Genomic DNA, 288,358 nt, shown 5'->3' with positions numbered 1-288,358 from the left:
CAGATGGGTTCCCAGGGGAGTTCTACCAGACGTTTAAAGCAGAGATAATACCTATCCTTCTCAAGCTATTCCAAGAAATAGAAAGGGAAGGAAAACTTCCAGACTCATTCTATGAAGCCAGTATGACTTTGATTCCTAAACCAGACAGAGACCCAGTAAAAAAAGAGAACTACCAGCCAATATCCCTGATGAATAGGGACGCAAAAATTCTCAATAAGATACTAGCAAATCTAATTCAACGGCATATAAAAAGAATTATTCACCATGATCAAGTGGGATTCATTCCTGGGATGCAGGGCTGGTTCAACATTCGCAAATCAATCAACGTGATACATCACATTAACAAAAAAAAAAGAGAAGAACCATATGATCCTGTCAATCGACGCAGAAAAGGCCTTTGACAAAATCCAGCACCCTTTCTTAATAAAAACCCTTGAGAAAGTCGGGATAGAAGGAACATACTTAAACATCATAAAAGCCATTTATGAAAAGCCCACAGCTAACATCATCCTCAACGGGGAAAAACTGAGAGCTTCTTCCCTGAGATCAGGAACACGACAGGGATGCCCACTCTCACCGCTGTTGTTTAACATAGTGCTGGAAGTTCTAGCATCAGCAATCAGACAACAAAAGGAAATCAAAGGCATCAAAATTGGCAAAGACGAAGTCAAGCTTTCGCTTTTTGCCGATGACATGATATTATACATGGAAAATCCGATAGACTCCACCAAAAGTCTGCTAGAACTGATACATGAATTCAGCAAAGTTGCAGGATACAAAATCAATGTACAGAAATCAGTTGCATTCTCATACACTAACAATGAAGCAACAGAAAGACAAATAAAGAAATTGATCCCATTCACAATTGCACCAAGAAGCACAAAATACCTAGGAATAAATCTAACCAAAGATGTAAAGGATCTGTATGCTGAAAACTATAGAAAGCTTATGAAGGCAATTGAAGAAGATTTAAAGAAATGGAAAGACATTCCCTGCTCATGGATTGGAAAAATAAATATTGTCAAAATGTCAATACTACCCAAAGCTATCGACACATTCAATGCAATCCCAATCAAAATTGCACTAGCATTCTTCTCGAAACTAGAACAAGCACTCCTAAAATTCATATGGAACCACAAAAGGCACCGAATAGCCAAAGTAATTTTGAAGAAGACCAAAGCAGGAGGCATCACAATCCCAGACTTTAGCCTCTACTACAAAGCTGTAATCACCAAGACAGCATGGTATCGGCACAAAAACAGACATATAGACCAATGGAATAGAATAGAAACCCCAGAACTAGACCCACAAACGTATGGCCAACTCATCTTTGACAAAGCAGGAAAGAACATCCAATGGAAAAAAGACAGTCTCTTTAACAAATGGTGCTGGGAGAACTGGACAGCAACATGCAGAAGGTTGAAACTAGGCCACTTTCTGACACCATTCACAAAAATAAACTCAAAATGGATAAAGGACCTGAATGTGAGACAGGAAACCATCAAAACCTTAGAGGAGAAAGCAGGAAAAGACCTCTCTGACCTCAGCCGTAGCAATCTCTTACTCGACACATCCCCAAAGGCAAGGGAATTAAAAGCAAAAGTGAATTACTGGGACCTTATGAAGATAAAGAGCTTCTGCACAGCAAAGGAAACAACCAACAAAACTAAAAGGCAACCAACGGAATGGGAAAAGAGATTTGCAAATGTCATATCAGACAAAGGGCTAGTATCCAAAATCTATAAAGAGCTCACCAAACTCCACACCCGAAAAACAAATAACCCAGTGAAGAAATGGGCAGAAAACATGAATAGACACTTCTCTAAAGAAGACATCCGGATGGCCAACAGGCACATGAAAAGATGTTCAACGTCGCTCCTTATCAGGGATATACAAATCAAAACCACACTCAGATATCACCTCACGCCAGTCAGAGTGGCCAAAATGAACAAATCAGGAGACTATAGATGCTGGAGAAGATGTGGAGAAACGGGAACCCTCTTGCACTGTTGGTGGGAATGCAAACTGGGGCAGCCGCTCTGGAAAGCAGTGTGGAGGTTCCTCAGAAAATTAAAAATAGACCTACCCTATGACCCAGCAATAGCACTTCTAGGAATTTACCCAAGGGATACAGGAGTACTGATGCATAGGGGCACTTGTACCCCAATGTTTATAGCAGCACTCTCAACAATAGCCAAATTATGGAAAGAGCCTAAATGTCCATCAACTGATGAATGGATAAAGAAATTGTGGTTTATATACACAATGGAATACTACGTGGCAATGAGAAAAAATGAAATACGGCCTTTTGTAGCAACGTGGATGGAACTGGAGAGTGTGATGCTAAGTGAAATAAGCCATGCAGAGAAAGACAGATACCATATATTTTCACTCTTATGTGGATCCTGAGAAACTTAACAGAAACCCATGGGGGAGGGGAAGAAAAAAAAAAAAAAAAAAGGACGTTAGAGTGGGAGAGAGCCAAAGCATAAGAGACTGTTAAAAACTAAGAACAAACTGAGGGTTGGTGGGGGGTGGGAGGGAGGGGAGGGTGGGTGATGGGTATTGAGGAGGGCACCTTTTGGGATGAGCACTGGGTGTTGTATGGAAACCAATTTGACAATAAATTTCATATATTAAAAAAATAAAAGTGTATTTTGTCTGATACAAGTGACGTGACCCTAACTTTTTATTCACTTCGATTTCCATGGAATATAATTTCCATCCCCTTGTATTCAATCTGTATGTGGCTTTAGGTTTGAAAATCCATTCAGGTACCCCATATGTCTTGATTGGAGGAGTTAGACCATTTACATTTAAATGGAATTATTTAAAGTAATTATTGATAAGTATGTACTTATTGCCACTTTTAATTCTTTTCTGATTGTTCTTGTAGTTCTTCTCCATTCCTTTCTTCTTCTCTTGCTCTCTTCCCTTGTGATTGTTGTTATCTAGTGTTTTATTTGGATTCCTTTCTCCTTATTTTTTGTGTATCTATTATAGGTTTTTGGTGTGTGCTTACCAAGAAATTGATACATAATGTCCTAAGTATATAGCAGTCTATAATAAGTTGATAGTACCTGAAGTTGAAATGTTATAGAAGTTCTACTTTTTACTCCAGTCTTCATGTTTTATATATATGATGTCATATTTCACATTTTATTTTGTATATCCCTGGATTACTTGTTGTAGATATCATTGATTTTTTTTTACTACTGTTGTCTTTTACCTTCATACTAGCTTTGTAAGTAATTGATCTACCTTTATTGTATGTTTGTTTGACTCATGAAATTTTTTCCCTTTCATATTTTTCTTTCTTCTAATTAGGACCTATTAACATTTCTTATAAGGTTGGTTTAGCGGTGATGAACTGTTTGATGTTTTAACATTTTTATTTATTTATTTATTTATTTATTTATTTATTTATTTAGGTTTGGAAACTCCTCATTTCTCCTTCAGTTCTGAATGATATCCTTGCTTGGTGAAGTATCTTGGTTGTTGTTGTTGTTGTTTTTCCTTCCAACCCTTTGAATATATCATGTCACTCCTTTGGAGCCAGAAAAGTTTCTGCTGAAACTAAGTTTATAGCTGTATGGGGTTTTCTTTGAATGTAACCAGTTGCTTTTATCTTGCTTTTAATTTCTTTCTCTTAATATTTAATCCTTGACATTTTAATTATAATGTATCTTGATGTGTATCTCCTCTTGTTTGGGGTTCTCTGTGATTCCTGGATCTGAATGTGTGTTTCCCTCCCCAGGTCAGGGATGATTTTAACTATTATTTCTTCAAATAACTTTTCTGCCGCTTTGTCTCTCTCTTCTCATTCTGGAACCCCTACAATGTGAATGGGAATATGCTTGTTTTGTCCCAGAGATCCCTTAGCTATCCTCATTTTTTTTCTTTTATCTTTTTGTTGTTCAGCTTGGGTGCTTTCCATTAACCTGTCTTCCAGATGGCTAATTTGTTCTTCTGCATCCTCTGCTATTGATTCTCTTTAGTGTTATTTTTATTTTAGTTATACTATTATTCAACTCTGATTGTTTTTTATATTTTCTGTCTCTTTGTTGAAGTTATTACTCAATTTTCCATTCTTCTCTCAGTGAAAGATGTTCCACTGAGCATCTTCATGATAGTTTTTGAAGACTTTATCAAGTAGATTGCTTATTTTTATTCATTTACTTCTTTTTGTTTGTTTGTTTTATCTTATCCTTTCATTTAGAGCATATTTCTCTGTCTCATTTTTTTTTGACTCTCTGTGTTTCTGAGACTCAGAAGAGCTACTTTTCCTAGTCTTGAAGGACAGATCTCATATAAGAACATCCCCCACTGTTGACTGCTGTGTCTAGCAGCTCTGGCTGGAGTTGTAGCAGCCATGGGCTGAAAATCTCAGAGGACTCTCCACTGGGGTCACCCTGGTAGGATAGCTGGAGCTGATAAGGGTGTGATCCAGGGGTCTTGGGACATTCCACACAGTGGGCACCCTCACAGGACAGTTGAAGCTGAATCAGGCACTGGTGGGTGGCACTGTTCTGGTGGGCAGCTGGAACTAAAGCAGGCACAGACCAGGGGTTTCTGTGGGGTGCTTTATACAGGGAACACCTTGGCAAGATGACTGGATCTGAGATGGACATAGACTGGTGGCATTTCTGGGTGTTCCATAAATCTTTTTTTGCCATTTCAAAAATCTTCACAATGTCTTCACTAGGTGCTCTGGCAAGTTGTCTGGAGCTGATGTAGGTTCGGGCCTGGCATGTCCCATTGATGCTTTGCACATTTGTCACCTTGATGAGATAAATGAAACTATAATAGGCACTGTCTGGAAGTATTCTGGGGTGCACTACACTCAGGCCACCGCAGTAGGATGGCTGGAGCTCAGGCAGGTGGGAGGGTATCACTTTGGGGCAAGGGCATGGGCTGGTGTGAGCTAGTGGCCCAGGGCTCACTAAGGGAGCCAGCTGGCCAGGTGCCATATCCTGCTCCTGTGTTTGCTATGATGATGGAGGAAGAGCATGAACAATGGTGCTTGCATGCTTCTCTGATCTGAGAATTCTTGCAGCTCCCTCTAGGGCTGAGTCCTTTACACTGTTGTTGTCCATTTAAACCATTGTGTTGTTTCTGTGTCTCAGGGTGACTGGGGCTGGTGGGTTTATGGCCAGGTAGACTGCTTGGATCCTGCTCCTGTTTGAATTATAAGGTGTTCACAATAGTGTTCACCAGCTCCTTGGCACTGAAGAACATTCTGCAGGTTTCATGCCATTTGGCAGTCATTTAAGAATTAGTTTCTTTAAATTTTAGCTATTCTTTTAAACTGCACAGTTTTTTTATCTGTGCTCCAGAGTGGATGAAACTGTTCCTGTTCCCTCAGTACTATCCTTCCCTACTGTAGTTTGCAGTGTCACAGTGGGGTTCCCTTATTTACTGTGTCTGTCTCTTGTGCCATTTGCTATATGGTCCCTCTGTTGTTTGTTGTGCAGAAGCTGTTCAGTGAGTCCTCATTTCTTTTTCAGGAGGAATTGCTCTAAAAGTAGGTGTAGGTGTAGAATCATTGTGTCCATATAGGGCATAAGTACCAACCTCACCATCTTGGATGCCCCACACCATTTCATTATGGTTTTGAGTTGTATTTCCCTGATGATTAGTGATGTTGAGCATCTGTTCATGTGCCTATTGGCTGTCCATATGTCTTCTTTGGAAAAATGTCTATTCAGATCCTTTTCCATTTTTTCATCATATTGCTATTTTTGCTTGCTTTTGAATTGTATGAGTTCTTTATATATTTTGGATACTAACCACTTACCAGATACAGACATATCTCAGAGATACTGATTCAGTTACAGACCACAACAATGAAATGAATATCATAATAATGTGAGTCACATGAATTTTTTGGTTTCCCAGTGCATATAACATTTATATTCATGCTATATTATAGTCTATGGAGTATGCAATAGCATGTGTCTAAAAAAACAATGTATATACCTTAATTAAAATATAGTTTATTTCTAAAAAATGATAACTATCCTCTGAGGTTTCAGTGATTTGCCACTTTTTTGCTAGTGTAGGGTCTTGCCTTGATGTTTATGGGCAATAAATGTTTATGGGTCAGAATGATAGTTGCTGAAAGTGTGTGTGGCTGTGGCAATTTCTTTCTTTCCCTTCCTTCCTTCCTTCCTTCCTGACTATTTGAAGTCTACCATCATTTATTTTATTTTTATTTATTTATTTATTTATTTATTTATTTATTTATTTATTTATTTATTTTTATTTTTGAGAGAGAGAGAAAGAGACAAATTAAGAGAAAGAGACAGAGGGGCAGAGAGAGAGGGAGACACAGAATCCGAAGCAGGCTCCAGGCTCCAAGCCGTCAGCACAGAGCCAGATGTAGGACTCAAACCCATGCATGGTGAGATCATGACTTGAGCTAAAGTTAGATGCTTAAATGACTGAGCCACTCAGATGTCCCATCATTTATTTTTTTAATTTAAAATTTAGTTAGTTAACATACAATGCAATATTGGTTTCTAGAGTAGAATTCAGGGATTCCTCACTTTTACATAACTCCCAATGCTCATCACAGGTGCCCTCCTTAGTACCCATCACCCATATAGCCCATCTCCCACTCGCCCCCCTCCATCAATCTATTGTTTGTTCTCTATCACTAAGAATGTCTTATGGTTTGTTCCCTCTCTTTTCTCCCACCCCCTTCTCATATGTTCATCTGTCTTGTTCCTTAAATTCCACATATGAATGAAATCATATGGTAGTTGTCTTTTTCTGATTGATTTAATTGACTTAGTATAATAGGCAATTTCTTAAAATAAGACAATGAAGTTTGCTGTTGATTAACTCTTCGACTCACAAAAAATTTCTCTGAAACATGTGATGCTGCTGATTAATAGTATTTTACCCACAGTAGAAGTTCTTTCAAATTTGGAGTCAGTCCTCTCAAACCCTGCTTCTCCTTTATTAGTTAGTTATGCAATATTTGAAATGTTGTGTTATCATTTCAAAAATCTTCACAGAGGAAAGAGTTAAGATGGCAGAGAAGTAGGGGGAGCCTGGGCTTTCCTCGTCCCTCAAACACAGCTATATTGATGTCAGATCACTTGGAACACCCAGGAAATCGATCTGTGGATTGGCAGAAGGATCTCTACAGTTGGAGAAATAGCTTGGCAGGTGTGAGGTGTGTGGAAGTGAATTGGGGAAAAGAAAAACAGCCACACCACAGAGGGGAGAGAACCCTTTCCTTGGAGAGACAAAGGGAGAGAAAGAAAGAGGGGTTGAGATAGTGTGGCATCAAGTTAGCAGAAGAGGAAAACCTCTCTGGACCACGGATGGAGAATAAGAAGTACTGAGTGCCCCAGTTCTTTTTTGCAAACAGTATCTGGAGCTTAAACTCTGAAGTTGTGGAAATGTGTGACTTTGGAATGGAGCTGTGGAGCACCCTCCCGGGAAGGAGAGAGCTGCCCCGGAGTGCGTAGCATGGTGTAGGGATCTCTGGGGCGCACTGGGAAAGAGCATTCCCCTTCCTGGACTATTTTTGGAAGACAGTTTATTGCCTTACAAGGACAAAGGACACTGCAGTGCCAGCCAAAGGCCTCTTATCGGCAGGGGACAGAGGCGCACCCAGAGAGAATATAACATTTGCTGCTTTTAGCAGTGCTGCACCATAAATTGTACACACTGTATGGGCCTGGGACTGTTTCTCTGGGACAGGGGACTTCACACAGTGTGGAGGGGCTCTACCCAAGAGGAGGGGAGTGTATCTGCATGGTGCCTGTCCTTTAAGACTTTGGGTTTTGAATCCCAGCCATGTACCAAAGAAAAACCACAGGACATTTGTGGCACAGGGCCAGGTGACTGCCCTTGCTATTTGGTGAGGGCTGCCTGAACAGCAGGTAGGGAGGGGGTATGAGATATCAGGTCTGAGGACAAGAGTTTAGGGTGGCACCGTTTTGCCCCCAACCTCAACACAGTGGGACTTCAGAGAGTAACACAGCAGTCCCCTCATGGAGGCAAGTCCCACTTACACCAAACCCCGACACCACTCTGTCCCATGCCTGGTGACTGCTTATATTTACTGGAGCAAGACTGGCTCAGCCAAAGCAGTGGACCTCTCCTCCAGACCAGCACAGCCAGCATCCCCCAAGCCCAAAGTGCACTGCAAAACCAGGGCTTCAAAATAATGCTTACAGTTATTTTTCCTTTGTTTCTTTCTTCTGTTTTTTTCTTGTGGAATCAGGCTCATGGTTTCTTGTTTCTTTTTTTCTTCATTTCCTTTTCACCTTTTTGGGATCAGGCTTTTTTTTTTTTCTTTTTTCCTTTTTTTCCCCTCTCTTTTTCTTTGGAATCAAACTACAGGGTTTTTTTTTTTTCTGTTTGTTTGTTTGTTTTTGTCCTGTTTTCTAAGATCAGGCATCCTGCCCCCTACCCCCCCACCACCACCTCCACCGACCTTTTTTTCTTCAACAAAGACAGTCTCTTCAGCAAATGGTGTTGGGAAAATGACAGCAATGTGCAGAAGAATTAAACTGGACCACTTTCTTACACCATATACAAAAATAAATTCAAAATGGATGAACGACCCATCCAATCTGAGACAGAAAACCATCAAAAACCTACAAAATTCCTACAAAATAAGCAACAACCACTTTGACCTCGGCCGCAGCAACTTGTTATTAGACATGTCTCTGGAGGCAAAGGAAATAAAAGCAGAAATGAACTACTGGGACCTTATTAAGGTAAATAGCTTCTGCACAGTGAAGGAAACAATCAACAAAACTAAAAGGCAACCAACAGGATGGCAGAAGATACTTGCAAATGACATAGCTGATAAAGGGTTAGTATCCAAACTATATAAAGAACTTACCAAACTCAACACCCATAAAGCAAAAAATCCAGTGAAGAAATTGACAAAAGACATGAATAGACACTTTTCCAAAGAAGACATCCAGATGGCTAACAAACATTGAAAAGATGCTCAACATCACTCATCATAAGAGAAATACAAATCAAACCCATAATGGGATACCACCTCACACCTGTCAGAATGGCTAAAATTAACAACCCAGGAAACAACAGATGTTGGTGAGGATGCAGAGAAAAGGGATCTCTTTTGCACTGTTCTTGGGAATGCCAACAGGTGCAGCCGCTCTGGAAAAGTATGGAGGTTCCTCAAAAAATTAAAAAGAGAACTACCCTGTAACCTAGCAATTGCACTACTAGGTATTTATCCAAAGGAGACAAAAATGCTGATTCGAAGGGGCACATGCACCCCAATGTTTAGAGCATCACTGTCAACAATAGCCAAATTATGGAAAGAGCCCAAATGTCCATCAACTGATGAATGGATAAAGAAGTTTGGGTATATATATATATATATATATATATATATATATATATATATAATGGGATACTACTTGGTGCTCAAAAAGAATGAAGTGTTGCCATTTGCAACAACATGGTTGGAACTAGATTGTATTATGCTAAGTGAAATAAATCAGTCTGAGAAAGACAAATATATGATTTCATTCATCTGTGGAATTTAAGAAACACAACATAGGGGAAGGGAAGGAAAAATAAGGTAAAAACAGAGTAGGAGGCAAACCATAAGATGCTCTTAAATACAGAGAACAAACTGAGGATTGCTGGAGGAGAAGTTTGTTGGGAGGAGTGGATAAATAGGTAATGGGCATTAAGGAGAGCACTGGTTGGGATGAGCACTGGGTTTCATGGAAATGATGAATCACTGGGTTCTACTCCTAAAACCAATACTACACTGTATATCAACTATCTTGAATTTAAATAAACATTAAAAAATCTTCACAACAATTTCACTAGGAGTAGATTCTATCTGTAAAAGACACATTCATTACTCATCCATAAAGCAACTCCTAATTTGTTCAAGTTTGATTTTGAGATGGTGACAAGTCAAATATAATAATAATGAAAAGCTTGAAATTTTGCAAGAATTAACAAAATTTGACACAAACACAAAGTGTGCAAAGGCTATTGAAAAAATGGCACTGCAGACCTGCTTGATGCAGAGTTTATTCAAACCATGAATTTTTGTTAAAAAAAAGGGGGGGGGAGGCAATTATTTAAGCCCAGTAAAAGAGCCCAAAGTATAACATAAACAGGTAGGTCTGTATTTCATTTACAAATACCTTCTCCCATTCAGTAAGTTGTGTTTCATTTTGTTGATGGTTTCCTTTGCTGTGCAGAAGCTTTTTTTAGTTTGATGTATTCTCATTACTTTATTTTTGTGCCTGTACCTTTGAAGTCAGGTCTAAGGGAAAAAAACATTAAGACGGATGTCAATGTTTTGTTCTAGGACTTTTATGGTTTCATGTCACACATTCAAGTCTTTAATCCATTTTGAGTTAGTTTCTGTGTATGGTGTAAGAGAGCAATCCATACCAATTCTTTTACATGTAGTTTTCAAGTTCTGTCAGCACCATTTATCAATGAGATGGTCCTTTCCCCATTGTATATTCTTCTCTCCTTAGACATAAATTAACTGATAGTGTATGTGTGGGTTTGTGTCTGAGATCTCTGTTCCCTTCCAGTGATCTATATACGTCTGTATTTATGGCAATACCATACTGTTTAGATTACTATATCTTTGTGGTACAGTTTGAAATCATGGTGCATGATATCTCCAGCTTTGTTCTTCTTTGTCAAAATTGTTTTGGCTATTCGGGGTCTTCTATAGTTCCATACAAATTTTAGAATTATTTCTTCCAATTCTGTGAAAATTTTCAGTAGAATTTTGATAGGAATTGCATTGAATCTGTAAATTATTTTTGATAGTATGGATATTTTCACAATAGTAATTCTTCTAATCCATTAGCATGGGCATCTTTCTATTTACTTGTGTCATATTCACTTTTTTTGTCAATGTGTTAGAGTTTTCAGTGTACAGGTCTTTCACTTCCTTGGTTAAATTTATGCCTGGGTATTTCATTTTTTTTCTGATATGATGATAAATGGGATTGTTTTATTGATTTCCCTTTCGGATCATTTGTCATTGTATAGAAATGCAACAGATTTTGTATATTTTGTATCTTGCAACTTTACTAAATTCATTCATTCCAACAGTTTTTCTGGTAGAGGTTGAAGATTTTTTGGTATATAATATGTCTTCTGCAAATAGTGACAATTTACTTTTTTTTCAATTTGTGTATCTTCCTTCCTTCCTTCCTTCCATCCATCCATCCTTCTTCCTTTCCCTTTCTTTCTTCCTTTCTTTCAGCCTAATTTCTGTGGTTATACTATGTTGAATAAAAGTAGTGAGCATGGGCATCTTTGTCTTATTCCTGATCATAGAAGAAATGCTTTCAGCTTTCCACCATTGAATATGGTATTAGCTATGTGTTTGTCATATATGGCCTTGTGTTGAAGTATATTCTCTCTATACCCACTTTGTTTAAATTTTTCTCACAGGGGCACCTGGGGCCTCAGTTGGTTGTGCATTTGTTCAACTCTTGATTTCAGGTCATGACCCCAGGGTCATGGGATCAAGCCCTGCATCAAGCTTATTTGGGATTCTCTCTCTCTCTCTCCCTTCGATTCTCCCCTCTCTCCCATTCATGCTCTCTCTAGATATAAAAAAAAAAAATTTAATTACCGTAAATGAATGTTGGATTTTATGAGATTTTTTTCTGCATCTATTAAGATGATGATATAATTTTATCTTCCATTTTGTTGACATGATATTACACACTGATTTACATATGTTGAACAGTTCTTGCATCCCTGAAATAAATTCCATTTGGTCACGGTGTATGATACTTTTAATGTATTGTTGATTTCAGTTTGGTAATATTTTTGAGGATTTTTGCCTCTGTAATCATCAGGGCTATTGGCTTGTATTCTCCCTTTTTTATGGTCTCCTTGTCTCGTTTTGGTATCAGGATAATGTTAGCTTTGTAAAATGAGTTTCAGAGCTTTCCCTTCTCTCTAATTTTTTGGATGAGTTTGAGAATGATAGGTGTTATTCTTTTTTGTTTGGTAGAATTCACCAATGAAGCTGTCTGGTCCTGAAGTTTTGTTTGTTGGGAGGTTTGGGGTTGCTGATTCATTCTTCTTACTAGTAATTGGTTTATTCAGAATTTCTCTTTCTTCATGATTGAGTCTTAAAAGATTGTAAATTCCTAGGAATGTATCCATTTCTTCTAGGTTATCCAATTTGTTTGCCTATAAATGTTCATAGTAGTCTCATGATCTTTTTTTATCTCTGTGGTATTAGTTGTAAGTTCTTTTTTATTTCTAATATTATTTATTTGAACACTTTCTTTCTGGGTGAGTCTATCTAAAGATTTGTCAATTTTATTTATCTTTTCAAGGAACCAGCTCTTAGTGTCATTGATCTTTTCTATTGTCTTTTTAATCTCTATTCCATTTATTTTCACTCTGATCTTTGTTACCTTCTTTTTTCTAAAATGCTGGGGTTTATTTGTTCTTCTTTTCCTAGTTCGTTTAGGTGTAAAGTTAAATTGTTTATTTGGGATTTCTCTCTATTTGAAGATAGGCCTGTATTGCTAGGAGCTTCTCTTGGAGAACTGCTTTTGCTGCTTCCCATAGATTTTTGTTAATGTATCTCAGTTTTCATTTGTCTCTGGGTACTTTTTTCTCCCCTGATTCTTTCTATGAGCCAGTGGTTTTTCGGTAATATGTATTTGTAGCTTTTTCAGTTTTCTTTGCCCATTGTGGTCAGAAGTGATTCTTCATATGATTTCCGTATTCTTGATTTCAGTGTTCAATGTTTTATTGCCTCAACATGTAATGTTTCCTGGAGAATGTTCCCTATGCTCCTGAGAAGAATGTGTATTCTGTTGTTTTGGGATGGAATGTTTTGTATATATCTGTTAAATCCCTCCCATTTAATGTGTCATTTATGACTGATGTTTTCTGATTAATAATCTGTCTTGGATGATCTATCCATTGATGTAAATGGGTTGTTAAAATACCCTATTGTTATTATATTGATGTCAATTTCTCCCTTTTGGTCTGTTAATATTTGCTTTATATACTTTGGTGCTTATAAGTTGAGTGCACTTTTATTTATAAATGCTATATCTTCTGACAAGATTCACCTTTTTATCATTATGTAATTATGTCCGCCTTTGTCTTTTATTATACTTTGTTTTGAAGTCTATTTGGTGATATCCATATAGCTATGACAGCTGTCTTTTTGCTTCCATTTGCATGGAATACCTTTTTTGAATTCCTTCACTTTCAGTCTTTGGGTGTCCTTAATTCTAAAGTGAGTCTCTTATGGGCAGTTTATGGATTTGTCTTATTTCTTAATCCATTCAGCCACTTTATGCCTTTTGATTGGACAATTCAGTCCATTTACATTTAAAGTAATTATTGATAGGTATGCACTTACTGTAATTTTGTTATTTTCTAGCTGTTTTTGTAATTTATCTTTTCTTCTTCCTTTTCTCTGTTCCTTTGTGGTTTGATGATTTTCTTTAATGTTCTGTTTGGGTTTCTTTCTCATTTTCTTTTGTGTATTTACTATAATTTTACTTTGAGATTACTGTTTGGTTCATACATATCATCCTGTATTTATAGCAGTCTCTTTTAAGTTCATGGCAACTTAAATCTGAACACATTCCCAAACTCTTCGTGTTTACTTCCACCTTTCGTATTTTGTATTTTTTATTTTACTTTAGACATGTTTTTATTTTATGCATCTATTAACTCGTTACAGTTTTAATTTTACTACCTTTATTCCTTTAACCTTCATATTAGCTTTAAAAGTAATTAATTTACTACCTTTATTATATATTTACTTTTCTAGTAAGATTTTTACTTACATATGTTTTCCTCTTAGTAATTAGTACCATTTCTTTAATGGCCCTTTAATATTTCTTGTAAGGCAATTTAGTAGTAATCAACTCCTTTAGCTTTTGTCTAGAAAATTCTATCCTTCAAATCTGAATGATAACTTTGCCAGGTAGAGTATCCATGGTTAGACATTCTTCCCTTTCAGCACTTTGACTAGTGTTGCTTGTATATTTTCTGCTGAGAAATCTGCTCATAGCCTTATGGGGTTTCCTTTGCAAGTAACAATTTGTTTTCCTCTTGCCACTTAAGATTATCTTTTTTTCAACTTTAACTTTTAACATTTTAATTATAATGTGTCTTGGTGTGGATTTCTTTGTGTCCATCTTATTTAGAACTCCATGGGTTTCTTGGAACTGGATGTCTATTTACTTCTTTAAACTAGTTAGGAAAGTTTTCAGCCATTATTTCTTCAAATAAGTTTTCTGCCCCTTTTTGCCTCTCTCTTCTCCTTCTTGGGCCTCTTTAATGCAAAAGTTACTACCCTTGATGTTCTCTCAAAAGTCTCTGAAATTATCTTTTTTTAAAAAAAATACTATTTTTATTTTTGCAGCTATGTCTGGGTGAATTCCATTATTTATCTTACAGCTGGATGGTCTGTTCTGCTTCATCCAGTCTGCTGTTAAACCCTTCTGGTGTACTTTTCAGTCCAGCTATTGTGTTCTTCAGCTCTGTGGCTTCTGTTTGGTACTTTGATATGTTTTCTCCCTCTTTGTTGGAGTTCTCGCTGTGTTCCTCCATTTTTCTCCCAAGTTCATTAGCATCTTTATGACCATTACTTGAAATTCTTTATCTGGTAAATTACTTTTTAATCCATAGCATTAAGGTATTTTCTGAGATGTTGTCTTCTTCTTCATTTGGAATGTATTTCTTTGTCTCCTCATTTTACTTGACTCCATTTCTATGTAATAGGTGAAAGAGCTATGCCTTTCAGTCTTGGAGAGGTGTCCTTCTATAGGTGATGAACATACTTGCCTTAGCTGGTGGTTGTCTCTCTAACCTTTGTGATTGTCTAAACTGTCTGACTTATTATTGATAGACTCCAGTTGTTGAAGATATGCCAAGATCTGTCCGTGGAAGAATCTCATTTAGCATCTAGTTGCAGGCTGATTGGAAGCCAGCCATTTAAAGTATGCACATATATACAGTCCTGAGAGTCCACAATTGTAATCCCTGTTTGCCTCCAGACCAGGATATCTGGTGTTGTCCTTTAGGGAGCAGTTGCAAAAATCAGGGGTCCATATAAGTGTATAAGCTCTTTTCAAGGAAATCTTGTTAAGCTGTAATGAGTCCAGGGGATATGCAAGGATGATGCGTATTTTGCATATTTGCTTATTTTGCATAAGCATATTTGCTTATTTTCCCTGGGAGTGCCTCCTTAGCCTCTAGATGTATGGCAACCTAAAGTCTGTCTGTCGGTCTAAAGCTCCAGTCTAGGAAATAGGCCTTTTTCAAAGGAATACTGGATTGTGTTTCAGTCGTCTGTGTAGTGATATGGGAGCATGGGGCAAGCTGAGGGCAAGGTGCAGGCTAACAGCACCACCGCCCCCACCCCCCGAATCCCAGTGGGATGTGTATGATATTCCTTGGACACTCCAGACTATCCCAAAACAGGAAAGGACAAAAAACCAAATGGTTAAACTGATAAGCGTTTCCACCATTTTACCAGAAAAAGGCAATCCCATCACAGCCTGAAGTCCAAGAACTCCCTATTGTCTTAATGTTACTGCTTTGCTAGAAGGAAAAACAACCTTAGCTTGACAATAGCGAGGCCACCCGTAAGTCTTTAGCATGTGAGTCTCTTTGGAAACTCCCTCTTGACTTTATTCCCCCCACTACATAAAAGGTTGCCCCCTACAACAAATGTGCAGCTCTTCGTGCCCATGGGTCCTGTCCCCATGCTTAAATAAAATTACCTTTTTGCACCAAAGACATCTTGAAGAATTATTTCTTAGTCATCCGCTCCAGACCCCACAAACCCACTATCACCCCAGAACTTCATCATAGTGCCTGCCAAGAACCCTTTCTGATTGTTGCAGTCTGATGGTGTTAGAGAATGCAGCCCTCTTGGCCACTAAGGCTAGGTAATCAAGAGATGTCCTCTGATGGGTTGTCTGTGCCCACTGGCTTGAGCAAGTCCTCTGGAGAGGGGTGGGTGTGGGGCAAGCTCATCAGCTTCAGAAAGGCTGTAAGGGAAATGTCTTGACTGCCTGAGTCCACATTCTTCAGCAGTACGGTAGGATGGTACCTTGTCTGTGCACTCACGCCAGCTTTAGGCTAGAAGTGGGAGGCTATTGAGACAGTTCTCACTCACCAGCCCTAGACAGAAAGTGAGGGAGTGTCAAAACCACCAGTGCTCACAGACTTTAGCTAGGGAGCTGGAGAACTCTGAAACCATTGGTGCTCATCTGCTTTAGCCAGGGAATAGGAGAATGCTGCTACTGCCAGCCTCATCAAGTGCCTTGACCCCTCACCCCTGCCTATTCCAGGAATATGACAAGAAGGTTCCTCATGAGAGCTTGCTCACCTGTGCTAGTAGACTATATGGAGAGTATAATGATGTTGTCAGCCAACATCTCCATCATCTCCTGGGAATGTGTGAACTGTCCCCTGCCTCTCCAGCTGATGGTCTCAAATCAGCAAATAAATTTCCCTCCCATATACTCTAGGCACTTTCAAATTGCTTTTTTTTCCCTTGTGATCTTGAGGTGAATGAGACCACCTACATGCCTTCCAAAAGGTAATTTCTGTTTCTCATAGCACTTTAGAGCCCCCAGACATCTATCTCATTGGCTTTCTAAGCCAGACGTTCTGGGGACGCACCTCTCCAGAGCAGTTCCCAGGGGCTGAGGTGCCCAATGTGGGGCATCAACCCCTTGCTCCTCCAGAAGTGTCTGTCTGATGAGATCCCTCACTATTGTGTGTCTCAGTACTAGGGGTGGGGATTTTTATGAGATCATGTCTCTGCCTTTCCTAACCATCTTCATATGGTCCTTTAATCCTTTGTTGTGGGGAGCAGTTCATCTAGCTTTCAGATCTTTTTTCAGATGGAAATGATCTATGTGTACAGATTTGGTGTCTCCATGGTAGGAGGTGAGTTCAGGATCTTTCTACACTGCTATCTTTGACCTTCTCCTCTCTTCAAGGCTTAAATTCATTTGTCCCTTTCTGTGCACCCAACCTTCTGAATATCATTAGTGAACTCTCTACAATTCCAAGTCCATGATCCTTCCATTCTATTATTATTTAGTAAAGGATTTATTTTTCCCAGGTACTATAATATTCTCTGGAGATAAGTTAACAAAATAGACAAAAATTCCTGCTCTTAAGGAGTTTACACCTTATTGGGCAAAGGAGGAAATGGGAAAGAAATTAAATAATAAAGTAAAATATACAGATGGTAATACATGCTATGGAGAAAAGCAAAGTAAGAGTGAGTAGAGAGTGTGTTTGTGAAGGTATAGGGCAGGGAAGGTGTGGTTTTATTTTATTTTTTTATTTTAAATTTTATTTATTTTGAATAAGAGCATGACCTGGGGCAGGACAGAGAGAGGGAGAGAGAGAATCCCACGCTGAAAGTGGAGCCAGGTGCTGGGCTTGATTTCAAGACCGAGATCATGACCTGAGCTGAAATCAAGAGTCCTGTGCTTAACCTACTGAGTCACCCAGATGCCCTGAGTGTGGTTTTAAATAGAGTGTTCGGGATAACCGTCACTGGAAAAGTGTCAATTGAACACCGTGCAAAATAAAAGAATCAGTCATTGGCATAAGTATTCAAAGCAGAAGGGAAAAGGGAACTGCAAACTCCCAAAGGCAGATAATGATTTTGGACTCAATTTTGAAAAAGACGGGGAGTGTTGAGGATATTGACAGAGTTGTGCCATGATCTGACTTGCATTCGTGCTTTGTGCTAAGAGTAAATGAATCTAAAGCTCTGTGCAGGTAAATGTAGGGTGGAAGATGTAAAAATGAGAGTCTTGAGTACAGATGGAGAAGTTAAAAGCAAGAAGGTTCATGGAAACTTCCAAAGAAAGTGTGTGAGAAGAAAAATCAAATAGGGGCAATAATGGAAGTTTGCTGGATATTAATAGGTAAGGGAAGAAAGAGATATATGAACTTAAAGAATCCAAGAAAGAACTGGTCAAAAACAAATGGGGAAAAATGAACAGGCTTGAAAGGTAAAGACTGTTGAGGTTCATTAAGGACCCAGATAAGCTTAGAACCATTAATTTGGACTCAGTGAAATTTGGACTGACATAGGGTTGTTTGGTAGGTTTAGCAGTACTACTCTGCCAGGATAGCATAGAAGCCTTGTTGAAGAATTGATTCAGAGTTGTGGTTCTGTTGAGCAGGTGCAATAAACAATAGAAACATCAAATAATTGAGATTCAGATGAGAGAAAGTGGGTAAGATATTCAACCACATGGTTCCAGGCAGGGGAAGAGTCAATAAATCCAAAAGAAGGATAAATAATGAGGAAACATAAGCATAAAGAAGCATGATGCATCTAAGGTCCTGAAGAGCAAATTTAATGGGAATGAGGTTGAGATTGTGGATGCAAAAGAGTTGTTCGAGAGTGGGATATGGGTGATTTCAATTTTTAATGTGGAACATAATACAACAAAATATAATTATATTGAACTTACTTAAAAGTTGATATGTTTGTTTAAAATATCTTAGACTATAGACATTTTCATTTCATGATATAAATTTTGCTATTCTCATTTAACCTTTTTGGCTGTTGTCATAAAATCCCATATTAAAAGATTGTCTTCTAGGTGTTTTTAGTTAGAGATATCTGTTCTAGTATATGCCAACTGACTGCTATGAGCAACACTGAGGGTCCCAATGCAGCAAAGCTGCCTCCAGTGTACAGAATCCTCTTGTCGTAAGGCTTATTTCACAACGGATGCAAGCATTTTACTCAAACTTGCATAGTTCTAGGGAGTCCAAACATCTTGAAAGGAGTTTTTGCTGTGATCAAATGGCAAAATGCCATCTGAGTGGGTTTTCTTTTCTGTTAAATAGTCTGAATTAAAAGCATTCACAATTAGTAAAGCCAAAGAAAACAAGACATATAGAAGCAAAGATGTATTATTTAAATAGAAATGTCATGCTTACTACCAATTATAATCATAAGGATTACATAGATAACAGATGACTGTTACAGATATAGACATAGATAACAGATAATAGCTAGCTAGATGACTTTTGTTCTCCTTTTAAACTGTAGTTGAATAACTCTCTTTGAGCAAGGTAACATAGTTCACTCGTTCTGCTCATGCTTCTCCAACTTTTCTGTGTCTTTTTTTCTAAATCGGCAGAGCAAGTTCTGTCGGGTGTGATTTTCTTTTTCGGAGTCAAAGCTGAAGCAAATTGCTTCACCTTCTCTCAGGTGAAGGGCACTACTTTGAGTTTGCTGCTGGTCCCTTTAAGTTCCCATTACTAAGTGTGAACCTAAATTTGCAGTTTTGCCCCCCTTTTCCTAGTATTAAAATCTGCCTGGCTGTGGAATGGATGCTCACCACATTAAAGCTGTATGTAAAATCATGACAAATTGACCTCAAAGGCTCCTTTGGTCATTAATCTCCAAATGTCCCTCTCTTATGTATAACCCACAAAGGAAGAACTTGGTAACTCCCGGCAACAGAACGAAATCAAAATTTTATGGTCCTCAAAAGTAGTGCTCCCGAAAGTAAATTCAGCGGCACAAGGTCCTCCTATTTCACTTCCACCAAATAACCACTTTTCCTGTACCATTAATAGAGAATTTATCCAAAAAAAAAAAAAAAAAAAAGAATTCCATAAAAGCTTAGCTAGATGTTAAGAAAAAGAAGTAAACTAAATGAAAGAGTTAATAAAAGGGACGATAACATCAGGCATAATTTGATGGATCATGTCCACCAATGTGTTAAAATAGGAAATAAAAGAAAAACTGTGGCGAAAAAAGAGAAAAAGGAACAAAGTCCCAGAGACGTATAAAGGGAAAATGAAGAAATGAATGAAAGAAGGCGATGAGAAGTTAAATTTTAAAATAGAGGATGGAGAATTTCTTTTAAAGCATAACATTATTATTTTAATAGTAATATTAAAATATTAAATCCCAGGTGATTAGTAAACAAAGATAAAATAATTTTTTTAAAATTCTGTTTACATGCCACTGTTATGTTTTTTTTTAATTTTTATTTAGTGTACTGCCGTTTAATTAAAAATGTCAATACCCCTTTCTTATATCATTGAGTGGATTATTTCATATAAATACTTTCACATGAAAAGAATAATCACACAGTGTCTCAAATGCAGAGGACCCATTATGTGTGTACATTAGTCAGAATATTCAATTCTACTTGAATAAACACAATTATAGTGCTCACATTTTTAAATTTCCTGGATGCCTAACTATTCCATCAGTGCTTTAGGATTACCCACTTATTTCAAGTGTAATTGGGATATTCCCCCCAAAAATCTATATTTCTTCTTTATTATATACATGTGCTCAGATTTATTCAAACAGGGAACAATTTCTGCAGCATCCTTTAAAAATAAATAAAGTATCTGATGGTGATTGTTGTGTTGCAGGTTCAGACGTTTTAATGTATTCCTCCTTGGGAAAAAATAACAACTAGGAACAATAATCACAGGCAAAACTTTGCAACACCAATTGCCTTGAAAAGGAAACAAATATTTCCCACACACACAAGAAAAAATACTGTCCATTCCTGTCAGCCTTTTCAACCTCTTTTGTGTTCCAAGAAATTGCGAGTAATGAAAACAGGGCAGAGCCAATCAAATGGGTGTGTATACTAGTGCACTGTGAGAGTTGAAAGCTCTGCATTTAAAATAAGGTTTATGCATAATTCATAGCCTATGCATGTTTATGTAAATTACCAAAGGCGGAAGTGTATAAGAAACCAGAATCTGAGGTAAAATGACGATGTTATAATATACTGCTGGACTTGCACCTCGCCAATTCAACATATCCCCGTTATACTATTCTTGAAAATTACATCATGTGCCAGTTCACACTAAGAAATCGAATAAAACTTTGGCTTACACACATTGTATACTTTTCAACATTTCCTTCAGGTTCAATATAATATTAAACACCGACATTTAGCCATATATAATTCGAACAGCCCGGGAATAAAGATGTACATATATATTCCTGTTAATGGGTGTTAGGAAAGTTGGGAGAAATAGAAACAGTGCCTGGAAATTTAATTTAAAGATAGGAAGGTTTTTAATGTATAGGAATTTTCAGTTAAAAAAAAAAAGAAAAAGAAAAAGGAAATGAACCCTTCCATCATTGAAAACGGTAAATTTTGGAGTATAAAATAGTATTTGGAGAGCAACTTCCCATCTAACATGGAACACTGGAGTGGTTTCTGGTGGTGACATTCAGCTCAGACTCATCTTCTGGGTTAAAGTGTTCTTTTGAATCAGTCATTGTGGGCTGCCAGCAGAGGAGAAGAGCTCATTTGCATGAGCTCTCCACCTCCTGGTCAGCTCTGAAAATCTTGGCAGCTTAGCCCTGCAATTGGCAAAGGAGTGTTTCAAAAAAAAAAATTAATAAATAAGGGCTTCCAAACAAAACATTGTTGCTGAATTAAGTCCAATGCACCTGAAATTCATTGCTCTGTTATCTCTTAAATTGTTGTAAATATAGCAGGCATTTTAAAGTCATTTCTGTTTATTCCCTTCCTAATGTACTGTGTGAGCCATTTTTCACATGTGTTAACGTACTATATGCAAATGGCGTTTAATGTGTTTTATTCACAGAATGCATTTGCAAATCATTTTGTGTATGGAGGAAAGCAGTTGCTTCACTTTTGCATGTGACACAGAAAAGGAGGAATACATATCACTATATTTCTAAAACGAGAGAACATTTAAATGAAATCAGGAAAGCCCACAGATGCTACAATAGAAATTTTCCATGTTTCTAATTTACCTATTAGTACCTTTTTCACAGACTTTCAAAATAGGGAGCTGAATTTCTCTTGCTAGGAATTTTAAGCTCTTGTCATTAAAAACAATTATCCCTTCCATTATTCGTGCTCAAGTTCACGGGTACTGTTCCTCTTAGAAATCAAAAGAAATGCTCAGAAAACAGCAAACACTTCTAGGTGAAGCAAAAATTAATTTAAACATTTGTGCTCCGTGTTCTACCACAGTAACTGAGAGTGATTTCTCACACATCTAATCATCATGTATTTTATTCATGGCATTTAAAGACTTTCAAATAATTTGCAGCAGAATTTATTTTACTTTAAATTGTTCTCATACACTAAACTATATAAAAATCAGTAGGTATTTACAAATTGCAGAGTGGATTAAATATTGACGATGTATTAAAATTCCATTTTTGTGTATTAAATATGTAACAAAAATGAACATCTCTAATTGTGATAAAAATAATGTGAGGAATGTGTACAACATAATGCTTTTATTCTACTAATTTATAGAAATAGGTCCCTAAATGGTTATTATTTTCATTCCATGTATATAGAATGACCAGGAAAATGCTGGCAATTACTCTGTGAATGGTGTTCTACCCTGGCATGAAGCTATAACTAATTTGCATATAGCATTGTTGGAAATGAAGCCTGTGACATACAGATCATCATCAACATTGGGAATTCACACTGCCAACTGTACCTCCTCATACAAATACATACTGCCACTTATGGATCAAAGAGAGTGTTGCCGACTGTCGTCCTTAGCTATTAAAACACATCACGCTACCAGAATTTTAAAACATGTTCTAGAAGTGGGATATTTATCATTAGAAGGATGGTTTTTTTCTTTGTTATGTAAACAAAAGGAATTCTCTTAAAACTTACTCCATCGAAATATTTGTCTTTTACTTATGTCGTATTTTCCCCAAAAGAAAAATCATAGAGTACAAATTTTTTTAAATAATTTGATATATTAGCAAACACACTTTATGTTTTTCTATTGACAGGAAGAACATTTAACAGTAAGAGAAAGATTAAAATGTAGATAAAAATCCACTAATTTTTGAACAATGGCTTAGTAGTTTCTATGGTGACATGAGTCCACAAATAGAAACTCAAGAGTGGCAATTTTTACCTAATTTATCAAATAAATAAACAAAAGAGAATTTTAGGTTACCTGAATAATTACCTCAGTGATTGCTTTTGTGTTGCATATAGAGACTGGCTTATGTTCTACTATTCATCTTTATTTAAAAAAAATGTTTTTTTGTGCATTTTAGAAGACTACTTTGAATTTCACAAAATAAGGGATTTTTATTATTACTTGACATACATAAAAGCTTTCTTGACAACAAAATAGTGAATTGGTTATGAAACTTGAAGAGAATTGAGCTCCCAGCACTAAGATCTTTTCTACCAAATTTTTGAAAGAGGGCGTGTGAATGTATTACAGAATTCACATCTGCCCTATGGGACTGTCTATAGCATATTGTTTCTATACATTTTATGTCAAGACTTGCCTACTGAGGCATATACAATAGGTATGCACTTGAGTATAATTTATAAAGTACGCTTACAAGATATTTCTCTAATGTCTTCACCTACTGCCTATTACCTTTCTTGCCCTCTAATTTTCATGAGGCTCCGCTGTGCATCTTATTTTCTATTTAGCAAAGAAGTTGAGTGATCGGTTATGGATGATAACAGAAAAAATCAGTCAAATGTGGACAAGGCTGGCCTGATAAGATTGCAATGAAGTATGCTTTTGGTTGTGTAATAATTTTCCAGCTGTGTTCTAGTTTAAGAAAATGTCCAACATGACATCCCTAGCTTAACTCAGTCACACATTTCATACAGGTAGTATTTTTCAGATGACACCAAGTTCGAAGGGGTTGCTAACACTTCAGAAGAGAAGATCAGAATTCAAAGTGACCTCGATAAATTGAAGAAACAGCGTGAACCAGATGAAATACTAGCTGCCCTCAGGTCCTACAGGGGGAAAAATACATCTGAGCTAGAATTCATCACTCATTTATTCATTCATCAAATATTTATTGAATGCCTACTATGTGCCAGCCACAAGCTGAGTGTCATTTAATGCAAATGTAGTTTTAGTTAGAAATCTGTCCTCTACTTTAATGCATAACTGGCCTCCTTTAGGAAATCAATCCCTTTCAAAATTGCATGTTCTTACAAAGTGCAAAGCGAATAGTTGTAGAAAGGAAAACACAAGCACCTCAAGAAATACCAGCATCCTACTGGAATATGTGTGTGTGTGTATACTTCTTTTAAAAGTAAATATATTTGTGTATATAGTCTTTTTTCTTTAGTATACTATACATTGATTTTATTTTGTCCATATCTATGTTTATTTGAGCACTGCTCGACTGGTTCAGTGACATCAATTTTTTTTTTTTTAATCTCTAAAGTATTTGTCTCTGGGCTGTGGTCAAGACTCAAAAAAACACAAAAACCATTTTGATTATGTTTCTTGTTCATTTATATACTACAAAAGCAAAGCGTGCCTTTGTTTACAAGAATGTAGACTGATTGAAGTTCAGTTGACACACAGTGTTATATTAGTTTCAGATATACAACATAGTGGTTCGACAACTCTGTATATTATGCTATGCTCACCACAAATATAGCTGCCATGTGTCACCGTACAGAGGCTGTTACAATGCCATTGTCTATATTCCCTATACTGTACTTTTCATTCTTCTGACTTACTCATTCCATAACTAAAAGCCTGTACCTCCCACTCCCTTAACCCATTTTGCCCATGGCCCCCTCTACCCATCCTCTGTATTTATAAATCTTTTTCTGTTTTTTGTTGTTGTTGTTGCTTATTTGTTTGTTTTAGATTCCACATATAACTAGAATCATAAGGTATTTGACTATTTCATTTGGCATAATACTCTCTAGGCCTATCCATATTGTTGCAAATGGCAAGATCTCATTTTTCTTTATAGCTCATTAATATTCCCTTGTATATAAAAATACTAGATCGTCCTTATCCATTCATCTTATCCATGGACACTTAAGTTGTTTACATATCATGGCTATTTAAACAATTCTACAATGAATGTAGAAGTGGATTAAATTTTCTAATCAGTGTTTTCATTTTCTTTGGGTCAATACCCAGTAGTGGCATTACTAATTTCCTGTGGTATTCCTATTTTTCATTTTTTGAGGAACTTCCATAATGTTTTCCAATGGTTGCACCAATTTACATTCCCACCAATAGTGGGAAATTGAAAAGGGAGCGTTCCCTTTTCTCCACATCCTCGCCAACACTTGTTTCTGTTCTTTTTAATACCAGGCATTCTGACTGGTGTGAAGTAATATCTCCTTGTGGTTTTGATTCATGTTTCCCCTGATGGTTAGTGATATCGAGCATCTTGTCAAGTGTCTGTTAGTTATCTGTATGTCTTCTTTGGAAAAAATGTCTATTCAGGTCCTCAGCCCATTTTTAAATTGGATTATTTTGTTTTTTAGGGGTAAGTTGTGTAAGTTCTGTAAGTTCTTTATATATTTTGCATACCAACCCCTCATTGGATATATTGTTTGCAAATATCTTTGCCTGTTCAGTAGGTTGCCTTTTAGTTATATCTTATTTTCTAAAATTTTCAAATTCCAGTTTAATTAATGTACAATGTTAGTTTCAGGTGTACAATATAGTGATTCAACAATTGCATGTATTACTCAATGCTCATCACAATAAGTGTACTCTTAAGCCTTTTCATTTTGTTGATGGTTTTCTTTGCTGTGCAGAAGCTTTTTGGGGTGTGTAGTCCCAGTAATTTTAGCTGTTATTTCCCTTGACTGAGGAGACAGATCTATAAATATGTTGCTAAGGCTGATGTCCAAGAGATTACTGCCTATGTTTTCTTCTATGAGTTTTATGGGTTTCAGGCCTTGGTCCAGTTTTATTCTTTTTTTTTTTTTTTTTTTAAATTTTTTTTTCAACGTTTTTATTTATTTTTGGGACAGAGAGAGACAGAGCATGAACGGGGGAGGGGCAGAGAGAGTGGGAGACACAGAATCGAAACAGGCTCCAGGCTCCGAGCCATCCGCCCAGAGCCTGACGCGGGGCTCGAACTCAAGGACCGCGAGATCGTGACCTGGCTGAAGTCGGCCGCTTAACCGACTGCGCCACCCAGGCGCCCCCAGTTTTATTCTTTTACATATAGCTGTCCAGTTTTCCCAGTTTCTTTTCCCCATTGTATATTCTTAAATCTTTAGTTCTAGATTAATTAACCATATACGTGTGGGCTTATTTCTGAACTATCTTATTTCATTAATTGATATGTCTATTTTTATTCAGTACCATACTGTTTTGATTGCTATATTTCTGTAGTATCTTGAAATTTTGTATTGTGATACCTGCAGCTTTGTTCTTCTTTCTCAAGATTGCTTTTCTTATTCAAGATCTTTTATGGTTCGATACAAATCTTAAGATGATTTGTTCTGGTTCTATGAAAAATATTATTGGTATTTTGATAGGGATTACATCGAATCTGTAGATTGCTTTGGACAATCTTTTCTAAGTAAGTCATTTTTGGAGGCAAAATAAATCATATTTAATGTTTAATTTTGGATTATCATAAGATTTATAATAAAAGTAACTACAAATGTATTTTACTGGTTCAGTCTTTGTCTGCACAATACAGGAATACTCATTTGACTTTTAAAAATTTGATCCAAGGGGCATTTGGATGGCTCAGTCAGTTATGCATCTGACTTCGGCTCAGGTCATGATCTCGTGGTCTGTGAGTTCAAGGTCTGCATCAGGTTCTGGGCTGACAGCTCAGAGCCTGGAGCCCACTTCAGATTCTGTGTTTCTGTTTCTCCCATCCCCTCCTCTATTCACACTCTGTCTCTCTCTCAAAAATGAGTAAACATTAAAAAAGTTTTTTTTTTGATCCCAGTAGTGTCCTACCTTTGTTCCCACCCTGGTTGCCTTGAAGAAAAGTAATCATGCATCCTGGTTTGATTGGGACAATTTACACCTGCTGTGCCAACATAATTATTAATGTCTATAAGTGATCAGTTTAAGCAATAAATTATGTGATTCCCCCTGGTTTGAAGTGTCTCTTCACTTGTACCCAAGCACTGAATCTTTTAATGGGGTGAAATAAAATGCAGTTCTTAAGAAGTTGGCTGGACACCAAGGGAGACATAAATATCAACAGATCCTTCCAGGGGGAAAGCAAGGACCTGAAGGATGAACAGACTTCACACAATGGTATAGATAAAAGGGAGCTAGTACTCAAGAACCCATTAAAGCTGTCAAATTTGAGAACATTGGACAGCAAATCCTAATTAACAACTTACTTGACACAGTTCATCTTTGAGCAAAAACCACTTGAGAGAGGTGTGTTCAACTTGAAAAACATGTTCCAGAGACAAAACAGGCAGAAATGATAATAATATATGATAGTAATACTTACAAATAAATATTAAATACCTATGTATAATAAAAAAATATTTTTATTACTTTTCCAGCCTTTCACCATTACTTGAAAACAGACAATGTATATGTTTTTCTGGTAACTAATACTTTGTTCTACACAGATTACAATTTTTTGTAATGTTTTCCTCTTCTCAATTTTGTAACTTTAGGTGTGAGGAAATAAAGAGTTAAATTTTTAAACAGCCACTGATATGCTCTCTAAAGCAATTATTCCTTCTGTCACCAAGAGATAAATGTACTACCACAAGACATTACAAATGTGCTCCTCTAGACTCTAATACAAATTACTGTCAGACCACACCATTTAAAGTCTTCCTCCTCTTATTTAGTGAAGCCAATTTCTTTTGATTCTTTTTACATATAAAGAAGAAAATATCTTGCTCCGATGATTGTTGAACACATTTTAACAATTTTTAACCCTTTTAAAATAACATTAACCACTTAGTAACTCTTAACACCATTCAATACTGAGATTCACAGACATTCTGGAACAAGTTGATGGGGAAAAGAGCATCTGGTATTGTATGAGTTTTCTACCATCTGTTAGGGTTGCAGAAAGCACCCCAGTCAATGGAAGGGACTCTAGAGTTAGTCCTAACTTCAAGGCTCATGAAGAATTTAAAGTGCAAAAATTGGAGTATAGGTTTACCTCCATTATAGTCTCATCCCAAGAAGAAATGGTCTCAGTCATTCAGAGCATATAATTCTGCTTAGAGATTATGAGCACATGCATATATATAATTTGTGGCTTTGCACCATAACATTTTCAGCTTATTGAACCTGCAAAAAAATAAATCTAACTAGCAACTCATTCTTGAGAAGGTGAAATTAAAACTGAACTACTTGGCAGTATACAGGCCATGAAAAACATGCCATGAATTAGGCTAAGGCCCAAGCAAGGTTGTGAAAGAATACTGACTTTTTAAAAATTATCTATTTATTTATTTTGAGAAAGAGAGACTGCACAAGTGGGGAAGGGGCAGAGAGAGAGGGAGAGAGAGAATCTCAAGCAGGCTCTGTGCTGGCAGCAAGGAGCCCAATGTGGGGCTCCATCCCACGAAGCATGAGATCATGACTTGAGCCAAAATCAATAACCGATACTTTACTGACTGAGCCAAGAGTAATGCCCCAAGAGTAGTGACTTTTTAAAGTAAAGGTCTCCAGTTTGTAGAGTGGAAAATAATGTAGAGGTTCAGAGCAAAGAAATGGTTTAACAAAAGCCTAAAAGACTGTCCAGTCCTAGATTCATTTCCAGACTATCCTTGCTGGCCAGACTGGACCAGCTGGAGTTCCAGCCCCAGATGTTCATACTACCACACCCCGTAATTACTGTATCTCACAACTCTCTTGTTTTACCTCTCCAACTAAAAAAAACATCTAGGGAAAAAAGTGAAGTTTTAAATGTATAAGTTTAAATGTGTGAAACAGGGAAATTTTCATGAGTACAGAGTAGAAGTGGTACGTTGAAATTAATGAGAAACAGGTTAAATATTATGCCAAAATACTTGGAAAATCAAGCTTTGAGACCATTTGTCATAAAAACAAAAAACCTTCTCTATACTTGATTGGAAAAACTTTGACCAGGTTTAGAATAGGGAACCACAAGGCCTTGGCCTTTCTTATCTCAAGATAATTTATGCATTGATAAGATAAAACATTAGAAGGAAACAGACAGATGGAATATTCTGCAAGTCATGCTTTCTTTTTGGGGAAATTATGTCTACATTCTGCTTTATGTTTTTATATTAGATCTTAAAGAAAATCACTTCTCTGTGCCCTAACTAGGAACAGTTACATTTCAATATTATCATTTTGAATTATCATTCATAAAAGAGGAAGTATCTCACCTTCTTTGAAACTAGCCACCACATCATTTCCCCTGAGTTTGGGCTATTAACAAAGGTGCTTTTTGGTAGACCCTCATACCTCTGATGATAAATCTTAATTTTTTGAACTTTGAGAGAAGCAAAAATCAGCAAAGAGCCAAAACCCAACATATATACTTCTAATTATTACTTAAAATTAACTCAGGTTAGTACTTAATGCCACCAAATAATACACTTAAAAATGGTTAAAATGGTAAATTTTGTTATATGCTACAATCTAAAAAAATAATTCAAGTTAAAAATAAAAAAGACTTTGAGGCACCTGGGTGGCTCACTTGGTTGAGCAACCAACTCTTGACGTCCACTCAGGTCATGATCTCTTGGTTTGTGAGTTCGAGCCCCATGTCACATTCTGCGCTCACAGTGCAGAAACTGCTTGGGATTCTCTCCTTCTCTCTCTCTCTGCTTCTCCCCTGCTTGCATGCACTCTCTCTCTCTCTCTCTCTATCTATCTCTCTCTCTCTCTCAAAATAAATGAATATTGAAAAAAAATTATAATTTTTTTAACATTTTTATTTATTTTTGAGAGACAGAGAGAGAGCACAAGTGGGGTGGGAGGGGGGCAGGGGGACAGAGAGAGGTAGACACAGAATCTGAAGCAGGTTCCAGGCTCTGATCTGTCAGCACAGAGCCCAACGAGGGGCTCGAACCCATAAACCATGAGATCATGACTTGAGCTGAAGTCAGACACTTAACCAATAGCTACCCAGGTGCCCCGGAAAAAAATTTTTTTAATAAGAAAAGCTTTAAAAAAGAAAAATCCTTTGACTTGTTTCTGCCTCTTAAAATTCTTAGTTTCAGAGCCAACTGATTGTGAAATAATTAATACAGTTAAGTAGGATGTGAATAGAGGAAGAAGACATCCATGATCCAGGTTTTCTAAAATGAATGAGATAAGGCTAAAGTAGTGCAGGCCTTAAGAACTGGTTAGTCTTATGTTAGGGATTTAAAATAAAACAAGATTAATCCTCAATCCATCTTTACTTTTGAGGCCTTAATTAACATGATGAAGAGAGATAAAAGAAAGGACCAGGTAAAATGGAGACATAATAATTAAGAGTGGAAAAAATTGATTTTTAAACATTCAAAAGCCCTTGACTATAGTGATTGCTTAGCTATAACTGCAGTGATAGGACTATTAGTTTTTTTTTTTTTAAGTTGTTGGCACATCAAAGAATTAAGCAAAATAATCCCTACTTACATTTTAAAATTATGGCTACGATGCTTTCAAGTAAACTAAGCTCTCCTAACCCCTATAGGGAACGGCATTTTTTGAGAGACAAAATAGTTATCAGAACCATATTTAATAAAATACTTTTTGCCCCTTTTAATAGACCATAAAATGCTGAGGTAATTCAGATATTCTTTATACAATGCAAGCCAGTATGTTCAATTTCTCTACCAAAAAGTGTATACAGTAGGGAATTAACTCAGCTAAATTCACAATTATGGACTATTTTATGGGCCTGTGACACCTCTCTCTGCTACGCTCCAGGGTCATTCTCATGCTCTTTCTTTTTCTATTCTTTGTTCTCTGCCAGAAACAACTCTTTTGCTTGGTCTCCATCAAATATCAAGCAAGACATCATCAGTTAAAAAATGGATGAGAATCCACCAACTGCCAGATGGTTGTGTAGCAGTCATTCTGCCTCCCCAGGAAAAAATGGCAGACAGGGGCTCTATTTCTAATAGAATGATGTCTTTCTAAAAGGTTATAACAAAATATTTTCTTCCCCAATTTTATAGAAAATACAAAGCAAGGATTTGGAAAAAATAATGAGGTTTTGCTTTTATTTTGCATGTTTTATTGACATGCTAACCTAAGTCCAAAGAGGAAGATAAAATGCTTTGATTAAGGTGCTAAGCAATAAGGACTTTGACTGGTTTCTCTCCTACTTACGTAATAACAAATGACAGTGTCATGACTATGCATTGGCTCTGGGCAAAGTTACTCATTAGAAGAAATTTCCCACTGGGGCTTTCCATGTCCTTTCATTACCTCTCCCTTCTTGGTGGGATGTATGTTGGTAAAGACTTTTGGGAATATCTTTAAACTTTAAAATACACATACTCCTAGGTGTTCTTGGGTGGCTCAGTTGGTTAAGCGTCTCTTATTTCAGCTCAGGTTATGACCTCACAGTTTATGGGATCAAGCCTTGCATCTGGCTCTTCACTGACACTGCAGACCTGCTTGGGATTCTCTCTCTCTCTCTCTCTCTCTCTCTCTCTCTCTCTCTCTCGCTTACTCTCACTCTAGAAAATAAATAAAATTTAAAAAATAAGAACAATACACATTCTCCTTGATCCTGACACTTGTATAAATACTTCTGTTGGAGTGATTTTGACAAAGAAAAAGGCAGCCTCTGACATCTAGGAACTGTCCTAAGCCTTGATGGTGGTAGTTACTTGCCTGGCGCCCAAGGTGAGACAGAGGTGTTCTTCTCTTGGACATAATCTCGTAGAACACCAACATCACACAAGGTCAGTTTGTGACTGTGATGAGGTGAGAACAAACAGAAAAAACAATGCAGCTTTCTGGAATCTTGCCCCAAATTGCCTAACTAAAACCCATATTTCATAAGTGCTTTCTCACACATGGTTCTTCATGACGTGCAGTCTCCCTTTACAACAAGCAATAAACTCCTCTTACTGTCTGGTGGTCTATTGTGAGAGGACAGAGACAGTATTTACAGGAAGAATGTTGTTTAAACAGTATATATAATAGCAAAACTTGGAGATAGCCTATTTTTGCAGAAATATAAAAATGATTCAGTAAGTTATAACACATTGATATTATGAAACAGACCTTGAAGAATAAGGTAAATACATGGTTATTCAGGGGAAAATTTCTAAGACATGCTGTTATGTTGGAAGAAAGGACAAACAAATAAAATTACAAAAATAGGATACTATTATCTGTCGAAAGAAAACCCAACTGTTCTGTGTGTGTGTGTGTGTGTGTGTGTGTGTGTGCATGTGTGTGTACAAAGTTCCGAAAGAATGTATATCGAACTTTTAACAGTGACATGGGGAAGAAGTAAAAAGGAAATGTTGATACTTTAACTCATACACATCTATATTGTTTTAATTTTGACAGTTTTGCAATGTTTAATTTTTAGAAAAGACTTTATTTTTTAAAAAATAGACTTCTCAATAAATGCCCATATGATCATATATACATAAATACTATACATATATTTGCATTACATATGTTGAGATGGTAATATACACAGAATTCTCTGCATTTACTTTTTTATATATATTCTGGAAACTCTCTAAGGCTAGTGCAGGCCTCAGTATTTATAACAGCTATATAATATTTCATAATAAAGATATTCAAGTTATTCATTATCCTGATAGACTTTTGTTTTATGTACTTTTTTGTCCACTATATATTAGATATTTTATATATATTTTGGCCACTATATATATTTCTGTGTATTTGTATACTTTCATTTTAGTGTTTTTTTTTTTCCCCATGCCATAGATTGACAGGAATGGGATTTGGGAGACAAAGAGCATGGACTAATCTCAATTTTTAAATATTGAGATAATTTTCCTCAGAATAATTATTTCTACCAGCATTGTTTCAGAATATTCTTTCATTCAAATCCCAGCCACTAGGAGGTACCCTCTCTCTCTCTATGAATTTTGCCAAGTATAAAGTAATAACCTATTTTTACATTTTTCTGTTTTTGTTTTTGTTATTAGTGAGTTCTAGGCCCAATATGGGACTTGGACTCATCACCCCAGGATCAAGAGTCACATGCTCTACTGACCACGCCAGCCAGGTGTCCCTTGAATTTCCTTTTATAATGGTGGTTAAATATGTGCACACTAGTTTATTAGCAGTTTTGAATTTACTTTTCTGTGAACGGTCTTCACAGTGTGGCCTGTGTTCATTTTTCCATTTTTAATCATTTTATTAATAATTTATGAATTTTTTATATATTACAGATAAAACTCTAATTTGAAATATTTTTTCATTTTCTCTCCTATTTGGTATCTTGCTATTTTTAAATATATGGTTAAGTGTGCATTTCTTTCCTTTAATGATTTGAGAGTTCTTGATTGAACATTACCTCTAGTACCTCAGGTTTTACTCTCCTAAATTTCCTTTTTCAATTTGTATTTTCACATTCAAGTTTCTACTCCATCTGCAATTATATTCTGTATTTTACAAAAAGTGAGGGATAGTTCTCTTTTCTTCCAAGTGGATAGCCTTTTCTGCCACTTACTAAAAGTGTACCTTTCTCACAAAGAATTGATAAACCATCTTTCATACATTAAAGTACCATATGGACTGATCCATAGGTACTAGTCCCATGTGTAATGGAATCTTTATTCTGACTCAGTTTTCTGATTTACTACATTGACCAGGACCTCCAACAGAAGTTGAATTATAATGATGTTGTACATTTTTACTAACTTTAATTTTTAGCTTTTCACCATTCAAAATGAGGTTTGCTAATAATTTTGCACAAATAATATTTTTTCCAACTGAGTCAGTTGTATTTATTTAATTAAAAAAAATTGTTGGGCACCTGATGGCTCAGTTGGTTAAGCGCTGGACTCTTGGTTTCAGTTCAAGTCATAATCTCATGGTTTGTGAGTTCGAGCCCCACGTTGGGGATTCTCTTCTCTTCTCTCTCTCTCTCTCTCTCTTTTTTTCATTCCCTCTCTCAAGAATAAATAAATTTTAAAAACTTGTTTGAGTATATTTGACACACAATGTTACCTTACTTTCAAGTGTACAGCATAGTGATTCAGTGTCTCTGTACATTATGCTGTGCTCACCACAAGTGTAGCTACCACTTGTCACTGTACAATGTTATTGGAGTATCACTGACTACATTTTCTTTACTATGCCTTTTATTCCTATAACTTATTCATTCCATAACTGGAAGCCTGTATCTGTCATTCCTTCTCACCCATTTTGCCACAAATCCCCCCCTTTCCCCTCACCTCTGACAACCATCAGTTTCCTCTCTGTAATTATAGGTCTGATTCAGCTTTTTTTGTTCATTCGTTTCATTAATTCCATATATGAGCAAAATCATATAGTGTTTGTGTTTATCGGTCTGGCTTCACTTAGCAAAATACTTTCTAGGTTCATCCATGTTATTGCAAAGGACATGATCTTGTCCTTTTTATGGCTGCATAAATATTCCATTGTATACATATACCGCATGTTTTTATCTATTCATTTATTGGACATAGGTTGATTTGGGGCTATTGTAAATAATGCTACAGTCAACATAGGGTATGTATATGTTTTTGAATATCTTTCCTTGTGTCAGTACACAGTAGTAGAATTATTGGTATTTGTATTTTTAATTCTTTGAGAAATCTCAATACTGTCCCACAGTGGTTGCACTGATTTTCATTCCCACCAGCAGTGCACATGGATTCCTTTTTCTCCACATCCTCACCTAGACTTGTGTTTTTGATTTTAGCCATTCTGACAGGTATGAGGTAATAACTCATTGTGGTTTTGATTTGTATTTCCTTAATTACTAATGATGTTGAGTGTGTTTTCATGTGTATTTTGAATCTCTGTATGTTTTCTTTGGAAAAACATCTATTCAGATCCTCTGCCCATTTCTTAATACAGATTGTTTGTTTTTTGGGGTTGAGTTGTATACACATTCTTCATATATTTTAGATACTAACCCCTGATTAGATACATCATTTGCAAATATCTTCTCCCATTATGTAGGTTGCCTTTTAGTTTTGTTGACCATTTCCTTCCCTGTGCAGAAGCTTTTTGCTTTGATTTGCTCCCAGTAGTTTACTTTTGCTTTTGTTTCCCTTGACTTAGAAAGTACATCTAAAAAATATCGTTACAGCCAGCATCAGAGGGATTACTGCCTGTGTTCTCTTCTAGGACTTTGATGGTTTCATTTCTCACATTTAGATCTTTAAATCTATTTGAGTTTATTTTTGTATGTGGTATTAGCAGGTAGCCCAGTTTCATTCTTTTATATGTGGCTGTCCAGTTTTCTCAGCACTATGTAGTGAGGAGCCTGTCTTTTCTCCATTGTGTATTCTTGCCTTCCTTGTCATAAATTAATTGACCATATAATCCTGGGTTTATACCTGGATTCTTTATTCTGTTTCATTGATCTATATGTCTGTTTTTATGACAGGGCCATACTTTTTTGATCACTCTCGTTTTGTAGTTTATCTTGAAATCTTGGATTGTGATACCTCCAGTGTTGTTCTTCCTCAGGATTGCTTTGGATATTTGGGGTCTTTGTGGTGCCATGCACACTTGGTACTAATTTTATGTCCTGTAATTCTTCATAATTTATTTATTACCACTAGTAGTTTTTTGGTGGAGTCTTTTTTTTTTTTATTTATTTTTTTTATTTTATTTTTGCGACAGAGAGAGACAGAGCATGAACGGGGGAGGGGCAGAGAGAGAGGGAGACACAGAATCGGAAACAGGCTCCAGGCTCTGAGCCATCAGCCCAGAGCCCAAACTCACAGACCGCGAGATCGTGACCTGGCTGAAGTCGGACGCTTAACCGACTGCGCCACCCAGGCGCCCCTGGTGGAGTCTTTAGAATTTTCTATGTGAAGTGTTATGTCTTCTGCAAATAATGGCAGTTTAACTTTTTCTTTACCAATTTGGATGCTTCTTATTTCTCTTGTCTGATTTCTGTGGCTAGAACTTTCAGGAGTATTTTGAATAAAAGTGGCAAGGATGGGAATTCTTGTTGTGTTCCTAATCTTAGAGGAAAAGCTCTCACTCTTTCACCATTCAGTATGATACTAGCTTTGGGTTTGGTATATATGGCCTTTATTATGTTGATATATGTTCCCTCTAAGCTCACTTGGTTGAGAGTTTTTATCATGAATTGGTGTCGAATTATGCCAAATGCTTTTTCTGTGTCTATTTAGGTGATCATATAATTTTAAATTTTGTGTTATTGATGTGTATCACATTGACTGATTTGTGAGTATTGAACCATCCTTGTATCCCCAAAATAAATCCCACTTGACTGTGGTGAATTTAATGTATTGTTGAATTCAGTTTGTTAATACTTTATTGAGGATTTTTGCATCTATAGTCACAGAGAAATGGCCTGTAGGTTTTTTGTTTTGTTTTTGTTTGTTTGTTTGTTTGTTGTAGTGTAGTATCTTTGTCTGATTTGGGTGTCAGGGTAATGAATGTATTTGGAAGCTTTTCTTCCTCTTCTATTCTTTGGAATAGTTTGAGGAGAATAAGTATTAACTCTTCTTTAAATGTTTTGTAGAATTCACATGTGAACCTATCCTGTCCTGGATTTTTATTTTTATTTTTTGTAGTTTTTTAAATTACAAATTCAATTTCACTACTAGTAATTGATCTGTTCAGATTTTCTCTTTCTTCCTGATTCAATTTGGGAAGATGGTATTTTTCTAGAAATTTATCCATTTCTTCTAGGCTGTTCAATTTGTTGGCATATAGCTTTTCATAATAGTCTCTTATAATCCTTTGTATGTCTGTAATGTCAGTTATTATTTCTCTTTTGTTTCTAATTTTATTTGAATTCTTTCTCCTTTTTTTTTGATGAGAATGGCTAAGGGTTTATCACTTTTGCTTGTTTTCAAAGTTCCATCTCTTGGTATCATTGATTTTTTTTCTTTTCTTTTCTTTCTTTCTTTCTTTCTTTCTTTCTTTCTTTCACCGATATGTCACTAATTTCTCATCTGATCTTTTTTTATTTCCTTCATTTTACCCATCTTGAGCTTTGTTTGTTTTTCTTACTCTATGTCTTTTAGGTGTTAAGTTTAGATTATTTGTGTTTCCATTTTAATTTCTCTCCATGTATTTTTTTGATTCTTCTTTCATTGCTCCATTGACCCATTGGTGGAATATCATGTTTAGCCTTTGCATGCTTTTTCCATGCATGTTTTTTCCAGTTTTTTTCTTGTGGTTAATTTCTAGTTTCATACCATTGTGTTTGGAAAGTAGGCATGGTATGATTTCAATCTTAAATTTATTGAGGTTTGCTTTGTGGTCTGACATATGATCTATACTGGAAAATGTTCCATGTGCACTTGAAAAGAATGTGTATTGTGTTTTATGGGGTGGAACATTCTGTATTTATCTGTTACGTCCATCTGGTCTAATGTGTCATTCAAAGATATTATTCCTTTATTGATTTTTTGCCCAGATGATCTATCCACTGATGTAAGTGGGGTGGGTGTTAATGTCCCCTACTATTATTGTGTTATCATCAATTTCTCTCTTTATGTCTGTTAACATTTGCTTTGTATATTAAGGTGCTCCATTGTTGAGTGTGCAGATATTTATAATTGTATATCCCCTTGTTGGATTGATTCCTTTAACATTATGCAATGCCCCTCTTTGTCTCTTGTTACAGTCTCTGTTTTAAAGTTTATTTTGTCTAATATAATTATTGTTCACCTGGCTTTTTTTTTTTTTTGCCTCCATTTGCATGATAAATATTTTTCCATCTCTTCCCTTTCAGTGTGCATGTGTCTTTAGATCTGAGGTGAGTCTTTTGTAGGCAGAATATAGATGGGTCTGTTTTTTTTTTTATCCATTCCACCCCCCTCTTTTTATGGGAGCAGTTAGGTCATTTACATTTAATTGTTGATAGGTATGTACTTACTGCCATTTCACTATTCTCTGGTTGTTCTTATTTTTCTCTATTGTTCTCTTCATCTCTTTCTTTGAGATTAATGAGTTTCTGTAGTATTATGTCTGGAATTCTTTCTCTTTATTTTTTGTGTATGTATTACATATTTTGAGTTTGTGGATACCACGTGGTTCATATATATAACATCCTAAATATATAGCAGTCTGTATTAAGTTAATGGTCATTGAAGTTCAAACACATTCTTTAAAAAAAACTTTTTTTTGTTCCTTCCTCCACATATTTTGTATATGGTGCCATAATTTACATCTTGTTATTCATAATTTTCTTAGGTCCAATTATGGCCATTTCTTTTTCACTTAAAGAAATCTTTTTAACATTTATTGTAAGGCTTACTGATGATAAACTCCTTTAACTTTTGTTTATCTGAGAAACTATCTCTCCTTCAAATTTAAATGATAATCTTGCCAGCTCAGTCGGTTAAGCCTCCAACTTTGGCTCAGGTCATGATCTCACAGTCTGTGAATTTGAGCCCCATGTCAGGCTCTGTGCTCATAGCTCAGAGCCTGGAGCCTGCTTTGGATTCTGTGTCTCCCTCTCTCTCTGACCCTCCCCCATTCATGCTCTGTCTCTCTTCCTCTCTCAAAAATAAAATAAATATAAAAATTTTTTTAAAACAGGGAAAATGTGCCATGAAAGTTACAAAAATATAAAACATTTTCCTTTAGCCCCACAAGCTCTCTGTTGACCTAACATGGAGGTTTTGTGTTTTTGTTTGTTTGTTTTAACTTAAATATAAGTTAGTTAACATATAGCACAATATAATTTCAGGAATACAATTTAGTGACCCATGACTTACATGTAACACCCAGTACTCATCCCAACAAGTGTCCTACTTAATGCCTCTCACTCATGTAGCCCATCCCCCCACCTAACACCTTGCCAGCAACCCTGTTTGTTCTCTGTATTTACGAGTCTCTTATGGTTTGTCTTCCTCTCTGTTTTTATATTATTTTTGCTTCCTTTCCCCTGTGTTCATATATTTTGTATCTTAAATTCCACATATGAGTTAAATCATATGGTATTTGTCTTTCTCTGACTGACTTATTCCACTTAGTATAATGTCCTCTAGTTCCATCCACATAGTTGTAAATGGCAAGATTTCATTCAGTTGTAGGAGTTTATGTCTGGACTCTCAATTCTATTCTATAGATATATGTTGATTATGTCAATACAACACAAAACAGTGCTTTTACTGTAGATTTACTGCTGATTTTAAAATCAGGAAGTGTGAGTCTTCCAACTTTGTTCTCCTTTTCGAGATTGCTTTGACTTTTAGGGACCCCTTGCAACTCCATATGAATATGAGGATTGCTTTTTCCAGGTCTTCAAAAAGGGTCATTGGAATTTTTATAGGAAGTGCATTGAATTGCTTTAGATAACAATGAGATTGTAACAGTATTAAGTCTTCCAATTCATGAACACGGATGTCTTTGCATGTATTTAGTTCTACTTAAATTTCTTTCAGCAGTGTTTTGTAGTTTTAAGTGCATAAATCTTTTACCACCTTTTTCCAAATTATTTTATTTCTTTGGATATAAAGCATCTTTTGGATGCTATTGTAAATGGATTGCTTACTTAAAAGAAACATTGCTGAGTTTATTAGCTCTGGTAGCCTGTTTTGCTTGTGGATTTTTTGTGTTTTCTAAATATAGGATCATATCAACTGGAAATAAGTTTTGCTTATTTCCTTCCAATGTAGATGCCTTTATTTCTTGTTCTTGCCTAATTACTCTGGCTAAAACTTCTAGGACAATGTTTAATAGCAGTGGTAAAAGTAGGCATTCTTGTTCTGTTCCTGTTCATAGAGAAAAGCTTTCATTCTTTCATTATAGAGTATCATGTGAGCTGTAAGTTTTCTATAAATGCCACTTATTGTGTTGATGAAGGGCCCCTTTAGCTTTTGGTTTAGTTTACTCTTTCTACTTCCTTACAGTGTAGTTAGGCTATTGATCTTTGCTTATATTTTAAATTTAAGCTTTCATAGGTGTCTTTCTTCTAGTTTTTTCTATGGTTTTTGGATCATCTACATAAGTTGACATTTTTCTTTGATTCCTCACTGGGGAGCAGACAGCCACTGGAGTACCTTGGGAAGTGGCAGTACCAAAAGTGGTGTTGTGGGCTAGGTGCAGAGGTGCCAGCAAGTCCCTAAAGCTCTGTCTGACAATGGAAGAAGGTCTCTCTAGACCCCTCAGCTGCCATCCTGTTTACCTAGTAAAGAGAACTCAGCCAACCTGCCTGATCAAATTTCCCTATAGCTTCCCAAATACTAGGTCAATCTATACACCTTCTAAAGATTGTCACATGGATCTCCGTGTCTGGAAATTAGTGTAAATATTTTATCTGATTATTGCTTTGACTTTTCCGAATGGTCTACAAAGCACTATCTGTCCCTTCAAAGCAGGAAAAATTCAGTGCAGCCCTCCTGATCCAGACCTGAAAGAGCTTGAGGCTTCTAGGGCCCCCTCTTTCCACCTATCAACCTAGTGGCTGCTGATGCAGAGAAATTAGTTACCTGGTCTGCAGTTAAGAATATAGGGTGCCAGTCGTGTATTTTAGCTACCATTTTCCCAGACATTTAAAAAATGTATATTTTGATAATATTTTTCTTTTGTCTGAAGGACAGTTTTGTCATATCATGCAGCTATCCTGTTTATATTTAAGTGCATTTTGGAGTTTTAGATGGGAAATATAATCAATAAATATAAATTTCATATATAAATAACTTTTCAAGTATTCATCTCTTCTTACATAAATAGTATAATCATCACACTTCATAAATGGATATTAATATCATTTGCTCCAGAAAAACAATGAATTGAGGTTTTGTTTTTGTTTTTTTTTGTTGTTTTTTTTTTTGCTATAGTTAAATTATTTCTTTCAATCGATGAGTAAACAAGCATACTTTGGAAGACCAATTCCAAAAGTAGTATTAAGAAGTATAAAATACCCCCAGCATATTTTTTGCTTGCAAAATGCAAAGATTTACCTCTTTATTTTCTGAAAACAAAGCCACAGAAGACAAAGTGAAACTTCAGAATAAACATTAGTCAAAAATTTACCCAGAGTCATCAGAACCAGTTACTATAACTTAAATATATATTGTCTTATGATTTTAATAACCTTTGTAAGTCAAATGGTTCTCAAATGGCATTTATTTTCCAGTAACAATAATTGGTTTTCTGTAAGTCCCCTTTCCCTGAGCTATTTCTAAATCTGTTAGAAAAGACACTGCATGTACTTCAAAAAAATCTATTGCAAATGATATTTTTTTTGCTAAAATATTTCTTTCCAGTTTTCTAGCTTTTAATTATAAACAATAAGTTAATGTCCCCAGTCTCTCTGCTGTAACCTACAGAGCCCCACTCTCACATTCCCCTGTTCACTCTGTGTCTCTCATAATAAATAAATAAACTGAAAAAAATTTTTAATGAAAAAAAACGCTAACAGTTTTACTCTTTTCATTACAAGAACTCAGAAGCCACACACTTGTCCCCTTCATCTAATAAAATGTTTCACCAGCTAAAGGTAAATAGGTAAGTAGCAATTTAGAAGTTACCCCAGGTAGTAGCACATTTTTATTTGCACTTTGTTGAACTTAGAGTTTTCAAATACTTGTTTTTTATTTTTTTAAGAGTTCATCTTTTGACAAAGAAGAGAAATAAAACTATTTGTTAATTACACTGGTAACCCACAGTAAGAAATAAGTGGGAAAGTTTGCTTGCATAGTTTAACAATGTTCAAAATTTTCCGATTCTAAATTTTAAAATAAAAAGACAATCTTAGTTATAACAAACTCTGTCATCACCTACATATACTTAACAGTCTTTTAAAAAATCAGTTTTAATTCCTCGTGAATTGCTTGCCAGTGTTTAAAATTGTAATGATATTACTCTGTAAATCTACTTGCTGTTTTTCTTCATTTATGACACTATTAGGTAATATATTCCAAATTGCACTTGGAAATGGAATTGTCCTGAAAATTCCAGTGTACTATAAGTGCCATATTTCACAATGAACATAGGATAGACAACTGCACAGAGTTCAGACTTCAACCACAATTTCCCTAAATCGTGTATCAGGTAATCAGTCCATAGGTACTCACAATACATGAACTACTTTATTTTTAATAATAAATACAATATTTATTCACTGTGGGGATTTCAGAAAACAAAAAATTATGAAGAATTTATAATACTCATCTGTCAGCCTACCACTAACTTTACATTTCAGTGTATAACTCTTCATAAATATATACATATAACCCACCACAGTTGAAATCATATTACATGTTTTATTTTGAAGGCTGCCTTCCATACCACATATATCATATAGAATTTTTAAACATACTAGTTCTTTGTAAATCTTCTATTCATTTTTAAAGTTATATATTTATTTTTGAGAGATAGATAAAGAGTGAGCTGGGTAGGGGCAGAGAGAGGGGGGAGAGAGAGAATCCCAAGCAAGTTCTGCGGTGTCATGACCTGGGCTGAAATCAAGAGTCAGACGCTAACTGACCAGGCGCCCCACTTTGTATATCTTTAAATTGAGCTTCCACATAGGTATAACAGTAAGTATACTAGTTTTCCATGCCCAGGATAATAAATTAATTTTTTACAGATATCCACATTGTTCCTTGAATTTTGCTTAGGTATTTTAAACGATGTATTTCCTCTTTTAAGTAGTTGCTAATTAATTAGTATATTAGTGACTTAAACTCATAACAGATGTAACCTTTAAAGTGAAAGGCCTTTTAGTTGTTTTTTAATTAATAGACTCCACTTTTAAGAAACTTAAGAGCCCATGAACCAGCTGGGTTGAACTATTATATACGGAAGGGTTGCTTTATATTTCAAATGTACACTTAGGTATTTGTAAATGATTAAAAGTATTAAAAGTAAAGACCTCAGCAGCACATAAAAGTTTAAAAAGTACCGTTCATAAGTAGATAGTAATTTTTTTTTGTTTTTGCATCTAGTTTATTCACTTCTTTTTATAAAAGGTATTTAGAAATTAACCATAAATCCGTTAAGGCTGACCCAAAAGCTTCTCTTCATCCTCATTGCCTAACACAAAAAATTGTTGCTGCCACTACTGTTTCTGCTTTTATTGATAAAATTGATAAGAAAGTCCTCTTTCTGCTTTTCTCTATCACTCTTCAATAGCTTGGGAAAGTTAATGTATATTTTAGTGATCTCCAAAACAGAGTTCAGCAAATACTGAAAAACAAAGCAAAAAAAATCTAAGCCTTAGTTCTTGGTGGTCATTGAAAAGACTTTAGAAATTAGTCTATACAAAGTGAAGTGAGGTGAGCAATCTTGGATGCCTAGGCCACAGGCAAAGATGTTACAGTGGATAACCCACATCTCTCTTTTTCACACTGGCCTGAATTTCTCTCTATTCATACATTTAAAATAATGCCTTCAGCCCTTTGTCCTTTAATCTCCAGATAATGTCTTATATGACAACTACTACTGATCCTTAAGTGCCCTGCATTCTCATTAGCAACCTAAATGCTTTATGATGCAATGTATCTACTACCAGTATATCCTTAGTGTTCAGTCTCTTTATTGGTGCTGAATATCAGGGAAAACATTTATGGCCCAAATGGTATCTTTAAGTATGTGTTGGCTGGAACTATCACAGGTCACAATCTGCAAGTCTTCAGAGGATGGGGCTACAAAAGACAACCACCTCCGTATTGGAAGTGAGGTTCTCATTTGCAGACTTCCTCCTCCATCCTTGCTGATGAGAAAAAAGCTAAAGTGAGTGGCAAGATGAAAACTGTTTCAGTGGGGAAAGAATTAGCATATGTAAGGTTTTACAAAACTGAGAGCTCAGCTTGATATGTTGGATCACCTTTACCATGATTCCATTGTATTTCGTGAGGTTAGTAGTTTTTTTCCCATTCTGTAAATCAGACTAGTTAGTCTTTACTAGATTATCCCTGTGACTTCATAGAGACCAAAGCTACATGGGTGTGTTATGCCCAGAATTCGTGATCCCCAAGACCACCAGGGAGCCGAGTCCGATGCCAAAGCAAAGAGCCTTTATTTGAGCTAGCTGGAGCTCAATCCCCTACCTGCACTGAAGCAGTGGGGGAGATACTGGAGAGAGAGCCCGAGTTTCAAAAGCACAAAGGTTTTATAGGGATCATGGTCTTAACCGATTGGCTGGGGAAGGGTCGTGGCCTCAGCTGATTGGCTGCCCAAGTGTGGTCCTAGATCAGCAATTATCAGCATCACCTGGAACTTGTTAAAAATGCAAATGTTGGGCCTGGTGGTCACAGACCCACTGAATCAGAAACTCTGGGGGTGGGGCTCAGTAATCTGTGTTTCAACAAGTCTTCCAGGAGATTTTGATGCACCTGAAGTTTAAGAACCACTGTGTCTGAAGTTGTTTAACATGTTTGGCCTCAGTGTATACAGAACCTTTCTCACTGATCACCTATTAACCATTGGCTGTCAGCCTTGCTGTGCTATATAAATACCTAGCACCATCCCCAGAGACTCTGATTTAATTGGTTTGGGGATGGGTCAGTTATTAAAATGCTCCCAGGTCATTCTAAGCCTGGACAGGGTTGAGGGCTCCTGCCTCTGGCCCCTACCTGAGAGAAGCCCTCCCTCTTCTACTCACACTTTCCATGCCTCTCACACTCCCCTTGCTCCCACCTCAGACTTCGGAAGAATGCATCAATCAGTAGCCTGCCTTCTTAGAAAACATAAGTTACTCAAGGGGAGGATGCGTGGTCTGAGGTTTGAGCGGGAACTTCTTTCTGCGGCCATGTCGGGGACATAGTCACTAGTCAGCCAGCCTAGGTCTGCTCTTTCAGGTGGAGGGGTCCCAACACTATTAACACAAATTTATTCTTCTCGTTTCTTAAATTGCTATAGTTTTGTATTGAGAATAAATGAGACTATACTATTTCCTGGAGGCTAGTGTGAGGTCTATCACTTCTCACTAAAGATTCAGGCAGTGGTATCTGGAGCAAAGTAGAGATGATAATAGGAGGAAAATAACATGGAGGAAAAAAACTAAAAGAGTGATCAGAAGAAATCCTTGAATATAAAATACCTCTGTACATTCACTTCCTTGCACCATTTAAGATCCAAATCAATGATTTACTATAAAATGCTTACATTGACTAGGTGACTTCATTGAGATTTTAACAATGAATTGTAAGTCCTGAAAATAGTTTGTCTCCATTTTCTTCATTCTAGGAAACTCTCTTAATGTTTTGTTTTCTTACCCTACTCAAGCCTCTGTCATCATCTCCTTGTATATGTAGTTTCTTTGTGCATATACTCACATAACATTCCTTATCTCTTTAACTTTGCATGATCCACTTTAAGCTATTTAAAGATCACAGATATGCGCTAATTAGAGTGTCCCCCCAAAGGTATCAGTAAATCAGGCTGCTGCTAATCTAACCCTCCTAGTGTAGTTGAAATGCCCTAGGATGCACAAGGGTATTGAAAATATCAACCCCGGAGAACAAGATTTATCACCCCTGTCAAATAACACTCACACTGATGAATTCTGACTTTCACCTCAATATAAGTTAGAATCCACTTATTATTTAATTAGCCAATCTATGTAACTTTTGCCATTAAGTTTGACAACATATGCAGCCCTTCTCTCTACTTATATTATGGTGTAACCTAACATGAATAAAAGAGGAATTTAAAATTGAGAGTTCAGCCTTCAAAGTCACATATTCTTTGACCTGTAGTTTGGCAATATGAATTTCTATGAAAACTTAAACCCTGTTGTAGCATTATAAGGTCTGGTGGCACTTTTAAAATGTAAATTCTTGATATCATATTGAGAAATATTTCTAGAAAGGAGTAGCTTATGTATATACATTGGTTTATAAGGTTTGTCTGAAATAGGCTGTTTAAATACTTTGTCTTAAATATTTACTTGAGTATTTATCGATGACCTGAGCCATATCTTCTACCTCTATGAGAATGGTAGAGTTTAGCTATATAATTGAAAATACTTCTGAAAGAAAGAAAGAAAGAAAGAAAGAAAGAAAGAAAGAAAGAAAGTTCTAGTACTTCCACATATTGTTTAGCTATGAAGCCAATTCTCTAAGTTTAAAGGGAAAGTGCATTCCATTCAAGGTACTACCCCCATGCCAATAAACCTTCCTTTAAAAAAAAAAAATTCCAACAAAACCTCAGTGTCTAAAAATGCTTCCATGTTGTAGTAGCTGCTGTTTTTGTTAAACTGGCATCCTGCCCCACATTACATTATCCTAAGCAATATCCCATTCTGTTGTGGAATTTTTCCTTCCCCAATCCATCTGTGTGTTCCTAGTGGGGACTTCCCTTAGTATAGCACTTCCCTAGCTACAAGTGGGATGGGTCCCTGATACATACTGAGCTGAACATACTGCTCTATCTCTGAGGCTACAAGGATTGTAGTAACACCAAATGGGTGACTCAAACTGAACTAGAGGACTTCTTAGTAGTATCTAATGGGAGATTGTCATGATCTCGTTATTGCTTTTCAAGTTACATAGATGGAAATTTTGTAGTCTGGAGTGATCTAGAGCCATATTTCCAATCATGAAGAAGATTCATCTGAAATTGGAAAAAGAATGTCTGATATGCAGAAAGAATCATAGAGACAGGATAGTGAGAAAAATAAACCTGATTGGGTTAAGTCCCCAAATCCTATCATCTTTAAGTCCAATTCCACACTTGCATTTGCTGTGGATTGGTTATGTGAGACAACAAATTATTCATATTTGCTTTAGTTGAGTTTTGCCACTTGAAATTATAATTAGATTATAGATTATAATTAAATTATTTAGAACTAAATAAATAAGAATTCTGAGCCCTGGAATACATGAAAGTCTTAATAATTTTCAGGAAGCCTAGCAGGCTCTGATAAACCTTAAAAATTTTAAGAGGAAAGACAAACTTGCATCTAAGCACATATAATATGCAAGATATACAGGATACATAGTGTTATACTAACTGTCCATAATCTGTCTCAAAGAAGTGGCATTTATGAAGATGTTCAGATCATGGGTATTGCTCACATAATTTATTTACTTACTTTTTTAATATGAAATTTATTGTCAACTTGGTTTCCATACAACACCCAGTGCTCATCCCAACAGGTGCCCTCCTCAGTGACCATCACCCCCCATCAACCCTCAGTTCAGACAATTTGAATAACTCTTGAGCCTCACTTTTCTCATATGTAAAATAGAGATAATAATATGTATCTCATAAGATTCATTCAGTGTCCAGTTCATACAAAGTACTCAAAAAAGGTATCTTGAAATCAATGACTATTCATCTCAGCTACCATAGTTTAGGCCCTTAAAACAGATAGAACCAAGATGTCCTAACCAAATATTTTATGCAGCATAATGAAAATAATGAAACTTACTAACTGAAAACATTTACTGGCCATTTAGAGCCTTCCTTCATAGAGATTACAGTTTTATAGGATAGTGTAAATACACACCCTCATGTGGAATTCTACAGAGTAGAAAAGTTAACTGGTGGACAGGGAAGAAACACACAATAAAGCATTATTGTGTCTGGAAATTCACCTTGCCAGAGCATGTAAGTTCTCTCTGGACTAAGTTTAGAGTATAAGCTGCTCACCATAAACTACAAAAGCTAGAATACAAATGAATTATGTCTTCAAAGTACTGAGAAACACACAAAAAATCAAATGTAGAATTATGTCTTCAGTGAAAATAACAAACAGATAAAAGCTGAGAAATTTGTCGTTAGAAGACTTAGTATGGCTTGAAATGTTCAAGTTCTCCAGGCAGAAGGAAATTGACATCACATGGAAAACTTGGGCCTAAACATAAAAATATCACCACAAACAGTAAATGTATGGGTAAATATAAGAGACTTTTTTTTTTCGTTAAAGGGTAATTGACTGTTCGAAGTATATTGTCTGTTTTTTCATGTGTTTAGAAGTAAAACATGTTACAAAAATAGCTCCAAGGACAGAAGAAAAAAAAAGAAGTATACTGTTTTAAGGTTTATATGTTACAAATAAGTGATATAATTTGAAGAAAGATGGTGATAAGTATAAATTGGATATAATAAACTCTAGTGCAAATGTTGAAAAAAGTCATATAGGTAATAAGCCAGTAATGGAGACAAAATAAAATGTTAACAAATGCTTAATTCAAAAAGACAGAAGAAAAGGGAAAATAAACCAAGAAGAACAAACGGAACAAATAGACAAGTTGGAAGATTTAAATAAGCATACTGATAATAACATTAAATGTAAATGATCTAAACAAAGTGTAAATGATCTGAACACAAAAGACCAGAGTGTCATACATATAGAAAGTCAAGATACAACTGACTGCTATCTATAAGAAACCTATTTTATTTATTTATTTATTTTTTAATGTTTTATTTAACATTAAATAACAGAGAGACAGAGAGAGAGACAGAGCATGAACAGGGGAGGGTCAGAGAGAGAGGGAGTCACAGAATCCAAAGCAGGCTCCAGGCTCTGAGCTGTCAGCGCAGAGCCCAACGTGGGGCTCGAACTCACAGACCCCGAGATCATGACCTGAGCCGAAGCCAGACGCTCAACCGACTGAGCCACCCAGGTGCCCCAAGAAACCTATTTTAAATAGAAAGATTCAAATAGTTAAAAAGATGTGGAAATATTATATTATACTATACTATAATATGGAATTACACTATACTGTAGGGTAGAAATACTATAATATATAAATACCATAAAAATACTAAGTATAAGAAAGCTCGAGTAACTATATTAATGTAAGACAAAGGAGACTTTAGAACAAAGAATTTTATTCCCAGTGATAACATAGGATAATGATAAAGTAGTTCACTAGCCAAGATGACATAACATTTCTAAATGTCTATATATCTAATAAGAGCTTTAAAACACATAAAGCACAAACTGATCAATCTGAAAGGAGAAATGGACAAGTCCACAATTGTACTTGGCTATTTTACCACTCATTTCTCAGTAATTGACAAAACAGAGAGAATATTAGCCATAATATAGAAGATTCAAACAGCACTAACCTGACTTAATTGATGTAAATAAAACATTATGCCCAACAATTGTACAGTACACATTCTTTTCAAGTGCACATGTAACATTCATTGAGGAAAGGCATATTGTGAATCAGTTTAAACCATACTGTTAAACAGTTAAATTAGGGACGAATAACAGAAAGATATCTGGAAAATCCCCAAATATTTGGCAATTAACGGACTTCTGTATAATTTACAGACCAAAGAAGAAATTACTAGAAATAAAATAAGAAATAAAATATTTTTCAATCATTCATTCATATATCATAACTCCTATGGTATATTAGATGTTAACTTCTGGGAATGCATGATGTGAGAAGTGGCCTCTAATTGCAGACTAATGATCTTGTGGAGACAATTATGTGAAGCAAATCTTTATGGTGTTTTTGTTTACAAAAGTCAATTTTTAACTTTTATCTTCCAGTCTCTGAGACTTTACCATCCCTCTTCATTCTACAGTGAAACATTATAAACTATTTTCTCAAGCTTTTATTGGTAGATGTTTAAAGTTTTATACCAGGAACTGTGTGATATTGTTTTTAGTTATTGCTATTTTAAATGGGATTACATCAGATTACTTAACCAATTATTTAAGAATATATAAGAACATTGTTGATTTTATGTTAATTTTGTCACAAACTCTGTTTTGGGTATAGTGATTATTTTTGTTTGTTTTATTTTTTACTTTGACAGTTTATTTCAGTATTACAGGTTAATTATCACAAAAAATATAATCTTTAGCAAGTAAAATCATGCCAGGTGTTTTTGTTTGTTAGTTTTTTGTTTGTTTGTTTGTTTTCAATTCTCAAGTTAGCAAACATACAGTGTAGTCTTGGCATCAGGAATAGATTCCTGTGATTCATCACTTATATACAACACCAGTGCTTATCCCAGTAAGTGCCCTCCTTATGCCCATCAACATTTTAGCCCACCCCACCCACCCACCTCTCCTCCAGCAACCCTCAGTTTGTTCTCTGTATTTGAGTCTTTTATGGTTTGCCTCCCTCTGCTTTTATCTTACTTTTCCTTCCCTTCCCTTATGTTCATCTGTTGAGTTTCTCAAATTCCACATATGAGTGAAATTATATGATATATGTCTGACTTATTTCGCTTAGCATAATACACTCTAGTTCTATCCACATTGTTGCAAATGGCAAGATTTTGTTCTTTATCATTGCCAAATACTATTCCATTGTATACATATACTACATCTTAATCCATTCATCAGTTGGTGGACATTGGGGTTCCTTCCATAATTTAGCTATTGTTGATAGCAATGCCATAAACACAGGGTGCACGTGCCCCTTCAAATCAGCACTCCTATATCCTTTGGATAAATTCCTAGTAGTGCAATTGCTGGGTCATACGGTAATTCTATCTTTAATTTTTTGAGGAATCTCTATGCTGTTTTTCAGAGTGGTTGCCCCAGTTTGCACTCCAATCTTCAGCTCCTAAAGCTGTTTGCAAAATAGAAACTGGCACTCTCCATATTTCTCATTCCCCAGTCATGGTTTGGGGAGGATTTTCTCTTGTATCAGCACAATACTGCACTTCCACAGCCTGTCTTTCCCTTTTGTCTCTCCACAGTATTTCTGTATATTAATTTTATATCCTGCAACTCTACTGAATCCATTCATCAGTTCTAATAGTTTTTTGGTAGAATCTTTAGGGTTTTCTTAGTATAGTATCAGGTCATCTGACAGTTTTACTTGTTCCTTGCCAATTTGGATGCCTTTTTTTTTTTTTCTTGTGTAATTGCCACAGCTAGGACTTCGAGTATGTTATTGAATAAAAGTGGTGAGAAAGGATATCCTTTTCTTGCTCCGGATCTTAAAGGAAGAGCTTTCAGTTTTTCACTGTTGTGTATGTTGTTAGCTTTAGGTTTATTATACTGAGGTATGTTCCCTCTACACCTACTTTGTTAAGAGTTTTTATCATAAATGAATGTTGTATTTTGTTGAATGCTTTTTCTGCACCTATTGAGTTGACCACATCGTTTTTATCCTTTCTCTTATTGGTAGGATATGTCACATTGATTGATTTGAAAATACTGAACCACCCTTGCATCCCTGGAATAAATACCACTTGATTGTGATGAATGATATTTGTAGTGTATTATTGAATTTGATTTGCAAATATTTTGTTGAGGATTTTTGCTTCTATCTTCATCAGAAATTTTGGCCTGTACTTTTATTTTCTTGTCCTATGTTTGTCTCGTTTTTGTATCAGGGTAATGCTAGGCTTGTAGAATTAATTTGAAAGTTTTCCTTCTTCTCCTATTTTTTGGAATAGTTTGAGAAAATACATATTAACTTTTCTATAGTGTTTGTTAGAATTTACCTATGAAGCCATTGGTTCTGAACTTCTGTGTATGGGGAGTTTTTTGATCACCAATTCAATTTCATTACTAGCAATCAGTCCATTCAAATTTTCTGTTTCTTCCTGTTTGGTTTTGTAAGACTGTATGTTTCTGGGAATTTGTCTATTTCTTCTGAGTGACTGAATTGTTGGCATATAATTTTTCATAGTATTGTTTTCGAATTCTTTGTATTTCTGTAGTGTTGCCTATTTCTCCTCCATTTTTTATTTTGAGTTCTCTCTTTTTTTCTTGATAAGTCTGGCTAAAGGTTTATCAATTTTGTTTATCTTTTCAAAGGACCAGCTCCTGGTTTCATTGATCTTATCCATTGTTTTTTAGTTTCTATCTTATTTCCACTCTAATCCTTATTATTTCCTTCTTTCTATTCATCTTGGGCTTTGTTCTTTTTTTTTCCCCTGTCTCCTTTAGGTGTAAGTTTAAGTTTTTATTTGAAGTTTTTCTTGTTTATTGAGGTAAAATTCATCCCTCTAAAATTCCCTTTTAGAACTGCTTTTTCTCCATCCCAAAGATTTTGGACCATTGTGTATTCATTTTCATTTGTATCCATGCACTATTGACTTTCTTTACTGACCCATTGCGTGTTTAGTAGCATGTTGTTTAGCCTACATGTGTTTGTATTTTTTTCCAGTTTTTTTCTTATAATTGATCTCTAGTTTCATACCATTGTGGGGGAAAAAAGATGTCTGATATGATTTCAGTGTTATTAAATTTATTGAGATTGGCTTTGTGACTATGATCTATTGTAGAGAATGTTCCATGTGCACTTGAAAAGAATTTGTATTCTACTGTTTTTTGGATGGAATGTTCAGTGTATATCTGGTAGGTCCATCTAGTCTGTGTGTCGTTCAAAGCCACTGTTTTCGGACTGATGTTCTGTCTGGATGACTTATCCATTGTTGTAAGTGGGGTGTCAAATTCCTCTACTAGTATTATATAACTGTCGATTTCTCCCTTTATGTCTCTTAATATTTGCTTTATATATTTAGGTGGTCCTATGTTGTGTGCAGAGATATTTATAATTGATATATTTTCTTGTAGGATTGGTCCCTTTATCTTTTGTATTTTAAGTCTAATTTGTTATAAATATTGCTACCTGGGGGTTTTTTTTTCACTCCCATTTGCATGGTAAATATTTAATCCTTTCACTTGCAATCTGTATATATCTTTAGATCAGAAGTGAGTCTCTATTAGATAGCTTATAGATGTTTTTTTTTTTTTAATCCATTCAGTCACACTTTCTCTTTTAATTGCAGCATTTAGTGCATTTACATTTAAAGTAATTATTGGGACACCTGGGTGGCTCAGTCGGCTGAGCATCTGACTTTGACTCAGGTCATGATCTCCCACTCATGGGTTCGAGCCCGGCATTGGGCTCTGTACTGACAGCTCAGAGCCTGGAGTCTTGCTTCAGATTCTGTCTCCCTCTCTCTCTGCCCCTCCCCCCCTCACACTCTGTCTTTCTCTCTCAAAATAAATAAACATAATAATAAAAAAAAAATTTTAGTAAAAAAAGTCATTATTGATACTTATGTACTTATTGCCATTTTCTTAATTTTTTTTCTGGTTCTTTTTGTAGTTCTTTTCTAGTCCTTTCTTCTCTTGCTCTCTTCCCTTGGAGTTTGATGGCTTTCTTTAGTGTTATGATTGGATTCCTTTATCTTCATTTTTGTGTATCTATTATAGGATTTTTGATTTGTGGTTACCTTTGGGTTCATATATAACATCCTATATGTATAGCAGTCTATTTTAAGTGATGGTCACAAGTACATACTCAAAAAGCACTGAATTTTTACTTTACTCTCCACATTTTATACGATGTCCTATATTTTTTAAAATTTTCTTGTATTCCTTGCCTAATTTTTGTAGATATAATTGATTTTACCACTTTTGTGTTTTAACCTCCATATTGACTTTATAAGTGATTAATATTTACTATTTGCTTTTATCTGTGAAATTTTTTCTTCCCTAATTTTCTTATTGCTAGCTATGGCCTTTTCTTTACACTTAAAGAATTCCCTTTAACATTCTCACAAGTCTGGTTTAGTGGAGATAAACTCCTGTTAACTTTAGTTTGAGAAACTTTTTATCTGTCCATCTATTTTGAAAGACAGCCCTGCTGGTTATTCTTGGTTGAAGATTTTTACTTTTATCACTTTGAATATATCATGGCACTCCCTTCTGGACTGCAAAAAAATTTCTGGTGAAAATTCAGCTGATAGGCTTATATGTAACTGTTTTCTTTTCTTGCTTCTTTAAAAAACATTAATCCAAAACGGGCTCCAGGGTCTGAGCTGTCAGCATAGAGCCCAATGCAGGGCTCAAACTCTGAACAGCTAGATCATGACCTGAGCTGAGGTCGGATGTTTAACCACTGAGCCACCCTGGCTCCCCTTTTCTTGCTTCTTTTAAATTTCATTGCTTTTTGTGATTTTAATTATTATGTGTCTTGGTGAGGACCTCCTTGGGTTCATCCTTCTTAGAGGTTGTTTCCTTCCTGAACCTGGATGTCTGTTTCCTTTTCCAAATTTGGGAAGTTTTCAGCTCTTATTTCTTGAAGTAAGTTTTCTGACCCCTTCTTCTTTTGCTTCTGGGATCCCTATAATGTAAATGTTACTATGTTTGATGATATTGCAAAGCTCCCTTAACTAGTTCTCATTTTTTATTCTTTTTTCTTTTTGCTGTTCAGTTTGGTTGCTTTCAATTACCTTGTCTTACAGATTGCTGACCCATTCTTCTTCATCCACTAATGCTGAGAAGGGACAGCAAACTCTGTACCAACAAATGAGATCACTCCACACTTGGCTACGAAAGAGAGGAGAAGACATGGGGGTCAACAATCGCAGACGAAGATCCAAGACCTGGTTCACCTCACTAGTAAGTACTCTGATTTATTGCAGGCCAATCACAGATCTCAGTTGGCTTGTTGTATACAGAGGGCGTTTAACATTTCAGGCTTGTGAAACCAGGGGGTGCATGACTTAACAATGCACAATCACAAGAGACAAATCAGAGATTTGCAGCAAGAGTCTATGTGTTCTAGTGTTTTTCTAAACTTTGTATACAATGTATACATTGTATACAATGTATACATTGTTCCCCAAGGACAGCAGAAACACCTGGGAGGGCTGGTACCCCAGGGCATTCCTCAGTCAGGGTGGTTACCCATGCCCCTCCTGAGCTTAACTGCAGCCCACCAGAAATTTCTCTGTTACGTTTTAGCTAGCCAAGCAATGTGTATAATCTCATCATCCTCAGTAATAACCCCAACACACTAATCTATTGATTTCCCCTAGTTTATTTTCTATTTCAGTTGTTGAATTCTTCAACTCTGTTTTTTTTTTTTATATTTTCTGTCCACTCTTTTCTCAAGTCCAGCAAGTATTTTATGACCATTACTTTGAATTATTTAACGGATGTACTTCTCATGTTTCAGTTAGCTCTTTCACTATAATTTTGTCATTCTTTCATTTCTGACAAATTCCTCTGGCTCATAATTTTGTCTAATTCTGTGTTAAGTAGTTCTGCCATATCTCCTGGTCTTAAAAGTAGTGGCCTTATGCAAAGAGGTTCTGTGGTGCCCTATAGAGCAACTCTTCCTGGTCACCAGAACCAGGCACAGCAATGGTGTCTCCTCTGTGGGCTGCATGTGTCATTCTGTTGTGGCCAAGCCATGGCTGCCTTTAGCCCAGCCAGGTGCAGTGACCTGCTTTGCCTGCTGTGGGTGCACTGGCCAGGGGTTGCTTTCCACACTTTTGAGAGACTTACCTACAGCAGCTGTGTGCTTGTGGATGGGAGAGCTGTCTGCAGTTAGCCTCTCTGTCACAACTGAAGACGCATCAAAGGGCAGGGCTTGCTGCCTGCATGGCCATCTGTGATGTTCAGCTACAGGAACTGCAGGCATGCTGATATGGGCTTATCTTCCCCTCTCCCCAGAGCAGGAGGCACTTTGAAGGGATGTCTGCCTAGACTGTTGGGTTGGATGGGGCAGGTCCACAGGAAAATGCCAGGGTGGGGCATATGGTATTAGGGCAGGCTATTCTAAGTGTCCATCAGTCTAGGCTAGGGAAGGGGAAGAGAAATGGTGCCCAGTAGTATTTTGTTCCCAGAGAAATCTACTGCTGATCCCTGTTGCTCCAAGACAGGTTCTGAGATTAAGATAAGTGAATATATTTCCTTCGCATACACCCCAGGCTCGTTTCTGCTTCTGTAACATTTCTCAGGCTGAGTTATTTAGTGTGCTGACTCTTGAAGGGTGGGAGCTTAGTTTCCTGTATCTGTCCTGCTCTCCCAGAATTAAGTTTGCTGATTTTTAAAGCTTCCGGAGTTAGGCCATGCTGGTTTTCAAAGCCAGACATAATGGGGACTGGTCTTGCCAATTGTATCCCCGGTGTCAGGAGTTCCTTGTCTGGAATCTGATACTCTTGCTTCTCTGTGCTGGTAGTATCCCTCCTGTTTGTGGCTAGTCATGCCAGGGCTTTGGTTTCCATGCGTGTGTCCACTGCTCCTACCCTTTCCAGTGCAGCCTTTCTCAATGATTGACTTTGGAAAGTCTGCTCTGCTAGTCTTCAGGTCACTTTCACTGGCAGTCACATAGATGTAACTGTTGTCTCAGGGTGTCCGTGGGCCAGGCTGGGCTCAGGATCCTGCTACTCCACCTTCCCCAAACTCACAGAAATTAAGTATTTTGAACTTAATGAAAATAACAACTTAATACATTAAAATGTAATCATGAATATTAACAACTAAATGCTGTTAATCTGGTCAGTTTTCCTCCAAATTGATCTATAAATAAATTGTCCAGAATGGTAGCCGTTAGCCACATAATCACATACTGCTATTGAATACTGGATATCTGGCTAGTCTACATTAAGATATGCTGTAAGTACAAACACGCCCCAGATTTTGATGACCTAGTGCCAAAAATGAACGTAAATTTTGACATCAATACTTTCATATTGATGACATTTTGCAAGGAAAATACTTTTGTATATTGAGTTAAATAAACATAATTTCTTGGGTTTAATTTTTTACCTTTTTAGTGTAGCTACCAGAAAAATTTAAATTATGTATGTTCCTCATATATTTTGGCTTGAATTGTACCATGGTCTGAATATTTGTGTTCTCCTCCTTTCCCTGCTGACCGACCCCCAATTCCTATGCCCAAGGTGATGGCATTAAGACTTGAGGCCTCTGGGAGATGATTAAAGCTGAGCCCTCATGAATGGGATTAGCGCCCTTATAAAACCCACCTGTGAAAGCTCTCTCACACCTTCTGCCATGTGAAATTAGGTGGATACTACTGCTCATAAACTGGATGGAGGACCCCACCAAACACAGAAACTGACCATGCAGACACCCTGATCTTGAACTTCCAGCCTCCAGAGCAGTGAGAAACATATTTCTGTTCTTTTTAAGCCATTCAGTCTGTGGGATTTTGTTATTGCAGCCTGAACAGGCTAAGACACATTATATCCCATTGGTCTGCATTGATCTATAGCCTAGTTTATAATGATTTATAAAATTATATTGAAATGCAAAAAATTGGCCCCCACCATATATCCTGTTAGTTTTCAACAACACGTGAAAGTAACCAATGAGGAAAGGATAGTATTTTCAACAAATGGTGTTGGAACAACTGGATAGAAAAATGAACCGTGATCCTTGTCCCTAAATGTGGTACATAACAATTAATTTTAAATGGAACATAGAACTAAACATAAACTCTAAAATTATAAAGCTTCTGGAAGAAAACAGAAGAAAATATTTGCAACCTTAAGGTTGGTGAAAATTTTTTAGGATGAAAAAGTACAAAGCATAAAAAAACCCCAAAAATGGATATTATGAAAATTTTAAATTTCTACTCAACAATAGACACAATTAAAAAATAAAATACCACACTGAGAGAAAATATTTGTAAGAAGTATATTTAAAGACCAGATCCAGATATACAAAAAAATCTTAAAATTCAGTAATAAGAACAGAAGCAATCTGGTTAAAATTAGGCAAAGATTTTAACAGAATTTTCACAAAAGAAATAGACGGCAAAAGAAGAATTAAAAAGCTACCCTTAGTCATTAGTGAAAAGCAAATTAAAACAACAATGAGATATAAACGCAAACTCCATAGCATAGGTAAAATATTTTAAAACTGTTAATACACAGTATAATACAAAGCAAGAATATGGAGTAAGGATTTTCATACACTATTAGTTCAGGTGTAGAGTGGTACAGTCACTGTGGGAAATTGTTGGGTAGTTTCTTATAAAGTTAAACATCTATGTATCAACTGACCCAGCACTTTTACTCTTGGATATTCACCCAACAATGAAAAGAGTTGTTTATGAAATTCTATAGATTTATCCATAATAACCCTAAGTCAGAACAGAGCACTGTCCATAAATGGGTACATAGATTATGCTAGCTATATAATAGAATACTACTTAGCAATAAAAAGGGATAAACTTCTGATAACATGCAACAACCTGGATTAATATCAAAAACGTTGTTCTGAGGGAAAGACTTTAAAAATAAAAGACTATGCACCTTTTGATTCATTTATATGAAACTCTAAAAAAGGCAAATTTTATCTCTAGTGACAGAAAGAACACTGGTAGCCTGGGGTCAGAGGGCAAAGGAGGAACTAATAAAGGAGGAATACAGGGAATCTTTTGGAATTTCTGAAATCTTCTATATCTTGATTGTGGTGGTTACATGGGCATATGTATTTGTGAAAACTCATACATTTATTGTGTGTCAATTTCACTTCAATAAGTTTGGGGACTTTTTTATTGATGAGAATGAAAGAGATTATTGAAGTGGGATTACAAGACCAACATTTTTATGTAATGCTCTTATTATAATTTTTATTTAAAGATAAACTCTTACCAATGTGATTCCCTTTTGCTCCATCATGTTCTTCTCCATAAAAATATCTGTCCTCACTCTGTGGTTTCTTCTCTTATCCAATATAGCATCATTGTTAAGAGAGAGTCAAGTTTTGAGGATGCAAAAAATTCAGAAACCATTTGAACACAACTTCATAAACTCGAGAAATTGATGGCTAAATAGCCATTTGTAGTATAATTTTGTTTCAAAAAATGAAGAATATTTCTCCAGACTTCCAAGCTCCTGATGCAAAGTTGTTTTTGCAGATATTCTGAGAAATAATTTCCTGGCAGCCAAGTGCTGTAACCCACATATTAGACAGAACACAGCTGTAAAAGAATGAAAATTCTGTCTGTAAGACAAATTATTGTACCTATTGTCTTTTTTTCTTCTACAAGGGAAAATAAAGTTACAGAACCCCAAGTCATAAATTCATGGATCATAGCTTGTGAGTTTTGTAACATTTTATCAACTATGAAAGAAGTCTAGTGAAGGTAAACACTACTCGGATTTTTTTTTTTTTTTGGTTACTCTTTTATGCTATCCTCAAACTATTACTCGTTAGTAGCCAAACAAACCTATTCATGCTAACTGGAGGTGAGAAAGTTCAACTTGCTTATCAAGAGAGGAATATTTCATTGCTAATGTTTTCTACAGTGACGCAAACTGATAAGCTTGAAATGAGGAAATCCACTCATGCTAGGAATATGATAGAAGAAATTATCTCTAGGCTTAACCTTTCTTGGGGTAGGCATAACGAACAAAATTTTCAAAATACGTTTTTTTTTTGGTATCAGACTAGTGGTTTACATTTCCACACATTTAGAAAATAAAGAATAGTCCAAAAAAGTATTCAAACTGTGTTGATGTATTTAAAAAGAAATTGTGTCCCTGTCTTTTTTTTATTTTTTATTTTTTATTTTGGTTCTAAGTTTACTACTCTGACACATCTAACCTGAACCATATGCACAGCTTTGTCCCCAAGTCACCATGTGTCTTTTGGGAAGTGACTGAATTTCTCTTTGTCTTATATATATGTCTGACAAGATGAAAGAATTAAATGAGACAGTAGATAAAGGTTTTCTTAAAAGCATGTAGATTTTTAAAATCAAGGTCAGATGGTTTCTGATTACATATTCATGCTTGTGAAGGTCCTGTGTATTATAAATGATTCCAATACAAGGTTCATCTCACTATCTTCACCCTGAATGAATACACTTAACCTTTTTTTCTTCTACAGTCTCCCTTTCAACACAGCATTGAAGGATGCTTGTCTTTACAGTACAAATCATTCTTCCTTCTCCTTTATAGGATCCACTACCTGTTCACCTAGCAAAATGGCTGATTGGCTACTAAGTATATACTTATATTCTTATGACAACTTATCTACTTCCTCCTCTTTCTGAAGTTTTAGTTTCAATTGAAATGTTTAGCAATAGGTACAAAAGCAAAATGGTGACTTTATTCTAACATTGATAGGACAATTTATTATTTATGCAGAAGGACAATGGAATTTGGTCCCTACCTCATACCATACCCAAAAGTCAATTACCTAAGCAATAAAGATATAAATGTGAGGAATAGACCATAAACATTTTAAAGGAAATACAGTTACAACATCAGGAGAGGAAAACAAGACATAAAAAGCAACATATATGAGACAAAGGTTTAGGAGAAAAACATAAACTCAGGATAGGGAAGAGTTTTTTGGACACAAAAAAACAATAGTTAGAAAACAAGGGAGTGCTAAATTCAACTACATCAAAATTAAGAATTTCTGTTCAAAATACATACAAATAAAAAGATATGACAACTGCCACAAATATAGACATAAATGGAACAGAATTCCATTCCATTCCAGAATTCCATTTTTCAGGTACAGAAAAAAGTCATAAATAAAAAAGACAAAAAAAGCTGAGTAGGAAAGTGGGTGAAAAAATAAAAAGAAGCATTTCATAGAAGCATTTTAATAGAAGAGAAAACATGAATAGCTCATAAACATAAGAGACTCATAATAATTATTAGTTGTCAGGAAAATGTAAATTAGAAACACAATTTCCTATCATTTGACATCTACATTGGCATAAATTTACAAACGTGACAATATCCTGTACTGGCCGCAATACACATGATCAAGGAATCTGAGACACTTGTTGGGACCATAAATTGGCACCATCACTTTAAGAAAACAATTTAGTGTTATCCTGTAAAGGTAAGTAATCACATTACCTACAATTCAGCAATTGCACTCCTGGGTATAGAGCATCTCTCTTACACATGTGAAAGAGATATGTACAACAACAGCAGTATAATTAATAACCAAAAGCCTGAAAAGCTAAATTCTATCAACAGGAGAGTGAACAGTTATGTATTAGTGGAATCACTTAATGTGATCTTATAAAACAGTGAAATGAATGAGCCATACCTACTTCTGTGTGGAAGAATCTTAGATACTGAGACGTAAAAGCAAGTCCCGTAAGACATACACAAAGCAGTACTATTTTTTTATTTTTTTTTAAGTTTTTATTTATTTATTTTGAGAGAGAGACATTGTGAGTGGGGAGGGGCAGAAAGAGAGAGAGAGAATCGCAAGCAGGCTCTGCACATCTAGCACAGACCCTGACGTGGGGCTTGAACACAGAAACCCTGAGATCACTACCTGAGCCAAAATCAAGAGTCAGATGATTGACTGACTGAGCCTCCCAGGTGTCCCAAATCATTACTCTTTTTGTAAAGTTCAAAAACACAATGCATTGCTTAAGTATGCATTCATATGTGATTATAAAAGAAGCAAGTAATTGATAAAATTCAGGTTAGTGTCTACTTCTTGGAGGGAAGGATGGGGTTAGGAGAGGGAGGGAGACCACAAATGGTTTCAAAGGTATTTACAATGTTCTAATTCTTTAGTTGATGTGATTTCATTGGTGTTTATTTGATTACTTAACATTTATCAAAGAGTTGAAAACTAAAAGTTTAAAGATAAAGGTGTATTATGGGCTGCATTGTGTCCTTCTCCCCAAATTTGTATGTTGGAGCCCTAACCCCAAGTACTTCAGAATGTGATTGTTTTGGGGGCACCTGGGTAGTTCAGTGGGTTAAGCGCCTGACTTCAGCTCAGGTCATGACCTTGCAGTTCCTGAGTTTGAGCCCCACATTGGGCTCTGTGCTGACAGCTCAGAGCCTGGAGCCTGCTTCAGATTCTGTGTTTCCCTCTCTCCCCACCCTTCCCCTGTTCATGTGCTCTCTCTCTCTCAAAAATAAGTAAACATTAAAAAAAATTTTAGGAATGTGATTGTATTCAGAGGCAAGGTCTTTACAGAGGTAATTAAGTCAAAATAAAGTCATTAGGGAGGAACCTAACTCAATATGACTTGTGTTCTCATCAGAAGAGGAGATTAGGACTCAGGTGTGCACAGAAGGAAGAAAATGTGAAGACACAGGGAGAAGACAGTCATTTAAAAGCTAAGGAGGGAGGCTTCAGAAGATATCAACCGTGCCAACACCTTGATCTCAGACTTCTGGCCCCCAAAACTGTGGGAAAATACATTTCTCTTGTTTAAGCCCCCCCAGTCTGGAATTTATTATGGCAGCCCCTGCACACTAATGATATGTACTTAATAAAATAGGATGAGTTACATTTATTACTTAATTTTTTTTCTGTTATTTGTGAGCTTAATTCATTTCTGTTAACCGGGAATTTAGCCATCATTGTGATGTGTTTTTGTTAGGAAGTATATTCCAGCTTTAAAACCAATGATACATAAGTTAATATTTTGATTATAATCCATTTTTATACACAGGGTTCTGATTTTCTCAGCGTTCTGTTGATGGGCCCTGATGGAAGTTCTTTAGTCACCTTGTTAATGAACCTTAATTTTTTTTAAGTGCCTAATTACTTTTAAGAATGGTGATATGTGGTTCTTCCATAAATTAGAGCCTGACGAGTACAAGTGGTTTATTTGGGAGTGAGAGTGGAGAGCCAGAAAAAAACCAGAAAGTCAGCAAAGGGTGTGTTAGGGAACTAGTTAGTCTTGTATCCAGGGGCGCTCCAGCTGGTGACCCACTGAGAAATCATAGCCTTACAACTATCTCTTGATATATAGGAGGCTAGGGCATATCCATCAACTCTAGTCCTCCACTAGTTGAAATGAACTCTCCAGCAATCCCATATTGCCCTTCCCCTGCTCGCGCTCTCTCTCTCTCAAAACTAAACAAACATTAAAACAGTCAGTTGAGTGTCTGACTTCGGCTCATGTCACGATCTCATGGTTTGTGAATTTGAGCCCCACAGTCCGGCTCTGTGCTGATAGCTCAGAGCCTAGAGCCTGCTATGGCTTCTGTGTCTCCCTCTCTCTCTGCCCCTCCCCTGCTTCTCTCTCTCTCAAAAATAAACAGATGTTTAAAAAAATTTATAACAAATCACTAAGGAAAGTGCCTGTAGACCTGCTATAGACATCATGTAAGTAAAATATCAGAAAAAATACATAAGGCCAAAATTTACTGGATAAGAAATTGCCTATACTTTTTACTGATAACATCAAATTATAATTCATATTATTTTAACTAATCTCTCTTTTCCATTTTACATAAATAATTTTTCTTTATGCTGGCAAATCTTAATGCCAGTAACACCTATATGGGCAAAACCAGTGAGTTAATTAATGAATCTGATTCCCTGAAATAGCACAAAACTTGAGACAGAGGCACATGCTTATGATTTGCACATAGAATTTATTTTACTGCAAGCTATGATCGAAAGTGACTTCTTAGTTAAAAAATCTGAACCGATGCTGAAAAACTGCATAGAATCACCATTATTAATATGTGAAAATTTCTTTCCGTGCAGAACATAATCCTTGAGCAATGCAGGAACATATATTATCACTTCTGAATCAAAGTTTTCTTGTGTTCCCTCAGGAGTCTTCCCTTTGCTCGTAGTTTCTCTCCCTCAGTGCCCTCTGCTTCTTTCGTGAGACTAAACCCTTCCATCAGGGACCAGTCCAAGTCTGCTTCCTCTAAGTCGCTGCTCTGACTCCTTTCCTGACAATAATAGCCTCTACCCTTAAACCTTATCTTTCTTCTTTAGATCTCAAGATTCTTAAGCCTCCATTATAGCTCTTTATGGTGTTTTCTCATCCACTAACTTATAAATCCTTAAATGCAGAATTCACATGTGATTTGTCTTTGAGTTTCTATTGCATCTAAGTCAAGCAATTTGCATATGGTAGTTCTAAAAATATTTATTGGCTCAATGAGTTAAATGATTGTTTCCTGGTAATGTGTCATAAGTTATTTGTTGCTCCTTGCTTCTGTATCCCAAAAAGCTACTCTGATCCTTACATGTAGAAGTCTAGTTCTCCCATTAATCTCACCCATTGTGTAATGTATGGTTTTTCACTTTAATTCACAAATAGGTTACTGTTAACTATTTACAATCTAGGCTTAAGTTGTCTAGTGACAGTATACATTCAGGAATCCAGTTGGGCTAATGACAGTATTAATAAATGATAGGGGGTAGAATCTCCAAATGAAACACTTGTCTTGAATTTCTTTAAAAATAGAAAGCTTATAAATTAGTTTGTGAGCTCACATAATAGTTCCTTACTTATTCCAAAAATCTTTAGGATATCTTCATCCATGGAAATTATTCAAAAATTAGTTGTGTCCTTGCTACCTAGGTTTTCTGAAAATGGTTTGTAAATATTACAGGAAATTGGGAGAAAAAGAAATTTGCTTAATTCAGCCAGTTGGCAAAGCTAAACCATTCCTTTCCTCCCTTTCTCTTTTTGTTCGCTGGAATAGCATTCTGAGAAGGAAGTATCTCTCTGTAATCAAGGAGACTGGAATGAAACCTCCTTTAGAAGAATTTACAATTTCCTCATTTCAGTCACCGCGGATCCACACTGTGTACGTTTACATTCTAAAAATAGTGGTTATAAACTAATTCAGTAAAGAGCTGGTTTCTGCAAGATATTCTCAATTCTATTATGCTAATATCACAATCCGATCTACTCAATCTGTGAGGAACTTTTTCCAAGAATATTTCATGGGCAAAACAGAATTCACTAAGTTTGCCACTGGTTTCTAATCTATTACCATCAACTTAATTACAGTCTCTGGGAAGAACATTGGGAAAGTTCTTAGGAGCGTTTAAACACTTTTTTGGGGAGCACCTAATATTAAATTCAGAAAACATTGCCAATTTGTTAACTTTTCCAAACACCTCAAGAGATGGATTCTGTTATGTTACTAAGAAAAATAGTATTTCTACAGGGTCATCATCCTTTTAAGAAGGTGAACCTCAAATTCCTTTGGTGATATTTTATGCTCTAGACCTGTGCTATCCAATACAGTAATTATGAACCACCTGTGGCTGTTCAGCACTGGCAATAAGGCTGGTTCACACTAAGATAAACTTAAATGTAAAATAGAAGTCAGATGTTGAAGATTAAGTATTAAAAATGTAAAAATCTCAATAATTTTATATTGGTTATATGTATTAATAATATATTAGATATTTAAAATGTTATTTCACTTCTTTTTCCTTTTTATAAAAACAGTTTTTAGAAAATGTTAAACTATATACACGGCTTTTTAATTTTATTCACCTTATATCCCTATTGGACAGCATTGTTTTATACTCTTAACCAGCTTTGCTCAAATAAGAAACATTTTTGGGGGGGTATCTGGGTGGCTCAGGCGGTTAAGCATCCGTTTCTTGATTTCAGCTCAGGTCATGATCTCATGGTTCGTGAGTCCTGCACTGACAGTGTGGAGTCTGCTTGAGATTCTCCCTCTCCTTCCTTCTCTGATCCTCCCCCAAGCTCGCTGTCTCTCAAAATAAATAAATAAACTGGGGCGCCTGGGTGGCTCAGCTGGTTAAGCGTCCGACTTTGGCTCAGGTCATGATCTTGCAGTTTGTGAGTTTGAGCTCCACGTCGGGCTCTGTGCTGACAGCTCAGAGCCTGGAGCCTGCTTTGGATTCTGTGTCTCCCTCTCTCTGTGCCCCTCCTCCACTCAATGTTACCAATGATTATTAAGTCAAAAATTTTAAGAAAATAATGGATAATAACTGATCTTTCAAAGATGGACCGGTATTTTAGAGGTAATAGTTTGGCAAGTGATCTTTCCTTCATCAATAGTTGTGTTCAGATATAATGACAGTTTTGTGACTAAGTCTGGTACGATACTCAGGTGCCAAACTTATGCCTGGTTGTGTGGTATGAGATATTTATTAATGTTAAGTGCTGATCAGTAAATATGGAGAACCAAGTGCAGTGTGTCAGCTCCCATTTAATGACTAATAATCACTCAAATGTTAATACTCTAGTGTCAGGATATCAATAAAATAAGCGTAGAATTAAGAAAAGAATAATTTAAAGATCTTAAAATGAAGTACTACTAAGAACCAGAATCAAGTTACTAAATTAGAGTGACTTTCTTACCCTATCATTTAATCCACAGATTGATTTTTGACCACTGGGATAGACAGCAAACATTACAGGTGTAAGGGGAGTTTTCTTATAACTTTTTTTTTAATCTGGATTTTTGCAAATTCTTTACCTGCTTTGTTTTTGAGAGAGAAAACTATTTTGCGGCTTCAAGTCATGAAAAGTGCAAAAGCAATGACACGCTAATAGGAAGGAGATACTTTTGGAGGTGTCTATTAACATATAAAAGTATGTTGCACACTTGTCAAATTTTCAAGTTTTTGTAGACAGTGCCAGTTTGCTATCATTTCCACTAGAAATGATTCAGAATCAGATATGTACTTAGCATTCAGAACCTCAGTGTTATTTAAACCAGACGAAGAGAGACATGAGTAGTGGCTGAGTAGTGTGGCTTTCCTCGCAAGGTTTTTGTTGCTAAGGAAACCACTTCCTTCTAATCCTTGTGTTCAGCCTGTCCATCCTCCTATCTGGCATCATTGCCTCTCAAGAAGGGCAACATCACAGTGTGGAATAAGAACAGGAAACAAAAAGGACAAAAACCAGAACATTAACCTGCTACACACAAACATTTCTCAGAAAATCTGCATGGTAGTGACTTCTGGGAAATGAAAAGCAGAACCAGTCCCCTAAAACTGACACACGTACATGTGCTAGCAGCTGCAAGGTACTGCATTCACACATACAAGTATGCAAAAACACCAATTTTCAAGTCACACTTGTGATTACAGAAGGGAATGTAATGTGTGAGGCCTGGACAGGACAGGACTTGGCAGATCAGAATCTCAGGGCTTGCTGGGTCAGCGTGGAGCCCTGTGATCCTTCTGAGAGGCAGAAGTCACTGGCAGGAAATGTGATCAGTGAGGTAACTTTGTGGGAATAGATTCTAAGGACCAGTACAAAGACTGAGACCTCTTAGGTCCTGGAGTGAGGCTGAGGTATGAAACAGCAAGCCAAATAAAATAATGAATAAATGAAAATAAAGCTGACATGTGCTGTTAAAAGAACCATAGGCAAAAGTAACTGTTCTCACAAACCCACTATTGGCTTTCTCCTGGACATCTTAGCAAACCACTCAAAGACCCAAACTGACTCGCAAACAAACACAAAGAAAAAAACCCAAACTCTAAAGAGTGATAATACACAGCAACTGATTTGAATAAATACAGTCCAAAACACAGTTCTGTCATCTGTGCTTCCAGAAGATATAAGATAATCAGTTCCTCTGCTGTTTGTTTGTTTTACTGTTTCTAGTAATTATTGCATCTGTTCTATGAACATTTGTTAAATTGAGTGTACCTGTATGGCAGAGGGTAAGCAATGTCCACCAAATTCTGAAGTCAGTTGGTGACATAAAAAGCTGCAGCCATAGTAACTAATTACATAACTAAATCAGATTTTAAAAAGCTGCCAAAAAAAAAAAAACTTTTAAAATAACCGTTTACCAAAAGTTATTCATCATGAACCAGATGTACTAGTGGGTACAGCTTGGTATAAGACCATGTTCAACACAAAAGGCCCCGAATAGCCAAAGTAATTTTGTAGAAGAAGACCAAAGCAGGAGGCATCACAGTCCCAGACTTTAGCCTCTACTACAAAACTGTAATCATCAAGACAGCATGGTATTGGCACAAAAACAGACACATAGACCAATGGAATAGAATAGAAACCCCAGAACTAGACCCACAAATGTATGGCCAACTCATCTTTGACAAAGCAGGAAAGAATATCCAATGGAAAAAAGACAGTCTCTTTAACAAATGGTGCTGGGAGAACTGGACAGCAACATGCAGAAGGATGAAACTAGACCACTTTCTCACACCATTCACAAAAATAAACTCAAAATGGATAAAGGACCTGAATGTGAGACCGGAAACCATCAAAACCCTAGAGGAGAAAGCAGGAAAGACCTCTCTGACCTCAGCCGCAGCAATTTCTTACTCGACACATCCCCAAAGGCAAGGGAATTAAAAGCAAAAAATGAACTATTGGGACCTCATGAAGATAAAATCTTCTGCACAGCAAAGGAAACAATCAACAAAACTAAAAGGCAACCAACGGAATGGGAAAAGAGATTTGCAAATGACATATCGGACAAAGGGCTAGTATCCAAAATCTATAAAGAGCTCACCAAACTCCACACCCGAAAAACAAATAACCCAGTGAAGAAATGGGCAGAAAACATGAATAGACACTTCTCTAAAGAAGACATCCGGATGGCCAACAGGCACATGAAAAGATGCTCAACGTCGCTCCTCATCAGGGATATACAAATCAAAACCACACTCAGATATCACCTCATGCCAGTCAGAGTGGCCAAAATGAACAAATCAGGAGACTATAGATGCTGGAGAGGATGTGGAGAAACAGGAACCCTCTTGCACTGTTGGTGGGAATGCAAACTGGGGCAGCCACTCTGGAAAACAGTGTGGAGGTTTCTCAAAAAATTAAAAATAGACCTACCCTATGACCCAGCAGTAGCACTGCTAGGAATTTACCCAAGGGATACAGGAGTACTGATGCATAGGGGCACTTGTACCCCAATGTTTATAGCAGCACTCTCAACAATAGCCAAATTGTGGAAAAAGCCTAAATGTCCATCAACTGATGAATGGATAAAGAAATTGTGGTTTATATACACAATGGAATACTACGTGGCAATGAGAAAGAATGAAATATGGCCCTTTGTAGCAACGTGGATGGAACTGGAGAGTGTTATGCTAAGTGAAATAAGTCATACAGAGAAAGACAGATACCATATGTTTTCACTCTTATGTGGATCCTGAGAAACTTAACAGAAACCCATGGGGGAGGGGAAGGAAAAAAAAAGAGGTTAGAGTGGGAGAGAGCCAAAGCATAAGAGACTGTTAAAAACTGATAACAAACTGAGGGCTGATGGGGGGTGGGATGGCAGGGAGGGTGGGTGATGGGCATTGAAGAGGGCATCTTTTGGGATGAGCACTGGGTGTTGTATGGAAACCAATTTGACAATAAATTTCATATATTAAAAAAAAAAGGACCATGTTCAAAGACTATATTCATTTTGTTTCCTTTTTCTTTCATAAACCTGGCACTTCACCTTATACTGCATTCACTGCCTTATAATATATATATTCTTGTATCTTCTCAAATGATAGCTGTTTCCCTAACACTTCTCTACAGAGCACCTTTGAGGACCTCCTCAGATAACCATACCAATTTAAGGCTTGTTCTTCTAGGCTCCCAAGAGTGACATTCTGTGCAACCCCACAATATAATTACCAAAACACACTGAACATGTAATAGCAATTTTTTTAAATTTTTTTTTTTTTGAGAGAGAGACTGAGACAGTGAGACTGAGAGAGGGAGACACAGAGTCTGAAGCAGGCTCCAGCATCTGAGATGCCCGTATAGAGCCTGACATGGGACTTGAACTCATGAACAGCTAGATCATGACCTGAACTGAAGCCGGACCCTTAACTGACTGAGTCACCTGGGCACCCCAACATGTAATAGCAATTTATTGAATATTTGAAAATAGAAGCAAGTGGTCTTAAAATCTCTTTCCAATCAGTTTATCCATCAGTTTCTTGACTGCTTCTACAGGCAGTCTCACAGACATATGCCTTCAAATTTTTCTTCTGTAGACATATCCAAATTGTCTTCTGGAACTCCCTTTTTACATGTTTATATCATCAGCTTTGAAAAATCTTAGCTATATCTGAGATCTGTATGAGAGAACTTCAAATTCATTTTCAACGAAGTATAGAGAGGAAAATAGTAATTTGCTATTGAGCACACTAATTTTGATTCCTTTTTTTTTTCCTAGATAAAGACTATATTCCCATAGGGACCCAGTATTAATAGAGGATTCCTTTCCTGACAATTTGAGAAATTAGTTGCAGATGTTATAAATACTTAATCTCCATGCAATGTAGGAGTTACTTGCTTATTCATGCCCAGTAGAGAGAGAGAGAGAGAGAGGAGGTAGGTAACATTCAAAACTGTCTAATTGTGAGCTGTTTCTGTTCTCCAAAATGTAGTTTTAGCATCACAGCACCAAAGACAAAGCCATACATGGGAAAAATTACATTCTCACAAATTGTCTGCTTTTATTTTACTCCATAATCTGATGTAAGGCTACAGCCCTTTGTGATGTTGTCTCCCTTCTACCCATGTTTCTGATATGAGTATAATGTTATCATTTTATGCTTAGGCATGAAGCACAAATATAGTTTATTAACAGTTCTTCTACCATCATGAGGCATCCACTCTGTGTTTGACCAGTGAGCCATTTCTGAGCTGCAAATGTCTGATTTGGATGATGGTCGGTTCGATTAGCTCAAATGTTAGTCACTGATGCATAGAAAAAACAGAGCTATTTGAAGAGGCTGAATAGATGGTGAAATAATTTTTAACATTTTAATAATCTCCAATGGAACAAAAATTTGTAGGAAATTTTTACCCTTTGTTTCACATCTCCTGCTCAGCCCCAACCCATCAGTGAAAGTACATTTGGGTATGTCCCATGTAGTTTCTGCTCCCTGCTCTCTGAGACACAGAGGTCAAAATCCACTCAGGCAAGTCTTGAGGAAAACAGTAATAGCCAAAGACAAACTACCTTTCACAGGAAGCTGCATGTGTTGGGGGTGAAGTGTCTGCTGGGCTCCAAGTGGGAAAGCCTAGCAGGATGGAACATGGATTCAGGGAGCATAAGAGGCTAGAAGAGAGACAGGGTGTGTGAGAAGATTGGAACTCTTGTTTGGAGGATTGTTGAAATGCTACACCAGCGTAAGACTAGTCCCTTTGGGTCTCAGTTTTGTAATCATAACCCATACTAGTCAACTCTAATATTCAGGTCATACATTTCTTTTGATGAAATTCCCAAACCTAATGCTTCCTCTGGAGGTGGGGGAAAAGGCTACAGAAAATCACAAAACAAGACCCATACTAACAAATCCATAACTTGGAAGAATATGGTAGCATCATGTTCATGTGTGACAACCAAGTGTGGCTTATCTCTTGGTAGTTGTCCTCCTGCTTATTGTATATAAAATTTTCCTTGCACACCCAAGAGCCTGGGCTGCAGCCAAGTCTCCCTAACAGGGCAGCTTCCTCCAGCCTCTCCGTGCCTTTTACACTTTTCTTTCTCACCAAGTAGCCCAGAGCCACATTTTAATAAGTGACCTTCAACAAGCTGAATAATTTCTTCAGTACATGGGTACATTCAAAAGCCTTGGAGGATTTAGCTGTAATAAGTAGTCCTAGCAAATATACGGTCTTATGAAGCCTTTGAAGTCTCTAAAAACTTCCCTTAAATAGCCTCAATTGAAGGTTCAGGCTAGATGATTTACAGAGCCCCTTGCAAAGTAAAAATCCTATGATTTGGGATCAGCAGAACCAGCTGGATATTACAGCTTAGTGCAGTTAATATGGCTTTCCTAGCTCTAAGAATATTTTTGGATCCAAACCATGGCGCCTGAATTGTTCAGCTATTAACTATTAATTAATGCCCTGTCTTCTCTGGGCTAACAATGAAACCAAACAACGTAGAGATTTGTATTCTCATTCCCCTACCTTAAATAATGATCTGATAAAAAATTTTCCATTAAATGCAATTAGAAAACACTGTACATTGGGGCGCCTGGGTGGCGCAGTCGGTTAAGCGTCCGACTTCAGGTCACGATCTCGCGGTCCGTGAGTTCGAGCCCTGCGTCGGGCTCTGGGCTGATGGCTCAGAGCCTGGAGCCTGTTTCCGATTCTGTGTCTCCCTCTCTCTCTGCCCCTCCCCCGTTCATGCTCTGTCTCTCTCTGTCCCAAAAATAAATAAACGTTGAAAAAAAAAAAAAAACATTGTACATAAATAAACATTTTTTAAAAGGTTAAAAAATGGGGGGCACCTGGGTAGTTCAGTCGGTTAAGCATCCACCTTCAGCTCAGGTCATGATCTCACCGTCCGTGAGTTCAAGCCCCATGTCAAGCTCTGTGCTGACAGCTCCCTTTCTCTCTGCCCCTCCCCTACTCTCTCTCTCTCTCTCAAAAATAAGTAAACATTAAAAAAAATTATATATATAAAAAAAACATTGTGCAATACTGCAAGGCCAAAGTTATTTTTCATGACTCTGGATTAATTGTTACTTAGCTGACTCAGGGTTTGTATTTATCCTTCAAGGAACTATTACATTATAACTCATACCTTCATCACCTATTTCTATAATGTATAAAAATGTTTGAAAATAATGTAGCAACATGTTCTTAATATTTCATTTTTCAGTTGGAGGTGTAAAATACCATTTTTTTTTTGGTTAAGTAAGGAGTCAAATTTCTAATCATGTGCACTGAATATCTTTTTTTGAAATCCTTAACTTTTTATACTAATTACTGCTTATCAGAATAGTAATTGCTTTCTTAATCATGTATGGCATCTAAAGCATGATTTTTTGAGAAATAAAATTTTATTTTATTTTTATTATTTTTAAAAATTTTTTAACATTTATTTATTTTTGAGACAGAGCATGAATGGGGGAGGGTCAGAGAGAGAGGGAGACACAGAATCGGAAACAGGCTCCAGGCTCTGAGCTGTCAGCACAGAGCCCAATATGGGGCTCGAACTCACCGACTGTGAGATCATGACCTGAGCCAAAGTTGGATATTTAACTGACCCAGCCACCCAGGTGCCCCTATTTTTGGAGAAATAAAATTTTAAAGAACAACTACAACAAACACACACATAAAGAATGATTATTAATAGATAACATAGAAATTAACTGAAAATTAACCTGTTAAAATCATTTTGATTAATAACCAGTTACTGAATGGCAAAACTGACTGTTCAATTGATAAAATTTACCAAAAATTTGTTTCAAGAAATATTCTTAGGGGCGCCTGGGTGGCGCAGTCGGTTAAGCGTCCGACTTCAGCCAGGTCACGATCTCACGGTCCGTGAGTTCGAGCCCCGCGTTGGGCTCTGGGCTGATGGCTCAGAGCCTGGAGCCTGTTTCCGATTCTGTGTCTCCCTCTCTCTCTGCCCCTCCCCCATTCATGCTCTGTCTCTCTCTGTCCCAAAAATAAATAAACGTTGAAAAAAAAAAAAAAAGAAATATTCTTAGAGTATAGCCAATGAATTTTTTGAGTGTATCTACTGAACCTAATCTTTTATTTTCCCCTAACATTATTGGTGGGCTTAAAATACATCAGGCTTATTTTAAGTACTTTACATAAATTAATTTACTGTTCACAACAATCCTATTATTATCCCCATTTATAGAGAAGAAAACAGAGGCACTGTTATGCTGGGAAACTTGCTCAAGGTCACACAGCCAATAAGATGTAAAGTCAGGCTTAGTATTGCCATACTTCCTCATAAAATGACATTCACGGAAATTAAGAAGTTTAAGAATGTGTTCAGTATATCAAAAAATAAGGAGACTAGGGGTGAAGAGTTAAAATGGTGGAGTAGTAGGAGGACCCTATGCTTGCCTCATCCCTCAAACACAGCTACATAAATATCAAATCATTCTGAACACCCAAGAAATTTATCTGAGGACTGACAGAACAAACTGCACAACTAGAGAGAGAGAAGAGACCAGATCCTGGAAAGTAGGAGGTGTGGAGAGGTGATTTGGGGGAGAAAAGGATTGCAGGTGCTGAGGAGGGGAGGGAGCCGTGATCATGGAAAGGAGAGAGAGAGGGAGAAAGCAGCACATAGGGGACTGCACAAGGAAAACACCTCCTTAAACCCGTTGACTGGGAAAATGAGAGAGGCTGACTATCATGAGATTTTAGAACCAGTGGAACTCAAAGACTGGAATTTTAGAAGTCTGTGGCTGGGAGAGATGGCTCCCCTTCTGAGTGCATCTGGGAGAGGTGGCATTGCCTCTCAGGGAACAAAAGAGCTTGCAGGGGCCATTGCACTCCCCCACCCCTTAAGCATAGGGGCAGAGACACCTGCTGAGGGCAGCTAACCTGGATGCTGGCTTTTGCTGCACTTTAAACTCCACATTCCTTCATGTTGGTGTGGCTGCCCTTCTGGGACAAACTGGCACCAGCCATAGCATTGTGAGACTCTTCCCCAGAGAATCAGTGCAGGTCTATGCCATACTGGGCCCTTAGAGTTTGGAGTTTTGAAACTCAGTGGCATGGCTGAGATAAAACACAGTGGACTGCAGCTGCCAGGTGGACAGATGGTCCAGACACAGTCAAGGTAAAGGCAGTGATCTAAGGATGCCTTGGACACACCAGGGGAGATTTTTCATTCTTCCGTGAGAGCTTCCCAGAGAATGGTGGGGATGAACTCCCCTCTCCAGACAGTAGGAAGAGGGCCAGAGCCATTTTTCTCCCCTGCCCATCAGCATGAACTGACTTCAGTGAGCAACACAATGCCAACAGTGGAGGCCTGAGCTAACCTGAGCTAACCCTGCCCCCTTGTGCTCTGCAGGTGCTTCTTTATTAGGGCAATGTGCCTGCGAACCAGAGCAGTGGGTCTTTCCTCAGAAGACCAGCACCCCACCCCCACCCCCACGCACACAACAAGTCTACTGGCTATAGAATGCTTCAAAGCTGCAGCTCTATTGGAAATAGGGTCAGGCCTTTTTTAACAAAGAGACTAGGGCACAACTAGTTAAACTCACCACACTCTGGAAAAGGTCCAAATATTTCTGACTGCAGAAAAGGAGAAACTCTGCAGAGGACTGACATTAGGAAAGAGCAGCCAAAACACAGGAGCAGAGTGCACACAGCATACACCAGAAACTTCCTGAAGCACCAGGTCCTGAACAGTATATGACCTTTTCTTAATAAAGTCATTACTCTAAGGAGCAAGAAACATAACAAGCTTTCTTAACACACAGAAGACAGAGACCTACACAAAATGCCAAGATGCAGGAATTCATCCAAAAAGAAAGAAGAAAGGGTCATAGACAGGGATCTAATTGAACACATATAATTAATATGACTGATCCAGAATTTAAAACAACAATCCTAAGGATACTACGGCTTGAGAAAAGCATAGAAAACACCAACGAGTCCCTTACCACAGAGATAAAAGACCTAAAAAGTAGTCAGGTTGAAATAAAAATGCTATAACCAAGATGTGAAACCAAGTGGATGTAATGCTGACAAGAATTGAAGAAGCAGAGGAAAGAGTTAAGTGATATAGAAGAAAAAATAAGCTGAAAAGAAGAGGAAGAGAAAAATGTTGGATCATGAATGTACACTTAGAGAACTGAGTGACTCCATAAAGCATAATAACATTCATATTATAGGAGTCCCAGAAGAAGAAGGGAAGGAAAAGGGGGCAGAAGGTTTATTTGAGCAAATTATAGCTGAAAACTTCCCTAACCTGGAGAAGGAAACACATCCAAATTCAGGAGGCACAGAGAACTCCCATCAAAATCAACAAAAGCAGGCCAATACAAGGGATAGAGTAAAATTTTCAAAATATAGAGATAAGGAAAAAATTCTAAAAGCAGCAGGGGAAAAATCCCTAATTCATAAAGAAAGACAAATAAGGTTAGCAGCAGATCTCTCTACAGAAACTAGGCAGGCCAGAAGCGAGTGGCACCATATATTCAACGTGCTGAATGGGAAAAATGTGCGGCCAAGAATATTCTATCCAGCAAGGTTATCATTCAGAATAGAAGGAGAGATAAAGAGTTTCCTAGACAAACAAAAACCAAAGGAGTTTGTGACCACTAAACTAGCCCTGAGGAGGAATATTAAACGGGAATCTTTCAGAGGGAAAGAAAGGCCAAAAGCGACAAAGACTAGAAAGGAACAGAGAAAATCTCTGGAAACAAGAACTTAAGTAATACAATGGCACTAAATAACTATTTATCAATAATCACTCTGGATGTAAATGGACTAATGCTCCAATCAAAGGAATCAGGTATCAGAATGGATAAAAAAAAACAACAAAACAAGACCTGTCTACATGCTACCTACAAGAGACTCATTTTAGACCTAAAAACATCTGCAGATTGAAAGTGAGGGGACAGAAAACCACTTATGCTGATGGATGTCAACAGAAAGCTGGAGTAGCCATACTAATATCAGACAAACTAGATTTTAAACCAAAGACCATAATAAGAGATGAAAAAGGGCACTATATCATCATAAAAGGGTCTAACAACAAGAAGATCTAACAATTATAAATATTTATGCCACCAACTTGGAAGCACCCAAACAGAGAAAACAAAACACACATATAGGAACTCATTTATAACAATACAATAACAGTATGGGGACTTTAATACCCCACTTACAACCATGGACAGATGATCCAAGTAGAAAATCAACAGGGAAACACTAGGTTTGAATGACAGAGTGGACCAGATGTACTTAACAGATACTTTCAGAACATTTCATCCCAAAGCATCAGAATACACAATCTTTTCCAGCACACATGGGACATTTTCCAGAATAGATCACATACTGGGTCACAAATCAGGCCTCAAAAAGTACAAAGAGATTGAGATCATACCATGCATATTGTTAGACTACAATGCTACTAAACTTAATGTCAACCACAAGTAAAAACTTGGAAAGACAACAAATACATAGAAGTTAAAGAAGACTCTACAAAAGAATGAATGGATCAACCAGGATATTAAAGGAAAAATTAAAAAATACATGGAAACAAATGAAAATATAAACATTATGGTTCAAAACCTTTGGGATGCAGGAAAAGTGACCGTAAGAGGGAAATTAATAGAAATACAGGCATATCTCAAGAAGTCAGAAAAATCTCAAATACACAACCTAACCTTACATTTAAAGGAGCTAGAAAAAGAACAACAAATGAAACTTAAAGCCAGCAGAAAGAAGGAAATAATAAAGATGAGAGCAGAAACAAACAAATGAAAAAAAAAATAGTAGAACAGATCAATGAAACTAGAAGCTGGTTCTTTGAAAGAAATGATAAAATTGATAAACCCCTAGCCAGAGTTATCAAAAAGAGAAAGGACCCCCAATAAATAAAATCACTAATGAGAGAGGAGAGATCTCAGTCAACACCACAGAAATACAAACAATTATAAGAAAATATGATAAAAAATTATATGCCAACAAAGTGGGAAATCTGGAAGAAATGGATGAATTGCTATAAATATATAAACTACTAAAATTGAAACAAAAAGAAATAGAAAATTTAAAAAGACTGGCAACCAGCAAAGAAATTTAATCATTAATCAAAAATCTCCCAACAAACAAAAGTCCAGAGCCAGATGGCTTCCCAGGGAATTCTACCCAACATTTAAAGAAGGGCTAATACCTATTCCTCAGAAATTGTTCCAAAGAAAAAGAAAACTTGCAAACTAATTGTATAAGGCCAGCATTACCTTGATTCCAAAACCAAAGACACCACTAAAAAGAAGAATTAGAGGCCAATATCTCTGATAAACATGGATGCAAATATTCTCAACAAGATACTAGCAAGTTGAATCCAACAGATTAAAAGAATCACTGAGGGAGCCTGTGTGGCTCAGTTGGTTAAGCATCCAACTCTTGACTTCAGCTCAGGTCATGATCTCACAGCCATGGGATCTAGTAGCCCCATGTTAGGCTCAGCACTGATAGCCTGGAGCCTGTTTACAATTCTCTCTTTCCTCTCTCTCTCTGCACCCCCCCTGCCACTAGCATTCTCTCTTTTTTTCTCTCTCTCTGAAAATATATATATATATATAAATATTCATATATATATATGAATGATTCATCATGATCAAGTGGGGTTTATTCCAGGGATGCATGGGTGGCTCATTATTTGCAAATCAGTCAATGTGATACACCACATTGACAAAAGAAAGGATGAGAACTATATAACCCTCCCAATAGATACAGAAAAAACATTTGACAAAGTACATCATCTGTTCTTGATAAAAACCCTCAAGAAAGTAGGGACAGAAGGAACACACATCAACATCATAAAGACCATATATATATAAAAGACCCACAACTAATAACATCCTCAAAGGGGGAAAAACTGAGAGCTTTTCCTCTATGGTCAGGAACACAACAGGGATATCCACTCTCACCACTGTCTTTGTTTGTTTGACCACTGTTATTTAACATAGTACTGGAAGTCCTAGCCTCAAAAGAAATAAAAGACATCCAAAATGGCAAGGAAGAAGGCAAACTTTCACTATTTGTAGACATAATGATAATCTATGTAGAGAACCTGAAAGACTCCACCAAAAAATTTCCAGAACTGATACACAAATTCAGTAAAGTCACATGATACAAAATCAACATACAATAATCTGTTGCATTTCTTTACACCAAAAATCAAGCAACAAAAAGAGAAATCAAGGAATTGATCCCATTTACAATGCAACAAAAACCACAAGATACCTAGAAATAAATAAAACTTTCCAAACTCACCACAGTATTTGAGCCAAGGTAATGCTTTTCCTGGGAAGCACCTAGTCAGTGACTGAGCACAGTGGATGTCCTAGGGCCTGCCCACTTCTGCATCATGAGGATTCTTTGAAGAGGCAATCTTTAATCTGGGGCTTACCATTGATTTGGTCAGGACTTTCTCATACTTGTATCACAGTTTAAGTCTCTCACTGCCCAATCTTGCCTCTTTCCTGTCAGGTGTCAGGTCAAACATGCCCATGACCAATCATTTTTTCACTTCTTTATCTTTGATAGGCACTACCAACCCTCTGTGTTTCTGATCAATAAACTTTTTGCACTTCTGACTCCAAATCAGCATCAGACTCTCAGAGAACCCAAAGTGACATATTAGATAACTCACATATTTATATCTCCTTGAAGTTTCACACCTGTAATTATATACATCTATTTAAAGTAACCTCCCGGATGTCTCAAAGAGAACTTAAATGGAACTTGGACAGATTGAACTCATAATCTCCTCCTATTTTTTTCCATTCTGTTTAGTGAACAGGCCTAGCATCCATTTGGTTGGGCAAGTCAGAAAACTGGGAGCCATCCTCAACACTTATTCTTGGCAATCCTGCATATCCAGGTCATCAGCAAGTCATGCTGGTCTTACTTCCTATATATGCTGCTTTTTCTGTTTTCTCTTTAGCTCCAGTACCAATGGCCTTGGTTTAAAATACCATCATCTCTTGTTTTATTTTATGCTAGACCTCCAAAAACTGCATCCACTATCATCACCAACTGATCTCCCATTCTCCATACTACAGCCATGATTGTTTTTCTAAACACACATCTGATCACGTCACCATCTGGTTTAAAATCCTCTTGTTTCCAGGGTGTCTGGGTGGCTTAGTTGGTTAAACATCTGACTGTTGATCTCAGCTCAGGTCATGATCTCATGGTTCATGAGATCAAGCCCCACGTCATTCTCTGGGCTGACAGCATGGAGCCTGCTTGGGATTCTCTCCCTCCCCCTCTCTCTTTCTCTGTCTCTCTGCCCCTCCCCTGCTTGTGCTCTCTGTCTCAAAATAAATAAATAAACATTAAAAAAAATCCTCCTGTTGTTCCCAGTTGTTCCTACAATAAAAACAAAAGTCTTTAATACAGAAAGTTCCTGTGTTCAAGCTCCAACCTCATTTCCCTTTCCTATGCCATATTGCAACTGCATGATGGCAGGGACAGTGCCCATTGTATTTATCATTTTATCTCAGAGTCTACTTGAACAACTGGCACCCATCAGGTGCTCAATATATAGTTGTGTAATACATAATTAAATGATTGAGTAAATGAGTGCATCATTTGATTGAATCTATTCACAATCCACTGGACACATTTTGTGTTTTTTTATTTTTGTACTTAATCTCAGGGACGCCTATCTAAATCTTATCCATCCTTTAATTTTCAGCTCAAATATAAATTCCATCAAGAAGTTTTCCTGGACTTACTAGTTGAAAATAGTTATATACTCTATTATAAAATCCTATATTCTTAAAAAACTACACTTAATATGTAATCATTTGATTAAATATCTTTAATATAACTAATATATCCAATTAAACTCCACATCCCTCAAGACAAGTGTTGAATTTATGCCTTTAAGTATTCTGCACATCAACCTACATACACATGTGTGTGTAAGTGTATATTCTTGACTTGATTGAATGATTTGATTGACTGATCTGGCAACATCTGGATGATTTGTCTTGCTACTAGAGCAACGGTGGTGATATTAGAAAGAGTGGATGAGGCTAATAAAAATGTGATGGCCCAGTAAAAATGTTGGTTAGGCAATATATCTCTTGACTCTAACTTGAAGTATCAAGAATAGGAGACTTGTTTGGCCTATAAATTTTTGTTGGTTTTCTAAACTCAAATGTCATAAAATCTACTTCATAGCTACAAAATGTGCATTGGCTGTGTGTTTGTAAGAATTGCCTAAGCTTGACAATGGAGAAATTTTCCAAAGGAATAAAATGTTTACTGTTGAAGACCAAAAAGTTGATTTTAGGTGCTAGAGAGGCAGGCTGTTTAAAAATCTTGAACTGATTTGAATACATATTGATGTACATTAGAAAAAATAAACTCTCACATCAAAACTATGACTGTTATGGGGAGCCTCAGTTAAGCATCCAACTTCGGCTCAGGTCATGATCTCACTGCCCGTGAGTTTGAGCCCGATGTCGGGCTCTGTGCTAACACCTCAGAGCCTGGATGGAGCCTGTTTCAGATTCTGTCTCTGTCTCTCTGCCCCTCCCCTGCTTGCTTTCCATCTCTGTCTCCCTCTCTCTCTCTCAAATATAAAATAAAACATAAAAAAAAAGACTGTCATAGCTAATATTGCTTTGGGTAGGATTGAAAAACAAGCATTTCAGTTTTGAAAGGTAATTGTAAATAAAAATATTAAAATCATTTGTGATATCAGATATGGCCAAAACCATGACTGAAGCTTCACAAACATTATTTTAGAGAACTGAAATGTTAGTCTAACTCATTATTGAAACCTAGATTCTTAGCACTATTGAATCAGTAATTCAGTTAAATAGCTTTCATTCATCAGATATTTATGGAACACTGTGTATAAGTAAAGCACTGAGCTCAAAACTAGAGAAATAAAATTATTAATAACATGTCTTTGCTCAACAAGCTCACAACCTCAAGGGGAGGACACCATGGGGAAAAAATAAATAAATAAACCTAGTGTGAATGCCCTAACAGAAGGACATTTACTGAAGGGTTAGTTGTGGAGGGGGAAGAAAGGTAAGAATAATGAGCTCTGCCTGGTGAAGGGGGTATCACATAAAAAAGAGGGGGTTAATACAGGAGCTTCATTTGGGAGGCCAGGTAGAAGTTCACCAGGCAAACAAGTGAAATCACATAATTTCAGGTAAAGGCAACAATCTTTGTCAAACCAGAGAGGTATCTACAAGAGGTATTCCCAAAGGGCTGGAGCCTGCATTGCAGTATGGTAGGGGACTGGAAACTATGGTAAGAGTCAAGTACAGGCCTACTACCCATGCCAAAGAGTTTTTGCTATACCTTAAAGATGTTAGAGGACCACTATTTCAGATACGCACATGATCAGATTTCTATTTTTAAAAAATAATATAAATGCTAGAGGATTTTTTGTATTCTCATGAATTTTAATGCAAAAAGTTTGAAAAGTACTTTTTCTAGCATAGATTCCCTTATATTTTTTTTTCCAAAACACCCAAAAGTGAGATTTGAAGAAGAGACAAAAACTGAGGTGAGATGAGGAGAAACTTAAACTATTAGGGGAAAAAAGTCATCCACATTCATGAGTTCCAATCTCCTGTCCTGAGGGTCCTGCCTGTTTCTTAAGGAAAGTAGTTCCACTCCTACCTAGTCATTCAATATTCTTCTTTCATCTAAGAATTTCCAGAAGTATCATTGTATTAGCAATCACAAAAAGGGTACATTTTTATTATAAAAAGCTTCAAGTGATCACAGCTAAAATCACAAACAATGGGACAAGTAACATTGTTTTTATATTTAAAAAATTTTAATGTTTGTTTATTTTTGAGAGAGAGAGAGACAGAATGTGGGAGTGGGGAGAAAGGAGCAGAGAGAGAGGGAAACACAGAGTCCAAAGCAGGCTCCAGGCTCTGAGCTGTCAGCACAGAGCTGGACGTGGGGCTTGAACACCACGAAACGTGAGATCATGATCTGAGCTGAAGTCAGACGCTTAACCAACTGAGCCACCCAGGGACCCTAGGACAAGTGACATTGTTTGCCCTCAGATAGTCTTCCTGCCAAAAATGCTTAACCTAATCTAATCATGAAGACTCATCATACAAGTTCAAGTTGAAGGACAAACCAAATTTCAGGAAGGTCAGTGACAGACTGGAGAACTGTTCTAGATTAACAGAGAAAAAAGAAGCAAGGCAAATTAATATAATGTGAAAACTTTGACTGGATCTTGATTTAAAAAGAAAAAAATTGGGATCTAATTGGGATAAGTGGAGAATTTTGAATATGGACTATATGTTAAATAATGAATTATCATTGTTAAATATCCTGAATGTGATCATTACATTGGGTGCCTGGGTGGCTCAGTTGGTTAAGCATCTGACCCTTGATTTCAGCTCAGGTCATGATCTCAACAGTTTGTGAGATGGAGCCCTGCATCAGGCTCTGCACTGACATCGCACAGGGGGTTCTCTCTCTCCCTCTCTCTCTCCCCCTCCTCCAACTCGAGCTCGCCTTCTCCCTCACTCTCAAAATAAATAAATACACTTAAAAAAAAGGACAAAGAAAAAAATGTTCTTGTTCTTCAAGTTATATGCAGAAATATTTGGAAGCAAAATTTCATAATTTCAAAATAAGTTACTCATGTTTCAAGAATAAAAAATATTAATACTTACATAAAGAGAGAGCTATAACAAATTTGTAAGGGTATATGGATCTTGATTTACTATTCTAGTGGATATTCTGTAAGCCTGACAGTTTTTCAAAATAACATGTTAGAAAAGAATTGATGTCTGCGTCGCACCCTCAAGATTTCTGATTTCATTGGTTGGAGGTGGAGCCTAAACATGGAGGCTTTTTGAAGCTCCCAGATAATGCTTAACTTGAAAACCACTGCAACTGTTCAAAATTGTTATCATTTTACAATTATGGGGTGGGGGTGGGCAGATATCACAAGTCCTTGAGGCTAGCAGTTCTTGAGCTTGGACTATATGCCATACACTTTTTAAGTGATTACTATGTATTAATTGACTACTTTGATGAATTTCACAGGGAGCAGGCTTGGATAGATATTTGATTTTAGTTTGTTATTATTTTTACAAGATGTGTCTGTGAGAGATTTACTTTCTAACAGAAACCCAAATCATTCCATCCCATAAATAAGATCAAACCATTTAAAAGAGCATCTGCTTGGAATATGTAAACTACCAGGCCAGAGAGTTAAAATTTGAGAGTTTATGTGAAAAACGTTCAGATTAATAGGTGGTCATGATATATATCAGTGAAAGGGCAAGAGTTTTTCCACATAAAAACATATTAATGCAACAAAATCAATGATAAAATATGTACACAGTTAACTGAAACACTGAAAGAAGAGAAATATAAATTTCTAAAATACATAGCTTAGTAAAAAATCAAACTTTATATCTGACTTTCATCCAGAATAAAAGAGTTAAGGTGAAGATTCCAAGTTATTATTTTATGTTACATTTTATTAAAAGGTTAAATTGGAGACCTAATATCAAAGGAACTTTGTGTCTCCCTGGCCAAATATAAATTTAGCTTTCATTTGGTGCTGATTTCAGGGATTTGTATCCCTTACAAGGGGAAAAATAGACATAATCTGGAGTTTTAATTATACCTTTTTATTTTTTGCCCTGGCTAGGCAATGTGCATTTGCCTAGTCAATGTTCTTGGTCTTTCCATGTTTTTGCATGGCAAAAATTAAATAAACGGTAATATTTCTACAAAAGGAAAGTTCACACAAAAAAACAGAAAATACTCTTCAATATAGTAGATTCAGTCTCTGATTCATTGCTGTCTCAAACAATGTATTACTTTTTTGTTATTACAGTAATTACATTGTAATATATCATTAAACAGAATTTTATCCTTCAAAAAAATACAAGTAATTGGTTCCACCCCTTTCCTCCATTTGTGGTAAGAGTTCTAGTTACACAGCTTAAATTCAGCATGTTTAGAGCTTATCTTATACAGTTGTCCCTTGAACAACATGGGTTTGAACTATGCATGTCCAATTATACTTGAAATATTTTCTACAAGTACAGTACTATAAATATATTTTCTCTTCCTTGTGATTTTCCTAATAACATTTATATTTATTTCTATCTTACTTAATGGTAAGAATACATATACAAATATGTGATAATTGACTATGTATGTTATTGGTAAGGTTTCCAGTCAACAGTAGACTGTCGGTAGTTAAGTTTTTGCCGTCAAAAGTTCTACATGGATTTTCCACCACACGGAGGGTCAGCACTCCTAACCCCCATATTGTTCAAGGGTCAACTGTACTGATAAGCACACAATGAATCATTATCTTTCAATGTTCCTAAAAAACAAATTTTATTTAACTATTACTTCAGATATTATTCCCATACATACATTAGCCAAAACAGCTCACTTCTTCAGTTTTTAATTAGAAGAAATGAAATCTCCTGCTCCTTGTCTCTTCACTGCCATCTGCCCCCCTACAACCACAAAATGATGCATTATTTAAGAGCAATAATGTCCATGTTTTGAATTGGTCATATACAGCTAAGGAAGCAGCCATATGAATTGGACATATGAATTTGTTATTTACTTACACTTAGTAGTTTTAGGAGACAACACTGGAAATGAGTAAATGAAAAAAATTAATACTAGGAAGAGTTTTGGATAATGGTGGCCTTGAAAATCATAGGGAGGGAAATTTCTCCCTTATGGGTTTAGTCCTTCTTGTCCCTGAACACTATTTGCTCTGGAGTGTGTGTGTCTGTGTGTGTGTGCGTGTGTGTGTGTGTGTGTGTGTGTGTGTGCGTGCATGTGTGTGTATCTGTTTCTGTGTATGATTCAACAACTACTCACTGAGCATTAAGAATAAAGATGCCCACCTACAACTCATACCATTTGGAAGACTTTTAGAGGATAAGCTTGGAAAGGTTACACTCACTCTAGACCTGAGAGCTGGAATGTGCATGATGGATCTGAACTGTCCTTGAGCCTGCATGGGATTATTCTAATTCACAATTAGAATAGACTTCTGTGAGGTCTAGTAAATAGATTCTGGAGTGAAACGAACCTGTGGATGAGGTATAGAGTTTCTAACACTAGTTGGTGAGATTGCAAAGGAAAAACTCTTAGAAATATGAGGATAAAATGAGGTTGGGAACTGAAATGTGGAAATCCTTGTGTGCTTCCCTGTTGGACAATGAGCAAGCCATATCTAACACACTCACTTATAATTCTTTCTCCATTATTTTTAGTTTTCTTCAACACTTTAATAAATTCAGATATAACTTAACTGTTTGTAGTGGTCATGAGGTAGAAGTAAGAAACAGAGCCAATGAGACATATTGAGGCTGCACCACTTTTATCAAGAATATCTTCTGAGGGGATTTTGGCAAGGACCACCATTTTCTGAAGGGACCTTAAGTGTATGAACAGGATTAAAAAAAAAAAGTCTTTCATCTGTTTTTTCTAATGTATGCCATTGCCTGCCATCCTGCCATGTCTCTTCTTTCTGTATACATTAGATGTTGTTGAAAATAAAGTTTTTAAAACTGATTTTTTTTCATCAAAAATGAGAGGGAAAAAAAAGAACTGGAAAGGAATAGTGCAGAACGTTGACTTCAGTTCCCAGAAGTCATTAAACTTGTCCCCTGACCTCTGCAGATGAACGTGGGATATCATAAAGTCCTTGTTAGGACCTTGGACATTTTACTAGTAAAAGTAAAATCCCAGAGAAGCCAAGGTCTCAAGTCATTTCAAGAAGCATATGAAATGGTTTTCACTTGGGAAATTCATTTAGGAAAAAAATATATACGTTGATGTGAGTACAAACATATGTTAAACACATAGATTGACCCAAACCCATGATTCGTAAATAAGAGCCTGCTCATTTTTTGTCAGTTCCAGAACTCTCACTGTACCCCACTTGGCTGTACCACGCATAGCTGTATAAAGTTGGCTTGCACACCTAAGAGATCATAATGAACCTGTAAGTTCCCTAGGATCTTATGGAATGTCACAAAGCCCTGCTGGGACCCTGAGGGCAGGCTCTGACAGCATCACTTCTTTGAAAATGTGCAGCAGAGTTCTGCTTATCGGTAACTAACCATAGAAGGGTACTAATACTTTCTGCTTTGTTCCAAATGAAAAAAGGACATGGGGGCATCACATCTGACATGCAGCAGGATCTTCCTGCTGGCAGACCTGAGAAGCTGGGATATTTAGGTAGTTAAAAGGTGACTGGCAGGAGGATCCATTGTGTTCACTGCATTGACATGCTTAACAGAATGTTGGGTAACAGTAAAATTCTGAATGCAAGATATAGATTTCTTGTCATATATCATGTTTAATAGATGTATTTAATATTCACTATTGAATATTAAAACTATATTCCCGTGAAGCAATAGAGGTATCAAGAAAGAAAAATGACATGTTATCTTTTTTGACATACAGAATGTGGGAAAAGATTCAGAATAAATACTAACTTAATCATGACAGGTGTGCCTGGGGAAAGCACATGATAGTTACTATAAGCACTAGAGCATCAGATGAGGAGTCCAGAAAGCCTAGTTCTGTTCATGGCTGAGAGATCAAATATATTAACTTGGACAACCTTAAGTCACTCTCCTTAGTTTCCTCACCTGTCAAAGGCAGCAGCTAATTATATGTGTATATTAATTTGAGGAGCAAATAAGCTAATGGGCATGATCACAGCAAACTTTAATAAAAATCCAAGTTATTATAATGGTTTAATGAGGTAAGGCCTCTATTATAGGCAAACACTGTCCATTAAGCATAAAATTATTTTAATTAGCAACTACAGATCAGCTAAGCTATCCATATAAAAGTAGATAATACAACTATTAATATGGATATTTAAACAGGAGTGAGAGAAACATTGAAACAGTATTAAGATGGGGCACATGAATGGCTCAGTGAGTTAAGTGTCCGATTTCGGCTCAGGTCATGATCTCACGGTTCATGGGTTTGAGTCCTGCATCAGGCTCTGTGCTGACAGCTCAGAGCCTGGAGCCTGCTTCAGATTCTGTGTCTTCTTCTCTCCCTGCCCCTCCCCCACTCATGCTCTGTCTCTCTCTGTCTCTAAAAATAAATATATGTTAAAAAAATTAAAAAAAAAAGAAACAGTATTAAGAGTAGTTTCAGGCCCTAAATCACTTCTCATCCCATTGACACAGATAAGTTATATCAAGCTCTTAGAAAATTATTGATATTTAAAAGAAATGTATCAATGAACATCAAATTCTTAGTCGTGCAATGTTTTTAAAGAAGAACTAGTATGAAGAATAAAATCTTAGAAACTTAAAAAATTAGAATTGATGCATTAGGTACATTAAAATAGTGCACTGTAGGATATGCCTAAATTTACATATTCCCAGTTCAGGAGGGCCCCACACTTTGGTGTGCCTTTCCTAAAGCCTCCTCTGGTCCCTGGTACTGGCCAGAGTTGGTGGTGCCATTTGTTGTTCTCTAAATCCAAATCATGAACTACAATGGTTCCGGTCACCTCTTCTCCACTTTGGGGAATGCTCCAATCCTCTTCCCAGGGTGTAAAATCAACCAAATATTCATAGAAGCTCTGGGATTCATGTTGATGGGGTTTTTCTGCACCCCAGAGTTAGTCCCTGTTCCAGGAGGGCAGCCTGTTGAGTGGATAACTCCTGCTAGTCAGCACAGCATTTCTTTTTGCAGGATCTGATGACATTGGGTTGCCATAAAGGCACCTACACAGCAGATGTCACTTAACTCTCTCATCAGATGTAAGTTCAGGGCTGGGCTACTGAGAATTCATTGCCAAGCCTGGGCTAGAGCTATGTGTATGGGCTTGGGAATGAGATCTCACTCAATTCTCTTCTGACCACAATGCCACCTCTAGTGTAATATCCAAGGGTGTGTTTTACCCTATGAACCCCTGGCTACTGACTCCTAGCACAGTTGCCCATCTCCTCTGCAGGCTCCATGCCATGTGTACTAGCCCTCTGACTGTGGCCATACTTATTTATCCAAGGACTTTGGATTGATATTGGCTCTTTCCTTTGATCAATGTGGTATGCCATGTTCTTCTGAAATGATTTCCTTGTGCATATTTGATAATTTTTTTGCTTTCTCCTCCCCCAAAACCTCTCACCTATCCTTTCTACTGATGGCAGTGGAAGAAAGACAGGTAGTTACCAGTAAACTCATATTCTAGGAATGCAGTGATGATGGCATAAAGAGTTCAAGAGAAGACATGTTTGGAAGACGTGTTCTATGTTTATGCTATAAAATTCTAAATGGTAAATTTAATATGAGTGGAAAATGAATTGTTTGCATTTTCCTACATAGTCTGAGTAAGGCTTATATTTGTGGTCATTATCAGGGAAGCTCGGTGAAAATATCTGAGAACAATCCTTAGAAGTTATCAATCACAGGAGGAACTATGATGCATTTATGAGTGAATAATTATGTGAACAGAATTTAAAACATGATATTAGGGAAGTGCAGAGGTAAGATCTATATTTTTTAACATAAGCAGGTTCCAAAGAACTTTGACCTTGTAACAACATTAATGACTTTTGTGTCGATGAGATATATGCAATTAGCCAGGAATGATGCATTTGACAATGCAGGACATGAAGAAATGGTTCCTGAACTAGAGGAGATAATCCACAGATACTACTGGGAGAGGCCACCGACCTTGAGATCTGCCACTGACCTTGAGCAGTCCTGCATGTTCTTGCTCATTGTGCCAGATTATAAAATTAGTCTAACTCCTGCTACTGACCAGTTTCTATAACTGGTCACAAAAACATTTAGTAGGTCAAGGTGACTACAACAAGTGGTGGAGGGGTAGACCTGACTGGTTTACTGCTTGCTACAATATTTTGCAACTTGTTCAAAAAGTTTTGCACCTCCTCCCCTTTGGATCCTCTCCTGTAATACAGCCCCCTTCATGTGCAAGTATCACCTGGGCCCCTTGCGTCACCCTGTGGGACTTGGCAGGGAGAACCAACACAAATATGCTGGCAATTATGCTGTTTTCTGTGCTGTGAACAACTGAGTCCTTTGTCTCTGGCTCTAGAATCCTTGAAATAGAAACAAAGTTGTTATACTGCAAGTAGTAACCTCTCACAGACTTCACCTTTCTTGGCAGATAACCACACAGAATTTTCATGTGTATTGATTGGACAGTAAACAAATGCATAAAGATCCCTAATCAGTATTCTAAATTTTCATCAATATTGTACTATAACTCACATGGGCCTATGAATTTTGTAACACATTTTAAAATCAGATTAGTCACATAGACTGGAACCAGACAGAAAATATTCACCCTGGACTCTGTACAGTATTACACTCTAGGTAGGGATGACCCTAGGTAGGTTTTCATTATTTGAATGGCTACTTATGCTGTTGAGTAGGAAATGTACCCACGTTGGCTTTTTGTCTTGTGAAACTGAGAGTGCTGAAATAATATGTAGGTATCCTCTGCTTTTTTGAAAGTTCACATTATGCCACTTTTTTACAAAATACCTGTATTGGTACCTGTTTTTGCTAACTGAAAGAAATCTGCAGAGAAGTTTCACTTTTACAGAAAAAAGGCCAAAAGTGAAAATAGCATTCAGTGTTTGTTTCACAGTGAGCCATCATACAGGCACTATGGCCAAGCTCCTACCCTGGAGTGATAGCTTTCAACTCTGTCAGTGAGCAACTGTGTTTTATCTGGGTTTATTTTGTGCAACTGTTAGCAAGATGTGTCCTGAGGTATCTGAAAAAGCCTAGACAGGTTATTTTTGGGGACTGGGGATGCTCAAGAAACTTGCCATACAAATTAATGGTAATTGTTCCTTTGCTTTCTGCCATTTCAGCTTACAAAGTTTTCATTAGAATCCTTCACTTTTGGATAATGGGGGAAACCTGTAATCACATGTGTTAAGTATTACAGTTCTCAAAATATGTATTGTATAAGTAACCAAGAAAGTTAATAATTAAAAAGAACATTTTTATTGAACTATCATATGTCAGTCCCTGATCAAATATTTGATATCAATGATCTCATTTAATCCTAAAATCCTATTATCCTCAATATTCTTCAACCATTTAACATGTCTGAAATTCCATCCCTAATTAATATTTTAAAATACTCTACTTAAAGACATGGATAGAGTGAAGCTTAGGATAAGGAGAGTGTTAAGGACAGGTTGGGTTTTTTACAAGATATGTTCAGAAGATACCAGATTACCTTGTAAATTGGATAAGAACAACAGAGATGAGGAACCATGAAAACTAAGGTTTTCAAGGACCTTAGGAATTGGAACTAAGGATTTGAATGCCTTCCTCAGGACTCTGTTTCTTTCCTTTTTTTTTCAGTTCCTTTTTTCTGTTTAGAATTCATGGTACAAGCCTAAATCACCACCACTGGAAACTCCTGGACTCAGATTCTTAAATCTTCACCACTTGAGACAAAAGGGCTCATCCCTCTAACTTAAGTTCCTATGAAGGAGTCTGATGGGCCCAATACATATCAAGTTTATATCCCAGAAGAAGGGAAAGATGCCAGACAAACTAAGCAAATAAATATCTACAATAAGACATTAGACAATTATGGGTCCATTTTTACTTTCAAATTATGAACTAACTTTATCAATATCACTGGTTTATTTTTGCAGGGAAAGTATACAACTTGATTGCCACCTAGGAAGCCAGAACCCACAAAGCAATGAGCTTCCTACTATTTATGAGCATGGCACTGAGGTTAAAAAAAATGAGGCTCTGTATAGCCAAGAAATGTATTCTAAACACATTGTAGTTATCAGGGATCATCAACCCTAAAGTATTCCTTATCACCAAAAAGGGATTGCCTAGTAAGGCCAATAAAGGCAGTGGAGTTTATTAATTATCTTTAACAAATAACTATATTAAGACTATCCAATGTCACAGAAACACTAGTTAATTGATTCAGCAGCATGTTTGAACTTACATTCGAAAAGGAAAACCACTTGTTTAGCATTGCACAAAAATACCGTCCATATTCTAATCATGGATTTTGACGTCAAAGGTGCTCAGCTAAATGGGAGCTGTTTGCAATGATTAACACTTTCAAAAACATTTATTTTCATAAACTTGCAAACTCCAGAGACAACCTCTTTCACTAGGGGACATTTTACAGAACTGCTCCTGAAAACTGAGTGTACACAAAAGGACTGTATTATTTTGATGACTGTTCGCACTCATTTCTAGTATTGGCACCTTTTTATTAGAGCGACATCAAGATGTGTCTGTTAAAAAAAAAAGTGGCTTTTACATGCCAAATGACTTACTAGGTGCATGCCATAGTGAAAAGGCAGGTTAAGGGAATGATTAGAGGGACATTTTTCTGTTATTTGACATGAGTGCCTGCAACTATCTCCTCTCCTGATTGGGGAAAAAAAAAATGTACTGGAATAGATACTGATGGCGTGAAAATAAAGATTAAGATACCCTAGTAGGCAATCAGCATTTATATCCTGTGGCAGGCTTGGAGGGGTAGATTTTTTTTTTAGGGGTGTTGGCTCCTTCCTTACCTTTTCTGAAATCAGGGCCATATGACATTCTTGGTCCTAAGACACTTTTGTCTTCCTGGGCCCCTTCCTCCATAAAAATCATTACAAACTGTATTTATCACTGGGTTGGCAGAGACAAATATATTGCTCCTTTATATTAAAACATTTTCTTTGACCTAAAAGTCTATTTTTATTTTTATTTTTTTTAAGAAATACAGATTCTTTTTTTTTTTAATGTGTATTTATTTTGGAGACAGAGAGACAGAGCATGAGTTGGGGAGGAGCAGAGAGAGAGGGAGACACAGAATCCGAAGCAGGCTCCAGGCTCTGAGCTGCCAGCACAGAGCCGGACGCGGGGCTTGAACTCACGAACTACAAGATCACGATCTGAGCCGAAGTCGGACACCCAACCGACTGAGCCACCCAGGCGCCCCCTAGAAGTCTATTTTTAATTCTGATGTGAAGTCTATTAAACCATGCTCATGCACCTCTGAAAGCGCTGTGGTCACCGGACACTGTGCCTACCGTGCACAACAGATAAGGTGGCCCTGACTAAAATCCACCTCTTTACTCTACAAGAATATCCAGCCTTGGAAACCTAGTTCACTTAGGTTCATGGCACTTCTAGGTGAGAACTATTATAAGATCAAAGATTCTAAATGGCTAGCCGGTGAGTCCAAAGATCCACTCATTTAAAAAGAATAACTAAAGAGCATCATCACCCACAGGCAAACAGTTCATTCTCTGTTGACTCAAACACAAATGTTGGAGTTGAAAAATTTAGATCAAAAAGAAATACAGTGCAGAAGCACATGCTCCCAAGGAAGCTTTCAAATGTTCCCTTTGAGTGAAATAAGTTGGCAGAACAGTGTCAGCTTAGAATGTGTTTAATATCTGTTGGTTAATGTCATGCCACATTCTACACTCCAAGCCACAGAAACTTAAGCAAACACTTAAAGGGGTTTGACAGAAACAAATATCTTTGTCCTAAATGAGATGAAATCCACTTCACATTACTCAGTTAATCATTCAATAAATATTAATTAGTTTCTACTGTATTAGATGCTAGGGATATGAGCCTAAGCCTGGTGTGTTGGGGGGTAGGAGATAGTGGTGGTGACACTAAAAAGGCAATGTGAAAGGGATTGTTTGCCATGTTAAGGAACTTATTTTATCCTAAAGTTGATGAGGAGACAATGAATGATTTTAACTGAGGAATAGTATGATTAAAATTATAATTTAGAAAGATATTTATAGTAGCAGTATGGACCATTGGTTTTACAACCTTACTTTCAGGACAGAATCACCTGTTGAGCCTTGAAACTTGTCAATGCTCAGACCCCTCACTCCAAAGATAACTGTTCATTTAGCCTCAAGTAGGGCCCCAACCCTAAGGAGTTTTAAAAATTTCCAAGATGATTCTGATGTGCAACCAAGGTTGGAGAACCCCTGCTATGGAAGACTGGGATAGAACAAGACTGTGCAGTGAGAGATAATAAGGAACTAGACTAATAGTACTAGAGGAACACAGAGGAACTCACAGCATACAGGAACAAGAAATTTGTTTGGTTGGATTTACCATGAGTGATTTCAAAATGAGGACAATAAACCGGTGTCTCCAGGATCTAGCCACATGGCTCCACCATGTGGATAAACTGTGATGTATCAAGTCAGCTGATGGGTTTTTTTCTTTCTGATCCTGGTTGCTGTTAACATGAGAATATTAGTAAAAATAAATTAAAAAGCCAAAAATAGTACATTGACTAGAAGAAAAATATGTATTGATACTTTAAAAGATTTAGAACTCAAATACTTTATTCAAATGTGATATAATGCTGTACATATGCTTTATAATTTTTCCTTGGGTGCAACCTTTATGAGAAAGGTATTTATTTACTTGTATTAAGTCTAAAGTCTATTAAATAGTGAAATTATCACATCTGGTTTTGGGAAAAATATATTAGGTGAGTTGCTTTGAGGACTCGAAATGCCAAACATTTATAATTGCTTTTTATCTCTATAGGATTCCTTGAAAGTAGCTTCATAATCATATGCACTCTTATTCTTGGGCTATACTGAAATAATTCAGGTAGAAATTTTAAATTGATTAGAAGAGCAAAATAAGTTGATTAATTTTTATGACTATAGAAGTTTCTCATCTTATTTAACTACTCACATAATTCTCTTTAAAAGCTTGGAATGTGTGATTCTTAATGGGAAAATAAAACATCTTCATAGTCTGTAAACTTTCATACATGATTGGCTATTGTAATTTATCAATATCTCTTCAAGCAAATTCTAAAAATGAGATTATTAAACTAGTGAAATTAACATAGCAGTTCTAATTCTCCAGTCTTCAGACAGTGTGCTCAATAAGCACTTTTTCAGTTCATAATTAAGTTGTACTTTTCATCTCAATGTTTAAGCCAAGTTTAAATTTCAATTCCATATTCTAATTTAATGTATAAATCCAAAGGTTTATATTTCACTTCAAAACTATCTTTGTTCTGGAAGAAACGTAATCCTTACCAATTGAAAGTTATCAAAATCTATTAAAGCAAAAAAATAGTTCTAAAAATGTAAATGGCTAAGAATATTGTCTCACTGTAATGACACCCTGTTGACAGAAAGTTCTTTTTCTACACACAGGACAGTTATTAACGTATTAATAAATATTTTTAGATTATCTGCCAGATGTAAGGCACTATGTGTGCATCATAGGTGATGTCTAAAAACAGGATCCCTTCTTCAAAGAAATTTAAGTCTTTGTGGCAGTTCATATAATCACATATTAAAAGTCCAACAACAAGGCAACATGGATTATATTTAAAGTCTAAAACAGCGAAACAAAGCAAGTGCAATGAGTAAGAAGACATCGCAGTAAGCTACAATACTCAGGCAGTAACAGAAGAAACAGGATTTAGCTAGATAGACTTAAAAGAAATTTGTACAGACAGAAGGAGTTTAGGGCATTGCAGTCAGGGACTGTGACAACAGCAATAACTGAGAAACAGAACACACTTTGCAGGCCAGCAGCATTGGCCATACTCAGGAGTACATTAGAAATAGAGAATCTTGGGGCGCCTGGGTGGCGCAGTCGGTTAAGCGTCCGACTTCAGCCAGGTCACGATCTCGCGGTCCGTGAGTTCGAGCCCCGCGTCGGGCTCTGGGCTGATGGCTCGGAGCCTGGAGCCTGCTTCCGATTCTGTGTCTCCCTCTCTCTCTGCCCCTCCCCCGTTCATGCTCTGTCTCTCTCTGTCCCAAAAATAAATAAACGTTGAAAAAAAAATTAAAAAAAAAAAAGAAATAGAGAATCTTGTGCTTGGCCTATGGATCAGATTCTGCATTTTAACAAAAACTCTAGATGATTTTCACTTACATAAAAACTTTAAAGCACTCTTAAAGCAAAAGCAAACTTTTTTTTTTTTTGTAAAGGGTCAGATAATAAATATTTTTGGCCTAATGGGCCAACTACTCACCTTTGCTGCTTAGCATGAAAGCAGCCATAGATGATAACATGTAAATGAACAGGTTGGTTTCCAGTAAAACTGTATTATTGTGATGGTTAGTTTTATAAGTCAATTTGGCTTGGACAGGGGGTGCCTAGGTATTTGGTTGAACATTGTTCTGGGTGTGTCTGAGAATGTTTCTGGATGAGGTAACATTTGAACTGGTAGACAGAGTGAAGCAAACTGCCCTCCTCAGTGTGGGTGGGCCTTATCCAATCTTTTGGAGGCCTGAATGGAACAAAAAGACAGATAAAGGGGAATTCACTCTTTCTGCCTGACTGTTTTCCAACTGTCATGTTGATGCTTTCCTGTACTTGGACTAGAACTTAAAATAGGTTCTCCTGAGTCTCAGGTTTGCAGACAGCTGATCCTGGACCTTCTCAGCTTCAATAATTGCATAAGCCAATCCCTCATAATAAATTATAAGATATATAAATATATAAATAAATACAAATATATGTATGTATGAGTGTTCTGTTTCTCTAGAGAACCCTAATATTTTTATCATCTCAATTCTAAATTTTATAACAATGGAAGAATAATAAAGAGGTTAGTAATTTTTATTACTCTATAACCAAAGGATATTTTAATCCAATTGTGGGAGAATGAAATTTTCCTCACCTTTTTTAGCCAGTGGGAATGTGGTTATGAATAATTTTTTTTCAAATGGACATTAAGTTTCACTGTGGTCATGTTGCTTGTGTATAAACATGAGGCCAACAAATGAATAAGCATCTCCTATTATTTCTTATCACAAAGGTAACCTGGAATAAAAGTATGGTTGCCTTCATTCAACCTAACAGAAAAGGTGGAGACTCTCCATGATAAGGTATGCTATCATGCTTGTCATCCTCTGGGCTTTAAAAATCAACTGCATTGGGGTGCCTGGGCGGTTTAGTTGGTTAAGAATCAGACTTCGGCTCAGGTCATTATCTTATGGTTTGTGAGTTTGAGCCCTGCATTGGGCTCTTTGCTGACAGCTCGGAGCCTGGAGCCTGCTTCAGGTTCTGTGTCTCCCTCTCTCTGCTCCTCCCCTGCTCATGTGCTCGCTCACTCGCTCTCTTTCTCTCTCTCAAAAATGAATATTTTTTTTAATTTTTTTTTAAATTTTTTTTTCAACGTTTATTTATTTTTGGGACAGAGAGAGACAGAGCATGAATAGGGGAGGGGCAGAGAGAGAGGGAGACACAGAATCGGAAACAGGCTCCAGGCTCTGAGCCATCAGCCCAGAGCCTGACGCGGGGCTCGAACTCACGGACCGCGAGATCGTGACCTGGCTGAAGTCGGACGCTTAACCGACTGTGCCACCCAGGCGCCCCAAAAATGAATATTTTTTTTAAAATAAAAATAATAAAAAAAAATTTTAAAAATCACCTGCACTGATGTAACTGGAATAGTAGTTCTCAAAGTATAATCCAAGTTCCCAGCATCACCTGGGAACTAGTTAGAAATGTTAATTCTTGGTCCTACTCAAGACTGGGTGGTAGGGCCCAACAATTTGTGTTTTAACAAGCTCTCTAACTGGGTATGTTGAACATTAAAGTTTGAAAACCACCGAACTCAAGGGAACTCAATGTAACAATGCAGATTCTTAGGGCTCCACTCTAGATGTATTGAATGGGAATTTCTGATTTACATTTAACAAGCTGCCAAGTGACTGTTAGATTCATTCATATTTGAAAGTCCCTATTTTAGAGTTGCTGCTTGTCTTTCAACCTACCACCCATCCAACCTGTAGGGCTTTGCCAAGTTCTATATTTTTTACATTTGCAAAAACTTCCAAATGTAATGCTAATTATCAGAAGAACCTAAGATTTTTAAAACTACAGACTCCCAGGTCTCACTCCAGAATTACACACAAAAACATATTATACAAATGTATCCCATTTCATATAGCATATACCATATGTTATATGATATGTATGACACACATGATATCTATCTGGGAACATAGTGAGGACTTTAATTTTATATTTCTGAATTTTATATAGCTATTCAAAGAGTGGACATTTGGGCCTCACCATTAGAATTGACCCCCTTGTCCTATTTTAATGTGGATTTTATAAAGTCTTCATTATTAAAACAATCACAAATAATTTCCAGATTCAAGTAATGCCATTCTGATTATTTTTCTCTCCCACTCAAAAATTTTAACATTATTACATACAAATTACTTGGCTTCACATTCAACACCCTCTGCTAATCTTCTTACTAATTCATGTCTCAATTAATTCACCTTATTCTCCATCCGAGCTATGTTCTTTTCTGTCTCCAGATACACCTTGTAATTTGTTCCCCTCTACTTTGCCCAAGCAGATCCCATGCACCTGGAGTGATGCCTCCTTCAATATCAATAACAAAACCAAATTCACATAAGTGTTATAGCCTCCAATTAGCTTGTTCTAGGTATCCATTAGGTAATAACTAACATTTATTGAATTATTTGTAGGTTGAACTATTGAACTATTTCCTTCACTGTCCAAAAGATGAAACTCAGGATAAAATAGATTAAAGTGACTTTCCCAAGAATACTCAGTGGCAAGTAGTAAAACTGGAAATACTAGAATTTGGTGAGTCACAAGTGAAATTTTCCACCTGTTAAACTGCTATACAATCATGGAAATGATTATGTGGTACTCTATGTAATAGATGTACTCACTATTGATTAATGGATATGGACAAAGAATAAAGTTGTAACAAATCACTTCCAAATATGGTCTCAAGAGAACTAAGCCCAACTGTTTTGGGGAAGGGGGTGGTTAACAGTAATCAAAACGACAGCAACACAGGAATCACCTTCATATTGACCACCTAACTCTGACTATCCGAAGAGACACTAAGCCTGTGGAATGAACCATGGCTAGCAAGGGTTGAATGAAGTATGCTCTGGGTTTTCAATTGGTTTCAAACCACATAAAGGTCTTGTCTACATTAGTACCAGGTATCAGCACTTAGGGTTAAGAAATCTTACTACCCCACTCCCTGTTGAGCCCTACCCAAGGTTCATGTCATTGTGAGGAGACTGTATTTGTGTATGTCATAGTCATTCAACTATAGTCTAAGAATCCTGAGATAGGGACCGTGAAATACTCCATTTTTTTATCTCTATCACCATCATCACCACCACCTAACAATTAGTACTAGGCTCTGAGTATAGTGATGATTTAGGAAGATGCTGAATTGGGTACGGATTTATAGAATTTGCTCCCCATTGTGTTGTCAAGCCTCTTTAATTTTAAATAACCCTAAAATCAAAGAAAAAGTGCTTCAATTTTGGGGGTTACATTTAGACCAAGGATATTTTTTAGATGTTGTTTATTCTTTTTCTTTTACTTTAGTATTAGTCAGACTTTGGAGAAACTCGGTATTAACTGCAAGCAGCTCCTTTTCTCTTTTAGTCATAACTTGAAAACTGAAAGAAATAAACTACTACGAAAGGATTTTAGAGCTAATGCTAATTGCATATATCAAATATATTTGCAAAAAGCCTGTTTTTGAATATCATTGCCAAGTTATATTTAGAATGTCAGACACCCATGTCAATAGCTGAAGGGGGGGTACAGTTGCATGTCAGATTTTAAAGGAAGAAGGATATTGTGTGTTTCTGTGAGCATAGATATGCCTTATTCTTCCTCCCAGCTTTAATTTTTTTTTCTTTATGGCCCTAAAATCAGAAACTATGTGGATACGGCTATACTAGTGTGTTTGGGAAATAACTGTAAGCTAATTAGCCCACTTAATGTTTTGCTGGACCACAAAATTATTCCAAGTTCCACATATATTCATCGGGCACTCCCTCACCCTTCCAATTTCCCTTTTCTTCCTTTACTCATAAGATCAAGCAGTTTGATATTCCTTATTTTTCCCAAAACATTAAGAACACTAGGGCAGAGCTGAAGAAGAGGGAAAATTACCTTGTAAGAAAATAAGAGAAATTCCTAATACTGTCATGAGAAACTTCGGCATTGCATGTGGCTCAAGTATAGAGCCTTTCCATCATGACCAATGGATGATACCTGTTTTGCATCGCCTGATCTCAGATTCAGTCCTTCGTTTTGAGGTAATGCATGCAGTCAAAATACTTAGAGTTTGTCAACAAATACATACTGTAACACAATTTAACAACTGTAGGACAATAAAAGAGATTGTGTTTACTTAAAAAATCGCTGTAATCTTTCCTGTTAACATTCACTTCTGGATAGTGCCTATTGAAATGATCTTTGTTTTCAAGTTTTGAATCTCCATCCAGTGTTGGGGAAATTGTGATGTTAAAGTAATGGGGCTGGGGTGGGAAGTGGAGGAGAAGTGACCATGTATTGATAATTTTGAAATTCATTTCTCTCTATTCTTTAAACTTTCCCATAAGTAAAATAAAAGGCATGGAGAGAAACACTTGCTACTTTTTAGTAGGAATTTAAATGGAACTAGGTAAAGGCACCAAGTTCTAAGTCCACAGTCTGCCTTCCACCGTAGAAATAGCAATAAACTTACATTCAATAAGCTGAACAGGGGAATGTCACTCAGACATAGTGATTAATGTTGCATCCAGCCTGGTCACCTTAATAAGAAGAAATCATATATGAGCCTTAATGTTAGGGCATCATCAGTAACAATTTTATTCTGTAGCTGGTTAATCTAGATACCTTTCTACATCCCAAAACTATGGTGTTAATTTTGCTAGATAAGATTTGTTACAGGTTAAAAAAATAGTTATATTTTCAACACCAGGTTTTTCATATTTGTCTTCTTGATGAACTATGACAGTGAGCAATTTTACTTTCATTCTGTGGGAATCCTATTCTTCCATCTCTCTAAAATGTCGATCTCTATTTCCTTTTACATAAAACTAAAGGAGTTGTCAAATGCCTTTCAGTAAAACAAAATAAAAAGAATTGACATAGTATACATAACTGTCATTGTTCTAAGATTTTATACATATATATACTCATTTCCTCACTTCCTGCCTATCTTTTGCAACTTGCTGTTTTTCCTTTAAAATTATTCTTCCCCATTACACAGTATTTTAGGGTGCTTACAGTCTACTGGACTCGTAACTTGCCATGCCCTTCCTTGACATCAGCACATTCTCTTTCTCTTTTCTTAGCCAATTTGCTAGTCCAAATCACCAACATATGTTCAAGGAGTGTTTGGATTTCCAAAGTGATAAACTACAAATATTCAAGTGTGAGGAATTCAAATAACTCTAGCAAACTCTACCCTCAATTGCATCTACCAAAATGAAACAAAAAAGCTCTCCCTTAAGCCTCTAAAAACATTTTCATAGAAAGCAGATTTCTGGATATCTTGCCACCTCCTTTTGCCTATGTAAAATTTCAAGACCTAAACTCTCTTTATCTGCCTTTTGTTTTTAGAAAAATTATTTGCTGCAAGTAGGTCCATCTTCCTAACCTGATGTGTGATGCACAGAATAAAGTATGCCTAAATGGGACAAATATCTAAACCAGTAAAGGCTTTTAGAATCCATATAGATTTTGTATCACAAATGCAATTTTGAAAATACTAGTAATAAAAATTGCAAATCTCTTAAGCATTAACAATAGTTTATTGTAAGGCTCCCTTGGGGCAGTAATGAAGATGAATTCAAGAAAATCCTAAAACTACCATTCATAGTGCTTCTGATACGGAAACGGGATGAGACTGGCTAGTAATCAACAGATGGGGAAGGAAACGATCACAGGAAAAGGACAGGGTCACATTAGTGGCAGAACAGTAAGGAACAATATATATGCACCGCTTGTAGCTTTTCAACCATGTTCCATGCTCTCTGAGGCCGTTTTTTTTGTAATGTTCCTGGCACAGCCTTTTTAAGACTCAGGAATGCTGCTGTCTTAGGACTTTGTTCTATCTGCCTCAAGATCATCCCCCGCGTGACGGATAGGCATACTCCCTCAAGTCTTTCAAGTCTTTGCTCAGATGTCACCTCCTCATGTACCCTATTTAAAAGTTGACACTTTCCCGGGTCCCTTTGTCCACTTATTCCCCCTGTGAATTGTTCATGTTGGCCTCTACATGGAACTTCCGTCTGGTTTTCCACACCCGCCTGTCGCTTCTCCTTTAAATTTTGTCGGGAAGGGGCGGAGCTTAGAGGCTAAGCTCACAGATAGGAGGAGCGTATCCGTAGGCTCCGCCCACTTGTCTGTCAGGCGCCTGCCGGAGGGACCCGCGGGGTGTTCTCCTCTTAGTCCGCTCCGGAAACGCGACTGCGGACGGAGGTACCACGTGATCGTAACGTCAACGCGCCGGCGCCCGCCGAACTGACGCGCTCGGCTTCGGCGGGTTAGTGGTCAGGGTTTAGGTGATCTCCCACCGCCGTGTTGTGGCGTTTGGGGTCTTTTTCTCCAGACTTCCTGGCCCTGCTCTGGGATTTCACTATGTACCACAACAGTAGCCAGAAGCGCCACTGGACTTTCGCCAGTGAGGAGCAGCTAGCACGACTGCGGGCGGACGCCAACCGTAAATTCAAATGCAAAGCGGTCGCCAACGGGAAGGTGAGGATCCCGGCGGCCGGTCCCCTGCCCTCGCTTCTAAACTCTTGAGCAGCTGCTGCCCGCCCTCCCTTGTCCACCCTGCCTTCCCTGGGGCCCCTGCACACCTCCGTCCCCTCCCCCCGCCCGTGCGTCTCTGGCGCGCGGGGCGTTTATTTAACGAACGGACGGGTACCTTGCCAGGTGTTTAGGCTGAGGAGACGAACTACGCCCTTAACGTAGTCGAATGGCAGGTGAGTAATCAGTAACATGGCGAAGGAAGGTCTTTGTAGGAAGCTAACGTAGTGCGGGAGCAGAGCCTTTCGTTTGTTAAGAGGCCATGTCAGGGAAGGCTTTCCCCACTAGTTAATGCAGAGAAGATGGGAAAGGAAGTTCCGCGCGGACAGAGCCACAGGTGCAAAGTGGGAGGTCGAAAGTTGCCGGACGGGGCCTTGGAATGCTCAGGGTCCTGTGTCGCGGAAGGTCTGAACAGGTGCAGAAACTTGCCAGCTGAAGTGAGGAGTTTGAGTTTATGATGATGAGATGGGGAACCTTTGAAAATTTAAACGGGGAATTAACCTTTCAGATTCTGTTTTAGAAAGAGACCTCAGGAAACCTGGTGGTGAATGTATTGGGCGGGTTCGGGGACAGGGTGGACGCGGGGAAACAGGAGACGGGTTAGCACAAACCAATTGAGGATGGTTTAGACTTTGGGCCTGCCAGCCAAATCCTTTCTCTTATAACTCACGCCGGTTTAATCTTTTTTCATAAATTGCACCACCTATTCTAGTACAAGCTTCCCTCCAAATATTCCATGTTTCAGACCTTTTGGTACTCAGGTACTTTTCCGTTTAGTTCACTTCTGATTCATACTGCTTAATTTTTGTACTACGCAAAGTAGTACATACCACGCTGTGTATGTACCAGGCACTATTCTCAGCATTTAGTGAGTTCCTGTAATCCTCATAACTATCCTGTGAAGTGGATACTGCTATTATCCTTGCTTTCCAGCTGAGGAAACTGAAGTATAGAGTGGTTGAGTGACTTTTCAGGGCTACATTGTGGCAGAGCCAAGATTTGAACCCAAGGAGTCTAGTTCCGGAATTTCTGCTCTAAACCACAATGCCATACTACCTCTGTAAAATTAGAATCTGTGATAGTTTCCTAGGGCTACCCTAAAAAATTAGCACAAACTGGGTGGCTTAAAACAACAGAAGTTTATTGTTTCACAGTTCTGGAGGCTAGAAGTCTGGGATAAAGTTGTCAGACCATGCTGTCTGTAGGTCTCTGGGGCAGGATCTTTGCTCTTGCAGCTTCTGATAATCCTAGGTATTCCTTTGCTTGTGACAATGTAACTTCGCTTTCTGTCTCTCTCTACATAGTGTATCTTGGCATGTTCTTTTTATGAGGATACCAGTCGTATCGGATTAGGAGCCCACTGTACTTCAGTATGACCTCGTCTTAACTAATTACATCTGCAGAGAACGTTTCCAGATAAGGTCACATTCTGAGGTACTGGGGGGTTAGGACTTCAACATACCCTTTTTTGGTAGTCATAATTAAACCAGTAACACTACCTAGTGGATATTTGTTGTAAAAGTGTTATATTATTAACCATCTAGTGTATTCTGTAGAAGAGTGTATAAAGACAGTTAGGAGGTAATGTTTTAAGGGTGAGAATCGTCCTTGAGACACTTACTGATTTTTACCTCAACTGTGTGACTTAATGACTGAGAAAGGGACGTTGAGAGCTCTCCAACCAATGACAGTGTGTATCTTCTTTTTGATTTGTAATTGATGTCAAACTTGTGAGCATATGCACACACACACTCATCATTCTTTTTTCTCTGAAGAAACCACTATCCAGCTGACATTCTGAAAAATTGTGAAATGATGGTATAGTTCAGTTTATCAAATATTTTACTAAAGCTATTTTGTGGAATAATTGGTAGCTCTATAAAGAAAAACAGTGATGTGGTATATTTCCCTTTGGTTGAAGATGAAAACTAAATTTAATCTGGATAGAGAATAGTATTTTAAGATTATTGAATTCATTGAACTTTTGCTGTAACTTTTGATCTAAAGGTTCTTCCAAACGATCCAGTCTTTCTTGAGCCTCACGAAGAAATGATGCTCTGCAAATACTATGAGAAGAGATTATTAGAATTCTGTTCAGTGTTTAAGCCAGCAATGCCACGGTCTGTTGTGGTAAGTTATGATACTGATGAAGTATAATGTCCTTTAGCTGACTTCTGAAATCAGGACTCTTCTAAATGTGTAACTCAGTTCTCCATCCGCTGTAGTCAAAAATGCACTTTAGTTATATAAATATGTAATTTATGTATTCACATTTCTGTCACTCTGTGTTATTTTTTGATAAACTCCTTAATTTAGGAATTTCTGTATTGTTTCTTACAAAGTATTTCAGGTCGCATTTCATTGTTGGAAGAATTTTGAGATCTTCTAGACAGGTCACGACATCCTCATCTTAGAGAGAAAGAAAAGATTAAATAATTTTCCAGGTTCTCAACTAACGAGCAATAGAGCTGGGAGTAGAACACAGACTAGTGCCTTTTTAAGTCTGTCACACGTTTGAAATAATGCATTCGTTCATCATTTGTAATCAGATGCACCGGCTAAAACTCATGCCATAAGAAGTTGTTAAGCCTTGATTAGGAGAAGCTGGAGATTGATCTTTTGGTAAAAAATTGTCTTGTGGTTGTTTCCGATGTCTGGTTCTAAGAACTCCGTGTGTGTGTGTGTGTGTGTGTGTGTGTGTGTGTGTGTGTGTGTGTTTACTGTGGTATGGTAATGGTGAGAAACAAGTAGTTCAGACTTTTTGGCTATATGGATTTACATGCACTGTCCTTGTAATTGTTCCTTTAGAATGTATTCTTGTTTATTGAACATCAGCTGAGGTTGAAAAGCTGAAAGAAAAAAAGGAGTATAAAATATTTTTTCATAATTCTCTTGCCAGTTTGTTGTGAAGATCAAATATGAAAGTCTGTCTTGAGTGAAAGTCTATCTTAAGTTTCAAAGTTATATAGAGTGAATAACTTATGACTCAATAGAGAATAACCCCCCAGGAAACAATCTCCTTTTTTTTTTTTTTTTAATATTTATTTATTTTGAGAGAAAGCTTGCGAGCGAATGAGGGGCAAAAAGAGGGGGAGAGACAGAATCCCAAGCAGGCTCTGTGCTGACAGCACATTGGACACGGGGCTCCATCTCATGAACCATGAAATCAAAAGTTGGATGCTTAACCAACTGAGCTACTCAAAGTGCCCCGGAAATAATCTCCATTTTCAAAGTTGAATATAAATTGAAGTATATTGGAAATACCAAGTTCAAAAGTACTCGTGATTTTTTTTTTTTTTTTTAAGTTCACCTGATCTTCATCTGAGAGATAAAAGATTTATGAAGAATATCAGATGGCCTTGATTGGATTCTGTCTCCAGATTTGGTTCTGTTATTTTCTGATAAAAGTGCTATAACATAAGGCAGTAGGTTTATGTGATCTTTTCAGATGAAGAAACTGAATTCTTGAATAAACTTATTTGTGGAATGTCTTTTTTTTATTTTTTTATTTTTTTTTCAACATTTATTTATTTTTGGGACAGAGAGAGACAGAGCATGAACGGGGGAGGGGCAGAGAGAGAGGGAGACACAGAATCGGAAACAGGCTCCAGGCTCTGAGCCATCAGCCCAGAGCCTGACGCGGGGCTCGAACTCACGGACCACGAGATCGTGACCTGGCTGAAGTCGGACGCTTAACCGACTGCACCACCCAGGCGCCCCGTGGAATGTCTTTTTATAACATGCTTATTTATAACTGATAAGTTTTATTGTTGTTTCACATAAAACGACAAAGTTAAACTTTTAAAATATTTAAAAGAAAAGGTTTTTTTTGTTTTTTGTTTTTTTTCCTATCTAAAAATAGATACGTGTTTATCTTGTTGGTTCTAGCCGAATTGCATAGTGGTTAAAAGTACAGGCAGGTCTTAGGTGAATCCACCCCTATTGCTCATCGGATGTGTGACCTGGTACAAGACCATTAACCTCACTGGTAGTCATTTTCCTTTTCTATAAAGTGGAGATGGCAATACTTCACCAAGCTGTTGTAAGGAATAAAAAAGATAATAGATTGGTGCTTGGCACAGAGTCTGGGAAATGGGATATGGTCAGTAATTGGTAGGTGCCTCTTCTGTTTAGTTTGGCAACATGATCATGAATCTATCACACAGACCCAGAGCGGATTTAGAGAGAAGGTTTATTGCCCCAACTGTGTTAATTCTGTCAATGTTTTGACAAGACTGATTTAAGCTGTGAATATTTGTGTGTTTTTCTTGGTTTCTTCTAATCTAGGTGGCTTTGTTATTCTCAAGTCTAAAATAAATACACACAGGGTGCCTGGGTGACTCAGTCAGGTGTCCGAGTCTTGATTTCAGCTCAGGTCATAATCTCACGGTTCGTGAGTTCGAGCCACACATCGGACTCCACGCTGACAATGCAGAACCTGCTTGGGATTCTGTTTCTGTCCCTCTCCTGCTTGTGCGTGCACTGTCTCATCTCAGTCTCATTCTCTCTCTCTCTCTCAAAATAAATAAACTTAAAAAAATGATAAATACAGACTTTTTGAAATTAAGTTAGTGCCCATAGGAAAGATAACCCAGGGTGTGTGAGGAGGAACAACAAAGGGTCTTTTGGCTGTGGCATTTCTATAGTAATTCGTCACAATTTATAGGATTAAAGAAGAATTAAGAAGTTTTGGTATTTTGTATGGGTAACTTTTTTTTTTTTTTTTTAACATTTATTTATTTTTGAGAGAGCATGAGTTGGGGCAGGGCAGACAGAGGGAGACACAGAATCCAAAGCAGGCTCCAGCCTCCGAGCTGTCAGCACAGAGTCCGATGTGGGGCTCGAACTCACAAATTGTGAGATCATGACCTGAGCTGCAGTCAGGCTTAACTGGCTGAGCCACCCAGGCGCCTCTGCATGGGTAACTTTTTTAAAGAAACCTTTGCATAAGTAAATTTTTTAAAACTTTTAATGAAACAACATGTATGTGTGAGTGGATTCTGATAATGTATGTATTTTTAATCTTAGGGTACAGCTTGTATGTATTTCAAGCGTTTTTATCTTAATAATTCAGTAATGGAATATCACCCCCGGATTATAATGTGAGTATAATTCTACTTTATTGATTTTCATTTAAGAAGTCTTTTATACTATTTGTGGAAAAAATGACTTCGTAATGATAATTTAGACTTGTATTCTGTTTTGAATTTCCACTATCCTTATACTTGTCATATATCCACAGTACTTTCTCCCTGTAATACTGATGTCATCTGAACTTCAGCTTGTCCAAATTTAAATTCTGTTTTTCTCAAACTAACTTCGCTAATATCTCTTTCTGTTAGTGGCACCTTTCTTCTCCCTGTTGCTCCAATGAGAATCCTTTGTGGTACCTCCTGTCTTTGTACATCAGTTAGTTTACAAGTCTTGTAGCTCCATATTCACTTCAATTTAATAAAGGTCCCTTAAACATAAGGATGAAGTTAGCGTGAGACTCATCAAAGGGTTTGCTGTCAGTGACATTGTCCCTGTTTATTTTCTGTCTTTTTCATTTCCATTTCTACTAGTCTAGGTCAGGCCCTTGTTACTTCGAATTTTGATTTTTGTGGTAATTTGTTTACTAGTTTCTTACCTGAAATTTATGGTACTAGCCATGAGAGTTTCATAGGTTAGTTCCTGAGGTAATAATCCCTATTGAAATGCTTTCAGAGACATCACTGATGGCCTTCCAGTGTTCTTTTAACCTACCTTCCCAGGTACACCTCTGTGTACTGTTGTGTTCTTTCATCTACATTTCACGATTCAGAGTACTTTTATTCTTCAGTTATTTTTCTAGATATTTATGTTGAACTGTACAAAACTGCCAGTAATAGTAGTCAATAATGGTTAAATGCTGTGGCAAGATTATACAGTTCAACCTAATTTTATAGTCTCCTAATGGATAAAAAGTTTGAACAGGAAACTTTCTTTTTCTCTTTTTTTTAAATAAATTTCTTGCAATATTTAGCGTAGTCACTTATTAATATTATGCATTTTTAGAACCTATTTTTAGAAATAAAATATTCAGGTATTTCTCAAAGTTTGTACAGATACCATTCCCTTCCCTTTGTTTTTTCCTCTAGGCTCACTTGTGCATTTTTGGCCTGCAAAGTAGATGAATTCAATGTATCTAGTCCACAGTTTGTTGGAAATCTGCGGGAGAGTCCTCTTGGACAGGAGAAGGCACTCGAACAGATTTTGGAATACGAACTACTTCTTATACAACAACTGAATTTCCACCTTATTGTCCACAATCCTTATAGACCATTTGAGGGCTTTCTCATTGATTTAAAGGTAATCTTACTGATATAAAAGGTAAACTAGTAGAGTGTACACCTTTGATATAGTTCTTGAACCAGAAGAATCTGAAATCTTGTTATAATTTATATTCATCCTGATTGTTAAAACATGAGCTCATCCGAAACATGAGTTTAGCGTGGACTTCCACATCATTAGTTCTCAAAGTTGAGTGTCACCTGAAAGGCTTGTTAACTCAGATTGTTGGGCTGCACTTATAGAGCTTTTTATTTCGTAGATCTGCAAATATTGGTCAAAGAACTATAATGAGGACTATTGTCAATTTAGAATAATGCTTTTGAACTTAAGTCTCCTAACTCTGGAGTATACTGTCATGGATCTGATTTAAAGAACCACAAAAAAATCTTAATTTTAAACTAGAAGATTGCTAAGTGATTTCTAGTTTTAGTGCATTGTGAACTTGAATCAATATATACACATCAAAAATAGAAGTAGATAAACATGCGCAAAAGCATCTTAAGCTATTTTGTTTTTGCCCTCACAGAGGACTTGAAAAGTGGGAGTGAAGTCAAAATGGAAGTAAAAAACTGGTTCATTCATCTCAATTGAGTGGCAAAATTTGGGCACTTTCCATATGCCAAAACACTGTTCTTGAGGATGAAGACAGGAACGCCCTCAACTATTAGAGGCCTTAGAGTCTAATGGGAAAGACAGTCATATATTCAGTATGCTCATTGTTACAGATGGAAAAATACAGGATACCTTAGAATGAGATAGCAGGTTGAGAGAAAGGAAGACAGTTCTAAGAAAGTGTCATTTAGAGTGAAATTTCAGAGCAAGAGTAGGAATTAGGTAAAAGAACATCCTAGTCAGAAAGACTTCTTTGGTCAAAGGCCCAGATCTAAGAAACCATGGTGCACTAAAGAACCTAAACAGAACTTAGAGATAGAGGGGGAAGACTGCCACAGAGTGCTGCCTGAGTGGGAGGTAGAGTCTCTACTGTGGAGGTGGTACTAAGGATTTTGAGTAGAGTGGTGGGAAACCGTTGTAAGGCTTAAGTCTGGGGATTTGCATGATGAAGTTTGCAGTTAATAAAAAAGTCCTGTTGGCAAGCCCTTGCATCAGTCTGCATCATACATTTATTGCACATATGCACGCGTCAGGCAGAGTGTGGAGAATGGATTAGAACGGATGAAGGGGTATCAATCAGATACTGTTAAAGTAGGCCAGCAAAAGATGGTGGTTGGTTTGACTCTGATAGTGGCAGTGGATACAGAGAGAGCTTCCTGGACAGAATCCTGGCGGAATCACTAGAGCTTGGGGATTGATTTCATAATAGAGATTGAGAACAGAGGAGGAACCCCAGGTTTATGGCCTAAGGATATAGGTAGATGGTGGTTTGCTTCCTGATATAGGAAACACTGGCATAGGAGAGATTTGTGGATGGTGGAGGGGTGGGGGTTGATTGATAAATCTGGTTGAGGACATAACTTTTAATAGCTGCAAGACATCACGTGTGTCTGGAGATGAGAGCACATGGCTAGGCTAAATCAGAATGGATATAGGTGGTGTTGCTCTTGGAAAATTTAAAGTGGTTTGGCCGTAAGGACCATTTAAAGAGTAGTTGGAGAAATATAAGATGCTAGTAAGGAGACTGAAGAATATTCAGAGAGATAGCACTTTTTGGAGAACTGAAGGGAAGAAGAGTACTTTTAGAAGATGAGCACAGGCTCCTTTCCAGGCGTGTTCAGAATTCAGGCAAAGTAAAAGAACAAGGATAGTGTTGGCTGGATTTAGTGCCAGAAGGGCCATTTGTGATTTTTGTGAAAGTAGTCTCCGTTGAGTGTGGAGAAAGAAAGCAGGCTGGAACCAGTGGGGAATACATAGAAGGTGAGCAAGCAAGTAGGTGTAACATGGATTAAACAGCTTGTCTTTGAAGTGGAAAAAGATGAATGAGAAGATGGGGGAACTCCTAAAAAGAGATGAGAGAGACGATTTTTTTTGTGTGTGTTTTGCTTTGTGGAAGAAACTGATGAGGACAGTGAGCAGTGAGAAAAAGCTTAAAGGAAGGAGTGAAAAGTAAGTAGCTCAGGTTTCCTTTGGAGTACGGTAGAAGTAGTTGGCATGGGATTCAAAGCAAAGTAGAGTTGACCTTGAGAGAATACTAGGTCTTTTATATTAACAGACGGAAAGAGGGAAATATGGGTTGAGGACAGTGTTACGCCTGGGGGACTAGTGCTGACAGGAAATAAGAGTGTCTCTCTTAAAAGCCGAGATCATTTACAGAGAGTGTTGGAGTTTCAGAAAATTACCAAAGACATTGAGACAGGTGGAAAACGTTGAACACAGTTGCTGAAAAATGAGAGAACAAATTTTCTGTGGAACATAATTGTTAAAAGCCCTGCTGAGTCAGTGAACTTGAATTTATAGTAATATTACAAGACGCTTGGTGGTATTGTTTTCTGTAGCAACACTCAGAAATCGGGGTATAGTATACATATGTTGACAGCATATTGGGGCAGGAAATTCTGGAGGGAAATGAGGACCAGTGGTGAGTAGGAGCAAACAGCGGGATAAGGGACCAGAGGTTCTGGGGAGGAAGTCAGAGAATGGCTGTGAAGTAATTGAGCAAATATATTGGGAAAAGGAGCACTGTGGCCAGAGTGGAATGTCTTCTTTTGTCATACCAGCGGTCAGGCATTTCAGAATGGTAAGATGTGGGTGTGATGGTACAAATGACTCTGGATATTTTGTTGAGGGTATAGAAGAAATTTCTTACTGCTTTGGTACTTGATGTAGATATTTGAAATAGACCTGATTTGATTTAGGATTTAGAGTTCATCTTAAGTATAAGAAGAGTTTTTAGCAAATATTAGATCGTCCATATTTCTTGGGCATATTCTAAAAAGCATTCTGTAATCAAAGCAAGATCCATTTCCATTGACTTCTTCCCAAAACTAAACTTTAAGTAGCAGGAATTTCAAATCAAGATGAGGTAGTGCTTTGATTCCTAAAAGGCCTTGTAGCTGAATCATCTGGTTTGCCTTGAGAAGCGTTTACCTTGGACTGTGTATTTCCTAGGTCAACTTCAAACCTCTCTTCCCCTTCCTCTTCAGGTGGAAAAGGACAAAGAGAGGGATTAACATAAATCGGCATAGTGCCAAGTACTATACTAGGAAGTTTAGATAAATTATCTTAAAGCATGTATTTCTTGTTATGGGTTGTGATTAAAAAAAAAAGTGTGGAAGCCCCTGAGGAAAAGCACATTCTTAAAACATGCAGAATTTAATGACTACACTTTTGGTACATTCTGGCGCTGCATACAAAACAATCTTACATGGAACAATTAAGCTCGGGTGTTAATTTCATAAATAAAAGAATCCTCTATTAAGCATTATGTTGTTAATATAAATATTTTTGAACTGTTATTAGTGCATTAAATCTCAGAAGTGATAATATTTACAAACTTCCTTTCTAGACTCGCTACCCCATGATGGAGAATCCAGAGATGTTGAGGAAAACAGCCGATGACTTTCTTAATAGAATTGCATTAACAGATGCTTACCTTTTATACACACCTTCCCAAATTGCCCTGACTGCCATTTTATCTAGTGCATCTCGAGCAGGAATTACTATGGAAAGGTACTGATCTGTGTTTTAACTTTGCTGAGTCAGTTTATTCCTTCCTTGGAGACTGAGTTTTTAAGTGAAATTAATTCACTTTGTGACTATAGTCCTTTATATCTACTATGGTTGGGAGGGTTGGTGAAGGCAACTGAGAATGGAAATGAAATCACCTTTTCAGGAAATCTTTAAAGATTGAGTATCTTAGAGCTGAGAGGATCCATTTTATGACTAAAGTAGAAGTAAATCCGGTGATCCTCGAAAGCTTAGCTCTCAGTATAGGACAAGTTTTGTAAACTGGTAAGCAGCATGTACACAGCAAATAATCTGCCTTGGTTTATCATTTATCTCCTGCTGTGGAGCGTGTGTGGCATGTGGAATTCAGGAAAGAACTGGGGAATGAATAACACTTGAGGGAATGTCCGAGTGAATTGCACTTGAGCTATAGATAGCTGATACATAAATGCCCATTGTGAACTTGGCTTTGCGATAAGCACTTTCCCTGAATTAAGTTTACTTGATTCTTTACAACAAAGTCTTATGCACAGATTAATTAAGCATTATTGTCATATTGATTTGTAACTTAAGCACAGGCTAGTAGCAAATTAGACTTTGTAAATTTTTATAATAATTTCTCTGTGGCCTTTGAAGTTCTGCCTGATTTTATTCCTGGAAAAAGCTGAGGAGGAAAGATGATCAGACTTTCTGAACGTAAACTGTTCTACACGTTTATAAGCCCCTCATCCATAATTTCAAAATCTCTTGATAATGGTGGCAGCAGACATGAACAGATGTGATTTCATCTTTATTCAAATTAATGGGAGTATGTATATGTTTCCTTACACAAATATGAGTGTCACGGATAACAGGTATCCTTCCACAGACATCACTGGACTGTTTCACATTTCATGGAGTATTCACCAGGTTCCCTTTCCAAAACATGAACAGTTTATGTATTTCAAAACAAATCCAAGATAAGGGATTGTGGGCTTAGGTTTTTGTTATGCCTCCACAAACACAGCTCACCAAATGTGCATAAATCTAAACATTTAATCCCAAAGTAATCTATACCTCCACTTATTTAAGCAAAACTTTTTCTGAGCGCCTCCTATATACTATGCACTGTGCTGTTAACATGAACAAAGCTCTAAATCCTTGTTCTTGTTAGGAAAGACAGCCACAGATAATTGATGTCTTTGGAGATTAGGTGTGGAGCTTCCAAGCCTCGAAGAGGAGAAAGCCTCTTTTCCACAATTCCGCTAACCAAATGTTTGATTAATTTGTTTAAGCATCGTATCTTATGCAGTATATATGCAGATTCTCCAATGGTGAGATTTTTCTGTTTTTCCTCAAGTAGATGAAGAGGCATGAAGCATCCTAAAGTCCAAATGAGAGTTTATGTCACCTTGAAAGTGTAGTTATAATTTCAGATAGCCAAAACTGAAATTGTGGTAATTTGGGCTCTTTGTAAATTAAATACACTTTTGAATTTCCCAGGGAATATAAACATGTGGGCATTTTTTTTTTTTTTTTTTTACTTTGAGAAAATATTTTCAAATCACTTTTAAGTTCTCATTTACTTTGCAAACTTTGGGGATATGTTGGAGTTGCCTTTACATTTATTGCTGTTTTCAAAAAGGGAAAGCCCTTGTGCTGTTACATTCTGGATGATGCTTTAGATTATTACTCCTAGGATGTTCTCTTGTTAGTTCTGAGTTTTCTTCTTTTACTGATTTTTTTTTTCATCAAAATACTAAAATTCTAATTCAGGATTGAGATCGAGTTGCTAATTTAAAGCTTCATAGAAGCAAATGGTCTGGTCAGCTATCTCTTAGAACCAAATGTATCACCCTTATGATTCAGGGGTGGAAAGGAAAGGAAGAATGAAATGAAACAAATGAAGATGCCAAAAGTATGAGGGGTTTTATCACACATATAGACTTAATAGGAGAGTGAAAATATAAGATTCAGAGAGGGTTAAGACTCAAAACAGACCTTTTCAAGTGTGCACAGATATGTGGTAGGCACAGAAAAAGATCTAAATGGAACCAAATCAAAGATAATACTTAAATTTGGTGTTCTGTTTTGTAATCAGCTCTAACTAGTTTATACATGTCTAAAAGGAAAAGGAAAAGGAAAAAACTGGTAGTATTACTGATAACCAGAAATGCATTTTTATATCTAAAATTAATTCCCATCATAGATGATGAAGTTGTAATATCAACCTTAGTTGTCAGACTTACATAATAACCTGTAAATAATCTGTATAGTTTAAAAGATAGCAACAAAATTTCTTAATTGTCTTTCTTTTGTTGTAATTGTATTTCACCGTTTATTCATTTCACTATTTTTCAGAGGAATTAATAATTATTTTGCACTTGTGTTTGAAAGATTACTTACACCTCGAGAATCTGTTCACTTGGGCTTTTATCAATTATAGATCAAGCTCAGAATAACTAAATATTTGAATGTAGACATTGTATTTTCATGCTGCTGTCATTGGTTCTGAGAAAGGTAATTGGGCTTTACATCCACTTATAGAAAAGTATTAACACTTTTGATTTGGACTCTTTGCAGATATGATACAAAAGATTTGTAAAGCATAAGTTGATATTCTTAACTGGTTTGAATACCTGTTAGTACCAAGAAGAGTTCACTTGATACTAAGGGGAGAGAGAAGCCTTCCTAGTGCCAGGCTCCAGCTCTCCTTCTTCCTATCTTTATAACTTTGGGCAAGTTACAAAGTCATGACCTGTCTGTGCCTCTGACTCAGATTGGTCACCTGTCAAACGAAGTTAGATTCATAGGGTTTGTATATTAAGCACTTAACCATAATGATAATCGATACTTTTAATGTTATTTGCATATCATTTTTTCTCTGAAAGCATATATATTACAAAATTTAGACAAATTAGTCTTAACATTAAACACCCTTTAAACTGAGTGGTATTAAATTTTTAAGACTAATAGTTATAGATTATAGTTCTGTGTTCAAAGTTTTGTTATTTAATACTTTTAAAGTAAATTTTAAAATTGACCTTGATGAAATGAATGTGGAGGAAACTAATTTATGATGCCATATTACTCAAGATGCTGTATGTGTTCAATAGATTAAAACTTTTTTTCTGTTCTTTACCAGTTATTTATCAGAAAGTCTGATGTTGAAAGAGAATAGAACTTGCTTGTCACAGTTACTAGATATAATGAAAAGTAAGTGAAACAACTTTTATAAAATGTTCTTCTGTTACAAAGTTGCTTTCTAAATAAATATTATCTTGATATTTAACTTGAGACATAGATTATTGTTTAGATTTACTTTCATTGAATTAATATATCATGGAGGCATGATACATTGGTGGAGAACAAATAGAAGGTACCCTAAAGGAAGTACTTTTCACACATATAGACTTAATAGGAGAGTGAAAATATAAGATTCAGAGAGGGTTAAGACTCAAAACAGACCTTTTCAAGTGTGCACAGATATGTGGTAGGCACAGAAAAAGATCTAAATGGAACCAAATCAAAGATAATACTTAAATTTGGTGTTCTGTTTTGTAATCAGCTCTAACTAGTTTATACATGTCATTTGCTAGTCACGTTGGTGTTACAGAAGCCATGGGTGTGATTTTTGCATTATTTGGGACACTTTTGGTGTCAGAACTCTTGGCGTGGTGGTGGCTGCTACCAGCATGTATTTGGTAGAAGTAAGAATGCTGCTAGACGTCTTATAATTCAGCATAGTCTCACTAGGCTGAAAAGTGGCTCCCCAAAGACACCCATGTCTGAATCCCTGGAACCTGTGAATGTTGTTATAAAGTCTCTGCAGATGTATTAAAGTTAAGGATCTTGAGATGGGGACATTATCTTGGATATCCAGGTAGGGCATAAATGCATCACAGGAGTCTTTATTAGTTAGAGAAAGGCAGAGGAATGGACGTTTGACAGAGAAGCCATTGTGAAGATAGAGCACAGAGATGGCAGCCTTGAAAATCGGGAGTGATATGGCCACAAGCCAAGGGGTGCTGGCAGCCACCAGAAGCTGGATTTTCCCCTGGAGCCTCCAGAGGGAGCCTGGCTCAGCTGACATTTTGATTTTGGCCCATTGAAACTGATTTCAGACTTCTGGGCTTCAGAACTGTGAGAGAATAGCAGGCTTGGGAAACAAATCTTGCCCCTCATAACAGAATTTTCTAGCCCAAACTGACACTGCTGAGTGCCATTGTTGAGAAACCCTGTCTTAAGGTTGAGTAGAGATCAGCCAGCCCTGTCCTTCCTTCTTGCCCATGTCGCACTGAATGCTCATGGTCACTAAGCTCTAGGATTCAGTCTGTTGTATTTGTCCCTCAAATTTTTTGTGGTATTTGTCCTTGCTAATTAAATATGCAGTTGAAATAATAAACCAATAAAATAGCATAAAGATCGCTATCACAGAAATGGGTAAATGGGTGTACTTTTTACATTGTTTATGTTTTAAAAGTTAAGATGCTTCAGAGCATGTAAATATCATTCCTTGATTCTCTCCTTGAAATTGAGGGCTTCCTTTCCTCTTTAATTGAGAATGATGGATTTGTGATTTATGAATCATAAAACTGTATGTCTTCAGTTACACCACTAGAGGGTTCACTTCCAAAGCTAATTGTGATGTGGCTAGAGATCTTCATTAGGATCATGGAATTTAGTGGGTAAAATGGGCCTTAAAGATAACCCACAGTGCTCCTTGTACACTGACAATTGATTACTGATTTCTTCTCAAGGATCTTTAATTTACTCCACTATTTTAACATGAAGGAAGGATAGCTCTTGACAAAACATTCAGAGCTTTAACGATAATTAAGGTATCTTATAAGTTTTTGGAACAAAGATACTGTCCTCAGGGTACGGAGTCATCAGTATTCAGTTGAAAACACTCCATTCTTTGCAGTATGAAATAAGCCAGTAGCTCTCCCTATTTGAGCATGTGGCCAGCTAGTAATAAGCCCTGGATCTCTCATCAGTCCCCTGAAAAATCTTGAGGTTTATATTCTTAGGTTTATTGTAGTTGAATAATATTAACAGACCAGGGTAGAGGATCGTTCTGCAATTATTAAGTCACTGACAAAGTAGTTTGCTTTTAGCCTGAAGAGAACATTTTTGTTTTCTTGGCGATGCTTTATTGTATAGGATCTGCATGTTGTTGAAGTGAAGGACCATTGACACATTTTACTAAGCATCCTCCCTTAATTAGATGTCATCTAATAGTGATTTCCTTTGTAAATAAGAAGTATAACCTATGGACCACCATCTGTAGGACAGAATGTTATAAATACAGTTGGTGGCAGGAAACAAAGCATGTTCACTAAATCATGGGATTTATAAAGCTTTAAACCTGAGCAGAAAGTGACCATGGTGGGATTTGGAAAAAAACTGACTAGAATGTAGAACATGGTTATTTTTGTGCTGTATGTGATATGGGCTAACCAGCAGACAGCTCTAATTACTTGAAGTGTGCTGTTCGTTGGATTTTAATGCAGAGCAATGCAAATCCTGATGATAATAATAATAATCACATTTCAAGAGTTTTGTTATTCCCATTATAAGGTGGGACAGTACTCCGCTCCCTTATGGGAAAAGACTTTTTATTATCTGTTATAAATCTTTTTATCCACTTAGGTATGAGAAACTTGGTAAAAAAATATGAACCACCCAGATCTGAAGAAGTTGCTGTTCTGAAACAGAAGTTAGAGAGATGTCACTCTGCTGAGCTTGCCCTTAACATAATTACGTAAGTAGATGTGTTATTCGACAATTGTCAAGTCTAGCTCATCCTTAAAATAAGTCATTTAATTGGTAACTGCTTTCGCGGGGAAAAATGACTTACTTCTTAAGTTGGATTTTTTTAATTGAGTGGACATTTCTAACAGGATAAACACGAGGTAATGGTCTGGTTTTCGTAATACAGTTCTCCTGCTATGACTAATGTGTTCTTTGGCTTGCAGGCCCTGTCCCGTTCTTTTACTCCTTGTGGGGTCTCTAGAGTCTTTCTCAGGAGTCTTTGAACCTCTTCTTGCTCTTTTAATCTTTGGGTTCTTGGCAGGTCTGATTGATACCTTGTCTGAGGGAACAAGTATACTGTTCCAGGTTTCTATTAGGTAGAGTAGGGAAAGTTGGCTTATTTTCTTTCAGTGGTAAACTTTATACTTAAGGAAGACCTGTAAGGTATCTTACCGATTTGTAGGCTAAGTGTGGCAGCTAGAGAATTCAGGTTCTTGATGCTTTGCAAATTGAAGGATCCACTCAAACCTAATCTTTCAGGAGTTTGAACAGTTGGGCGTCCAGACACATAATAAGAATGGAAAAACTATTTTCTATTTTCTGCGGAATGCATTCTGATTCAAAGGTTCTACCTTACTTGTTAGTATTTAGTGGGAATGAGCCCTGGCATCTTACAGCTAAGGATGCATCTAAGATGTTATCTCTATAGTTGGTAAATATACTCGAATGGATAATGAGAAACCAGAACAGTGTTCCATGGCCTTCAGATCCAGGTACACATGAGTCAAACTGTGTAAGTACACAGTGGTAGTAGGAGATTTATGAAGCATGCTAAATATGGGTCTACTTTATTATATTCATAACTATAATTGCAAAGCATGGCTTAGCATAGGACTTAAAATTGGTAGATTTCACTCCTGGGTTTCAGTGGTAACTCATAGGAATGAAAGAGAGGTTACAGAGAAGTAAAGAAATGTTGACTTTGGTAAGTAAAATTATTACAGCACTGATCATCTTCTTTCCACATAGATTTTGAAGGGGCTGGCAAACTCTGGTCCACAGGCCAAATGTGAACTACTACCTGTTTTTAGAAAGACTGGTCTTGGACCAGAGACATACCCGTTAATTTGCATGTTGTCTGTGGCTGTTTTCACACTACTGCCGGAGTTGGTTAGTTGTGACAGAAATGGACTGTATGACCTACAGGGTGTAAAATATTTACTTTTTGGCCATTTAAAGAAAAATTTACCACCCTCTGGATTAGACCACTGAACTATTAATCTACCCTTCTAGCTAGGTAACTGAATGGCCCGGCCCATAAGCCAAAATTCTGAATTGCCAGAGTACTACCTCTTACTCCCAAGTTACTATCTGCTTTACACTATGTCAAGCAAATTCTGCATATCCATGAGTACTTGAGAGGTGCTTTTAAAAATGCAAGCAAATATATTGCTTACATTATAAAATGCAAGCAATAAATTACTAGAAAAATGAAATAGACAAAATATAAGCTTAAATTTTATTAGATTCAACTGACATAAAATCAACAAAATTACTGTAAAAGTTTCTAAACACACACTCAGTTTCTGTACTTAATCTTCTTGCATAGTGGAAATGGTTCCTGGATTGACCAGCACTGGTCCGTGGACCACACTTAACAGGCATTACGTTAGGATAAAATATTTGTTTTCTTTATAAATAAACTCCTTTATCTTTTTTCCATTACACAAGTAATAACTACATTGTCATTATTAAAGTCCGCCGATTCAGGTAAACCAAAGTTAGGTTAGATCAAAACCCAAATCCACTTGTGACCTCAGGGGTAATTTCTAGGTGGTTTACCTTTGCCATCATTTTCTCTGCATGTGTGTTCATGAGGAAGTTTGTTTTTTTCTCTTCATTACTGTTTTCATACATATTGTACATTTAATAGTATGAATCTTTAACTTTTATCAGTCTGGGTGAAAAAAGTGATTACATTGGAATTTTAATTTGCATTTCTCGTATTACTGTGAGGCATTGATGTTTCTGTGCTCAACATTTATATTTCTACTTCTGTATTGCTTGCTTATAACCTTTGAGTGGTTTTCTGGTGTTATCTTCTTGATTTGTAGCTCTTTTTATATTTTATATACTTTTCAAATATATCTTACACCCGTTTTCTTCTGTTTCACCTTGTGATAGATTTCTTCTGTTTTACTTTGTGTTGTTTTACACCTTTATATCTCAAAACCTTTTCCTACCCTAAGTTAATCTACATTTTGCTTTTTGTTTAGCTGTCAAAACTATTTAGAATTATTCGTGAACATTCTGAGGTAGAAATCTTAATACTCATTTTTTAAAATCAGTAATGTTATGCTAGTCACTTTTTAAAAAATTCATAATTTTTCTCAGTTAAATATCATTGTATATTAAGTTCCTATGTATAGTTGTTTTTTTGCTTGTCTGCTCTGATTGTTGATCTATTTAAATCTTGCTAATCCCATACTTTAAGTTACCATATCTCTTATATATAGTGTTCTGATGATAACTGGGACAAGGGCCCCACACTGTTCTTTCAGATTCTTTGGCTATTTTTGCAGTCTTTCACACATCAGAGTTATACTTGAAAGGTTCCAGGAAAAGCTTTATTAGGACTTTAGTTAGAATTGCATTGAATGTAAAGATTAATTTGAAAGATACTGTCTTCCTATCTGTCGTAGTTCATCTCTTTCCATTTATGCAGGCTTTGTTCTTCAGCAGATACATACATACCATTTACCAGCCTTGCTAGTTTATTTTGTAGTTTTTGTTACCAGTATTCGATTGCTTACTGATGGTTGCTCAATCATAGGAAGAAGAGGAAAGGCTATGAAGATGATGATTATGTCTCAAAGAAACCCAAACATGAGGAGGTATGTTGTCCAAAGGTAAATTTTAAGTTACTCTTGTTGTATAATTTGGTCTGACCATACTGTTAAGATTTTATCATTCCAGAACATGAGTATTAGAGAGGTGTGGGCTTTGAAAGCCTTCATTTTCATTTTCTTGCACCCTTCTTTATGTACATTCTCTTATTATCTTAGCCTATTGTGAAGCAGTATGATTGTTACTTGACGAATTCTTCCTGTGATTATGGAAGGCAGCAGAAATAGAACATGCTAAATTTTTGCTGTTTGACTCTCCCAGGATTCTTCTCTTATCCTTTTTTTTTTAAAAAATGTACCTTATAAGTTAGATATAGATTAATAGGAGGCAAAAGGTCACAGTTGTAACCTTTACTCGTCATTGGTGTAGTCTGGTAAGACCAAGCCATATTATTCTAAGATTGAACTACCACAAAGTTTCCTGGGTTATTTACCTTCCTATAATCAGCAGAGTAAAAGTAGAACATTTTCTTAAAAGGAGGCAAGGGAGTAAACATTAATGTTATGCTTCAGTGTAATGTTATTCTTACTACATTTTCTTTCCTTCTTAGGAAGAATGGACTGACGATGACCTGGTTGATTCTCTCTAACCATTTGAAATTGACTTTTCAATGCTAACTAATCAACAGAAGGATGAAACCTATATGGCATTTAAGTTTATTTAAAAATGAAATGACGTGAAAGCATTAAAGATAGTAAATTTTCTATTTTTGTTAGTTAAATTTTCTTCCCTTTCAGGATAGCTTTATGTGAAATAAAACCTTTTCAAAGGGGCCAGAATAGCACCTGGTTTAGATAGTCTTGCCCCATCATGACTAATATCAAATTAATCTTTCTATAGTAGTGAAAGCTGTAATTTATTTGCCTGTATTGTTTAAAACAAATTACAATATGCAAACCTATTTTTTAAGGAAAAGCACAAAAGTTAAAAAAACCGAGTAGTCTGCTTTAAATGTGCTAGGGAATGTTTTTCACTCTCTACAAGCCTTTATATAAATGGTTTCTCAAATGTCACTGTGATCTACTTAGCTTTTTGTAGGTTACTACTGAACTACAAAATGCGCTTCAGCTGTCAAGTGGTAGTCAGTATTTGTTTTCCTCAGCTACCTGAAAACATTACCAAATAGGTTTCTAAAAGAGAAATCAAGTAAATATGCAGTCTTTTATTTTTTTTTAATATTTTTTTAATGTTTATTTTTGAACGAGAGACAGAGCAGGGGAGGGGCAGAAAGAGAGGGAGACACAGAATCCAAGCTTTGAGCTGTCAGCACAGAGCCTGACGCAGGGCTTGAACTTCATGAACTGCAAGATCGTGATGCAAGCCGAAGTTGGGACGTGTAACCAATTGGAAGCCACCCAGGCATCCTGGTAAATATGCAGTCTTGAATAGTTGTCTCGATAAAAATATTAAGTTGCTGTTAACCAGTAGATAGGTGTTACAGTTACTAAGAATTTTTCAAATTAAAGATGTTTAAGAAGTTTAATTTGAATTGAAGGGAGCTGATATTAAATGTAACTCCACAGACTTCTGTGCCAATTTCCTAAGGTGCAAATGGGGAAAATAATCACCTATGTTTCCTAGGATTAATTGGAATAGTGGTTGCCTATATTAAGTGTTAATAAATGTTGGATAGAAATAGTATTCAGGTATTTAACTGTGATTTTACTATTCTGTTTTATTCATAATTTGGAACCAAATTATGGATGTCTGTTGAATTTTTTCTGGAATACTGGTTGAAGGAATTCGGCAAAACTCAGCCCGTGAATCTGAATGTTATGGATACACAGCTTTTCTCAATGTCTGTGCATCCCAGGCTGCACCTTCCATTTAGAGTATATTTTAATTACATCTCAGTATTTGAGGACAGTATTTACTATATGCATATTCTTCTAATAATTTTTTATATTTTAGGTTTTTTATTTTTAGTTCCTTCTCACTTTAGAATGAGGAATGAAGTTCATTAAGTGTGATTTTATACAAGTCGAATAGAAGAAGCTTAAGTTGACCATTTTCCAGTGCATTCCAAGTTATGTAGCAGTGCTGCTAGCCTCTAGACAGCACTGCGGAGTGTTGGTAATTTACCTTGTTTGTCTTTTAGGTCAGTAAGCTTTGGCATCTGAGCAAGGTCCACATTTATATCTGCAAAGTCTCCTACCCAGCCCCATTTTAAAAGTTTTAGAGGCTTTATTTCATCATTGACCCAACTAGTTACTGCAAGTTCCACCCAACAAAGGTAAATGACGTTTCCTATTCCAGCTTAAAAGATAAACGTGGCATTAAAATGTGATCAGTGGTGGAGAACTCGATTGCCTAGTGCTAGAATTTGGACCTCTTTGCTCCATGTCCCTTCTGGTCTATCCTTCATCCTGTAACCCAAGTGGGATACTCCCGTAAAGCAGGAGTGATGGAAAAGTAAAGTAATGAAATTGACACCAAGAGAAAGGAGCACAGGGCTGTTGAACACCACTGCTCACCTGCCTCCACAGAAGGCTTTTCTGCCATGTGCTACTTTTTGTGTGCCTTCCCCCTCCTACACCATCGTAGGAGGGAAGGAATTGTTACTTGTCTTTTTCTTACTAGGCCTTGCTCTGGTACTAAATTTGAACTGCCCCTGAAGGAGAAAGAAAATAATGAAATGCTTAGCTGGATTTAGACAATTATTCAAGATATCCCTTGGTTTTATTTTAACTTAACCCTTGTGAATACTTCACAAAAATACATATACAGAAGCAAATAAAACTATACAAACTAAATATGCAGCAGATAGAACAAGTAGTCAGAAGTTCAAAGATGGAGAACTGTTTAAAAACATCAGTTTGGAAATGAATACTTTCAACAAAAGCATTCCAGGTGTTTTTAAACACAAAATAAATTGGTAATGTATACAATGGATGAATGGGGAACATGCCTTGATCAGTACAACGACCAATAATATTTATTGAGTTCAAACTATTTACTGTTGTAAACATGTAACGAAAGCATCATGAGATCTAAATACAGTCTTTGACAATTCGAACAAAATCTGTGGTATGTTTAAAAAATAAAGCTGATGAGCAATAGATCCATTCTATATATTTTCTTTCAACAGTTCCAGCAAGAGAAATAGCACAGTATTTTAAAAAAGTATACAGCAAAGATTGTTCCTATTATAATGGCAAACTCTGGAAACTGTAAATACAAATAGTCAATGAACAGTCAAACGGTCGTATTCCTAATGAGGAAGGAGTTACAGTAAGAACAGTCAGTGATCCAGTTATCCTCAATTGTCAACAGAATCCTTTTTGTCAGTTGGTTTCATAGTTCTTTTTTTGGCAATTGGATGTAGGGAAAATACATTTTCCAAGTTCAAGATACAGTCATAGCATTTTGTTGTGTGAAAGGTGATCTGTACACCAAGGCTCAGAAGTTGGTAAAGATTGATTCCGTATGTGGAAAAAGTGCAAATATCCTGCACAGATAGCTTACAAAAAGCTGCTGGCACACTCACCAGCAGAATCTTGGATTTTGTTTGCATAGCTCACACATCACTGGAATGTGGAAAAGTGTGCTATTTTTTGGCAAGAGCAAAGGAGACATTATACTGACGTGAATTACCGTGTTGGGAGTGCTGCACTTGGGCGAAGGCTGCTACCTGACATCATTAGTTTTTGTATACTGGTTTTGTTTTTGTTGAAGCAGTTCTGTTATGGCCAGGAGCTTTTTCAGTACATGCTAAATAAACAAAGAGAACAGTACAAAAATAATTAGTAAATAGGTAACAGTTTGGTCAAATTGGAGGGAACCTGGACTTGTAAAAAGCCATTATCAATTCAAAAGAATTCAAAAAATATTAACCATTCTACTCAAAAGATGAAACCGTAAAGGTTTCTATTCAGTCCTTGACTCAGTATTTTTGTACACTTTTAAAGTAAGTAAATTCATTTGTGTGGCATTCTCCTATCTACCTAGGATAGAACATCTTTCCAGAAAACATTTATTATAAATGACACATACATCTTAAACCCTGTAAGATGATGGAAGGACATTCAATTTGCAGCCTACTGAATACTTTAAGATTATGGAAGAAAACGGACTAGGCCTAAAATTTTTTAGTCAAATTGTCCAGTAAGAATTTTATTTTTAACTTAAGGCAGTCCATAATAAACTGCACCAGGTAGGGAGAAGACAGTATACATACCATGGACATGTAAGGAGGCCAGTGGCACACATCCTGCCTAAGCTTTTAATAAGCCAGAGTGTTACCTAAACTTGAGGATTTGGGGTTGAAGAAAAGTCAGAGTCCCCAAACACAATGTTTTAATCTCTTCTACAGGGTCCCTGCCAAATGAATGGCCAGGCTAGTGACAGTACTCAGGAAGAGCTTAATAGAAATGGCATCTTCCCACGCCATGCTCCAGAATCTCTGAATCTGGAGCTTGCAAGTCACTTGGCCATGCACTGCATATGTGAGAGAAACAAAGAAAACGCCACCTCACTATTGACTCCATTGTTCATTTGCCATCTTCAGAAATCACTGAAGTGTGTGAAACACATCATCGTTTGAGGTCACAGTGTGCAGTATCAAACATACATAATTTTAGCCTGGGTCCACTATTCCTTTGCCAAGATCTTGGTGGAGTTATGATTCAGATTCTTACAAATGTAACTGAGAACAGTTTTGACCATAACTCAGCAAATTCCCTCTCAGTTTTATGCTGACATTCTGCTTAAGTGTTAATCAAACATCACTGTTAGTGAAGGCTGGCAAAAACCTACCTGCTGTGCACCCCGTTCATTGCTGAGTGTTCGCAGTTCATCTGAATGGGCCACACAAATCTCATGCAGTGCTGCTAAATCACGAGACAGGTCAGTTCTAGAATGCTCTGTAGTGTCCGGAAGTTCAGGTACATTCTTTAAGAGAATCATAAAACTGCATTTACATATACAAATCTTTATAGTCACTTCTGAAAAGATCCTAATTGCTTATAGTAGACAGAATTTTTAACGTAATATTCTCTTAAACTTCTCTTAATGTTCTAAGGACTTACTGAAAAGTAACATTCAGTGCTAATTCTGATAAAACACAGAATCTGTGACCTCAGCATTTACATCAAACCTAGGTTCTGGTTTTCTACCACATAATGGCAGAATATTGTACAGTACTGTTATTCTAAATAAATGGGTTTCCTAAACCCCTTTATTAAGAGTTCTGGGTTTTATTGATCTGGTATATAGGCAAAAAAACCCCAAAAAGACAAAACAACACAGTGTAACAGCTAATCTGGATTAAATGCAACCTAAACTTAAAATGCCTCTGTTCTTGCAAACTAAACTTCATTATTCAGCCGGTATATTTTGTTTGACTTTATCAGTATATATAAGAGTTACACTGTGAAAGTGTGATGAGAACATGTCAGGCCTGTAATTACCTGTGGACTATGCCCAAAACATTTGGTTATGTGTGGAAATGATCACTGTTAATTATGATATCTTCAGGTAACGTTCATTAAATATTTAGTGCTAATAAAGTACTAAGTTAATCAATGTTAGTTTCAGCCTGAGAATAAACTTTAACATGGGCTCAGCCTGCTGGTAGTTTTGAATAAATCCACTCCTCTCCCTAATGGTGATAATACTTGTTAATTAACTCAGTTATTCATTTATTCATGCAGTGAATGAAGGATTACAGAAATGAAAGACTGTAAGTGCCTAGGTCACTCAGTTAAGTGTCTGACTCTTGATCTCAGCTCACGTCATGATCTCATGGTCTGTGGGTTCAAGCCCCATATTGGGCTCTGCCCTGGCAGTGCACAGCCTGCTTGGGATTCTCTCTATGCCTCTCCCCTGCCTGCCCTCTTGTTCCCTCTCTCTCTTAAAAAAAACCAAAAAGCAAAACAAAAAAAAACTACAGTATTTGCCTTCAGGGAGCTTGCAGTCTCTGTAGAAGATACGTAAACGAATCACAGCAACACAGAGATATCAAAGATGTGCAGAGGACTCCTGGGAAGCAGAACAAAAGGTATTTGATTCAGGTTTAGTGCTCATCAAAGCCCTTCTGAAGGAGATACTTCAGGTGAGTGCTGAAAGATGAATTTGATTTTTGCAGGTGGTAAAGGAATACAAGAGCGTGAGGAGACAGAGTATTGGGAATTTGAAGCACTTTGAAAGGACACAATTTGAGACCTAACCAGGAAAATGATGAGGAAGCGGGAATGTTGACACTTGTGGAGTATTAATGGAGTCCTAGCCATTAATCTCAAGAATCTAAAAACTAGAAATATATCTTAAAGCTGGCTGGTATTAAATACTGGACAGTTTGATTTTTGTTTTTTTGAGAGTGTGTGTGAGCAGGGGAGGGGCAGAGAGAGAATCCAAAGCAGGCTGTCAGCAGAGCCTTGACGTGGGGCTCAAACCCCCAAACCACAGGATCATGATCTGAGCCAAAGTTGGATGCTTAACTGACAAGTCACCGACGCGCCCCTTGACAGTTTTCAATTTTTTCAATCCTTGACCAGCTGTGTTTTTTTGATAATCAGAAATACTGGTATCTGCAAAACTTCCCTGAGTTCATATATAAGAAAGATGGACATTTGGCATTGGCCCCTGTATTTCTCAATTTTATCCTAAGTATAAAGTTACGCTGTAAATAACTTTTTACACTTGTTTTTATCCCTGAGGTTGCAAACTCAGTGCTGGTTGCTTTCATTGCATACTGGTGTGGCTGTGTTTTTAACTGAATTTGAATACCTTAAGGCAGGACATGGGTACCTCAGTCTCCTACCATAGCATTCCCTAATGTCATACACCTGGCTAAAGTGATCACCTTTTTCATAAACCTGTTTTTTTATATACGAACTGGATCACTAATGTATTTTAGTTTTTAATTGATTCAATGTCTGAAAATCTACAATCAAGAATATTCAACTTTACTAAGAAATACAGGATCTTATAAATTGTGTGTATATATGTATACATACTATTTGTATATAATTTATATGTATACAATTACATATATACACATAAAATACATATATATAATATATAAATTCCCTGTTTTATCATTACAGTTTATTTATAAAGGCCCAATTAAGACATAGGTAGTACCACTAAGTGAAGTGTGACACTAAATCCATGTATTTTATTCTAGAAAAGCCTCAAGAACACTCATTCCAGTCTATTTAACCTGGTCAGATCTGAATCATCGATCTTATTTCAAATGCCATACACTAGCAGTTAAGTAAATACAACAACAGATTATCACAGTAAGGAGATTGAACAGCTAAAAGATAATGAACGTCAAGACAGAAATAAACATAAGTACTACAAAAGCCATAGTGAATACTTGGCATAAAACATTTAGTGTAGGAACAAATGGTTAAAATGAAATAATTTGGGAAAGCAGACAAAAATAGGCAGCTTTTTGTTTTGTTTTTTCCCAGATGGAAAATCTAAGCTATTGCTTAAATACATTAACTCTCAGCTATATTAACTATAGGTCTTAAAGTACTTCAAAAGTTACACACATACCCCAAGTTCATCTAAAAACATGATCATACGATGTTTGTTACTTTTGATAAATGGATTGACACCTTCCATATAGGGCTCCTAAAAACATAAAAACAAAAACCTTACAATTTATAGATCAAAAACAAACACTGATCGATAACCACCATATATGTAGCAAGAATTCTTACAATCTAATTATGCCCATCAATAGCAATACATGTTCACAAGAATTAATTTAACCATACAAATTTGTCTTCTAATAAAAGCAAATAACTGAGGAACTGGAATCTTTTTAATGAAAGAAATTCTAGATGAAAAGAAAACACTGAGCAATGACCAATAACTTTTGACTTCCCGAAAACTTGACTGATAGCCTAGTTTTGACCAGAAGCCTTACTGATAACATAGTTGGTTAACACATATTTTATGTTACATATATTCTCTTCTGTATTATTACAATAAAGCTAAAGAAAATACTAAAATCTTAAAATATATTTACCGTACTGTAATAGCCATAAGTGGACCTGTACAGTTTGAACCTGTTGTCAAGGGTCAACTAATTCAGATAGAATTACTGAGAAACTATTATTTGCCAACTGCCAAGATAAACATGAGCCAAACCCAGAGGTTAGAATGTAGCAGACTACAGATAATTAAAATGCAGTGCACTCAAGACTGCAACAGGAATATATACTACTCACAACCTGCTTCAGGATTCAGATAAATTCAAATGCTAAACCATACTACAAATTGCTCTCCATACTAAAATCTTAAGCCTGTTTAAAAACGTGCTATGTTGTAAAACAAAAAAGGCTTAACACAAACTCTTTTAAAATCAATAATAAATGGTAAGGAACTCTAGTCAATTCCAAAGAAACAGACATGAAAAGTAAAAGTACCATTATGGTTAGCAAAAATTAAAAACAATTAATAGTCACTGACTTTTGGCAAGGATCTGAAGAACAAAAAGTCCTACCTAAGAATTTTACTCCAGAGTTAAAGGAAGTAACTGGACAATTTTGAAAGTATGTATGGATACTTGTTATAGCAGTATTTATAACAGTGACAAGTTGGAAGCCATCTAAATAATGAGTACAGGAGTATTTAACACCTACATGACAACATAATCATTAAAAATAATAAAATAGTTGTACAGCAAGAAGTTTGTTAAATACTGACAAAATCAGGCATCATGGTATGATCACCACTAAATATTAACAATGCTTAGGAAGTGGGATCATAGATGGATGTTTTAAAAACTCGTCTTGAGTTATTTACAGTAAATGTTTATTATGAATTAATGAGATGGATTAAGGTATGTTTAAAAATATACTTAGATTTTCTTTATAAAATAGCCACTATTGAAAATCTACCTAAACTGTCCATATTTCATGGTTTTATTATGTCAAAATTTCATTTGTAAGTGGCATTTTAAAGTATCAAAAGGTTTTACCTTAGCTCCAAATTCCACAAGATTTGCTAAGTTCTGCACAGATTTAGCCACTAATATCAGTGTTCTTGCAGCAATAGGAGACGGGGAATCTATGAGAGAGAATTGGGCACAGGTAATGACACTGACTCCAAAGGCATTTTCAGGTAAAGCATTATAAATTTAGCACTTTAGTATTTCTTTACTGGGGGCCCCTGGGTGGCTTGGTTGGTTAAGCGGCTGACCCTTGATTTCAGCTCAGGTCATGAATGATCTCATGGTTCATGGGTTCGAGCCTCATGTCAGGCTCTGCGCTGACAGTGCAGAGCCTGTTTGGGATTTTCTCTCTCCTTCTCTCTCTACCCCTCCCCTGCTGGTGTACTCTGTTTCTTTCTCAAATAAACATTAAAAATAAAATTTATTTATTGTTAAAAATACTAACACTCTTCCATTTAGAGCTCAATCTTTTTTGGGAATTACATGACCTGTATAAATCAAAAAACAAGTTAAAGGGGGTAAAGTTAAATAAACTGATCAATATTTATAGTTTGTGAAAAGGTTGGTGCTACAAGACTCAGCAGTTCTCAACTGGTTGGTATTTCAGAAGACCTCAAAGCCTGCTTTATCTTTATCGCTAAAGAAGGGTCATTCCACAAACCCTTCATGACAATTTGCAAAACTAATTTCAACCCACTCACGTTAGCAATTTGCAGTCTGTGCACTTCCCTACTCCCAATCTTCCAGTGACTACAAAATCACTTTAAAGCTCAATAACAAAGATAACATCTGGGACTTCTGCTTTATTTTAAGAAGAGAAAAAAAAAAAAAAAAAACTTAGAATAGTATGGAATAAACTATGAAGATTAGTCAGGAGACCTTTCCCTATAGGATGTACATAGTAGGCTACAAATGAAAACTGTAGCTATTACATATAATCCCTGAAACATAACAATTACTTAACAGTAAAAATGAATAGCTAAGTCTATTTGTCTAATTTTAGATTGTACTTTTAATCTTAAGCTGAACTATAAATAAGTAGTGCCTGGTGGCTAGGAGGCCAACATTCATATAAACCAGTCTCTCCAAAATCTAAACTCTAATTCTTAATAGAACCAGAGATTTAACCATTTGAGTAGCAACAGAAGATAATGACAGACATCTGGTGACTATAATAAGGTAAAAATTAAGATTTAGTCCAAAATATGTTTAAATACAACTTTGAGCTTCTAATTATCAAAATAAAAACGGTTCAGGTTCGTTCTGTTCCTAATGGCTCATTATTACATTTGGAGTCACAGGGATCACTGTTCCCCTTTCTTCCAAAGAAGCCTACGGCATCTGGAAGTCCTTCCATAATAGATACATGGGAAATAAGCAAACCCAAATCTGCTTTGTTGGGAGTTTAAACTGGCCAATTAAAACCTCTCCTCTCTACAGGGCCACAAGTATTCACAGAGCACTACTGAACCTGTAGCTATCATTTTAATGTGACCTGAAAATACAACTTGCAGTAGTAGTGAGAGAGTCTAGTGTGGACTAAAAGCACAAGGAAAGCTCTTCCCAACCTGAAAAAGCCAAGTTGCAGATTGGAAAAAGTCATCATAATGTGAGTTTCAGACACAGGTAGGGATGGGGAAAGAGTGACACGTGTCTAGTCACGCCACCTCAGGCTTCAGATATTAGATAGAAAAGGTAAGTAAAAGTAGAGAGGGTAAATAGCAAAAGGAAGGAAGAAGAAAAGGGCACTTTGGAATGTTTATGTCAAGTTTTAGAACTTGATAATAAAAAATCAGATGTCAAAGATAAAATGAGATACAAGGTAAAAAAATAAAATCAGATGTCAAAGATATAATTTTATTCTAATTTTTTTAATTTTAAAATTTTATCAAAAGCTGATTACCTGAGATGATATTAAACATCCGTGGATTCAGGATGGCAGGACAGATAAGTCGAAGAAAAACAAAACCACTGAATGGGAGGGAAATTTTCTTTTTTAGAAAACTATATATGTTACATAAAAATAATAAACAAAAGTTTTAATACTTGTAGAACCATGAACTATGAATTAATATAAGGAAGCCCAAACATAGCTTCAAGAAAATAATAAGCTAAAGTATCTTACTTTCAGAACATGTATCTCTGCCTCTTAAACTAGTTGCTTTTCCCAAACTTGGAGTTTTCAGTTTATTCTGGGAAGATTTAGGTTGTATCTGTAACATTTACAGTCTTGACAACTCTTTATTTATCCCGCGCTAGTAGTGCATCTTACACTTGTTTTGAGGAAGGAGTAGTATTAGGAACACTAAGAATTTCTGAAATACTATAGGAGTACAAATAAACTTTTTTATAGATACATAGTCCTGTACGGTCCTAAAACTTATATTCTCTCATTTCTTTCATTACTTATTTAAATAGAATAGCCCTATAAAGTCGGCATAAATCAAGTTGATTATTCTGATTTTGTTAATGAATTACCAAAATAAGAGCCCACTGTAGTAGGGAAAAGTGACTTCCTGGTAAGTGAAAATGTATTCAATTTAATGTTGAAAAGCTTTTATGATAATAAAGAAAAAGACCTCACCTTCTCCATTACAGGGAGGGTAAACCAACTCCTCAGCATTTACTTTCCAACATCACAACAGTTCACTTCTTTTTGGACTCTTAGAAATGGTTGTTACTTCTCAGATAGCACTTATTGCAATTGTAATACACAATTATCAGCTCTTTAACTACCTCTTTTAAACTAATTTGTGAAGAATCTTGCATAAATTTTGCTTGAAAACATTTTAATACTTTAAGTCTTTGAATCTGAAATCTCACCTACCAACATTTAATCATGAAAGAATTTCAGTATGCAAGTCTACTTTCTGTGTATTTTTAGAGGGAATTTAACTTTAAAAAGGATACTAGGACCTACACTAGGGTCAGAAATCATCACCTTGGGCATAAGTGCCCCTTAAAAACCCTATAGTGTCAAACAATTCACATAGCAGAATTTCCTGCTGCATTTGCTTAACAATTATACTCATTTGAAACTGAGTTTACAAAAACTTTAATTTACATCATATACATAACTGTGCTGAAACATGCTTATAATTATTTTCTAATTCTCAGTCACTACTAAAGCCAAGACATACAGAATCTACAGTTCTTTAACACAGATGTCCTATCATTACTAACCAAGAGAAATTTTAACTGTAGAAAGAGTAGAAAACCTCTTTTACAAAACTCAGGCTGGAGGCAGGATTAACACACATTTTCAAAATCACCTGTATAGTATTTGTGTCTTGAGTGGTTGTCTAACTTTTTTTTAATGGGATATAAAATGACTGACAGTATATATTCTCCATAATATCTTATTATTAGACTGCTATATTCTCTGATGCTTTTGCACTGAATCTCCAGTTGTCTTCAGTGGGCTGGATGTACTTAACAAAAGCCTATAATAGCTTAGAGATTTTGACTGGATCTTAGAAGCCTGGCCTTTAGTTCTGCCTCAGCACTACATGACCTTAAGCAAACAATTTTAACCTCTTTTAGAGCTGCTTCCTTATTGGAAAAGTAAGTTAAAATAATGATAATGAAGTCCCTTTGTGTAAGATACAACATTCTGTGACTTGCCAAAGCAATTCCTCCTAATTACTGCACAGCAGGCACACAGAAACACAGCTTCACAACTAGACTGGAGATTAGGCCAGAGTCACAGACTATTATAAACCAAACAGTCAGTATCTCAAGGGTCAAATATTGCTCCTCCTTCTTAGCACCACATCAATTTGTTCCACTCCTCCCACTGTCCCCTTCCCTTCTCTTCTCTGTGCATATACGTGTATATGCCTATATGCATGTAGATATGTGTTGTGTATATGAAGAGTACTATATAAAGTTAGCTATAGGTCTTGTTGGTTACATAACTTTTAAACTCATTCTCTCTATAAGATAAAAAAAATCCCAAATAGTTAACTATGAGTGTTCAGGTTTTTAGAAAACGTATACAGTAGCTAAATATCTCTTAGTAACTTCCAAAAAAAACCCACAGTAAAGTTATAGTTTCAAAGCCTCTGAACTCAGAAAATATTCAACAGGACTCTGACATCAAATCAGAGAAAAAAGTCTTCAATACTGTTAGTTGTTAGTCTTCAAATTTTCACGGTTACCCACTTGACTATCCATGCACGCTATACATAATGATATAATGAATGAATTGATGAGCCTTACCTAACAACTCTTGTTCTCATGGTCGTATTTGTAGGCCACTTGTGCTGGACAGATTTCTGTAAACACCCATAAATATATCTCAGTGTCCTGCCAAAACAACACAATTGTCTCAATACATAGAGTGAGGCAAAATGCTGATCTCACTGCAGCCAAAAGCTTAATTTACCAAATACATGTTTTAATGCAACTTGCCTTCCCCCCACCCCAAAAGTACTCTGCTACAAGTAACAACGCATTTAGCAAGGGATAACGAAAACAAGTTGTCATCAATTCGTTCAGCTAGTTCTTTACATTTACTTTGGGAGAAATTTTACCATTTTTAGAATATTTCTGTGTTAATGAAAAAGATGAAACAAAGTACAGGAATGAGGATACAGAGGAAATACTAAGTTTAGATGCCAGGAAGACAGATTTTTGACTTAAGTTCACTCCTACCTGAGTGAGTTCACTTACACTAACAGCTGTTAAGCAGATACTAATTATCTGGTGCATATCTAACCAAGATATGTATGATCCCCTCAAATCTGAGACTATTAAGTCTCTATTCACTACCAAGTTACCGTAGAAACCAGACATAGTAGCCTATATAAAAAGGTTTTTATGTTAATGTAAATATGTCACCACAGTGGTTTCTTCAAGTCACTCTTTTGCCTTAAACACAATTTACCTTATAAAGATGAAAAACCCTAACTTTTTCAGAGTATATAAACAGGACAGTGGAAAAGCTTACACATGTTTTAGAAATACAAATTTTTCAAAATGCAGATACACAATTTCTTGTCAAATTAATGAATTTCACCACTTACGGTGGAAGTATTTCTGAAGCCATGAATATTTTCTCCACAAGTTCTGAAAGTATGTTCAATAGGTGTGCTAAATTAGTGTTCACATCTTCATTTTTTTCTAACTTTGATGGACTTAACTAAGAGAAGGAATAAATCAATATAAATGCATCTTGCCAATGATAAATGCAAATGAATCAAGGCAATCAAATAGTTGTTTTCAAGGTTCTCTGTTTTTCCGTTTTTCAATCTGTTTTAGTCTTGGGGGTAAGTATAAATGGGAATTTTAAGGCAGTCTGCTCTTTGGAGCTCATTTACTATTAATTTCCAATTACTCAACTGAAGAATAAGCAGTGATTATTCAACACTTTTCAGCTGTTCTGGGATTAATACCAGTGTTAAAGTTCTCTTTTATTCATTCACCATGCTTTACCGTAGATTTTTATAGGCACACAAATTGAATTAGACATTATTTAAAAACTATATATATTCTCAACTAGAAGACAAAACCCCATCTTTAGTGGCCACGTATTCACAAATATACCAGGAATATGAGAAGAATGATTACCATAGATTATACAATCTATTTTGATTATATTTATTTGGAAAAAAAATGATTAAAATAGAAAGGGTTTTCTGAATGCCGTAGGCAAAATAATGAACGTTTCTCAACATTTTTCCATTACCCCTTGAAATCTAAGAGCTCTGATCTAGAAACAATGGACTAGATTTATCTACATCTAAACTCCCTAGCCTGAATCCAGTGTCCACAGACTCTCTTCAGACTTTCTCCATTTCCGTATCCATTTCAGTTAGGCCAACTATGTCATTACCCCAGGTTTTCAACACTAAATCAATTTCTTCCCTCTATGTTAATTAGTAAAAACTGGCAACTTGGTGCAAAATTAACATCTGACAGGTCCCAGTGTATGTTATCAAAAGCAATTCCTTCTTTTATTAACTTGGTATCAGATCTAAAAAATGTATTTAATATCTTCCTTCTCTAGATGTTCTTTCTACCTTGAAAATCAGATGAGAGAAGAGCCATGTGAGATTCCATTCTTTATCTTAATGGTTTATTATGAATATACACTGAAGGCTTAATAATGAATCCTAAAAGGATGCTTTTATCTGCTTTTGAATGGATTATATCGTACTTCTTTCCCCCAAAAAGCCTTCAAGGACACCCCTAGTTGTTATTATGAAGTGTTTCACAGACCTTAACTATGTTATAAAACGTTAAGTCTCCAGCAAAAACTTCAATTTATGTTATATACACTTTCTGAAAGCAGCATATCCTTTATCATTAGTACAGCAGGAGAAATGAGAAAGTACTTTCATTAATTCCTGGTGCAATTTCTGATTTTTAATCTCAAAGGACATCTTTTTTAAAAAGTCTGTTTTGTCTAATGTTTTTCTAAATGTCTCACAAAATGTGTAAGTGCTCTGATGAATAATTTTAGAAGCTAATATATTTGCCTTAAAACATAATTAGCTATAAAGCATTACCTATTAAAATACACCTTTTACTTAAATACTTAAACATGAAATTCGTACCTCGCAAGACTGCTTGCTTTCCATGATCTTTAAAATTGAGTCTTTCAAAGCATGATGAACAAACTGTGTAGCAGTGGCTTTCATATACTGCTCCATCAAGGTGCTCGCAAGTGTTGTGGCTCGAAATAGAGTAGTGGCTTCATCTACACAAGTATTTATTTTAAAAGATTATTTGTAAAGGACTGTACTAATGTGAACGAGACTGGAAATTAACTTCATTTTTAAATACCTCATTTGTATGCAGCATTGAAGTACTGATTATAATAACAACCTATATTTCTAAAACTTAACTCTTCAAAGGACTTTACTACTTCATGAGATCATCAACAGAAGGTGTTGACACTGCCATATTCATAAGAAGAGAAAAAAAAGGCTTAAAACGATTCTATGACCTGTAAGACCAAAGAGCCAGTGAGTGACAAAACTCCTATCGGAATTCAGCTTTGCTGTCCACTGAGCCCATGCTTTGAAACTCTGAGTTGATTTCCAAATCAGAATATAATTATGTGGTATAAACAACTAGACCTATCATTTGGATCATTCTGTAGTGTGTAAAAACACCAAGTCTCTATCATATATACCTGAAACTAAGAAGATATTCTATGTCAATTATACTTTCATTTTTTTTAATGCAGAAAATGAAACCCCCCCCCAACAAAATCCCAGTATAAGTCATTAGCCTAAAGTATGGCTATTGATGACCTAAAAAACACAAACACTGCCAAAAATGACAATCTCAGTGTAACATATGGACCATCACTTTATCCTTCCTGACAAATCTGTATGTTTTTACATATTCTATGATTAGGAGGAAATAGTTCTAGTTTCTACAATTTAGTGGGGAACCTAGAAGCAAGCACCGTTACTGAGCCAAAGTGCTAGTTGGAAAGGGGTTAATTGTGACAAATATGTAAGCTGTTACAAAGCACTGTGGATCCAGCTGCATTGCTACAAATAAAATGCAACCATCACTCAACTTTTGTGCAATGGATTAGTAAGTCAAATATAAACAAGAGAACATGGTAAGTCTACCAAACTGTTCTTAAAATCAAGTACCATGTGCCATGAATAGGGACCAAAAGTCACTTTCTTATGGCTTCTAATAGTTCACCATGACAGAAACTTGTTTGAAATACTAACTGCTCCCCACAGCCAAATGTTAGCCAGCCCAAGAATTTTAAAGATGATGTCATTTTAAAGTATCACACCAAAACGTCCATACTTTACCTTCCATGCTTATTTCTCTGTCATTTAGTGTACATAACAACAATGATTCAAGCTTTTCATGAAGAAAAATCCTCAGTAGGATGCTAGCCAGTAGTGTTCGGTCCTGTCCACATACATGTGATAAAGCATAGACTACATGAAGCTCCTTTTGCAGTATAAGCTAAAAAGGACATCAAGAAAGATTGTTGAAAGTATGCGGCATTAAACTCTCAATGAGACTAACAGGAATTGTGTTATGTTCTTCTATTCAGAAATCTGTTCTATTGAAAACATCTGTTATGCGTTTATCGCCTACATATCTATAGTCTCTTAAGACCAACATCTTCCTAGCACAAGGCTTTTCAACCTTCTGTGCCTATCACTGTGCATTAAGCTATACCATTACTATATTTAATGGATCTTTTATTTAAATGGTAAATATTTCTGTTAATTCCATCAAAAATAATTAGACTGGTAAGTAACTTAATACCTCTTTAAATTCACTGTACTCTTCTTCTGGCATGATTTTTTCCATAGAGTATCGTGCTCGGACACGCAGGGATCCTGGTTCAATACCTTTTAATGGTATATGGGAGCTCAGCAAAAACCATTCATCTGTGGCATGCCCTTTCTGTAACCGGCTCAACTGGCAGCGCATAAATACTTTGATAGAAAAACATCAAATGATTACCATCTAAAAAGATGACACTATAATTAGTCATACAAGTAAATTTTCCTGACATTTTGTTTTCTCTATAGTGTTAGATGCTTTAAAGGACTTTTCAGTGGTAACACAAAATCAAGAGTTGACACTGCATATACTTCATTCACTTACTGAATGCCTACTGTGTGCCAGACTATGGTGCGCAGGGACATGGGACACAGACATGATTAAGACATGGTCTCTGACTTGCATTGGAGGTCACCGTCTAGCCAAGAAGGCAAGAAATCAATTATGGTTCCATGTGGGAAGTGCTGTAACAGTGCTTAATGCTACCGAAGTACAGAGAAATAATACATAATTCAGCCAGTGGAGGTTAAAAATCCATTCCAAACAGGTAACCCCTAAAGCTAATGTGTAACAGGATGTGGAAGTGTAGCTAAAGAGAAAGGCAGAGAAAAAGAAAAAGAGAGCACAGTTCAAACAGAAGGTACAGCGGGGACATTTAAAATCCATGGATTACTTAAGAACTATTAAGAAGGCTGGCATACCTAGAGAGGACATACCACAGATACACTATGAAAGCAGTGGGAGGAGTGAGTGAGGAAAGGGCTTTTCTTCTCTGTTTACCAGGGGTTTGGATTTTATGTTTGAAGTAATGGGAAACCACTAAAAAAATGTTAACCATTTAAATAGCACAGAAATTACAGAATAACTATTTTACAGAGGAAAATTCAGGCTTTGATCTGTTAATGCCTATCATTTCTTTCCCTACGCCTGACTTTTAAGAAGGTATTAGCCTAATTCACTCTGGTGTGAATTGTTAAATCCCACTGCCACCTGCTTCAGCAAGAGGCTGGGCAAAGGTGTGCTACCAAGAACAAGCACTGAGAAGGTTCATCAGAAATGAATAAATAGTAGACTAATTTAAAGAAAAAAATTAATAGAGTGCTTTTATTCACTTACATCAAACTATATGGAAAGAGGAAAAACCTAAACAGTAGAAAGAAGGGATAGTGGAAGCACCACAGAAAGAGGGCCGCTCTCACTGTCCTCTCGTTCTTCCCATCTACTGGGGAGAGGAAGATGAGAGAGATGATACAGAGTTTAGTAACAAGGACTTAAGTTTACAGTAGGTACAGTTTAGCGATATTGGCCTTTTTTTTCTTAAACGTTTTCTCAACAATCAAAGCTTCTCAGAAGTACAAAAAGAAACTATGTTATTAAATTATGCCATTTGCTCTTTTGTAAATCTCCGTTTTAGACTACATTTCATATAAATTTAAGAAGTATGTAAAATGTGTTTTACTTCAGTAAGAAATTTCTGTATCAACTTACAGATATCAGGATCTTTGCTTTTCTTTGTTTTGTTACTAAGAGTTATTTCAAATCTGTTAATGTCAGGAGGAAGATCACTAAAGGAGCAAAAAGAAAAAGAATTAACAAAATATCCTGGCATCAAACTATCTAATTCTTTTATTTCTAGTATCAAATAAGTTCTTTATATCTGCTACTAAACAGTTTGAACATGCTGGATTTAAAAATGGATACAAAACATGTTATTACCTGTAAGACAGGAATGCAGACAAGCAAATCATTCCTACTATCTTTAACCTCAAGTAAATCCTGGAAACCCTTGTAAACATTTTCTGTGTGTGTGTTAGTAAATGATTTTGTACTTGTCAGTAACACTAATTCACATTAGTAACTAGGTGAAAAACCAAGGACACAGCACTTCACTAATCAAAAGTGACCAAATACAGCAGGAAAAAAAAAAAAAGTATGTACTATTAAAACGCCTGGACTGGTACCTTGTTCTGACCATTGAGATACAGAGATGATGGGGGGGAGGAAGGGAAGGGACCACGAAAGAAAATGCAACAGGATAAAAGAAAATGATTTAATGTAATAATAAAATAAGACTTACTCAAAGACAAACTCTTCTGACCATACCGGGTTTTGCCCTTCCCTTGCATGAGTTTTTGCTACCTGGACACTGTTCAGGTAGATGTTACAATATGGATTTGTAAAATGTTTTACGGGGAGTTTATGGGCTTCTTCAATGTGTAAAACAAGACTGCTGACCTAAAGGAAACACAAAAGTTATTACCCCAGATTTCAAGACTTATGCATTAGGCTTCAAAAGCAATTAGTATAAAATAACAACCAACCAACCAAAAGTGACTTCTTTTTCTCCTTTCTTTAGAAAATATGACCTGTAATTACATTTTCCTCCTGTGTGATATATAAAATACAACATTCAAGCATTTGAAATAATTCTTCTCACAAAAAGTGCACTTTTATTTTACAAGTTAATCCTCCAATTATATTCTTGCAGTAATTTAATGAAATGCATCTTTTTTACTAAAAAACAGTGGTTCAGAGAAAATGAAACAAAGAGGATTTTTTATTAACGCAAGTAAACAATTGTCACCACCCAAATCAAAATCCTCTAAGTTAAAATAAAGCTCATTTGGAAGATTTATTTCTATAAACCTCTACAGCTAGAAACTATTTTTATTTTTTAATTTTTTTTTTAAGAGAGAGTGTGACAGGGGGAGGGGCAAAGAGAGAGGGAGACAGGATTCGATGTGGGGCTCGAACCCACCAACCATGAGATCATGACCCGAGCCAAAACCAACTGCTAGACATTTAACCGACCGAGCCACCAAGGCGCCCCCAGAAAATATTTTTAATACACTGATTATGCCTTCTCGTTTTACAGAAAAATACACAAATCCAAAGAAACTAAGTTATTTGTCAGTTTTGGCCAAAACCTAGACCATTCGCTTTCTAATACCAGGCCCTCTTTCCCTCTAGCCATACACTACTTGTGTGGCATTGGACAAGTTGGCCTCACCTCCTCTATAATAACATTAGGATAAAGTCTACACTGCAAGTTGTTGTAAGGATTAGCAATAATATGTGTAAAAGTTCCAGCAGAGTACCTGCAAAAGGGCTCAAGAGATAAAAATGGTAACTTTATAGCTAAAGTTTCACACAAGACACAATATGCAAAAACTTAGTCTGATTTTTTAGAGCTTACAAAATGTTAAATTATGATTTGAGAACACATAACAATTATGTGTATAATTAAATGTCCTTGGAGAAAGGGTTATTAGACTTTTGATTACAGGAACTATAACTTACAGTCATCTAAATATTAACCATTTATTCACTTGAAATAGAGCAATATATTAAATTCACAAAGATTACTAGAAATTTCCATAAATAAAACAAATACTCTACTAAATGTTCCTCATAACTCCAAGAATGTTAAAATTACTTAACTTTTTCCAACTATCTAGGGATAGCTATTAAAAAAAAAGAGATATGGAGGGTATAGAGTTGATTTTACATAACCTAGGAAGAAAGAGAAAGCCCAGCTTAACTCTATAAAATGATCACGTATGACACGTTAAGGTTCAAATAAGACAGGATACTAGTTATGTAATAGGTTTCAAAAGCAATTACTATAAAGTGAAAAACTGAAAAGTTTACTGGGATTAATGCTTAAAGTCAGATGATTTTTTTCAAAAAATACCTTTAGTTCTACCTTTTTAAAGCAGGCCAAAATAATTTTTTGAGGAAAAAAATAACGAAAGTGCCCAACAGAATGGTTTTTGTTGTTGTTGGTTTGGTACTGTTATTTTAAGTAGAAGAAATAAAATCCTTGGTATGTATTCAAAAGATGGCATTATGGACTAAGTACCCACTTAGGTATATAAAGAATATTCTCATAAATAACTATTTCTCCTACTACTGAAGCAAGCAGAAGCATGGTTTTAAAATTCCTGGAAAGACAAACTTCTCTTCAGAATTCAAAAGTGTTTGTAATGTTGCCCAAAACAGTTCAGCTAGAAATAAAAATGAAGAGCAAAGTAACAAAGCAAAATGTGACAACCTCAAATCAAAGAAAATTAAGTTTCACCTGACGCAGGCGTTTATTAGATGTCCCTGGACTACTTTTCCGTAAACTGCAGAATGCCTGCAGACCTTTCATCCAATCCTACAAAAAAATGACAGCATTTCAAAGAAATATACTACACTTTATTCAGTTTCTGACCATTTTTTTTTTCCAAATTCAAGAGTTATTTCCTATTCCAGACTGCCATTTCTACACTCAACAGTATGTTGCACTTTAATACATTTGTGGCCCCATAAAGTTAAAACAATGACCAAAACTATTATAATAATTCTTAAAACTGTATTTCTGTAGAATCCCTAAATTAATGTTAAGTACACCATGAGTGACCATTAATTAGTCCCAAGCTAAAATTATATATGGTCATTAAGCAGTCATGTTTTGTGAAAGGAGGGCTGAGTACCAAACCAATTGACCGTGTTTTGACTGGTTTGATGACGAGTACTCTAATCTTACCTTAGACCAGGATATAGGTAGAAACGTGTAAGGGGATCTGGGTTATTGATAAGCTTTTCAAATGGAACATTAAAAAAATTTTTCAGGCTAATATTCCAATTAAATTGAAGCCATTTATTTTTAAATGTTTATCTAGTGGTCTGGAGAAAGGAGAGAATCATCTTAGGTTTATCAAAAGTCAGAATGTTTCACGTTGGCTTACATATTTCCACAAAGTCCTGTACTACTGCTTTATTCAGTTTTCTCTCTAGCTTGTTGGCTATTTCAATCAGTCTGAACTCTGTAAATGTTTAGAGAACATCTTTATAGAACAAATTAAGACCAAATCAATTACCATAGCTTCAGAAATAGAAGAGTAACCACAGATCCCACAGGCCACCAAAGTAACAGAAACTGGAAATACCAGTAGTATTTTTGGACTTTAAGTGGTATACAGAAATAAAGAAGATGAAGTGTATATATAAGTACAAAATGAAGATGTTCTATTTATACTGAAATGTCATGGAGTATAATAACACATTTTTATTTAGAAAGAGGGATCATAGTGAAATAATTGGAAGGCTGGATAATGAAGTTTAAATTTCTTGGCTAAGTCAATTTCTAGCATTAAAAAATATATATATCTAAGTTACCGAAATGTTTTGAACTCTACTTTTTGCATCTAAATATTAGGAATAGTACCCACAAAACAAGCTTTTTTCTGTGCTATATGTTAATATTTATTTGAAATATTTTGGAAAGATTTGAAACATGACATTCAATTATGAGCCATAAAACATAATGTGGCTCATTCATCAAGTTTATTCTAGAGTCTGAGATAATTTCATAATTTACAAATCAGGCACACATGCCCGGATCCAGTTTAAAGAGTTTCTGCCTCATATCTAGAGTTGGCAAGTTATCTTCTATTTACAACAATGTTGTTGTCTTTGACCTCTTAACCACCTTCTGATTCCTTCCACAGACTATAAGCAGAACAAATATCACCATATTTGTACAAAATACCAGTAAACGCCCCTGAAACATTATGGCTCAAAGAAATCAAAGTGTCTTCACAACACGCCTTAAAATTTAATAAAAGTTTTAAGAAGGGCATTGCATATGGATCAATGCCCAGTGCTGAAAGTAGACATTACATGCAGAGTAGGAGAAAATAGAAAATTCCTAAAATACTTTTCTTTTTGATGACTGAACTTCTATCTTTAGGAATGGACTAGTGAAGAATAACAGTGCCTGTTAGCAAAACTAACTGGCTTACCTTTCAGTTGTACTGAGAATATCTATAACCTTTCTGCAGAGAGGATTTTAAATGAGCATTTTCAGCTGGACTCAACATCACAGAGTATTTAAAGGTCAATTTAAAATGAGGTTTTCATTCCTAATAGCCCTTCACTGAGGTTTTCTGCATTTCTTTCAAAAAAAATTTTACACATCAAAGTTCTCATCCCTTGAAATAAAAAGATTTCAGTATTCCTTTTTATGTCTTTATCATAAATGTAATAGTTTTCTATTCTAGTTCAAAAGAAAACATGAGCTAAATAAAAGTTTGCAGTAGTTGAAAAAAACAATGAACTTACCTCTGCTTGTTCTGGAGTTTCTCCTGCAAAGTAAAAAATGTAATGTTCTTCACTAAAGTGCTGAACCACTATCTGAAAACAGTTTGGCCTTTAAAATACAAACAGAAAAGTTATTAGGAAGCTTAATAAAAAGCATTAAAACACACCAACTTAAAAAAAAAATCAGAACATATAATTATATAATGTCTATCAATTAACATAATTCTTAATTTTGAGAACTACTCCATTGTACCAGATCATTCCTGGGGAAAAAAAAAAAAATGCCAGCTGCATTTATTTTAGACAACTTTTTGTCCGCACTGCTGAAATTTTATGAATCCTTCAAAGTTTCAAAATGTTTTATGCTAGAATTGTCCATCTAAATATTTTTTGAAGCAAAATGTTACTAAATTCACCACTTCAGAATGATATATAATATACATTTAGATGTGCTGGAAAGACTAGACATGTTCTTAGACCAAAAATGTTCTTAATGGTTATCTCTCAATGGATTGTGGGTAATTTTTTAAAATCTATTTTTATGTATTTAAAAAAAATTTTTTTTTACAACTGACCATCTATCCTCATCTGTTAAAATGGAAACATCATCTGCTCACACATATGCTTGTTCTGATGATTAAGTAACCCAATGGCGATACACAGTATATGTTAGTTCTTGTCCTCCAATAGCACACAGCATTACTAGCATTCTTTTGACAGGGAAGTACTTTAGATAGTACTTTGTATCTTTTTTGAAGATGGACTGGCTTTCCAACTAGACTTGAAAATGATCATAAAATGTTTTTTAAGGACCTTCATGTGTTTGAAACTCAATAAATGTTATTTCTAGTTGCCTTCACCAAAGATTATATCTTTTAATGTTAGGAGGCCATAGCAAAATACCCCAAGTACAAGCTTACACATTTATTAAAGATAAAAACCATCCTTTCATGTTTTGAGGAGGCTATAAAAGAATAGAAAATACCAATTAGAAACTTCAGGATCCGAAAGCATCTTGAATCAGTCTGACCTTCCTGGCTTCATAAATTATAAACAAAACAAAAAACAACGTTTGAAATCACTAGAGAACAACGAAAGCAGCTAAGACTTGAGAGGCCAAGATCACAGTGAGATGAGCCTGCCTTTCTCCACAGCTTTTCCTTTCAAGGTGGTGCCAGTTTCTAACTGTGTAGGGCAAGAAGCTGAAACGCTAAGCAGAAAGCCGCATCTGAGAGGCTCAAAAGCCAAACCAGCACATTGAACAGTTTCATATTGCTAGGAGACGAATGACTTTGGGGCCTTTAAAAGAAAAGGCTTTGAGATAAGACGCCTACAGGGCCATGCCTTGAGAATAAGGGTAAACCAGAAATAGAACGGCCTTCACTAATACATCCATTATACCTCCAATTGATCCCTGAGGGGACTCATCTGGCAGAAGAACAATCCTTTCTGGAGGCAATAACATTATCCATAGCTTCTACAGTTTTTCATACAGAATTGTCCACCATTTAGTCAAACATAAGTAGACATCCCAGGAATCATGATCAAATGACTGAAAAGCCAAAAAACGAAAACAAAAACAAAAACCAAAAAACAAAACAAAAAAAACCAAAGTGGAAAGACCTACATATAATCCAGATGCTGTTTGATACAACTTTCAAATAGCTGTAATAAAAAGGTATAAGAAAACAGGTAACAAAATAGACAATTTTGCCAGATAACTACATCCATAAAAGAATCAAATGGAAATTCTAAATTGAAAAATGTAATTAATACAATTAAGACCTCAAGAAATGCATTCAATTACAGAAGAACAGGTTAGTGAATTGAAAGTCAAGTAAGAATACCCAGCCTGAGGCACATAAAGGTAAATGATATGAAAAACGTGGAAAACTATGTCATAGACACATGGGACATAAAGATGTAACATGTAACATGAATCACACAGAGCAGATGCACAAGAATGTGGCGGAAGAACTGTTTAAAGAGATTATAACCAAGAGTTTTCTGAAACTGGCAAAAGACATCAAGTGTCAAACTGAAGAAGCTCTGCTAACATTATGGTAAAGTGTTTGTTTGTTTTTTAATTACTGGAGGCACATTACATTGTTTAGCTACTAAAAATCTAAAGAAAAAGCTCAAAGCAACCAGAAAAACATAAAATATAGTACACCTCAAAGAGAAAAAAAAAAAAAAGATCGATTATTTCTAAGAGACAATCAGAATCAGAAACAGAAGAAAATGCTGGAAGGCAGAAAAATATCTTTAAAATACTGAAAAAAATGTCAACTTAAAATTTAATATCCAGTAAAAGCATTGCTCCTAAATGAAGATAAACAGTAAATACTGCCACAAAGAAAGATTAAGCCTATGAAAAGATAAAAAGTATAAAACATTCCCACATAAATATTCACTACAATAACTCAGTCACTGAAATGTTTTTCAACTTGTCCTGCTGGAAGGATTATATTTAAAGCAAAACCATTTAAAAGTGAGAAGTTTAATATAAAGAAATAGAATGCTTAGAGACCTCTTAATATTGAAAATGATCTGGAAAAACCACATAGCTGTGCAGCTAAAGCAGTTTAGGAAAACATGCACAGTTCACCTCTACTACAGGGGCTGTCGTTAACTTTCACATTCCATTCCACGCACAAGCCACAGGTCAGTGTACAGGCTTCTAGCCATACCCAAAGCAAGAAATGTTCAGTGTTAGCCATGTATTTTAAAGAAAAAAATTGCTGCATTCATCCACAATTTCCCCTTTTGTACTATCAGATTTGCATTCCAGGATACAAAATCTGGTATCAACCTCTTTTTCACTAGTCCTACTATCTGGTAGAAGTGTCTGTTCATTTCCTTGATATTGCTGATGTTTTTCTTGGCATCAATTCTTTCTTGGTGCTACCCAACTATTTCACAGTAAGGCCCCCCAAAATAAAGTTGATGATGGTAAGCTGGCATACTTTGAAAAAAACTCAGGGGCACCTGGGTGGCTCAGTCGGTTAAGTGTCCGACATTGGCTCAGGTCATGATCTCACAGTTCGTGAATTCAAGCCCCATGTAGGGTTCCGTGCTGACGGCTCGGAGCCTGGAGCCTGCTTCAGATTCTGTGTCTCCCTCTCTCTCTCTGCCCCTCCCCTGCTCATGCTCTATCTCTGTCTCTCAAAAATAAACAAACATTAAAAAAAAATTTAAAAAAAACCTCAGTTCTTTAAAATAAAAGACGTACCTAAGTTCCCATGAACATAACTTTTTCATACCACGTTTAGACTTGGTCTCATTAAATACAACATCTTCAAATTCTTAAAAGCCACCTTCGCCAAGAAACTTTGTACAAGAAGCAAGCTGTGATCTTGCAGCAAATGGAAAATGTGTATTTACTGCTCTTCTACTACCTGAAACTCCTTTCATAGTATTAACCGTAACAGGAATAATTCAGTCTCTTTAAATTGCATTAAAAGATAGTCTTTCCTTAACTCTAGCAGTCATTCCTTTAATTGGCAAGTGTAATGTTAACCTTTCTTTTTGATACTGCAAACTGGTTTTCAGTCCACTTGCGCCTGTTCATAGAAAGTACGTCAAAATAATGGTACAGCTTTTCCCCAAATTTACACAGATGTAGCTTTCTTTGTCTTAATAATTCTTTAAGGTTATTACTGAAATTATACGTATCAATAGGGAGTCATTTTTAACCTCATTTTTCCAAAGTTGAATTTCTGCTTTGAATCCATAAGCTATCAGAACATATTAATATACTTTTGTGTTCTACTTCTAATTTTGAGGAAGTTTATCCATTCTTCAACTAATCTGTAAAGTGGGAATCATTCACCAAGAAGATTTTTCTCATAGATCGTAACACTTCAGTAAAACTCTTCTTCTGGATGACTTACAGACTCTGGTCTCAAACAGCAGAGTGGTATTCTGATCCTCTTTCCTCCCATAAAGCTGAAAACATGTGCAGCTGAAGCAGCTTGGATTTTATACGACTCCATTTTATAATATTTAGCATGGAATTCAGGTCCAAAGACAGACTTTTACTATAAGAGCCTCTCTGTATTGCTTATTTTCCAGAATGAGTTTTTGATGTAAAAAATCTTTAAATGTTCCTATCATGAAGCTTCATCACCGATCATAAACTTAAATACTATTTCTGCAAGATCTTCTTGCAGAAGATATAAATTAATTTACTGTTTTAAATACTTTATCCTCAGCAATTTCTTTGGTAATCCTTTGAGTAGCCAACAATGTACTTCCAAGTATTTCTCTAATGTTTGCAGATTCATCAGTGTGTAGTGAAAATGTCACCTCTGGATCTGTATACAGCCTCTATTATTTGATACACCCACCAATGCATTTACTGATAATACTATCTGAACACAATCAAATACTATTTGAAAATGGTATCTCTTCTAGTTCTTTTGCTTTTTGGCTTCAAACATAAAATTGCCAATTTCCATGCACACTGATTCAACAAGCAAATACTCCAACTCTGTGTGAAGCATTCTGGCTTTAGCTTTAGCTATTAATTGCAAGAGTTCCCAGAAAACTTCCCAAATAAAATGTTACCATAGGAACAGATCTATGGAGGGGAGGGGATTGGGAGGGGAAATAGAGGGGGGAAAGCTTTTATTTAGTAGTAAATGAAAAATATTTAGGCTGAGGATGAGAAGCTGTATTGGCTTTAGTTATCCCAATACATTTTTTAAAGTTTATTTATTTTGAGAGAGAGAGAGAGAGAGAGAGGGAGAGAGAGAGAGAATGCACACAAGTGGAGGAGGGGCAGAGAGAGAGAGAACGAGAGAGAGAGAGAGAGAGAGAGAGAGAGAGAGAGAGAGAGAATCCCAAGTAGGCTCCATGCTGTAAGCACAAAGCCTGATGTGGGGCTGGAACTCATGAACTGTGAGATCATGACCTGAGCTGAAAATGAGTTGGACACTTAATCAAATGAGTCACCCAGGCGCCTCTGACCCCAATACATTTCTTAAGAGGCCTAATTAATAGGCTGCATTTTTTAAAATTAAGGCTACTGTTTTTATCTTGTGAATTTAATGACTTTCCAGCTGTAATCACCAAAATGCCCTTTATGGTGGGAAAATAACTGTCTATACATTAAAGCCAATCATAAAGAACAATGAAAAAAATATCTCGTTATTTTTTTTAAAACTCCCTTATATATTTTACAGTAAATCCAAGGTTAACTTCTGTGTTAACAGAAAAAAAGTGTAAATGTAAAATACAAAATGAAACTAAGTTTTACCACTGACACAAAAAGTAACTTCAATGATGATCAACAACAACAACAAAACGAATAAAATAAGGGGCGCCTGGGTGGCTCAGGTGGTTAAGCATCTGACTTCGGCTCAGGTCATGATCTCATGGTCCGTGAGTTCGAGCCCCGCGTCGGGCTCTGTGCTAACAGTTCAGATCCTGGAGCCTGCTTCAGATTCTGTCTCCTCCCCTCTCTCTCTCTGCCCCTCCCCACCTCATGCTCTGTCTGTCTCAAAAATGAATAAATGTTAAAAAAAATTAAGAAAAAAACGAATAAAATAACATTCAGAGTAAATGGGTGATTTAAGAAAAAACTCAGAGGAAAGTATCCAAGTGTGTGCCACTGCAGAGAGCTTTTTGGTCCACAAGTGTTATGTGCCAGTTCTTTTGCCAAAATAAAATAATGAGTTAAAACAGTTTATAAAAGAAGTCATAATTTCACGTTGTATAGATTTTGAGATACAAAACATTTAATATTTTTATTACGGTAACATTTTACAACCACCAGTATCTCAACCAATTTGCAGCACGCTAGTTGGGAAGCTCTGATCTAACTGTCTAAATGAATTTATACCCATCTTCTAAGATTCGGCTTAAGAGCCACCTATTTCATATTACTTATTTCAATAAGCTTGTCCTCAAAATCTCTTCCCTCTGGGAACTATTCACAGCACTAATAGGGAACAGTGACTGGTAGTGAATAGTGTGACTGTCTCCCCAACATGCGTTTCCCTCTCCCAGAGAATACATAGCAGCCTCACTATTTGGATGTGATCATCTTCAGCAACAGGACTTTGGCACCCGATGGCCCCTGTTTATGAAGGTAATCCCACTCCAGACTGATTGAGAGGTGGCTCAATAGAGCATTCTCAGGATTTTCAATCATTACTGGAGGGAATGCTTACTTTTCCTTTTTCTGGGTACCATATGCCACTATGCTACCATGTTTTGTGACAAAGAATTCAGCACACACAAAGGCAAGCAGAGGGGAAAGCTGAACAGAAAAAGAGCCAGAAGTCTGATCTAACCACACCTGAAGGCCAAGATTCCATACTGTTAAGGGGTGGGGGGGGGAATCTTAGGAAATCCTATCTTACCCAAAAGATTATTGTTTGTTTTTTTGCAATAGCTGTTTTTATGAAATATTAGGAATTAAAAAAAAAATGTGGGAGGAGTTATCAAAGTCCAAAGGATTCATGAAAATACTTCATATTATACTTCCCTGTTAGTGACTGATTCACAACAGAAACACTGGGCTAAGGCTCCAAAAAGCCCTGTTATAAAGATAAACTATCTGTTTGAGTCAGCATTTCTCAAACCTTGACCATTTAAAAAAAGTGACTAAATTTTTAATTATTAATTTGTCTATAATTAAAATTACACAATAACACTGTTCCTAAACCCAGTTTGGAAAGAAGAAATGACAAAGCCATATGCTCTTCATGAACTTTTCTCAACTTAAATAAGATAAAGCTAGACTTGCTTACTAGAAATGCCATCCTCCAGCAGAAAAAAAGTTGTAAAAACCATTTGTTTTAACAGCTTTGTGTTTTATTAGTAACAGTAAGTAATGAAAATGATACATACATCTAAAAAGGCTCCAGAATGGATTATTAGTAATACTGATGGGGAAAGGTAAAGAAAGGCCAGGGTTCCTAATCAAAAAACTAGACACAATCAAGAGCTGGATTTGCCTTGATGTCCAGGATACATCTTTAGCTTATACATTTATATTTATTTTTTGAAAAGCTCTGAAATTAATGTAAAAAAAAAAATGTTTCAACTCCAAATCTGAAGTACTCTCCTGTTTCCTAGGAAGCAATTATTTTTATATTAAAATTGTTCCTTAATATCACATTTTTTAGGAACAGGCCTATCAAGCTAATAGTACAACTGAGTGTATTTAGGACTATCAGATGCAGTGAGTTCAGAGGGAATGTGATACAATAGGAAAGAGGACAAGACTCAAAGTCCGTCACTCAAAAGACTGGTGGGGGGGGCAGGGAGGAAACATGCCTTATGCAGGTTATGTTTTACTAAAGGAAGTGTCATTCCAAAGATTTCTATGTAATACAAGAGTAGAATTTCATGCACAGGTTAGTCTAAAATAAATAAGGAAAATAGAAATTACCCTACAAAGTAAATCTGACATTTTAAGATGATTTTAGGACTCACAGAATCAGTTGGCTAGGTTTTGAAAAATGATCTGAACACATCCACCTGTTTTATTATTAAAACAATTCTAAAAAGAAATAGGAAACCAATTTCTTACCTGCCAAAGAGACTATCATGAACAACATAGACAGAACACACACTGAGATCTATTAATCCTTTTGGTTTTGTAGCTCGTTTTTCACTTTCAAAATAAATAAGTTGGGCATCACTGCCCTCTAAGATAAAATATAAATTCTTCCACCGTTTTCCTTTGCCTGTTAAAAAAAAAAATGCTTCCCGTTAGCCAAATAATAAACTATTAAGTGATATATATATTAAGTCATAAAAATCATTATTGCTAAATATAAAAATCATGTTTCCATTTTTATTCCAAAGTTTCAATAACACACCAATCCTTATAAAATGAAAAAATGTCTCAATTTATCTGTAGAAAAATGCCTTGTAAATGACAAAATTACCTGAACTACATCTCTGGAGATTTCATTAAGATAAAATCTTTCAAACTCTTGCTTAGGTGTAATTTTTTTCTAGTCGTAAGAAAGAAACTCTTCTACCACACCCCTAACAACCAACCCTGTGACATTTCTTTATGTCAAATTGAGGCAAATCTATAAAACAGAAACATCAAAACAGTGAATGTGTTTGGGGCACTCAGGTGGCTCAGTCAGTTAAGCATCTGACTCTTGATTTCTGCTCATATCACAATCTCATGGGTCATGAGTTTGAGCCCCATGTCAGGCTCTGCTTGGGATTCTCTCTGCCCTTCCCAGCTCATGTGCCTATGCTCTGTCTCTCTCTCAAAATAACTAAATAAACTTAAAATTAAAAAAAAAAGGGAAACAATGAGTGTGACAAGTATCAAAAAAGTTTCTCTTAAAAAAGAAAAATAATAATGAAGTATGGGGTGGAGAGGGGGCAAAGAATCCAACACCTTGCACTGGAACTGACTTTAAGATTTAAAAGATACACTTGGAAATATGGAAGCCTGTTTCATGAAACTCTGCTGGGGCATGTTGACGTAATACACCTAAACTCTACATTTTGAAGGATCCTTACATAAAAGCTTTAAACAATGGTCAATTACTAAATAATAATTCGTGTCAAAACAACTTATTAAATACAAATCTCTATGGGAATTTTTATGCCCAATATTTGCAATGTTTCTACTAAATATTAATGGTAAAATACTGAAATTTAATCTTTAGTCTTAAAGTTAACACTTACCCTTTTTCAGAAGATAACCTTTTTTAACAATATTTTTATAAAAGGCATCCTTTGTTTTTCGACGAATCGTATTATAGATTTCCTTGCCATCCACTGTATCACTGAGTACTTGTTCTTGATCCTGAATTTTTAAAAATATTAAAAATTATTTCATGAATTCTTGATGGAAATTAAGCAAAACCTACTTGATTACTAATTAAAAGCCAGGCTGCTTGTCTATATAGACATTTAAAAAAGGTTTTAATGCTAAAATTTAAAATAACACTAACACCTATATTCAGAGATCCTTTGCTTTTCAAAGAAATTTTCAAAAATACAGTTTTGTTGTGTTACAGCAAATAACACTGTTTTGAAAACATGACTTTGTCCCAACAGAACTGCTAAGTTAGGAACCAATTTAAGCAGAACCAAATTCATAGTTGCTGATGCAGTTACATCTGCGAGAATCACTAGGCGAATGCAGAAAACTGCACACAGCTGAAATGAGATGCACGGGAGTATACAAAACACACCTCAAGTACTAACAGCCCTCTCAGTTCGCCAAGTGCTATATGCCTTACCCATCTATCCACACCTGATATTACGCCATCTGATTTCAAATAGTTCTTCTACCACTTTACAATATTCACAACCCTTCTGATGGCCTCTTACGCAAGTAAACCTCATGTCTTTTTCAAGGTAAAGTGCCATATTTATTGTAGTAAATATCTTGGAACCATTTAGCACATATAAAAACTGTGTTACATTTTATTACGTTCTCATCTGTATGTGTTACTGATGAGGTTTTTGAGTGTTATACCCCTAACGTCACTTTCCCATAACCTTGTAACTTTTATTTCATGGTTTTACATAACTCTTTGACTTACAGGAATGCATGCATGTGTCTTAACTGCTAAATCCTCCCAAATAACAAAATTAATTCTGATGTCAGGAAGAATATAGTGTCTTTATAATGATCTTTCCAAAATAAATCAATCATCAATATTACCACTGGGACCCACTGGACTCAATTTCAGTTTTTAGTTTCTTTGTTGAGCACTTCTTAATATTTGCTAGGCTTAAGATTTTATGACTTTTTTTCTAAGAGACCTTATGGGTCCATATGATCTTTTTAGAAATCTAAGATATGAGATTTTCACAAATCTTATTCTTCCCATATCTTGAAACATTCTGCTATCTCATCATCTTATAAACCATTTCATCATTATTCAGCAATTAACTCCCAAGTATGCTAAAGAGTAGGGGTTGGCAAACCACGGCCCCTGTGCCAAATCCAACCCACTGCCTGTTTCTGGACATGAAGTTTTATCAAAACATAGCCACGCTCATTCCTTTATGTTTTGTCTGTAGCTGCTTTCACACTACAAAGGCATAGTTCAGCAGTTGAGATGGAGACTCAATGGCCTGCAAAACCTAAAATATTTATAATCTGGCCCTTTACAAAACAGTTTGCCAACCGTTTGGCTTAGAGGATGATGCAAGAGTGAAATCAATCATCTCTGTTGCCTCACCCTTTGTTGTTGTCTTTTGACTGTGCTGCCAAGTGTTGCAGCATCTTTCAAAAAAGTATGTAAGACCATCTAGGTTATCTTTATATTAGCTTTCACTGAACATGGCCCAGAACTCCTAATATTCTGCTCATATTAGCGAAGAGGAAAACCTGACATGAGAAGATGTCTGACAATTATTGAAAGATTAAGATGAATGCCAAGAGGCAGCAGCACTTTGGGATCTACTGTGATGATAAAATTGATTTTTGAGAAGATGATAGTATCCTCGGTGAACTTTATCAAACTCAAGAAACACTGAGTAAATCATACATTTCTAAGAGAGAAAAAAAGGAAATACGGTGTTTTTATCTAGTCAATCATTTAGTAGGAAGGATGTCATCATGCAATATTTTGTGACAAGAATCTAGATTGCTCTGTTTTGATCTTAAGAAATAAGGGCTTTTTAAATGTTTATGTTTGTGCACCAAGATTTACTTAAGGTAATTTTAAGCACACAAAAGGTACTTTGTAACCAAAGGTAACTGTAGAATTTTTTAAACTCACCATATTTATCATTGTAATTGATGTTTATAAATCTAAACAGGAAAATATTTTACCTTTATGGAATCGAGAACACTGTAGTCTACCAACAAAACTATAAGCCATCCGAAAGTTTTTAAAGTATATTCCATTTGATCATTCAAGTACATGACAAACCAGCAAGAATCACAAACTAAAACCCATAGAGAGATATTTACATCTGGAATCAGTATCAGATTCTGACCGTGAAAGTGTGGGAAGAAGAATCAGAGTAATTATAGGCAAGAGTTGATTAGAGATGTACTGCATCTCTAATCGATTAGAGATGAAATCTGGAATTAGGATTTACAAGATGGATATATCCAGGTCCACGCATGACAGTAGGTTAAGTTAGCTGCCTATTTCAAGTATGTAAGCCTTTATAACCAAGGAAATTCAGAAAAATATTCGAGTTTGCTATGTTTAAATTCTTAATGAATTTTCTAGTAACTTCTTTTGGACTATACCTTTATTCCTACTTCTAAGAATTATTCATAAAATGACTTCAGAATTAAAAATTTAAAAGGATACACTGGACCCAGATGATAAAGAGTAATGACTATGTTCCTGGTTATATAGATTTGTACTTATCAGTCTTTTATTTCAATAATGATAATATTTAGTATTGGCTATGGAACGGGGCACTGTTGTAGTTAGTTATTTACGATGCATAACTAATATTAAGATTTAAACATATGACTTCCAGACAATCTCTACAGGTTTTTTCTAAATTGTATTACGGCAGGGACTGATATACTAATTTACAATTCCCAAAGGATTCTAATAAATTAGATGACACTATGACCAAGAACACAAATTCACTTTCCAAGTTCCAATAAAACACTAGATGACAAGAGGGAAAGCTTCAGGGCCTACTCTCTACACACTTCTGGAGAAGTCTTAAATGCTCCGTCACATTTAATTCAATAAATGTGTGTGGAGTGCCAGGTACTGCTCTAGTTTTTGAGATACATCAGTGAACAAACCAAAGATCCTTATCCTCAGAGAACTTATATTCTAATGAGGAAAGATAATAAACATAACAAATAAATCATAAGTTAATAAATGTTAAGTGCTTTTGTTAAGTGCTTTACATGGTAAGGGCGAGTAGCAGTATTAAATAAGGTGTGTAGGCAAGTCTCACTGTGAAGCTAACTTCTGAGCAAAACCTGAAAGAAATAGGAGAATGAGGCAAGTGGTTATTTGATTAAAAAAACATTGTGGGCAGAGTAAACAGCTGAAGTAAAGATCCTAATACAGGAAAGAGCGTGGCATATTCTAAAAAATAGCAGAGAAGCCAGCATGAGTAAACAAACACAAGTGAGAGAGAAGGATCGCAGAAAGAGACAGGTTCAGAGAACCAAAGAGAGACCATTCTAAGAGTCTGACAGGCCACTGTAAGGACTTTAGCTTTCACTCTGAATGAAATGTAGAACATATGCAAATATTAAAGAGAGGAGTGAAATGATTTGACTCACAATTTAAGTGGATCCCTCTGACAATTATTCAGTGTTAAGGGGTGAAAGTGGAAACAGGGAGATGAAAGTCAGATTCTGATGGTGGTCATGTTCTAGATTTATTTGGAAGGCAGAGGCAGCATGGTGTTCCTGACAGTATGGATACAAAGCATAGGAGAGAAAGAAGAGTCAAGAATAACTTGATGCCCTAAATAATTTACTTATCTTCTCCAGTCTGAATTTCCCTGTCTTACAGTAGCAACATCATCAAGTTGTTGAAAAAATTAAATTAACACATTTAAGAACGGTGTCTAAAACATAGTGCTTAAAAAATGTTGGCTATTTTCTTGTGGGCTGCATTGTCTCAAAAGGCTCCTTCTCTTCTAGTGTCTGTCTTGAGAAGTGTTAGCTCCACAAAGTAAGCAGACTTAGCTAGGATTCTACTCTTTCTGTTCCAGCATCTTACTCTGGGTGAGGGTATGCAGAGTCCCCTTAGGGAGAGGGAGCTAATCAGTTTTTCAATAATAAAAGATTACTCCCCTTTCTGTTCTCTTATAGAATCCTGCTGGGAAGGATAGTTAAGTATCAAGATTCCCAAACTTCTACAGTAACTTACTTTTATTCCAGGCCCCCCAAAATAGACTTCAAATAGCATTTAATCATTGTTATGTAGTAATCAAACTGCCTTGTAATTAGCACTGGTTATTTCTGAAGTATCCGATGCATTGATTGGCACTTTTGCAAAGGACAACAATTTGGGGTTTGTTCAGTAATTAAACAGCAACTCAAGCGTGAGGCAGACTGTATACATGAAGTAATTTCTTAAAACAACCTTATAACTTAGGTACAAACATTTACTACATGCCAAATTTATTCTAAATTTATTTAGATGTCTACATGTCTAGATGTTTGACTAGATGCCAAATTTATTGCTTTTTTATTCTAAAAAGTAATTTTTTCTAAAAAAATTCAATAAATCCTAAGCACAATTTCAAGATGGGAAAAGTCTGACTTAATCTGTAGGCCAACACAATAAAATCTGTAGACCTCTAAAACAAATTAAAGCCATGATTAATCTAACGTCCAATGTGAATCAGAATTCAGGACATAGCAATGGGATGCAGTGGCAGAATCTGTCATCTGCAGGTAAAGGCACCTCTGACCCCTAATAAAAAAGACCTTGAGCAGTGCTTCTAGAAAACATGTACCATACTATGTTATTGAAAATAAACAAACAAAAAAAGTTAGTGTTCATGTTCGTTAAGTACAGTGAACAGCCCATGTCTGCCAGAACTGCCAGAGAAAGCAGGACATCAGTGCTGACTGCAGTAATTAGGCAGGTGTCAAGAAGGAAGTGAAACTTGGGATGGATCTTCACCTAGAAGTGTTTACACAGGCCTATAGGAAGGGGCTGACATGAAGACAGCAGCAAGCACAATGAGATTAAGAGACATCAGTGATAATACAGAGGGGGTGAAGCGAGTGGTCTTCCAACTGGGGAGCACATAGTCATTCAGTAACAATGATTGAATACCTCATGCCAGGTACTATTCTAGGCACTGGAACTACAACCCGACACCCCTGCTCTCGTGGACCATGCATTCTACGAGGAATGAAGCTATATTAAGTGTGACAAGATGATGATGATTCTTGAATTAATATTAAGCATCAGATAATGACCACATCTCAGCAACTGTAATGACTAGCAGGTATAGCCCTCTGAAACCAACGTGTTAGGAGGAGGGAAAATTGAGAAGCTAGAGACACAACCAAACACTGTGGAAGTTTATTTGGGTAACTGAAAATTCTTACAATCCTTCTTTATATCCTTAAAGTATCAGTGCCTCCATTTTCCACACAGGAAAATTCTTAATCACTCTTTCGAAATACCTGTTCCTAACCTCTGCCACAAGCTTTCCCCAACACTCTCCAGGAAGTGTAAGAAATAAACAGACTAAGCAATCACCCTATGCACTAAGCAGCTAATATTCAACAGGCCCTCTTGTTCAAGACCAATCTTTCTTCTTATGTGGAAGATGTGAACCACTCTTGCCTTCCCTAAGACCTTGTACATCAGGTACTGCCAATACATCTCACCCACTCTCCTCTTTACTAGTGGCTTTACCCAGAGCATACACATGTGCTCGAAACTCTCTCCCTGTAAGCCTATAGGCAAATAAACAATGAAATAAAAAGTTTAAACCTCTCTTAGCCCTGTATCTTCTTCTAGACATCATTTTTATTTTATTTACCAAGCTCACCTAGGTAAGCCCGGCTGTGATTTATCTTTGCTGCCTCCACTTTTGCCTCCAACAAACTCACTCCTTGACCCACTGAAACTTGGCTTCTGCCCCAGCACTCCTTCTATTCTCAAAAAGGCACCAAGGCTAGAAACAACATAAATAAAAACTAAGTGATTCTCTTATAATTTACTTTCTGAAACAATCAGAATAATGGCAGTTTTAAATTTTATCCAATTTTAAATGCATGAATGTGTGCATAAAACATACTACCAAAAATGCATTTTAAAATAAAATGCTTATTATTGCAAAAAGAAAAACAACACTGACCTGCATTGGTACAGGTTCCTTAAGATAATACCCTTCAACAATTTGTTCTTTTCGATAGTGATCTATGATGTCCCCAATGCTGTTAAAAATAAAAATAACTAATATTGACATAATCTGTCTTATAAAAAATACAAATCTTGAAAATACACAAAAACCCTATTAGCAAGGATTATCCATTTGCGTTTTTCCCAAGCATATAACCCAAATACATTAATAGTAAATATGATTATAATAGTCACATTATTTTAGAAAATCAAGAATTGGTTTACAGGTCAGAAAAACCTGAATCAGAGATTCCAATGTTGTATACATATACCCAAGAAGTCACTACAAGTAAGGAAAGAATAAAAGTCTACCATTTTTTTTAAAAGAGCATTACTTTTAAAAGAGCAATTGAGAAAACTGATAAAGTACTGACTTCAAGTAAATTTTAAGAATTTTTATCCTCAAAACACTTACATTCTGCTTTTATAACAATCAGATGAAGTTAGATCAAAAAACGTATTCACAGCAGGTAAAAGCAGAAACAAACAAAAGACTAGGAGCTGATTTTACATGTGGGATTATTGCTACAACAGGAAAGGCTTATTCATAATTTTTATAAACAATGCTACAAAATATTCCTACTACTTGGGAAATTTTACCAATAAAGCTGAAAATAAAATGACATTATATAATGTATTTTAACACAGATTTTAGCATGGTATAATGAGTTTTTTCAATATTAAAGTGTTCTGTATAATCAGTAGGCCCTTTTATTGCCCTGAATACTTAAATCCTACACTTTTAAACTATTCTTTAATATACTGGAGGAATGGGTACTTTGGGGACAGCTAGCAAACATTTCTCAAAACAGATCTTATTTAACCTTCCACTTGATTTTTTCCACAGTTTTCCCTACTAACAGAATTGGAAGATACATTTTATCTTTAGAGACATATGTGTATACACACACACACACACACACACAGATACACATGTATATATACATATATAGATCTCCAAAGATAAAATAACTTTGCTATACTACAAAATTAATTTAAACCACATATAATGTTAAAAACAGCAAAATAGAAGACTTGAAAAGATTAATAAAAAAAAACAATTATGAGTGGATATGAACTAAATACCAGACGCAGCATTTTATACAACGAAGAGAGAGGTGCAAAATGAGACACATAAAAATGTATTAACATTAAAAAGACAAGGATGGTTACAAGCTTTTAAAGAAAATACGTGATACCACATACAAATCCAAAAATGTTAAAAGAAAAAGAAAATCAGAAAAGAATACATGTGAAGACAGATACCATCACAGAGATGACGATGTGGTTCGAAGCAAAAAGCATCAAATTTATGAGAAATAGCAAATATTAAAAGGTTTCTAAGTGTAAAATGCAGTTGATCCTGTGGATCATGTCAGTGTCACTATATAATTCTTGTCCATGAGCTCAAAGAACAGGACACTGCTATGGAGTACACTTTAGACTGCCAAGAACAAATTTAAAAGTGTGTGACAACCAGATATGTTTTTACCAATGAGTTGGATTTTCAAGATTTCTTTAAATTACTTTAGTTCATATTCTTCCCAGATATACCTAAAACAATAATCAAGGGAGACACAACAAACCACAATTTCCTAGACATTCCATAAAGGTTTTAGACATGAAATCAGATAGATTTACATCTCAGAAAACTAAAACATGTTCACTATAAGTTGATTTGTAAAATAAATATGAGTTTCTAGAGATACTACTATGTCTTATACTTGCATTTTAGTAATTTACTTAATAAATAAATTAATAAATGGGTGTCTCTCTCTTCTTGAACCCCTAGATAAATGTTAGTAATCTTTAAGGTCTGACCAAAATCCTACCTCCCTCTTCATTCTCATCACCATCTCAACTACCCTCTTTCCACTGACTCTCCTATGTCCATGTTTACATCCCAGAACTCATCAGTCAGCCTACCATCTTTTCTCATAGACCTGTACTTCATAGATTTTTCTCTTTAATGAATATGCACAGGAGCTGTACATTTCACAAAGAAAATTAGTTAATAAATGTTCACTGAATTTTATTTGCTGTTAAATGACTCTCCTGCTTTTCTAAAAGTTTTAATATAGGATTGTTAAGGTTATGTTTCAACAAAGCAGTTTCTAAATGAAACAGACTTAAGTGTTATCTCTTTATCAAAAAGCTAATGTAGAATTAATGGGGAGAAGACAGTAGAGTATGTCTCTGTTACACAAATTTAATGGATATTCCCATTTTATATTTACATATCTAAATAATCATTGCTAATCACCAAGTTGTATCTTTTTTTGTTTATATATATATTATATAATTATATAATATATATATATATATATATATATATATATATATATATATATTTTAGTAACCTATACCCAATGTGGCGCTTGAACTCAACAACCCTGAGATCAAGAATCACATACTCTGTGGGGCACCTGGGTGGCTCAGTCAGTTGAGCATCCGACTTCGGCTAAGGTCATGATCTCACGGTCTGTGAGTTCAAGCCCCGTGTCAGGCTCTGTGCTGACAGCTCAGAGCCTGGAGCCTGCTTCAGATTCTGTGTCTCCCTCCCTCTCTGCCCCTCCCCTGCTCATGCTCTGTCTCTGTCAAAAATAAATAAACATTAAAAAAAAAAATTTAAAGAATCGCATATTCTTCCAACTGAGTCTCAAGCCAGGTGTCCCACAAACGTGTATCTTCCAAGAGTTACTTTATTATTGACACTAATGTTGAAATGGAATATATTTCCATGCTGAAATATCTATTCCCAAAATAACTGTAAAACTGCATTTTTTCAGGCATCAGATTTACATAATTCTAGCTTTCGTTAAAAAAAACTTTTTAACATTAATACTAGAAACAACAATACTCCTGAACTTTATCAAATAAATAAAACTAAAAAGAAACTTTGGGGGAATGATCACAACCACTAAATTAGTATCTACTTAAAAAATTGTGAGTCATCATTTTGCTTTTTTTTTTTTATGAAAGTATTTTTTTTTTAATGTTTATTTTTGAGAGAGAGACAAGGTACAAGTGGGGGAGGGGCAGAGAGAGGGACACACAGGATCTGAAACAGGCTCCAGGCTCTGAGCTGTCAGCACAGAGCCCGACACAGGGCTCATACTCACAAACTGCGAGATCATGACCTGAGCCAAAGTCGGAGGCTTAACTGACTGAGCCACCCAGGCGCCCCTTGACTCATCATTTTGCAAGCAGACTAATAATTTTGTAATAATTTAGAAAGAAATAGACTTCAAATACTTCTTTCTTCCTATTTCATTCAGTTCTTTATCAATAAAAAAGACATCCTCCATTATGCAGGAAGAATTTTCATCTTTGCAGAATATAACAAAGTTTGAGTCAGTAAACAAACTTCCCTGAAAATAAATCTATGTAAATTATTTTATCTTTAAAATTAGTCTCCAGACAGACATTTATCAATTTAGTGAAGAATATGTTTTCAACTTAGAGTTTTATATATTCCAAATCCCTAGAAAACTGGACAATGGGAAAAATTAACTGACCTTTATATAGAGCTCAAAGTGCAGCTAGGTGGATTTTCAGTGAGGGTATCTAGATCGAACTATAATACAGAAGCCACTCAAGCAGCTTTTCTGTAAGAAGTGTGAAAAAGGATCCCAATTACTAGACTCACATCTTCCATTTGATATCTTATCACTGTCCACTGGCCTCCTAGGCAAGCAAGTTCTACTTGTTTTTTGTTTGTATTGTTTTCTAAGATGAACCACCTGCTGAATCTCTATACGCTCAGAGGTCAAGCTGGAATTAAGAGAAATTCTATAAATAGAATGGAAAATACTGCTGTGGTATTAAGGGAGTAACCTAGGCAAATGGCACCATTTTAGTTTACGAAAGCTTCCAAGAGGAAGATAATGCCACTCTAGAGTTATCAGTATAGGAAATTCTTTACATTCGGGGTGGGGGGGGGGGGGATGAAAGATTACTTTCTAATATACAGAAAAAAATTTAAAAAGCTAACATTCTATCATACAGTTTCTCTATTAACTTATTTTTCTGATCAAGTGGCTAAAGTTCATTCTGAGTTTTGGGATAAGCAACAAGTTTACTTAGAATTTTAAAAATGACAAGTAGGATCCAATAATTACAACAAAGAAATACCAACTTGAGAACAAACCAATTACATGACTAACATTTGTAACAAGTCTCTGTTTACTCTTTAAGAACCTTTTTTCCTATTAAAATGTCTCACTGATAAGAAAATGTAAAATATTTTCTTTTTCTTAGAACAGATGTTTTACTATCCTACAGATAATATAAGGACTTAGCAAATTTTCTGTAAACAGTTTGTGCATAATCAACAACATAAATTATCTTAGAAGAAAACAAATTATCAATTATTAACTTATATTCATGTTTGACCCTGTCTAAAGAATTCTTGGACATGACTACTACTAAATTATAATGAAGGCCTTATAATTTTAAATTTTAAGAAGAAACTTTTATGCAGTTTTCAATCTGATATACTACATTATTGAAATTTCAACTATTTTTGCCAAAAGTAAAAGATAACTAAAATCTCTCACAACTTACCTATTATAATATCGGCCTCCCATCATAAACTGATTGTTTGGTGTTGGACATATTTTAAATCGCTGAATATTTTCATTGGTCCGAAAGTAAAGTGAATAATCACCAGGAGTATTGTCTGAAGGCCTCACAAGAAAACTGCAGACTTGGCCAACTGTAAAAATGAAGCTGTTAGTTTTATTTCCTAATTATCAAATAAAAAAGAAAAAAAAATGTTAAGTATCCTAATTATAAAGTACATTCAAAAGTCATAAACTTTCACCAGGAACTTGCTTTATAATAAAGACTATTTTAACACATTTTTGTATTTTCTAGTTTATGAGTCACAACCGCCCATGATGTTGCATTTCTGTAACACATAAAAATACAGAAGTCTACAGCAGTGATTTCTGGTTAATAATGTCTATACCTGTCATAACTTGGAAAGAATAATCTAACAGAGAATATGGGGTAAAATGGCCACATACTGTCTGTAAATCCTCTTAGTAAGAATAGTCAATAAATTACAAACAGTAAATTTTGTTTAGGAATACTCTATTTAATCAATGCTTCTGATTAAACATAAAAAAGTACTAACTATAGGGGCACCTAGGTGGCTCAGTTAGTTAAGTGTCTGACTCTTGATTTCAGCTCAGGTCACAATCTCACAGTCTTGAGATCAAGCCCCACATCACACTCTGCTGACAGTGCAGAGCCTCCTTGGGATTCTTTCTCTTCCTCTCTCTGCGCCTGCCCCACTCATTCTCTCCAAAATAAACAAACACTTAAAAAAAAAAAGTAATAACTGTAATAAAATAGTGCCAAAGCTTATAAAGGTTGATTAAAAATGGAATATGTGTACACCTCATCAAAATCAGTACATGTACACTACATTTCATTTAATAGGTAAGAACCTGAAAAGTCACATAAAAATAAATTATCATATTTTAAGATTTTCTCACTAATTTTAGGGAAGTCTTTTTTTAAATTTTTTTTTTTTTTTCACCGTTTATTTATTTTTGGGACAGAGAGAGACAGAGCATGAACGGGGGAGGGGCAGAGAGAGAGGGAGACACAGAATCGGAAACAGGCTCCAGGCTCCGAGCCATCAGCCCAGAGCCTGACGCGGGGCTCGAACTCACGGACCGTGAGATCGTGACCTGGCTGAAGTCGGACGCTTAACCGACTGCGCCACCCAGGCGCCCCTAGGGAAGTCTTTTTGATATCTTTGATAGGCAGTGACTCTTAAAACTAAAATGCTTAGTTTTCTCTTTGTCTTAAGTACTAATCAAACAGGAAACATCAGAACTTGATTGCTTTTAGGAAAACACAATGAACACTTAGAATATGAGATGTAATTTTCATGTAAATTATCGACAGCTCCAATCATCTAGCCAAGACACTTACTACCAAGTAATTTCATGTTCAATACAAAGAATAGGAATTCATGCAAAATTATGCATGCAAGTGCTTAGGTGCACTTTTCAGGGGAAAATATCACCAGATTCTTAAAAGAGCACATGACCCAAAGGAAATAAAAAGTAACGTATAGAAATTAAGTTTAGCTTCTTTTCAAGTTGAAATGCCTAAAACAAGAATGAGTGCTTCAAGTCCTTGATGGTGCAAGTTCAAAAATATAAACTTATATTCAAAATTCAGTAAATTCATTAAAATAAATATTTTGGTTCCACTCTCAAGGCTGATAGCATGTCATGTTGGTTGAAGGTCTGGTGTCTATTACTACCATGCAGCATCATCATGTTTATTTTTAACCTGCTTAACCTACATCCTCACAAGAAAATCAAACACCTCTGAAACTGTCTTGACTCTTTCAAAAGAGCCAAGAATTAATTATATTAAACTGCAATTCCTGTAATTCAAAACAATAATTCAGATAACACCTTTAATAATCACTATATACAGAAACTATCAAACACTGGTTGTTTTTAAAGAACTAATATTTCTCAACTGTAGATTATGGCTTAAACTGGTCTCAAATCCTTATAAAGTGTGGTTTACTAAAGAGATATTTTGTAGTTAAATTAATTCAGTATTAAATGTTAGGATAAATGATGACAGGATTGTTTCTAATTTAAATGATAAACCCACAATATAAGTCAATTTTTACTTTACATACCTCTATAACCAGAGTTTTAGGAAAGGTTGAAATTAATATATTTTAAATAAGGCACAGTTCTGTAATTCCACAAGTGCACAAAGATAAATGCAAGAACATCTGCTAGAGCAAAAAAATAAAAACTACACAATATTCCTCTATAGATATATAAAAACCATAATTATCTAACAGAAGCTTATGGCCATTCAAAAGAATAATGAAAACTTATATAAGCAGATATGGAATGATCACCCAAAATATATTCTAACATGAAAAAAGTGTGTTGCACATTCCTGTGAATGTGTGTGGAGGGGTATGTTTAGGGGTGCATGCAGAAGTGAGGAAGGGAGATACATACAGACACTGAAAACTTACAAAAATACAGAAAAAAACCTCTCATCTGGTGCTGCTTCTAGTGAAGAAATTGGGAACTCAGAAAGAAACACATGTCACTGAATTTTATACTGCATATATGTATTCAACTAAAAAACACCAGATAACAAGTACACCAGTTTCTCTGTGGTGGGCAAGAAATTACAGTACGTATAAATATCAAATTAGTGCTAAAGGCAAAACAGATGATTAATTGTTGGTTTTCTCTTTTACTTTTTTAATAAAGATATTAGAAAAGGCAAGTGAATATACAATTACCTGTCATTAATAAGTTATAAGCTTCTTGTTTGGAAATTTTCCCATGGAACCATCTTAAAAGGAGAACAAATTAAATATGTGAATCTAAAGTCCTTTTTGCTGTTATACAATCAAAATTAAACACAAGTTTAATTCAAGGTGCAATAATGAAATAAATACAAATACAACTGATCAAATTATCTTATTCCTTCTACATTTATGTTACTACACTTTGTTAAACACACATACTTTCAACAAAACATAGAAAAATCAGGGACTAGTATGAACTATAATTTCCTTATTAGTTAACAATACAAAAACAGCAATGATTTTAATTCTGAGAATGACAAACTGTTATATGCTTACATCATAGCTAGTGTTCTCTTTTCTTTGTATTAGGAGGGATGGTACAGGTAGAGCCCACTACAGATTTCTCCAGAAAAAAAATTACTCAGTGAATTTTCCTCACATTACTCTCAAAATGAACTTCCCCTACAATAGGTGATAGGTTCTCTCTTGAAAGAAAATAGACCTGACTGGTTAATACTTTCCTTAAAGTCAGAAAATAAGGCTGAGCCATGACAAAGACTGGATACCAGCATCAAGAACTGAAGTAAAAGAATGTCTTAGCATTCCTAATTCTGTTTGAGCTGATAGCATAACAAATTAGATGGCTAGAGTATTTTAGTTTCTGTATACTTAAAATAAGCATTTAGAAATTATTATAAATGGCATTATAGTCAAGATCCACTGCATATAACTAAAGTATTTAAATTTTACCTTAAAATAAAATGACACATCTGGTTTTAAAAATTATTAGTAATTAAATTTCTTAAAATCTCCTTTCATTTACCTGAAGATCTATTATCTATCTTGTTGATTAGCACCTGTAAAGCCAAGCTGACAACCCTAGATCATACCTCTATTACTTTGTCATTAATTCTTAGAATCTACTATTATTTTTGACGGTAGCTTAAAAAACAAATTGGAAAGTAAAAATACTAGAAGACTAAGACAAAAAAATCAAGAACCATCTAAATGCTGCCTACAAGAGACTCATTTCAGACCTAAAGACACATGCAGATTGAAAGTGAAGGGATGAAAAACATTTACCAGGCAAATCGAAGTGAAAAGAAAGCTGGGGTAGCAATACTTTTATCAGACAAAATAGACTTTTAAAACAAAGACTGTGAACAAGAGACAAAGAAGGACATAATAAAATAATAAAAGGAATGATCTAATGAGAGGATATAACACTCATAAATATCTATGGACCCAACATGGAGGCACCTAAATACATAGTGCTATTAACTCTATTAAGACTTAAAGGAAGAAACTGTTACAGTAACAGAAGACTTAAACATTCCACTTATATCAGTGGATAGATCATCCAGACAGAAAACCAACAAGAAAAGAGTGGTTTTGAATGACACATTGGACATTAGACTGGATGGACCTAACAGATATATACAGGAAACTGCATAACACTTCCCAGGGTAAGTCACATTAGCCCACAAAAAAAATTCAAGACATTCAAAAAGAATGAAATGCAAAAAGACTGAAATCATATAATGCATCTTTTCTTTCCACAATGTTATGAAACTAGAAATCAATCATGAGAAAAAAATCTCCAAAGAACATAAATACATATAGACTAAATAACATGCTACAGTGAACAATGAATGGGTCAACCAAGAAATCAAAGAGGAAATCAAAAAATACATGAGACAAATGAAAATCAAAACAGTCCAAAATCTTTGGGATGCAGCAAAAAAATGTTCTAAGAGGGAACTTTATAACAATACAGGCCTACTTCAAGAAATAAGAAAAATCTCAAATAAACAATCTAACCCTAAGACCTAAAGGAGCTAGCAAAGAAGAACAAGGCCCAAAGTCAAAATAAAGAAGGAAATAATAAAGATTTGAGTAGAAATAAAAGAAACAGAAACAAAAACAAAACAAGCAACAGAAAAAGATCAATGAAACCAAGAGCTGGTTCTTAGAAAATATATGCAAATTATATTAAACCTTTAGATAGACTCATAAAGGAAAAAAAGAGAACTGAAGGAAATATAATCAGAAATGAAGGATGAGAAGTAACAACCAACATCACATAAATACTAAACACTGTAAAATAAACTGGACAATCTAGAAGAAATGAATAAACTCCTGGAAACAAATATTATTACAAAACTGAATCATGAAGAAACAGAAAATTTGAATAGATTGGTTAATAGCAGTGAGACAAACTCAATAAGCAAAAATTCCCAAAAAACAAAAGTCCAGGACCAGATGACTTCACAGATGACTTTCACAGGTGCCATCTATCTACCAAACATTTAAAGAAAAGTTAACACCTATTGTTCTCAAACTATTGCAAAAAATAGAAGAGGAAGAAAAACTTCCAAATTCATTCTTCAAGACCAACATTAATTACTCTGATACCAAAACCAGACAAAGACACTACAAAAAAAAAAAAAATCTGAGTAACACATGTAAAAATCCTCAACAAAATACCAGCAAACCGAATTCAACACATTAAAAAAAAATGATTCACCACAATCAAGCAGGATTTATTCCAGGGATGCAAGTGTGGTTCAATATTTGCAAATCCATCAACATGATACATCACATTAACAAAAGAAATGATAAAAACCATATGATCATCTCAACAAATGCAGAAAAAAGCATTTCACAGAGTACAACATCCATTCTTGATAAAAACTCTCAACAAACTAGGTTTAAGAGGGAACATACTTCAACATAACAAAGGCCATATATGAAAAACCCACAGGTAACATCATACTTAATGATGAAAAACTAAGACCTTTTCCCTTAAATTCGGGAACAAGACAACGTCCTCTCTCACCAATTTAATTCGACAGACTACTGTAAGTCTTAGTTGAAGCAATCAGACAAGAAAAAGAAGTAAAAGGCATCAAATAGGTAAAGAAGAATTAAAACTTTCACTATTTGCAGATGACATGATACTGTATACAAATAACCCTGCAAAATGGTGAAGCTGCTCTGGAAAACAGTGTGGAGATTCCTCAAAAAATTAAAAATAGATCTACCCTATGACCCAGCAATAGCACTGCTAGGAATTTACCCAAGGGATACAGGAGTACCGATGCATAGGGGCACTTGTACCCCAATGTTTACAGCAGCACTTTCAACAATAGCCAAATGATGGAAAGAGCCTAAATGTCCATCAACTGATGAATGGATAAAGAAATTGTGGTTTATATATACAATGGAATACTACTTGGCAAGGAGAAAGAACAAAATATGGCCTTTTGTAACAATGTGGATGGAACTGGAGAGTGTTATGCTGAGTGAATTAAGTCATACAGAGAAAGATACCGTATGTTTTCACTCTTATGCGGATCCTGAGAAACTTAACAGAAGACCGTGGGGGAGAGGAAGGGGGGGGGAAGAGAGGGAGGGAGGCAAACCATAAACGACTCTTAAAAACTGAGAATAAACTGAGGGTTGATGGGGGGATGGAAGGGAGGAGAAAGTGGGTGATGGGCATTGAGGAGGGCATATGTTGGAATGAGCACTGGGTGATGTATGCAAACCAATTTGACAATAAATTTCATATTAAAAAAAAGAAAACAATCCCATTTACAACTGCACCTGAAATAATAAAATACTTAGGAATAAACTTAAAGGAAATGAAAGACCTGTACCCTAAAAACTAGAAAACACTGATAAACTGAAGATGACACAAACAAATGGAAAGATATTCCATACTCATGACTTGGAAGAACATTGTTAAAAGGTCCATACTATCCAAAGCAAACTATAGATTCAAGGCAATCCATATCAAAATACCAATAGCATTTTTCACAAAACTATAACAAATAATCTTAAAATTTGCATGGAACCACAAAAGACCCCCAAGAGCCAAAGCCATCTTGAAAAAGAAGAACAAAACTGGAGGTATCATAATCCCAGATATAAAGATATACTACAAAGCTGTAGTCATCAAAACAGTATGGTACTGGCAAAAAATAGTACACAAAAAACAAAAAACAAAAACCCAGACCCAATAGATCAATGGAACAGAAAAGAGAGCCCAGAAATAAACTCACAATTATGTGGTCAATTAATCTAGGGCAAAGGAGTCAACAATATATGCTGGGGGAGAAAAACAGTCTCTTCAATAAACGGTGTTGAAAAAACTGGACACGTACATGCAAAAGAATGAAAACTGGGTTACTCTCTTATACCATACACAAAAATGAACTCCAAATGGATTAGAGACATAAAGGGGGACCTGAAAACATAAACCTCCTTAAAGAAAACACAGGCAGTAATTTCTTTGACATCAGCCATAGAAATATTTTTCTAGATAGGTCTCCTCAGGCAAAGGAAGCAAAAGCAAAAGTAAACTATTGAGACTACATCAAAATTAAAAGTTTCTGCACAGTGAACACCTATTGAATTAGCAAATGATGTATTTGATAAGGGGTTAATATCCAAAATATATAAAGAACTTCTAAAACTCAACTCTAGAAAAATAAATATTTCAATTAAAAAAATGGGCAGAGAGGCACCTGGATGCTTCAGTCGGCTAAGGAACGGATTCTCAATTTTGGCTCAAGTCATCATCTCAGGGTCATGAGATGGAGCCCTGAGTCAGGCTCCATGCCCAGCTTAAGAGTCTCTCTTTCCCTCTCTCTCTGCCCCTCCTCTGCTCATACTCTCAGTCTCATTTTCTGTTTCTCAATAAAAAAAAAAAAAAAAAGTGGGGGGGGGAGGGGAGGGCAGAGAACCTGAGTAGACATCTTTCCAAAGAAGACAGATCTATCCACTCCTATGGTTAATGTCATGTAATTTACAGTAGCCAAAATATGGAAGCAACCCAAGTGCCCAAGGATAGATGAATGGATAAAAATGTGGTATATACATACAATGGAATATCAGCCATAAAAAAGAAAGAGATTTTTGCCATCTGTATCAACATGGATGGAAGTCAGTCAGACGGAGAAAGACAAATATTATACGATTCAACTCATGTCTGGAATTTAAGAAACAAAATGAACAAACAAAGATAAACAAAAAACACTCTTAAATACAAAAAACAAACTGGTGGTTGCCAGAGGGAGGAAGGCATGGGGATGGGGGAAACAGATAGGGGGGATTAAAAGTACACTTATCCCAATGAACACTGAGTAATATATAGAACTGTTGAATAATTATTTATATTGTACACCTGAAACAAATTTAACATTGGATTTAATTATACTCCAATTAAAATTTTCTTAATAAAAATTAGAAATTCCTCTACATAAAAAAAAGCTCAATGTATATTATGTATGTTAATAAATTCAGTGTTGTTTCACTGAATGAATGTGTTCAGAACACTGTGCTGTATTTAATACATTCTGGAAAGGCACATTAAAAATTACTTCTGAGCATGCTAATTATATATATGAATAAGTATAGTGTTATTTCAGTAAAAAAGATATATACCCAAAAATAGCTGGAAAATAAAAATACTACAAGTCTAAAACATGTAAGTGCTCTAAAGCCCAGTGTTGCAGATTTAGAAGCTGTTAACATTGTTTTAAATTACCCATACTATTACTTATCAAAATATAACTGAATATTTACCTTTTCACATGAATGAAATGTTAAACTTTTAAATTCCCTCTTTAACATTATTCCCACAATTAACTCATTAACTCAATGCAAATTATGAATACTATACAGCAAGTACACAACAACTGGAGCAATCCAGGCTTCCTTAAAAGGTAGTAAGGTTCCATACTGCATTCAAGTATAATCTAAATGACCATTTCCTACAAATGCTAGAACAGGGTTTTTATATTCTGGGGGAGAGATGAGTAGATACCCTCAAAGGCTATTCCTATATTTTTATAGCAAGAATAAAGAAAAACAAGGGAATTCCAAGTGAGGAGCACCAAACGGGGTTTAGAGAACAAATCGGCAATAATCATTTTGTGAAAGAAGTAGATCTGAGTTTCCTCATTCAGACATTTATTACCTATATGTAAAATGTACATATTTCAAACACATGGTTTACACCAATGATAGAAAGAGGAGTCCCTGTTCTTACAAAGTTCCCATTCCAATAAGAAAAAGTGACACAAATACTGTATAACTACAAAAACAATGTCAAAAATATAATAAAGTGCAGTGATAGAAATGCACAGAGGGCATTTTTGGAATAAAAGAGGAGGGCACCATCTCTATGGAACATGTGAGGGAGAAGATAAAGGAAGACTTCTTGGGAAGTGATAAGTGAGTTAAGTCATTAAGTAAGAATAGAAATTAACCAAACATAATGCAGTGGTATTCTGACCTAGAAAGTAGCTTAGACAAAGGTGAACAACAGTTTTACACATTTGAAGATCGACAAGCTGGAGAGTAAAATATAAACATAAAAGAGATATGACTAGTAAAGGACACAATAGTCAGATGAGAGGATCGTTTCAGGCTCTGCTAAGGTAAATATGACAGAGAATAAGGTAATGCTTTTAAGTGCAAAAGTGATGCAGTCAGATATGGGTTTTAGGAAGATTATGCTTGCTACTGGAAGAAAGGATTTAAAGAGACTGAAAGCATCAAAGAAAACCAACTTGGAGGTTACTGCTACATCAAGTCCTGTTAAGAAATTAGAAGAACAGACCTATAAATACAGAGAACAAACGGATGGTTGCCAGAGTGGAGGATGGGCAAAAGGAATAAAGAGGAGTGGGGGATACAGGCCTCTAGTTTGGAATGAGTAAGTCACAGGAACAAAAGGCATACCATAATGAATATAGTCAAGGATGCTGTAATAATGATGTATGGTGACAGATGGTAGCTACACCTGGGGGGCGCTGGGCAACATGTACAGAATTGTTCAATCACTTTGTTGTACACCTGCAACTAATGTAACACTGTGTGTCATCTATCGTCAATTAATTTTTTTAATTAAAAAAAAAAAAAAAGAAAAGGGCCTGAACTAGAGTATGGTTGCTTAAGATTGAGAAGAAGACACACATTCAAGAAATATTCTAGGGGCGCCTGGGTGGCTCTGTCGGTTAAGCGTCTGACTTCAGCTCAGGTCATGATCTCGCAGTTTGTGAGTTTGAGCCCCATGTCGGGCTCTGTGCTGACAGCTCAGAGCCTGGAGCCTGCTTTGGATTCTTTGTCTCCCCGTCCCTTGGTCCCTCGGTCCCTCCCCTGCTCATGCTCTGTCTCTCTCTGTCTCTCAATAATAAATGTTCAAAAAAAAAAAGAAATATTTTAGAAAACAAAATTATCAGGACTTGATGTCTATATCATTGTTAAAAGGGAGCCAGAAAGAAACACAGTTCAAGTTACGTTTGTTTAGTCTCAAAGAGCACTCATGGATGCTACTGAGGTTGCTTCACTGCCAGTCTCCACCTTAAGAAATTAGAGGGAGCTGAGAAATACATAAAATAAGTCAACAGCGCAAATTTAGCTTACACTAAATACCAAATGAGTAGATAATTACAAAGTTCAGAGATGTACTAACTAAAAAAAATTCCCAGCAAAAGTGGGATTTATACTTTATGCTGTGAGAAAACTGGATGAAGCTTTAAATATTTAGTGGCATGTGACCAACATTTTTTTTCTTTTCTTTTAAAAATATATCTATGGTATTATTTTAAATAGGGATAAAAATACAGATTTCAACTGTATCTTGAAAATCACGAAGATCTCGCAACACTGGACTCCCGTTTTTGCACACATCAATTACAGCAGTCAACTTACTGCAGGGAAACATTACTAGTTTTTGGCTTCCCACTCTCTAATACAAAGAGAGAATGTTAACTGCCATGTATCACCATACTTTGGACTGTTGTTTGTACTGTAGGGAGCCAGTTCCATGTACCTTAATCTTCATCATAGAAGGAAAATAAGAAAGATCAGCATTATTTTAATTTGGGAAAAATAAGAATATTTATACCTGACCCATTCCATTTGCTTACATTATCAGTATGCCTCCCCCAAACACTAATTAGAATTTGTAATGTGATACAGGTAGAGGGAAGACTTCACACAAATACAGTCAACAATGTACCATCTCACTCATGGAGGCTATTTTGCACCTACACAAACAACAAGGAAAATAGATTCAGAAAACATTTCATATGTTCTACTTAAAGGAAGCGTCAAGAACTAAGTGAGGTTTACTGAAAGTGGAGAATTCAGCTTACTGTTTTTGTATTCTAATGGTTAGAAAAGAGAATAAGCAAACACTTGAGAGGCAACCTTTAAATTGCATTCATCAACACTGACAGGATGTTAAGGAAAAAAAGTGTTCCACTGAAAAGAGATCAAAAGATGAACGGTCTTAATTAAAATCATGAGTAAGACAGAACTGGGATCAAGAGTTAACGTCTTTAAAAGAAAATTTTTATGCAAAGTAAATGAGGGATGAGCAAAACACTAAAATAGATCTCCAAGGACAATAACAAAATCAGAGTAAATTTCCCATAGGAGGTTATTGTTAACAGCTAATAACTTCTGAAATACAAGAGATGACTGTGGCAAATATTAAGTACACTAATACCTGGTCTTTGAATTAGCCCTTACAAGATACCTAAAATCAGCCTGAAAAGATTATGAAAAAAAAGGCCTTGTAGAATCTTAATAAATACGGTAAAGAGTCATGATCTTGCTGAAAAGTTCTCTCTCTCTCTCACACAAAACAAACTGAAAAAAACTGAAACATAAAATACCCAAAAGATGTGGTTACAAAAACAAGAAATGCTATAAAAAATCAGTAAGCAAACAAAAATATTATGAATCATGACATTCATGATGTTATTAATGTTGTTTATAGAAAAGCCTTTAGTTTGGTGATAGAAGAGTTCTATATAGTAAAAGCCACCATCGTTATTTAAAAATAAAACTACCCATGGATCCTAAAGAAAATTTTAACATACCAGTTCTCGAGCCAAATAAAAACCATTCTTAAGTCAGCCCCCAAAGTAGCAATTTTCTTTTAAAATAAATTTTGGCCTAAGTTTTCCAATTAGTAGGTTTACAACATAGTTTCTTTTTCCTTTTAAAAATTAACACAAACTCACATTTTGCCTTCATGTGGATCTTCTTCCCGGCCCTAAAGGATAAGATATTAAGACAGTATTTTATACAGTTTTAACTATTACATCTATTTTCATTAAAGTTAATAAAAATCATATCTTCAAACACATCTCTACCCTGTCCCTAATATTTACTTATACAAGAAAAGATGTATCAGTTCAAGAAATGTCTTTCTAAGACTCTCTCCCTTACTTGTTGTGGTTACTCTAATCCAGGCCCTTGTTCTCTCTTTTCTTCAACAGTTACCAAAGCCGAACTAGTTTAATTACCTCTGTGCCCTGTCTCACCCCACGATCTCACCACTCCAATCTGGATTCTTCAGTTTCAACTGCAACTTTGTCCTGCACTAAGGTACACCCAACAAAAAACAAACAAACAAAATGTAAAAACCAAACCTTTAATACTGCTCTACTTCCTAAAAATTCCTTTTATAAAACCAAAATCCTTTATCATAGAACTCAAGTCTACATTTCCTGTCTCATACTACCAACTCTCTTAAGCTATCTATACCATGGTCACACATAACTACCTATTTGCTAATCCACATTCTCCTACCACCTAGCTTATTCTTTTTAACCTAGGATGTCTTTTTCACTCACTGTTTCCTACCTGTTTCCTACTATCTAGGTAGGATCTTCTTCAAATACTACCTCCTCAGGGGCGCCTGGGTGGTGCAGTCGGTTAAGCGTCCGACTTCAGCCAGGTCACGATCTCGCAGTCCGTGAGTTCGAGCCCCGCGTCAGGCTCTGGGCTGATGGCTCGGAGCCTGGAGCCTGTTTCCGATTCTGTGTCTCCCTCTCTCTCTGCCCCTCCCCCGTTCATGCTCTGTCTCTCTCTGTCCCACAAATAAATAAACGTTGAAAAAAAAAAATTAAAACAAAAAAAAAAATACTACCTCCTCAGTGAAACAATGAGTCCCTAGAACATAAATATAAACTTTTACTTTAAATCAAAAAGACATCCTTCTTTTATCATCTTTTTAACCTTACCTATTTGGCATTCCTATTATTTAAGATACATTGGTGTTATTTATTCATTCCGGTATAGTGGCTACATGCATCGTAACCTCTTACCTATTCTTTAACACCTACCACCACCATAATCACTAGCACAATGCTGTTCATATAGGTTGCACTGAATATTTTTGAGATGTACCTCTAGGACCCAGCAAAACTGGGTATCTGGCACCAAGTCTTCACTGAATAACAAAGGAAAGAGTAGAAAAATAGTCTATCTGTCCATGGATTTACTTCCCTCAATTTTTCCTCACTCATCAAATACCTACCCAAAGTAAAACCACACACTCACTGAATGCCTACTATATGAAAGCAGTATGCTAAAAAACAAACAAACAAAAAACCCCCCACAAAAACAAAATGCATTATCATTGCCCAAAAGGAGTTCATCTCTATAGAACTGGTTTACACCATAAATTAATTTTATACAGTGTAGTAAAATACAGAATTAACAAGGTGCTATAAAAACACAAGAGAAAACACTTTAGACTAAGATAGGCATAAAACCTCTGTGAAAAAAGGGGTAACATCTGGGCTGAATTGATAAAAATGAATCAAATTTTACAAGTTAGTGGTGTAGCAGGGCAAGAGTGTCAAGGAAGAGGAGAAAGTATAGGCAAAGAGATATTCATTCAACAAACATTTGCTGAATGTTTACTAATACTAGACACTATTCTGCTATGGGAATACATCACTGAATTAGAGACAAAAACTTTCACAGAGCTTACATTCTAGATTTAAGGCATAAAAGTATAAATGTGCTTGGAGAACAGTAATCAGAAGTTCTGAGCGGGAAAATCCTTAAATCCAACCACCAAAGTAATGTCTGAAATCTAGACAATCTCTAAATGGCTTTTCAACCTACAAGGAATCACTATGCTCCAATGAAGACCATTATGAAAACTTATTATACATATTAGTGTGAAACCTATTTATAATTCTAACTTGAAACTATTCCACTATTAATTCAAGGTATGACTATATTCCTTTTTAGCAGCCACATCACATTTTTTGTTCATACTGAGTTATTAAATTGTTTTTATTTTTTTCCTTTTATTGACATGAGGTCATGTCTCTTTACCTTAAATTGAGCTTTTTTTTTTTTTTTCTGTACTCCTTGGATAACTTACACTTATTCTTCTTAAAGTTTACCTAGTTGGATTTGACCCAGAATTCAAGAGCTAAAGAAAAGTTAAACTATACTATAAATCCTTCAAATAATTACAAAAATGGGGGAAAGGAGGTTATAGCAAGGAGAAAAAAAAATCCAACATAAAAAATTTTAACTAAGAAATTTCATAAGTAAAACCAGTGAGATTCTTCAGTTTGAACACTTCTGGCCTATATGGAATAAATATCCCTTCCTACTGTAAAATTCCAAATAGTAACCTAGGAATTAGAAGTTCTAATGCCAGCTCCTCTATTAAGTAACTATGTGTATGGAATTTATCATACCATTTCCTCAACCTCCCTCCACTTTTCGTCAGTATGTTTTACTTTTACATATCAAGTTCTATTAGTCAAAAGAATAACAAAGACAAATATTCTCCCCTGCTGTCTTCCTGCAACAATAATCAAAGCACAGGTTTCAGAATATTACCAGGTTCATGACATATTTTAAAAACAGTAGCTCTGAAGATTATGAAAGATAAAAGGAAACCATTCCATCACCCTAACCAAATCCAAAAAGGAAGGGTGAATTCCAAAACTGTAATATTTTGGATATGATTCAGTGATACTGAGTACTATCTCCGAAATGCAAATACTGTTTGAATGCAGACCTGCTATTAAGAAATGCACAATTATTTATAGTGATAAGATTTCTAATACTATATTATGTGGTGACAATGAAAATGGAGAAACTGAAAATGTAGAAACATGTGATAATGTATGTGTAATATAACTAAGCTTTTCCAAAGTTACTAGAAAGTTATACATATATTTGGGAGATGAAGAATTTGAAAGCAAACATGGACAACTATTTGAATGAGATTTCCATGATCAGTTTGACATAATGTCACTTAAGAGAAAAACCACCAAGACGACAAAAAGAGATACAAATAAGCACAAATGTTATTTGTTTCTTTATTCTTAGAAACTCATAAAAACTTTCTGAAAATTGGCAGTTAAAGATTAAAACATGCTAGCCTAATTATGGTCTTTACAAAAAATAACATTTATTACAGTAAATACATTTTAATGAAAAATTCCTTGTACTTAGGAATTAGGTTTCTCATTAAAAAAAATGTTTCACAACTAATTTCCATGATTATGGACAAGTTCCAAAAATGTACAAAACACTGACAATTCTGAGAGTGAGAAGAAAAGAACAAAACTTACCACCTCTTCCACTAAGTCTTCAACAATAAGGCCCTGTTCATCTGTTCTTAGATTTGTAACCCACATCCATCCATCTTCTAATTCATTATGAACAATAAACATATCTCCTTTTAGGAAACTGAAAGTGACAATTATGAAGTTATTAAAATTGAATTAAAGTTTTAAACAGGGAAAAATGACTAATCACGTAATACAAGAGATACTATGATATTGGAAAATGCAAGAAATTAAAGTCAAATACTCTGGATTTTTGTCCTGTTTCTGGCATCACCTAAATGTAAAACTTTGAAGCCACTTAACAATCTGAATCTTAATTTCATCACGTGTAAATGGTATCTGCACCACTGGATTATTATTACATTCAAATTGGAATGTTTGTAAACAATAATTATATATGCATTACAAGCTTTAGGGTGTAACTCCCAAGAAAACTGACTTAAAAATTTAAGCTTCTGTGTAATTATCTTTCAGATATGGTTTAGATATAAAATCATAATATAGTTAATTCATTACACATAAACAAGACACAGTTACTTTGGAAAAACTTTATTTTGAATAAGCACCATTAGTCTAATCAGCATATGTTTATGAGAATTAATATTTTTCTCATAAAGAACGTTAAGATTTATTTAATTTACTTAGATACCCATGATACTACATACCATTCTTTTTGTTTGAAAGTGGTAGTAAAGCATTTGAAAATGTATGAATGTTTTTTCTGTTACAAATTTCTGAGTAGAGGGAAACACACAAACTAGTTTCTTTTCCTTGGAATCTAGATGTTTGCAACCTCTACCAAATCACAGGAGGAGTAAGTTAGTTTTATACTGATGCCGTCTATCAACATCAGTAATTCACTGAAGTGTCCTTTTAAGCCTGAATGAATGCCTGTGAACACTTAAGGTTTCAAGATTGATTGGCTGCTACCATTAACCCTACATCTATATCCATGTCTGTCAAATATTTTTTTAAATCAATTTTCCTTTCAATCTTAATTTTCAGAAACCAAACTTCCCTTAAGTAAATCTTTTCTCATACTTCTGAAAACCATTTTTCTCCGGAATATCTCAAGCCTGTTTCTTATACAAATTCAAGAAAAGAAAACTTGTACACAATACTTTGGGTGATCGCTGTGTGAATGAGCATGACATACACTGCATTCTATCCTGACACTACAATCCTTGTTAACAGTGACCAATATTTCACTCACTGATGAGCAGCAGACAGCAGACATTACCTCTTAGCCAAATATGTTATTCCTTTCTAAAACCAACCTCCTAAACAACTACATTAAAAAATATTAATTATGAGTAAAAAAAGGAATACATATGGACAAGAAGTAAAAGAGAAAGGAGAAGTGACAAGTTACATTTCTGGGTCAAAAGTAACCATAAGAGAATTTGTATTTTTAATTTTGACTTTTGTTGTTGCTAGAACACTATGGTGCAAAAATGAAAAAAATAAAATAAAATAAAAAGCTTACTGGCACAAACAATACAATCACAAGATTCTTTATGTATTATTTTGCATTCTTCCTCAAAAAAGGTTAAAACGCCTTATTAAATCTCATTACTATTCATACGTTTTTACCTAAAAACAAAACAAAACAAAAAACTTCACAGATATATACAAATTTTAAAAGACTTAGGGGCACCTGGCTGGCTCAGTTGGTGGAGCACGCAACTCTTGATCTTGGGGTGCACATTCTAATTTTTGTTTAAATTTTCATCTTCCTAGATCAGTAGTTCTCAGTTTTGAGGTTCTCTTAGGAGCCCTATATACTCTTAAAAACTGACAACCTAAAAGGCTTTGATTTAAATAAATTCTACCCATTTAGATTTATCATATTAAATTTAAAATATAAATGTTTTAAAGTATTTACTAATTCTTAAAAAAAATACACCCCATTATATATAACATAAAGAATATGAAAAATTATATTTTTACAAGTTAGTGACAGTATTATTTCACATTTTTGCAAATCTCAACATCTGTTTCAACTGAAAACTACTCGGTTCTCCTATTTCTACATTCAATCTGTTGCTTTATGTTTTTTTTATCCGAAGTATATGAAGAAAAATCTGGCCTCACAAAAAATATGTAGTCATGAAAGGGGTATTTTAATAGCCTTTGAGATTGCATAATTATAGATATTCTATGATGTAACAGCAAAAGCTCAGCAAGTGGTACTTGAAGGCTAGTTGTAATGTGGACTCTAAAACTGCAGCAAGAACTTTCCGTATCCCATTCCAGTAAAATGTATTTGTCCATCTTGCACTCTGAATGGATCTTTACCCAGGCAGAATTCTTTAACAGTGTGCATTGTTCATTTAGAAAATATTGGTTCACTGAGCTATGTAGACCTTTCAGACATAAATACATTTTACACAATCAAAACATCACATTCTTTAATATCACCACAAATCTCATCAGAAAAATCATGAACTATTTATATTTAGGAAGCTGTCAAACTCCTGATGGCAGATACAGGGTTTCTAAAATCCTCATTTTTTTATTCCAAGCTCAAATTTTGTCATTGGCAATAAATACTGCCAGTTATTTCCCCTGAAGTAACATAAAACAATCACTTTACCAAAAAAAAAAAAAAAAAAAAAAAAAAAAAAAAAAAAGAAAGAAAAGAAAAGTCAAATCCTCTAGTCTGAATAACCATAGTTTGCCTGTCAGTCATTCTATTAAGTATATGTGGTATACACAAAAGCAGAAGCTACCTCAGCTCTCAACTCAATGCTCCACTCACGCAGCCAAGGCACTTTGTGCATACTTCCCATTTCATCACACCAGTTTTCATCACAGAGAAGATTAAAAAGATAGTCATCATACAGAATATTAAAAGGGTTGAGATTTAATAAAATACGTTTTGTAGTTGCACCAAGAAAAACCTTAGAGGACACTGGTTGATACTGTTTACCTCTAAGTGTGTGGCAGTGAAGAACACCATACACTGTGGTGCCCCTGCCTTAATCTGTCCTAAGGTCCTAATAGATTTACTGCTCTGCTCGTTGCTCTTGTACCATCAGTGTACATGTATGTCACAGTGGAAAGGGTATATTTTATCTTAGTCTTATTAAGAAAGCAGTTTGGTTCTCGTGAACCCTCTAAAGGGATCTCAAGGATCCTCGAAGTTACATGGATCACACTTTGAGCACTGCTGTTCTAGATGATTCACTGGGAATTTACAAGTTATCCAAACTTCCTGAATTTGTAGTTCACCATTGTTCTTCATTATTGTATACATTTCCTTCCTTCGTTTTCTTTCATTTGCTTTTCCCGCTTAGATCACAAATAAAGGTACGCCAATAAAAACTAAATGAGAAGTTATTTTGTGGACAATCATATAAAAATGGAATCCTTATTTTGAAATTCCAGATACTTGAATCTTTTTAAAATTATTCTATTTTTAGAAATTCACTATGCCCCAAAGTTAACGCTGTATTTTAAATGCTGCTGTTGATTTCAGTGAGAAGCTGTATACTCAGAATCAGTAAACATTTTGCCAGCAAGAAATAAATTTTCCATTGTAAAGTTAAACAGCTTACAGAAAGACACTGATAATTTGATAAGTATCAAATTATATAACAAATCAGTTTATGTAAAAATAATAAAACAAATTATATATAAATCAAATTATATAAAAATAATTTCTAAAGATTATCACGTTCTGTAGTTCTATGCCACACTTAAACTATTCACCCATCATGTAAAATAGAAGTTTGGTCATCATTGAAGTACAAGTTACAGTTAAGATACAAATGCCATGTAGTAATAAAAATTAAAGGAGAGTACAGAATATAACAATTATCCTTACTTTGTCAGAGATAGTCTAATAAAAGCTGAATTATTTCTGTCATCTTCACTGTGGCCACTCTGATCCAAATCCATATTCTGAACAAATAAGCCAAACACAAGAGTACAGGAACAATGAACTCAATATTAAAGGTACCTTCATCCTGCTACAATGCTATCTCCTCAAGTTCCAAAACCTTCCTAGTCCAAGAGCAATGTTTTCAAAGTGTGTCAAATGCCTGTTTCAAATGCCTATAAATGAGAATACATTATAAAATACCTTATTTCATCAGTGTCTGGAACTTTTGTGTAAGGTAGAATGGCTCGAACACGCCTTCTATCTTCTACTGGCTAGAAATCATAAAAAAAAAAAAAAAAAAAAGATTTACAATAGATAAATAATCTCTTCATGTCAAAGTCAAATCAGGTTATGTCCACATAAAGTTAAAACCAACAAAAATCCACATTATGAACACCACAGGATCAGTCAAACTATTTTTTACTCAGGCTATAAATACCTAAAGCCTAGAAATGCTGGTCTTGTTTCTGTTGCTGCTTTTTTACAAATTCTTTTAACTGTATAACCAATGTTTGTATCAAGTAATAGGAGTAACCATTTAATTTTAAATGAACTACACAGAAAATATAAATTAACCTTTTTCTAATGAGGTAGAAGGCATTTCAGAATCTTACGGCAACTTCAGGATTAGCCCTATACAATCAGTGATTCCTCCTCATTCCTTTAAAAATATTTGTTAAGCTATCACCATACAGTATTATAAAAAAAAAAAAATTTAGAAACGTAAAGACAAAATTACAGAAAAATTATTTTATTTTTTTAAAGAAGGTGGCAGTTTTGCCAATACAACAGAATTAAAATTTAATATGGTATTTCTTGAATTATAATAAACACCATAAAAAACTGAACAAGAGCTAACCTCATTAGTAAAGTGAAGTAATAAATTTTTGAAAAATATTTTATTCAAGTTTTACTTGCCTCTGGTGGTGCAACTGGATAAAGCAATTTTTCTCCTTTAAGCAAACAGGAAACATGACTGTAATAACCTATTAGGTCTGACAGTGAAGAAAAACGTCTTCCACCAATGTAGTAATCGCCACACATAGCAATAATCCTATTTGTACAGGAAAAAAAAAATACAGTATAAAAAAAATCTTCAGAGCCAATGTGGAGACCAATTTCTAAATTTAGAAATTCTAAATCTCTAATTCTCATACTCTTTTATCTACATCCTGTTTTAAAGTATCACTTATTCATATTTTCACCAATGCAAATTTACTTGAGGTTATTTCTTCTAAAAACATATATGTATATACTTGATACAAAATATTTATCTGACTTATAAACCCATTACATAATTTACTGCAATAAATATAAATCTAACTATAGATACCTCTGCTCACCTTTCATATTTAAGACTGAATAGCAATTTTAATAAATTTTCTCTGGCTAAAAGTAGCTTTATATACTCTTCAAATATTTATAGAGAACTATTTACATTTATTTATAGAGAATTATTATAATAATTTCACGTTCTACATGTGGTATAAAGTACTTTGAAAACTCATTTTAAAATCTAAAAATTGGGGCGCCTGGGTGGCTCACTCAGTCAATTTGTGAGATCAAGCCTAGAGTTGGGCTGTGCACTAACAGCCCAGAGCCTGCTTGGGATTCTCTCTCTACTCCTCTCTCTCTCACTCTCTTTCTCTCTGTTCTTCCCCTGTTCATGCTGTCACTGTCTCTCATAAATAAACTTATAAATAAATAAATAAATAAATAAAATCTAAAAGTCAAGGGTATACAACCATTTTATCAGTTAATGGTATAGGCACTATATGACTTTTTTCCCAATGTCTGCCATAAAAATGAAATTAAAGACAATATAGGTACATATATTTATACAGACTTTGATATCTGTGCTTAAAAATCTGTATACCTTTAACTGACATGAATGATTACAAAGAATTTCAGAACAATGAAGTAAAATAAATTAAAGGGCACACACCTTGACTCTTTAAATACTGTTTCCTCAATGTGGTTACTCTGTATTTAAAAATATATTGTCCTTTATTTCTGCTTTACCAAAGTTTCTTTATAATTCTTTATACTTTAAAAGTGATAATTATATTTGAGATTAGCATAGTAATGCCCAGTAATCTGTTTTTAAACAAAAAATGCAAGCATTCAATAATATCTACTCTATAATCATCCGTTTCAATCACTTAACTGAAAACAAATCACTTTCCCATCATTTAAATATTGCCGAATCATTCGCTTTTATTAAAGCAGGTATATTTAATAACACTACAGAAAAGTCACCGTATTATACAGTCTCCCAAGAGAAATAAAGACTTACCTAAAATGGTTGACAACATTTGTGTGGCTAAGGAATGAAAGTACAAAGGAGCCTGGCCTCCGATCACTCTCTCTTATAAGGTAGCTGCCGGACTTCCCTGCCTGCCTGAGGCGCTCTTCTGCTATAGTTCTGTCAAGTTTTCCATGATACCACCTAAGAGGAAAAAGGTGAGATTAGAATACAAATAGCAATCAGAACATTATTATTGGTAGTTGAAAAACATACTACTAGAGGTTTTAAATACCTACATGTAACTTAAACATTTACCTTTTACTATGAACCGGTTATTCCAATTTTAACTCCATTATTAACTTTCTGTCTCTCAAAAAAGTTCATTTATTCAGTTTTTAATTTGTTCTATAAGCTCAGGACTAATCATCTCACATACGAACCGCTTCCATTTCTGCCCATCTCTCTACCTCCAGGATTGTCTACCTGGTCAAGATACAAACACTTATTACAATCAAATCTTAATTTAAAAAAATAAGAGTAAGATGGACAAATGGTAACAACTAATTTACTACCTCTCTATATACTGAGGAACCAAGATTTGATGTAACAAAGCACACAGTCGCAGTAAGAAAATAAAACTTTATTCCTTTATATCTGTGCCGTACAACAGGAAAACAGAATGATACTATCTAAAGACTACTACTCTAATTCCCCATTTCAACATGAAGCTGATTATTCCCCTTGTTCTTAAGATCATCTACTCCATAACCACACATCTGATCTTAATTCCTCAAATTTATTCAACAAACATGTGGAAAATAAATAACACCATTGTTCCTTTAACTTTCCTACTCTCAATTTACATATATTCTACCTAACTATATTACCAGATAATCTAAACAAATGACTGTAGCATCATCCATGCTACCAATTTATGCCTATAAAAAAGTCTCATGGACTGATATAAACAGAAGAATACTTCGAAACATACTGGAATTTTCACATGACCATGGTACAACCTTCATACTTGTAATCTTATCTTGGACACTCAGAGGAAGACAATAAAACATTCACATCAACAGTCAAAACTATTATAGTCCTAGGACTGCTTTTGTAAACTTGCTATAATGAAAACTTACTGTTCTTGACTCATTAGTTTATATGAAAAAAAAAAATTCTCAAAAGAATTTTCAGTTTTCTTCTAAAAACCAACCCATTTAATTGAAGTCTGTACATAAAATTAAAATAAAACAATGAAAAAAATCATGGAGCTTCATTTTAACCTATTAGGAAAAAAAGCTGCTAGTTTAGAGGAAGAAGGGAAAGACCAATCAACACTGCATTCTTCTATAATTCTAATCTTCTTTATCTTAGAGGCTATCAATAAGTAAATTTAACTTTCAGCTTTTTTTTTTTTAATCTAAAAAGTTTAGACTAATGATGATTAAAAGTTCCCTGAGGAGTTAAAATTTAACCATACATGATCAGGACAAAATTTATGTAGAAATTTATTTAGTTGTGAAAATACATGTAACATGTCCTTAGAATATGAAACTGGTACATTACCTAAAGCAGTGTAGCTATACCACAGAGCAGATTTATTCACTGAACAGACAAAAATTAAAAACAATTTTAAGGAAAATCCCTCTTTTATGTGTGTTACATTTGTGAAATTTCTCTTATGTTTTACCCAAAATATCAAGATTAAAAAACTGTATTTCATCTTTCATCTTTGAACCTACCATGAGATGATACACAAGGCCATGAGGTGTCACACAATTACTAATTTATAATAAATATTTGAATAAAATCCTTTACTGATATATAAAAGATATATATGTTATCTTTAGTTTTTACCTCTATGCTGTCAGATTCTGGAATTAACACAGGTATTCAGTTTAAGACAGAGACATTACTCTAAATAAACAGCTTTGTTTCTTGAATATTACTAATTCCCTTTATGCCAAAAGCTCATTAAGCTTCAAATACATGATGTAAAACATTTATTTTTTTTATTTTTATTTGTAAATGAATAAACAAAATGGGTGAAGAAGAGTGGGAGATACAGACTTTCATTTATGGAATGAGTAAGTCACAGGAACAAAAATCACAGCATAACAGTCAATGATACTGTAATAGCAATGTATGATGACAGATGGTACCTACATTTGTAGTGAACATAGCATAATGCATAAACTTGTCAAATCACTATGTTGTACACCTGAAAGTAATACAACATTGTGTGTCAACTATAGTAAAAAAAAAAAAAAAAACACCTGTCAATTATTGATTATGATTACAAATTAGGTTATCCAGTAATAGGCTGGATGAGCACACATGTAGTTGAGTCTGATCCTTTTTTAAAAGTTTTGAAATTCCACTGTTAAAAATCTCTGGCTGTTCTACAAAAAAAAAAAAAAGAATTATCTTAATCAAAACTTAGACTTTCTTGAATTATCTTTATTATTTATTTCAAATTATCAAGGTGTATCATAACAATATTTTAAATATATCTGCAAACAATTTTAAAGCTACTATTGAAGCATAAAAAGTACTTTAATTAAACTGTAAAAACCTGGAAGCCAAAAAAAAATCAGTACCATACTAGGTAAAATAATAATTGTATTGTAATTGCAGATAGCATCATGACATGTAGCTAAAACAAATATTTTATAAGTAGATCACAAATCCAGCGTGATAGGATTTGACTGAAATACTTCACAGAGTTATAGGACCTAAATTACTATATCTAATGAGCAGTAGTCTTTGGGTCTTTAAAACAGTGTCTTTCAACCCCTTTTGAACCCAGGACCTTTTTGATAAACATAAAAATTTCACCTATCAGGAGATTCAGAATACTTAGGTTGGCAATTTCTCACAGAGAATCATTTCAGATTCTATTTAAACCCAGGAGAAAAAAAAAAAAAAAAGATGAAAATACTTTAACTTTCTGAAATTTGTAGTAAAATTCATTTTATATAAAAAATAATGTGGAATATGGCTTCTCAAAACATACCCCCATACCAAAGATATGACACTCTCCTACAGGAGATATGTCCCTAGTAGACATTAGTTTAAGATTCAATTTAACAAAAATGCTACACTTCCTAACTGTACACATAGTTACAGTAACATTACAAGGAAATAAAAAAATCTCTTTAATCATCCCCACTATTCATTTACAATCAAAGTCTTGTACCTTGTTAAGAGTAGTTTTGCTGGTTGGTGATTGTTTTCAAAGAAGTTAAAAAAAAACACCAAATACAAGAAATGCAACTGAGGCTAGAGTATCTCGAACACCTAAGTATTAACTGGTGTTGTATTGGATATGAGGATATTCTTTCTGAGTGTAACAGGAAATTACCAAGTATCTATGGGTGGCATTATCTAAGGTAAATTTGTTACTGTGCTTATTACATTTATGGCAATTTTTACTCACAGAATGTACGTGGCACAGAGTAATATTAATTTTAAAAGCATTTGTTAAATAAAGGAAGAAGTGTCAAATCATAAACCATAATGTTGGAAAAAATGTGACGAAAATTTCTTCTTTAATGTCCATAATAAGAAAGTTCTGATCTTTGAGGATTGCTAACTAGGTCTAAAAAGAATATGAAAATAATTTAGTATGACAGAGCTGAAAGAAGGATGGCTACACTGACGTTTCCTAAACGTCTCCAAAAGAGATGAAACCAAGTGGTGAGATGAAGACTTACCAGAAACGTCCATGACTAGGGTCAAGTCCAGCCTCTCCATTTTGCACCCCTTTACCATCATTTGTGAAATATGGAAAACAATCTCCATCTCAACCTTAGAATAAATTAAGTATTTGTCCTAAATTCCTCTAAAAATATATAAAAATGAAAAACTGCTACACAGGCTATAATTGCATAATGATTAAATAAAGACTGGAGCCATGGTGCTTCTGTTTGAAGAGAACCTTTGACACCTGGCTGTACAAATATGGGCAAATGAGTTAATTTCTGAGCCTCAGTTTTCTCCTCTATAAAAGGCATATAATAACAGTATCTACTTCATAGGAGGTTGGCTTGATATTATTGTTAAGTGAATTATTACATATAAAACTATATATACATGTAAAAACTACAAGATTAATACAAATTTCATCAATGAAAATCTCAAATTTTAAGACTGTGGCATAATGGATGATTAGTCTGTAGATCACCTAAGCCCCAATTACCTTCCTATTTTCCAGTTTTGTTCACCTTCCAGCTAATTTTGGGAAAAGAAGAAACCAATCTTTGTTTCTGCTAAAGTATCATCTTTAAGAGGAAATTTCTTTCCCCAAAATTCCTTTTCTGAACCATATACATTAAGTGGGACTGGAGGTGCCATTGTATTCATAAACTAGAAATTCTTCCATTTCTCCTGGCAACTCTGGAACAGCCTCAGATAGCTCCATTCTTTCTCAAGTGGATCTATTCTTTGGAGGGATGACAAAGCCAGTATGCATTAGATACTATGACAAATTTCCCTATTAATATAGCACTTTAATAGTAAAATATCTAATGTTCTCCTATTTAAAAGTAAATTGCCCCTCTCTCTTTTTTTTTTTTAAGGAGGTAGGGAAAACAGGAAATTTAAAAAGTAAGTATTTTTTTCTCAGCTAGCTTCGCAATTTTTTTGTTAAGAAATCTATTCTTTTTCCCAAGTTTTTATTTAAATTCCAGTTAGTCAACATATAGTGTAGTTTTTGTTTCAGGAGTAGAATTTAGTGATTCATCAGTTACACGTAACACCCAGTGCTCATCACCACAAATGCCCTCCTTAATGCCCATTACCCATTTAACCCATCCCCCCCCACACACACCTCCCCTCTGGCAATCATCAGTTTGTTCTCTATAGTTAAGAGTCTGTCTGTTGGTTTGATCTCTTCCCTCACCCCATCCCCTGCCCTATGTTCATTTGTTTTGTTTCCTTTTTTTTTTTTAATGTTTATTTTTGAGAGAGAGAGAGAGAGAGAGAGAGAGAGAGAGACAAAGCACAAGCAGGGAGGGACAGAGAGAGAGGCAGACACAGAATCCAAAGCAGGCTCCAGGCTCTGAGCTGTCAGCACAGAGCCCAATGAGGGGCTCAAACTCACAAGCCATGAGATCATGACCTGGGCTGAAGTCGGACACTTAACTGACTGAGCTGCCCAGGTGCCCTGTTTGTTTCCTTTCTTAAAGTTGAGAAATGAACAGGCAGATACAGAGTCCCTTGATATCCTTTTATTAGAAACTACATAATCAGTTTATCCAAAATATCATAACACCCACGATGATACTATATATTTAAAAAGTCAACCATAAAAGAGACAAGTTGGACAAGCTGCAGGAATTATTTTACCTTCAAATTTGGAATGACATGAATTCTTTTTATAGACTCACGTTGTACACTGGAGGAGGACTTTTGAGGGGTCTTACAGGGGCCTTTGTGCTCTTTAGTTGGTCTCTCCTGATCAGGAAAAATAATACAATTTTCCTATGCAACGAGAAAACCAGCTGGTCTGAATATGGACAGACATTTCATTCAAACTATACAGTTACTTAAAACTAACTTGACAAGCCTAAATGGAAACTGTTTTACTACTAGAAAACAATTAAATAGTGTCACCATCAACAGACTTCCTTCTTCTAAAAAGGAAACTAAACTGAAGTTGCCAGATCACTTTTACTTTCCACTATGCTCTTCCTCTTAATTATATCACTGACAGGCACCAAGTTCTTACAGAGAAATACGTATGCAGATATCCAATTGCCAAGAAATCTCTTCTGTCACCTACATCACTTGGGATTCTGTGTGCCTGATCATACCACAAACTCCTAAAGTTTTTCTGTAATTCTCAAAGATGCTAATCAGATTTTCTTATACATGTTTTGTCCTTCCTGAAATTAAATCAGTTATTTCAAGATGGTAAGATACTAACAAAAAATTTGCTAAAACTAATATACATTTCCTAAAGCCCTCATATTTCCTTTCAACAGAATTCTTATAGTCACCAAGTCTGAGCTGATGGTGAAGGAAAAGAAACCTACTTTTTAAAGTGAATGAGAAAGTAATTATGCTTTATACTAAGTGACTTTATTTGGTCTCTTTTTTCATATCACTATGCAGAGAGAGTAAAATTTGGTCATTAGTAAATTCATTTGAACAACCACTAGACGTAACAGGTTTATTATACCTGCCCAGACTAAATATATCACTTAAACTTGAGGAAAAATGTTTATGTATATGTTAGGTATATGTAATGTTTATCCTTATGTGCTTGGTATCTTGAGTATATTTGTGTTCAGGCAAATAACATGTGTGGGTGTAGTTAGTTACATACCTCAAGCCAAATTAGCTCAAACCAAGGGCAGAAATTCTATTTCATTTTGCTCCAAGTACATACTTACAGGGTAAAAAGAGTTTTAATTCTTGGAACTATTTCTAAAGAAAAGCACTATCATGTGATCTACTCATCCAAAAATTCAGTCTGCTGAACAACTAACATATGAAAGGTGGGTATCAACATAATGCTTACATAGACAAAAGTGTATAAAAGGCACTCAATCAAGATAGCCTCATTCTCATTACCCTTAACTCCCATCACCGTAGATAACAGACAATGAAGAGTAGAAAAAGCCACACTGTCTCTAAAAATGTTCTGAACTAATCAAACATGTTTTAAGAGAGAGAGAGAGGGAGAGATAGAGAGAAGAGGAGAGGGGAGGGGAGGGGAGAGAGGAGAGAGGAGGGAGAGAGGAGGGAGAGAGGAGGGAGAGAGGAGGGAGAGAGGAGGGAGAGAGGAGGGAGAGAGGAGGGAGAGAGGAGGGAGAGAGGAGGGAGAGAGGAGGGAGAGAAGAGAAGAGAAGAGAAGAGAAGAGAAGAGAAGAGAAGAGAAAGACAAGGAAAAGAGGAAGAAAACAAACATAAAAAGCACAATACCTAATACCTATACTAGTAGGAGGCTAACATCAATTCCTGCCTCCAAGCTCAATCAGTTATATCTATGTAATTTCATGCATCAAAAACTCTCAATTCTTGCAGCTGAGTTTTTCTTAGAACCTTAACAACTATAGGGTCATAATGGTAGGAAAACAGGGCAAGGAAATAACTTGTGGCCCCCTGGTCCAACACCTTGAGGCAACATAGTTGTAAACCACCTTAAAGCAATCCTTTATCTTTATGTAAAAGGAAAACATTGTTTCTCCCATTTTCACCATGTTCAGTCTAAAACTTTGAAGGTAATGATGATTCAGTGGCTACCTATTGCAACTAAAACATTTCTTAACCTTTAAGATATATCTTGAAAATACTGAATCTGAAGGTTAAAAGCAAACTTTAGTCTAACACTGCCTTCTCCATCTCCAACAAACTACGGCCAAGCATTGTGCTACATGGGAGAACACCACCGAACACCATGACAGAGAAATTTATGATCTCGTGGAGAATATAGACAAACCAAGCAACTGATATCTGGTCCAGTAAGTACTAGAATATGTGGGCACGGAGTAAAACATCAGTGTTAGGATTTTAGTACACACTTCCGGAAGAAAAAAAAAAAAACTGATGGTCAAATGGAAACTTAAAAGATGAGTAGCAACTGATTCAGAAAAAGCAAGAGACTGAGAAGGTGACAAAGATGTCACAGGCAGAGGGAAAAGTACAGGCCAAAAATGGTTATATAGAGATATAAAAACAGGAGAATACTTCAAACTTTCAAAATATTCCTTACAAATCTAATTCTTATCAGAAAAAAAAATGGGAATAAATATATGCTTTCAAATTAGACTAGACTTACAACCTTACTTGCTGAACTTCTTTCAGTTCCTCGAACAGAAATGTATCTCAAAGAACATTTTAAAAGTTCAAGACTTCCTAAAATTTATTCTCTAATCTGGTGCCAGGGCACCTGGGTGGCTCAGTTAAGTGTCCAACTTTTGATCTCAGCTCAGGTCATGATCTCATGGTTGGTGAAACTACTAACAACAGCACAGAGCCTGCATGGGATTCTCTCTCCCTCTCTCTCTGCCCCTCCCTGTTCTCTCTCTTTCTAAATATAAATAAATAACCTTAAAAAAATCTTTATAATCTGGTCCCAGCAATAACCCTATGGGGGGCATTATACCATTATACCACAGCTCAAACCCCTGTCTCCCAACCAAATTACGTTTATGCACTCAAGCATTTTTAAAGCACCTACTACATTGTAAGCACCTGTCTCTCTGCACTTTCTCAAGGAGTTTTTCCTATGTAACTTTAAAAAAAAAAAAAAAAAGGGTGGAAAGATTATGTAGCCAAAGGTCATTCTAGAAGCACTTCCCATGAATTTTTTTTCCCTCAGAATTTTCTATTCTCTATTTATTCTTACTCATGGAAATATCAGTCCTTCCGTGCCAACTCAAACTGTAACTACTATGAGAATGATTCCCAAATTCTTCTCACTAAAGCTCGTTTTCTTCCTAAGCATCAGGCCTAACAAGTACCTAAAATCTTCAACATAAGGTCAATACAGCCAAATCTAAAAAATTAGCAATAACCCTTACCAACACATATGCACAAACACACACACACCTCTTCCTCTTGCTTCTCTATACTGTTAATGGCACCAGCATCCTTCCTAACATTCAGACTCAAAACTTCAAAACCAACTTTGATTCCTTCCTATCACTCTAGCCATAAAACTAGTGCCAATTTGTAGATCACATCAACATCACTGGAGTTGCAATATACAAATTATTCTCCAGTTTTCCATTCCCTCCTCGAATACTCCAAGCCCTCTTTTCTTCTCACACTGTTCTTCCTACAACTGTGGGAAGATCCATCTTCCTGGTAGGCTCTTCCTAAACCATAGGCTTTATCATTTTACTCTAATAACTTAGAAGTCTACAAATGGCTATCTATTAGCAAATGAGGGACAAACTATTCAACATGGCATTCAAAGGCCACCACAAAAGGCTCCAGTCTATCTTTGAGAGAGAGACACAGAATTTAGAGAAAGACAAAAAAGAAAAAGCGGTTTAAGTTTTGAAGTATGTTCATCATTATCAAACTTAACATTTGTCTATTGCTTATCTAGAAATGAGAATTAGCTATCCGTTGACTTTTAAAAAGCTATTTTTTTCCACTATGGTATCTTACATTTCTTCAAGTTCATTATGAAACCAAAAGGCCCTCAACAGCATAACCATAGTAACTATCTAAAGAAAGAACTGTTTTCCAGGTACCATGGCCAGAACAATGATACCTTAGAGGGCGTTTGTTAAAGGCAGGAGAGCAAGGCACAAGCTAATAATTATTCCTCATACTGGTTTTAAATTTATACACTTTTAGCTTGTCTCTTCAAATAAACAGATCTGGTCTCAAGGCATTCTTGCACAAAGAAATTAAACATTAATAGCTCTCTGAAATCTATCCACAAAATGTCAGTTTAAAATGTATTAGCAGGACACCTGGATGGCTCAGTCAGTTGAGCAACCAATTTCGGATCAGGTCATGATCTCGAGGTTCACAGGTTCTGACCCATGTCAGATTCTGGACTGACATATCAGAGTCTGTAGGCTGCTTCATATTCTGTGTCTCCCTCTCTCTCTCTGCCCCTCCCCTGCGCTCGCTAGCTCGCTCTCACTCTCTCTCAAAAATAAACATTAAAAAAGGTTTTAGTAAAAAAAAAATAAAATAAAATATATTACTTTGATAGATTTGAATGTCTACTATCCCAATTTTTGCTAAGTTTCAATGAATTACAAATAAATTACAAATAAATTATCTAAGAAAGTACAGAAAATTTTGATTAAAATTCTGTATTTACATTAACAGAAATCAAAGGATCAACCTATTGATTTATTAAAATTAGGGGTTTGGGGGAGCACATGAATGGTTCAGTAGGTTGAGCATCCAACTTCGGCTCAGGTCATGATCTCATGCTCATGGGTTCAAGCCCTGCATTGGACTCTGTGCTGACAGCTCAGAGCCTGGAGCCTGCTTTGGATTCTGTGTCTCCTCTCTCTGCCCCTCCCCTGCTCACACTTGTCTCTCTGTCTCTCAAAAAATAAGATTAAACCATTAAAAAAAATTAGGTCCCCCCCCCGAGTGTATTTTATTTTGCATCAACACTGTTTCTCAAGCAAAACAAATAACCATAATTGCTGGTAAGTATTTAATTTGCTTCAGTACTCCTATATGAAAACTATGGAAAACAAGACTGTTATTCTCAAGTTGTTTCTCACTTAATAATACCTAAGGTACTATTTAATAATACATAACATGTAATAATACCAGGAACAATTGTTCAATCCTTGGCCATATCAAGCATTCTAACATTAGATATCAAACAGTACTCTATACAGTTGGCTCTGAATAATCAGGGGTTAGGTGTACCAACCCCACACAATGGAAAATCTGCATATAACTTTTGACCCCCCCCAATATTTAACTACTAATAGTTTACTTTTCAAGCCTTACTGATAACATAGCCAATTAAACAATATTTTATATGTTGTGTGTATTCTATATTGTGTTCTTATAATACAAAATGTTACTCAGAAAATCCTAGGGAAGAGAAAAAAACATTTACAGTACTATATGCTGTATTTATTGAAAAAATCCACATGTACGTTAATCTGTGGAGCTCAAACCTGTGTTCAGGGTCAACCAGAAAGTAAGTATACTTCTCTGAAAGTATGTTCTCTGAATATCCCTGAAGATAGCATACTTCATTGAAAACACTAGATTTTTTAAAGGAAGCTTTTGCCTGTTAGCCATTAGTAAGAGATGCAACATGATTCTGTACTTATTTATGAACATGGTGTTCCAGCACCTAGGCCCCCCAAACACCTTTACTTTGAATTCTCACAATATCTGTTATCTACCCAACTTACTGAAACTCAAAGATGCTGATTTGGCAGTTGCCTGTTCAGCAGCCATCCCATTCGGGGAAAAGACTCCCATGCCCTCTCTGGGAGGTCTTTCAACATCATGGTTTCTGGAGAAGCTTTCATTTAATTTGAAGGACATTCCAAGGTGAGTGAACCAAAAAGAATCAAACTCTATGTTCAAATATTCTGTTCACACTGGAACTGAAAAAGAGTCAGTTCTCTGATAGCATAAACTATATAGGATGCATGGTCAAAAAAAAAAAAAAAAAAAAGGATTTGTGTGTGTTTGCTAAATTTCCCACCACTTGGAAGAGTGAGTTGACAGGACAAAACAGAGGGAAATATAGAGTCAGGATTGCATTCAAATCCCTGATTCCAGTTCTGAGATCCCAGGAACAAGCCTACTCTTCCCTTTGTCTGTTCATCTCATCCTTTTATTACCTCTAGACCAGCTTTTTGATCTCTAGATTCTTTCACATTTTTAAAAAAACTACTGGACCCAAACAAAATTTGTTTATGTGTGTTATATATACATCAATATTAGTTGTATTAGAAACGAAACTGAGAACATTATCTGAATACTCATACATGTTTCTACATTTAATTAGTGGCTGCTATTGCTGTGGTTCATAGTATATGCAGACCGTTACTTAATGAGGTTACTTGTAAGTTAGACAAATATAGTATCTAACCATGCCTATAAGTGTTCTATACTCCACTCCATTAAAATCCATTGCTCTATCATTTACTCGTGAATATTTTGCAGCATCATGTAACAGTCACTTGCAATATTAGTTCACCGAGCTATGACAGTCTTCCAAGTTTCAACACATTTTATAATATCAAAACATCACATTCTTTATATCACCACTAGACAGAAAGTACACTTGAGGGTTGTGCAAAGTATGCATGTCTGGCCCTTGCCTGGTTCCTGGGAGATAACCTCTAAGCCTCTGAAATATCCTGCCCAAAAAGAGTGTCTTTGTTTACTGAGAACCTTGGGCCACGCTAGATATTTATGGTAACAATGTGATTTATGGTGTGGACCCTGGTCCATATAGTATCACTTTGGCTTCTGGAATCAAACGGATGGAGTAACTAAGGTCAGCCACAGTGGGGCTCCAGACCTATAGAATCAACCCTTAATAAAAATTCTGGACACCAAGACTCAGGTGAGCTTTCTGAGTGACTGGTGGTGTCACACACTGCTGTTGGGAGAATTAAGCACTGTCTATATGACTCCAGTGGAAGGGGACAACTAGAAGCCTACATCTAGTCTCTTCTGGACTCTGACCTATACACTTTCTTCCTTAGCTGACTTTAATGTGTATCCTTTTGCTATAATAAATGGTTACTATGAGTTTAACAGCTTTGCTGAGTTCTGTTAGTCCTTTAAGAAAATCACTAAACCTGAGATTTTAGGGACCTCAAACAACCACCATCAAGATCATCATAAAAATCATTAAGTATCTGCAAAATTCTCAAACTCGCAGATACAAGATTCTGAAAATTCTAATTTTTACTTAAAAGCTCAAATTTTGCTTGAAAGAACCAAATATTTCCAGTTATTTTCCTTAAAGTGACAGACTCACTTTGTTCTTTTTCAAGAAAACATCTGTTAAGTGCTCAATTCTGAATTACCATAGTTTGTTGTCCTTTATAATAAAAATAGGATGTCATAAAGGCAGCAGGTAGTTCAGCTCTCAAATCAAATAATCACACACTGCTTTTCCTTAAGGCAATGTACTCAGAAATACAGTATTATGTATATTTTCAATTTCACAACACAAAATATTAAAAAAACATATATACAAAGACTGCAACTTAATAATTTTTACTGCTACATTAAGCCATTCTTATTTTTTTTTTCCTAATGTGTATTTATTTTTGAGAGAGAGAGACAGTGCAAGTTGGGGGGCGGGCAGAAGGAGGGAGATAGAATCTGAAGCAGGCTTCCAGGCTCTGAGCTGTTAGCACAGAGCCCAACTCAAGGCTCAAACTCACAAACCTAAACTCACGAACCAGGAGATCATGACCTGAGCAAAAGTTGGACACTTAACTGACTGAGCCACCCAGGTACCCCTACATTAAACCATTCTTTTTTTTTTAACTTATTTTTTATTTTTTTTAATTTACATCCAAATTAGCATACAGTACAACAATGATTTCAGGAGTAGATTCCTTAGTGCCCCTTACCCATTTAGCCCATTCCCCCTCCCAGTAACCCTCAGTTTGTTCGCCATATTTATGAGTCTCTTCTGTTTTGTCCCCCTCCCTGTTTTTATATAATTTTTGTTTCTCTTCCCTTATGTTCATATATTTTGCCTCTTAAAGTCATATGAGTGAAGTCATATGATTTTTGTCTTTCTCTAATTTCACTTAGCATAATACCTTCCAGTTCCATCCACGGAGTTGCAAATGGCAAGATTTCATTCTTTTTGACTGCCAAGTAATACTCCATTGTATGTATATACCACATCTTCTTTATCCATTCACCCATCGATGGACATTTGGGCTCTTTCCAAACTTTGGCTATTGTTGATAGTGCTGCTATAAACATGGGGGTGCATGTGTCCCTTCAAAACAGCACACCTGTAGCCCTTGGATAAATGCCTAGTAGTGAAATTGCTGGGTCGTAGGGTAGTTCTATTTTTAGGTTTTTGAGGAACCTCCATTCTGTTTTCCAGAGTGGCTGCACCAGCTTACATTCCCATACATTAAACCATTCTTAATTGAAACCAGTTTTGTTTGTTTGGCCAATATACAGCAGTGACAAATACAATGACTAATGGTACAGTCTGGTGCCACTGCATCAATTTACACTGACGTACCAGAAATTTTACCTCACATTGCTCTGCATTGCACCATCAGTGCAAATGTGTCAACAAAGTGGAAATAATGGCTTAGTGTTATGAAAACCATTTTAACTTTACAGATCTCTTGAAAGGGTCTCAAGGAGCCCTAGGGTTCAGAACCAACACCTCATCAAAGCAGACTAGAAGAGCCATCAATTCCAGGGAAGCTATTCCAACCTCTTTCCTGAACAACCTCAGCTGTTCTATAGAAGACAAGGTCATCACCAGTATAACTACAATTTTAATTACTTTCTATTTCCTTATGCCAAGCCCACTCAGTCTCCATTAGTTATGAACATTTGGTTCATTGTTTTTAAATAAGATCAGCTCCATTTTCAAGTACCCTATTTCCAAATAATTTATTTATTCAAACATTATTACATTTTACTGATACGTTTAAGATGCTTTAACTTTCTAGCTTTGACATGTTTCTTCTGCTTACTAATATTTTGATGATCAACTCTATTCTCTCTAGATTAATTTTTCTTTAGTTGAATAACAGGCTTAGAGAATTCTTTGAAATTCTTTTAAAATTCCTGTTTCTACTTAATGGTTTGCTATGTTCCTTACCTTTAACATACTTTCAGCAATTCTTCAGTTAATCTTACAGATAACTCTTATGTTCTGCACAGAGAAATGAACTTCAAGCCAGCCAACTAAAATTTAATTGATCTTCAAAATCGATAAACTCCTTGACATTACTTGACACAGCCAACAACATAAGTCTTTCCTCTAGTCAAAACATCACATACACCTGCTTCTTCTTCTCTCCCCCCCTCCCTCCCCCGCTAAAGCTTTCTCTCCAGGTACCCAACCAGCCGCACATCTTTCAACTACTATGTACACATCAATTCCAGAAAAGGCCCCATCACATTAAAAATGTAATTATATATGGGGCGCCTGGGTGGCGCAGTCGGTTACGCGTCCGACTTCAGCCAGGTCACGATCTCGCAGTCCGGGAGTTCGAGCCCCGCGTCAGGCTCTGGGCTGATGGCTCGGAGCCTGGAGCCTGTTTCCGATTCTGTGTCTCCCTCTCTCTCTGCCCCTCCCCCGTTCATGCTCTGTCTCTCTCTGTCCCAAAAATAAATAAAAAACGTTGAAAAAAAAATTTAAAAAAATAAAATAAAATAAAAAAAATGTAATTATATAATGGAAGGCACAGCACAAAAAGTATTCCATAAATAGTCCCACAACAATCAATTGGATGTTTGGAAATAATCAACTTAGATTGTTAAATAATACCAAATTAAACGCCAGATAAATTATTTAAAAAATGAAACTATAAAAACTATAGTTTTATATATAAATTTAGATAGATGGCAATCTATATTCAAAGAAGCCAAAAAAGAAAAAAGTATACACAAAGATGATTGAGATTTTACATCATGATTCTGTTAATATAAAAGTAAAGCAAAATATTAAATGTACATATTTGTTCACATAACAAACAAGGATCATCACAGTAGCTGTGTACAATATTATGATTACATAAAACTGAATTATTTAATGGCTAGAGATCTGACTAAATAAATTAGACATATCCGACTGAAAATTACATTGCTACTTAAAAGAATACACAAAATATCTCCTCAATGACTCCCTATTTAAAATTACACCTTCTCTGGTACACGTGGGTAGCTCAGTCTGTTAAGCTTTCAATTTAGGCTCAGCCATGAGCTTGCAGTTTGTGAGTTTGAGCCCCGGGTCTGGCTCTGTACTCACAGCTCAGAGCCTGGAGCCGGCTTCGGATTCCGTGTCTCCCCTTCTCTCTGCCCCTCCCATGCTCACATTCTGTCTCTGTTTCTCAAAAATAAAGAAACGTTAAAAAAAATATTTTTAATTACACCTTCCCTTCTAACATCAGCAATACCACTTTATCCTGACCAACTTTTCCCTCTTTTTTTTTTGTCTTAGCACTATTACATTTAACATTTTACACAACTTATTTATTAGATTTATTATCTTCCTACTTCTAGCAAAATGTAACCTCCAAAGGGGAAGCTATCTTCATGTTTGTTTATTTATCCCAAAGCATTTAGAACAGTGGCTGGTAAAAGGCAGGTTCTGAAAAATGTATCTGTTAAATAAATAAGTATATTTAAAAAGTGGTAAACAGTTGACCTTAGAAACCATAATGAGAGAATTGACAGCCAGTAGTAGAATAATTTTATCCCTTATTTATTTACATTTGTTTTCACTGAAGTTTAGTTGATACACTGGAGGTGTACAGAATAGTAATTCAACTATACATTATGCTACGCTCACCACAGATGTAGCTACCACCTGTCACCATCCAATGCTATCATAATACCGCTGACTATATTCCCTATGCTGTACCTTTCATCCCCCCTGACTTACTGATTCCATAACTGGAAGCCTCCATTTCCACTCCACTTCACCCATTTGCCCATACTCCCACCCACTGCCCCTCTGGCAACTACCACTTTTTTCTCTTTGTTTATGGGTCTGCTTTTTTTAATATGTATTTTGTTTTTGAGATTCCACTTATCAGTGAAATCAAATGGTATTTGTCTTTATACATATTTTTCTTATACACGTCGCATTTTCCCCCACATAACAAATATAAATTGCCTACTGGAAAACTTAATCTTAACACTCATAACAATCACATATATGTTATATACATGTATATATTTATGAGCAAACGTATATACATAAATAATAGCAATGGTTACTAATAAGATAAAAAAACAAAGGAGGTATGAGGGAGCAGAGACTTTTTCCTGTATTATTTGGTTTTTGTTTATTTCACAAGAAGTATTCATGCAATACTTATAACATTGCTTACAGCAGAATAAGCAAATGAAATACAAGAAAAAGAAAAAAAAGAAGTTTGTCCATTTGAAATCATCCCAGAGTTCCTGAGGCAGTTACAATGTCAGGAGCCCAAATTTCACAGGAAGAAGAACGCCATCGGCAGCCACACTTTTTCCCTCAGAGTATTTCCCAATTGTGGTCACAAAGAGGCTGAGAAAACAAGCAAACAACCCAGGTCTTCTGCCTGGGTCCTACTGGAAGGAAAAGAATCCAGCAGAGCTTTTGATGGTCTCACAAAGCTGGTAAAACACATATGAGAGACAAAGAGCCAGGATTCCTATCATAGAGGAGAGACAGAGGAACTGAAGGATAAACTGAACTAATTCCCCTCTAAAGATAATTACTAAATTCTGAAGCTAGAAGAAATCTAGCAAAGACTCTGCATAGCAAAATGCAGTATTTAAATGTTGTGATTAAAGTGATTAGACTGCATTCTATCTGTTTAGCAGAAGAAAGGGTGAGCAAATTGCCACTCAGATTCCCTATAAAATGTTAACATGTCCTGCATTTAATTAAAAATTAACGGCACATGCTGAGACAGAACCCAATAGAAAACAAACAAAAAACAACAAAAACAAATATAAAACTTCAGACACAAAGCAAAAGCTGTTTCTTAGATTAATAAGATCAACAGACTCTAGAAAAACTGATCAAAAGAAAAAAAAAGCCACAAATTACCAATTTCAGACCCACAGGTAAATAAATCTGAAATTAATAGAGACAGTAGCAACTCAAGAAAATATAGGAAAAGACAAAATAAATAAAAAGGTGGAATTTAACCATAAAATTGGTAAGATTAAAAAGCAAATTAACAAAATTAAGAACTACATACGAGATCAACATCAGATTAGGCATATTTTTAAGAAGCTAATAAATGAGTAGCTTACAGAGAAAATGTCCTTACTGAACCACAAAAAGGGGGTTCCTGGGTGGCTCAGTTACTTAATCCATCCAACTCTTGATTTCAGCTCAGGTCATGATCTCACGTTTGGTGGGTTTGAGCCCCGCCTCCGGCTCTGCACTGACAGTTCAGAAGCTGCTTTGGGATTCTCTCTCTCCCTCTCTGCCCCTCCTGTGCACACTCTCTGTCTCTCTCAAAATAAATAAATAAATAAAAACTAAAAAAAAAAAAATACACAAACTTATGAAGCATAAAAAGAATAGAGGAATAGAAAATACAGAACAGAGCATAAAAGATGAGTGGGACAGAATTTTTTTTTTTTTTTAAGTGATTAACTTGCATGTGGAGTCTCTGAGGAGTGAAAGAGAATGGAACAAATGCAAAATCTGAAGAGAAAATGGCCAGGAATTTTTCAAACCCAAGGAAAGATATCAACCCAAATATTCAAGCAGCTCAGTATACCTCAAAAACGGAAGGAAGAAAGGAAGGAAGGAAGGAAGGAAGGAAGGAAGGAAGGAAGGAAGGAAGGAAAGAAGGCAGGCAGGCAGGCATGGAGGAAGGAAAGGAGGGAGGCCGGCCAAGCCATGTCACATATAGGCACATAATAAAGATACTACAAAACAAAGACTACATTTTAAGAGCAGTCAGAAGAAAAATGCATTATCTTCAAAGAAATAACAATAAAATCTTTGCTGACCTTTCAAGAGAAATACTTGAAGGACGAGAGAACGAAATTATCTTCAGATAGGAAAATAACTGCAATCCCAGAATTTTATGCCCCAAAATAATATTTTGCTTCAAAAGCAAAAACAAACATATTTTCAGATAAACAGAAAGTAAATATTTTGACAGATGTTTACCAAAAGAAATACTAAAAGAAGTTCTATAGGCAAAAAAAGAAAAAGAAAAAAAGAAGAAAGAAAAAGAAAAAAACAAGAAAAAAATTTCCCACAGAAAAACCTGGAAATGCAGTATAAAGAAGGTAAATCTAAATAAACATTGACCATATAAACCAATAATTTCTACTAAATATTAAACCATGTGTACAATGAAAATTCAGGACAACAGTTCAAAAGTGAAGGAGTTTAAGTAGAGTTCAAGTGTTCTAAGTTCTTAGCATTGTTAGGGAAGTGGTAAAAGTAAATATTTTCAGTACACTGCAGTAAGTCAATATGTGTTGTAATCTCTAAGGCAACCACTAAAAGATCAAGATTGTCAGAATGGATAAAAAATAAAACACACTATGAGAGATACATCTTAAATAAAAGAACACAAAAAGGTCGAGAGTAAAAGGAAAGAAAAGGTTATACCATGCTAGCACTAATCAAAAAAAAAAAAAAAGGTGCCAGCCAAACTAGATTTTTGTTATTAGAGATAGTCAGGGCATTTATAATAATAAAGGGACCAATTCACCAGGAATTTAAGCTAAGATAACAATGCATAAGCACCCAAAAACATAACAACAAAATATACACCACTGTAGGTTGGGAACTTTGCACAAACTTCCCTATTTTAATAAATGATAAAAGAAGTAAATGAAGGGAAAAAAAATCAGTAAATACAAAGATATGACCAAGATCCGTAAGTATAATCGAATGCCCTATACAAAACTGCATTGAGTAACAAAATAATATATATTCCTTTCAAATGAACATGGTACATTTATCAAAACTGCCACAGGCTGAATCAAGAAAAAAAAAAGCCTCATTTCAAAGGACTGAAATCAAACTATGTTTTCTGGCCTCAATGGAATTAGTCAAATAATCATTAAACCAAATCAACAAATAAAAACTATTAACAACTATTTGGAAATTAAGCAACTATAAGGAAATTAACTCTTGAATCAAAGAAGAAATCACAATGGAAAACCAAGTATTTAAATGAATGATAATGAAGAAAGGACATATAAAAGTTATGAGTAACACGCAGCTGAAGCTATACTTGGAGCGAAATATGTGACCTTAAATGCTTAAGTTAAGAAAATGAACAATAATTATTTAAGTATCTACCTCACAAAACTAGCTAAAGAATGAAAAGTTGTATGTGAAAAAAGGCAAAAAAACAAAGTAGAAAAGAACGGAAAATCAAAACAAAGACACAACATAAAACTTCAGAAGAAAAATCAAAAGTTGATTTTTGAAAAGATAAATAAAACTCAGGATTTTACAAGACAGAAGAAAAAAGTCATAAACTGTCAATTTCAATAATAAAAAGGAAAATTTTCTGTAGGTCCAACAGAAAAACTAGTTATGCAATCATTTATCAAAATTTACTGCAAAGATAAAGTAAATGAAAGGGAAAGAACTGAGATGTAACAGACTGACTCATAGACTGCTGTTAATTTATGACAATGATAAACCTGAAAAAGATTTTTTTTTGTTTTTAAAATGCTGCTGGGTGAACAGGATATGCATATATAGAAAAACACAGACATACACAAAATCAACTCCATATGCATGTTACATCTTAAAGTGAAATACAGGGTGGCTCAGTTGGTTGAGCATCCAACTCTTGGTTTCAGCTCAAGTCATGATCTCACAGTTTGGTGGGTTTGAGTCCCACATCAGGCTCTGCACTGTCAGTGCGGAACCTGCTTAAGATTCTCTCTCTCTCTCTGCCCCTCCCCAACTCATGCTGTTTATGTCTCCCTCAAACAAATAAATAAACTTAAAAAAAAAAAAAGTGAAGGTGTACCTGGGTGGCTCAGTCAGTTAAGTGTTCAACTTTTAGCTCAGATCATGATCTCCAAATTCACGAGTTCGAGCCCTGCTGACAGCTCCGAGCCTGGAACCTGCTTCAGATTCTGTGCCTCCCTCTCTCTCTGTTCCTCCCTTGTTTGCTCTCTCTCTCTCTCTCTCTCTCTCTCTCAAAAATAAACATTTAAAATTTTTTTTTAAAAAAGTGAAAAATTAAGCAATAAAGCTTCTAGAAAAAAGATAGGCAAATATATTCATGCCCTTAGGACAGGCAAAGATTTCTTAAACGCGACCAAAAAAAAAATACCAAAAAACTCAAACAAAACAACCCACCACAAATTATAAAGGAAAAAAATTGACATACACAAATCCATATAAAATTAACAACTTCTGTCATTAAAGGTGGCATTAAGATGGTAAAGATGTGGGGCGCCTGGGTGACTCAGCCGGTCGGTGTCTGACTTCAGCTCAGTTCATGATCCCACAATTCCGGGTTCTAGCCCCCATCGGACTCTGTGCTGACAGCCCGGAGCCTGGAGCTTGTTTTTGCGTTCTGTGTCTCTCTCTCTGTCCCTCCTTCACTCACACTTTCTGTCTCTCTCTCACAATAAAATTTAAAAAAAAAGAGATAGTAAAGATCTAAAATGCAAACTGATTTACATACATCCAACAAAGGATTAATATAACAGCCAGGTCAAAGAACAACTAGAAATCACTAATTAAAAAACAAATAAACAAAAAAACCTCAATAGAAAAATAGCACAAGACTTGAATAATTTATAGAAGAGGCTATCAAAATAGTCAATAAAAATGAAAATGTACACATTATTCATCACATCAGGAAAATACAAATTAATACCACAAGGACTATTTCATCACTCACCCACCAAAATAGCTACAATGAGGGGCACCTGGGTGGCTCAGTTGGCTGAGCATCCAACTTCGGCTCAGGTCATGATCTCAGAGTTCATGAGTTTGAGCCCTGTGTCGGGCTCTGTGCTGAAAGCTCAGAACCTGGAGCCTGCTGCAGATTCTGTGTCTCTCTCTGCCCCTCCCCTGCTCATGCTCTGTCTCTTTCTTTCTCTCTCTCTCTCTCAAAAATAAACATAAAAAATTTTTTTAAAGTAGCTACAATGAAAAGGATAATACCAACAGTTGCCAAGAATGGGGAGTAACTGGAATCCTCATACACTGCCACTGAGAATTTAAATTGGTACCAGCACTTTGCAAAACCATTTAACAATATCTACCAAGGTTATCATATGAACACCTTATGATCCAGCAATTCTAATCTTAGGGATGCAACTACTGCAACTGCATATAAATGTTGTTCAAAAGACATTAAAGAAGATTCAGAGTAGCACTATTTATAAGCCAAAACTAGATACAACCTAATTATGTCCATTAATAGCAGAAAATATAATAAACTGTGGTACAGTCACAATGTAATACTGTAAGCAATAAGGCGAGTGAAATATTGCTACATGTAACAACATGGATAAATCTCACAAATGTAAAGTTTATGAACACAAAAGAATATGTGCTATATTACTCAATTTATATAAAACCTAATTTACATAAATTCAATAACCCAAAAATAATCTATGGCATAAGAAACTAGGATGTGTTTATCTTGGAGAGAGAGAGAGGTGGTATGGGTATTACACTGGAAGCAGGCACAAAAGGACTTCTAGGATGCTGGTAATATTCTGTTCTCAAATTTAAAGATGGATTACACAGGGATTATTAGTAAGTGGTAATAATGTACTAATATGTATTAACACATAGTATCAAAAATATACAATACATATAAACACAACAGCTATATTACTACGTAAGTACTACTTATTAAAATTCACTGAGATGAACACTTAGGATGCTAAACTTAATATATGTTATGATTCAATGTTATCCTTAACTGCATACTCAAGAAAAGTAATTGTAAATGCAGAGAAACTCTATACTAAAACTTGCATTTTAACATTAAAAAGGATCATGCTTAAATATATTTTGATACACACAATACTAGGCAAAATTATATCCACATTAGACATCTCACAACAGTATATTGTCCAACTGTTGCCCTCCACCCCCATCTATTACATTATCCTGGACTCAATATTCCTTAACCCCTAATACTGCCAAATGTTTGCACAGGCCAAGACTGTGGTAACTACATTATATTCTGCGCAATAGCCTAAGACTCTATGATCAGTACTAGAAGCTGAGTCAATGGATGACAGAGCCAGGACCTACTCTTGTTTCACCTGTTCTGGCTTCCTGTTACCAACAATTCATGACCACTAAGGTCAGATATATGATGGGAACACATGCTTCTGCCTCTTTGACATATGTATTTTTATACATTTTAGTATTCTGTCACCATTCTTCCCTTTTCCTATTCACTATGTAACCTTAAATCATATACATCATTTTAAGCTGTTCCAGTAATTAAAAATCTGAATGCTTTAGTCTCTCTTCATATAAAAATCTTTCATCCCCAATTACCACAGGCATTATTCTGAAACTCATATAGTTTTAAGTTCCTTAGAACAAAGCAATTATATTAAGTGCAGACGTTATCTCAAAAACAACTGCTTATGATTTTACCCAAAAATTTTCTATCATGTTTCTAACATATTTCTGTCATTAATAAGCGGGATAAGCTTTCCTGCTGGGAAATTTCCTCGTATATCTAACTCTTAACAAATAACACTAAAATGTATATTTATTCTTGCTTTATTGTTATCTCATCCTGGCCACAAATTATTTTGTATGAAAAAAAATTACATGACAATTCACATCATTAGCCCTGCATCCTCTACATAAAGTTAACATGCATTCACTTATGTACTTGATTAATTTACTGTTTCAATATTTAGACAGCTTTCTGATTTCTGTGCCAATTCACCTCAATGTGACCTGCCTCCATAAGGGAGGTGTCAAATGTTCACCTTCTCTAAAAATCACAAACAAACCCTATCCATAAGTGCTTTTACAAAAGCTGTTTTATAAATAAGAACTATCAACATTACAGGGAATTAGAAAAGGAGAAAAGTTACCAAATTTTACAAAAGGAAAACTGAACCAAGAGGAAATTAAATACATTTTCCAATACAGTGATTCACTAAAAGCATTAAAAACAGAAGCTCAGGTTTTCCAAACTCTAATCTATGGGAGCTTCCTCTATATACTACTTCCCCTATAAACACCAGGTGGATAGAAACCTAGCTACTTTACAATTAATATTTCTCAACATGCTCCACAAACAGTGTTCACTAACCATGTAATTAAGTTTAGGAAAGGCAGAGTTAAATGAAAAAGTTTATTTTTTACCCTAAAAACATAGGGATCTTTGAACCATGTGCATTCTGGATTTCTAAGAATATAGATCCAAATTATTTAACAATCAAAAAGTCACAGGGGCACCTGGTTGGCTTAGTTGGTTAAGCGTCAGACTTCAGCTCAGGTCACGATCTCACGGTTCGGGAGTTCAAGCCCTGCATCACGCTCTGTGCTGACAGCATGGAGCCTGGAGCCTGCTTCAAGTTCTGTGTCTCCCTGTCTCTGTCCCTCTCCCATGCACTCCCCACCCCCGCCCCCACAAATGAATAAACATTAAAAAAAATAAAGTCACAGAACACTAATTCTTATGACTGAATGATGCACTGCACAATTTAGAAAATGTTACGAAGTGCTTATGAAACAGAGGACACTGGCTGATCGGCTAGTAAATTCCTCTAGTTGTTCAAACTGCTTTCTCCTAATGATAAAATCTCTGCCTTAATTTTTCTAGGTTGTGACTAAATATATTAATATAATTTAAAAATAAATCATAACTTGCTTTTGAACACAATGAAGTATAAACAAGAAACCCAAGCTAAATGCTTAAGAAGACATTTAAATATTTACTAGGATTAAAATATAGTAGTCTCATTCACATTAGTTCTCTTTGCTATTTTGAAAAAGCTGCTACTTTGCTATGCCTTCTAGCTACCATTCTTTTGAAAGGTTTAGCCTCAAAATTTCCATAAACCACACTCATTTTAAACTCTTTAAAACCTTTCACTTAAAACTCCTTTAAGTCACTTGCAATTGTTTTGTCAAGATCTCTGATGGCTTGGATCCATCAGAGAAATGAGGTCATAGGGCCCCCAAGCTGCCCCCAAAACTGAGAGAAAAACAGGCAATTGAAGCAAATCATAACTTACCTGAGCAGAAACCTCCCTGGGGGAACCAAGCACCAGAGAAGGAAAACCTAAACTGCTATTGAGGAATTACTAGAGGTTCAGTGTGGACAATTCTGAGAGTTTAAAACTCCAAGGGGGGGCGCCTGGGTGGCTCAGTCGTTTAAAGCGTCCGACTTCAGCCAGGTCACGATCTCGCGGTCCGTGAGTTCGAGCCCCGCGTCAGGCTCTGGGCTGACCGCTCAGAGCCTGGAGCCTGCTTCCGATTCTGTGTCTCCCTCTCTCTCTGCCCCTCCCCCGTTCGTGCTCTGTCTCAAGAATAAATAAAACGTTAAAAAAAAAAAAAAAAAAAAAAAAAACTCCAAGGGTACCCAGTAATGGAGGGAGGGCAGCAACACTTTTGTGAGTTTTACTTTCAAGACCACTATCACGTCCTCATAGTAAATATCTGAGAAAAATCACCTCATGCCTCTGGGAATGGGAGGGAAACGAACCATTTTTAAATTCTCCAGAGCAATATATTCTTAACAATGCTTGAACTCGGAAGAAATTAAGCTATCAATGCCTAACATGCTGGGGTCTTATCAAGAGTCTAAACCACCTAAAGAAAGGGAAATATCCAACTCAAGCCAGCTCTAGCCTTCAATGTAGGGAAAGGGAAATATTCTACTCTAGCCCTTTATAGCTATCCTGTCCCACCTAAAGGATAAAACAAACTGATAAACAGTTTAGGGTTCAGAGTCCAGGGGCACAGAATCACCTAAAAACTAAGACCTAATCATAGCACTACAGAACACTTCGTTTCCCCCACACCTTATCACTACACTGTTAAAGGCCTATCTACCACAGTTACTTTTATCCAGTACATTATGCCCACCTTCCAACAGAAAATTACAAGACATGCTAAAGGGCAAAAAACAAAATTTGAAAAGACAGCACAAGCATCAAACCAGAGTCAGATGTGGCAGAATGATGGAATTATCAGGCCAGAATCCTTTTTTTATTAACCTATTATTAACATGCTAAGCATTTTAATGGAAAAAGTAAACAAGAACAGAAAGTCAATGTAAACAAAGAAATGTAAATTCTACAAAGCAATCAAAAAGGAACATTAGAGATAAAAAACACAGTAACAGAAATGAAGACTGCCTTTGATGGACTCATTAGTAGATTGGAAATGATAGGAAACAATGAACAAACCTGACATGACAGTAGAAACTTCCATAACTGAAAAGCAAAAAGAAAACTGCCTGAAAGAAGAACAGAACATCCAAGAACCGTGTGACAATTACAAAAGATATAATATATCTTATAAATTACAAAAGATATATCATAAATATATTTAATGAAAATAACAGAAGAGAAAAAAAGAGAAAGTAAGAAAAGCAATACTTAAGCAATAATGATGGTGAATTTTCCCATATCAGTGTCAGACACCACAGATTCAGGAAACTCAGAAATACCAAGCGAGATAAATGCCAGAAGTACACCTAGGCATATCATATCATATACAAACTTCAGAAAATTAAACATTTTATGAAAATGTTGAAAGAAGCCAGAGAAGAAAATACACCTTACCTATAGAGAAGCAAAGATAAAGAATTAAATCCAACTTCTCCTCACAAACCATGCAAGAAACAAGAGTGGAATGAAATCTCTAAAGTGCTGAGAGAAACCACCAACCTAGCATTCTATACCCTGTGAAACTCTCCCTCAAAAGCACAGGAAAAAATACTTCTCAAACAAAAATTAAGGAAACTGGTTGAAAGTAGATCTGCTTTGCATGAAATGTTAAAAAGAAGTCTTCAGAGAGAAATCTGGTTGGGATTCTGTCTCTGCCCCTTCCTCTCTCTCTCTCTCCCTCTCTCTCTAAAAATATATAAACTTTAAAAAAATCGTGGGATAGAGCAAACCAGTACTTAGAAATTTATAGCACTAAATCCATAAATTAGAAAAGATCTAAAATCAATATCTGAAGCTTCAACCTTCAGAAACTAGAAAAAGAAGAGCAAATTAAATCCAAAGCAAGCATAAGAAAAGTAATAAAAATTAGAGCAAAACTCAGTATTTTGAAACTGAAAACAAAACATCAATAGAGAAAATTCAATGAAATAAGAAATCCAACAAATTTTTGGATTTTTGACAAAATCCAACACCTCTTAATGATATGACAAACCTCCCAAAAGTCTAGAAATACTAGGGAACTTCCTTGGTAAAGATCTTAAAACTTTAAACAAGTCATAGAGAAAAACTGAAATTGACATCACAAATGGCAAGAAACTTGAGGTTTTCCCATTAAGATTAGGGATTATTATTATTATTATTATCATTATTAGGATTATCTTCTCTCATCATGCCTTTACATCATACTGGAAAGTCTTAACACATTAGACCAGAGAAGGAAATAAAAGGTATAGAATTAGGAAGGAAGAAATAAAACTGTCATTGTCCTCAGATGACATAGTTTTCTGTACAGGAAATCCAAAAGAATCGATTAAAAAAAAAACAAACTGTAATAGATTATACATACAGCAAGGTTGCAGGATACAAGGTTAATATACAAAAGCCAATAGCATTCCTATTATCAGCTATGAACAAGTGGAATTTGAAATTTAAAATATATCACCATTTATTTTAGCACTCAAAAGAGAGACGCAGCTATAAATCTAACAAAATATGTACAAGATCTATCTATATGAGGAAAACTATAAAAATCTGATGAACAAAATCAAAGCGCTAAGTAAATGAAGAGATTATCTCCATGTCTATGGATAGGAAGACTCAATACTGTCAAGATGTCATATCTAAATATGTCATAACTAATTCCAAAGTTTATATGGAGAGGCAAAAGACCCAGAGTAGCCAACTCAGTATTAAAGAAGAAGAAACTTAGAGGATTGACATTACTTGACTTCAAGATTTATGGCAAGGCAACAGTAATAAAGACAAAGTGCTATTGGTGAAAAAACAGATCAAGTAAACAGAACAGGGAGCCTAGTAACAGACCCACATAAATACAGTCAACAGGTCTTAGACAAAGGAGCAAAGGCAATATACAGAGCAAAGATAGTCTTTTCAGCAAATTGTGTTGGAACAACTGTATATTCAAATGCAAAAAAAAAAAAACAACAAAAAAAAACAAGAATCTAAATTCAAAATAGATCACAGATGCAAATGTAAAATTCAAAACTATAAAACTCCTAGAAGATAATGTACTACAAAAACCTAGATGACCTTGGGTAGGTATAGTGATGACTTTTTAAATAAAACACCAAAGGCTTAATCCAGAAAAGAAATAATACCTAAGCTAGACTTGATTAAAATTCAAAACTTTTGCTCTGTGAAAGACAATGTCAAGAGAATGAGAACACTAGACACAGACTCAAAGAAAGTATTTGCAAAATACAAATCTAACCAAAAGACTGACACCTATTAGAATGGCCAAAATCCAGGGGCACCTTGGTGGCTCAGTTAAGCATCTAACTTCAGTTCAGGTCATGATCTCGTGCTTTGTGAGTTTGAGCCCCACGTCGGGCTCTGTGCGGACAGCTGGAAACCTGGAGCCTGCTTCATATTCTGTATCTCCCTCTCTCTCTGCTCCTCCCCTGCTCGCACTTTGTGTGTGTCTGTATGTCTCTCTCTCTCTCTCTCTCTCTCTCTCAAAAATAAACATTTAAAAAGAACAGCCAAAATCCAAAACGCTGACCCCAAATGCTGATGAGGATGTAGAACAACACAAACCTTCACTCATTGCAGGTGGGAATGTAAAATGGTGCAACTGTGGAAGACACTTTGGAGATTTCTTAATAATTATACTCTTACCATATAATCTAGCAATTGTATTCCTTGATATTTTCCCAAACGAACTAAAAATTTATGGTCCCTATAAAATCCTGCAACAGATGCTTACAGCAGCTTTACTGATTCCAAAACTTGGGCACAACCAAGACACCCTTCAGTATGCAAGTGGATACATAAAATGAGGTATATCCCAGACAATAGAATAATATTCAGCACTAAAAAGAAATGAACTGTCAAACAATGAAAATATATAGGAACCTTAAATACATATTACTAAGTCTAAGTAGCCAAACTGAAAAGATTACAAACTGTAATGAGATTCCAACTCTATGACATTTTGGAAAAAAGCAAAACTATGGAGATAGTAAAAAGACTGCCAAAATTTGGAGGGTGGAGTGAAGAGAAAGGGATGATTAGGTTGAACATAGAGGATTTTTAGGGTAGTGAAATTATTCCACCACTGTATGATACTACAGTGGTGGAAACATGTCACTTTACATTCGTTAAAACCCATAAGATACACAGCACCAAGAGTGATTCCTAATGTAAATCACGAACTTTGGGTGATAATGATGTGTTAATTTAGGTTTGTTGACTGTAACAACTGTACCACTGTGATACAGGATGTTGATAGTGGGAGGGACTGTACATGTGTGGAGGCAAGGATATGAGAATCTTCTGCACCTCCTGTTCAATTTTGCTTTTAACTTAAAATTGCCCTGAAAAATAAGTTGATTAGTAAAAAAACAAAAAAACAAAACAAAACTTACCTAAATTACCTAAGCTTACCTATAATCATTCACCGTCTTACTCAAATAGCACTTCTATTAATTATTCATCACCTTAGCCAATAAAATCCAATGCCTTTTCTGATATGCATCCCCCTGGCTCTCATTATTTTGACAAGGTCACTGTAAAAACACATGAAACAAAAGGATGCTAGGCAGAATTAACTTGCTGGCTGCCAAGACACTTCATGACATAGCAATAGGCAGGGTCTGCAATTCAAATTAAAGTTAGTTAAGTTTCAAGAGTTGATTAGACAAAGGCTGTCGATCGATTCTAACAAAATTCATAAATGACTAATATAGAAACCACAGTAATTTTTCTTTTAACAACAAAAATACATGTCTCTCTTCCCAGCTTTCTTTACCCCAGAAAGCCTGTTAAGTGGGAAACCAAACTGTTACCACAAGGTTGTGTAATGAAGACTGCCAACTAGGAAATTTCAAAGGTATAATAAATAGGGGCAAAAAAACCCCTCACCATTCTATAATACCATTACAACAGAGTAATAACTGATTCAGTTAAAAATCATCAATGAATACTAAAACCAATGGGTATTTATTATTTATTAATTTCCTTTTTTTAATGGCAAAATCTGATGAAATCCACCTTAGCCAAGTTCAAACTTCTATACATCAATAGGACAAGTGACATCATGTGCCCCTGGATACAATGTACAGAAGTCATGATCTACGAAGTATTTCTGCCAATAGTTAACCTGAATCTAATTATGAAGCAACAATCAAACAAATACAAACTGAGTCACATTCTCCAAAGCAACTGTCCTGGACTCTTCAAAAATGTCAATGCCATTTAAAAAAAAAAAAAAAAAAGTTGAGAGAACTGTTCTAGATTAAAGGAGACTAAAGAGACATAACAAATGCAATTCATTACAATAAAATTAGCAGACATAAAAAGACATTACAGGAACAACTGCAGATACCTGAACATGAATATTAATGTTAAATTCATTATATTTGGCTATGTAGGCTACTGTCCTTATTCTTAGAAAATACAAATGAAGTATTTTAGAGTGAAGAAACATGATCTCTGCAAGTATCTCACAAATAGTTCAGCAGAAATATACATGTATAAAGGCAAACAGATAAGTGAAATGCAGCAAAATATAAAGGGAAATGATATTTGCAGATAGGAAATTTTTCAAAACAAAATTAGTAGAGAATGCTACTTATTGAGCATGAAATCTGGACAAAAAGATACAGATAATTCATATATTTAATTAAAGTATTTACATAATAAAAAAATAACTGCACCGGAAACAAGCAAGTTTTATCTTTGGGCTTAAAAAAACCCAATCCCCTGAATGTAGATGATCACTGACAAAATTAACCTTAATATGGCTCCATTTTCTATGAGCCTATTATGACAGTGTCATTTTCTAAAACCTCCATTACTTAAATATATCAATAGCACCAACCACATTACTGCTAGGTCTTTCTAGCCAGAAATCTTTTATTCACCCCATGTTAATTTAATTAATATACTGCCATTTAATTCTTTAAGAAAACATTTCTTCTCAAATTTGTTTGATGAAATCATTGTTGTCACTGCTTAAGAAGAAACCTTTATTTTTGATATGTTTCAGTAATGTTCCAGCTTTCAGTAATGTTCCAGCTGTATTCAGAAGAATGAATGAGAGTTTGTCACACTATCAAGAGAAAAGGGCACCCCAGACAGTAGACATGGTAAATGGAGAGACAAAATACCAGGTCAGGTTTAAGGAATAAACAGTATAGCACTGATGAAATATACAATATTGTAAAACTAGGTAGGTTGGTGTTGTCTGTCATACTAAAGTAAGCTTTAATTTTTTTTTTTTTTTTGGTCTCAACCTGCATGTCTCAAAAGCCATTGGGTCAAGAAATCCATTCTGTAGGTCCAATCAGCATTTTTTCTAAGTGAAAAAGATGAGAACAGAATAGCAAATAGAGGGCATCACAGGCAGTAAGGGTAAATTTTTTTCATTGAACTCTTGTTTCCATTATAAATGTCTGTTTATATGTGTATACTAGGTCACAGATGTAAAAATCTGGTTTTTTTTTTTTTTGGTGAGTCACGGTCAAAATGAGATTTGAAGGTCACTACTCTCCAGATGATATAAACTCATGGAAGGAAAGGTTTCAAGAAAAAAACATGGGAAAATCTGTTTTTACAAAATTATACTGGCAATAAATACAAAGCAGCTCTTCATGCTAATGGGAGTCTGGAGTTAAATTCAGTTACTCTCTACCAGTAGGTTTATGTAGAACAGAACAGCATTACAAAGAAAATAAAATGCATCCTAAGTAGTAATTAAAAAGGGTATATTTCATGCGTTTTGGTCTCATTGTTTTGTATTTCACACACAGATAAATTCTGTATCACAATATACAATGAATTTTTAATTTTTACTTGGATGAAATAAAAGAAATTTTGGAAGTTACTGATAAAGAGAGTGATTACTTGGCAGAAAAAGAGATGAGGGACAAGGAGAAAATTAACAAACTACTCCAAAAGGAGGAAAGAGAAAATGAGGGTTTGAAGCCATAGAAGATTTAAAAAAAGAAAAAGAAAAAAAAAAGTTTGGAAGCAATTTAGGAGGTAGAAAAAGAACAATCTTAATAAATGTTTAGATAGGAGTAGGAGGAAAAAAAGAAAGCGAGAATGACTGAAGTCTTAAAAAAAGAACAACTATTTTGAGAAGTAGAACAGGATTCCTCTCTGTATTTTACACTACAATGCACAAGCTCCTTAGCCTGGCATGTAAAGCATACCACGATAGGTCTGCAAACTATTAACTCTCAATTTTTCTTCATTGCACTCACTCATAGGCCTTTTCACTAGGTAAATAATACCACTTCCATAAATATTAATACTATATTGTTACAAGGTATTAATGACCCTACAGCACATTAAGACTCTATATGATTTCAAATACTATAGTGTTAAATGTTTTTTTTTATCACATCACATAGGTTCCTTAAAAAAAAAAAAAGGTGAAAGTAAAAATATTAGATATTTTCTATTAACTTTTAAAATTACATCAAGGGGCAATATAAATCAAAACCACATTGAGATACCACCTCACACTTGTCAGAAGGGCTAACATTAACACTCAGGCAACAACAGATGTTGGCGGAGATGTGGAGAAAGAGGATCTCTTTCGCAATGCTGGTGGGAATGCAAACTGGTGCAGCCACTCTGGAAAACAGTATGGAGGTTCCTCAAAAAACTAAAATACAACTACCTTATGACCTAGCAATTGCACTACTAGGTATTTTTCCAAGGGATACAGGTAGGCTGTTTCAAAGGGACACATGTACCCCAATGTTTATAGCAGCACTATCAACAATAGCCAAAGTATGGAAAGAGCCCAAATGTCCATTGATGGATGAATGGATAAAGAAGATGTGGTATATATATACAGTGGAGTATTACTCGGCAATCAAAAAGAATGAAATGTTGCCATTTTCAACTACATAGATGGAACTAGAGGGTATTATGCTAAGCGAAATTAGTCAGAGAAAGACAAATATCATATAACTTCACTCATATGAGGACTTTAAGATACAAAACAGATGAATGGGTGCCTGAGTGGCTCAGTTAATTAAGCATCTGACTTCAGCTCAGGTCATGATCTCCTGGTTTGTGGTTGGAGCCCCGCATTTGGGCTCTGTGCTGCCACCTTGGAGCCTGGAGCGTGCTTCGGATTCTGTGTCTCCCTCGCTCTCTGCCCCTCCCCCGCTCATACTCGTGTTCATCTCTCTCTGTGTCTCAAAAATAAATAAATGTTGAAAAAAAATTTTAAAAAACAGATGAACATAAGGGAAGGGAAGCAAAAATAATATAAAAACAGGGAGGGAGACAAAACATGAGACTGTTAAATATAGAGAACAAATAGAGGGTTGCTGGAGGGGTTGTGGGAGGAGGGATGGGCTAAATGGGTAAGCAGCTTAAGGAATCTACTCCTGAAATCATTGTTGCAGCATATGCTAACTTGAATGTTAATTATAAAAAATAAATTATTAGATAAAAAATAAATAAAATTACATCAAGTGGCACCTGGATGGCTCAGTCGGTTAAGCATCTGACTCAGTTTTGGCTCAGGTCACGATCTCACAGTTTATGGGTTCAACCCCTGCATAAGGCTCTGCACTGACAATGCAGAGCCTGCTTGAGATTCTCTCTCTCCCTCTCTCTCGGCTCCTCCCACTCTCTCTCTCTCTGTCTAAATAAATAAAACTTCAACAATTTTTAAAAGAAAATAAAATTATATCAAAAATGGTTTCATGATGAAAACATTCTGAGGATGATATTCAGGAATTTTGGAATTAACTAAAGGATGCAATTTCAAGAGACATTTATGTAAGGACTAAAAACAAACATCAAATCATAATTAACTTGCCTTTAATTGCCAGCAATGACAAATAGAGACAATTCTTTATAGGATTCCAAAGAACTACAGTTTGAACTACACAGGTCAATTTATATGCAAATTCTTTTCAGGAAGTATAGAATAGTACCGCAAATGTATTTTCTCTTCCTTATGATTTTCTTAGTAATGTTTTATTTTCTCTAGCTTACTTTACTGTAAGAACACAGTATAAAATATATATAACATACAAAATATGTGTTTATGTACCGTTTATGTTATCAGTAAGGTTTCCAGTTCACACCAGGCTATTGGTAATTAAGTTTTGGGGGAGTCAAAATTACACACCGATTTGACTGTGCGGGGGGGGGGGGGAAGAGGGGGGCCAGTGCCCCTAACCTCCATATTGTTCAAAGATCAACCATATTGAAAACTAATTTTAATTCTATTTCTATTACCAGCAATCAAAAGCATTACTATGTCCCATAAATAAGTACAGTAGCAATTCCACTCTAGATATCTGGATTCGTTTTCTTAGCTAAGAACTAAAAGGCAGTAAAATATTGCTAAGCCTTCATAAAGTCACTATTTAACCCAGTGATTAGGAATTTCCTCTAAATCCATTCTTAGGCAGCCATGCTAAAACTCAATATGGATAAACAACTAAGGTCACTGTATGTATATAATGAGTGACCTTATAGTCACTTAAGTGAAAATAAATGGGGAAGAATTTCTTCACAATTGTTCAAGAAATAAAGCTAACAAGGATCTGCTTTTAAAAACACACTACTGGGGCGCCTGGGTGGCGCAGTCGGTTAAGCGTCCGACTTCAGCCAGGTCACGATCTCGCGGTCTGTGAGTTCGAGCCCCGCGTCAGGCTCTGGGCTGATGGCTCAGAGCCTGGAGCCTGTTTCCGATTCTGTGTCTCCTTCTCTCTCTGCCCCTCCCCCGTTCATGCTCTGTCTCTCTCTGTCCCAAAAAAAAATAAATAAACGTTAAAAAAAAAAATTAAAAAAAAAAAACAACACACTACTGCCACGGGGCGCCTGGGTGGCGCAGTCGGTTAAGCGTCCGACTTCAGCCAGGTCATGATCTCGCGGTCCGGGAGTTCGAGTCCCGCATCAGGCTCTGGGCTGATGGCTCAGAGCCTGGAGCCTGTTTCTGATTCTATGTCTCCCTCTCTCTCTGCCCCTCCCCCGTTCATGCTCTGTCTCTCTCTGTCCCAAAAATAAATAAAAAATAATAATAAAATAAAAATAAAAACACACTACTGCTCTTGAAAGGAGATACAAACCTATAAAGGAAAAAAAAAGGCCTATTATTGCTTTCCATTCAAATTTAAAGAAGTATTCATGTATTTAACTATCCATGTGAATGCATTAATAGAGGTATAAAAGCTCTTTTCTCTACTATGTAAGGTAATCTTTCAAAATATATGTATGTATAAACAAACTCAAATATTTATAAACATAAATGTTGAATTACTAAACACTATTCAAAATATTTTAAGAATGTTATAAATTTATTGATGATTCCTCCTCAAAGAAGTTCATTCTCCTACTGAAACATTTCTCTTAGGGGCACCTGGGTGACTCAGTCAGTTGAGCACCTCTGACTTCAGCTAGGGTCATGATCTAAGGGTTTGAGAGATCGAGCTCCCATTGGGCTTGCTGCTGTCAGGGCAGACCCCACTTCAGATCCTCTGTCCCCCTCTCTTGCCCTTCTCCCACTTGTGCTCCCTCAAAAATAAATAAAACATTAAAAAAAAAACCTATCTTAAATGGTTTAAAAAAGAATTAACATAACAGACTGTTTCATAGTGGTTTACAGTACAGACCTATGGGTCATAAGCTTGGTTTGAATCATTTGATAGCTTTGTGATCTGAGGAAGTTACCTAAAACTCTTAACTTCAATTTCTGCATATACTTTTTATATAATATATGTGTGTGTGTGTGTGTGTGTGTGTGTGTATATATATATAGTATATATTGTGTGTATATATATGTATATATTGTGTGTATATATGTATATATGTGTACATATGTGTATATATAGTGTGTAATATATGTGTGTGTATATAGTATGTATATATATGTATATTGTATATATATATATAAATATACACACACATACATATATATTATATATTATATCTAAAAGTATTAGTTATAAGTATATTGGGGGGATGGAAATATACACATAGTTCCTTTATATGTAAGTATGTATATGTGTGTGTGTGTACATATATATATATATACAGTATACAAAAAGCACTAGCTGCTTTTGGTAGCAAAAGAGTGATTTTTTTCTTTGTATTTTCCAAGTCTGCAAAGTTTCTGCAATAAAAATATATAAATCAGTCTTAGGGAGAAAGGTAATTTAAAAATGTCCAACAATCAAAAATCACCCATCATACCAAGAACCAAATCACTACTGGAAGAGAAAAAGACAATCAACAAAAGCCAAACTGATATGAATTACATATTAGAATTATCTAACAAAGATCTGAAAGCACCCATCATAAAAATTCTTCATCATTCAATTAAAATTCTCTTGAAAAAGACAAAAAAAAAAAAAAAAAGGAAACCTAAGCCAAGAAAAAGAACTTATAAAAAACAATTAGAAATTTTAGAACTGAAAACTATAAAGGAAAAAAAAAACTTACTGGATGGGCTCAAAAGTAGTAATTATAAAGGGCAGAATTTGTGAATTTGAGGACAGATCAATAAAATTTACCAAATCTGAAGAAGAGAAAATTTACTGAATATAAACTAACAAAAACTCAAAGATCTATGGAGCAATAATGAAATATACCACTCCCTATCAATGGAGTCCCATAAAAGGAAGAAAAAGAGGGTAGAGTTGAAAATGTATTCATAAAAATAATGGCTGAAAACTTCCAGTTTTTGAAAAAAACAAAAACCTACAGACTCAAGTGAGAACCCCAAACAGGTAACCCACAGAAATTACACCCTGCCATATTATTTCACATCTGAAAATAAAGAAAACATCTTGGAAGCAACCATAGAGAAAGGATGCAGTACCGATAAGAGAATATGAATTCAAATAAGAGATTTCTCATCTGAAACCACAAAGGTCAGACAATAGTAACAAAAATTTTTCAAGTGCTCAAGGAAAAGAACTGTCAACCATTAATTCTATATCTGACAAAACTATCTTTCAGGAATGAAGGGGAAATAAAGACATAAACAGGCAAAGGAACACTTAATTTGTCATTAGCAATGTATCCTTTGAAAACAGCTAAGGAAGTTCTTTCCAATGATCACAGAAGGAATCTGAGAACATTAGGAAAGAAGAAAGAACAATGGGAAAAGCAAGAATATCAGTAAAAACTGTGGATTCAATAGATTACCCTTCTATTCAAGAGGTTTTAAAACCAAAGCTGACAGGGATGAAGTAAGTTAGAGTTCATCAAAATTTTAAAAACCTCTGTACATCAAAAGACCCTATCAACAGAGCACAAAGGAAACTCACAGAATAGAAGCAAATTATTTGCAAACCATTTATCTGAAAAAGGTTGATATCTAGAATATATAAAGAACTCCTGTATTTCAACAACAAAACTGATTTAAAAAAGGACAAAGGACTTAGACATTTCTCCAAATAAGATATTACAAATTGCTAGTAAGCACATGAAAAGATGCTCATTTATTAGGGAAGTGCAAGTCAAAGTCACTGTGAGATAGCTCATTATGGACACCTACTATGAAGAGGAAGAAAAAGGAGGAGGAGGAGAAACGAACAGAAAATTACAAGTAATGGTGAGAATGTGGAGCAATTGGAATCCTTGTGCATTGCTGGTGGGACTGTAAAATGGTGCAGACACTACCATAGATGGTATGACAATTCCTTAAACACTTAAATACAGAATTAACATGTGATCCAGCAATTCCACTTCTAGGTACACACCCAAAATGAAAGCAGGGACTTGAAAAGATATTTGTGCTCCATGTTCAAGCAGCATCACTCACAAAAGGCAAAAGGTAGAAGCAACCCAAGTGTCCACTAACAGGTAAATGCCAGAACAAAATGTGGGAGAAAACTAGAAGAGTATTCAACCTTAAAAGGAAAATTCCAATAAATGTTACAACATAGACAAACCTTGAAAACACTACACGAATTGAAATGTCAGTCATAAAAGAACAAATATTGTATGACTCCACTTACATGAAGTACCTAGAGTAATCGAATTCATAAAAACAAAGTAAAATGGTGGATGCCAGGAGCTGGGAGAGATGGAAATGGGAAGTTAGTATTGAATGGGTACAGAGTTTCTGTTGGGCAAGACAGAAAAGTTCTAGAGATGGATGGGTAACAGCTGCACATCACTGTGAATGTACTTTATGCCACAGAACCGTTCACTTAAAAAAGGTTAAAATGCTAAATTTTATGTCATGTATATTTCAGCACAAAAGAAAAATATATTCACACCATCTGATCAGGGCTCAATGTATGGAGAAATATTCAAAACAATGATATTTACAAAATGAGAGGGTAAAAGAATCTAAATGGAGAAGTTCTTTCCACACGTCACTCAAACTGATAAACTTTATACCAATAGACTGCAGTAAGTTACATATAAATATTTTAATATCCAGTGCAACCATTAAGAAAACTCCACAAAGTGATAAACTTGAAAATTATTATAAATGCATCAGGGTGAAACAACAAATGTTCATGTAACCCATAAAAAGAAGAGAGAAACAAAGAAATGAGAGAGAAAAAACAAGAAATGAAAACAAAATGGCAGAAGCCCTAAGACTAAATGACATATCTGAGAAAGGGTTAGTATCCAAAATATATAAAGAAGTTATAAAACTCAACATTCAAAAAACAAATAATCCAATAAAAAATGGACAGAAGATATAAAGAGCCATTTCTCCAAAAGGCACCTAGATGGCCAATAGACACATAAAAAAATGTTCAAAATCACCACCAGGGAAATGAAAATCAAAACTACAATGAGTTATCACCTCATACCTGTCAGAAAGGCTAAAATCAACAACAAGAAAAAACAGGTGCTGGTGAGGATGCAGACAAAGAGGAAAACTCCTGCACTGTTGGTGGGAATACAAACAGGTGCAGCCACTATAGAAAACAGTATGGAGCTTCTCAGAAAATTAAAAAAATATAACTACTCTACGATCCAGCAATCATACTACTGGGTATTTACCCAAAGAATATAAAAACACTAATTCAAAGGGATACATGCACCCTTACGTTTATAAGCAGCATTATTTACAGTAGCCAAGACACTGAAGCAGCCCAAGTGTCCACTGACTGCTGAATGGATAAAGAAAAAGTGTTATTTATATGCAAAAAAATATGTATATATATTATTTACCAATAAAAAAAAGAATGAAATCTTGCCACTTGTAACGATATGGATGGAGCCAGAGATTATTATGCTAAGCAAATAAGTCCATCAGAGAAAGACAAACACCGTATGATTTCACACATATGTGGAATTTAAGAAACAAAACAAACAAACAAAAAGGAAAAAAAGGGAGAGAGACAAATCATGAAACAGACTCTTACTTAGTAAGACTCTTAGTAAGAACAAACTGATGGTTACCCAAGGCAAGGGGGAGTGAGGGGTTGGGTTAAACAGATAATGGGGATTCAGGAGAGCACTGCACTTGCAAGTGAGGAGCGCTGAGTGATGTATGGAATTGCTGAATCACTATATTGTACACCTGAAACTACTGGAATTAAAGTAAAAACTTAAAAAAAAAAAAGCCCTCACATCAACAATTACTATAAATGTTAAAATACACCAAATAAAGCAAATGTTGGCAGTGTGGACTTAGGAATGAATGATCCAAGTGGCTTTTTATAAACAGCCTGTTTATAATTAACTCACTTAAAATGACATGATAAAGCATGAGGAAAGATGCATGTAAACAAAATAGAAGCAAGAGATAAACTTTTTAAAAAATTTTTTAATGCTTATTTATTTTTGAAAGACAGAGCACAAGGCAGGGATGGGTAGAGACAGAGAGGGAAATACAGAATCCAAAGCAGCCTCCAGGCTTTGAGCTGTCAGCACAGAGGCCAACACGAGGCTCAAACCCACGAACCGACCGTAAGATCATGACCTGAGCTGAATTCAGACACGTAACCAACTGAGCCACTCGGGCGCCCCTCAATATTAGGTAAACTTTAAAGCAAAAGGAATTGCTAAAAACAAAAGAACATTATATACTGATAAAGGATGTATCCATCAGGAATACATAACAATCCTAAATGACACACACCAATCAAAATACATGAAAAACTGATAGAGCTGAAAAGAGAAATAGACAAATTAATTATAGTTGGAAACTTCAAGATCCCCCTCTCAGAGACCACAGAAATCCCAAACAGAAACTCAGCAAAGATTTAAAAGTTCTGAAGAACACAATCAACCAAAAGGATCTGACATATATAGAACACTTCACCAAAAAATAGCCACATACTTTTTGTTTGTTTGTGTTCTCAAACATCCACAGAACACTCACCAAAACAGACCATATTCTGGGCCATGAAACAAACTTCAACAAATTTAAAGTACTGAAATCATAAGAGTATGTTCTCTGACCATAATGGACTCTAACTAGAAATCAATAACAAAAAGACAACCAGTAAATCTCAAAACACTTGGAAATTAAACTAACACACTTCTAAACAATCCATGGATCAAAGAATAATTCTCTAAGTAAATTAAAAAAGAAACACAGAATTGAATAAAAAATGAAAAGACAACATAGAAGACACAACATCAAAAGATGTGTGACACAACTAAAGCAGTGCCAAGAGGAAAAGGTAGAGCATTATTACATGAGCTTATAACATGAGCAGAAAGAAAAAGTCTCAAATCAATCACCTTAAATCCTTACCTCAAGAAACTAAAAAAAAATAGGAATAAAATAAACCCAAAGCAATAAGAAGGGAAATAATAAAAATAAAAGCAAAAATCAGTAAAACAGAAAACAAGAAAACCACAGAGAAAAATCAATGAAAAAGCTAATCCTTTGAAAAAATTAATAAAATTGATAAATCTCTAGCAAGACCAACAAAATGAAAATGAGAGAAGATATAAATGATCAACATCAGCATTAAAGAAAATATAATTGAACATTGTAGAGCCATTAAAAGGATAATTAGGAAATAGAAACAAGTTTGCTCCGAAATTAGACTAATTAAAACAAATGAATCCATTCCTCAAAAACCACATACAGACCTTCCTCTACTTATGATAGGGCTATATCCAATAACCTCACTGTAAGTAAAAATATCATAAATCAAAAATGCATTTAATGTACCTAAGCTACTAAACATCACAGCTTAGCCCCCCTACGTTAAACATCCTCAAAACACATTAGCCTATAATTGGGCAAAATCATCTAATGCAAAGCCTATTTTATTTAAAAAAAAAAAAAAAGTGTTGAATAATACCTCATGTAATTTATTGAATACTATACTGAAAGTGAAAAACAGAATGGTTTTAAGGGTACAGAATTCTTTTTAAGTGTATCAGTTGTGGCTGTTTACCCTCGTGAATGCATGGCTCACAGGGAGCTATGACTCACTGCTGCTGCCCAGCATCACGAGAAAGAATCCTACCACGTATTGCTAAGGCCAGGAAAAAATCAAAATGCCAAGTACGGTTTCTATTGAATGCGTATCATTTTCACACCATCATAAAGTCGAAAAATCTTAAGTCAGGGACCATTTGTATTATCAAAATTCAACCAAAACAAATATTATGTATAATCCTATAATCACTAAAAAATGAATTCATAATTTTAAATCTCAAAAACAAAAGAAAAAAATCCCAGGCTGTGATGTTTTCACCAGAGAATTCTACTAAATATTTAAAGAATACCAATACTTCACAAACTCTTCTAACGATTAGAAAAGGAAGGAAAGTGTCCTAGCTCGTTCTGTGATGCCAGAATTATCCATATACTGAAACAAGACAAAGATACCACAGCTGCAAGCCAGTATCTCTCATGAACTTAGACACAAAAATTCTCAAATTAACAACCTAAATCCAGCAATATGTGAAAACATTACACATCCAAACCACATGCAATTTATTCCATGTACGCAAGCTGGTTCAACATTAAAACAAAAAAATCAGCGTAATCTCCAATATCAACAAACTAAAGAAAAAAATCCTATCATGTAAATTGAGTCAGAAAAAGAATTTGACAAAATCCAGCATCCATTCATAATAAAAACTCTCAATGAAACTAGGCAGACAGGTGACCTACCTTGACTTGATAGAGGATCTACCCAACTACACCCCCCAAAAACCTATACTTAACATCATATTTGGGGTGCCTGGGTGGCTCAATCAGTTAAGCATCCAACTTCGGCTAAGGTCATGATCTCATGGTTCACAAGTCCCAGCACAGCATCAGGCTCTGTGCTGACAGCTCAGAGCCTGGAGCCTGCTGCGGATTCTGTGTCTCCCTCTCTCTCTGCCCCTCTCCCACTTGTGCTCTCTCTCAAAAATAAATAAACATTTAAAAAAAAACATACTTAATGATGAAATACTAAATGCTTTCCACCTAAGGCAAGGAACAAAGCAAGGATGTCTGCTCTCACCACTCCTAGTCAATACAGAACTGTAAGTTCTAGCCACCACAATAAGAAATAAAAGGTATACAGATGAGAAAGAAAGCTGTCCCTATTTGCAGTTGACATGTCTATGTAGAAAATTCCAAGTAATCTGTTAAAAAAAAAAACCTCTAGAAACTAAAAGGTAATTTTAGCAAGGTCAAAGAGTACAGGACCAATGCAAAAATCAATCTTATTTCTATGTATTAGTAATGAACATGTGGAAAATGAAATAAACAACATAACAATATTCACAAAATTGCTCCAGAGAAAAAAACCATTATAATTAAGTATAAATTTAACAATTAGTATACATTAGGATTTGATATTACAAAACACTGATTAAAGAAATCAAGGAAGACCTAAAAAAAATGAAGGCATATCATTAAATATAGCAAAGATATCAATTCCCAAACTGATCTATAAGTTTAATACAATTCCTTTGAAAATCTCAGCAAAGTTTTTGTACAAGTGTGGACATGCTTTGGTCCAAATATGGATAAGCTTGTTATAAAATTTTTATGTAAAGACACAAGCCTTAGAAAAACTAAACCATATTGAAAAGTGAGAGGAACAACTCTACCTGATATTAAGGTTTACTACACAGCTATAGTAATCAAGAGTGTGATATTAGCAGATAGAGACATATAAACTAAGAGAACTCAACAGAGAACCCAGTAGTAAAGCCACACATACATGGCCAATTGATTTTTGACAAAAGTACAAAACCACTTCAATAAAGGAAGGATATTTACCTTTTCAACAAATGGTGCTGGAGCAACTGAATATCCATAGGCTAAACAGGAACCTCAATTTAAACATCTTATCTCTTATAAAAATGAAATCAAAATAGATCATGGACTTAACATTAAATCATTAAACTATAAAACTTTTATAAAACATCATAGTAGAAAACCTTTGAGACCTAGGCTAGGTGAAGAGTTCTTACTTAGACTTGCCTCCAAAAGCACAACCTACAAAAGGAAATAGTAATAAATTAAGTCTCCTCAAAATTAAAAACTTTTGGAGCACCTGGGTGGCTCAGTTGGTTAAGCATCTGACTTTTGATTTCGGCTCAGGTCATTTTCTCATGGTTCAGGAGTTCAAGCCTGATGAGAGCCTGTTTGGAATTCTCTCTCTCCCTTCCTCTGCCCCTCCTCTGCTTGCACTGTCTTAAAATAAATAAATAAACTTTAAAAAATTTTAAAACTTTTTCACATAGAAAGACCTTGTTAAAAGGAAAAAAAGACAAGCTACCGAACAGAAAAAAATATTTGCACGTAGCAGACAAATGACTAATATTTAGAATTCTCAAAACTCAACAGTAAAACAACCCAATTTGGAAAATGGGAAAAAGGTACGAACAAACATTTCACCTAACAGGACATACAGATAGCAAGTTAGCATATGAAAAGATTTTTAACATCCTCAGCCATTAGAGAAATAAAAATTACAACCAATGCACCCAGGTGGCTCAGACTTTGGGCTCAGGTCATGAACTCATGGTTACTGTGTTCAAGCCCCACATCAGGCTCTCGGCTGTCATCAGGGAGCCTCCCCCACCACGCCCCGCTTCAGATCCTCTATCTACACACTCTCAAAAAACAAAAAACAACAACAAAAAACATAGTGAGATCACTAAACACCTATGAGAATAGCTAAAATAAAAAATTATGACCATATCAAATGTTGGTGAGGATATAGAGAATCTGCGTCATTCATACATTGCTGGTCAGAATGTAAACAGATACAGCCACTCTAGAAAACAGATTTGCAGTTTCTCATAAAACTGAACATGCAATTACCACAGAATCCAGCCAAGTGCACTCATGAAAACTTTTTTTTCACGTGAAAACATAAACACAAATGTTCATAGCAGCTTTTTTTCCCTAATAATCAAAACTGGAAATAATCCAAATGTTCTCCAAAGGGTGAATGGCTAAACTGTCCTACATCCATACCATGAAATACTCCTCAGCAAACAAAAAGGAACAAAATATTGATACATGCAACACCTTGAATGAATCTTGAGGGAATTATGTTGAAAAACAAATGCTAGTCCTAAAAGGTTGCATGCTATATGATTCCACCTGTACAACGTAGTTTTTTTGTGTTTTGTTTCTTTGTTTGATAACATTTTTTGAAGCGACAAAAGGAAAAACAGACTAGTGGCTGCCAGGAATTAGAGATGAGGGAGAGGAGGAAGGAGGTGAGCTTGGTTATAAAAAGGCAGCACAAAGAACCCGGGTGGTGATGAAAATGTTCTTTATATTTACTGAGGTGATGGTTACACAAATCTACATATGTGATAAAACTGCACACAACTAAATGCACACTGAACATATAAGACACACACATGACTGTATGCCGAGCCAACGAAATCAATGTCAATTTCCTAGTTGTCATACCAGATGTTGCCACTAGGGAAAAATGGTGAAGGACACATACTTTGTATTATTTCTTCCAACTAAATGTGAAATTACACAATTACCTCAAAATTAAAAGTTTAATTTTAAAATCTGAGAGATAAATCAATAGGCAGATAGATAGACATGGATGGAGAAGAGACATGGTCTATTATACAAGCGTTTCAGCTGTGAATGCAGTCTAGCAGGTTGAACCTACAAAGAGAGATCTCTAGGTCTCTCCCTTAAGCTTCAGACAGATACGTAGGAGAAAGACAATTTCAAAAGTAACACTGAAAGAGCTTCCAGTTAGTGAACACATGGAGGTGGGAGAGTGGTTTGAGGAGTGGAATACCCCGTGACAGCACAGAAGCTCTGTACCCTTTTCTACATAACTTGTCCCATGATTCTCTTCCATTTGACTGTTCCTGAGTTATATCTTTTGTAATAAACTGATAATCTAGCTTGACGAACACTGAGCAGGTAATTTATCTTATTGACATCCAGACAAAATAATAATAATAAAGATATGCACGTATACATACATGAAAAAGTAACAATGAATAATACAACAATGAACACAGAGTGAATACAGAAATTTTGCTGGAGTAATGTCTCCCCCACAGGGTTTTCCCTGGCTACCACTCATGGTCATATGTAGGATCTTTTTCACACTATAATAATCAGACATGCATTTAAATAATTTTTCCATCTTTCAACACAGGGTAGACATCACTAACACATAAGAAAAGAAGGTAAAGTATAAGGGAAGTTTTTCTTTTCTACAGTGAAAGATAGGAATAAAAAAAAAAAAAATGAGGACGTTATTTCTCAAGTAGTAAATGTGCATCTAATCTGCTCCAAAATCACCCAAAGCCATTTTTAAAGAGGCAGGGTTATCTAGTGTATCCTATCAGTCAGCTTGCGCTGCCTTCACAAAATACCACAGACTGAATTGCTTAAATAACAAAAACTTATTTTCTCACAGTTCTGGAGGCTGAGTCCAAGTTAAAGTGAAAACAGAGGTGCTTTCTAATCAGGCCACTCTCCTTGGCTTCAGATGGCCACCTTCTCACTGTGAATTCACTTGTCCTTTTCTCTGTGCATGTGCACTGCTGGTATCTCTTCCCCTTCTTATAAGGTCCAACAGGATTATGGACGCACCATTATGACCTCATTTAATCTTAATTACCTCTTTAAAGGCCCTATACATAAATCACCACATGGGGGTTAGGGCTTCAACCCTAGGAGTTTTAATGGGACAGAATTCAGTCCATAATACTCAGTGACCAGCCAGCCTTTAAGTATATGTTTTCTATGAGTGTGCATAGTGCGTATTATACTTAATGGAAGGAGGCAAGACAAAGGAAAAAGTATAATATTTGTATTAGAATTCCATCACTCAGTTTTCTGAACACTAAAAATGAGGAGAATATCTATTCTCATTGTGTAGCTGTGAGAGTTAAACAAAATAATCTATGTAAAGTGCCCAGCAAAGAGTAAAGGACTAGTCAATCCTGGGCCTCTGCCTTCCTCCCCCCACCCAAATTCATTATAAATATTTCTCAAATCTAAACATATCTGAAAAATTATGGGAACTGGATTCTGTGCCAGTTCTGCCACTACCTAGCTATGTGACTTTAACCAAACCACTCTAGTTCTGCATACGGGCTGTCTGCCAGTCTGCTTCTGCATCTCGGCAAATGAGAGTTTCATCTATCACTTAAACACTATGTATCTATGAATACCACTTTTATGATTATATCAAATAAACAATACTACAAAAACTAATCAAACTTTCTGTAAAACTCCACTAAGAGGATTACAGTATGAAATTTCAATTTATTCGTTCAGATACTTTCATTCTTTAAACCCTTCCACAACTATCTCCTAATTTGAAAAATGTACCACACATCTTTAAGATTAATTTTCTCATCTTATGTCTCTGTCATTAATGCCTCATCTTTCAAGTAGACTGTACATTCTTTTATATTTCTGCCCCCTAAAATGTTCATTGTTTTATTCACAAAAATAACCGAAATGCCTAAAATTATGCCCCAAATCCTGTTGAGATAATGATTAGACATAGGGAGAAGTTACCAGTAAATTGTATCTGATAACTGTTTCTAACTTAGCCCACAATTGAAATGTACTGCAGGTGATTTCACGATGATACACCTACCATACATACACTGAACATTCAAACAATGAGCGATAATAGCATCCATTCTCCATAACTTGCTTTAAAATTAAGATAATGGTGGTCAGAAGCAAAATCTACTGTGAGGCTATCTGAATCATTTAATGAAAGACAATTTACCACGTCAAGCCTAAGGGAAGAACTTCTAAGTACTTGCCCTTTCTCCCACTTCATTCCTCACCACTCCTATCCTAGTATTATCTGTATTACATGTAAATGAGTAACATATGAAGTAGGCTGTTACTTTGAGGCCCTCAACAAATCTCACCTCCCGGTAGTGATGCAGTCCCACCCATACTAACTCTAAACTGGGTCATGTTTATTAGCACTGGCCATTGGAACATCAGCAAACACTGAAGAACACAGAGACTTGATACGTGTTGGCACAATGAGGCTTGCCCTCTTGACATGCTCCCTCGCAAACCCCAGCTGCCATGTTGTAGAGAAGCTCAAGCTAATTAAGGGGGAAGGCTGCATGAAGGGTATACAAGGAGAGAGACAGCCATAGTCCCGGCTATCCATCAGCTGTTCCAGCCGTCCCAGCTAAGGCATCATTAAGAAGCCACCTTCGATATGATAGCCAACAAATGACACATGCAGCAGTCCCCATCAAGCCTTGCCAACTTTAGAATCAAGAACAGATAAACATTTAGTTTTGGAGTGAAGCAATATATAACTAAACCAACACATGTAAGCCAATTAGAACAGTTCTTGTTTGGTAGTAAGCAACCAAAAAATGTCAGCAGTAGTAACAGTTATTATTAATACTGTCATAAGTCCCCCTCAGCACTACCAAGGTATTGTTTTTGGGTATTAGAGCTGCTCTTAAAGGCAGTCTGTCATCCCCCTAAAGGCCAGTAAAAAGACAAGAGTAAAGCAACCAGAAAGGCCTGCATTTTGCTTTCCCTTTCTTCTTCCTAATTTACAGCTGTCCTTTTTCTTTTTATCTCTGTCAATAATGCTTTCCTAATTTCCCCAAAGTACCTATCAATGACCCAAACCAATTCCAGCCTTTGGCCGCGCTCTGTATTCCCAGTAACTACAGACACCTCCTTCAATCCCCTTCCAGACCACAGGTAAGTAATTAAGAGTTCAGTAGGACAGACTCTTCTCTTGGGGCCAAAAGTTTATACTCATTTAACCTTTAAGTCTTTTTTACCTGATATAATCATTAGGCAAAGAGAGTGGGGACCAAAAAGGTCATGTTTAGAAAACAAATTAAGCAGCCGGGATAACATACTTGCTACTTTTCCTCAAAGACTTACTGACCCTAATTATATAAATTTCTTATTCTTTTAAAGCCCATGACTCTTTGCTCATACTTCGCTCATGATATTTATCTTAATCTAGCCTAAATCAGAGTAGTTGGTTTATTTAACTTCCTACTAGATCTATAACTGCCCAGAAAGAGAGACTTGAGAAAAAGGCATCCAACTCATTTTTTTATCCCTTAAATTAAGCACCTACTACACTGCTCTACTATTCATACAAATATTGTAAAAAATATCTGGGTCCTCGTCAGCAACCGCTCTGTACATAACTAATCTCTGCAATTCTCACCCCTGAGTTTATTAAGAAAAAAATGACTCACCCATGGTTATAATGCAATTAGTGACAAAGTTAATAAATACTACATGTCCTAACATTAACCTCTAATAATTATTTGGCTTAATTATGATTTTATTTTTGTAGAGATGGATGTTTTTTTCAAAGAAAAGAAAGGTACCAGTTAACATTCCTTATTTCCTCTTCCTTCAAGTTTCAGGGTTGACAAGCCGGCATATTAGGTCCAAGGAAAGATCTATGCCACATGCCAGGCACATAATCCCAAAGGCAAAGCAAGCCTCGTAGAGACTACCGCAAACTAGAGCTCAGAACTCACCTAAAAGGGGCAACCATTACTCAGCTCTGGCAATCTGCTCTCAAACAGGAACAGCAACTAGGGAGCCCCAAATCCTGTGATTTTGGAAGTGTGCTAGAAACTAAGACTTCTTAAATGTGACGTCTTCCTATTTTTTAAATGGTAGCAACTACTTACTAAATGTTCCAACTACACCAAAGCACGCAATATAGATCTGTGGACTGGATTCATTCCAAGGGCATCCTGCTACTGCAGGTGACAGTTTAAAATCTCTACATGTAGGGGGTGCTGGGTGGCCCAGTCAGTTAACCATTCAACTCCTGATTTTTCGGCTCAGGTCATGAGTCCTTAGATTGAGCCCTGCTTCAGGGCACGAGGCCTGCTTAAGATTCTCTCTCTCTGGGGTGCTTGGGTGGCTCAGCCAGTTGAGCATCTGACTTCAGCTCAGGTCATGATCTCACAGTTCATGAGTTTGAGCCCCAAGTTGGAGCTGACAGCTCAGGGCCTGGAGCCTGCTTCTGATTCTATGTCCCCATCACTCTCTGCCCCTCCCCCACTTGTGATCTGTCTGTCTCTCTCTCTCAAAAACAAATAAACATTAAAAAAAATTAAAAGAAAAAAAGATTCTCCCTCTCTTTTGTCCCTTCCCTGCTCACGTGTGTGCATGCTCTTTCTCTGAAACATAAAATAAAAATTTAAGAAGTCTCTACATAAAATTGAAGGTGGACTAAGGGAACAATGCTCCTTTACTGTCACCCCTAACCTCTAGAGAAGAGGTAAAAAATAACCAAGGCCACTAAGAGCAGGTCATAAAATCATAAGGCCTACCAGTGACAAACTCCTTTAACTTTTCTCTCTCTTGAAAAGGAAATCTGTTAGTTTTAGATACAGCACCTTCTATAGCATAAAAATACACAGGGAGAATTTCATTGCTTTTTAATTGTTTTTTCCTCAAAACTTGTGAAAACAAAATATTCAAATAAATGTAATAGTTAAAATTATACAAACTTCTCCAGCCTTACCCCAACTTATGTAAATGCTCAGTAATACACATGAGACAATGATTCACCATGCACAGAAAACAAGGTACAAAATATGAATGGCATTAATATATTTGTACTTGTCTATCTACATATTGTCATTTGACTCTCTTGCGACCAACAGCACCAAACTAGCTGGATACACGGTTGAATACTGTCACAGGGAATCCTACTCTAACAAACTACTATGGACTCAAACCTATGACCCGAACCTCCTTAATATCATGCTATCCAATAACTAAGGTGACCAGTCACTAGTAAACAAATATTAATTTAGTCCAAGAACATTTCTTCAATAGCTTTACAAAAAATTTGACATTATTTAACCAAATCATTAAAGTTTTTGTTTCAATTTAAAATAGAACTTTATAGAAAAGACCTGAACTTCATCTCCAAACCTACTTAATCTATTGGAAGCCTTAAGGAGTCATAATTTTTAGGGGTGCCTGGATAGTTCAGTTGGTTAAGCATCCAACTTCAGCTCAGGTCATGATCTCACAGTTTGCTCTGCTCTCAGCACAGAGCCCACTTGGGATCCTCTGCCCCCCTCTCTGCCCCTCTCTCAAAAATAAACATTAAAAAACAAAAAGTCATAATTTTTAAAATAATTAATCATGGTAGATAGGCCTTTGAGTTCAAACCATTCTCTAAAGTAACGATTAGTGAGGGAGTCCCTGTACCAACAGAATTAGTAGGCAATTTAATGACAATAAAAAAATATTACTGTTATTTAGGGATACTACTTATTGAACACTTACTATGCGCCAGGCACTATGCTGAAAACTTCTGGGTTCTCATTAAACCTTAAAGATGACCATATGATGGAGGTACCGTTATTATCCCTATTTTACAGGTGGGGAAACTAACCTTTCCAAGATCACACAGCTATAAGTGGCAGAGTCAGGATTCCAACCCAAATCTTGTCTAACTTCAGAATTTGCACGCTTAACCACTACACTGTATTGCCTCCAGTGACTCTGGGCTGATATCTAAGATAAAGAAAAGAGGGAAATTTGTACTTCTCAGTGACAAATTTAAAAAACATAGGAGAAATGGAGGATACTTTTTAGAACATGAACATTTCTCAATAGTCATACAAATATTTTTATTCCCAAATACATACTAATAATGATGGAAATCTCACACAATGGACTTCTCACAAACACAAATTTTCCTAAGTACTCATTCATGTTTATTGTTATCAATTTAATGGGAACACTATATGATTTTCTATGCAATTTTGCCGTGAAACTAAAACTGTTCTACAAAATTCTTTTTTAAAAAAATTTAGAATACACTGAATATGCCTAATGCAATTCCGTTATGAACACTAGCATAAGACTATATTCTTTCAGTATGCAAAGTTGCACTTTATTATAACTGCAGTGCTGAGCAATGTATGGGCACCTAAATATTTGATTCTTTCAAAAAGGCTTGGAGGTGTGTAAACAGTGCTGTAAAATTCAAATTTTTCACACTTCCAAAACACCTTCAGAAGTCTATAAAACAAAGACATAGTATGGCAAGTTGGAATAAAACCAGACAAAAAAATTAAATTCTCACTTAACAATATGAAAAATATACAATACTGCTATATCGTGGCTGACAAAAATAAGGCTAATTTTACTTTTCCACCTTAAGTATCAAAAGAAGTAGCCTGAAGTCAAAAATGGATTAGTATTACAGAATCTTTTTCTAATTCATTTTTTAAGTCCCTTCCAAATCCTCCAAAGCTTATCCAAAACAAACAAACCTTTCAATTGTCCATAGTGAATGTCAACATACGAACCAAATCTTTTTTTTCTGATACACTAAGGGTGTCAAAATTCTAAAGGTCAATTAATACTTACTTGAGTGATCTATATAAAAAGTTTTGCTATCATTAACCACTTTTTATTTATTTACTACCATCAACATTTTCCTCCCATCAAGGTCCACCTTTATAAATACATACCTATGTTCACTGACGAAGGGAAATGTACTCACTATTTGAAAAAGCCATTTGCCCTATGTGTTCAGCAATATTCTGTCAAAACTAATTGTCAAATATAACACTGTACTGGTCACCAACAAAGTGTTGAAGAGAAGCACACTTTTAATTTTATTTTACTTCAAAACTGTACTTACAAAGTCTCAATTGTAAAAGATTACACTAATAATAAATGGGAATTCTTTAGCCTAAATTACAGACGTTGTTGGAGGATAGGCCCTTAATCACACCTGTAATTCACAGAACCTTTTCCTTTCTCGCTGACCCACATCTTCATAAATGAAGACTGCTGCATCTCTATGCTTTCAATTGGCATAAATGGGGATTTGCAGTGCCACAGAAACAAAGCGTTCTGACCAATGGATGTTTCGAATGATTATCAGTACAAAACTCATTCAAATACTTGTATATTCAAAGCTTCTGACGAATAATCGGGCTTCAGGGAATACACACATAGGTTAATACAAACTCCGACTGCCTTGGCAGCTGCAAGCTCAGCTGAATCCCAGGAAGCCACCTAAATTTGGAAGGGGCAGAACTATATCCGGTTCTCAATGGATACACATTTTCCCCATGCTTCTCATCTTAAAAACTTTACGTCTTCCCAGAGTAACAATAAATATACAAAGACGCCAGGGAGTATGCCCGCAGGGAAGATGAGTTATCAAATTAAATTCCTACGCGCGGAACCTGAAGCTTCAAAACTTTTCAGAACAAATCACAGCTGAAAGAACGAGGTAGGTTTTCCCACTTCTTTCCAGGAGCCAGCTTCCCCAGTCCCTGAACAGCTGTCCTGACTTACTGGTTAGTTGGAGGAGCAGTCAACGGGATGGCGACCTCTTCTTCCTCGTATTCTGGTCCATCCAGAGAGTCACCTTCGTCCACCGTTCCGAGGCCGGCGCCCAAAGGGGGCAGCTGAGGAGGAGGCGGCAGAGGAGGGAATCCGCCGCCTGCCCCGAAGGTCTCAGCAGGCAACGAAGTGGTCCCCTTGGCGAGACCCATCTCTCCTCCAAGTCCGGCAGCGGCGCCAGCCACGCCGGCGGCAGCACCTCCCCCTGACAGTCCGGCTCCCCCCATTGCCCCTGCCACAGACCCGGCTCCCAGAAACCCTGACCCCAAAGCGGCTCCGCCAGCCAGGTTCCCGGCTACTCCGGTCTCCGCCAGCCCAGGATAGGGTACGGCAGCCACAGGCAGGGCCGCGGGTATCTTCACCCTACATACTGCCGGATAGGCACTCGAGCCCGCGGCTGCGCCGCCTCCTGCTGCCCCGGCGGTCACCGGGCCGCCCTCCTCACTGCCGGCCTCGGCCGCCATCATGTTGAAGCCCGATCTACTCTGCCCTACCCAGCTCGCCCGGGAGCCCCGGGGGCCACCAGGCCCGGGCTCCGAGCCGCCCCACCCAGGCGCGTCCCCCCTTCAGCTCCCCAGGCGGAGGAAACAACAACAAAAGGAGAGAGCCCGCCGCCGCGCCCCCTCCTCGGGCCACAGCCCCGGCTCCGGAGCTGCCCGGGTTACGGGAAGCGAAGTGGGCAAAAAACTCAACGCCTGCACTAACGCCGCCCCAAGCCCTCACCTTACACACCCACACTCACGCACACACACACACACATGCACAGAAGTGAAAAACTTCCTGGCTGCACTAAAGAGGAAGGGAAGCACAGAGGAAGCGGCTGGGGCGGCTGCCGCTCCTTCAGCCACCGCCACCGCCACCGCCACCGCCACCGCTTCTTCACCACCCTAGTTCCGGCCACCCCCACCGCAGCCACCGCCGGTGCCGCTGCTGGGGCTGGGGCCACTGCAGCCGCTTCATCCTCCACCGGGCTGGAGATGGGAGGGGTGGGGAGCCAAGAGGAAGGGGGGCGGGGTAGCGGGGAAATCGACTGAACTGCTCCCAACCTGGAGTGCTCAGTGAAACCGACTAGAGAGAAAGGAAGGCGGGGCACCAGTGGAGGAGCCGAGGGAAGGAAGGGCGGGGGAGGAGGGCGAGGGCAACTTCTGCGCAGGCGCGTTCCTGGCGCGGGGGTGAGGGCGCTGGGACTGGAGGGAGGAAAAGGAAGCGTCGGGAGGGAAGGAAGCGGCGGGGACGCGCGGTGCGCGGCCGTGCTCACTGTTTCGCTGTGGTACGAGCGTGTGGTGGTGTGGCCGTTTCTCCCGTGGGTGTCGCCGGCGGCAGGGCGCGCCTGCCTCTCTGGGTTTTGTTTGATGGGCGGAGGGGAGGAGTGGGTACCCGAGCACGCGGCCGTGCTGCACTGTGAAAGCAGGAGAGAAAGGAGGGACCAGGAGGGGTGGAGAGGAAGGAGCCGAGGAAAAGGGAAAGGAAGATGCCGCGAAGCCAGTTCTCTGCTTCCTGACTGCTGGAAAAAAACACCTTTACCCAGCGGTGCAGAAACCGGACGCGAAGCCCGGGGATGAGGGATTGCCTCGAAGTTCGAGGCAGTGCTATTAATTGTTTTTTTGTTTTCGTTGCATTCCATATTAAAAAATAAAATGAAATTTTAAACTACGTTCTGAAACTCAAACGAAATAGGGAAGTAATATGGGGTGACCTAAAAATTTTGGTGGAAATAATAGTTGTAAAGTGCGATTTCTGAGACTACACATTTTGTTTTGTTTCCCACAATCGCCATCTCTCCTGTCATACCTCTCTGTCTCTATTCCCGCCCAACACACACACCAGTGCCATCGCAGGTATGTTGGGTACTAATATGGTGTGGAGAGGAGGGGTGACGTTCATTTGCGTGCAGAACACAGCGGGGCACGCTCCACAATGCACATGTGAAGCATAGAGAACCTTGAACCAGGCAAATACCAAGGTTCCAAAGTGCCATATACAATTATGCATAGCTTCAAAAATTATCAATAAACTGCTTTCTCACCCTAAATATAGCCAGAGAGATGGGGTTTGGTTTGTCTTTCATGCTGGACTATATATAAACTATCTCATGCATGCATATAGATGGAGGAATCATTACCATTGTTTGAAATTACAGTATGTGCAATTTGCCCTTTGGCAAATGATACTGTTTTGTTTTTTAATTCTCTCAGAAGGAATCCCACATTAAATACCTTTAAATATTGGTCTTTGAGATGGATGTTTTCTCTGCCAACGATGATCAAACCAAGAGAGGAGCACATAAGGAAGGGGATGGGTAGGGGCTATAACAGAGGCCCAGGAAAAAAGGAAAAGACCACTAAAAGAGGTGGCAAGGTATGCACAAGATATTTGCCTTTACTATATAAGTTTGCATAAACACTATTTGCCAAATCAGTGACTAAGTTGATTAGAAAGTAATCCCGAGGACTTCTTCATTGTGCTTACCTCTTATACAGCATACCACTTGTGAGAGCAAAGATGGATTAGTCACAAAAGTGGTCTTAGACCAGCATTATCCTAGGAACTTGTTAGAAATACAAATTCTTGGCTCCATGCCAGACCCTCTGAATCAGAAATCACAGGAATCTTTTACTAGGCTCTCCAAGTTTACACATTTAAGAACCACTATACTATAGTATGCTAATCAAGAAGGAGGTATGCAATACCTAAAAAATGGTTCTGAAACAAAGAAGAATAGATGAGAAAGCCAACTCAATGCCATTCATTAGGTAGGTGGATAACAGAAATAGGTATTGTGTTGCTAAGCCCTGGACTATTCTAGAAAGGAGGTTGGGAAATGAGAAAATGCATAATGAAGTAATTCCATAATACTTAATAATTTTGGTCCTACTTCTTACAGTGGCCTCCGTGAGAACAGTTTTTCTTTTAAACTTAGACCCTCAAAGTAAGAAGAGAACTTCAAAGTGCATATTCCACCAACTGCCAACAAATTTTCACGTAGCCTGTGCTTGAAAGCCACAGTGAATTACCACTTCAGTCCTCCAACACTCCCACCCCAATTACCCACAACAGCCTTTGAATGTAGGGCACTGGACTGGCAAGTTATGACCAGCTCTTGTTATCACAGATCTCTGAGTGCTCATACTTCTTCTGTATGCGCCTAAGATTCCAAGTCAAGCTCACTATTCTAATTTGCAGAATTGTCTTCTTCCCCCTTTTGAAATTCTTTAGCAATTAAAAGCCAATATTTAATTGGCCAACACCAATTACACACTGAGTCACATCGTTTTCTAGTTACTTTTAGATTTATGTATCTACGAAGCTAAACTGCAAATACAATACGTGTTCTACTGCCTAGCCCAGTGCTAGACATCCATGTCAACAGCTTTGAACAGGTCTCCATCCTTTTAACAAATACTGGATTAGATCAGTCACATCTTCGGATACCAATTACTCAATTAGTACGAACACCTACTGTATCTGTGTATCAACCTAATACCAATATCTTACCATATATTTAATCTTAGAGTTGTGCTGTCCTTTTTATCCAGAGACTGCCACTTATCATTCATGAGTTATTTTCAAATATCTTATATACTCCTTTTATTGGACAGATCTAGGCTTTGATCTTTACTATTACTTGTGTGCTTCCTGAATCTCAAGTCAGTGTTCCATCTTCAGTGACATTTTATTTTTATAGAAGGGTTAAATGTTTATACCTTATTTTTGTCTACTGCCTTTTTTTTCTTTTTCTATTCACCTTGACCTTCTGCCCTTCTCTCATTTGTGGTCTCATGTTCTCTTTGCTCCTATGTATTTCTCCCTCAATTTCTGCTTCTGGGTTTCCTTTTCTTTTCTTCCAGGCCCCTGTATTTCTTGACTCCTTGAGCTTTCATGAGTCAAAGTCCTTAAAGTTTCGTGAGTCAAAAACTGAAGAACAACGTTAAAAAAAATATATGAAATATCTATGTGGAGAGAGGCATTACAGGGATTCTGCAGCAATTGGTGTTAGATGTGGTGTTATGTAACATCAGTTAACAAAGGGAAGTAAACAGTCTGTTAATTAAATTTACAGATAATATTAAACAAGGAGGTACTGAAAAAAAGAACAATATACAAAAGAGGAAAATTCAAAATAACATTTAGCTTTAGTAAAACAATCTTTGATATCTGTGATTTTAGAAAAGTTATCCAGATATTGAATTAAATATAGTATTTAGTGAAAAATAAATAATCAAAAATGCTGGGCAAAGACTTGTGGGTGAAAAGAATCTGAACACTTAATTTTTAGAAAATGAATTTGCCTCATTCTGATTTTATTGGCAACTTAAATATGAAAGTAATACATTCCAACATATTTTTCAGTTTTGATACCTCAGTATGTAAAAAGGTCATTCTTAGGCAGTTATATAATTATAGAGAACCTCAAGGGGTTTAGTACAAATATATGAGTTGTTTCTGAGGGGAAAACTGATCAAGAAGTAAGAAAGAGCTTACAGCTGTGTTTGAAGAATCCCAAATTGTGTTTCATGCCCTAGCACATCCTCAGCTATACAAATAGGCTTCCAAGTTTATCTAAATAATACCAAAAGGTTCCACTGACCCAAAAAATTTTGGAAAGAAGCTTTTACTCCTAACCCCTAATATCCCTACTGCATTTGCTGACCTCATCTTAGAATCTTCAAGAGCACATTTTTCCTTATTAGGGAGATGTTGTGAGAAAATAACATTGAGGAGACAGAGGTTAAAGGAAATTATTTTGACTAAAAAGTAAATAGTTCTGCAGAGATTACAGTATGTGGCATATTAACTAAATAAGATTTATGAAAATTATAAACACTGTGAAGAATTTAGAGAATAGTAATTTCTCTGAGGCTATAAAATACACTTCAAAGAAAATTATCAGAAGCCTTCTTCTGATGACTAAAGGAACTTAGAGCAGTTGGATCTAAATATTCCTTCTCTTGCAAGAAGAATAGATAAATGTCTTTAATTTGTATTAGTTTATTCTTATTCTACTGTCTTTATTTGGCTGATTTTTATTTATTCTTTATTAGCAATACTCCTCTTTCATTATTTCCAGTCTATTTTTCTTTGGCTACTATTTTCCTCTAACCAGAAATATTTCTGAATCACCTGACTGCACTTTGGTTCCTTTACATGATAGTTCCCTATGGGAGAAGTAAAAGAAAAAAGGAAGTATAATGGTTTTGAGGAAAGGGAAATGGGAGAGTCAGGATGAGTAAGACTCTGGTCCATAGTTTCCTCATATTTACACTCCCATTCTTTTCTCGTGTCAGCCACAATTTAAATATCACCTGAAGCACCATCGTGAAATCCAACTAATCTTTGGCCTCTTCACTTTAGTTCTACAAAATCTCTAACTCATTGCATTCTTAAGTCTACCTAAAAATCTCCTGGTAACCCCTCCATCTCTAAATTCAGATAGCACATTGAATATACAAACTTCTTTAATAGTATTTATTTTTTTCAATGTTTGTTTACTTATTTTGTGAGATAATGCATGTATGCGAGCAGGGGAGGAGCAGAGAGAGGGAGAGAGAGAGAATCTTAAGGAGGCTCCACACTCAGCATGGAACCTAACACAGGGCTGGATCTCACTAAGGGGAGGGAGATCATGACCTGAACCAAAATCGAGAGTTGGATGCTTAACCAAATGAACCATCCAGGCGCCTCTTTAATAGTCTTTAAAATAAGTATACAATGAAAAGGTTAAGTGTGGCCTTGAGTTAATGACAGATAAAATAAGGCAAGAGTTTTAAGTACATCAGAAGAAATTGTAACATAACTTTACAAAACCAAAACTACCTTTCTTAAATATTTCTAACTACAATTATTTCTCAATTCATGTCCCTTTGAAGAAATTTTCAACTTTACCTGTTATCTTAACACAACACTTTTTCTTTAAACTTTCTTTGCCTTCCTTATCTAATTGTTAAAATAACAGTGAAATATAACACATAGAAAGGTAGTGATTTCCAGATTTCTGGATTCAACAAACATTGAGAGACTATTAAATCGTTAGGATTGCTAACTTTTGGTTGCATTATTGTTACTAACTACTATTTCCTACCACTTTATTTCATAAAAGAAAAGGACATTTCAAGGCAGAAAGAAAGGCAGAGGGGTGGGGAAGGAAGGAGAAAAATAAAGGGAAGGAAATAATTTCCAGAAAGAGAAAAGTCTTTTGAATTACATAAATTGCGCTTCATAAAATGTTCATCATATATTATGTCCTTTTTATTTTCCCACAGATTTTTTTTATATTTATTTATTTTGGGGAGAGTGCAAGCAGAGGAGGAGCATTGAGAGGGGGACAGAGAATCTGAAGCTGGCTCTGCACTGACAGGGTGACAGCAGAGAGCCCGATGTGGGGCTTGAACTTATGAACCTCAAGATCATGACCTGGGCCGAAGTCGGACACTCAACCAACTGAGCCACAAAGGTGCCCCTGCCACAGATTTTTTAAAAATTGGCCTCAGTTTGCTGACAGGGTATCTTAGTTTGGGCTTCTCCAGAAGCAGAATCTGAGTAAGACTTGAGCCTTAAGTCATTTATTGGGAGGTGATCACAGCAAGTTTCAGAAAGACAGTAGCTATTACTGCTAATAGCAACTGGGGCTCATTCCCACCAGGGAGCTCTGGGAGACAACACAGAATCCACCTGAGAGTGTCACAGGTGAGGGTCAAAGAAACTGTAGTTTTTGCTTATCAGCTCCCATGTGTCCATTTGTTGTTTATTGAGGGCTACTTCCAAGAGTATCTCCTCTCCAATCCCTCTACACTCACCTCTTTGCAGGATGAGTGTCTCCCCAGGGTTGGGGAAAGCCCTCAAGGAGAGTGTTAACTGGTGTTTGCACTGACAGGCTATTGCCTGCATAGAATAGTTGAGTGCCAAAGGGGTATGGGGTTGGCAAGGACAATACCTACAATACCAGGGTTTGAGAACCTCTGTGATGAACTTATTTCTGATAAATATAGGTACTTTGGAATATCATTTGTTATGCTTGAGCCATTTTATATATAATTTATCCTACTCTATGACCTCCTAAGTTTATTTAGCACAAACTGGCTAAGAGACATATTCAGCGTTAACCATGTTGTAGCTGGAATGAGAACTCAACTCAACATTTCCCAGCAATGCATATTATCACTGGAGCAAAGCTGACCAGAGGCAGTGGTTTTCTAAAATTCTCTATTTAATGCTTGATATCAAACATATTTCCTGTCTTCTTTTCTTGTTTTACATGTATTTTGATCTAGATTATAGAAGCAAAAGTGGCAATGCATTTGTTCTAAAATAGCTTATTGATAACCAATGGAAAAGACTAAAAACTATTTTGGATATCAAAATAGCATTTTGGGGGTGCCTCGGTGACTCGGTCTGTTAGGCATCTGACCTCGGCTCAGATTCATGAGTTCAAGCCCCATATCAGGCTCTCTGCTGTCAGCAGGGAGCCCCCACTTCCAATCCCCTCTCCCTCTCTGTCTGCCCCTCCCCTGCTTGTACACACAATCACTCTCTCTCAAAAATAAATGTTAAAAAAATAAAATATCTTTAAAAAAATAAATTAAATGGCATTTCTGAAGAAATAATTTGATAGTATGTTTTACTTTATTAAAAGTGGTTCAAAATTCAGGCCTTTATGTGTAGAAAATTTTCAAATCATCACAGGGTACCTGGGTGGCTTAGTCAGTTAAGCATCTGACTCTTGGTTACTGCTCAGGGCATGATATCATGTCTAGTGAGTTCAAGCCTCTTTGGTCCCGCTCTTCACTGACTGCGTGGAGCCTGCTTGGGACTCTCTCCTCTCTCTGCCCCTTCCCTGCTTGTGCTCTCTCTCCCTCTCTCAAAACATTTAAAAAAAAATTCGTCATCAAAGTGCTTTCTCATGCATTGTTTTATTCACAACTCTGAAAAGGTATGACAATATTATTGTTCTCATTTGACAGATGTGTAAGCTTTTGAGTTCCAAAGGTGTGGTCAATTCACCTCAAGTAATGGTGGTTTATTATAAGGATGCCTGGGGAAGTAAGGCAAGACAAAAAAAAAAAAAACAAAACTGTCCCACAATAAAAGTCTGGTCTCATAGGGAACTGTAATATCTTTATTTTTCAGGACCCAGAAGCAGCTCTAGGGAACTAACCGGAATGCTTGTGGTAATGCCTGAAGAATGGGGACCATATTATCATCTCCTCCAATGGCAGCACCATTGTTATGGCTCAAGTGCTCGGTCAGTAGTTCATTCTGTTTCTCTGCTCAACACAGACACTGCTTCTACTGATTCTGACTATACCCCCGGTATCAAACAGTGCTCTTCACACCTCTCTGTCTCAATATTCCTGCTTGTTTGTGGCGTCTACTACTTCTTTGTTTCCATTTACAAAAATATATTAAGTGCCAGGGAAACAATGATTAGTCAAAATAGGCATGATCTTTGCTGTCATGGAGCATACAATTTGGAAGGCAGACATTTAATCATCTAACCACATAAAATAAAAGCAGCAACAGTAAGATAAATTATATTAGGGAAAGAAAAACTAAACAACTTGAAATCTTTATGGTTTTTATGGTCATTAAACAGAGTGTTTGTTGAATGTTCACAGAGTATTGCAGTATAATAATGCAAGGGATGTATCAGCCCCCAATCTGGGATGCTGGGACAGATAGACTATTTAAATCCCTCCTCTGCCACTGCTGGCTTTATAACTCTGGTCAAGTTTCTTAACTTTCCTGAGTCTCAATTTCCGCATCTATTATGTGTATGGATTGCAATATCTATTGCCTTAGGTTGGGTTCCTCCAGAAGCAGATCCCAAAATAAGAGTTGGATTATAAACTATTTGGGAGGTGATCCCAAGAAATTCCATTGCAGGGAAAGGAAGTGAGACAAGGAAGGGAAGGAAGCCAAAAAAGCGTATGTCACCAAACAGGTAATCACTGTGGGGACTCAATTCCACGGGGATCTATGTGAAATCATGTTAAACATATGTCAGACTTATCTCACCTGACGAGTGAGGAAGCTGGGAGTACTTATTCTCCAACTCCCTTCCATGTACCTTGAAGGCTGCTCTGAGATTCTTTAACTCCCTACATGTCTAAGATGTCCCATGCTCACAGGCAAGAGAGTTCCCAGACAGTCACCAGGTAGACTCCATGACCATGCACTAGAGTGGTGAGTGACAAGGGAACATAAGTGGGGTGCTGAGAACTTTTAAACCTACCTTTAGGAGGTTTTCATGGGGATTTGAAATACTGAGATAATGGAACAGAATAGGAATTCAATATATTGTATCCACTACAATGGATAAAAGTCATGTGGAGAGGATAAAAATGCACTTATGAAACAGTAACGTAATAATACATGGCAATGTAAAATTCAATATATAATTGTTAACATGAGTTAACATGTTACATTACTGCAATGGTAAGTAGAAGAGTCAGTTTGTGTCCTGGAGAAAAAGGTCAAAGCTGTTTTTTGGTTTTCATTTTTTTCTTTTTTTGAGCTTCTATTTATCTTTCTCTATTGATTCCTTTAGTAGTTAAAGAAGGACTAGATCTCCTACGAAAGGAGATCAGGAAAAGTGAGAAGACATGATGAACATTTTTCTGTGGTAAAAAAGGAAAGAACCAGCCTTACTAGAGAAGAGAATTAATCAGAAAGGAAGATGAAGGTAAAGTTGTAAGTTAGGACAAAGGCATGGAGGTTTTAAAAAGCTAATCAGAGGGGCGCCTGGGTGGCGCAGTCGGTTAAGCGTCCGACTTCAGCCAGGTCACGATCTCTCGATCCGTGAGTTCGAGCCCCGCGTCAGGCTCTGGGCTGATGGCTCAGAGCCTGGAGCCTGTTTCCGATTCTGTGTCTCCCTCTCTCTCTGCCCCTCCCCTGTTCATGCTCTGTCTCTCTCTGTCCCAAAAATAAATAAACGTTGAAAAAAAAATTTTAAAAAGCTAATCAGAGGCATTTGGATTTCATCTTAAGGCAAATAGGCAGTTGCCAAAGATTGTTGAATAAGGAAGATCATCATGGTAACAAAAAAATCTAAGGATGAACATCAAGTATTAGATCTTAAAAGGAACATTGGAATTCATCTGGTATAAGTCCTACGCAACACAAAAGGCTTTTTTAGAGAAAGTCTGTGACTTGGTAAAAATGTGAATATTTACGGTGATTAGATGTTAAGATATGGCATTAGTTGTGTTAGAAAGTGGTTCCCTTTATTAAGCAGAGATGTACTGCTCGTGATTTCCTCACACAGGCCCTAGTTCATGTTTCTACATTTATGTTAAACATAGAGCCCTTAAAATACTTGAAGGTAACTAATAAGTCCTCCAAGCCATCTTCTTAAGTACTAAATGTTGGGAGTACCCTTGCCTTTCTTCATAGTGAAGAAATAATTATTTATTTCTAAATAATTTGAGCCAGATTCATGACTTTAAATACCACATATTTGCAGATGTCTCCAAAATTACAATCTCTAACCTCAGTCTCTCCTCCTAGCTCAAACTGTCCCTTGGCATCTCTATTTGAATACCTCAACTCCAAAATAAAAGTCTTGGATTTGTTCTACATAAAACTTCTACCTCCAGGGTCCCCATGTGGTAGTAAATGGTACCAAGCACTCCCCTCATGGCCAGAAACCTAGATAACATCATTGATTCCTCTTTTTCTCGGACGTCACCTTTCACACTTATCAGTGCATCCTCTAGGCTCTGCCTTCAGAATATATCTTACATTTCATTGCATTTTAATCTTAATTGTTACCACCACAGTCTAAGCCACCATCATCCCTTACCTCAACTTCTGTAATAGAATTTATAACAGTCTTCCTGCTTCCACTTTTACTTCTCTTGTCTAATCTACACATCCTAGCCAGGATGACCTTTTTAAAATGCAAATGAGATCACCTCACATTCCTTTTTAGAATCCTCCCATCACACATAATAAAATGCAAATTTCTTCCCATGACCTATAAAGCCTTAACACGCACGACTTGGCCTCTGCCTCTTCCTTAAACCTCAGTCCCTACCACGCACCTTCACCTCGTGACTATAGTCTTGCTACACTGAATCTATGGCTGTTTCCTGAATATACCAAGAATCCTACTATCTCAGAGCCTTTAGACTTATTATACCCCCTGCATAAAACACTCTTAAACTGCAGTTTTGCCTGGTTTACTTCACTGAAGCCTGCTCAGACATCATGTCCTCATAAAGTTCTTCAATGACCACTCTAACCACAAAAACCTTCCACTTAACGCTGTTTGATTTTCCTTCTTAGTGCTTTTCAATGCCTCAAGTTATAGCATATTTTCATTTGTTAACTTGTTTATTGTTCACCTCAACATATACATTATAAGCTTCATGAGAACAGGATTTCTGCTTATATTAACTGCTGTATGCCACTTACCTAGGACAGTATCTGCCATATAGTAAGTGCTCAATCAGTCTCTGTGGAATGAAAGATGAACAGAAAAAAAGGAAAGAAGAAGAAAGGAGCTTGAATTTAGGGGGAATTCACATCCCACTGTTGAAAAACATTGAGTTTACAACAATTATCACTGAAGTATTTTCCCTATGAATAATTGTCATGTCTCAGTGCTATATTTGTACAACTCAGTATTTAATCTGGTATATTCTAGTTTGTGTTTAGTACTTCAAGCTTTCAAAAAAATTTTTAAATCCACGTTATATAATACAATATATTGACTATGTCTTCTACCTATTTGGTGCATACGATGGTTAATTTTAGGCATCAGCTTGGCTACGCTATACTAGCCAGTTAATTAAATCCTACCTAGGTGTTGCTATGATGGTATTTTGAAGATTTGGTTAACAGTTAACTATAAGGAAAGATTACTATCAATAATGCATGTGGGTCACACCCAATCAGTTAAAGGCCTTAAGAGCAAAAACTGAAATTTCCTGGAGGAGTCATTCTGCCTCAAGACTGCAATGTAAGCTCCTACAAAGTTTCTAATTTGCTGGCCTGCTTTTTCAGATGTGAAAAGTAAATCATGTATATTATCACTCAAAGACAAATTAGTAATACAATGGATGGAGCAAGTACAAAGCTAACAACCTCTCTATGTAGACATAAATCCATTATTTAATACCATTTAGGTAATTTGCTCAACAAGCAAAAAATCCTCTTAGCCTACCTTTACCTTATTCCTATGTGTATTATAAGTGATTTTGAAAAAAATACCTTATGGGATAGATATGACTATTTCCATTCTGTAAATAAGAAAACCAGGGGTGCCTGGGTAGTTCAGGCGGTTAAGCATCTGACCTCAGCCCAGGTCATGATCTCACGGTTTGTAGGTTCGAACCCCACATAGGTTTCTGTGTTGACATCTCAGAGCCTGGAGCCTGCTTTGGATTCTTTGTCTCACTGTCTCTCTACCCCTTCCTCCCCCGTCTCTCAAAAATAAATACACATTAAAAAAAATGGGAAAAAAAAAAAAAAGAAAACCAAAGCTTCCAAGTTTAAACTACTTGCCAAAGTCACACTATAGCACAGTACTCTTCTAGTCAGAACATGTATCCAATATCTATCTTCTGGATTCTTTTGTAATTATTACACCAACTGATCTAACTCATCAGGAATCCATTATCACACCTGTAAGCTCTTTCATTAGACTAAGATGTAATTTTTATGAAGATTTTTGTTGGAGCTCATTTAAAGCTACCATGTTCCCATTTAGTATTGTCTAACTTATCTTGGATCACAGGTCCTTCTTAAGTTGATTTCCAATCAAGCCACACTCAGAGTAGATTGGGGGAAGTAATTGGAAGAGGTTTGTAACCGACTGGATGTGAAAAGCAAAGAAGACAGAGGTTTTTTGGATTTTTTTTTTTTTTTGCCTTTTTAAAAAAAAGTATTTCTTTTGACAGAGAAGGAGAAAGAGAGAGTACGAGCAGCGCTGAGGGAAAGGAGGGGAGCAGGGCAGACAGAGACTTCAAGTAGGCTCTGTGCTGTCAGAGTAGAGCCCCACGTGGGGTTCAAACTCACAAACCGTGAGATCATGACCTGAGCCAAAACCAAGAAGAGTCCAGGGCTTAACCAACTAAGCCACCCAGGTGCCCCTGGCTTTTTGTTGTTGTTGTTGTTGTTGTTTGCCTTTTTAATAACTCCACTATATTAAGTCAAAGATAGGAGTGGTAGATTATACTTGTCATGAGTTGCTCTCTGCCTATCTGTAAGAAGATTATATGTACCCACATACTACCATGTGACTTGTAGTGCCTATCTAACAATGGAGTATACTTTCTAGCCCCATTGACAGGTTTGCCCATGTGATTTGCTGTGGCCAATGATATATACACAGAAATGAAATATGCCAATAGATATTTCTTCCAATACTCTTGCTCTTTCCCATTGCCATTAGAATAGAATGTTCTACACAAAAACTGTTTCTTTGGTCAAGGTCCCAGAATAAGAAGATACAATGAAGCAAAACCACAGGTAAACTTGTTAGCAAACATGTAATGTGAGGAAGGAATAAATCGTTATTTTTTTTAATCAGAGATAAAATAGTTTTTATTAAACATCTGCAAATGGCACAATGGTAGACAAGATTTAGAAATTAGAACTGGCATTTCTTATGGAGGGTGACTATTTGCTCTGGCAGTATTCTTCCCATCTTTATCTAAGGAATATTGTTATTTTTAAAATTTTTATTTAAATTTTAGTTAACATACAGTGCAATATTGATTTCAGGAATAGAACTCAGTGATTCATCACTTAAATACAACACCCAGTGTTCATCATAACAAGTGCCCTGTTTAATACCCATTGCCCATCTAACCCATCCCGAGTCATTATTATCTTAAGGAACAGATTTCTGGGATCATTTGTTACTGAAGGAGAGTCGGCTAGTAAAGGCAAAGGGTCCATAACAATCAAATATAGTAAAAAGTAATGGTCATTTAGGATTATGCTAATAGATCAGAAAATGCTACAAGTTTACATAGCCTAGAATCTAAATTATAAATAAGCTTTTGCTACCATTAGGAAATAACCAAAAATATCTTCCAAAAGATCATGAAGATTTTTGAGGAACAAAAATGCTTTAAAATCTGAATCATCTACATAACTGTGTACATAGTTATACCTCAGTCAAAATGCATTAATTTGTAGACAGAATTTGAACAATGATGATAGAATAGATAATTAGGTTTTTGTTTGGGATGGGGAGTCTTTGCTCTTTTGGACTGAGGTATTCAAATTGATTTTGGATTTTCAGTTGCCATTTCTCCATTTGCCTTATTAATAAATCTTAAAGTTGACAAGGGCTTCCAAATATGTACTTTGTTATTTGGTATAAATATTTTTTATGTCTTAGCCAATAAAAAGGAAATCCATGAAATTTCTATACTTTGGAGATGCTTGAACCAACTAGAAAAATATATCAAGGATTTTTTATGTTTGTTTGAAAAACCAAAACAAATATACTTGGTTAAAAAATACAGTGCCATGTTACTTACCTAGCCAGTTAAAAATTTATGACTTATTCATATAGCTTGACTTAAAATTGTGTTTTACTCAAGTAAAATATTCAGTCTTTTAAAACTTGGCATTAACCAAACCATGAGATGATTTTGGCCTGAAGTTTCTTAAATGCATTATGTATTGATGATCTTATTTCCTGAGCTTTCTGACTGAGATCATGGACAATATGCTGCTTATATAATCTTTGTTCTTAGATGATATAGTATGTTCAGCTTTTCAAAATGTTCTACTAAACCAATTATGATAATATTACAGGAATAAATTTACCTAATTACATAAGTTTTGGAAGATTATGTGGTCATATGTAATATTTTTCTATATTCTGGATCTATAAAGGCTTTATATTATATCATTCATCAGATGTGAAGAAAAGTTCTGAGATTTATTAAAGGGCTAAAAATGTGTGATTCATCCTCATGTAAAACAATTTGCTGTCCCTTACAGTAATTATTTTTATTTTTAAATTGATTTAAAATATTTTATTTTTAATGTTTATTTATTTTTTAGACAGGGGAGGGACAGAGAGGGGGACAGGATCTGAAGCAGGCTCTGCACTGACAGGAGGGAGTTCGAGGCAGGGCTCAAACTCGCAAACGATGAGATCATGGCCTGAGCCAAAGTTTAATGCTTAACTGACTGAGCCACCCAGGCACCTATGATTAAAATATTGTTTTTGATAAGTTGATAAAATGTTAACATTTTGTCTCATTTTATACAGACTAGATAAATATGTTAAGACTATCATATTGTTCCATGTTATAATAGTACTTATTTCTAAAAACTTTGTATTTTTAGTTTTATATTGTTACAGCAAATATTTCATAATTTATATTTTGTTTACTTTTTGATATATCAGCATTAATTTTTACTTCTGTAATTAAAATAAAATGCTAGATGGGGCATCTGGGTGGCTCAGTCAGTTGAGTATCCGACTCTTGATTTTGGCTCAGGTCATGATCCAGGGTCATAGCATCGAGCCCTATGTTGGGGAGCCTGCTTAAGATTCTCCCTCTCCCCTCTTCCCTTCCCTAGTGCATGCTCTCTCTCTCTCAAATAGAAAATAAATAAAATAAAATAAAATAAAATAAATGAAATGAAATGAAATGAAATAAAATAAAATAAAATAAAGTGAAATAAAATAAAATAAAATACAAAATAAAATAAAATAAAATAGTAAAATATTAGGAGAAGATAGAACCAGGCAATGCTATGACAAGATTTAAGGATTCTCTAGGAAAAGAACATTGTGATTATGGCAGATCTTGTTAGTTGTTTATCCATAAACCTTCTCCTACCTCTTTTTTTTTTTTTTTTTTTTGCTAACTGAATCTTGATTTCGTTTAGGATGGCAATGAGTCTAGCCTAAGCAATGAATCCCAACTGCTCCCAGCCAGTCTTTAGCAATCCTGTTCCCTTTGGCAGACACTTAAATTCCCAGACACCCTTGCAACTCAACATGACCTAGGATCCACTTGGGTTCCTTTCTGGTTTCTGGATCTGTGTCACAGTTAAAAAGACCTTTGCCATTATTTCACCATTTTAAGAAATTCTCCCAGTTATCTTTTGGTGCTTTTATGGTTTCCATTTTTAGGTTGTTTAAATATTTAACTTATTTGGAATTTATTTTGGTATAAGGAGTGAAATAGTCATCCACCTTTGTTTTTCTTTCTCTCTAAATATAACTTCATCCTTTCATACACTTAGTCATTGTCTTTATTTTACTTTTTTTCCCATGACACACTTACCCTGGTTTAAAACATTTTTGATTCTCAGAGTGAGGTATTATTAAAAGAAGGAAGTAACATTAGGACTCACATTTTAATTATCTTTGGCATTCAGGGAAAGCTTCTATTATACTTAAAAGTTTGGAAATGGGAGATCAAGAACAACCTGCTTGAAATACCTCTTCCTTCCTTCACTTTATATAAACATCCACTTTAGAGTGAAAATACCAAGGAGGAAAAAAGGAACTTCCAGAAATATACATGAAATATGATGATTTATCCAAAATTCTGTTGAAAATTTTTTGGGTGTCAAAGAGATTTCTGGCATTACACTTTTTAAAAGTTAAACAGAGGCCCTTTGTAGTTAAATGCTGTATTTTTATCAAAGGAAGGAATCACTTCTTGCTTTCTGTAGAGGAGATGTGTTTCATACATCCCCTATTCCTCTGATTGGATCATGATTCTCTTTATAAATAGAAATAGAATACAACCATTTATAGTTATGGTCTAGGTTAGGAACACAAGTTTAAGGAAGATTCCCTTTAAAATAACATGAACCCATATTAAGGGATTTGAGAAAAGATAATTTTTTACAAAACTGGCAAACAAGAATGCTTGTTGAACGTAGGTGATAATGGTACTTGGAAGTTTATCATCCTGTTCATTCTACTTTTATGTACATTTGAAAAGTTTCATAATAGTGCTCGCTTCGGCAGCACATATACTGAAAAGTTTCATAATGAAAAGAGCGATATTTTAAACATTTGGTAGTCATTTACAGCTTATTTTGTATAAAGATCCTTAGAACAATGGGGGAGGAGCTTCCAGTAAGAGGTGAGGAGGGCGCACCTGAGAGGGATGCATTCATATCAATTAACAACTGGAAATAAAGCTATCATTTCCCAAACATTTGGAAATAACCCTTGTCCACCCAGGAGGAAGGAAAGCTTGAAAGGAGAACAGTACAAAATCTTCCGAACGTAATACAAAAGGGATCTGAAGAAAACTACCAAACTTTCTTGAAAACAGTGTCTTTCCGTCAGACTACAGTTGTATTACAATACTCCATTAGTGTGGCTGACTAGTTGTTATGAGTCAACATCACACCCCAACTTTTAGGACATTATGTCATAGTTTTGTAGCTATTTATTATTTCTTTTGTGAACAAAGGGTCTTTCTCTTCACTACAGTTTTGAGCTGTCCAGACAAATACAGAATCTTAAAATATAAACAGAATGGCACTTAGATTATTAAGGACCCAAATTAATTGACAGACATTATATATATGATATTAAATATGATATATTAATTATATATCAATCATATATATCCTCTGATTTCCATTTCAATTCTAAGATTCAAATATTCTTTGATTTGAAATAAACTAAGAATGAAACATAAAATAGCTCAATGTTCATTAAAGCCACATTTGTACTGAATTCTCAATCAAATTTTTCTAATCTTATAGCTTCATTTTTATCAGTATTCAGTTCTGCAAAAGTGTTAATTAAAAGAACAGGAGAAAAATGTTGGTGAATGAGATAGGGTTCATTCCCAAGCCAGATCTCTCTTGTAGGTGATTCAAGCTAAAAGTTATATCATGTTTATTCTCATCTTCATTTCCAAGAAAGAAAAAAAAAGAGAGAGAGAGAGACAGAAAAGAAAAAAAAAAAGAGATAGTGGGCTGAAAGGGACCAAGAAACATAAAAAATCAAAACCATTTTCAAGTATGTCACAAAGATGTAAATGAGAGGAACTGGAATATGAAATTACTCATTTTAAATAATAAGAAGTGGCAACAGAAGGAACAGATAGGAGAGAAAAAACAATATGAAGGTGGGGAAGGGAATTGTATTTTGTTATTGTTTCATTTTGGTAGGCAGGGAGAACAATTAATTTTGAGGAAAAGAGATATATAAAGAAGGTTTTTATGAAGTTTTGGAGAGTGATTGGAATAGGCATAATTTGCTTTTAGAGTCATGTCTGTATTTATTTTAGATATGTTTCTAGGTTGGCATAGATCTATCTAAATTTGAAATAAAGTAGGTGCAGTTTTATTCAATTTTCAGTTCAATAAAATGAGCTTCACTTGTGTTAGTCTAAAGCATGTATGTTAATATTCCTTCTTAAGGTCACTATTTAAGAAGACGTTATGTTAATTTTATTGTCAGTGACTCAATATTAGTTAATGTTAAATCAAAATACTGACAGGAGGCTTTATATATTGGAAACCCTCATTGTTCATTCATTTGTTAATTCAGATACAGTAGGGTGAAAAGATCACAAGCATTGTTTTCACTTAGAACAGCTTGAGTTCTAGATGTACCACGTAAAAGGTGGGTGATTTTAGGCAAATCAAACTTAATGGTTTCTATTTTTTACATATTTAAGTTCAATGATGATATTTTTTAGTTCTAGAAGTTCCATTTGGTATTTTTTTCGAAATTGCCTGGAACTGTTTGAGAATGTCATTTGTTTTTCTAAGTTTTTTTTTCTTGAATATTTGAACATACTTTGTTATAGTCAATATCTAATAATTCTACTATCTAAAGTTCTTGGGGTCTAAGAATGCTGTTTGTTGTGTTTGTTGACTCTAACTCTTGATGGATGATTTTCTCATGTGTTTCGTAATTTTGGATTGTGAGTGCATTTAAATCAGAGCTTTATTTGTGGGAATCCTGCATGATGTCCTTCTAGAATGGTTTGTACTTTTACCTCTAGGCAAGATGGAGTAACAGGGACTGTATTTACCCTCTTGCCTGAAACAACTAAAATTCTGGACAAAAGATATAAAACAACAGTTATTAAAGACATTTATTATTAAATGTTATTGAAGACAGTTATTAAAGACATTAAGCAACAAAGACAATGGTCTCTCAGAGATGGGAATTAAATGAGGTAAGTTCCATGATTAAGAGGGTTTCTGGGGAAAGGGCACCCAGAAAAGCTCAGCAGTTTTATTGAGGTGAAAAGATGGAATTGGGAAAGTGGAAAGCCAAGAAAGCTAGAGATTACAAATCAGAATGTTCAGGAGAAGAGCTGCAGAGGAAGAGAATTTCAGAGCACTGTAGAGGGTGTCCTCACATCTAACATACTAATTAAAAGGCAAAGGTTAACATATTGGACAAAAAAGTAAGACCAACTATATACTATGTACAAAAAACACATTTTAATTATAAAACATAAAGATAAAAGGATAGAAAATGATATACCATGCCAACACTAACCATAAGAAAGTTGGAGTGGCTATATTAATAGTAGAAAACTAGATTTCACAGAAAAAAAATATTACCAAGGGTAAAGAGAATTATTTTATAGGCTGATTTGGTGTTTTCGTCTGCAATTCTTCTCATGAGTATTATTGGCTTTGATATTAATGGACAACAGGGAGAAAGATTAGGCCTCAGTGGAATAAGAGGCAAGGAGTTGGCACTGAGGCTGGAAATTTCTTGGCTTAAAAGTTTCCAGACCCTAGAGAGAGTATAAATTCTAATCTCAAAACTGAATGTTGTCCTAAAGTAAATTCTGAGAAGACTTTGTTTTCTGACCCAGAATGCAGAGTGAGGACAAGCTTTTTCTGTCTTTGGTGTTACAGGGTTATTTATTTATTTATTTTTCTACTTCACCCTTTTGCTCCATTGCAGTAAGACCATCTGCTTACCAAGGGTCTCAGTTCTAAACCCCCATCTCATCTCATCCAAACCTTGCCTCCCCATATGTCCATGCTTATCATAAATGAGAATACCTCGCATGCCCCAACCCTAAGACAACTTGTAGTTCTAATTTTTAGTTTTTCTCCACATTTGATCTCTGAGGATCTCCTTTACTTTCTTGTAAGCTCAGCTATGCATTTAAAGGATGTTTGTTATATTTTACCTGTATTTTTGTGTGTACTTTTTGGGAGGTTTTTCAGATACAGATTACCATAAGGCTGGTAATGAAAGTCTGCCTTCTTCTAAGTGAAATAGGAATGATAGTGGCTATTGTAGGATGAGGGTAATATTTGAAGATTAATATTTATAAAATGCCCAGCACAGTGCTTGAAGTACGGTTAGTGCTTGACACAGATAGTTATCATTGGATAAGTGACTGTGGTGTCAAAGCCTTGGTACTTTAAAGATTACAAAACTCTAGAAAGAGTGCACTTTGGAGAACAGAAATAGGTTAGACACAACTGTCTTGTTATGTTTGTAGGGTTTCAATAGGAATTTATCAATACTTTTTTCAAAGACTTTTCATTTTTTTGTATTAGTAATCATAGTTTTTTTACATGAAGTACTCTTCCCTTTCTGAGGAAAAACCAGTATATAAAATGGTTTAATTATTTGAGAATAGCTACTGTCTAAATACACTATATTGAATAGTAAATTAATTTAATTCCTAAAGAAGGAAAAGTTTATCCATATCTTTGTCGAAAAACTAGTATTGAAGATGCTGAGATACAAAATAAACAGTTTTTTCCCCTTAAAAATCTGGGAATTTGCTGGATATATGAAACATATACATACTTGAAGAAAAGCAGCTGACTGTGTTACCAGAAAATATGTGCTTTAAAATAAACAACAACAATGGTTACAGTTAAGAAATACCATTGGAAGTTCAGAACAGGGAAAAAGCCCCTTGGTTTGAATTAGTCAGGAAAAACTTCACAGCAAATGTGAGAATAACTAGGTAGAATTAGGTAGGAGGGAAAGAAGGTAGCCAGAGGACAGGGAAAAAAGATAGGGATGGTCATGGAAGCAGTACAATGAAGAAATGAGAAGGCTAGCCTAACAAGAGGGTACTTTGTAAAAAGGAGGGAAAAGCACATTGAGGAAGTCTCTGAACGTCAAGGACTTATATTTTAAGCATTAAGAGCAGATGAAGATTGAGACCATGACGTAAGGAAAAAGACTTTCTAGGATAATTGTCACTCCAAGGTATTATATGAAATACTCTTTTATATACGTATGTTTCTTCTCACACTAGAAAATATGCTTCTGAGAGCAGGAGTCTTATGCACTGCTGTCTTCTTAGCATTTAGATCACTTCCTAATAGGGGCATCAAGGAAAGAATGAATGAATGATTCACTTGGCAGTAGTATGCAGAATGAGCTAGATATGAGGAGAGTTTTGAGGCAGGGCAACTAGTTAGGCTTTTGATATAAAGCAGGTGCAATGAGAATAGAAATTACAGGAAACACTGTAAAACCACTGGTGACTTACTCATCGTGGCCATTCTGGTGCCTGGCATGGTGCCTAAAATCAGCAGGCCCTTGGTAAATGTTTATTTAATGAATGAGGGGAATGACATTAAACTTAGAAACTATTTGTTATAGGTATACGGTAGGGAAGGGCATGGAAGACGACTTTGAAGTTTCCATTATTAGTACTGGGAGGATGGTGATGCCATAAATAAAAATAGATTAGGAAAGAAGAATAGTTTTAGGGAAGAAAATGCTGCATTTTATTTTAGAAATGTTGAATCCAATTTAAGCTCTAAGATATGTGTGTGTAAATGCTTGTAGTTATTACACAAGTTCAATAACAGCTTATGTTTCACAGATACGTTAGCTACAATATTATTCTTCATATTTTCTGGCAAATGATTTCTAGAGTTATCCCTTTTATAAAAAACTAGAAAAAATTAATAACATTCTTGCATGGGTTCTCTCTTAAAATGAACTATTTTAGTGTAAAAAGTAAAAATATTGGTAATCCAAGTGGGTTTCTATTTTCTAATTGTATATTATACTCTAGCATGATAATGTTAAATGTACATAGTTTTATTTTTACATTGTTTCATCTCTGTAATTTTTAACACTGAGCCATCACAATTTTTCCTCCTCTTCCTCCTTCTTTAAATATCTCTCTCACATTTTTTTCTAATCTTCATATCAAGAACAGAGTGGATTTTTACATTAGTTAAATACATTCCTTATGTTGGGAATTTACATATGACCAATGTGCACCTGTAGTGAGCAGGATTCTAAAACAACCCTTAAAATCCCCACTCATTGACGTACAAGCCCTGTAGAATCCTCTCACCTTGAATATAGGCAGGACCTATTAATATGATGGGATAGCCTCCCTTGATTAATTTATATTGTATAAGACCTCATCTAAGCCAATTAAAGGGACAGATTCTCCTCTGGTCTTGAGGAATTGCCATATTGTGGAGAGGATCCCATGTCCAGGAATGGCGGGCAGCCTCTAGAAGTTGCAAACAGTCCCCAGTGGACAGCCAGAAAAAAAAAAAAGCAAGGAATTCAGTCTTTCAGTGGCAAGAAAATGAATTCTGCCAATAACCAGTGAGCTTTAAAGAGGGCCCTAAAGTTTCAGAAGTGATCATAGCTCCAGTTGATACCGTAATTTCAACCTGGTGAGAGCCTGAGTTCAAGACTTGGTTAACTTGTACCTGGACCCCTGACACATAGAAATTGACATAATAAATTTGTGTTGTTCTTAAGATGCTACATTTGTAATTTTTATGAAGCAATGGAAAACTAACACATCACCCTTGTTTATGTATTTCCTTGTCTGTAATTATCCAAATTGTAGACTTTAATGACCTTTGGCAGAAATTGTTAGCTCAACTGCTTTTTGATTACCATTTTAATTTTTTAGAACATCTTTTTAGAAGATTAATTATCATTGAAAAAACATAACCTTCTCTTCAATATTTGTTAATCATATACTTTGATTAATAATATTTTTAGTCACATGCTTGAGATACAAACTGATGACCAAATATTAAATAATTATAAATACTCATCTTTGGTGCCTCAAAAAAGGAATGATACTACGTGTGTGTGAGTGACATATCTATAGGTTACTGGTATGCTTTTTAATTTCAAATGGATATTTAGTGCTTATATAGTTTCATTTGAAATGTTAGCAATAGGCTTAAAGTTTTTCAAGGGTTAATTTCTAGTTAATGTACATTTTCAGATACAGAGAAATGGGTCAGTGAAGTGCTATTGTGTTGAGGGTTTTTGCTGGTGAGATTTTACTTTTTAATAAGGTATTACTGACATATAACATGTGCACAGAAGTGTGTGTAAATCATAGCTGTACTGCTCAGTTGATTTTCACAAAATGAGCACTCCCAAGAGATCATCAACCAGATCAACTAACAGAACATTAACAGAAACTCAGAAACCCCTTTCCAGTTCCTACACCCCTTACCCTGCTGGTAACCACTAACCTGACTTCCAACAGCCCAGATTCTTTTCACTTGTTTTCAACCTAAGTCAATGGTCTCATATAGCATATTGTCTTTAATATCTGGATTCTTTTACTCAGCACTATGTTTGTGAGATTCATTTACATTGTTGTAGTTATAATTCATTAATTCTTATTGCCATACAGTATTCTGTGGTATGAATTTGTAATAATTTATTCCACTGTAGATGGACATTGGGCTTGTTTCCAGTTTCTAGCTATTACAAATAGTGCACCTATGAACATTTTTACCCATGTCTTTTGTTGAACACATCTATATATTTCTTTTGGGTTTTGCCAAGAAATATATTTAGGAATTCCTAAAATATATGGTATGCCTATATTCAGCCTTAGTAGTCGGTGCCAGTTTACTAAAGCGGTTGTCCCAGTTTACGCTCTCAGCAGCATACAAGTGTTCCAGGTGTTCCACATCTTCACCAGCACTTGATATTGTCTCTTTCTAATCTAATCTAGTGTTAGGGACATAGAGTAGGGTCTCTCTATGGTTTTCATGTTCATTATCTTGACAAATCATTAAGTTGCCAACCTTCTTCATATTTTATTGGCTATTTGGATATACTCTTTTGTTGAAGGGCTTTTTAAGTCTTTTGTTCACTTATGTATTGGATTATCATTCATTTTTTCTTTCTTTTGCTTGTCTGAGTTCTTTATATACTACCGATATGAGTTATTTGTTAAATACATAAATATGTTTTCCCACCCTATAGGGCTTGCTTTTTTACTTTCTTAATGGTGTCTTCTGAAAAATAGAAGTTTTAAACTTTAAAGCAGGCCATATATATATATATATATATATATATATACGTATATATAAACGGCCTGCTTTAAAGCCATATATATATATACACACACACATAAATATATATATGTGTGTGTATATATATATATATATATAAACTAAAAGGAAATATATATATATACGTATATATATATACACATATATATACATATATATATAGTTTATATTTAGTTTATATTTCCTTTAGTTTATTTCCTTTTAGTTTAGGCCATATATATGTGTGTGTGTATATATATATATATATATATATATATAATATCTTCTTGTCTTTGGAGCAGGCAAAGCCTTCTTAAATGGAACACAAAAGTGATAAACTATTTCCTTTTAGTTTATCACTTTTGTGTTCCATTTAAGAAGCCTTTGCTTGCTCCAAAGACAAGAAGATATTCTTCTATGTTTCATTCTAGAGGCTTTATAATTTACCTTTCACATTTAGCTCTACAATTCATTTGGGATTGATTTTGGTATGTAGTTTTTTGGATATTCTATGTACACAATCATATTATCTGCAATTAGTAGCAATTTTATTTATTTATTTTTGATCTTTGCACCTTTTATTTATTTTTGTTGCACAGGCACTTGAAAAGAATTTCTATTCTATTCTTGTTGGATGTAGTGCTTGATTTATGGTGGTTAGTTCAAGTTTGTTAATTGTGTTGCTTAAATTTTCTACACTCATTGTGATATTTTGTCTACTATTTTTATTGACTCTTGAGAGAAGTTTATTAAAGTACCCTATTATGCTTGTAGCTTTGTGTATTTCTCCTTTGAGATTTATCACTTTTTGCTTTATATATTTTAAAGCTTTTTATTAGGTGCATTCAAATTTTAAATTGTGGTATTCTCCTGGTGGATTAATCTCTTTATTGTTATAAAATTTCCCTCATTGTCACTAGCAATGTTTCTTGCTTTTATGTTCACTTTGTTCTGATAATATCTTTTGAGAGAGAGAGAGAGAGAGAGAGAGAGAGAGAGAGAGAGAGAGAGGGGGGGGGGAGGGCAGAGACCATGGAAGAAAGAGATTCCCAATCAGGTTCTTCACTATCAGTGCAGAGCCCAATATGGGGCTCCATCTCATGAAGAGATGATAACCTGAGCCAAAATCAAGAGACACTTAACCCACTGAGCCACCCAGGTGCCCCCAGGATTTCTTTGATTTAAATTGTTTTAATGCTAGATTGCCTCCATGTGAAAGGTAAGCTTTCTGGTACTGCGGGACAACATAATATATTTAAATGCAATATTGATAATACTGTGTTTTAAATGATACTTTAAGTTTTTCTCACAATACTTTCATATTTATTATATTATTTTCATGTAAAGCTACATGTAAAGTTGCCCAAAATGCATCTGCCAAGGGCAACATATCTTTCTTCTTGATTAAAAAAAGAAAGAAATCATAGGAGTTGCCAGATCACAGTGAATTTTTAGGATTATTTATATTTTTTCTTCAATATTGTTTTAATAGTATAGCTCCTTCTTTATAACATGTAGTCAGAGCTAAATTTAATGCTCAATTATAACAACTATATTAGACAGTGAAATGAACAATTTTGGTATTTTTCATCATTTTTTTATTTGTGTTTATTCAACTTTGTGAATGACTTATTTTCTCCTTTCAAATCCTTTTTGAAAAGTACTGGTGTATAAGTAAATACTGTTTAGACAAACAGGTATCACTTCTCTGTAATACTAGAGAAGCCAAAATATTTAAAAAGTGCTACATATCATCTTTTAAAATCCTGCCCCTCACCCTTCCTGATCCTATAACCTTGTTTTATATGTAACATCAAGCCACCCAACACTGATTTACTTTCTTTCTAACAACTTATCATGTTGATATCTTTTTGAAACTTTACTGATTTCTGAGAGCATGGATTGCGTATTTACTTGAATCTTTTCCAATTTGATAGAACATATCTGATAAGAAGAAGATAGGGTAAAACTCCAAAGTATTGATTGCAAATTCAACCTTACATTTAATAGTATAGTTATTCTGAATGAAATAAATCTTGTTTCGTGTACTATAAATATATACAAAAATTATACTTCAACTACATTCAAAATAGATTTGAGATAGGATTGTAGACTTATTTACTCTAAGCTTCTTTCATTTAAATGTAAATATTATTGGAGATATATGTATTTTTATACATATCTTTTCCTTGCATCACCATTGATATTTTAATTTTAGTATTAATTTTCTATTTAAAGATGACATATTAATGTCACATCGATGTAATACAAGATGTGTGGTTATTGAAAATATCAGAACCTTAGCTCACAAATCACAAGAATTTTGTGGTGAGTATCCTGCCTTGTCTGGCCACAGCTCTAACTACAATCAGACTCCAGTACAGTTACTACTTTGAGTGAGTAGCTGCCACCACACATTGTGCTTATGGGACAAGAGCAACATAGAGAGATAGCAGTATGAAGGCGGATCAGGGCACTGAAGTTGTTCCATAGTTTCCAGCTGGCTTCACTCTCTATCTTGTCTTACACTTTTCTTTTTTATAAAATTATCTTACCCTTACTATATAGCGTATCAATATTTCATTCATTTATTCTGCAAATACTTCCTGAATGCCTACTATAGGGCAGTATATTAGTTTTCAATTGCTTATACAAATCATCACAAACTTATCAGCTTAAAATAACACAAACTTATGAACTCACAGTTCTGTAGGTCAGAAGTCCAGGCACGACATGACTGGATTCTCTGCTCAAGGTCTCATCAAGCTAAAAACATGTTGGCTGGGGCTATACTTCTTATCTGGCACTCAGGTTCTCATCCAAGCTCATCTAAGTTGTTGCCAGAATTCAATTCTGTGTGGCTGCAAGACTGAGGTCCTTGCTTTCTTGCTGGCTCTCAGTTGGGGGCTGCTTTTAGCTCCTAGAAGCTGCCCATTGTTCCCTTATCCACCACCCAAATGCTACATTCTTCTAGACCAGTCAGAATGTGTCTCTCTGTCCTCTTCAATGATCAGCAGATAAAACTCTGTTTTAAGAGATTCATATGATCAGGTCAGTCCCACCAGGATGGTTCCCCTATTTTAAGGTCAACAGATTAGGGACATTGATTACATCTGTAAAATCCTTTTATAGTAATACACAGATTAGTATTTGATTGAATAAGTGGAGAAGGTATACATATATCAGGGGATATATGTACCAGGAATCTTGGAAGGCCATCTTAGAGTTCTACCCCGGAGAGATATTTATAATGTGTCTCATTACTTGGACACATTAGAGAAAAAAAAAAATCTATTCATCTATCTATCTAATCAAATCTATAAATACCAGTCCACATGGAGCAAACATTCTAGAAAGTTTAGATAGAAAATTATGCATAATATAAAGGTATCCTATTATTTCAGGAGCTTTAGACAATATCCAGATAGAAAGTCATCAGAATAGGCTAATATACCTGTTTCATATTTATTATTCTCTTCTAGTACTCAGTTAACTATTTTTAACAAATGGCATTTTTTTCTTATAAACATGCACATATTGAAAATATATAAGTTGTAGTTTTACCATTTCAGCACACCTTTTTTTATTTTAGATTCATGGAATTTGAGGGAGGGACCTTAAAGATCACACCATCTTTTATTAGCATTTAAGGGTAAGGTAGTTGAAAGGAGACTTTTCCTGTTTATAGCTAATAAAATATCAAGGTTCTATTCTATGTTTTATGAGTATGTGTATTTCTTTTCGAATGATAACAGATGTGACCATCCTAATGAGTGCATTTCTTGAAATAGAGAAGAAACTTAAATAGCTAGAATGGGCAGGATACCAAGGAAACAGACTAATCAGGCAGATGGTGACTATTTCCTAGGGAAAGTCTGAGTAAACCCGTAACTCTGCAGCAGTGATCTGAAAATAAAGGAACATATGTGAGCATGGAAAACTTAATGTTTTCCATGTATTTTTTCATTACATTATAATCATTGGATTTATATACACATTGTTATTCATTACCATGGATCACATGACAAGATTTAGCTGTTTCCTTCATTATGTTTTTTCTTTGTAATAATAAAATTTTGTCAAAAAAACCACTTTGTAATAACTAAGATACAGCAATGGCTTTCCATTTATTTACGTATTTATTTATGCATAGGAAAAAGCACCTTTTGAGCATTTCTATGTCTCTTAAATTAATCATTTTGAAATGAATTCATTTACAAATTGAAAATGGATTTATAAATAACCAAGCTCTGTTGTATAAAAAATAAAAATCACAATAAACTGAAATGCATTTGCTAAAGCATGAAGTTTTACATAAAAAACAAAAGTAAAAAAAACTAGCAGGAAACCAGGAACGGAATAAAAACACAAAAAGGTATCTCTGGCATAGTGCCCTGAAGCTCAACAACCGTGGCCAAGAGCATGAGGTAATGTCAGAAATAAGAAAACACCCCAGGTCAGACCTTGTCACTCTCATCCTAAGACCATTAGTGATCATGTAAAAATGTAATCTGTATAGTGATTTAAAACTTTTATATATTGCATCTCATCTCTATCTTATAAGATCCTGGTGGGGCAAAGTAGTTCTTGTTATCCCTATTTTACAGATAAATATAGAAAGAAAGTAGTTTTCCAAAATTCATAGTTACTAAGTGGCAGATCAGCAACAAGGGCTAAGTCTTCTAAATCTGAATCCAATAGACTTCTGAAGAATGGAACAGTCAGGAGCAAAAGTGACTATCAGTCAGGAAAACTACTTTGTTTCAACTTAGCATTTTAATCCATAGACAACCCATAGTTGTCTTAGTATTCTTAGTACAGCATACTGTATTTTTAAGATGATGCTTTGGGGTTAGCATTATTAAAAATATAAAACAAAACAAAAAACCCTGTATTTCTTTCCAAAAGTTATGTGAATGGTTTGCATTATTTCACAGAAATTTCCTTCATGAATTTCGTTGTCTCAAATGAGGGAAATCAAAAGGAGCAACCTCAAAAAAAAGGGAATCTGGTGGACCTTAAAAGGAGTGTCCTTTTGATTGATTTCATGATAGTTCCCACAAACATCCAAGTTAGCTGGGAAGGATAGCGAGGGTGGATTTGAAAAAGGTGGAGAAGAAGAACCAACCTTTTGAGGATCTGTAATCTGATGCAAGCACAAATGTATGTTTTCTATACTGCAAAAAGGGTAGGGGGCACTCTAAAAATAAATTTATACTGGGGCGTCTGGGTGGCTCATTCGGTTAAGTGTCCAACTCTTGGTGTCGGTTCAGGTCATGATCTTTAGGTTGGTGAGTTTGAGACCCCCAGTTGGGCTCTCTGCTGTCAGCACCGAGCCCACCTCAGATCCTATCTTCCTCTCTCTCTACCCCTCCCTTGCTCTCTCTCTCTCTCTCCCCCGCAAAAATAAGTAAATTAAACATTTAAAAATAAATAAATTTATACTGATGAAGCTAATCTAATGATACTTTAGGTATAAGATGAAAAACAAAAAGTGTAATGGTACCTGAGTGGTCTTCACAATCCTTTTTACCCCCTATAATAGCTGTCCATCTATGTGGAAACATGATGAGACTATTGACTTATTTATTTTTTTTAAATCTTATTTTGACAAAAAAAGTCAGGAGTATAGAAGTTATCACATATTACAAGCAATTTCTGTATTTACTTTACCTAGCTAGTTCAAATGTTAACGTCTTACCACAGGACAATTATAGAGCAGAAAATTAATACTGAGAAAATACTAACTGATCTATAGATCTTATTCAAATGTCACCAATTGATCACACATTACATTTAGTTGTCATGTCTCCTTGGTCTCCTCCAATCTTAGAGTTCCTCAGTCTTTCCTTGTATTTGATAACCCAGACACTTCTGAAGAATGTGTCTCAGTCTGTGTTTGTCTGATGTTTCCTCATGTTTACATTTAGATTAGTCATTTTTGGCAACATTACCATAAAAGTAGTGTTGTGCCCTTCTCAGTACATCATGGCAAGAGGCACACGATGTTGATATGCCTCATTACAGGTGATGTGAACTTGGAGACATATTAGCTTCACGTGCCTTCAAGATGTGTCGAGAAGTGTACAACACGCTCAGATATGCTCCTTTCCTTTTCAATGGCTAGATGTTGATGCTCAGGATGACCCTGAAAGTTATTTGTGGAAGTTATTGCTTCAGCCTGGGTCCATAAATGACTGCATAAAGCAGAATCTTTTCCAGCTCTAGCCGTTAACCTGCAGCTCTTTGAGGATGTTTATGTGTGAGAAAAACAAATTTGTACTGTGTTTGAGCCATTGGGTACTTTGAGTCCTTTCATGAGAGTTGTTCACCTACTTTGCTATGTTACCTAGAGTTTGATTCATATCCAATGAGGGGAAGTGCTTTATCCAGAAATGCTCCCATGGTTTTCTTCTCTTTATTACCAGTTGCCAAATCTATTTCCATAGCCCATATTTTCCACAAATATTTGTATTCAATTCTCCCCAATTTCAAGTTTGAAAAATTTAAGCTTGATATCCCATTAACATCTTTGATTATATTGTATTTAAGCACCCCCAAATTGGTCATTTTTTTACAGTGTTTAACCAGATTTACCAATTTTTTTTTTCATCACACAGACATTCTTTCTTGTATCCCACATACTTCAGTAGTTCTTTTAAGGAGGGTCTGCAAGTAGAAACAAGTCTTTTTCTAAAAAGTGTCTTTATTTCATAAGAAATCTTGAATGATAGTTTTATCTTTTGAAGAGATTTGTTTCCCCAGCATCAAACTTTTAAAAATGACTATGGGTTATATTAACCAGAAAGTTAAGGAGATTCTCAGAATGGATTTTAAAAATCTAAGTTTAAGCTACGTATTTTTTCAAGAATCATACCTAAAATATAATAACCTCAGAAGTTTGAAAGTAATGGAGAGTAATAGGTGAACATAGTTACACAAAAAATCCAACCAAAGTAAATCTGGCAGATTAATACTGATATTAGAAAAAACACTTCAGGGGCGCCTGGATGGCTCAGTCTGTTAAGTGTCCAAATCTTGGTTTTGGCTCATGTAGAGATCTCACAGTTTTGTTCATGAGTTGGAGCCCCGCATTGGGTCCACACTGCGGAGACTACTTACAATTCTCTCTCTCACCCTCTTTCTCTGTGCCTCCCTGATGCTCTCTCTCTCTCTCACTCTCGTTCTCAAAATAAATAAATAAACTTTTAAAAAATGCCAAAAAGAAAAGAAAAAAGACAAAAAACAGTTCATAGCAATCATTATTAAGGTTAAAAAGTTGATAACTTAATTATAAAATGATCAATTCACCATGATGATAGGGACTTCTGGAGCTGACCAATATCCATTTTCTCCTCTTATTTTTTAGCACACAACTAAAATACTTTCATAGGCTTCTTATAACTTTATTGGGACCGTGTAGTTGACTTTTAGCCATTGGAATATGTCCAAAAGGTATTTGCCACTTCTAGGTCTGACATTAACTCTTTTGATTTGTGACCTTTAAGACTCTCTTCCCACTCTGCGGTAATTTTGGAAATTTGTTGTTGAAGATGGTTAGGCACTAGGTATTGCTACATGCTTTCCATTTTCCCCCTTACTGATCTGAGTTTTTATTATAGTTAGTTCAGTCCATGATATGTTATTTTATGTTAGATGTGTGTATGCGTGTTTTTGGGAGTGGTGGTAAAGATAAGTTGTCTTCAGTTCATAGGATTTCATTTCAGAAGAAGCCAAATATTCATATATTGGAGTAGACTGCACATTCCTTGGATATCGTGGACTGTGAGTTGAATAAACTGAGTAGAAGAGACTTTCTGTTGTCTTCTCTGGGGAGGAGACAAGTATATTCTTCATGTAGAAGTAAGAGTGAAATGATCATAGAATTTTTTTTTCCTTCTGTTCTTCCTGGGCAACAAATTTAAATGCATTTTACAGATCTCTTACGGTTGGGTTGATGTCATGTGGACAGAAGTGATCTATGCCATTTCTAGTCCTGGTACATAAAAGCCTTTTATATGCTCCATCCTCCATTTTCTGTTCCCATTCTGAGGTAGCCTTGGAGACCACATGATGAAGATTGTGTGCCACAATAAGATGATTAAGTCCTTGATTAACTGCATCGATCAATAAACCAGAACCTGGTTCTTCCCAAAGAGTAATAAAATAGACAATCCTCAGAAAGATTGTTCAATAATGCAGAGAAGGCACTGGTAAATAGTATTAGTAATAAAAATAAAGTAATTATAGATATGGTACAAATTCAGATATCAAAAATCATAAGAAAATTATTAAAATTTTATGAAAATAAATTTTTAAACTCAAATGGAAGATTTTCTATACAAATTTAAATTACCTAAATTAACTCAAGAAAAGTAAACCTATATCTGAGGATATAGAAATCATGGAAATTGAATCAGCAGGCAAAAAACTATCCAAAATAAAGGCACCAAGTCCAGACAGCTGTAGAGGCAGGTTTTAGCAATACATCAAAGGACAGAAAAATCCATCTTTTCAATATAATATGATAAAAAATATAAAAAGAGGCAGATTATACAGCAGCTTTTATATGGTTAATGTATTCTAGATACTAAAACTAGAAAAACAAATAAGAAAAGAAAAATTATAGGTTATCCTCCCTTATGAGTATACATGCCAATATCTTAAAGTATTGACAAACTGAATCAAACAGGTATTTTAAAAAATAGGCTATAGTCAAGGATAGTTTATCCCAGGAATTCTTGAGGATTGTAAAATTCTTTTTGGTAGTAGGAACAAGCAAATCATGCCAATAATCATCATTACTCTGGAGTTTCTGACCAGTGAAATAAAATAAGAAAGAAATAACAGTTGTATAGATTAGGAAGACTCAAATACTTACTATCTGAAGATTATTATTTTTTAAGTTTTTTTTTTAACGTTCATTTATTATTGAAAGACAGAGAGAGTCAGAACGTGAGCAGGGCAGGGGCAGAGGGAGAGGGAGACACAGAATCCGAAGCAGGTTCCAGGCTCCAAGCTGCAGAGCCGTACGCGGGGCTCAAACTCACAAACCACCAGATCATGACCTGAGTCGAAGTAGGACGCTTAACCGACTGGGCCACCCAGGCGCCCCTACTGTCTGAAGATTATTGCAAAGAAAAATCCGGTAATGTCTAAAGACAAACAACAAGAATTAATATGAGAGTTAGGCAAAATTTCTGTATGCAAGAGCAAGGTACCAATATCAATAGAATATCTATACGCCTGCTGCTAATGAGAGTGACACGTGACAATGTGTCAATAATAATCATTGACATTATTCCAAGCAATGCATAAATCAGTATCACTGATATTTCCCCATAAGATATTGATATTCCAAATATATATTCATAAAAATGTGCTGTTACTTCAGGAATAAATTAATAGACCAATAGAACAAAACTCAGAGGCAGGAACAAACACAAACACATATGTAGGAACTTGGCGTATGACAGGCATGGCATTATAATTCAGTGCAAAAAGACCAGACTCCTCAAATCTGAAGCTGGGACCATTGTTAGCCACATGGGGAAACATAAAATCTCTGCCTCACACTATGTGTAAGAATATATTCTAGATGAACGAAATTTAAATGAAGAGAACAAAACTTTAAAACTTTTAGAGCAATAAAGGAGAAGTTATGTATGACTTCAGAGGTAGGGAAGGATTTCATAAACCAGGCACAAAAGAAAAATATTGTCAGTTTGATAAATTAAAATTAAAAAAATCTATGTTCCATAAAAGACATCAAAATAAAATTAAAAGGTAAGTCATGGACAGGAAGAAAATACTTATAATGTATACAACTTATAAAATGCTTCATATCTCGATTATATAAAGAGCTCCTCAGACAAACGAAGAACAGAAAAAGAGGACAAAGCCATAAACATAGTTCACACAAGAGGACACCCAGATGGCTAATAAACATATGAAAAAATGCCTAACTATTTTAGTATTTTAGCATCAGGAAAATGCCAATATGAACAACTAGGTTAATATATAACACAGAACAGATAGATCAAATTTGGAAGGACTGGGGAAAAACCCTTAACATGTTAGCATGTAACACACATATACACACATACACACAACACAACACAAAACCAGAAAGCCTGCTAATAGCATAAATTTGTACAACTGCTATAGCAGATACCAATAGCTGACTCTCCAACATCTATCCCTCTTTCTTCTGAAACTCCAGAAGCACACTTTTGTCCAGGACAAAAAGAGCTGGGTTCCAGATGATGGCTCATGACTAGTGTACCTCAATCAAGGCCATCTTAACCCATCTCTCTCAGCTGTCCTTGCACATGGGAGCTCGGTATGAAACTTTTCTGGCCAATGAGACATAAGGAAAAATATTCTGAGGGGGGTTCCTGTGAAAATTTCTGCTGTCTCTATCCCTGTCCACCCTTCTTTCTGATTTATACTCAAAAATGAGCAAATGATCTGAAGCTGCGGCAACTCTCCTGTTGCCATGAAGAGTGTTCTCAGTGTTCTAAGAGAAATGCAGACATATCACTTGTGGTTGTTAGGTTCTTTTACACTTGCCGCTACATGCAATCCTCCTTGTCACTACTACATTGGTGAGCAATTTGTCGATATATAGTAAAGGTGAACATGTTCTTATTCTAAAATCTGGGAATTCCATATTGACTCCTATGTCCCATAGGTAAATCTTGCACATGTGCACAAAGAGACATACACAAGGCCCATGTTGCTACATAGATCGTAAAAGCACTGGGAACAATCTAATTGTCCCTTAATGGGTGAATGAATAATACATTTCTATATATTTCAACAGTAGAGCACGAGAGAGATTTTAAAGCAGTTGGCTTATGTGATTATGGAGGCTTGACAAGTCAAAATCTGCTGGTAGGCTGGAGACCCAGGAAAGAGTTGCAGTTCAATTAAATACAGACAAACAAATTAATCAAAATAAAACTCAGGAATGGTGATACTGTGGTAAAAGAACTCTAATGAATGTAATATCTCTTTAAATATAAAACTAAAAGCAAACAATGTGGATATTATGTCAGAGGACAGAGCATAGATATTATTCAAGTTGATGAAGTAAACACCAATAGGAATTGGGAGGTGATGAAAAGGAGACAGGAGGAAGTTTCTAAGCACGCTGGCTTCCTCTGTTCACTACGAGGGGCTCAATCAACAATGACTAAAATTGCAACATGAAATTAAAAACAACCTACAATGACTTCAAACTCAATGATTTTAATAAAATTTCCTAAGCTACAGTGATTTTTAAAAAACCCTTAATATCTTTGGAGAGCAAGAAACATTTATCCATTGTTTATTCTTTTAGTCACATTAGGACCTTTTATCTTTGTAAAATGTCATTAAAATTAGCTTTACTATTTATATTTGAAATAAACTGCATAATAGCATTGCATTTTCTATATCACTATCTTTTCATCTGCTTATTTGTGTAAAGGGATGTCTGGGGTGATAGTTATCCCAAATGTAAAATATGATTTATGAGCCTCTACAATATAAGCACCATGAAGGCAGGAGAATGTACTGGATTTATTCACTGCTAGATCTTCAGTTTCTAGACCAGTGGCTGGCACTAAAGAGGTGCTTAATGAACATTTGTTGACAGTGGGAATTGGGGTAACATTTTATGTCTATTTTCTTTATTACTCAAACTTTTTATATTGAAAACATATCATTTTAATAAAAATAAAAGAATTATTTTAAAAATTAAAGAGATAGTGAAGAAAAAATAGAATATTAAACTGTTACATAAATATATGAATAGATCAGTGAAACAGAAAAAAAAACTTCTGAAGCTATCTTACTCCATACGTAGGAAAATTTCAAGACAAATTAGCATTAAATGAAACCAATTAATTTAAATACATTAGAAGAAAAAATTTTTCATAATCTTTATGTAGGGAAATACCTACTAAGTCAGACTCAGAAACCAGATAATGGAAATACTGGCAGTTTTGAGTACATAAAATTTTAAATTTCTGCAAAAAAAAAGGAGACCATTAAAAACTTAAAGCACTGATGGAGAAATATTTGCACTCTACATATCAAATTTAATATGTATATTATATATACATACATCTATATTATACGATATATAATATATACACAAATATATCTATGTATATAACATGCACTCACAGATAAATAAGATAGAGACAACTCAATTTGAAAATGAGCAAGGGATATAAAAAAGCAATTCATAGAATAGTAATGACAATACAAATGACCAAATATGCAAAATAAAATATCTTTTTTGCTCATAAAACTGACAAAAATTAAGTTCAACAATATGCAATGTTGGTAAGTGTATGGACATGGGCAGTCTGATACCTTGTTAATGGCAATGAAAACTGGTGTTGCCTTTTTTTAGGGTACTTTGGCAGTATCCATAGAAATGTATTGTGCATATGCCCTTTAGCTATCAATCTCACTTTGGAAGTGCACCAATAGAAATACTTGCACATAATAGTAGTTAACATGAATTGGTTGCTTGCTATGTGTAGGAATTTTCTGAAACTTCAGCAGCTAATTTCACAACATAACCTATAAAGGAAATACTATTATTATTTATTTTACAAATGAAGAAACTGAGGACTAGAGAGGTTTTCTACTTGTTCAAGGTCACACAATGAGGAAGTGGCATAGCTGGGATTAGAACACAGATTTATTTCCAGAACTCATAATGTTAACTGATAATGTGTATAAAGACATATGTATGTTTACAAATTTATTTGCAATGTGAAAAAATGAAAACTACTGAAATAGTCATTAAAAAGTGACTGAAATGCATATGTATTCATATTATGTAATACTTGAAAACTTAAAAAGATTACCGTATTTCCATATATTTGTTATCACATGGAAAGACTTAATTAAGTGTATGATGCAGGTCACAATACAATACCTGTAACATAATCCCACCTATGTAAAAATAAAAATATATAATTTATAGTCTATATGTATTTACATTTATACTTGTATATGTATATAACTGTATATGTGTGCATAGAAAAGGGTCTGGGGGCACCTGGGTGGCTCAGTTGGTTAAGCGTCTGACTTGATTTCAGCTCAGGTCATAATCTTGCAGCTCATTGGATAGAGCCCTGCGTCAGATTCCAGGCTGAGAGCATGGAACTGGCTAGGGAGTCTGTCTCCCACCCTCTCTCCCCTCCCCCGCTTATGCTCGCTGTCTTTCTTTCTCTCAAAATGAATAAATAAACCTAAAAAAAATAATAAAAAAGAAAAAAAAGAAAATAGTCTGGCAGAATTTTACATCAAACTATTATTCCTGGCAAGGGTGAGGTTTTGGGGCAGAGAAGCTTGAGATGTAAAGATGGAGTTTTCACTTGTAATTCTATATATTTCTTTTTTGTGTGTGTGTGGAAATTTTACAATGAGATTTTATGCTTATGTACATTATGCATAATTATATATAAATTATATATAATTTTAGAAAAAGTCAGATATCCATCATGTGAGTAATAAAAAGAGACAAATTATAATTTTGGAAAAGAATTCAACAAAATATAAATAGTTCTATATTTTTGGTTGTATTTTTTCTTTCTACAATATTCAACTTTTCTGTAATAAATCTGTGTTAATTTTGCAATTAATTTTAAGTGAGGGGGAAAAATTGTATACAGTTGGTGACTATATCAGACAACTCTTAGGTACTTTCTCAGACATTCTTATTTTACCCCAGCCACCACTGTTGTAGTTAACACTGTATAAGCTATCCTGTGCTGCAACTAGATAACCAGTCTCTTAGGGTTATAATGCAACAGCACATTTCCTCATGACTGTGCCATTTGCTTCTTGACTTCTTCTCCAAGACTTCCCTGTTGCCTCCGAATCATGAGAGGCTGTAGGACCCTCTCAAAACCCAGGCATGTCCAACTTGGAATGCCAGGAGAGTGATTTCCCAGCAAGAGAACTTTTTTTCAAGGGGAAATAAGAGCTGGCATGTAAATTCTTCTACCTTTTCCTACCTATGGACTGTCTTGAGAAACAGTAATTTACGTAACCTCTCAGAAGATAGTTCTTTGACAAGTAATCAGTTTGGCTTGATAGCAGACAGTGACAACTGGATAATGCACGCTTCCTAAAGCACCCTTGCCTCACACCCTTTTTTTTTCTCACTCTTACTTTCCTGGGATTGGAATCTATGATAAAATAATAGTGTATAAGATGTTGCCAGGCTGTGCTTTCTTGGGAGCCCATGTTAACAGAGTGGCCTAATTTGGAACCACCTTTCCTGAGGAGTTAATATAAATGTTATTGTAAATAGTTTATTACTAGTAAAAGCAATACTATAACTGGCCGCATTAGGGGAGTCAGAGTAGAAGGATGTAAAGTGAACAAAATGGAATTTTTTAAAAGATTGATGCAATATTTCTGCTAATTGGAGGTTATGATTGAAATATCTGTTGACATACAATTATTTTCAAGTTAGACATCAAACTTTTAAATACACTTAATTATAATTGGTAATTAAATTATAATTTCAAACAACAATATTTACCTCATCTGTGATTTTTTTTTTACCTTTAGCCAGTATGCAGATATTAGAATTTAGTCCATTGTCTGAGGTAAACTTTCCCCAAGTGTTTGTAAAACTTATTATGAATGAAATACATATTAATTCATAATAAGTTTCCCATTTTACAGAATAATGTTTGTATATATAATAATAAATATTAAAATTTGTGGATTAACACAATTACTTTTTATAGAATAGAAAAGTATCAAATTTTTTGATGTTTATTTTTGAGAGAGAGAGAGACAGACAGAGCATGAGCAGGGGAGGGGCAGAGAGAGAGGGAGACACGGAATCTGAAGCAGGCTCCAGGCTCTGAGCTGTCAGCAAAGAGCCCAACGAGGGGCTTGAACTCACAAACCGTGAGATCATGACCTGAGCTGAAGTCTGAGGCTTAACAGACAGAGCCACCCAGGTGTCTCAGAAAATTATCAATTTTTTTTTTTTTTCAACGTTTATTTATTTTTGGGACAGAGAGAGACAGAGCATGAACGGGGGAGGGGCAGAGAGAGAAGGAGACACAGAATCGGAAACAGGCTCCAGGCTCTGAGCCATCAGCCCAGAGCCTGACGCGGGGCTCGAACTCACAGACCGCGAGATCGTGACCTGGCTGAAGTCGGACGCTTAACCGACTGCGCCACCCAGGCGCCCCGAAAATTATCAATTTAAATGCTAAAATGCAAATGAGTTTGAGGAGATGACTCATATCTGTTAGACAAAATATAATTTAAATAAATCCCTGATAAATACATGTGTAATGCCAAATATTTTAATTGAGGTTCAAAATTAATAGCTATACTTAAAGTATGAAATTAGTGATAGATGATGTACAAACATATGATAGAGCAATTTATCTCAAAATGGACAATTAGTTATTAAATAAAAAATATTTATTTTTGAGAGAGAGGGGGATAGAGTGCAAGCAAGGGCGGGGCAGAGAGAGAGGGGGACAGAGGATCCAAAGTGGGCTCAGCAGAGAGCCCTATGTGGGGTTCAAACACACGGGCCCTGAAATCATGACCTGAGCTAAAGTTTGAGACTCCATCAACTGAGCCACCCAGGTGCCCCAATTAATGTACTTTTAAATGCTAAATGAGAAATTAACAAATACTGTTTGAGCAAAGGATCCTCTGCTTTGAAGTATTGACTTCTATCTTTTCAGGAGGCAAATAAAATTAATTTTCACAATGTATGAATATTATTTTCCCATCTATTGAGCTATAACTCTCCCCTTCTTTGTGGGCTTAGATGTCTGATGACTTCACCACTACCTTAGAGGGAATTGTTAAAATATAGGCATTGACTACAGTTTCTAGAACACTTGTCTCCATAGTGAGATGTATGTCCTCAAGAAGGGGTGCATAGTCAATTCAATAGACAAATGGAGATATCAAACTTTACCTATATGGATATATGGATGTAACTAAAATCCAACCTTTTGTCAGATGTTTACTCTTCATACATAGTATGTGAAGTATGGCTGATGAAAGAGTCCCACAGTTAGAAGATTTTATACTGGCACTCACATTTGTGTATAATCATCTTAGCACACAATGCAGTTTATACATTCTTGACTTGGTCATATGATTATATCTCCTTTATTCCATGAAATATTATATAATTAGAGGACGTGTTTCCATGAACAGGTTTTATAAAATAAGAGGTTTATACCTTATCTCAGGAAAAAATATTTATATCAGCTTGGGTTTCATTCTCATCTGGCAATGCTATCTTCAGGACCTAGAAGTGATAGAAAAGGGGAGTATGGCAGGGGATGAAAGCAAATGCAAATTGTATTATTAAGTGTGCACCATAAGGATCAAATGTCACAACTCAGACTCATGTATCTTCCCTGACACTGTATAAAGAACTTTTTCTTGCCTTCATTGTCCCTTGGGAGGAGAAATGGAGAAGTAATTATCTTCTGTCCCCTTTCGGTTAATCAAAGATTGTGATGGTTAATTTTACCTGTCAACTCAAGTGGGCCACCAGATGCTCAGATATCTAGTTAAACATTCTGGGTGTGTCTGTGAAGGTGTTTCTGGAAGAAATTAGCATTTGAATCAGTAGAATGAGTAAAACAGACCTTTCTCCCCATTGTGGGTGGGTGCTATCTTGAATCCACAGGGTCTGAATGTAACAACACAAAGGCAGAGAAAAGTAAAGTTTGCCCTTTGTCTGACCGAGACACTGACCTTCTACCCCTCTCAGTGCTCTTGGTTCTCAAGCCTTCACACTTGGACTGGAATCTACATCCTTGGCTCTCCAGCTCTCAGGATTTCAAACCACACCTGTGGCTTTCCTGGGTCCTCCAGCTTGCCGAAGGCAGATTATGGAACTTCCCAGCCTCCACATCACATAAGCCAGTATCTTACAGTAAACCTCATTATACCTACACACATGTATATAATATATCCTATTAATCTCTTTCTCTGGAGAACCCTAACTAAAATAAAAGTTCACCCTGTGGGTCTTTCATTCTCTTGAGCTTCTGGCTTGTCCACGTGTGACCCCGGAGCAGTCCTGTGGCATTTTGCGCTTCAACGTCCAAAAAGAATACAGGGCTGGAGGAGAGGAGCTGTTAAATTTTACCTGTATGAATTTACCAATATGTATTGGGTCCACAGAGTATCTCGCGGCAGTGGCTGCTAGAATAAATACCTGCACAGAAACCCCAGGGCCCAGTGAAGTCAAGATAAGTAAATTATCTTTCCATTACAAAAAGACAGTTGTTTCAAGTGTGCATTTTATTAAGCAGCTTTTTAGGGGGGAAAGAAAGGTACATTCAATCTGTTCCTTAAAGGAAAAAAAAGGGTATTTTAGTAGTTAGTAAGAAAGTAATATTTTTGAGACAAATTTATGTTATGAGGAAACATTCTGAATATAAACATTTACAAAATTTTCAGCTTGATAAGATATCATACCCGCAAATGATTAAGTACAGTACCTATAAATACTCCCTTACCTGCATACTTAAAATATAATTTTCCAAAGTATTCAAAATTATCCAAATAGAGAATTTCAGTGAGTTTTAAATTCACCAGTTACAAACACAAAAATATTATTCCTTTCAATTGGCTTAGGAAAACTGATTGACATTAGGGTTAATTAAAACTTACCACATCAAAGTTACTGGAAACTTTTGTGTATTTGATAGATGGGATTAGAAATCAAGTATCAGAATTTGGTAAACAGAGTTAACAATATACTTCTTTCTTTTGGATTTAAGTGTTTTTGTGAGGTTTCTTTTTCAGACTGGAAAGTCATTAAAATCATGTACTGAAATAAACTAAAATTAGTACCAGAACTTCAGATCACTCAGTTACAAAGTTAAAATCAGGATTAAAAAAAATATATCTATTTTCCATTGTAAAATGTTTAATAATAGTTTTCTAGTGACAGCAAAGGGATTTTATAATGTTAATGATAAAATGAAAGAGTAGTTTACAAATATTTTTTTAATGTTTATTTACCTTTGAGAGAAGAGAGAGAGAGAGAGAGAGAGAGAGAGAGAGAGAGAGAGAGAGAGGTGTGAGCAGGAAGGGTCAGAAAGAGGGAGACACAGAATCTGAAGCAGACTCGAGGCTCCGAGCTGTCATCACAGAGCCGGATGCTGGGCTAGAACTCACAGACCATGAGATTATGACCTGAGCTGAAGTTGGACGCTCAACCAACTGAGCCACCCAGGCACCCCAAGAGTAGTTTTAAATACAGCTTATTTCATATACATTTTCATCCTTTAAAATTTCTTTTGTAACAACTATTTTTAGAGTAGAATATATATATAATTTCTAAATAAGTAAATATTGGATATGCTTAAAATTCTTGATTGATAGGAGTGTGTGATTTAAAAAATGAAGACAGTTAATTTTCTTTAATTTTTAATTTTTTTTATTTTAGTGAGAGAACAAGAGCATGAGCAGGGGAGATAGGTAGAGGGAGAGAGACAATCTTAAGCAGGTTCCATGCTCAGCACAGAACCTGACATGGGGCTCAATCCCATGACCCTGGGATCATGACCTGAGCCAAAATCAAGAGTTGGACATTCAACCAACTGAGCCACCCAGGAACCCCTGAAGACAGTTACTGTTGGCAGTGTTATTATTAAATAATATTATTAAATAATAGTGTGTGTGTATTTATATATATATATAATATATATATATTTTTTCTTTATAGAGCCATGCAGCAATGTCTTTATGATAATATCCTTATAAACTTAGCTGAATAGGTACTCTGTAGATTCCCATATAGTTTTACTACCTGTGATACCTTTTTGGTGGTAATTCCTAACTATCTTCCTAATCATTTTTCCTCATTCATTTAAGACTCAACTACTGACTCACTGCCTTCCTGTACATCTTAATTCCTGTCATTGTTCTTAGTGATTGCAAGAACCATGTGGATGAAATACACAAAACTTTAGCCTCTCTGTTCTTTGACCTCTCCTTCTTCACTCTCTTCCTCAGCTCCACCTTTGCCACTACCCTCATGAGCACTGGAATTTGTCATCATCAGGAAAGAAATCAGCCTTTATTTAAAATATCCTACTCTATGACCATCACCTCCTATTCAGTTTTACTCATCCTGGTCTTTTATTGCTGCAGATCTTTAACAACATAGTAACCTCCAATCTACAGATCCCTCTCCTTGTCTGCACTTCAGTAGCAGAACATTGGTGGAAAAAACTTGGCTGATAATACTTGAAATTCATGACAAAATTTTAAATGCCCATTCAATACTGCCTAGAACTCAAGTATGTCTTCCTAGTAAGTTTGCTTTTCACTTTCAAGTCTTTTCATCCTTAACACTCCTTCCCTGAGCTTAACTGAGAAACAGGAGGTATCAAACTCGCTCATCTTCCCACCCTAAATCTAACCAAATAGAACCTGTGCTTTGGTGGCTGCAGTGAAGGAAATACCCTGCTCCTATCAAATGCAAATCCTACTTCTCTCTGGATTTACTCCCTCTTGCCTTCTCACAGATATGGCTCCTCTACTTCTCACCATTTCTACCGGACCATATCAATAAACCACCCAGTGTGTCCCATGTTAACAACAACAACAACAAAAAGTAAACACGCATCCGTTGATTCCACATTGTCTTGCAGGTATTGCCCAAGTTCTCTGTATCTTTCTCATAAACTTGAACTTGGTTCAGTTCATAAACTTGAACTGCTCTTCATTACTTCCAATTAATTCTTCACCCCATTCTAATGTGGTTTCCATATCCACTTCTGTGCTGATACTCCTTTTGTCAAGGTCTCCCACAGTTCCTGCATTGCCAGAACTATCTTCTCTGTCCTCTCACTTGATGCTTGACAGCATCTGATGCTGACAAACACACAGTCTTTGAAACCTTTTCTTCCCTTGGCTCCCTTCCCTTGGTTTTCCTCTTACCTCACTGTTGTTGCTTCTCTTTGCCAAGGCTCAGGACTGAGCCCTCTTTTCAATTCTATCGGAACTTTCTCCTTAAGTGATCTCACTCAGTGGCATATTTAAGTGCCTTCTATATGCTAATGGTTTTCAAAATTGAATTTCCAGCCCAATGTCCAAAACTGAGCTTGTGACTTTCTTCACAAATCTAGTTTTCCACTACTCTTCTTCATCTTGGGATTTGGCACCATCATTCAACCATTTTTTCTTTTCTTTTTTAAAGTTTATTTGTTTATTTTTGAGAGAGAGAGAGAGAGTGAAATGTGGAGGGGGAGAGAGAGGGAGAGAGAGAATCTCAAGCTATCAGTGCAGAGCCCAGTGCAGGGCTCAATCCCGACCATGGGATCATGACCTGAGCCAAAATCTAGAGTCAGACACTCAACTGACTGAGCCACCCAGGCTCTCCCATCAATTTTTAAAATAAAACTTGTCTTTCTGCAATTCCCCACATGCAATCCATCATTTATTTCTCTTGTTTCTTCCACCAAAAATATCTGATTTTGCCACTTCCCTCCAACTATACAACTGTCCTAAAGTAAACCACCATAATCTCTTTTCTGTACTATTTGAAATAGCTCCTCAACTGGTCTCTTTGCCTTCTTCCTTGTTCTTATTCAAAAATATTTTTTCACATAGCAATTCGAATTATTTAAAAACATGAATCAGGCTATGTCATATGATCTTTAGACTCATCCAATGGCTTCTCACTCTCTCAGAAATAGATTCATACTTCTGAGGACTGGCCTACAAGACTGTATAATGTGGCTTCTTCCTACCTTTACAAAGTCACTACCAATCCTATTAGCCTCACTTCCATTTCTCAAATTCCCCAAGTGCTTTCTGGAACCATTGCCTTTGCAGTTCCAGTTCTCTTTGCCTACAAAACTCATACCTCAACATTTTGCATAGCTAGATCATTTTCATTTTGTAGGTCTCAGGTTAAATGGCATCTCCCCAGAGATGCCTCCTTGACCATTCAAGACATACCTACATTGTACATGGTTACTCTTTATTACATCTCTTTTCATAGTACTCACCATGATCTCTACATGGCTTATTCATTTGTCTTTTATTTCTTTTTGGAAAATGTACATTCTATAGAGATAGGAGTGTGTCTTTTTTATTATATATCTTTGGGATCCAGTACAATGTCTGGCACAAGATAAATTCTCAATGAATATTTATGAAGAAATAAATGAAACCTTATTTTTCCTTGGCTTCCTTGGTGCTATATTGCCCTGGCTTTCTTCCTGTTACTCTCCAATTCCCATTTCCTCATTTGCCCTCTTAGGCTGCTCAGACTTCCGTTACAAAATATTACGGGCTTCAACAACAGAAATCTATTTTCTTACAGGTCCAGAGGCTCAAGGTCTAAGATCAAGCTTTCAGCCAATTTGGTTTCTGGTTAGAGCTCTATTCCTTGCTTGCAGATGGCTGCTTTCTCATTACGTCCTTACATGGCTTGGTGCGTGCTCAAGGAAAAAGAGCAAGAGAGTTCTCTGGTGTCTCTTCTTATAAAGACACTGATCCTATTGGATCAGAGTTCCACTCTTAGCACTTCATTTAACTTTAATTACTTCCTTAGTGGCCCCAAATACAGCCACTGGAGGTAAGGGCTTCAGCACATGAATATTAGGGGGACACAAATATTCTGTTTATAACACTATCTGTGTCCTCGATGATCCCATTTACCCTGACAAAGTGTGCAGGCTCAGGCCACTATACTGAACACCTACACTGCATGTTTTTGCATCATTTTCTGTTGTTATCTTTATGTAGATATAAACCTTGGTTCTCTGGTGATTTCCACTTTAGTCTATACTCCCTTTTCCTTCTCCATACAGGGCCTTATCAGCAGTTATTCCGTGTATATTTGCTGGTCTGTTGATTAAATCTGAATCTACATTCCCATTCATGAACTTTCATCCAAAATCAAATTCTTTATCTCCAGCTGCTGATTATATTTACACTTGAATTATCCACTTTTGTCTCAAATTACCATTTGCTCAACTACCAGCAAGCTTCCTTTTTCACTTTTCCTCTTTGTCCCTGGCATTACATTCTCTCTACAATTTAAGCCTAAAACTTTGGCAACAATCTGTGACTCATTCATTATGTTTTTATCTGCTTTATCCAATTAATCACCAAACCAGTTATTACTTCTTTAACATCTTTCATGAAACATTTCTCTCCCTGAAATCTTTCTGCCACTTAAAAAATAACTTTTTGGAGCACCTGGGTGGCTCAGTCAGTTAAGCGTCTGACTATTGCTTTTGCCTCAGGCTATGATCTCATGGTTTGTGGGTTCGAGCCCTGAGTCAGGCTCTGTGCTGACAGCATGGAGCCTGCTTGAGATTCTCTCTCTCTCTCTCTCTCTCTCTCTCTCTCTGCCCCTCCCCCACTCGTGGTTGCTCTCACTCTCTCTTTCCCTCTCTCACAAATAAACTTAAAAACAAAAAAAAAATAAAATAAAAAAATAAAAAATAACTTTTCCATTAATTTTTTTTTCTTAACATTTATTTATTATTGAGAGACAGAGAGAGACAGAGCATGAGCATGGGAGGGGCAGAGAGAGGAGGAGACACAGAATCCGAAGCAGGCTCCAGGCTCTGAGCTGTCAGCACAGAGTCTGATGCAGGGCTTGAACTCACAAACCACAAGATCATGACCTGAGCCGAAGTCAGACCTCAACTAACTGAGCCATCCAGGCACCCCTAACTTTTCCATTTTAGAATGGCCTTACATTTACAGAAAAGTTACAAAAGTAGTAGAGAATTCCATTATACTCTATACCCACTTTCCCCTACTATTAGCATCTGACATTGGTATGGTACATTTGGTACAACTAACAAAAGAATCCTGAAGCATTATTTTTAACTAAAGTCCATACTTTGTTCAGACGTTTAAATTTTTTACCCATGTCTTATCTGTTTCAGAACCCCATGGAGGATACCTCATCACATTTAGTTATATATCATAATCTCTTTATGTCTGTGACAGTTTCTCAGACTTTACATATTGTTGATGACCCTGACAGTTTTAAGAAATATTGTTCAGGTACCCTGTAGAATTTCCTCAGTTGGGGTCTGTCTGAAGTTTTTCTCATAATAAGATTAAGAGACTGAATTTTGAAGAGGAAGATTATAGAGGCAAGGTGCCATTCTCATCACACTGTATCAAGAGTAGATGCTGTCAGAATGACTTATCACTGTTAATGTTAACTTTGATCATCTGGCTGATGTGTTTGTCAAATTTCTCCACTGGGAAGTTACTTTCTTTTCCCCCTTTCCATACCATATTCTTCGTAAGGAAGTCACTATGTGCAGCCCACACTTAAAGATTGGGTTGTCCTACTCCCTCTCCTTGAGGACAGACTGAGTATCTACAGAATTATTTGGAATTTTTCATGGATATTTGTATGTATGTATTTATTTATATCAGCATGCCATGAATATTTGTTTTATATTTAGGGTTATAGCAACACTATGTTACTTATTTGGTTGCTCAAGTTGTGTCTATGTCCCTATGGCATACCTCCTTGGTGTGTGGGTAGCTGTGTGTGTGTGTGTGTGTGTTTTAATGTTTAATTATTTTTAAGAGAGAGAGAGAGAGCGAGCACACAAGTGGGGTAAGAGCAGGGAGAGAGGGGGACACCAGATCTGAAGTGGGCTTTGTGCTGACAGAAGCCAGCTTGACGAGGGGCTCAAATTCACAAACTGTGAGTTCATGACCTGAGGTAAAGTCCAATGCTTAACTGACTGAGCCACCCAGGCACCCCTGTTTGTGAGAGTTTTAAACACTTTGTTACTTTCTGGCACTATAGGATGTTGTAGGGTCCTGTTGTATATTTCCTAACAGTATTAGTTTACTATTACTACTGTGAAAACTTAACACAAACTTGGTGGCTTTAAACAACACAAATTTGTTACCTTATGATTCTGGTGGTCAGAATTCCAAGACAGATCTCACTGAGGTAATATTGAGATGTGGGCAGGGTTGCATTCCTTTTGGAGGATCTAGGGGAGATTTCTTACTTTCCTTATTCTATCTTCTAGAGTCTGCTGACATCCTTGACTCACAGCCCCATTCCTTCGTCTTGAAAGCCAGTAATGGCAACTTGGTTCCATTTCATGCTGCCATCTTTCTGCTTCTCCTCTTCTGTCTCCTTCTGCACATTTAAGGATCCTTGTGATTACATTGAGCCTGCGTGGAAAATTCATGATTATCTTCCTATACTAGAGTTCGTTGATTAGCAACCTTAAACCAACTCTCCTACGTTAATTCCCTTTTGCCATTTCAAATAACATATTCACAGATTCTGGGAATTAGGATGTGGACATCTTTGCGGAGGGGAGGCATTCTTCCTAAAGAATCTATCATTTCCCCAAGGATTCTGGTTTCTTTATTGGAGAAAGGTATTAGAAACCAAGATTTGGGCACTGGATGTGCCCATTGCTGCTGTAAGCAGTCAAGAGTTAGTATTATGCTATGTAGTCCATAATTTCAAGTAGTTCAGTATCCAGTAAGTCACTGGAATACGATGTCCTTTATATTTAATAATTATTTTCCGTATGAAATATTTTGGGGTATTTAGGTATTTCAGTTGTAGAAACATGTTTTTACTCTATTTCATCATCCAAAAGCTTGCTCTGCTCCCAGCTGTAGACAATAGAGGCCAGAAGAATCCAAATGCTGAGAGCATGGGATGTACACATATTTCTGTACTAGATCATGGATTGGTCAGTAGCCAAGACCCCACTAGGATGAGGCCCCTGGACCAGTCCATTCCCATGCCAGGTGCTTTGAGGGCCACAAATCAATTCCTAAAGATAATAATCATCCACCTAAGCCAGATTGCTATGATTCCTGAATCTTTCTCTTAAAAATCAGCATTAAATCAGTCAAAAAAGGTAATTAGTCTGTTTTGGGAGCCTGAAATGTAATCACCATTATCCAATGGAATTTAAGTATTATATAACTCAGTTTATTAATGAAAAATACTACAAAGCAGTGTTTTCTGGAAGTGTGCAACATCCACCAATGATAATATCCAAGATGACAGTTAGAGGCACCAGGCATGACATGAGGTTCATGGATATGGCACAAATTAATACTGAATCACATAAAGATCATTTCATTTTCTTTGCAAGCATCTCTCAGTCCTTGTGAATATATCAAGGAAGAAGTTGTAGTTCAGTGTTAATCTATGTCTAATCTTCTCAAATCCTCCATTTTAACAAGGCAGAGCACATTTCGGGCAGTTTTCATCCAGTAGGAAACTGGCTAACACAAATTACCATATATTATTCTACTGTATTAATATCTATTGCTCCTTTCTATTTATGGCAAATATTTTTGGCTGGAAATATATTTTCAGGTCTATTTGATTTTGTGCATGTATATTTTTGTCCCTGATTTTGGAATCTCTCTAGCTGAAAAAGTCAATGAAATCCATCTCTGCCTTCCTTACTTTTCTTTCTAATCAAACTTTATCTGTACCTTACAACCAACTGGATTTCCTCTCAGAAAGCTGCTACTATGAATGTAAGCTAGTGTACATATCATCAGGGAAAGGGGATGTTACATAATAATCTAATGAATTATCCCCTTGGAAATATTGGTGTGTTTTAATTGTTTATCTTTGGGAATGACAAGCCAATGAACCATGAAATACCAGGCTCATGGGGCAAATTTTGAGAGGCTTTTCTAATACTTCTCAAATAACATAATTCAGGAAACAGTGTATGTCATTTACACATAACAAATCAAATTAATTTTATTGTAAGGCAAGGAGAAAAGCAATGTTAAAGTTGACATGTTCTTGGGTTGTAAAAAGAAGAAACATTTTGGGTTCTGCACAGTAGAACATACACCCTCTCTTCTTTCAGACAATGCCTTTCCTTTTCAAAACGAAGGCAGAAAATCTCTGTTTTGTTAACTGCTTCATTCCCATGGTTTTAGAGTTTATATAAAGGTATCTTTATATTTTCCAGAGGCTCAGTTTCCTTGCAAACTTACAGAAAAATTCCATTTAAGTATATTATGAAGGTCTATATGTCAATATTTATTAGAAAGAAGAAATGAAAGTATCATTTCTTTTCTTGCCTCACTCTTAGCCTAGAGTTTCCAGTATTGGCATTACCTCTGTCTCAAACTTTTTTTTTGTTGTTTTTTTTAAGGAGCCCTTTCTGCCTCAGGGCTACCCCAACACAAGCCTATCATACAGCTATACAAGCCTTCAGGTACAGGATGACAAAATATTTGCCAGAAATTCTCCCTGTTGCTTTTGGCATTCAGCCAGACCACACCTCTGAAGGACTTACTAAACAATTGAAAGAAAGGTCAATTTTTTTTTTCTTTCCAGATACATATTTCACTGTCCTCTTTTCTGTAGCTTTAGTCAAATGTTGGTTTGGGATTGAGATTCCTATAAATGCAGCCTACTTGTGACTGAGACCAGTGTGTCTCCCTTAACTATGTTTTCCCTGGGCTCTGCTGTTTGTCATTTTGCTTCTCCTCTACCAAACAGTTGTTATTTCTTCTTGGTTGGATGGCTTCCCAGTAGATGCTGATACTGAAAAACAGGTTAGATTCGTTTAGTCCACGTCTGTCAAGGTCTGGTTCTTCGGGTGGAGGAAATGATTTGAATGAATCTCATTCATTTTGAAACAGCTCCATCCACAGCTGCTTACAAAATAAGGCAAAAGGATTTTGAAATTGCTGTCTTGAATATATACCATGGCAAAGTCTACTGCCAAAGTTTATACTTAAGCGTCTATTTATCAAGTCTAGATTCCAGCTGTTTCTCTAAAATCTAAAATCTAGACTATGAGACTTCATTGAGAAATACTTCTGCACACTCCATTAGTTGCTGTATGAGTATTTTCATTCATACCTAAGAAAAACATTACAAGTATAGACCACCCAAAACATGCATTTTTGTGTTAGGATAGCCTCCAAAAGGCACTGGCAATGGAAAAAGTAACTTCTTTCCCTTCTATGTACAGGTAAATTATTCTTCTTATACACATGGACTAGGGAAGCTAGTGTGATACTGCAGGGAGAGGAGGAATAGAATTTGGGGAGCTGGTTACTCTCCATTACTTAGTTACACTCAGTTATAGTTTAAGAAACTATGACTCTGGCTTATGGTTATTATTCTTATTCTTATTCTATTTTATTTTTTATTTCAGCCCATTGGTCACAGTACAGGGTTTTCTGAGAATCCTACCTCAGAGAATTCAAGAGAAGGTTTTCCCCAGGTACATTCATAACAAAATAACAATGACTAAGAGCTGTTATTATCTGTGCTTTCGGTCTCATTCCTTTCTCTGGATGAATGTGAAGAAAAGTTAAATTAAGTAGAAAGCCAATGAAATAGCTAATCTCTAAATGTCTCAGACCCTAATATACTTGATTTTTTCAAATTATTTGTGCTTCTTCAATTAGCTGAATTATACACTGTGCTACAGACTTTATACTTTGATATTTAGGTCTGAGCCTGGTAGGCTAAATAGTAACCAATGAGTTTGGCACTTTTTTCCCTTTGTTTCAAACTTTATTGAAGTATACTTGATGCACGATGAGTTTGGCACTTCTGGGAGCAAAGGATACAGTGATTCAAGATGCGTACCCTGAATTCTGTCTTTGCTCTATGGTCTTGGACAGGTCATTTCACCTCCCTTGGTCTTAGTTTTCTCATCAGTAAAGTGGAAGAATAATGCCCACGTTGTAGGGAATCTTACTGTGAAGATTAAAGATGATGTTTTTGAAATGCACAGTGCATGGCAATGTTGGTGTTTAAAAAGGTTATTAGTTACAATGATTCATATAAATATGGCCGATATTATTTCTAGGTGTTAGTAGTATTATTGTGTAAATCAAAGCCAATTCCCAGTTTCTAGCCCTATGGCTGGACATTTTTTTCTGCTACTGTAATAGTGTTGGAGGCATAAACCTTTCTTTTAATTATATGTTAT

At 35.9% G+C, this 288,358-nt stretch overlaps 2 protein-coding genes and 1 long non-coding RNA gene across 4 annotated transcripts; 2 read left to right on the top strand and 1 right to left on the bottom strand.

The window, feature by feature from the left end:
- The first annotated feature begins 101,056 nt into the window (after positions 1–101,056).
- CCNH (cyclin H) lies at positions 101,057–120,610 on the top strand. 2 transcript variants are annotated; one of them, XM_047088797.1, is made up of 9 exons: positions 101,057–101,276; positions 103,338–103,460; positions 106,359–106,432; positions 107,450–107,660; positions 111,103–111,266; positions 114,388–114,458; positions 116,898–117,009; positions 119,833–119,893; positions 120,457–120,610. In XM_047088797.1, the coding sequence occupies exons 1-9, from the start codon at positions 101,160–101,162 to the stop codon at positions 120,493–120,495; spliced, it is 972 nt and encodes a 323-aa protein (XP_046944753.1). In that variant the 5' UTR covers positions 101,057–101,159; the 3' UTR covers positions 120,496–120,610. The 2 variants fall into 2 exon arrangements, with proteins under 2 accessions (XP_046944753.1, XP_046944752.1); XM_047088796.1 differs by having other exon boundaries at positions 119,833–119,908.
- A 535-nt stretch (positions 120,611–121,145) lies between these two features.
- LOC124518832 (uncharacterized) lies at positions 121,146–122,951 on the top strand. Its single transcript, XR_006963860.1, has 2 exons — positions 121,146–121,273; positions 122,005–122,951. It is a non-coding gene; the product is annotated as an uncharacterized LOC124518832 (long non-coding RNA).
- RASA1 (RAS p21 protein activator 1) lies at positions 122,819–236,703 on the bottom strand. Its single transcript, XM_047088795.1, has 25 exons — positions 236,085–236,703; positions 183,908–184,060; positions 182,530–182,665; positions 181,813–181,883; positions 177,729–177,846; positions 174,357–174,388; positions 165,301–165,353; positions 162,558–162,708; positions 157,948–158,026; positions 151,852–151,972; positions 150,725–150,881; positions 143,203–143,290; positions 141,176–141,253; positions 139,172–139,329; positions 138,583–138,659; positions 137,074–137,246; positions 136,605–136,764; positions 135,378–135,520; positions 133,845–133,960; positions 133,039–133,125; positions 130,721–130,788; positions 128,845–128,933; positions 127,413–127,490; positions 124,662–124,796; positions 122,819–123,617 (listed from the first exon to the last, which is right to left on the bottom strand). The coding sequence occupies exons 1-25, from the start codon at positions 236,597–236,599 to the stop codon at positions 123,534–123,536; spliced, it is 3,120 nt and encodes a 1,039-aa protein (XP_046944751.1). The 5' UTR covers positions 236,600–236,703; the 3' UTR covers positions 122,819–123,533.
- Between the last annotated feature and the right edge of the window lie 51,655 nt (positions 236,704–288,358).

This window comes from Lynx rufus, unplaced genomic scaffold (assembly GCF_022079265.1).
Source record: "Lynx rufus isolate CCGP_SWC_20201006 ecotype Redwood Valley unplaced genomic scaffold, mLynRuf1.p SCAF_1, whole genome shotgun sequence".
Classification (NCBI taxonomy): Eukaryota; Metazoa; Chordata; class Mammalia; order Carnivora; family Felidae; genus Lynx; species Lynx rufus.
The sequence above is the reverse complement of the archived record's forward strand: the minus strand, read 5'-3'. Positions and strand labels throughout refer to the sequence as shown.

Coding starts and splice junctions, on each gene's coding strand:
- CCNH (XM_047088796.1), top strand. CDS start 101,160: ATGTACCACAACAGTAGCCAGAAGCGCCACTGGACTTTCGCCAGTGAG. Junction 117,010..119,832: donor CTTGCCCTTAACATAATTAC/GTAAGTAGATGT, acceptor GCTCAATCATAG/GAAGAAGAGGAAAGGCTATG. Junction 119,909..120,456: donor AGGAGGTATGTTGTCCAAAG/GTAAATTTTAAG, acceptor TTTCCTTCTTAG/GAAGAATGGACTGACGATGA.
- RASA1 (XM_047088795.1), bottom strand. CDS start 236,599: ATGATGGCGGCCGAGGCCGGCAGTGAGGAGGGCGGCCCGGTGACCGCC. Junction 165,354..174,356: donor GATCCACATGAAGGCAAAAT/GTGAGTTTGTGT, acceptor TCTCCTTTTAAG/ATGGTTCCATGGGAAAATTT. Junction 133,961..135,377: donor AAAGCAAGCAGTCTTGCGAG/GTACGAATTTCA, acceptor TCCTTCTCTTAG/TTAAGTCCATCAAAGTTAGA.